This window comes from Malaya genurostris, chromosome 3, assembly GCF_030247185.1.
Source record: "Malaya genurostris strain Urasoe2022 chromosome 3, Malgen_1.1, whole genome shotgun sequence".
Lineage (NCBI taxonomy): Eukaryota > Metazoa > Arthropoda > Insecta > Diptera > Culicidae > Malaya > Malaya genurostris.
This window is the reverse complement of record NC_080572.1, coordinates 161,164,753-161,450,224: the sequence shown is the minus strand read 5'-3', so window position 1 is coordinate 161,450,224 and position 285,472 is coordinate 161,164,753. Positions and strand designations below refer to the sequence as shown.

At 36.7% G+C, this 285,472-nt stretch overlaps 3 protein-coding genes across 9 annotated transcripts; all 3 read left to right on the top strand.

The window, feature by feature from the left end:
• Positions 1–36,451: 36,451 nt before the first annotated feature.
• LOC131437580 (uncharacterized) lies at positions 36,452–37,869 on the top strand. The gene has a single exon (XM_058607035.1). The coding sequence runs from the start codon at positions 36,475–36,477 to the stop codon at positions 37,813–37,815; it is 1,341 nt and encodes a 446-aa protein (XP_058463018.1). The 5' UTR covers positions 36,452–36,474; the 3' UTR covers positions 37,816–37,869.
• A 104,331-nt stretch (positions 37,870–142,200) lies between these two features.
• Positions 142,201–264,562, top strand: LOC131435115 (lachesin-like). Of its 7 annotated transcripts, XM_058602656.1 has the most exons (9): positions 142,201–142,307; positions 145,507–145,713; positions 181,869–182,435; positions 208,428–208,744; positions 216,527–216,628; positions 216,701–216,809; positions 245,895–246,071; positions 263,935–264,048; positions 264,112–264,562. In XM_058602656.1, exons 3-9 carry the CDS (start codon positions 182,327–182,329, stop codon positions 264,234–264,236), a joined length of 1,053 nt encoding a protein of 350 aa, XP_058458639.1. In that variant the 5' UTR covers positions 142,201–142,307; positions 145,507–145,713; positions 181,869–182,326; the 3' UTR covers positions 264,237–264,562. The 7 variants fall into 7 exon arrangements, with proteins under 7 accessions (XP_058458639.1, XP_058458641.1, XP_058458635.1 ...); XM_058602658.1 differs by lacking the exon at positions 145,507–145,713 and having other exon boundaries at positions 182,129–182,435; XM_058602652.1 differs by lacking the exon at positions 145,507–145,713.
• A 12,854-nt stretch (positions 264,563–277,416) lies between these two features.
• Positions 277,417–281,493, top strand: LOC131434064 (uncharacterized protein K02A2.6-like). The gene is made up of 4 exons (XM_058600714.1): positions 277,417–279,403; positions 279,567–279,724; positions 280,106–280,175; positions 280,232–281,493. The coding sequence occupies exons 1-4, from the start codon at positions 277,417–277,419 to the stop codon at positions 281,491–281,493; spliced, it is 3,477 nt and encodes a 1,158-aa protein (XP_058456697.1).
• The last annotated feature ends 3,979 nt before the right edge of the window (positions 281,494–285,472 follow it).

The window sequence follows — 285,472 nt, the reverse complement described above, 5'->3', positions numbered from 1 at the left end:
CTTGATATTTGGAGATTTGTGCCTTGCCATCAATTTGTTTTTAGCATCATTTTCCCGATATAAAAGGTGATTTTTTTGAGGTTAGGATTTTCATGCATTAGTATTTGCTCAGATTTTTTGAGGTTATGATTTTCATGCATTATTATTTGCTCAGTATGCTCTGACATTTCATCATGAATAGACTTACTAACGAGCAACGCTTGCAAATCAGTGAATGGGCCCTAGAAAAGTTGGCAGAAAATCCGCTTTTTTATCGACAAATTTTGTTCAGCTATGAGGCTCATTTCTGGTTGAATGGCTACGTAAATAAGCAAAATTGCCGCATTTGGAGTGAAGAGCAACCAGAAGCCGTTCAAGAGCTGCCCATGCATCCCGAAAAATGCACTGTTTGGTGTGGTTTGTACGCTGGTGGAATCATTGGACCGTATTTTTTCAAAGATGCTGTTGGACGCAACGTTACAGTGAATGGCGATCGCTATCGTTCGATGCTAACAAACTTTTTGTTGCCAAAAATGGAAGAACTGAACTTGGTTGACATGTGGTTTCAACAAGATGGCGCTACATGCCACACAGCTCGCGATTCTATGGCCATTTTGAGGGAAAACTTCGGAGAACAATTCATCTCAAGAAATGGACCGGTAAGTTGGCCACCAAGATCATGCGATTTGACGCCTTTAGACTATTTTTTATGGGGCTACGTCAAGTCTAAAGTCTACAGAAATAAGCCAGTAACTATTCCAGCTTTGGAAGACAACATTTCCGAAGAAATTCGGGCTATTCCGGCCGAAATGCTCGAAAAAGTTGCCCGAAATTGGACTTTCCGAATGGACCACCTAAGACGCAGCCGCGGTCAACATTTAAATGAAATTATCTTCAAAAAGTAAATGTCATGTACCAATCTAACGTTTAAAATAAAGAACCGATGAGATTTTGCAAATTTTATGCGTTTCATTGTTTAAAAAAGTTCTCAAGCTCTTAAAAAATCACCCTGTATAAGAGGGAATGATTGAGAGGAAATGGTAAGGGTTGGACTAGGAGGATGGGAAAAATTGACGACACAAAAACACATAAAAGCAAAGGTAAATTCTGCACCCCTAAGGGATGCTGAACAATCTGCTGAGGATCACATTTAGTGGAAGCAGAAGGAAATTCTGAACCTCTACGAGGTCCCGAACAGTCTGCTGTTAATAAAACCTCCAACCCCCGAGAGGATTTAGAGATCTTACAAAAGCGACACCATTCTGCACTCCCGGAAGAATGCAGAACGACTCGCAGTATGTACGAGCAGAAGTAAATTCGGTACCCCCCAGAGGATGCCAAACAATCTGCCAAACCCTATTTAAGGTTAATACAGAAGGGATTCATTCACTCCAGGAAGAACGATGAACCCTTCTGACTATAGCTCCTTACCACATTGGGTGAGAAACGAGAGAATATCCTTCAATTTTAGCTCCGCATACACAGACTCAACCATGTATGGAGAACCAAAAACCCGGATACGTAGCTGCCTCAATGCGGGACAGTTACATATCAGATGATATGAAGTACCATAATCGCATTCACACAAATCACACGAATAATACTCAGCACGTTGAATAGTAGCCATGTGATAATTGAGTTTGCAATGTCCAGTCAGAGCTCTGACCAGAACACTTCAATGATACTTGGAGAAATGCAGTAGACACTTTGACATTTTCAGATCTAAATCTGGTAGAAATGCTTTGTCTGAGCGCAAGTTTGCAAGCTGCGCCAGTAGCTGGCATGTTTGGATGCAGCCCAAGAACGTATCTTGTGCTTTATCCAACTAGTTGAAAGTGGTAAAGCTGGTTCAGGACCAACGAAATCATTCGTTGCACCAGCTCTAGCCAACTCATCAGCCCATTCATTTCCAGTAATACCAGAATGGCCGGGTACCCATAAGAAGTAAACAGCATTTGAAATGCTGAGGTCTTCAATTTGAGTTCGACATGCGATCACTAGATTCGACCGTGAGTCATTCGAACTGAGTGCTTTTAAGGCTGCCTGACTGTCGGAACAAAAATAAATACGTTTACCACAGATCCTCTGCTGAAGTGCCGATTGTACTCCACACAGAATTGCGTAGATTTCTGCTTGGAACACAGTACAGTATCTACAAAGTGAATGAGACTGCTCCAGCCTATTTCACGACAGTAGATACCAGCACCAGCACGACCATTCAACAGAGAACCGTCCGTAAAACAAACTATGTGTTCATCAAGTTGTCGTTCCAGACAACCAGACAATCATTCCTAACGAAGAGGATAGCTCACATTGAATGTTTTAAAAGGAAAACTGCATGTGAGAGTTAGGTCACTAGGAGCGAGTAAATACTCATCCCACGGAACCATTTGAGACCACAAGCGAGTGTGACTGGTAGCATATTCTAATGGGTTACTGTTCCAAAGCCCTGTAACCCTAAGACGGTATGCACAAGATAATGCTTCTTGTTTTAGGAACACATGTAGTGGTTTAATGCACAGTAGCGCCTCTAGAGCAGCAGTAGGAGTTGTCGTGAATGCTCCTGTCATCGCCATTAGGACCATCCTTTGGAGATGATTTAGCTTTGACTGAACTGTCGCGACTTCTCCTTTCTGCCACCATACAAGACATCCATATGCTAAAATTGGTCTAACGATAGTTGTGTAGATCCAATGAATATATCTGGGTTTGAGTCCCCATGATTTTCCAAAAGCTCGTCTGCATTGGCCGAAAGCCATGCAAGCTCTTTTAATCCTGAAATCAATGTGAGCAGACCAATTCAGTTTTGAGTCAAGAATAACCCCGACGTATTTAACTTGATCGACCACAGTGACTCCTGAACCAAAGAACTGCAACGGACGAGCTCCTGTAATTATCCTACGATGAGTGAAAAGCACCATTGATGTTTTGCCCGGATTTACAGATAATCCAAACCTGACAACACCATTGTTCAACAGATCGCAGGGCTTGCTGCAATAAATCAAAGAGAGTGTTAATGCTTATACCACCTTGAGGACACCCACAGACACTCAGCTTTCCAATCTCTGGCCTGCCGAATCGATGATCAAAGAAGTTGATTGCTAAGCATTGCGTGTATCCAGTAAGGGAAAAACCCAAGATATTCCGTTCACGACTGCAATGTTTAACCTCCTGCAGCCATTCAGCCATCGGCACGGAAATACACCTTGACTTAGGAGTTCCTATTTTTGTGGCCTTTTACGACATGGAATAGGAAACCAGTGGATCAATTCTTGGTAAAAAATAATTCCGCCGGATGCCACACGGCTTACCTGTTTGGAGGACTTATACCACCGGTACAGGTGGACCGTAGCGTTATTCTTAGCAGTTGGGAAACCGCTACCGACACTACACGGCTATCTAGGCTGCTCAGAGAGGGAAGTTAACATTGATGGTCAACTTCCATGGATGGCCGAACAGCCGGTCAATAGAGTAGAAACCGACAATGATTAAAAACAAAAATCTACTTAGTGATGAAGCTTATAACTGATCATATGAGAAATCAATGTTATTTCCATTCTATTGCTTTTTGGTCTGTACTTCCGGTAATTGGAATAGTTTTAAGGCTAGCTTTGAAAAGTTTTGTACTTCTTTTCTGGCGTCACTTGCATGAATGATATATTTTTCATATTCGCCAATCTGCGAATATCAAAAACCGGAAGTTGGATCAAGATAAAATCAAACGGCAGTCAATTCCACAAAGATCTTTCATTTGAATATAAGTATATGAATATGGATCCAGCAATTTCAGAAACATCCCTCCGTTTCGGAGTCCTGGGACCACTACTTCCCAGGGCCCGATAAAGGCATGGAAGCCAAAATCAATGGAACGCTGATATTCAGAAATATGTATGTTTTTTTTATCTTTTACTTGAATTTTGTGAAATGTGCGATTTTGGCAAATGGAATTTATATCGCTTGGAAGGTAGACGTTAAGGATTCAAATCTTAAATAATCATTTCTATGATTTATTCGCGGGACGATCAGATTGGTATAAATTGCGGATGATTCACAACAAAATTTGTCTAGATCAGAACTGATCCTTGAGCCGGCACTGCAACTTCCATTACTTACGGAGCCGTAAATCGGAAATGAGTAATACCGAAGTGAGTTTTTTTTGTTCTTAGAAATTCGCTACAAGGACATGCAGAGGGGGTCATCACCATAAGACACATGTCAGTACTAAATAGATTGTTTTAGGAATTCACTATTGAATTTTTTTGCATAGTTAATTATTTTCATTATAAGAGATAAAAATTAATTACTTTAGGTATTTGAATTGCCGAACTGACGTGATGTTAACACTACTTGTAAAAGACTTGCGCGTAATCAAGTGACGACTATCTGACCAACATCATCATCGTAATATGTTTACATTTTTAAACAAATGGGTAATAAAGCTAATCCAAAAGTTGGTCATTAATTTATTATTCGACTCCGATCAGTGAGATGAACAATTTTTATTCAGATAAATATCAAATGAAGTCATATAGAATTTTGTCGAAAACCTTGGGTTTGCATCTCTAATCGTTTATATATTAGAAAGGTTTACATATCCTAAGTTAACTTCTTAAAATACTTTACGTCTATTTAAAGTGCTTAGCGGTTCAAATTTAACCGCCGAGTATTGCCTTAAGCAGAACTGCTATGCACTGATGAGTCTAAGGCGAAACGTAAACAAAATTCAAAACGGTTATGTGCCTTAAGCACAAAATTAGGCTAACCCCTGAATGAATTTTAACAAGATTATCAACCCTGCCAGGTCTTTCATACCTTCGGCCTAACTAAAAAAAGTACTTGAAACATAAGCTGCGGTGGTAAAACTAAAACGAATTAAGTCTTACATGATGACATCACAAATCGTGACGAATCAAGTTCTCATATACTGATGGTTGACATATACTGATGGTTTGTTGAAATTTACAGCAATCCGTATTCAAATTAGAATGAAAAATCTACCGTTAGCAGTAAAATGATGTTCATTCAGTGTATTTTGTGTGAATGTGTCATGTTCGTGTGAAACCTAATATGTTATTCTAAATGTGTTGATATCACTAATGCACATGTAAATGCCATAGAATCCAATATACTCATTTGGCTTTCAAATTCCATCGTGTAAAGCTATGTCCATTTAAAATCCGGAATAATAAAATCATCTGTATTTCGGTAACGAATTGACGTACAAATAAGGTTAATACATCAAAACAAAGGTAATTCCCCTTAATGAAAAAATATCAATACTAATCATTTCTCTTTGTTTCTAATGAAAAATCGCACTTTCTTCTTGATTCCTTCCATCAAACGCATCCCGAGCCGTTTTTCCACTTTTCTTAAGCTTCCACTTCACTATTGCCAACAATCTTCCGATGTACCGAAACTGCGGGCAACTGGGTGAATTTATGTTTTTATCGATGTAATCCAGGCCCGCGCGCAGGGGGGAGGGGTAGGGTGGTTTTAACCTCTTCCCCCCTTGGAAGATTTTTCAACAGTAAGTTCCATGAACAATAGAGTACTTTTTATATAAAAGTGCAAATAACATGACTTTCCTTTTAAATTTTTGCACCGTCCCCACCTTTTGAACCACTCTCCCTCCCCCTTAAACCTCTTTTCACCCCCCTTAAACTTTTTCTTGAACTCTCCCTTAAACTCGCGATTTGAACAGAATAACGCGAAATGGCGAAATGGCTTAGAGAAAAATTGAAATTCATGATTAAAAATAAACAAAAAGAACGACAGCCGAAATCATTTTCCAAAAGCTGCCGAAAACCGAGATTGAAACGTGTACGTCCGGATTCAGTAGACCACAATGCAAAACGACTTCTTGAATATATAAACTGCACAAATGTATTAATTCAAGAGCAAAATTGATTTTAATTATCAAATGGGGAGCTGATGGAAGTTCGAATCATAGCAGGTACGACATTCAATACAAATGTACAGCAATATCTTGAATAAAAATTTCCGCTAATGAAAACTCCGAGTTTTTTTTTCTATGTAATAGCAATCTATTCCTATGTTTCTATTGTATCGAAGGTGTCATTGCGTTTATTTTGGGAAATAAATGGTGTCAAACCCGTAAGATGAAAAAACTACTGTCCACAGTTAGTTTTTTTTGTGTCGACTAATTACGCTAGTTTTCGCAAAATAAATAGAACTTATAAATCGAGTGAAAGCAGATATTAACGCTGAGATCAATGAACTTGTGCCTACAAAAAATGGTCCTGTTTCGATCTCAACAATGATGTGTTTCACAATGGTAAACACGAAAATTATTAACGATTCAACGGGAACTTTTTCATAAGCTTGCTTCATTTGTCGGCGATCTGGTGTAAAACTGAATCTTCCAATAGAAGTAGTAGACTCGGATGATCATCATTTCAAATGCGAATTCGGATTCTCTCCGCTTCATGCGTATATCCACACTATGGAGCTACTTCTCAAGATATCTTATTGTTTGTGCTTGGAGAAACAAAAGTTTCAAACAAAAATAATGTAGTGAGTCTTCATGAAAAATCCATCCGTTCGGCCCTTCAAGATCAATTGGGTTCACAAATCAGTGAATCTCGGCTAGAAGGAGAAAATTTAAACAGCGGAAATGCTGCGAGACGGTTTTTTGATCATTATTGGAGAGATTTTATGTTATACTATTACTAACTAACAGCAAAATGGAGATCGATGTGGTGTCTTTCGGAATATATACGAACAGTACACAAGAACTATACAACAGGTTGTATGGTCCCCCTTCGGCACCTTAGAGCTTAAGCAGTGTTCCTTCAGCAGACTCGAAGATTTAGGGAAAATAATACAAGTAAAATCAACAGGCAGGTTAATTTGGAATATATGTTTTTGAGGCTTCTAATGACATCCGATCGCATCATGCATCTGAAAAACAAAAACACTGACAAGCGTTTTTCTTCTAGGAAATACGCGGTATTTAATATTGTTATATGATATTCGTCAATATACGTTTTGTTCGAATTAATTTTTCTAAGTAGTAAGTAAGATCACTAAGGATATTGATTTATTGACGCTTTACACCATGTACTAAAGTATAATTGAAATGAAATTTAAGAATTTTTTCTGAGATCCTCTTTGAAACTAAGTTTGGGTACATCGGTTCAACCATATCCGAAAAAAAACGTACTCGGTTTTCGATTGCATAACCTTTCCTTATGAGAAAGACAAAAAGATTAAAATATATATCTTTCTATACGTACAACAAATTTCCAAAGCATAGTTTGTAAATATTTGTTATGAAAATACACTTTCAATTCCTTTTTCCCAACTTTCCTTAGTGTATTATTAAGGTAGATGTTATATGATAACGTAGAAAAATTCTTGCACGAAATTTGAATTATTCAAATGATATAGAAAAATATCAGGCTTCCATTTTTTTCATATTATATAAAAATATACAAGTCATCTAATGCAATCAAAAGATTTTTTTTTCGAATTGCCCCATTTTCGTTTTTCTCTAACAGGCTGATTTTACTGTTAAAATTTTTCATAGCTGTTGAACCATCTTGTTTCACTGAAAGTTGTGCCTTTTTAGAACATTACTTTATTGAGAAAATTAAAAAAAAATGTTATTGAACACTCTAACTTAGGATATGTAAGCCGTTCTAATATAAAAACGGTTAGAGATACAGATCCAATGTCTTCGACAAAGTTGCTTAACATTAAATTCTATATTATTGTGGAAGGATACATTGTTCTATCTCATCCAGATTTCAAAATAATTTTTAAATTCATGGTTTATTTTACGATTATGAGTTTATCAAGTGTAACTGATGTCCTGAAGACTTAAAATCTCTGAGACTAATGATAAAAGTGTTAGAATTGTCCCGCTAATTTCGCTTCCTGGACCACTGTGCAATGCTTTAATTTATCAATGACATTATTTCTGAACAAGTACAATGCTCCTAGTCACCATCTTAGAAGTCGTTAAATATTCTTGGAAAAAAATATAAGACAAATTATGCCAAAAATAATCATGATAATCAAATGATGCGCTTTTACAACGAAAACTGCCGAAGAAATCTATCTATGTCCAGGAAACAAATAAAAGGAAAATTAAAACCACATCGTAGAAATAATGAATAGTAGATAAGAAATCATTATAACTTTTTTTGTCTGTAGTCTACATTTGTTGGATGAATAAATAAATAAAAATGTTAATAAACATGTAATGGAAATGATATTTTTATTGGATGTTTTCAATGGGATGTCAAAAGACTTGACCAAAGGGAATATGACTAAGCTAGTACTTTAGCATGAAACTACATCTGATTTCAATTAAGCTCTTGAATGAGTAGAAAACGCAGTACGAATGGGAAATAATTAGCAAACTGTTCAATACTGTTCACGTCGTATTTTTAAAATCGTTTGGAAGTAATTTACTGCACTCTTGATTAAATTGATTTGGCTCTACAAAATGATGCTTCATGAAACATCGGCCGACACTTGTTGAGTTGATAATGGAAGTTTATATATAATATATGAACGTAATATGCATAGTATTTGCTTTTTGTACACGCAGATTCAAATTAAAAAAAAAAATTATTTGGGAATTCAATCATAGAGACACAATTAAGATTAATGATACCGACATAAATTAAATACTCGTGCAACTGTCCATCAGCGTACGTAGTCGCACTTTCATATGAAAACCATGCCCGTGTCTAGTTCACATGTCATTTTCAGGAATTATGGTCACGTTTCTCACGTAATGCCTCTGCTGTCGAGAGTGCAATGTGAAAAACAGACAATCATCGTTCCTGCCTTTCGCACATAAAACTGTCACCGGTCATGCACACTGGAATGAAATATGTACGGTCAAAAGTTTATTTTTTCTTTAACCATTTGCTTTACTTCCGGCCGACCATGCACGATATTTTTCAAACGAAACTAAGTTGGCTATCTGGCGCCGGACGGTGATTTGACGCTCTTTGAAAGAATTATGTGTTCCCTTCGTTCCATTCAAGCACTCACGAGTTGGTTACACGCAGTTATTGCCCTACACATGCACACACCCAACTAGGAGACGTCCGACACATATTGACATAGTGACTGATGTACCGTGGCATTATGAGCTTGAATGGGTTGATAAACAGATTTACTCTGAACGTGACAGGTTCTCTAATTGCTTGTGAGCCCTTTAGCGAAAATTTGGACCATTCAAGCTTTTGAAAAAGTAGTATTTTTCCCTATTTCGTTAGACTGATTATAGTAGAATATAGAAATGCACGGCTACATATTTTCGTTTCATCAAATAAAATAGAGTGTAGAGTTGATTGATTATTGTTTTAATAGCTTCAATGTTGTCGCCAAATACTTCAAATGACCTTGATTTGAGTACGTTTAACTATTGATACAATTCTATGACATTAAAATTACGTTAAATTAAAAATGCTTATACTACATCCACAAATCGCATGAATCATGCATGCATGCATGCATAGCGTATGATTTTTACGACTATGCCATACGATTCGGTGATAGAGTTTTATACTTCAATATTATTTTCCTTTCACATTACTTAACGAACCCTCCGATGTTATGTACTATTTAGTGACAAGGTTCTCTCTTATTTGCTATTATATAGCAAATTCTGGATTAGAGTAAAATTAAAAATTAAGAGTTAGTAATATGGTTCTGAGAAGTCTTGGTCAAGATAAATTCAAACAGCTTTATTCAAATTCCTCATAAGAAAGCCAAGCAAAGAAAATTATTTTTCAGCTCAGGAAAAGCTTCGCAGAGCACAGAACAGCTACATGAGTAGTGCTACGATCAGACCTTGAGAATTTAACGATTTTGAGTTGGATGATTTTTTGTACGCTAGCGTCGCAAGATCACAACGCTGTAACATTAACAATCGAAATTAGGTATACTAGCGGGCCTGTGCGAGCTTTCGTAACGTGAATTCAGGTTTATGGGGTACAACAGATGAATGTGGGAGAATGAAGCTTTATTGAAGAAATGTGATTGACTTATTGTATGTTTATTTATTCCTTCATTCATTCGGCCTTTAACCATTGTATGTTTATTTTACCCCGTCTTTAACCTAAATGAGTGAATAGGGGCCGCGGGAAATATCCTCAGTGAACCCACTGGCGGATGGCCATCGGTTGATTGTCCTTCCGCCCTTTGCCGCTGGGGGATGTCGCGCGGGTTGACTGATGTGTTGGGCCGCGGAAAAAACATCCCTGGCGGGTTTTAGGTATATTATAATATATTTTTTCTCACAGAACACATTAAATTTACAGTTGAACAAAGTAAGGCACGAACATCCGCCAAATTACATTCATACACTGTAATGTATCATAGATTTAAAAATATTAAAAAATACTGAGTCTGCCATCTGCACAACCATAACTCAAGGTGGTCTGTAGAATCACAGCACTAGCTATGCAATGTTCATGTATACTAAGAAGGACACATTACAAAAAATCTTCATGAAGTTTTTCATGTCACATGCTGCGTCCAATGAAGTCCTAAAAAAAAATAAAAAATTAAAAACAATAAAACGGTTAAAATAAAAGCAATAAAACAAATGAAAACCGGTGTCAGTGTGATGAGCGTATTTTCATCAGATGTGCAATGTGGGTGTGAAGGGCGTTTTTGTGCTTTTGCTTTTATCAGATTGAAGGGGTTGTTTTTCGCATCCGACATACGGCAACTCAATCATCATTAACAATCCAATAACGTCAATCAACCGTACTGCCGTGAATCCACGAATGATAAAGTTTTGTTTGCTTTTTATTATAGTGTGTGGTGTCCGATGATATGTCGGTGATTATATTAACTGCATTATATCTGGGGCACTTTCGAAAGCTTCGATATGGATTGGTTTACGTAAATTTGTGCAAAAGTAGCACATATGAGGGGATTATTCTCAGCTGATTGTTGCGTTGGTTGACTCGTCGTCATCAATGTATATCTTTTACGTCAGAAACAGCTCATGATCACAATGTAAACAATCGAGCGAGTTATTCTTATGTATTCTAGGAATAAAATTTATTGCTCAAACGGGTGAAACATCTACATTTTACGAATAATGCGGATCGAGAACAGTATTTTTTTCGATAAAAAATACAGGCTTGAAATATTGCAATGCAATATTTTCACAATTGTCAAATTCACTGTATGGGAAACTCACATAATGTTATCAGTGATTAGTTATTTTTAGCTTTTAAGACTGATGAAACCATCTTAAGCTTGAACAAAAACAAATAAAGGTAGTACTCAAATTCAGTGTTATTTTGACTTGCATCTTTTTGTGAGTTTTGAACAGTTGAACTATCGAATATTTTTAATATATTGGTATATCAATACGCATAAACAATTGTTGGCAGCAATTGTTAAAGGTACCGATGTGAAAAAATGTTATTTTTACAGAAAAAAAATCATTCACCCATATTTGAACAACTGAGATCCACCTGAGTTCGATCCCCAACTCCGCACATAGGATCAGAAAGCTGTTCTGATTCGAAGAAGCGAATGACCTTAAAGTTAAAACCTCTAGAATAAAATAAAACACGTACATACTCACACAGACATTGCTTAGTTCGATGAATTGAGTCGAATAGTATATTTATATTTAATTTTTACGTGTTTGCATATACCTTTCAATATGCGAAAGGAAAAAAGGTAGTGCGTTAAATGACTTTACAAAAATAACGTAATACTAAAAATAAACTCAGGATTACAATGTCTCAAAAAAATATTGGATCGTGAACCAGTTCTCAAATAATGCAATTTTATTCACCCTTCGTTATTAAGCGTCGACAAACCTTGGAAATTGACGGTAAAATTCCATAGCAACAATACAAGTTTTGAAGAAAGTTAAGATATGTAAACACACCTCACAAAATAAGCATATAACAAATGAAATAGGTTCTTAGTAATAATTCTAATTGATTTTTGCTTTGCTTTTGAAAGATTGACTCGATATGTAGCAAACACCACGATTTCTTTCATATTAAAACCTCAAGATTAATTCTACATAAACAAACATTGTCATAGCTACGACTCATGTAGCGATTCGACGCTTGTTGTTTTGTTTCAGATAATAAATGAGCTGCAATTGAAGGCGAACCGAGTTCACCGAGGAGTCCTATTTGAACGGTATATGAAAAATCATATACCATTCCCTCTTAAGTTTATTTTTGATCAGACATACCCAGCCGTAGATAAATTCCAACTCACCAACCGTTGTCGACTACCATCCGGAGGCAGGATTCCCCAGATCGTTACCCCAATACGACATCACCACAATAGTTGAAATTATACTAGTTTTAAGTATATAGTTATTTAAAATTAGAAAATGCCCTCGATATCCTAGAGCTTAAGCATTATGCCCTTAAACTTATATTATTAAATAAAAAACCCTTCTTAATCTACCTAGTGGTGTGATAATGCCTTTCTCTTCTTTTATAACAGTCTCATGAAAATATATTTCATACTTTTATTAAATAATTTCGTCTCAGAAAGTCATTTTTTTCGAAAAATTTTTTTTTTGAAATTACACTAAATCTCGACGTTTCATGCAATTTTAGGATTTTTGGCATCAAAATAAATTTTCAATTTCTGAAATTTCATTTACCCCCCCTATGGTGCATTTTCAAGATCGAAAATTTACAAATTTTAACCGCTGGGCAGCACCCTTTACCCATGTCCGATTTAGCTCAAATTTTGCATGAGGACTTTTTTCGAGGTGCTTAAACTTTTGAACAGTGGCGCTTTACGAAATTAGAGGTGATCCCAAAATATTGGCACCCTTATATACATTAGAGCGGTAAAAACAACGTGTTTCATCGGTTACGTCACTTTTACCATTATATCTTCGGAACCAAAAGTCACAGTCATTTGGTCTTCGAACTTGATCAATGGTTCGATAGTAGCTTTCAAACGAGTATAAATTTGTTAAAGTCGGTTAGATCTTTGAACTTGATCAATAGCTCGGAAGTACCTTTAAACGAGCATAAGTTTGTTAAAATCGGTTCAGCCATCTCTGAGAAAATTGAGCGCGTATAAATATCTTCGAAAAGATACACACACACACATTCTATCTCTCTCTCTCTCTCTCTCTCTCTCTCTCTCTCTCTCTCTCTCTCTCTCTCCCACACACACACTCTCACAGACATTTTCCGATCTCGTCGTACCGAGTCGAATGGTATATAACACTATGGGTCTCCGAGGCTCCGTTCAAAAGTCGGTTTTTCCAGCAATTCTCATACCTTTCTATAGAGAAAGGCAAAAAGGAAGATCAAGAAACCAAAAATAGCACGGACGGGGTTAATTTTTTAGAAAATTCCAAATGGGTCAGTCAATGGTTCGAATAGCACAAAGTGTTCTCCCATACATTAAAGTTTCAACATCCAAAGGCGAAATTAAGTTTTTGTTAGACACTGGTGCAAATATAAACTTGATTATAAAACGCTGGGCATATTGCTCTGGTAACTCAATTTTAAGCACAATTTCGGAAGCCGTTAGATGTACTCCCCCTATGGTGCTTTTACAAGATCGAAAATTTTCAAACCTTAACCGCCTTACGCATGTCCGATTTAGCTCAAATTTTGCATGAGGACATTTTTCGAGGTGCTTAAACTTTTGAGCGCTAGCGCTTCACGAAATTAGAAGTGATTGGCACCCTTATATGTATAGGAGCGGTACAAATCAACGTGTTTTGTCGGTTACGTCACTTATACCATTAAACAGATCGGCTGAAAAGTACGTATCGTTTCTATGAGAAGGCCCCACTAGAATTAAATCCATACCATTTTCAGTTAGTACCAACCTTCAAAAGATACGTGTATAAATTTGACAGCTGTCTGATTATTAGTTTGTGAGATATTGCATTTTGAGTGAAGCTACTTTTGTTATTGTGAAAAAAATGGAAAAAAGGAATTTCGTGTGTTGATGAAACACTACTTTTTGATGAAAAAAAGTGCAGCCGATACCAAAAAAATGGCTTGATGAGTGTTATCCAGACTCTGCACCGGGCGAAGCAACAATTCGTAAGTGGTTTGCAAAATTTCGTACTGGTCATATGAGCACCGAAGACGATGAACGCAGTGGACGTCCAAAAGAGGCTGTTACCGATGAAAACGTGAAAAAATCCACAAAATGATTTTCTTTTTTTTTTCAATAGTATAATATATATTTTCAGGCACACTGCTTAAGCTCTAAGATGCCAAGGGTATTTCCTAATCTTAATTAACGACTAACTTAAAACTAGAATAGTATCATTAGATTATGTCGTCTAGAATTTTTGAAAAAAGCTTTTAGCTGGTATTCGGCAGGTGTCGGTGAATTGAATATTGCATGAATTCCAAATGGTGCTATATATGGCCGCTTCCTTTCGGTTCGTGTGGGTCCGCGGGAAACACCCCCAGGCTACGAAGGCCCGGCGGGTGGCCCGCATGCTGGTCATCGTCTGGAGCGTAGGACCGTAGGCGGTGATGGTGATGTTACGAAGAGATGAGAAAATAAAAAAAGTAAATATTGTGAAAACCGAGGTAAATAGGGGGTATGGAAACAAAATGTCTGAAAACTACAGAGATCTAATTAGTTGCCATCGAGATGGTGAAGAGACATGGAAGGGGGGAACGAAAAGTTAGTGACAAAAAAAGATCTTGTTAGTTCCAATGAAGATGGTGGACAGGGACGGTGATCGAGAGAATCGAGCGGATGTTAGTGTCGAACCTGTAGGTGGAGATTATACTTTCTGAGCGAGGTATAACAGATTACACTTGGATATTAATGTGTTTGAGGTACTGGTATATAAGAAGCATATAAGAGATATCCCGACTAGCCAACACATCTCGGACCGGAACTTCAGGTGGTCTACCTCGGGCCCTTAGGGAGTCCTTTAATAAAGACCTGGCGTCACGATACTCCGTACACGTCCATACGACATGCTCGATGTCCTGATAACCGTCACCACAAGCGCAGAGACCGCTCTCCACGATTCCAATACGCCGGAGGTGCGCGTTGAAGGTGTAATGGTTTGACATGAGCCGAGACATCACACGAATGAAGTCACGACTCACGTTCATCCCCCTGAACCAAGGTTTCGTCGATACCCTAGGGATAATGGAATGCAGTCATCGTCCCAGTTCGCCATTGCTCCATGAAGTTTGCCAACTTTCGAGAGTTTTCTGACGAGAGATACTGAAAAATTCATTGAAGCAGATTGGTCTTTCATAAATATCACCTTCTAATGCGCCCACCTTAGCCAATGAGTCTGCCTTTTCATTGCCCGGAATGGAACAATGCGAAGGGACCCAGACTAACGATATTAAATAAGACCGTTCAGATAAAGTTCTCAAATGTTCCCGTATTTTCCCCAGGAAATATGGGGGATACTTTCCTGACTTCATTGCCCGGAGAGCTTCTATTGAGCTTAGACTGTCCGTGACAATGAAGTAATGGTCTTTGGGCAAGGTTTCAATGATCTCGAGGGTGTACTGAATAGCAGCTAATTCTGCGACGTAGACTGAAGCCGGATCACTGAGTTTGTACGAAGCGGTGATGTTCTGATTGAAGATTCCGAAGCCTGTGGACCTGTTGATGTTTGATCCGTCAGTGTAAAACATCTTTTCACAGTTGACTGTTCTAAATTTATTATAAAAAATATTTGGGGCCACTTGAGGGCGCACGTGGTCCGGAATTCCACGAATTTCTTCTCTCATGGATGTGTCGAAAAACACAGTAGAATTAGTAGTATCCAAGAAATGAGCACGGTTGGAAACAAACGAAGAAGGATTAATATTCTGAGCCATGTAATCAAAATACAAGGACATAAAACGGGTCTGAGAATTGAGCTCGACAAGCCTTTCGAAGTTTTCAATCACCATCGGATTTAAGATATCGCATCGGATTAGCAATCGATATGAGAGATCCCAGAATCGGTTTTTCAACGGTAAGACGCCCGCGAGCACTTCGAGACTCATCGTATGAGTCGACTGCATGCAACCTAAGGCAATACGCAAACAACGATACTGAATTCTTTCCAGTTTAATGAAATGGGTGTTCGCGGCAGATCGGAAGCAGAAGCATCCATATTCCATTACGGACAATATCGTTGTTTGGTACAGCCTGATCAGGTCTCCTGGGTTTGCACCCCACCAAGTTCCGGTTATTGTGCGAAGAAAATTGATTCTCTGCTGGCATTTTTGTTTCAGATATCTAATGTGACATCCCCAGGTGCCTTTGGAGTCGAACCAGACCCCGAGATATTTAAATGTGAAGACCTGAGCTATGGTTCCACCCCCTAGTTGAAGCTGTAGTTGTGCTGGTTCTCGCTTTCTTGAAAATACGACCAGCTCAGTTTTCTCCGTAGATAACTCGATACCCATTTGAAGAGCCCATGTCGACAAGTTGTCGAGGGTATCTTGTAATGGTCCTTGGAGATCGGCAGCTTTGGGTCCTATAATGGACACAACGCTGTCGTCGGCAAGTTGTCTTAGCGTGCAAGATGTGTTGATACATTCATCAATGTTGTTTACGTAAAAGTTGTATAAAAGGGGGCTTAAGCATGAGCCCTGAGGAAGACCCATGTAACTGAATCGTATTGTCGACAAATCACCAATGTGCAAAATACATGTGTTTCTCGGACAATAGATTATGTAAAAAGGTATTCAAAACCGGCGAAAGACCATGCTGGTGCAGCTTCTTAGATAGGATATTTATAGAAACTGAATCAAAAGCCCCCTTGATATCTAGAAATACTGATGCCATTTGTTCTTTACGAGCAAATGCCATTTGAATTTCGGTTGAGAGCAACGCAAGACAATCGTTCGTTCCTTTACCCCTGCGGAAGCCGAATTGTGTATCTGAAAGTAAACCATTAGTCTCGACCCAATTGTCTAGACGGAAGAGAATCATTTTTTCGAACAACTTCCGGATACAGGAAAGCATAGCAATCGGCCGATACGAATTGTGATCGGAGGCTGGTTTCCCAGGTTTTTGAATGGCGATAACTCTCACTTGTCTCCAGTCGTGTGGAACAATATTACCCTCGAGGAACTTGTTAAACAAATTCAGCAAGCGCCTTTTGGCAGAGTCAGGAAGCTTTTTCAACAAGTTGAATTTAATTCTGTCTAACCCCGGGGCCTTATTGTTACACGACAAGAGCGCAAGTGAGAACTCTACCATCGAAAACGGTGTTTCGTTTGTATTCGAAGTCGCGGCGCGGGATATCTTCTGTTCCGGAACAGAATCAGGACATACTTTTTTAGCGAAATCGAATATCCAGCGGTTAGAATATTCCTCGCTTTCGTTCGTTGTGTTTTGGTTGCGCATTCGTCGGGCTGTGTTCCAAAGAGTGCTCATCGATGTTTCTTTTGTTAATCCGTCAACAAACCGTCGCCAGTAACCTAGTTTCTTTGCTTTAACTAAGTTCTTCATTTGCTTATCTAGCGCTGCGTAATTTCTATAATTATCAGGTGTTCCATATTTTCTGAACTTTTTGAATGCTAAAGATCTTTCCGCGTTCAGTGATGAGCACTCTTTGTCCCACCACGGGTTGGGAGGACGAATGTTAGTATTCGCGCCGGGTATACGTTTCGTCTGAGCTTGAATCGCAGTGTCGAGAATCAAGCCAGCCATAAACGTATACTCTTCCTCCGGAGGAAGTTCTTGTGTTGTTTCTAGTTTCTCAGATATCGATATTGCGTAGCATTTCCAATCAATATTTCGTGTGAGGTCATACAAAACATTGATTGTTTCCGATGGTCTTAATCCGCTGGCGATTGAAATTACGATAGGCAGATGATCGCTACCGTGGGGATCAGGGATTACCTTCCACGTGCAATCCAACCGTAGCGATGTCGAGCAGAGGGATAAGTCCAGCGCACTTGGTCTTGCTGGTGGTGCGGGAATTCGTGTCATTTCTCCCGTATTCAAGATTGTCATATTGAAGTTGTCGCAAATATCATGGATCATAGCTGATCTGTTATCATCATGAAGACAACCCCATCCCGCACCGTGAGAGTTAAAGTCTCCTAAAACTAACGTCGGTGCGGGAAGAAGTTGCATGATACTGCTGAGCCAGTGGTACCCAACTGAGGCTAGGGGGAATATAGATGGAAGCAATATAGATGGAAGCAATACAAAGGTCCTTGCCTTTAATTGTGACATGACATGCGACAACTTCAATACCTGATATCGAGGGGAGGTTAATTCGAAAGAAGGAATAGCACTTTTTGATCCCCAATAGTACTCCTCCGTAGGGATTATCTCGATCCAGGCGAATAATGTTAAAATCGTGGAAGTTTAGTGATACATCAGAAGTTAACCAAGTTTCGCACAATGCAAATGCGTCACATTTCAGATTATTTACTAAGTATTTAAAAGGATCTATTTTCGGGATGATACTTCTACAGTTCCACTGTAAAACAGTGATCGAATCCTTGACCTCGTTCGAAAAATTAGCCATCGAAGGAAACGATTGCTGAGAGGAGGGGCCATTTTGCAGTCAGCTGCATCAAAAACATTTTAACTTTTGGCAGGAAAGTCATCAAAATACCTTTTAGGGGGTCAGAAATGTTGAAGACGGAAAATATAAAGTCCACAATGTCACTGAATTTTACAAGTCCAGCACTTGATGTGTTTTCTGGTTCCTTGGGGACTTTCGGGGTTTTGGGTGTCCCCGGAAGTGTTGGATATTCTTTCTCCGATTTCAAGTCTCCGGAACTAGGAGCTTTTGGCTTCTTCTTTTCGTTTTTTTTACCAACACTTCCTTCTGCTGTTACTTTTGGAGGGCCTTCAAGAGATATCTTCGAACCCTTTCTAGGGAGTTTAGGAGATGATATATTTTTCCTCTTCCTAAAACTACGAGGGACAGTTGAAGATGTACCTTCTTGAGGATCGTCAGAGTCGCAATCGTCCGCAGACAAACAGGTGTAGGGGTTCTGTTCAGGTGGTGTGGCGATTTTCAGCATTTCTGCGAACGAGCGGTTTGATCGTTGCTTGAGAGATCGTTTCAAATGATCTCCACGCAATTTATACGCAGAACATGCTGTGAGGTCATGCGGGGCCGCCCCACAGTAAAGACACTTTTCAATGTCTCTGTCGCAAACGCCATCCGCATGACTCTCTCCACACTTCGAGCAGCGGGGCCGATTTCCACAATGGGAAGCTGTGTGTCCTAGTTGTTGACAACTAGTGCAATTCATTACCCGTGGTACGAAAAGTCGTACAGGTAGACGAACCCTGGCCAGGAGAACGAATTTCGGCAAAGCCGAGCCGGAGAAGGTCACCCGATACGAGTCCGAGTGGGGATAAGACTTTGTCCCATCCGCGGCGATCGATACTGAATGCAAACGTTTGCAGTCCAGTATCTTGACATTCTTAAGCAAGGGATCTTTAAAACATCCGACCCCATGTTTGAGAATGTCCTCGCATGTCAGACTTGGATCCGTGATCACTCCGTCTATCTCGACTTCGCGAGCTGGTATATAAACGCGGTAGTCCCGCGTAAAGTGATCGTTTCGAGCGATCTCATTAGCATGTTTCAGACTGGTCAACGAGACCCTGAGCTTATCGGGACGAATTTTTGAAATAAATTTCAATGTTGTATATTTCGACTCCAAGTCTTTAGATATTTTTAAAATATTAAGCGGTTTATTCTTCTCTTTGGTCCGAAAATAAACCACATAAAGGCCGGCCGAGGGTGAAGGCTCTTCGGGATACTGTTTAACCCGGTGAGTCTTACTATTTGGGGCAGATTTAAAATCTGTTTCCATTTTATCTTCGGGGGGCAGGGGAGAATTTAATGGACTTGCCATAGCGCGGTTGAGGTTCCGCGCAAATTATAGGGGGAGTCAAAATATAAGACGATAAAGGGACACGAAGGGAAAAAATATTATACTTAGCTAATGATCCGTAGCAACTCGGCCGCTGAGGCCAAGCGTTAGTTACAACGACCTCCGAGAATAAATATGCACACAGCACCGGTTCACGGCACCACACTAAACGTCGGTTCACTGTTCTTATTGTTTTAACACAATAGCACCCGGCACTGTCTAACGGTATTTATTGTTTATACTGTATTGATCTACTGCACAAGCTCACGAACAAAAGATCTGATATTAAATGACCTTGAAACGGATTAGAATGGATTAACGCACAGCTGCTCTAATGCAAACTACCATCCGATCGATACGACGGTCACGAAAGGAATGAAAAAATGATTTTCAATGACCGTAAAGTGAAGTTGATCGAGATAGTTGACACCCTAAAGATATCAAAGGAACGTGTTGGACATATTATTCACGAATATTTGGATATGAGAAAGCTTTGTGCAAAATGGGTGCCGCGTGAGCTCACAATCGATCAAAAACAACAACGAATTGATGATTCTGAGCAGTGTTTGGAGCTGTTATATCGGAATAAAACCGATTTTTTCATCGATATATAACAATGGACGAAACATGGCTCCATCACTTCACTCCGGAGTCCAATCTACAGTCAGCTGAGTGGGCTGCACGCGATGAACCGAACCCAAAGCGCGGAAAGACTCAACAATCGGCCGGTAAGGTTATGGCGTCTGTATTTTGGGATTCGCATGGTATAATTTTCATCGACTACCTTGAAAAGGGGAAAATCATCAACAGTGACTATTATATAGCGTTATTAGAGCGTTTGTAGGACGAAATTTCAAAAAAACGGCCTCATTTGAAGAAGAAAAAAGTTTTGTTTCATCAAGACAATGCTAGTCGATGAAAACCACGCTAAATTGAACGAATTGGGCTTCGAATTGCTCCCTCATCCACCGTATTCTCCAGATTTGGCCCCCAGTGACTTTTTCCTGTTCTTAGACCTCAAGAGAATGCTCGCTGGTAAAAAATTTAGAAGCAATGAAGAGGTAATCGCTGAAACTGAGGCCTATTTTGAGGCTAAGGACAAATCGTACTACAAAAATGGTATCGAAAAGTTGGAAGATCGCTATAATCGCTGTATCGCCTCTGATGGCAATTATGTTGAATAATAAAAACGAATTTTTGCAAAAAAATGTGTGTTTCTATTAAACGATACGAACTTTTCAGCCGAACTGTTATCTCCGGAACCAAAAGTCACAGTCATTTGGTCTTCGAACTTGATCAATGGTTCGATAGTAGCTTTCAAACGAGTATAAATTTGTTAAAGTCGGTTCTGCCATCTCTGAGAAATTGAGCGCGTAAAAACACAACGCGTTTAGTCGGTTACGTCACTTATACAATCATATCTCCGGAACCGAAAGTCACAGTCATTTGATCTTTGAACTTGATCAATAGCTCGACAGTAGCTTTCAAACGAGCATAAGTTTGTTAAAATCGGTTCAGCCATCCCTGAGAAAATTGAGCGCGTATAAATATCTTCGAAAAGTGCACACACACACATACACACACAGACATTTTCCGATCTCGTCGAACTGAGTCGAATGCTACATAACACTATGGGTCTCCGAGGCTCCGTTCGAAAGTCGGTTTTTCCAGCAATTCTAATACCTTTCTATAGAGAAAGGTAAAACCCTTCTCAGTCTACTTAGAGGAATTTTCATATATCTTGAAAAATCACCATAGGGGGGAGTACATGAAATTTTCGAAATCGAAAAAAAATGTTTGATGCCAAAAGGCTTAGAATTGCATGAAACGTCGAGATTTAGTGTCATCCCGAAAAATTTTTTTTTGAAAAAATCGACTTTTTGGTACTCCCAAAAGTCACAGAAAGTTGATTTAAAAAAAAATTTTTTTCAGATGACACTAAATTTCGATGTTTCATGCAGTTTAGGAGTTTCGGCATCAAAAAAATTTTTCGATTTTGGAAATTTCATGTACTCCCCCCTATGGTGCATTTTCAAGATCTAAAATTGTCAAACCTTTACCACCGGGCAGTACCCCTTACGCACGTCCGATTTAGCTCGAATTTTGCATGAAGGCTTTTTTCGAGGTGCTTAAACTTTTGAGCACTAGAGCTTAACGGAAACAGAGGTGATCCCAAAATTTTGGCACCCTTATATAGATATAAGAGCGGTAAAAATCAACGTGTTTGTCGGTTACGTCACATATACCATCATATATCTGGAACCAAAAGTCACAACCCTTTGATCTTCGAACTAGATCAATGGCCCGACAGTAGCTTTCGAACGAGCCCAAGTTTGTTAAAGTCGGTTCAGCCATCTCTGAGAAAATTGAGCGCGTTCAAATACAACGCTTTTTGTCGGTTACGTCACTTATACAATCATATCTCCGGAACCAAAAGTCTCAGCCATTTGATCTTCGAACTTGATCAATGGCCCGACATTAGCTTTCAAACGAGCATAAGTTTGTTAAAATCGGTTCAGCCATCTCTGAGAAAATTGAGCGCGTTCAAATACAACGCTTTTTGTCGGTTTCGTCACTTATACAATCATATCTCCGGAACCAAAAGTCGCAGCCATTCGAAAAGTGCACACACACACACACACACGCACACACACACACATACACACACAGACATTTTCCTATCTCGTCGAACTGAGTCGAATGGTATATAACACTATGGGTCTCCGAGGCTCCGTTCGAAAGTCGGTTTTTCCAGCAATTCTAATACCTTTCTATAGAGAAAGGCAAAAATACCCAGCCGATGTAAAATCTATTTTCTATCTGTACATGCATCACGCATCGCTGTGACAGCATAACAATATCAATTTAAGATGTGGTGGAAAAATTTGTTATTACATCGAATTACATTACATGGTCCAGGAAGCAAAGTTAGCAGGAAACAATTATTTACGCTTTTATCATTGGACTGGGAGATTTCAAGCCTTCAGGACATTAGTTGCACTTGATAAACTGCGTTTTTTAGCATAGTGGTTTTAGGGTGTTCCTTGAAAAAAACATGATCTTAAATATTTTTTTCGGAATTTGGATGAGATAGAACAATGCATTCATCCACAATAATTTCGAACAATCAATTTCAGAAACTTTTTTTAATTTATTAGTTATGTATCTGAAACCGTTTTTATATTAGAACGATTCAATGCATACGGCGCTGGTCTGTCAAGTCAGTAGTCATCAGTTCGAGGCCAGACCTGGAAGGATTCATAGTGTCAGTAGGATCGTAGTACTAGCCATGCAATGATTCTGTACGCTAAGAATCGGCTGCGAAGTCTGTTGAAACAGAAAGGCCAAATTCCACAAAAGAAATGCAATGCCAAGACTTTGCTTTACTATGTTAGGGTGCTTCTTAAAATAATATTTTTTCAATATCTTTTTTATTTGAATTTCCTCAATAAAATTATGTTTTAAGGAATGCAAGATGTCGTGACCATACATGAAACTTTTTTACCGTTTCATTAAGTCCATTGGAGTTTCAATGTAAATTTTATTTTATGTTCGACCCCTTTCTCTTCCATGAGTTCAACCAATAGTCAGCTATATTATATGAATAAAATGATGAATTATGCAAACAAACCTGAAATAGTTATAAGATCATGTACAAAACAAATGTATTTTATTAAATGTAATTCATAATAGCAAATCGCTTGATAAAAACAGTGTTTAGATTAACTAATGAATACCAACATACTAATATGATATTCGAAATTTATTAGATTTAAAGTACTATGTATTGTGGATGCCACGGCGAAGAAAAACTTATGTATATTGCCTATGAAATAAACGTATTTATGAAAAACCTATTTTAATCCACCAAGTGGTGTAATGATGCCTTTCTCATGTACATATAATATTGTGGTATTCTATTCAAAAATTTTCTCTTCGATTTTTGAAAGAAATCAAGAGATTGTTTACCCATAACATACAGAAAAAAACAGTGCTTTGATTGCGTAAGTCATCCTTAAGAAAACGAAATGGGTTTACTATTATATGCACTTCCGGCACCGGAACCCGAGAACCGGTATAATCAAAGTCGGTTCGTACGGCCACCAACTAACATGACATACAAACTCTACTAGTACGCACTCTAAATTACGATTTAAATGTTTGTTTCATCCGAAAATATGCCGTAATTTTGTGTAAGACCATAAGACCTTTCAATTGACCCTAATATTGGTAATAACGGCTTAAAGTCAAGTTTATAAAATTATTTACGGTTTTTGTTCCGCCAGTTTAAGTGACGGTGTGCAATATTGAACACACTTTACCCTATAACTCCGGTACCGGAAGTCAGATCAGGATGAAATTCAGGAATTCCGCATGGGACCGAACGATCTTTCATTTGAATCTAAGTTTGTGGTAATTGGTCAAACCATCGCTGAGAAAAGTGAGTGAGATCCATTTTGGTATATATGACCACTATTTCCGGTACTTCCGGAACCGGATACCGGGAACCAGGATTGCCGGAATTGGTTTGTTTAGTTGTCTACTGATAGTGACTATCGATTTGTGTAGTTTTGAGACCAGTTTAGAATTTTTTTTACGTTTTTTGTTTCGCCGGTTTAAGTGACGGTGTTAAATATTAAACACACTTTACCCTATAATTCCGGAACCGGAAGTCGGAACCGGATGAAATTCAGGAATTCGGTATGGAACTGGAAGACCTTTCATTTGAATCTAAGTTTGTGGAAATCGGTCAAACCATCGCTGAGAAAAGTGAGTGAGATCTATTTTTTTATATATGACCACTATTTCCGGTACATTCGGAACCGGATACCGGGAACCAGGATTGCCGGAATTGGTTTGTTTAGTTGTCTACTGATAGTGACTATCGATTTGTGTAGTTTTGAGACCAGTTTAGAAATATTTTTACGTTTTTTGTTTCGCCGGTTAAGGTGACGGTGTACAATATTGAACACACTTTACCCTATAATTCCGGAACCGGAAGTCGGATCCGTATGAAATTCAGGAATTCCGTTTGGGATCACAAGACCTTTCATTTGAATCTAAATTTGTCAAAATCGATTCAGCCATCTCCGAGAAAACCTAGTGAGATTATTTGACACATACACACACATACATACACACACACAGACATTGCTCAGCTCGATGAACTGAGTCGAATGGTATATGACACTTGGCCCTCCGGGCCAATTTTCACTACTCGGTTTTTCAAGTGATTGCATAACCTTTCTATATGAGAAAGGCAAAAAAAATAAATACAAGAGACTAAAAAGATATTTAATATTTAGTGAAAGATGATTTTTCAATATTGTCTGGCTGAAAAGTTATGAAAAAGTTTAACAAAATGTATGCCTTTTTCAAATAACAATTTTTCAAAATCCGAAATATTACTTTTGATTGTCTTTGATAGCTTGTACTTTTTTGTATGCTATTTGAAAAAAATGAAAAACTGTTATTTTTCCATCACGTTTAAATAAAAATTGTTGCAAGCATTTTTGTACGTTTTCATACAGCATGACAGCGATTAACATGAAGAATATTTCATTTGAACAATTTTAACGACCTAACTACGAAAAAGGTTGTAAAAATATTCATATTGCACCAGGAAAAAAATAAACACATCGTTGTTTAGAAAACTAGTGTGAAGAACTGACGAAGGACAGTCGTTATTGTAAATTTCGGGTTTGACACGATTTTTGCTATACTAATAAACGCAATGTCACAATCGAAACAATAAATGTAATCGTATTGTTACATTAGCGTGATTCTCCTTTTTCAACTTCATCGATGAATAACTGATAATATCTAATATAAACGGAACATTTAGAGCAATTTATAATTAAAGCGAATTTAATATGACAGCAGATAGTTTTCATTGGATAGTCAAGAAAAGTAAAGAAAATCAATTCTTGCTCTAGTCAATAAATTGGTGTCGTTAATACACATACAAAAAGTTGAATTTAACAAGTAACCTAATCCCTCATACGATGAAATTCATAAAGACCTAATTTGTCAAATGACGGAAAATTATAGACCAACGCAGTTAACCACAAAGGGATGAACAACTCAATAGTACTGTCACGTACATTTCTGGTGCAAAATATTTTTTATGTTGATCGTTATCATTCTGTATGAAAATTTTCAAAAATGCTTGCACGAAATTTTGATTTAAACGAGATAGAAAAACAACAATTCCAATTTTTTACACACCAAACAAGTACAATTTCAGAGATAACCAACGATTTACAAGGATGCCTTCCGCTCTGACCACAAATTACATAAGATGGACTTGCCTAATGCAGTCGCATACGTAACACTCGCACGCCATTCCGGATAACGGGGGAAAATTCCGCCATACTTCCATTTCGATGGAAAAAATTCTTCGTACTGCGACATGTTTTCTCTAACGAAATGATCACTGGCCTTCGGGGGAAGGTGATGTCCACGTAATTCTATGGCATCGTCCACCACGTACATAGGGATTTTGTATTTATAACACAGAGTTAGACGCCGTGTTGAATTGAATCTCATTTGCATCATTAACTTTCAGATGCATTCGTCCTTTAAGTAAGATTTGAATTTCGTTTGCGTTGGCAAATTCGTATTACCGTTTACGTTCGAATCAATCACACAACGTTTTATCGTGTTTGGTATAAATATGTGCATTCAAAATTCGCTTCGAAACTCGTAAAACTCCGGACAGCCGGTTGTTGGGAGGTTCGCTAACAATACATACATTTGATTCATTGTTTTCTGTTTTTTTATTCAATAAACAGCCGTAATACTAGCAAGATATCTCTCGATCATCATGAACACCTTACGCGATACGAAGTAATGTCTGCAAGGTTATAAACTTCACGTTTAAAACGCAACTTAGCGTTTAACCCGAAGCAAAATAGATCAATTGATCAAACGTTCCCACGAATAATTGACGGAGTTTAGTCTAGCCCGATTTTTAGTATGGAGAAATATAATAAGACATTGTAAATACGAAACATGTGAAATATCTCTAAGGAACGATCTCACCAGTATCCTGCTTGCTGTAAACAACGCGAGATGACACACCACTACTGAAAAAATAAAACACCAGTCGGTGTTGAACAGTCGTTCGCACCGCACGCGTATAGCTCTTGGCTCCTGGAATTTTTTCTGGCTACCTAGAGTTTCATTGATTCAAGGCTTCAGTCTTTTTCAAGGCTACCTGAATCACTAACTAAGTGATACAAAGAGTGATATTAGATTGACTAAGTGATACAAAGAGTGATATTAGAGTGACTAAGAAATTATTCAGCCTTTTTTAAGGCTAGCTAGGAGTCTAATCGAAGACTAATTTAGCCTAGTAAATTTAATTTAAAATTTCATTAATTTCAAAAATGCCTGCGTCCAACCGGAAAGGCAACAAGCCTAAGGCTAAAAATAATTCAATACGGAATAAATCACAATCCGTTATTCAACATTTTTCTAATAACATTCACGATCTTATAGAATCTGAATGTAAAAATAAAAGACAACGGACGGATTTCCTTTCCGTTGATCCTATGCCGTCTAACAATATTTACGAGATTCTTCCTGAATCCGATTGTAGCGACACAGAAGAAAATTCTTCAAAAATTCCCAAAATGGACGCTTGTCGTTCTGGGAAGAAACATCAATCTATGCCACCAGTGACGGTGATGATTTCCGACTTCAAAGCATTCCGTACTGAGCTTTCTACTTTTCTCCCGGAAGTAAAAGTCTCATTTCAAATCGGACGAAGAGGAGAATGTCGAGTCTTGGTGGATGGATTGGATGATTACGAACGTCTTAATCGATATTTGTCCGAGAAACTTCATAAATTTTATTCATATGATATAAAATCAGACAGACCCTTCAAGGCTGTCTTGAAAGGATTATCAAATGATCAAAGTCTTCATGAAATTAAAAATGAACTAAAAGAATTGCTTGGTTTTGCCCCTTCCCAAGTAATTCTTATGAAAAAAAGAGCGAATGGTACTTCTAAACCACGCTCTGGTATTTCCCATGAACTTTACCTAATACACTTCAATCGAAGTGATGTAAACAATTTGAAAACTTTAGAAAAAGTACGTTTCATTTCCCACATTAAAATTCATTGGGAACATTATAAACGGCATAATCGTATTGCAAACTTAACGCAATGTCGTCGTTGCCAAGGCTTCGGTCATGGAACCAAAAATTGTCATATGGATGTACGGTGTTTGAATTGTGGTAAATCGCATTCGTAAGACGTTTGTCCAATTAATGAAACCACTGATAAATTTTCATGTTCAAATTGCAATGGAAATCATAAATCCAATTATTTGAAATGTCCTGTCAGGGAAAAAATTTTAAACGCTCGTTCACTTCGACAACAAGTCAAATCAACGACCTTAAATTTACAGAACATACCTGAAAATCAAAAAACCGTTACAAATGCCACGCCTAATTCTTCTAAGGCACTGATTTCTTCGAAACAAAAAACAGGTACGCCTGCCAATTCGCCTTCTAACGAAAACAATTTATTGACAGGTAGATCGACCTCGTCATCATCTTCTTCTAATGTCAGTTATGCTGGTATATTAGGTAGAAATCTATCACCTATTTCTTCTAATGTAAATAATCAAAACACAGGACCGCCTTGCAGTTCTTCTTCTAACGAAAACAATTTATTAATAGGTAGACCGGCCAAATCATCTTTTTCTAATGGCAGTCTACCTACAAATATTCCTTCAATGCCATTCGCTTCTTTAAATGAAGTCGATTTAGGCGATATAACTGAAAATAAAATGATCTACCTACAAGATCAACTTTTTCAAATGATCATCCAAATGAATTCGACTTCATCACTTTTTGAAGCATTTCAAATCGGATGGAAATTTGCAAATAATATTATAATGAATTTAAAATTTAACAGTGATGTTAAATAATTATTTGAATATTTTAAATTGGAATGCTCGATCTTTGAAATCGAGTGAAGATGAATTTTATAATTTTCTCAAAGTTCACAAAATTCATATTGCCATTGTGACAGAAACTTTTCTTAAACCAAATGTAAAATTGAAAAGTAATCCACATTATGTGGTTCATCGATTTGACAGGTTTACTGGAATGGGTGGTGGAGTTGCCATTTTTGTCCAACGGCAAATTAAACATCGAATTTTACCTTCTTTCAATACTAAAGTTATTGAAAGCTTGGGAATCGAAGTTGAAACCATTCATGGAATTTATTTCATCGCTGGAGCATATTTGCCATTCCAATGCACCGGCGAACAATTAAATTTCTTTAAAGGCGATTTGCAAAAACTCACAAGATATCGATCGAAATTTTTCGTAATAGGGGACTTAAATGCTAAGCATGTCCAGTGGAATTGTAGGCAAAATAACAGTAATGGTAAAATACTTCATAATCAACTCTCAGCTGGTTACTTCACAGTTCTTCATCCCAGTAATCCTACTTGTTTCTCTTCCGTGAAAAACCCGTCTACAATTGATCTGGTTCTAACAGATCAAAGTCACATTTGTAGTGAACCGATTACACATGCTGACTTTGACTCAGATCATCTTCCAGTAACATTCAGACTTTCCAACGAAGCTATAATTAATCCAATTAGTTCTATTTTCAACTATCATAGAGCTAATTGGTTTGATTACAGATCTCACATTGAAAATCATGTGGATCATGAAACTATTTTAGAAAATTCTGCGGACATCGACACAGCAATTGATAATTTGAATCATTATATTATCGAAGCTAGAAATCTTTCAGTTCCCAAAGCTCAAACTAAATTAAATTCTCCTATCATCGATGTCAATCTTCAACTGCTCATTCGGTTGAAGAATGTTCGTCGACGACAATATCAACGTTCTCGTGATCCTGCTATGAAAAACATAGTTAAGGATTTACAAAAAGAAATTAAACATAGATTTACTCTTTTGCGAAATGAAAATTTCGCTAAAGAAGTTGAACAAATTAAACCATATTCTAAACCTTCCTGGAAACTTTCTAAGGTTCTTAAGAAACCTCAGAAACCAATTCCTGCTCTCAAGGAAGGAAATCAAATACTTCTTACAAATGGTGAAAAAGCTCAAAAACTTGCTCAGCAGTTCGAGAGTGTCCACAATTTTAATTTAAACGTTGTGAGTCCTATTGAAAATGAAGTCTCACTGAAATATGATCATATTTCAACCCAAGTGTTATCACACGATGACATTATTGAGACGAATTTTGATGAAATTAAATCAATTATTAGGAAACTCAAAAACATGAAGGCTCCTGGTAATGATGGAATTTTTAATATTCTTATTAAAAATCTTCCCGATGTTGCCTTGAGACTCCTGGTTAAAATTTTCAACAAGTGTTTTTCATTAGCTTACTTCCCAAAAAGATGGAAAAACGCTAAAGTAATTCCTATCCTAAAACCTGATAAGAACCCAGCAGAAACATCAAGTTATCGCCCAATTAGCTTACTTTCTTCTATCAGTAAACTTTTTGAAAAAATTATCTTGTTGAGAATGATGACTCATATAAATGAGAATTCAATTTTTTTACCAGAGCAGTTTGGATTTCGTCATGAACATTCAACTACTCATCAACTTGTCAGAGTAACGAACATGATAAAATCAAATAAATCTTCTGGGTTATCCACTGGAGTTGCTCTTCTAGACATAGAAAAAGCATTCGACAGTGTTTGGCACAAAGGTTTAATAGCAAAAATGTCTGATTTCCAGTTTCCTATTTATTTGATCAAAATGATTCAAAATTATTTAACTGATCGTACTCTTCAGGTTAGCTATCAGAATTGTAAATCTGAATTGCTACCCGTACGAGCCGGTGTTCCGCAGGGTTCGAGCGTAGCTCCAATCTTGTATAATATTTTCACTTCTGATCTTCCAAATCTACCCGTTGGTTGTCAGAAATCTCTATTCTGTGACGACACAAGTCTGTTAGCCACAGGTAGAAATCTAAGAGTGATCTGCAGTCGCCTACAAAGAAGTTTCAATATTTTCAGTAATTATCTGTCAAAATGGAAAATTCTTTTCTTAAACCAAACAATAATCACATTCTCAAATTGAATGGCTTGGAATTGACATGGTCTGATCAAGCTAAATACTTAGGTTTAACGTATGACAAAAAACTCACTTTCAAGGATCACATTGAAGGAATCCAGGCAAAGTGTAATAAATATATTAAATGTTTATATCCTCTTATAAACAGAAATTCTAAGCTCTGTCTAAAAAACAAATTGTTAATTTATAAACAAATTTTCAGACCAGCCATGCTTTATGCGGTACCAATTTGGTCAAGCTGTTGTTCCACCAGGAAGAAAACGCTTCAAAGGATTCAGAATAAAATTCTGAAAATGATTCTGAAGCGTCCTCCCTGGTTTAGTACAAATGAGTTACACAGACTCACAAATATAGAACCATTAGATGTAATGTCACATAATATTATAAGCAAATTCCGACAAAAATCGATGCAATCTTCAATTGAATCGATTCGCTCTCTGTATTAGTTAGTAAGTTAGTATATAAGTTCCTTTTCCCCATTACACAATACAAGTAGGTTTAGAATTTTCCCTACACAAAAATCTCAGAATTGCGGAAGCAAATGATGTCTTCATGGTAATAACCAAATCATATATATAACAGGGCTGAAAAGTCACCACTTGTGGCTGAACACCCAATTTAAATCTTAATAATTTAATTTTAACTCATATACCAATAAATAGTTATTTAAAAAAAAATAATAAAAAAAAAACAATATAAACACTCGCCGATTGGTATGCTGCAGCCCAATTTTAGCTTTTCAGCTTGAATCACCCGATTGACTTGTAGATTTACATGCATTCCATATAAAACTGATAAAATAAATCTGATAATGCCGACAATGTTATGCAGATGGCGCTTTGGTCGGTTGACGTTGCTTAATTTTGGGCGGTAAATTTGCAGTTTACGTCGCTTGAACATAGTTTAGTTCCGCGAATCAGCAATGTTCAATAACTTTTCACTAATCAACACACATTTGCTACAGCTGCTCTATCTCAGAAAATAACTGTTTCGACCAATTACTTTACTATAAGTTGTTTGATACACATTGAAATTAGACTTTCTTGAGAGCAACATTTAGGCACCGCATCGTACTCCCAGTCATGTCAACTCTCTTTTTTCTGTTCAGTTTGAGCTGGAATTTTCTAAGAACTGAAAATGGAGTGAAAGTTTATGATCAAAAGATTTTCTGGTTGTGTAACAATTGACAATTTCATGTAAACTATTACACCCAAACCTGCATTTACGTAACTTATATATGTATATATGTATTAATATACATACAGATGTGTGCAAATATTTGTATTTCTTAATACATATAAATATTGGTGAAGTAAGAGCGATCATTTATATGTATAAATATTTACACATATATGTAGACGAGTGAGTGTGTAAGCATACATACATACATATATAAGGTTCGTAAAAGGAGGTTTGGGTGTACGCCCTTACGAGTCAAAGACAAAATGTAAGGAAAATATTTTCGTCACTTTAGTGGACCTATTAAAGTAGTCTTGCATATTGCTGTGTCTATTGAATTAATTCGCACTTTATCCTCTAACTGCACAGATGAAATCCAATGAGTGCTGCAGGATTCGCTCTAAATTTAATTACTTTTCGTTGATACTTTGTTTTGGCGTTCGAATTGCCATCATACTGAGTTTCAACTCAACAGAATGTAGAAGACTTCGCGTAATTAAATTGGATGTCATTCATACTAATTAGCTTTGGGTGGACTTGAAAAAGGAAAATTATGAGGATAGCAAAGGAACAAGTGTTTTTTTGTTAACCTACCGTTGGTATGGAATTCAGATTCAGGTACGGATACAAATGTAACATGTGGCAACGTTGGTAAATTTGTGCAATCCTTTGTTTTGCAAATTAAAGTATTCTGAATGTAATGTACATAGAATCTTAATTACACTGGACTCAGAATATATGCTGGACCTGTACATAAAATTCAGAACCTAAAATATAGGGAGACAATGGATGTTCATAATATTTAAAAAAAGTACTTGCAAAACAAACTGAACTCCATCTCCGGTAAGATGACTTGGACGAGCCAAACCAAAAAAAAGGTCCCCTTGATTGAATGATTGGTTTGCCGCCCCCATAAAAATGATTCACCCGGGGAGAGTACCCCCTTCGCCCCCCTCCACCTGGGAACGCCACTGATCTTAAAACTGTATCTTTCAAACGTCCGCATAAAACAAATAATTAGGAACTAGCCCGCTGTCCGCATGGTCAGTCGGTTTTGTTAACTAAACTGCTGACCATGCTCCATCAGTAAATCCGCGTGGCTGTTCCTGTGGCTGCTATGCCGCGCGGATGAACTACTGACGATGGTGGCTAGTCCAACACGTAACTCTTCCGGAGGGTGAAAATGAGGGCGTCCTCGTCCTCAAGGGTTTGTATTGTTCGGTTGTTCTGTGCAGTGGAAGGTTCTTTCTTGGGTTGACGAATTCCATTGGATGTTCAGGATCCAATACTACTTATTATATTGTTTTATCTTCAATGTTTCCATTTGCATCCGGTTGATTATTGTAGAATTGGTTATGGTGTCAATGTTTTGAAGTTTTGAAATTTTTCAGATTAATTATGAGGTTATGAAAAGTGCCTTGCATGGCCTCCGATTCATTACTCGTCGTGCCAATGCTGTTAAAAGTTTGGTCATTTAGGTGAATTCTGCAATTATTGAAGGTTATCAAAAAGTTTCCAGATAAGTTGCGGTTTTGGGGCCCACAATCGGACGAGATGTAGGCATTTTGTATGTTGTTAATTAGGATTTTGTTACTAGCTATTTGGTACACATGTGTGGAGTGTGTTTCTACCACGTTGCATTTACTCGATACTTCTGTCATGAGTTGATGAGAGGTTGAATGAAGTCCTCTGGTTTCTCGGTTTGAATATATTCGTTTTCGGATTTTATAACGTATAAGGAAGCATTTATGATGATGGTGTCGTTGACGGTTAGCGGTAGAACGTGAATGATTTGTGATGGTGTCTTTTGCAACCGGGGTATTTGTAGAAATTTCCGAGAAGAAAAATTTACATCTTAATAGATGCACATAAAAGGAGCGTCGCGATCTACTTACATTCACAATTCAAAGCATATGTAAAGATAAGTCATATCTTTACCTTCACAATTGATTTAGCTGAAGCTTACATCGATACAGACACAATTTTTTTTACATGTTAGTTAGATGTAATATTGTGTCATCACTGAAGAAATTACGGCATGCTTGAAGTTACGTGAAGCGTGGAAAGCAAGTTGCATCATTAGTATTATTGTTTTAAATACCGGATTATTTGCAGTTTCTACTTGTTAATGACGTAGAGTGAGCGTGACTCAAGTTTTCTTCAGCTTTATAAGCACCATAGTCAAAGAGTACATCGTTTCTAAGTAAACCTTCATGAAATTGATTCATAGGCCGAAAATCAGACTTTGCGAATTTCATATAGTATTATTTCAGTTACTTCACAAAATACGTTAGGTTATTTAGAGCGGAGACAGATGACAAGCGCTGTGCAATGAATACAGTATTTTGTTAAGAGAACTGGAGCTATCAAAACCAAATTGAAATTATAATATGCTTGCTAGAAAAGCAAGTGGGCTTGAGTTGCCATGATATTCTACTGTAGTTAAAGTCATCTGAATTATTGTTTACAATATTGTTGATTTTGAACTAAAATTTGTTTGATGTATATTGTACATCTCAAGTATACTCTTTATGGGCAAATACCAGTTTTTCAGGCAAGGTACTTTCACTTGAACATTAGTTGGACTTAACAGATATTCGAAAGAAAGGCTTTGCCGTTGAAGTGAAATCTACCGACGGGTCCGGTTCTGTCTCCTGTTGGCTCATTCAGGTAGGTAGCGGCATTGATTCTATGCAAAAAAGAAACTTGCAAACGAACAATAATGATTGTCCAAGTGAATGCACAGCGCAAACCCGGATTACATTAAATCCAAATATTTTCCGGTAATTAACCAAGACAATCTCACTAAAGTTGCAGCCATCACCAATTGCTGCAGACTTTTCTTTTCGCCGATTCATCCATTATCATTACTCTTTGTCTTCAGTACCTGCGAACCGGAAGAATTTATTGCCGTTTTATGCTTCCGTAACAATCTTTCTCGCTTTCTCCTAGAAGTTAGACGTGCGAAGTGGCGGGGGTTGAATTTCAGGGAAGGTCACGAATAAGTAATTTTGAATATGATTGTGGGTTTGCGGTCTAGAAAATTAGTTAGTGGAGAAGCATACAGGAGTTACCACTTGCAAATTTTATCAAGTTAGTCGAGTGTGTAAAGTTGTGCCAGTAAGGTCGTTGTACAACTGAAATTGTTCGTCACCATATAATTTGCAGAATATGAATAAATTTTATGTAAGTGTTACCAGCTGTAAGATTTCAGCCACAGAATGTCTTGTTTCGACTTTTTGGTGCATAAGTCGATTTATACTTCAAAAGTTTTATTTGGCAAGCAGCAACAGAGTAGTGAAATAAATTTGTTCCGCTACGGAAGAGCCTAACCTTTTCAACAGAGATAGAAAAGCTGGCGGATGTGTGTGTATGTCTAAGAAATGCATTTGCTGCATACATTTGCTTTAGTACAGAAGATCTAACCGATGTTAAGATAGTTTGTGCGGTGTATTGTTCTTAGGAAAAAGCAAGCAACTCACATAAGTTTCCTGTGTAATATAAGTTGAATATTTTCAGCATATAGTCTATTCACGAGCTAATAAAACTATGAAGTTTTCGAGTAATTTCACTTATTTGCGTTCCACTTCTTGGATCGTTCATATTTGGTCTACGATGTTTGGTTTCTCCTAATATTGACTAATTACAGGTTACATTAGTTACCAGTAGTTTTAGGGATAGTAGACCTACTAGTGCCATAACATAATTGGATACGTAAGATTTAAAAGATAAAATCGTATTACGATGGGCAAACTTTTTCGAATAAATAAAAATTACGCATTTTTTCCCTGTAGGTGTTTGTATTATAATAAATAGTTGGTCTTGTTTTTGAACATATTGACACATCGACCCAGTTGACCCAGATTCTTTTTTAGCGCACTTCCTGTTGCACCCTTAGCATGTTAGCATGTTGCGAATCACGTGTCTATATACATTGGTAAAGTTCTGTCTTGCTATGTAGTTATGGTAACACAAACTGCACAACGCACACACGTTTCCGCTTGGGTCATTAGTTTGAGGCATGTGGTTGAATATAAACGCAAAAACATTGTTTTTTGGGTTTCCATTGAACTGTTGAAATGTCAAATTTTGGCAGCTCTATCTAAATCGTCAAAATTTCACATTTCATTCTTAACATCTCTTTCAAATTTAATTCTTAACATCTCTTTCACATTTTCGATAAAAGTTCCAATAATTTCATATCATATTGTGTAAATTTCATTATTGAATATTAAATTGATTGTGTTAATGTTTTTTAAGTGTGTAGCCATCGACAAGCGATATTGTCTTTCCTAGACACAGCCATAAAAGATTACAATCTAATTTTGAACTCAATTACCGATTCTCTCTATTTCAGACAAACCTGTTTGTAGCACTGATACTGATGATGGACATGGTACTAGCATTCCCTACTAAGGATATGCCGAATAAACACAACCGAGTGAAGCGTAGTTTTATCTCATCATTTTTTTGGAAAGGTTCAACTGAACCCCCAGTGGCGGGCACAAACATCAACGAGTCGATCGAAAATTCGCAAACAATCTATGCCGTTCCAAAACCTGCCAATTCCAACATTCCTCCGTCGTTTGTACCTGTGTTACCTGTGCAATATTTCGTTTCCCCTAACGGGCAGCATTTTATTGCAGTGAAGCCTGTCAGTATTTCGGGACCTAACTGGTTAACAGATAATTTAATCGAGAATCCCAAATCACAGACACCATCAGGGAATCAACTGAATCTTACTCCGACAGAATTATCTGAACTGAATCAACTAGCCCGAATGGTTGGAGTGAACGATGTTAACGATCTGCCTCCACTAGAAGATGTTATGATATTGCTAGGAACAACATCGAAAAGCGAAACCATTAAAGCGATTCGTGATTATGCATCTACTCCTGGTGGATTAGAATTGATTAAAGACTATGTTGCGAGTTATCAACCAGTCAAAAGGATGGACATCGGTGGAGCAGGACAGTTCAGTAATGCTATTAACAGTGAAGACCCGTCTCAAGGAAAATCTATGAGCTCCCAAACATACTCTCCTGAGGGATATTTACAAATAAACACAGAACAATTTACCGATCAATCTAACAGCACCACACCGGCCCCTAGCCCAGGATTTTTTGCAGGTCTTCGTTCGTTTTTCTCGTTCGGATCTTCCACTGGTACAAACAAAGAAACTGAAAAGGCTTCTGAACCTATTGTGCCTAGTGGTACTATGAATATACCTGCAATTGGAGCGAACTACATTCCGCACTTTATCATTCCAATGCAACCGCTGGTTGGGCATGAGCATTATTACAACTACGTACAACCTGACTTTCAAGGATACCAGATGACACCCGCCATTCAGGATATGAATCCGTTCGTGCTGAAACCATACTCACCGCAATATGTGTCTAGCACTGCATCTCCCTCCAAACCATTAGATACGCAGCGTAACGAAGCGCACATTAATTTTGAAGACACACATAAGCAGGATGTGCAAGATAAATCTAGCATCGTAGAGCAGCGTCCTATCCGAGTTTCACCATCGGCGGAATCGACTGGCAAAATTCATAAGAGCAGGCTGGACGAAGCAGATTTATTAATTGTTGTGCCGCCTTCAATAATGGAACGGTCTGACACAGCCAGTATCAAAAGCACTACCACTACTATTGTCCCAGAAAGCACAACCGTTGTTGCTCTAGGAGAGTCTACAACACCAATTATAAAGGACAATTGAGCCGGCGGTAGTGGCACTGTTCAGTATAAGTACAATCCGGAACATTTGCAATAATACTCAGTACAATTTATTCTCAATGAAATGTTATGTTCATTACAATTGTATTTATTACTAACAAAATAAAAGGAAATAAATGTTAATTGAATTAATTTACGATTGTATTGATATACGTAAAAGAGCAGCTCACTCCGATTTTTTCACTGTACAGTTATAAGACCTATCATTTTCACTAATATCGTTTACTACATGGATAAATATCCATTACCGGTATCATGATTAGGAAATAATGAAAATCATGAAACATGAAAAAAAATTTCAGGTGACACTAATCCAAATGTGACACAATTCATACGAAATTCGCCATTTAAAAAAAAAATGGTTCAAATATGTGTTAGACATACTTCGCCTATAAAGCAGACGTTTAACATTAAACATTTCAGCATTTAAAACTATGCCAGAATGCATCATTTTTTTGGTACATTTTACCCCACAATTCCAGAACCGGAAGTCGGATATAAATAATATACAGGAATTTTGTATAGGACTACAAGACCTTTCATTTGAATCTAGGTTAGTGAAAATCGGTTTAGCCATCTCCGAGAAAGTTAGTGCAAAAAAAACGTGGTTAATCCACCTAGCAGTGAGATGATATCTTTTTTTATCATCCGCATGTGTTTTTTTGCATGAAAATTCTTCGGTGTTTTAGTTCTCATGACATAATTTTAGTGACCGTCGTTTCAAGCGGCAATTTAAAGTTCTATTCACTCATTACCCTGTAATGTCGAAACTTCAAATTGGATCGAATTTGAATCTAAAAGCGGGACAATCGATTAAACATCCAATGATATGTCGAAATAAGTTCTACATTAAAGTTTACGGTAATGTAAGGTACATCTAGAGCCGACATTCAGGAACCAGCATAACCCAAACCGATTCGTATGCCCATATGACGAATAAATTTAAATAGTTTTGAGTCCAACTTTGAAGCTTTTTTGGATTGTCATCTTCTATATCGGTATGAATTTTAAGAACTCATCACTCTATAATTCCAGAATCGGGTAAAATTCATTAATTATGTATGGGATCATAAATCCTTAAATTTGAATTTTTGTTTTTGAAATTCGATTTGGCCTTTTTTGAGAAAACGATTCGATACTCGAACCGGAGTTCTAAAATCGGTGCAGCCGAAGTCAGTTAACCCTCCGTCTGACAGATATTTTTATACCTTCGATCTGACTGATGGGTCTGGCCAGACCCGTATTAATTTACATGTATTTTCAAGTATTCCGGTGTAAATTAGAAGACGGAGGGTTAAATCCACCTCAGGAGCTGTATAGTTTACATTTGAATGTTAGAACATTTGATGTTAGAACATCTTTGAGAAATCGTAGTGCGAATCAAAACTGAATACCGCTAAAACTGATATAAGTTTATTTGGTTATCGACTATCCAAATCTGCAAACCCGATAAACCTGATTAATTTATGTGAAACAGACATTTTTATACTAATCACCCTAAGTTAATAACCCTACGTAATCACCGGAAGTTGGATCTGACTGAAAAGACCGTTTTATAGGATATTAAAACTTTTCATTTGAATCTTAGATGATTCTTAGATTTAATTTAAATTTTAGATCGGTTCAGCCATCTACGAGGAAAAGGGTTACACAATTTTAATTTCGTTTCACATATCATCCTGTAGTTCCGGAACCAGAAATCGGATCCAAACATAATTCAGGAACCTTGTTTAGGAGCATACGACTTTTCATAAGTATCTGAGTTTGTAGAAAACGGTTGAGTCATCCTCGAGAAAATTGAGTGAAATTATTTGTCACACACGCATTTGCTAATCTCGACGAACTGATTTGAATGGTATATGGGTGTCATGTTCTTCCAGCATTTAATGCTGTAAGTATTTAAAAAAATATAATTATGGAATTGCTTTTAACTCGAAAATTCTGCCATCATCTGGTTTACATATGTCATATTCGAACGATTATGTTGCCAAAAACGAATCGTGTTAAAATCGGCCCGAGGCAAAATGTCATGAAAAAGGAAGCTGTACACAGTCTTTTTGGTCCTTAGAAACAATTGTATGTAAAAGTATAAAAAAAAATCGTGTTTCACCTTGCTCCCAAGCATTGCTTTGTCGTACAGCTCTCAAAACTCCTACTGCTGGAATAGGGGGAAAAGTCGCTTATACAAAAATGTCGATATCTCTGTTGAAAATGGATGTATTTTAACAATCTATGGCTTGTTGGATAGCTATGCGGTATCTAAGTCTGGAAACATATTCTGTTTTCAAAGTCAAAAGTGACAGATACTGTCGAAAAACTGAAAATTTTGACATAAATTCTCGTATAACTCAAAAAGTAAATATCCGATCTCGACACCATTCAATAGCGTTCAGGGTGACGGGGAGACCTTTCATTTGCGACTAGTTTGATCAAAATCGGTCTAGCCACCTCTGAGATCTCGACCTCTTAGTTGACAACACACATACAGACACATACATATACACACACACACACACGAACATTTGCTCAGTTCGTCGAGCTGAATCGATTGGTATATGACACTAGGCCCTCCGGGCCTCGGAAATTTTTTCTAAAGTTTGAGCGAATTCTATACCTATTTTTTATATATATAAAAAAAGGTAAAACGTTACATACTCACATACGCACATACATTTAGCGTACTCGACGAACTAGTCGAACGAGTCGAATGGTATATGGCCTCGGTTCAAAAGTCGGTTTTCACAGTGATTGCATAACCTTTCTATATGGGGAAGCCAAAATAGTCATTTCTGACGCTCGTATATGTCGGTCTAATAAAACGTAAATTTACACGATTTTATGTGTCCAATTATTGTTGGTGCGAAGGTAAAAGAAGAAAAACAAAAATATTTCAAGCTAGCGAATTCGTCGAACTTCGTCTAGTCCAAAATTATTTATTTGAATTTATATTTTCGGACAGCAGAATTGCCAAGCTACTAATGTATTTACCGTTTCTTTCCATTATTTCTCGCTTCATGACTACTTGGCCTACAATGACCGGACTGTATCGATTTCAAACCCAGAATATTCGTTTCGACTCCAAAAAGAAACATCACCAAAAATTAATTTAAATTAAACCCGAAAAATTTCAAAAGCTACCCTTGCGAAGATGTTTGAAATTTAATTACAAATCTTTGGGGATTATCGGGAGGTCAAAAAAAATTAAAGCGGAGCAATTCCACCGCAAATGACAGTTTTTCTTAAATTTAATTTTCGTATTTTTTGATTTGGCTAAAGTTTTGCATAAGCGTTATTCATGGCCACATGACACAATTTGCATCATCTATTTGCCCTTTTTACTCCAGTCTAACTTTTGAGCAGGGACTAAGCAAAAATATCTTGAAAATTTTCAATAATATATGTTTCAGAAACGGTGGGTTCGATCGATTTGGAGTCTTCTGCAATGTTTTAGGTAATAATAAGGACTATCATGACAAACATTTTTTTTAAATATTTATCAACAAAGTTTTATGTAAGAACGGTAAATTTCGAATGAAAAAGATGTTAATCAAAATTTTGCTATATGCTAGGGTTCTCGATATACAGCGGTTTGAAAAAAAAAATTTTTGTGACGATTTAGGATGATCTTTAAACCTTTCCGCATGTAGAAGTACCATCAGACTTGCCTAACAACCTATTCCATGTCTCATCCAAACCTCCTTAACTTTTGACGATGTCTGGTATAGTTGGTTTATGGTATCCGTTTATGCCAGTTGTTAACATATAAACAATTTTTTTTGAAATAGTAAACAAATTGGCAAGCAAAAGCTTGTATTCGTTATGAGATATGGTTTTAAGAATGTATAATGCATGTATTTATGAGAAAGAATTTAGAAAATATGTTTTCTAGTGTCCATAAGGAATGAGAAGAATTCCTAGTTTTCTTATTTAGAATCCTGTTGTTATATTTTTCCTGATCTTACAAACATATATATGTTGGTTGTTACTGGTACCCATGTTTGTATATAGAACAATCTGGTACTGCGAATGAACAAGCTAGTGAGAAACGAGTGACAGGCAAGTGATAATCAAGTGAAAACAAGAAATAGCTCAGAATTGAAAAATTGATAAATATTACGAAATAATTAACAGCATTAGAACACATATATTTGCTAGTTTTGATAAAGGAAGAATCAACGAGTTGTATGAAATAATTGAACAGCTCGAAGAAAAGCTTTCCAGTGAAGGTACAACAAGGGCTAAACAATGTCAGCTCTTAACTGTACTGCCTAAGTCATGGATAAAATAAAGAAAAAAATTAATACGACGATATATACGGCAACGGAAGCAAAAAGATTGCTGAATGAGAGCGATGTTCATTTTACTATTGGATCGAGGGCAACCAGTGGACTAGATGAAAATTTTAAGGAAACCGTTATGCAATTCAACGAGGATGATGAAATCAGCTGACCAATGCCTGGTCCATGTGATTGTGTAACAAGTAGGAAGCTGTTCAAAACAGGCCGATTTAAGCAAATGAACACTGAAATACAAATTGAATTTTCAACTTTTACTTAACTTTAAACTATGAACTGAAAACTATTAACACACGGACGACCAAAATTAGCTCTGCGTCTAATTCGTATTACTGTTTTTGAATTAGTTGATTTTAACAACAGAATTTCTAAAATAACTATAAAACTACTTAAAATTGAGAGTTTACTTTGCTGAAAAAAACTCTTATTTTTAGAGAATGTGTTTAGTTGGCGAATATGCAACAATATTTCAATCCAACACGAAATTCTCATTGATAACTAATTTTGTTATGAAAATCAGAAAATTTGTTTCTATTTATCGATCACAATCATTACTGAAGGGCAGCACAAAGAAAACAAAAATGAAATTGGTTTGATTAACAATTTTATTAGCCAAAAACTCATGAGAAGTGTCGAAGCGAAACAATGCAATAAAAGGCTAAAAAGGACAGTCTTGTTGAAACTGCTTGCAAATTGTTTTGATGTTTTTCGCATGTGTTACGATATATCCATATCTAAATTTCTAAACCGATATGTAAAAATGACTCTTAGTGGAAAGTATATTTATTCAGAATTTGTTCGCATTTGAGGCGATTGTGCGTAATAATGTTTTTACGCGGAACAGTGAAGTGAGTATCGAATGTTGCACTCTAATTGTATATGTATTCGCTTTATGTTTTCCGAGTGCTTGAAGTTTTCAGTGAGAGAGTCGATTTCGCGTAGTCGAATGAAGAAAACAGCGACTTAGGAGAAAAATTTTCAAAAAGAAGTTGATGTTTTGTTCATGTCTTTTTCTCCAATACAGCGTATTTATACCTGCCAATATAGAGAAGACAACCGCGACTGAAATTTTTTTGACAGTACATATTGTGCCATCTAGTGGCTAGTAGTCATTACGGTGTTAACGTTTTTTTCGGGGACAGAGCGCCATATAGCTGCAAATTGCAGAAACCAATTCAACCATTTATGTTGGTTGAAAACAACGTTTTATTTCTCTAATTCAACTGAAAAATTAGATGAATGTAAATGAAGTGTGCCTTAGCTAAGAAATGACAGCACATTTAATTGGTGAATTCAACTAAAAAAATAGCCATTTCAACAATATATTATTATTATTAAGGGAATTAGAATTAGAAAATCTAAATTAGCAAAAGTAAGATTTTTTTAGTTGTCTCAAAAAATATTTAACTAAAATCAGAAAATCAACTAATTTTTTCTCCAAAGCACTGAATCCGGTCTTTCCGTGCAGGCTCAGGGACTCACAACGAGTTTGTATGCACCATTCACGAAAATATGAATCTCATATGGCTTATCTAATAAATTGAAAGTGTATACACACAGTTTGACATGTAAAAATGTAACAGTAGAATGTTTTTAAACGTCAATGCGAAAATTGCATAGATTTAGCCTCATTGGAAAAAAGTTTATTAAATAAAATGGATGAAAAATGTATTGATGAAATTATGTTTGAACAATGTGTCACAACTGAAAGATGCAATTTTGAAACGTTCATAAAACAGAAGGAAGAGTTTGTTTTCTATTTTGTTCAAACGTTAGAGAAATTGATACCACATAATTTAATTAAAAGGAAGTAGTCTACTTTCTTTATGTAAAATACAAAAAAAAATCATTTGCAGGAAGGAGAATTTGTAGCTATATGTGATTTTTCAGAAAACTACACTTTTGTACTGCAAGATTAATTTCAAAGTCACCACTGCCGCTATTTATCCATTTGCGATTTCTTTTAAGCGAAACGACATGCTCAATCAGTAAAGTTTCATAGTTACCCAAGTAACCATATGTACATTTACAACTCTATTTTTACAATGTTAATGTATAATTACATTAATCCTACATACTTTAAAGCAATGTGCATAAAATTTGCATTCAAAATGTAACTGAGCATTATCCTACAACAACCTTTCGCCGTGCTATATATCGACATTCAAAGCTATATTTTGAAGCAACGAAACTTTAATAATAATAGTGAAAAGAAATTCATTAGCTGAATTAAATCAATGTCTTGGTATTGATAAAAAGTGGAGTAGTTCTATAATTTAAAATTAGTCTAAGTTTACCTTGATTTACCAATATGTGTCGGTAGTACAGAACTAAAATGGATTACCGAGGAAAATTAAACTTTTACTTACCTCGAAACATTCGAAAACAAAACACTATAAACATTGCAGAGTTACGCATTGGTAACATATATACATGTCAAGTTAAATTATGAAAATACTATAATTCTATTAGTGATAAAGTAAAGTTCTTATCTGCGAACAAAAATGTCAAGGTTCCAGATGAAAGCTGCGAATTACGAAACCAGAGAGCCACGGTTCATGGGTTCAAATCACAATCACTATAATGCTATTAGTGATAAAGTAAAGTTCTTATCTGCGAACAAAAAATGTCAAGGTTCCAGGTGAAAGCTGCGAATTACGAAACCAGAGAGCCACGGTTCATGGGTTCAAATCACAATAAATATAAAAATAATACATTTGATCGAATCCTAACTTTGACAGCTTACGTACAGTTAAAATCGGGGTGTAAAAATGAATTCAAAAATCAAAAACATTCGTTGCGTCGAGTTTCTTCTTCCCTTCTTGAGAAATTAGATTTTTTGCAAGCAAATGTGTGGACCGTGTAAAATTGTATGACTTTAATTATTATTTCAGGGGAAATTGTTTGAAAAATATGAATATTCATAATTTTTAATATAAATACATCAAAATTTTGATAAAAAAATTAGTTTTTATTTTTTGTTCTCGAAATCGCAACAATCCTTTTTTTCCGCGAGACTCCCTACTTTTGTAACAAAATATCTTGATGTTACTCCAGTTTTTTGGCAAAAATTTTTTGTTTCAATTCGGTAAGATAACCTGAAGGCAAATATAATTCATTCTAAAAAGGTAATCGATATTTTACAACCTGAGAAATGCAATATTACAATGTAAGTAAATGTAAGAATCACTTCTCTATAGTCGCTGAATATAGACACATTGTCATTATTGTCATCAGTCTCAGAGGATTCAGAATCTGTGACCACTATTGCATCAGTAGAATTTTACCTCGCTGCTGAATAGTGAAAGTTGCATCATTTCGCCACTTGTCCAAAACTGTATGTCATTACCATTTTAATACTTAGGTAAATCCTTTGCCTCAATTTTACTCGCTTTCTGCCTACATGGTGCACACAAAAAATCATTTGCTTGCAAAAAATCAAGAAGGAAAGAAGAAACGACGCAACAAATGTTTTTGAATTTTGCTAACATGAGTCTTAAAGTTAAACAAGATTGGTTTTTGAATTCATTTTTACACCGCGATCTTTGCTGTAACGTTGCTAACAATAAACTGTCAAAGTTATGTGTCGACAAGTTAAGCCCGTATTCGAGCGTGTTGCGCTGCGGTACACTCCGCGCGTGCGGGTCGTGATTGAAAAATTCATTGCTCCGAAAGTATTAATCTTTCCATTCTGAAACTTTGCCAAGATTGAGTTAAACTTCTAAGGCATATTTTTTCAACTATATACGAAAAAAAATTAGGCCCAAGTTTGAAATATTTTTATTTGTTTATTAATTTTTAACTTTTTTCGGGAAACTAACTTTGACTAACTTTATTCATGGAATCGCTTATTTGAAAGCTAAGGAAAAGACGCACATTTCATGTCTTGGACGAATTTTTGTATCTTCATTAGATTTTACAGTATAGACTGTTGAAAGAGGGCTCTTTTTCGTAAAGGCGAAATTTCAAAAAATCATATCTCGAAAATTCCACGTATCATATTGAAATAAAAAATTTCGTGTCGAATATTTTCGAGTTCTTTATCAAAAAAAAAGTATGAGAAAAAATAATTTTTTTTTGGGTAGCTGATTTTGCGTGGAATGCCCCATATATTATTAAAAATTGTCAAGGAACTTTTGCTTAGTCCCTTCTCAAAAGTAAGGCTAGAATATAAATTGCAAACTCATGATGCAAATTGCCTCTTTTGATAAGGCATATGCAAAATTTGAACCAAATCATAAAATACAAGAAAAAATTCCCTTCTCTTCGGGAGCATATCATTTATGTTGCACATTCCCTCTTCCCGTTAATACATAAATATTCGCCATTATGCTAACCCACAGCAGTTCCTGAATCATTTTTAATTGTGCAGTAATAGTTCAATTCGTCTTATATTATGATAAGCTAAGCTGTATTAATTTGACAGTATTTCCGAAGGCGTCGAAAGTAAACACAGCCAACGCAGAAAAGTTACTGGTGGAAACGGAGAAACGAACAGTGGGATGTGACCTTTGGATTCAAACGTTCAGCAAAATGTGTGCAAATGACGAGTAAGTTATTATGCAATGAATTTAATCTCATTGCCTTTCGTTCGATAAAAGCACAAGAAAGCCACCACTTAGTGTGAGACGCGGCAATTTTTTACTCAAACCCATCATTGTTGAATGAAGAAGGAAGAAGGAAGAAGGAAGAAGGAAGAAGGAAGAAGGAAGAAGGAAGAAGGAAGAAGGAAGAAGGAAGAAGGAAGAAGGAAGAAGGAAGAAGGAAGAAGGAAGAAGGAAGAAGGAAGAAGGAAGAAGGAAGAAGGAAGAAGGAAGAAGGAAGAAGGAAGAAGGAAGAAGGAAGAAGGAAGAAGGAAGAAGGAAGAAGGAAGAAGGAAGAAGGAAGAAGGAAGAAGGAAGAAGGAAGAAGGAAGAAGGAAGAAGGAAGAAGGAAGAAGGAAGAAGGAAGAAGGAAGAAGGAAGAAGGAAGAAGGAAGAAGGAAGAAGGAAGAAGGAAGAAGGAAGAAGGAAGAAGGAAGAAGGAAGAAGGAAGAAGGAAGAAGGAAGAAGGAAGAAGGAAGAAGGAAGAAGGAAGAAGGAAGAAGGAAGAAGGAAGAAGGAAGAAGGAAGAAGGAAGAAGGAAGAAGGAAGAAGGAATATGGTGCTCATGGTTTTCTACATCGTTTGATTTATGAAATTTTCGAACCCTCCTATAGTGTCTTAGTGTTGAAGGATTGATAGCTTGAGGAGGTAAAGTCTTGGCATTACATTCCTTTTATGGAATTTAGTTTTTATGTTTCAACGGACTGCGCAGCCGATTCATAGCGTACAGAATCATTATATGGCTAGTACTATGACCCTACTCACACCAAGAATCCTTCCCGGTCGGGTCCAGATTTAACTAAGATGAAACACTAATAAGGTTATAATCTAAACCGGAAGGAAAAGTTCCAGTTGTCAATATCTCTGGTAGAAAACGGGGCAACCCAACAAGTGTGGCTCGAGCAGAATCATGCTTTGAGTCTGCGATTCAAATTGAGCTAACGTACCGTTGAATTTGATCTACTTGAACTGACGAATCGAAAACGAAACGTAAAGAAGCAATTAGGGAAGAATAAAAAATATCGGTAAGGTGTGTCTGAATTGAGTTGAAAGCAGCACTTGAAGAGAAAGCCCATGCTAATATATTTGTATGTTTGCCATCATACTGCTACCCTGAGGATGTTTATTTTCGATTTCAAAGAATTGGTGTTTCATGATAGGAACTGAAACAGTAAAATTGCGAAGCCTCGCAAACTTAATATTATTTGAAACCCGATATATGGATGGGAACTCAGCAGATGTAAATATATCGGAGCTTTTACTTGAAAGCATTGTATCAGTTCTATAAATGATGAAATTAAAACGTGATGAGATAAGTAAATTTTTATTTTTGCTTTTCTCATATAGAAAGGTTATGCAATCACTGTGAAAACCGACCTTTGAACCGAGGCCAATGTCATACACCATTCGACTCAGCTCGACGAACTGAGCACATGTGTGTGTGTTTTGTCACTCACTTTTCTCAAAGATGGCGAGATCGATTTTCACAAACTTAGATTCAAGTGAAAGGTATGATGGTCCCATAGATCGATATTGAATTTTATTTTTATCCGACTTCCGGTTCCAGAATTGCAAGGCAATATGTGCAAATCTGTGAAAAAATTCGCACTTTTTTTTAGGAAATTTTTCAACCGATTTTTACAAACTAAGATGAAAATGAAAGGTTTTGAAATTCCATAAAAAGTCCCCGAAAAGTTGATCCAGATCCGACTTCCGTTTCGTTTTGTTAGTTAGTGGGTATATAAATCTACTTTGGGACTACTAGTCCTCGGTTTCCGCTTCCGGAAGCACCGATAAGAAAAGCTTCAAAACCGGAACTCACTTTGATTTCTCAGCAACGGTTAAACCGATTTTCACGAATCATGATTCAAATTGAAGTTATCAGTTTGTTAAAAGTTACTGTGCAATTTCATCCAGATCCGACTTCCGGTTCCGAAATTTTAGGGCAATGAGTTCAAAACATTATGCATGCATCATTACACCACTAGGTGGATTAAAAAATGTTTTTATTTATTTGCTGGTGTGTCAACTTGACAAGGCTGGAACCTATAGAGATTTATCTCACCCGTTGAGGTAATATGTTCGATTATGTTGAAGGATGTTAATAACATTCCGAAATACGTATCTGTATTATAAATAGTGGCAGTGAAAATAGTGACTTTGTGAGGGTGTAATGACGTGACATAGTGGAATTCAACGGTACAACAACAATACTATTAGTGAGAATATTCTACTAACAGCTCAAACATAAATTTAGTGATCAAATTTTTATTTTGTTGTGTAGTGATGTTTTGAAAGATATGTTTGAATAAATTATTTCACTTAAAGCATCTTTTACAATTATCCAATGCTTGTATCAAACATTAGTATTAGTTTCTATGACGTAAAAATAATAATAACATCTTATGATATGAAAGTCGTTCAAATTTTCAATTTTCATCTTTTCATTTTTCATTATGTTTAAGCACGTAATTCAGAATTTTGGTTGGCCACCTTCAGCAGCCAGCACGGCTGCTATACGATGAGGCATATTGTCGATGCAATATTCTAACTTTTTCCTTATTTCTTCATTATTTTCCCGGTTTCATTGTGTACATGAATCAGACCCTGCTTGGTTATAAGAGCATGTTCGCGTTTCATGAAGTCTACAATCATTCTCTTTAGGATTTATGTCTGGGCAATCTCCCGACTAGTACAGAACTGTTCCGTTTTCCTTTGTTAATACGATAATATCCGTTTTGAATTGTATTGAATGGTGCATCGCGATTTTTAAACCATATTTTCATCGTTGGAAGTTACAGCTATATTACAAAGAAGAATTATTTTTTGCACATGTGTCCAGGGATTGTAACAGCATTTTTGAAATTTTTCGATATTATTTCAGATTCCGATTATAGCGGCATTGAAAATAATGTTTAAAAAGTTCTAAAAAGGAGGCTGTTTTTTCTTTAATAATATATTTTTTGAACGCACATTGCTTGTCGTTCTGAAAAAAAAACAATAATCTATGCCTCCAATGACTGTGATGATCTCAGACAGACAGATCTCAAAACATTCAGTCTGCGATGCTTTAACTTTTGCTTTTGAATGATCTTAAACACATTTTCTGAGGTTGTCTTGAAAGGTTAATCGATTGGCCAAAGTTCCAGAGTCTGCTTCACTACGTGTTCGGTTTCGCAGCTGGTTGTGTTTAATTCGAGAAATGAAATTTCAGCCGTGTAACGTGTACAACAATCTGCGGTACTGTAGATTCTTACACAGATTTGAGTTGCAGCAGAAAACACAACCGAGGCTGGGTCTGATATGCAAGTGTTGTCAATATTTTTATGAAGTCATAATGCCGATGTGCGAAATTTACAATATAATGCATACTAGGTGCTAAATGAAGTCATCAAAAATTTTCAAAAAAGTTGTTTGGCTCGTAACCAAATTGATAAAGTTTGCTTCTTACATGACGATGAGAAATTTTTAACAGAACCTACATAACTGCTAGTGCAACATTAACAAGTTAGTGGCATACTGCACAATTGTTTTAGATGTACTCAAAGTTGTATCAAGTTTTTTTTCGGTTGTGAAACTTAACAGTAATAAGTTGCCTAATCGATTTTATTATATTTCAATATCTTTCTAAATATATCTGTTATAAATAGCATTTTTAAAACAATTGTGGAATATCTTGAAATTTCAATAAGTTACGTTTTCAACTTGGATATGGTGACTTTTTAAAGCATTAACTGCAAAATGGCCCCTTCTTTCAACGATCGCATCCTTTGATGGTTTAGTTATCCACCGAGGTCACGGCTTTGCAGATAACGCATTTGCATTGTACAAAACATGACTAACTTCTGAATTACCTTCAAACTTCTTAAGATTATTAACCTGGATCAAGATGATCCCTACGGAGGAGTATTTTTGGGGTTCAAAAAGTGTTCTATCGTATTAACCTCCCCTTGATTTGAGTATCACGTGTAATGTTAAAATGAATGTATTACTTCCATCTACATTCCTCCAAGGGCCTCACATAATTCTTATCGGCCGATTGTTATGCTTTCTTGTATCCGGAAATCGTTCGAAAAAATGATTATTCTTCGTCTAGACAATTGGGTCGAGACTAATGACTTGCTTTCAGATACACAATATGGTTTCCGCAGGGGCAAAGGAACGAACGATTGTCTTGCGTTGCTCTCAACTGAAATTCAAATGACATTTGCTCGTAAAGAACAAATGGGATCAGTATTTCTAGACTTCAAGCGGGCTTTTGTTTCAGTTTCTATAAATATCCACCACCATGGTCTTTCGTCAATTTTGAACAGCTTTTTGTATAATCTATTGTCCGAGAAACATAAGTATTTCGCGCATGACGACTTGTCAACAATACGATTCAGCTACTTGGGTCTTCCTCGAGGCTCATGTTTAAGTCTCCTTACAAGACATCCTCAACAACTTGTCCACGTGGACTTTTCAAATGGGTATCGAGTTCTCTACGGTTCTCTACTAAGCTGGTTGTATTTTCAAGGAAGCGAGAACTGAGGACCAAATATCTCCGGGTTTGGTTCGACTCCTAAGGCATGTGGGATGCCACATTAGATATCTGAAACAAAAACGCCAACAGAGAATCAACTTACATCGTACAATGACTTGATCATGGTTGGGTGCCCATTCAGGAGACCTGAAAAGGATGTATCAACAAACGATATTATCATTAATGAAATATGGGTGTTTTTGCTTTCGTTCGGCCGCGAATACTCATTTCATTAAGCTGGAAAGAATTCAGTATCGTTGTTTGCGTATTGCATGCAGTCAGCTCATACGCTGGCGGGTGTTCTAAACTTTGTTAGGCTTCATTCGGGTTCAATTCTCAGACCCGTTTTAAGTCCATGAAATTTGATTACATGGCTCAGAATAATTATTCTTTTTCATTTGTTTGCAACCGGGCTCATTTCTTGGATACTTCTGATTCTACTGTGTTTTCTGACACAGTCATGAAGGAGAGATTCGTGGAATTCCTGATAATATACACCTTCAGGTGACCCCTAACATTTTTGTCTTTTTATATACAAAGGTAATAGAATTGCTGAAAAAAAACCACCTTTCGAACGGAGACCCATATGGTTGAATACCATTCGACTCTCGTCTCAGCTCGACGAGACCGGAAAATATTTCCGTTTTTTTTCAAATGATGGAATTACTCAGCGTTACTCGGAAATGTTTGGCAAAAATTCCGAAAATTGTCCTGCTAATTGAGACAGTCTGAATGTGGTGAAACACAACCTAGAATGCAACCTGACTGAACAATACTCTCTATATGTTCGGACTGTGCTCGGTCATCTCGATCAACATATCGTATCTAAATTATTTCTCTTTTAGATACTTGTTAGAAAATTTTGATAATTCAACTACTAACGAAACCAGACTTATATCAGCATTCGCTACGAAAATATCTTTTTGTTATACATTTGTTACGGCTTGCTGATCGGGATATCATCCAACGTTATCCCTAATATTCAACCATTTTCCAGTTACTCTTTAACCGTCACTAACCAACTATCAACACTTGTTTTCCGAAAAGTACTCTTATGAAGTCCTCTGATATAATGAATACTCATACAAATACATATTTTTGAAGTAACCGGTTACGATGTACTGGATTTGTACTGACACATGCCAACATACACAGTTTGTAAGGACTTTCGCTCATATAGATGTTTTACTCTTTTTGTTAGGAGCATTTAAAACTTGGAAAGATGTTTCTCGTTATATCCAATCTATAATGCTATGTATTTCACAACACTTAAACCGTGTATAATAAACATCACAACACAAATACGAATTTCGGGATGTTTTTCACATCCTTCATCAGCTTATCGGTTCTAAGTTTATTACAAATTAGTTCTTTTGTTGTAGATATTTACTATTCCTTCACCGCTACAAACACTTTGATGACAGCTTCTGAGCCGCTGAACGAATCAATGTTTTCTGGCTGTTTATTATCATAACTATATTCGTAGTGTAGAATAACGATTTTGTTAAAATAAATATCGTCTTGAATTCACTCCCATTATCTTGGGTCGGTAGTCATCTTGAGTAACAAAAAGAACATAGAGTGATTGTATAACTTTCTCACCATTTGAATCTATGCTAGCTCCCTTCGTTAAGGACAGTTTCACGCCTCCCTAACATAAATTTAAATGCAATGAATCTGTACAATGTAAGAAAGAAGTGCCCGTGTTATGGTGTGCCATGGAAAATTATTTAAACTCTTAATTTAAAACTTATCTAAATTCAGTTGGAAGATGTGTAATTAATACATTATCTTTCAACCGAAAGAAGTGCTACAGAATTAAGACGGTTACTATAAAAACATTTTTGCGTAACTAAAAGCTGCACGTCATTCTGCTGTGTTCACGTTTTGTTGTTACGATAACATCCATTATGATGTCCCTTTGGATTATCAGGCACTTTTGTGATGTAATATATGCCATTATAAAGTGCTCGAGCAAAGGTTCAAATCGTAAAACACGTCGGTTATCGTCGTTACCGATCGGCATGGGCTTTTGGTTTCATTGTGTAGAAAAAGAGGCCCTTCAAAATAAGATGATAAAATTTGAAATGTATTTGGAAGTGCTAACTTTAATGTTAGAAATGTTTGTAATATGTTGATGTAACTTTTCTTGGAGGATCGATGGGGGGCGGTTCAATGCATATGACGCTGGTCTTACAAGCCAGTTGTCGTATGTTCGAGCTCCGACCTGGAAGGATTCTTAGTGTCAGTAGGATCCATAGTACTATGATTCTGTACACTAAGAATCAGCTGCGAAGTCTGTTGAAACAAAAAGGCCAAAATCCACAAAAGGAATGTAATGCCAAGACTTTGCTGGAGGATCGATGTATTAATTCAACACATTAAGAAAGAAACCTGTAAAATTACATTGAATCAGCTGAAACAAAAGGAATCCAACATGTATAGCAGAATTCTACATGCAATTTGAAAATTAGAAGGCCAGAAAATCAATGAAATAAATAGCAAGAACGATATGTAACGGCTGGGATTTGAACCGAAAACCATTAGATCACCAAGAGCGTCCGTGAATCGATTGAGCGATTGAGCTTGTCAGGTAAATGGTACATATAAATTCAGTCACACAAGCTAGTGCAGCAAGAGAATAAAACGTAATAAACGAATTATTATTATTATTATTATTATTATTATTATTATTATTATTATTATTATTATTATTATTATTATTATTATTATTATTATTATTATTATTATTATTATTATTATTATTATTATTATTATTATTATTATCATTATTATAATTATTATTATTATATTACTTTATTTACCCTCGGTTTTAACAATACGGTCATTCGTCGAGGAGATGAGCTAAAAAATTCGCTGAAAGAACATCATTTGACAGCTACCCTACCCTTCACCCTTGGCTAGTTTACAAGTTTATTTTGATTTGAATGCGAGTTAGTGCAAATGTCATCTCATATACGAAAACCATAAGTTAGAGTGAGATCTGCTGTCTTTGTTCAAAAGATTGACCCTCAGGATAAGATGAAATATTCACTTCGAGTTTTCGCGTCGCTATAACCGCTGTGTTGAACAATTTTCGGACTATTTTTATTTATTAGAGCCGAAGCAAAAATATTGTATTCGGTTTCATCACAATTTTTTGGTTGAAAGTCGAATAATCGACAAAATAATGTTGCGACTGAACTAATAACTTGACTGTTTATTCAATAAACCTAATCTAATAATATAAAAATGCAGAGATCATTCGCCTCACTTAAGAACGGATGGACGAATTTACATAATTCTTTTATTGTTTGATTATTTCCTACCCCCGCCGGGTTCGTATATCAATAAAATTAGTAACATTTGCCGGAAAAGAGTGAAAAATCCATAAAAATGTTTCGTATGGAAAATGGAATTTTTCGTTGAAAAGGTTGCCTATGCTTGCTAGATCATCTATAGGTATTTGGTGCACAAAGAGTTGCATAAGTATTGGACCGTCGAGAAAACTAGATCGTTGAAAAAATTGTTTAACGCGCAACGAGTTGTTTTGTGTGGAGATTTCACATGCATACTTGAACCACGTGATTCTTCATTTCGAGCCACGTGCCTAATTGGATATCAAAATTATTACTTACTAATGTCGTTTTCACTTGGTAAAACTGGAACTGACTCAGGGTAGATTCATCACGCAAACACTTTTCATGAAACTGAGTTGGATTCGCACTAAGTAACGGGGGTGTGAGCAAACCCGATATAGAAATCAGACTCGAAATTGACTCGATTTTCAGTTCAATTATATTGAAACTAGGTTCATAAAAGGTTTCAAACAAACGATTTCACAGCAGTTAGAGTGGAAACTGGATTAGGTTTGGCATCAAGCGAAAACGGCATAAATGACTGGCGGAATCCATATGACTGTTCTAGAAATATCGCTGTGGGCAGAAGAAAAAGTTCTGATATCGTTCACCAGTTGGATTGTGTGTGATGGAGTCAGATGCATAATATTGGTCACTGTGAAGCAATGAAAAGATTGTGCTGTAGAAGCGCTAAGGTAAAACTAAGAGATATCAATATTCAAGATGGATTGAGACTATTTCATATTCTGAGAAGCAGTGTTGGTGATTGCCGATAATTTGGCAGAGAGCGGCTCGATATGTCTCTACATTGTATACAACATCGTCAATCTGGTACATGAACTCGCTCTACCTCGTACTCTGAGTGTTTCACGGCCCTTACCAAAATATATACAGTATTGCAATGATCGGCCCTGTCTGGAATTTACCAAGAGAGACTCGCAAGTTGACAATTTTCGCAGAAAATCGAATTGATGAATCGACTTGATGATTCTCATACAAGGTTACAATATTTCTAACATTTTCATTTTCATAGGCACAACTTACACAAAGGTTATATGCTTTGTGCAATTAGAATAAGCGGCAATAGTAAAATAATTCTATCGTAATTATCCACTGCCCGTATATGATCAGATCGCAAAACGAGAATGAGCGACCGTTTGTTGCTTCAGAGCAAATCCCCACAGCATCGTGCCAACCCGTGATGCTCAGATGGGTCATCGAGAGAAATTCGCTCTCGCACTGGTGTCCGTTCTATGTTAAATGAACCAACCGGTGTTTTGTTGCTGAGGTGATATCTGTCTCAAAAGTTCCTTAGTAACTAAAAATATCCACTTTATCAAAGCTCTAAAGTACGCGTGGCACTTTTTGGCAACTTAAACGCATAGAACAAGTTCTGAGAAAACTTTCTCGATGTTTAAAAGCTGTACAAGAAACTGCTTTAAAGTTTGTTCTGTTGCGTCGGGTGAATTTCAAAGTATGGGTAATTCCTCAAACACGGACTGTTCAGAATGCTTTGTATACAGCTTAAGTCAAATCTTTTTTTTACGAACTTTTGGTTACTTGGGCTGAAAACAAATTGTAAATATATCCTGAGATGACAGTCTGTTCATTTGCTCTATTTTTACTTAACAGAAGTATTTCACATTTTCACATTAACATGTGCACGAAAAAAAAAATTTTTTTCTGTTCAGATAAATGCAACTAAATTACATTTTGCTTTTTCTATTTCTTCTTGAGAATGGCAAAATATTAAAATTTAAAGTTTTCAAAGTGAAGCAGTAACAAACAGATCTATCAAAATGATATTGGCCGCACCCTCTCAGGTTTGAATGAAATTTCCTGGGCATGTTACAAAAAGCTACTTTGCACACCTTGTTTTTTTTAACTAATCTAGACTGTCTTTTGAAAAGGGTCAAGCTTTTTGACCCATTTTTTTCAAATAGTTATAGTGGAAAATCGAAGAATCCTACAAAAAAATTTTGTTGTACTTTCTGCCAATATCGGGAAACTAGCAATTGAATATTCGGTGTAATTTTCTCACAAATTGAGTTTCATAGGAGTTTTGGATGATAATGACTTTCAGTTTAGTTTGGTCGTCAAATTGTGAGATGGCTAGGTTCTCACAAGTCCTGTCTCATGCCTTCCCGAGCGTCTGTAATGACATTTGGTCAATAGAACGGCGTCGACTGGGTGCTATCGCCTTCTGCGTTAGTAGCAGAATGAGAGGCTGCGAAATGGCTTGTAGTTTGAAGCTCATCCTAAAGTGCAATATTTATGGTAGTATGTTGCCATGTGGTTCTGTTGTTTGTTGCATTATTTGTTATATATTGAATTGAATTATATTACATTGTATTATATATTGTTGTTGTTATTATTATAAATATTATTATTATTATTATTATTATTATTACTATTATTATAATTATTATTATGATTAACAAAGAAATACTATATTTTATGCAGTACTGCGACGAAATAAGAGCATAACTCAAACTGCGACATCAACTGTTATACATTGTATCATAGCATATTATTTCATATAGTATCTTCTGTTATGTTATATTATGTTGTATGGTATTATACTGCATTGCATTATATAATATTATATTGTATTATAATATATTATATTATATTATATTCTGATATATTGTGTTATGTGTAATGAATTTTATTATATTATATTGCTTTGTATTGAATTAGGATGTGATATACAGGGTGATTTTTTAAGAGCTTGAGAACTTTTTTAAACAATAAAACGCATAAAATTTGCAAAATCTCATCGGTTCTTTATTTTAAACGTTAGATTGGTACATGACATTTACTTTTTGAAGATAATTTCATTTAAATGTTGACCGCGGCTGCGTCTTAGGTGGTCCATTCGGAAAGTTCAATTTTGGGCAACTTTTTCGAGCATTTCGGCCGGAATAGCCCGAATTTCTTCGGAAATGTTGTCTTCCAAAGCTGGAATAGTTACTGGCTTATTTCTGTAGACTTTAGACTTGACGTAGCCCCACAAAAAATAGTCTAAAGGCGTCAAATCGCATGATCTTGGTGGCCAACTTACCGGTCCATTTCTTGAGATGAATTGTTCTCCGAAGTTTTCCCTCAAAATGGCCATAGAATCGCGAGCTGTGTGGCATGTAGCGCCATCTTGTTGAAACCACATGTCAACCAAGTTCAGTTCTTCCATTTTTGGCAACAAAAAGTTTGTTAGCATCGAACGATAGCGATCGCCATTCACTGTAACGTTGCGTCCAACAGCATCTTTGAAAAAATACGGTCCAATGATTCCACCAGCGTACAAACCACACCAAACAGTGCATTTTTCGGGATGCATGGGCAGTTCTTGAACGGCTTCTGGTTGCTCTTCACTCCAAATGCGGCAATTTTGCTTATTTACGTAGCCATTCAACCAGAAATGAGCCTCATCGCTGAACAAAATTTGTTGATAAAAAAGCGGATTTTCTGCCAACTTTTCTAGGGCCCATTCACTGATTTGCAAGCGTTGCTCGTTAGTAAGTCTATTCATGATGAAATGTCAGAGCATACTGAGCAAATAATAATGCATGAAAATCATAACCTCAAAAAATCTGAGCAAATACTAATGCATGAAAATCCTAACCTCAAAAAAATCACCTTTTATTACATTGTACTGTATCATATTATATTTTTAATATAAATTTATATTATATTATATTATATTGTATTATGCTCACGTATATCGACAACGAGGAGGGGCAGGGAGTGCATCAGGGTATCATACAAGTGAATGACTGGATGATGGAGTGGATTGCCAACCTGAGTCACGTGGGGGAAGCTTTGCGTTTTTCCCTGAAGGTCTGAAATGAGTAAGATGCACCCTTCTAACAAACAAACCACCAGGGGGGTTTAAGCTGGTACAGCGAAATTCTTTATTATATGGCCGGATGTTCTTGCTGGAAGGCACCGGGTCCTCAAAACCCATTTTGGCCTTCTTAACGGCAATTATATGAAAGCTATCTGATAATCAAATTTGGATCTACTGTAAGCCTACCCGAATGCACTGGTAATGCCTTGAACTGATGGTGGCTTCAAACATACATACATACATACATACATACATACATACATACATACATACATACATACATACATACATACATACATACATACATACATAATGACTTTCAGTTTAGTCTAGTTTTAGATAAAAACACTGTTCGTTTAGTTTAGTTTTCGATAAAAAGACACTAGATAAAATAGACACTAGATAAATAGTTCAGACAAGAAACTATTTTGAAATCAAAACTGGGACTATTTTTAACTCGAATTGAAATGTTTAAAGTAATTTTTTTCAGTGTAGGACTCAGCAAGGATTTTTGTTAGTATTTTCATTAAACAATTTGACCGATTTCGTAAATATCACTGGTACAACACTTTTTTGTAGGTTTGCTGTCATGCGAATCTGAGAGATTGTTACCAACTGCGAATACGATTTGGCACGAAATTCGGCCCTTTATTTATTATTCTCTATTTGAATTCTAAATATTTACAGGGTCCGGCACTCGAAGTGTAACCAACTTCAGACCGCTCGCGCAGCTGACGCACGGGCATCAGCTCTTAGAAATTTGCTAAATGACAGTTCGGAGTTGTATTGTTTCCAAGCGCAAGAAAGCATTTTGCCAAAAGTGAACGCGAAAAAAAAAATCAGTGATGGATTTGAAACGTAATAGTGTGATTGCTTTATATTTAGATGGAAAATCACAACCAGCGATTGTTCGTGAGCTCAAACACCTTAAAGTGAATAAAGTTTTTGTTTATCGCACCATAACTCGTTACAGGCCCGTGCGCAGGAATCATCCCAGGGGGGGGGGGGGGGGGGGGTTTCAAGGGGAGAGGTGGGTGTCCAAAAGGCGAAAAGGCGCCTCATCCACTATATTGACAATGTAAAACGAACTCTGACAGGGTCGTGCGCAGAAATCATTAAAGGGGGGGGGGGGTAATTTTGTCGAACATTTTTTAGCGAAAACGATAAAAGAAATAGTTCCCCTGCATGTGAGTATTGGGCATTACTCTAGAGAAAAGATGCGCGTTATTGAGAGCGGTGGTAGTCGGTACTTCGGGGACGCACTATACAAATGCGTAACATCGATGACTCCATTTCCAGTAACACTTGACAGAAAGTGGAAAAGGCGCCAAAATTTGAAAAAGAAAGTTGCGTCATCCACAATATTGAAACTGTAAAAAAAATTCTGAAAACGTAGTATGAATTGTCAAGTTATTTGCACTTTAATATAATAAGTACTCCATTGTTCATGAAACTTAATTTAAAAAAAATTCTTCATGGGGGGGGGGAGGTGGTTAAACCCCCCAAAACCCCCCCTGCGCACGGGCCTGACTCGTTACAATAATACTGGTAGCATCGCAAAACGTCATGGAGGTGGTCATCAAAAGACTGCAACGTCACGTGAGATGGTTCAAAAAGTGAAGAAGCGACTTGAACGAAATCCTCGACGAAGTGCCAATCAAATGGCAAAAGAACTGAAAATATCCGACCGTAGCATCCGCCGCATACTGAAAAATGATCTGAAGGTCAAGCCTTACAAGATCCAAAAGGCGCATGATCTCACACCGAAGCAGCAACAAGTTAGACTTGAGAGAGCGAAGGAGTTGCTTCGTTTAGCCGAAAGCGGTCAATTTCCGAACATTGTATTTTCTGATGAGAAAATTTTTCCAATTGAGCAATTCGTAAACTCTCAAAACGATAGGGTTTACTTGACCGACCGTTCATACGAGAATTTGAGTTATCGATTGGTCACCAGGAGGCAGCACCCACAACAGATAATGGTTTGGGCCGCTGTAACCGCAGATGGGCGCTCTCCAATCGTTTTCATCGAGTCTGGCATCAAGGTAAATGCGACATATTATCGGGAAAGTATTCTGGAGGTTGCTTTGAAGCCGTGGGCAGACAAACATTTCGGTGGCAGACCATGGACGTTTCAGCAGGACTCGGCACCGTCTCACAAAGCTCGAGTGAACCAATAATGGCTGAAAAACAACGTTCCGAACTTCATCACGTCCACACAATGGCTCTCGAATTCACCAGATGCGAATCCAATGGATTATTCTCTTTGGGCCATTTTGGAGAACAAAGTCCGAACTAAAAGATACACCAGTCTTGAGGCGCTGAAAAAAGTTATTGTCCGCGAGTGGGCCAAAATACCTGCAAGTCACATTCAGCTTGCGATTCGTTTTTTGACCGTCTCAAGGCCATAGTCAAGGCAAAAGGTGGTCATATCGAGCAAAAGTGAATTGATTCTTAATTTTGTATTATTTTTACACATTTTGTACTTTGAATTAAGTCCAAACTGAATTTATGGCCTTTTTAATTGGTTACACTTCGAGTGCCGGACCCTGTATTATTGTTTATTCCTCTGATAAGGCATGAATCAAGTAAACCTTGATCGACGACCCTTGATTCTCCACTATGCTGAGATACCGACAGCGTTTCTAGTGGGAAGTGTGTGTACTTTTTTCCAATACATACTGTGGTTGTGTGAAAATCGCAGGTAACTTTTTCATTTAGCATATTAATTGAATTTGAACACCATCCTGTCTGGTGAAATGAGGTGACTTCACATCTTTCATTGCTTTTTGTGGCATATGGTTGGCGCTGTCACACTTATTTTTAGTAATCGAGATAATCGTTGTAATCAGCCACCTATTTCATGATTAGACAGTAACAAGTTTTTATATTTCGATTATAGAGATTTTAACCTTATAGTCATTTGCCCTACGGGTCAGAAAATCTTTCTGACTCTATGTGCGGAGATGGGTATTGATTCCAGATGGGCTGCTTGTAAGGCGATGGGCTTACCCACAAAGCTATGCCCGTCCAATAGTGATGATTGAATTTTTTTGGAAGAGAGTCGCTAGTTTTTCATTCTTCAAAATATGATTTGCTCCAACGGCATAATAGCAAGCAAACATTGTATTATTTTATCGCAATGTTATGATTAATCTGATAGAACACTGCCTTCAAGTCTATGTAGATGGTACCAACATGAATCTAGAGAATTATACATCCTTTAATACGTGTCTAACTGATAGAGATATAATAATGGGTAAGCATAGAGTAAATAAATAAATTGTCGTGATTAGTTATTCAAATTGCATTCATTTTCAGCATGGCTGGATAATAACTTGACTCTAGGTATATAACTATAGAAGCAGAATACATCTAAACAGCTTAACTTACTAAATACAGCCTGTGTAGCAACAAATTAGGTCAAGTGTAATGATAGGTGAATGCCGAACAGAATGGGTTTTAGTATGCTAATGTTTACTGACTATCACTGACTACATTGCGTGTTGGTGTCATCATTAGGCACCGAGCTATACACCGTCACATTTCCTTCCGCTAGTAAAGATGGAAGCTTACATTCCCATGTATGTATGCATGTAATGTATTTCAAAACAATAACATAGAAAGTAATAAAATCAAATGTGGATAATCACTTAATAGATTAACATAAAAAGAACCACTAAGACTCAAATTCTAGAAAAAAAGTATTGTATCAAGGTTTTCGTTAATGTTGAAATTATAAATTTAATGTCAGATTTTACAATCCTAGAAATCCTTTAAAAATGTTTTTTTCATGCAGAAAAGAAATATCACCAATATTTGATGTTTTAACTATTCAAGGTAGTTGATCTTTATCGATTTCAAAGAGTTTCCAACGGATATGTGATCCAAAATTTCGACCACTACGATACCGCAGCTCTATCCCATTCTGAATGAATGAAAGAATCTGATGAGCAATCCCAGAAATTAATAGCAGAAGAAGTGGCAAAATTAGAATCGACTGTTTTCGAATTTGATTGAAACTTGGCCCACGTTTTCAGAATGGCCAATCATTTGTTTTGTACGAATGGAGAGATCGATTCGACTCAAGACTGATTTCTGAAAAGTGCATATGTATTTTTGCATTCTTTCTTCAAATCGCGGTAACTCGGAAACTGTAAATTGCACAAAATTAGTGTCAAACAGGAAGTTGTAGAAAATCGATTGGGCACTCTTAAAAAATACACATCGCAAAAATTCTTTCCGGAATGCAGAATAGTGTCGCTTTAGTGAAATCTCCAAATCGTCTCGTTTGTTTTTTTTCGTTATGTGCTGTTTTTCCACCTCACCCTCTTCACATTTCCCTTCCATGTTTCTTTTCTCCTCCTCTTCCCATCAGGAAAATGATGAAAAACCACGGCAAGGCACAAATCATCAAATAACTAGAGGAACATGCCACTTGAGCCAATTACTTGTGATTTCTAATTCCTGAAAAAAATTATTCACTCATATTCAATAGTTTTAGGTATAACAAGCAAGTAAGAAAATCCTATAAATACAAGAATAATGTTGTAATTAAAAATACCAAAATCTGCCAAATATACATAAAAATGTAAAATCAGAGTACTTCATTCTGATGCAGTCGTGATTTTCTGGCTATGTGCTATAATCCTAATAATAATACATACCAATTTTTTTAGTATCGAAAAATATGGTATATTTTGTTTTGTTATTCTGATTCTTTGGTTTTTATACCGATTTTTCATATCAAACTTTAGAGTGAATGTGTAAATTTATACATTTACTTCAACTTTAGATATCACGGAGCGCTTGCTTTTACAGGGTGATTTTTTAAGAGCTTGAGAACTTTTTTAAACAATAAAACGCATAAAATTTGCAAAATCTCATCGGTTCTTTATTTTAAACGTTAGATTGGTACATGACATTTACTTTTTGAAGATAATTTCATTTAAATGTTGACCGCGGCTGCGTCTTAGGTGGTCCATTCGGAAAGTCCGCTTTTTTATCGACAAATTTTGTTCAGCGATGAGGCTCATTTCTGGTTGAATGGCTACGTAAATAAGCAAAATTGCCGCATTTGGAGTGAAGAGCAACCAGAAGCCGTTCAAGAACTGCCCATGCATCCCGAAAAATGCACTGTTTGGTGTGGTTTGTACGCTGGTGGAATCATTGGACCGTATTTTTTCAAAGATGCTGTTGGACGCAACGTTACAGTGAATGGCGATCGCTATCGTTCGATGCTAACAAACTTTTTGTTGCCAAAAATGGAAGAACTGAACTTGGTTGACATGTGGTTTCAACAAGATGGCGCTACATGCCACACAGCTCGCGATTCTATGGCCATTTTGAGGGAAAACTTCGGAGAACAATTCATCTCAAGAAATGGACCGGTAAGTTGGCCACCAAGATCATGCGATTTGACGCCTTTAGACTATTTTTTGTGGGGCTACGTCAAGTCTAAAGTCTACAGAAATAAGCCAGTAACTATTCCAGCTTTGGAAGACAACATTTCCGAAGAAATTCGGGCTATTCCGGCCGAAATGCTCGAAAAAGTTGCCCAAAATTGGACTTTCCGAATGGACCACCTAAGACGCAGCCGCGGTCAACATTTAAATGAAATTATCTTCAAAAAGTAAATGTCATGTTCCAATCTAACGTTTAAAATAAAGAACCGATGAGATTTTGCAAATTTTATGCGTTTTATTGTTTAAAAAAGTTCTCAAGCTCCTAAAAAATCACCCTATATATCCGATTGGTATATTTAAGAATTTTATTGGAATTTTCCTAAAGATTCCGGAACGACAGAATCTATGGAGCTGAATTTAAATCGTTTAGATTTGCGAATCCTTATGATTCATGATCAAATATAGATTTCAATGGGGAAAACTTTGATAATCAGTGCTAAATGAATCGACTGGATCCGTTTCCGTTTTCAGAACTAAAACCCAGAGACCGGCCAAGAAGAGTTTGTTTGGAATATTGTTGAAAGCTATTTTGAATATTTAGTCTCATTTTTGTGTAGTAACTTATATGGCAGCTTAAAATTTCGAATTTGGACTAAAATCAATAGCAATTGATAAGACCATATGACCGTTCTTTTGGCTACACTTTTTTGAAACTAGTTCAGTCATATCTGGAAAATCGAAGTAAGTTCCATTCAGCAGTCTGTTGACCAAAGCAGAGGTGTTTTGAAATAGTATTTTCAGTGCTTCCGAGCAGTGATGGCATTACACACTAGTGCGTAAGTTTCATTTCTACACTGCGGATGCATTCGGTGGGCTCTACAGAAAAAGGAAAGCGCACTTCTTCTCAGTGTCCATTAGATAGACTTTAAATGTGTGCTTGTGCTGAAAGAAGCTCGTGCGAGAGAACCACATTCTCTTCGCATGAATCGCTCTCACGTGCTCTCGCCTAAATACACTCAAGTGATCACTATCACTCGCGTGATGGTGAGCGAACACTGTGAACTGTGAACTTCAATTAATAGAGAGTAGATCTGGCCTTGCTATGAAAATCTTGCAACACACTTAGAAAATTTCGCAGGATTCGGTAATTTTTTACCGAATTTTCAACAACTGAACGTTCGGTAATCAGTTCGGTAGTACAATAGATTACCGATCGTTCGGTAATTGCTGAACTGTCAAACAACTACCGTAAACTGTAAACCAAATGGATCTAACTGATTGTTCGGTAATTTGTTGTTTGCTTGTCTTCCTTTGGTTAACATTCTTTTATTTTATGATTTCAAAAAACAACACATGTTCACAAAAATGAATGAAGAAAATTGAATTTTTAAATTGATTCCAACCTGTTGTGGCTATGGTTTTATTCCACCTTCCAAAACACTGCACAATCCGTCGAGTCCACCAGAAATCACCCTCGAACGATTTGTGTAGGCAGCAAGTGGACAAGTGATACAAAATTATTTTCTGCCTATAATTAAACAAAAAGCTTTTAGGGATTCTAAAGTTTCAAAAATTTTAGCACCTGTACCTCAATCCATTCGATGAACTCTTCAAGATTTTTTTCGTTTAGTTTATAAAAAGACTCTTACTGAACATTTTATCAATTATTTGACAGTTAGTTTTCACGACAATCAGTATTTACAGAAGTTCGGTTATTGAAAAATTATTTTACCAAACGGACGGTAGAGTTTTACCGTACTCGGCGACTATTCAGATTTACCGTATGAATTGTATATCTATTTACAGAATTCGTTAATGAAAACTTGGGTAACACTGACCGTCCGGTAAAAATTTGCAGAATTTTTGTAAAATGACGTTCATGTGCCAAAATGTCGGTACTTTCTATTGATTACCGAAAGTTTTCGTCAAAAAAATTACCGAACAACGGAATGGAATCTTAGTGTGAAGGAAAAACGAAAATTTAACGATAAATGTTTTTTTTCTGATTTTGCGTGCCCCACGCTTCTTTTTCGCAAACCATACATCAGAGTGCTCACCACCTGTACCTGTGTACACGCCACCTCTGTGAAAGTATCTGCATCCACCTCAGAGAATTTGATTACTCTGCTCTAGCACTTTGGTGCGATTCAGTGCTAGAGGTAAAAGAAAATTAACACGTGCCCTCATGATGAGTGCACACTTTATACAACAGTGGTGTACATATATGTAAAAGAGAAGAGCTCTCGTTGAAGTTGTCAGTGCGACGGAAGAAATTTCGCTTGCTCTTCGTCACACAGAACGTAAATCGATGATGGATATAGCCAGAATAAGTTTCTCTAACCCTTTACTAACTAGTTCGGTTAACTTTATGCGATTAACTTTATGCAAAAACAGAAATCTTTCATTCAGTACTTATTTTTCCTCCATTTTAATTTTTGGGAAGTCGTACAACTTGTTATTTTCTGAATTGCAAATCGGATCACGATGAATTTCATTTGAATTTGAGTTTGTGGGAATCGGTTGAGCCACCTTAGATAAAAATGAGTTACAATTTTTGTTACATCCACACACAGACATTTTCTCAATTCGTTAAGATTAATCGATTGGTTATTGAAACTATGCCGTCCGATCTGATTCGGATGCTTTGACTCATGGTAGTGGAGCCATAATATATGATCAAGGGTCTCCGGGAGAAAATTCCATATGGGTGACTTTTATATTATCCTTAGACACGCCGATGGTCACTGGGATGGAATCGTCAATCTACTCTACTAATGAGTAACAGACAGAGACGAAAATTTTGCGAAAAAATATCGCTCAGAAGAACGACTCGAACCTTCATCTTTCTCCTTTCCAGGAAGACGTTCTATCCAACAACTCTACCAATAAAGCTGACGAACTAGCCCTAACAAAATTCATTATATACAAAACAGCTGAATTCAGACAGGCCCACATTTTGTTTAGGAACTTAATTTTATTTGAAGAAATATTTGCACGCGCTTCACTTTTATTCGTTGTGTTTTTCAATACTCCATATGAGGTAGAATAGCACTGGAAACAGGATATGTATATCAGTTGTTTGACCTTCCGTGGGCCGTCATCTAGTTGCGGCGGCCACTCGGCACTCCTTTGTTTGTAAAAATTTTCCGGGACCATGGGTGAGTTATGACAGATTTAAAGGTTTCGGTACTAGGGTGAGATATTTTGTAGGTTTACATGATATTTATCAACGGACTAGTGAGCTAAAATGTAAAAGTATTCCACTGTTTTCATCCAATGTGATAAATTCCAGTCTTTTTACCTTTCAGAAGTAAATAAATAATCCCAAAAGTTAAATTTCCCGTGATTTTACCACTCTTTAAAAGAAATTGCATTTTAAAATTATTGACAACTATCATGTTCCTCTATCGTGTAAGCCAACGACTAAATTATATTTAACTTAAGTGTATGTATACTTTACATACGGCACGACCGTTGCACATTCTAGCCCTGCGGAACATTTTCGCATTTCATTAAGTGTAAGTGCATGTTAGGATTACTGCCCTTCTGTGTTAAATGCGAATAGGTTCCTTTCTCAGAGAAGTAGTGTTTGAAGATGTCAACTATCCAAGAATAAAAGTTGTTTATTATAGATTTACAATTAGAGCACTTAAACATGCACGTGTTTTAGTGGTTCTGAGCAAAACCGAGTAGATGTTCAATCATGTTTACTATGCTATGCTTATCAATCCATAGATTGATGTTACAATGATAAAGCATTGTAAAAGAAAATGACACATTTCTTCCTCCATCTCAAAATATAACTGGTTTTCAAGCATATTGATAACATAAATCTGCTTAAATTGCAGCCATTTATTTAAATATCTTGAAGAAAAACTACTCAACTAGTCGTCGTGGAAACTTTCTGTTCGCCGGCATACGGGTGCGAAAAAAAGGAAGTTGAAACATTTTCAACTTTCTGAGAAATCCAAGCAGCTATAGAATTGCTTTTTTGGCATACCGTCCACTCAGTCTCGAGGAAATCGTTTTGAAGGCAGTTGGACATAGAAGAGAGTATAACACATTTATTTGAAATTGGACTATTTCCACCACTTTGCTATATGAATGAGCGAATCTGTTTCTCCACTTGTCCTATTCTTGACTCTCAAGTTACCAAAGCAGAAAAATACGATAAAGTTTACATCCATGTGGTCGATGTAAAATTCCGTACATGACATAAGTGTACATAATCTTTTTAAATTTTATTTCTATAATTTCGCTTTGTCAAGTTCAGTGAAGCGGATTCAACAGCAATTTAACTCGATTTGAAATGCTATTTGATGTTGAATCGTGTTAATTGTTTAGAATGTAAAAGAATTTTTCTAGAAATTAGTCAGAAAGAAGTACACACTTAAAAAAAAAATCCCTGTGGTTCTACATCTCATTACAAATTCACGTGGAAGAACATTTAATATTGGCCCTTATTACCGTTCTCGCTTCCACTTCCACTTTCACTTCACTTACATGTCACTTCACTTAATTTTACCTATTACACGCATAGTGAAGTCACTGTGGTGGAAAAACTAAATTTTTCAACAAAATGTTGGTGGCGTGATGTTCATAATGACATCAAGTTCATCAAAGTGATTACTTTTGTTTCTAAAGCGACTTCCGCAATAAAGTCTTACATTCACTTCACTTGATTTCCACCGTGAAGTGATACCCATAATAAGGGTACAGTCACTTCACTTTGTTTTCACCGTGTAGTGACACCGGTAATAAGGGCCATTGTGTCTAAAACTCCATGACATAAAATTCGTTGAAATAAAAAAAAGAATACTGATAGCAACCGCCGCGACTTGAACCGAGAATCATTGGATCGCATGTACGTCTGTTAATCGACTGAGCCACAGAAGCATACATCTGCTTGGTTGGTAAAAGGTGCATTTAAATTCATACAGTCGCACCAGTTCAAGCTAATTTAACGTTAAGTCAACACAAATAAAATTTTCCGTCATTTGACGAATTGGGTCTTTATGAATTACATCGTATGAGGACTTAAGTCACCTGTATTATTACAATTTTTTGGTGTGTAGAATATTGGTGCCCCTCTTAAACTTGTGATGTTCACCTCTTTGAAGGGGAAAGAGTGATTTCTTGCGATAAAAATCGATCAACTTGGTATTGTGATATATAAGTTATTAACAAACTTGTAAAAAACTCTTTAGCGTTACTTCACGTTCCCCTAGTTATTTGGAGATTTGTGCCTTGTTGTGGCTTCTCCTCATTTTCCTGATGGGAAGGGAAGAATAAAAGGAACTTGGAAAGGTGGATGGATATAGTGGTGATGGATTGGTATAGTTTGTTCCGAAACATTTAGTTTAAACATGTATGGCAACGTCGTTTCAGTTTTTCAATAGTCTACTATTGAAAAGTTGGTTTGGATCGACCTATGTTTTCACGAACCAATCACAAAATGCTTTCATGATATCATCCGTTTGATTTCTCTCGAACGTTTCTTACAACCAAGGTTACCACATATACAGATTAATGCAGAGTATTTGTATTTTGTGTTGATTTCTTAAAGAGAATTAAACTTACATAAAAGAGAATATCAAGGACAGTAAACACTACAAATGGTCCCATCTGCTAATCAAGATTTTTCGATGATCATTGTTTTTTAAATTAGTGTTGCGTAATTCCCTTCGCTTTCAAAAATTTCTTCTGATAAGATGGAAAGATGGTGGCCTTGGTCATAATGTTGTAAAAAAGAAAGATTATATCCAATGAATCCAATGAAGTTTCAGATGGGATTTTAAATGTTTTTCATCAAATCATTATTTCGGGAGACTTAACCGTAATAATCACTTCCAACGTTTTTTTATCTACAACATCATAAAACTCAGACGAAGAAAAATTTCGGTGTTTTTAAATTTGGATTGTAAAGACTATTTCATTTCGTTGTGCTTCGATTTCGTCTCATTTTCATATACAAATTTTGATCCTCCGATACAGATTTACAGATTTTCTGCTGAAAAATACAGATTTAAATGTGGCAACCCTGCTTACACCTCGAATTTCATCTAGCAGCAAATCTGCTTCGATCGGTATAGGAAGGCTTCGACATTATGAACTTTCGCACAAAGAGGAATCTATAAATATAGGCACATTATTCCGCGCTAGAGGCCGGTAGTAGCGAGTGGATGATAAAACCAAAAGTTACAGCTCATAATTGAAATAGAAAGTAAACAAAGGGAAAGTGTCATCTAGGCATCTAGGACCTAACCTAATGACCATCGAAATTAAACAACCAGTTGATTTGATAAATTGTTTGCTTTTCATGATAAGTACTTATAACAAACGTGTCAATCAGAGCACGTTTACCAGCTTGATGCAAGGATGTCAATGATTATTGTTGTCGATACTATTTCAAATCTCTACATATAGATTGTTTGGAATAGGTTCGACGAGACTGTTTCAAACATTGATGTTTAAAGTCACTATTAAACCCAAATTGACAATATTTATCTTTTTGGAATTGGTACGACGAATTGAAGTCCAAAAGTAGTGTTTTGGGTTATTTTCATATCCAAGATAGCGACTTTCTGTGTTGTCAGGACTAATTTTTTTTTTCATTTGCCTTAGGAACGTGTCACTTGAGCCAATTAGTTCTGACACCATCCTTAGGTTATACTGGACCGTCTTTTATTTCAAACCGCCATTTAAATCGTAGGAATAATTTGGAAATTATTCTAAATTGGGCTTAAAATTGTTTAAGTTTGTAGTTCATATTATCTGATGGTTGGATGATCAAAATTTTACTATAGCGATATCCAGTTTTCGGTTCCGGAAATAGTGGTCAAAATTGGAGATTTTCACAAACTTAAATTGTAATGTATTTTTTTTGTCTCGATTATAGAGATTTTAACCTTAAGTTCATTCACCTCTTCGGGCCAAAAAAAAATTCTGATCCTATGTACGGGGATGGAAATCGAACCCAGGCAGGTTGCGCGATAGGCCTCGATTTACCTATCACACTATACCCGTCTTCTCAAATTCAAATATAGTATATAAATGAAGCAATATTATTCCTAATAAGACTTCAAAACTGGTTTCTAAACTTTTTTGATTTGTAGTATTTTGATGAAGCTTGCTATAATATATAGAAGATTAATGATAACACGAGAAAGTTTTATATCACACCACGATATACTCGAACAATTATGTTGCCATGAAATTAATCGTGCAAAAATCGAAACTTGGCGAAATGTCATGAAAAAGGGTGCGATGCACAGTCCTTTAATAGCGTTGAAACAGTATTAAAAATAATGCTTAAACTTTAAAGATCGCATTATTAAGCAGCACCTAAAAATCTTACTGCTGAGATGGATATGAAAAGTCGCTTACACAAAAATATCGATATCTCCGTTAAAAATGGACGGATGTCAACAATCTTTAGCTCGTTGGATAGGTATTACCATGTTTCTAGATTTTAAAACATATATAGTTTAAATGTCAATTAGGACAGAAAAACTACAAACTTTGCAATAAAACATATGTAACTCAAAATGTAATCTTCGGACCAAAAAACATTCAATAGCTTTCTGGCTTGCGAGGAGTCCTTTCATTTGCTGCAAGTGTGATCAAGTAAATTCAAAGTCAAAGCAAAGTCTTGGCATTACATTCTGTTGCGAACGCAAAATAAAGAAACCTATTGTCTCTAGATTTCGAATTAACACTCGTGTGAGATAGCACAGTAGGCAGTAAAACGCTATAAAAGCAGAGCAGAATCACAATAAATTATCAGTCTTTATCAAACCGTGACACGCAGTGTTCCTATTTATCCGAACAGAACCAAGCCTGAGTTAAACTTTGATATTCAAAAGAACTATTAGAGATTGCTTACGTGAACTATTTAGAAGTCTATACAGTCCACATCCACAATCCACGGCAGATTGGTTTGTGACCCCCCCAGCTATCGAAGAGAGTGTTCCGGCGCGAACATTTTTTTGGTCCTTCGAACCGGATTCTCTACTCCACCAGTGTTGAAGGAAGGTTCGATCACCCGATCGAAATCATCATCAGTGCTCTACCGAATACCGAATCTGGACCAGCGTGTGTGCTGGTATTCATCTCGGTCAACCGCGCATTGAATCCAGGCCAGCGTGTGTGTTGGCATTCATCCCGCACAACCGTGCAGCCGATCGAAATCGGTAACAAAGCTTTTGTATAAAGCTTGGTTCTATTGTGGATAACTCGGAAATTGTGTGTCACAAAAATTGCAAATTGTGTGATAAAATGTGAACTACGAGTCAAATGTGATATGAACAATACATTTCGGACACGATCAAATTGTGAATTTGTGTAACGAACTTAAATGAATTGCAACTTAGTGAAACCGAACTAGAACTGTAAAGGAGCATCGTGATTACTGCAGGCGTGCTGTGAGTGTTTCCTGATTTTACCGAGATTGGTGTGGAAATCGACTTTTGGAGTTCCTGTCGCTTTCCTAGGTTTCTCAAGAAAACCTGCAGCAGTATGTCAGCTTGGCAAATTACATGGATGTGTATGACAAAGGTAGGCTTTTGGCTATGGTGAGTACATTTGGCTGTGCAACAGTAGAACGTGTACTGAGGCAGTGATAGCGCTTCGGAAATTGCAGTAATTGGTGAAAAAAAAAAGCTTTTGAATTGGAGTTGTGTTAGAAGTTTTATCTCAAGATGTCGAAATTAATTGAACAGTCTAAACTGCTCAGTGTCACCACAAATTCCATCCTAACAATAGAAAGGTTTATAAACGATTTTGATGCGGATCGTGATTGTGACAAAATCGAGTCCCGTGTAGCTAGACTCGACACCTTATTTGAGCGCTATATTTCAATTTCAATAAATGTTGAGCTATTAACGAACGATGAAGAGTCAACAAAAATTAACTTCACTAAACAGAGAGACGAGATGGAAGAAAAATATTATTCGTTGCGAGATTTTTTGATAGCACACCAATTGAATAGTAATCGATCTATCGCTTTAGCAAATGAGCTTACAGCACAAGTCCCCGTTTCTTCGGTGATACGATTACCAAAAATTAATTTACCTACTTTCGATGGTGATATTAACAATTGGATACCGTTTCGAGATGCATACACAACTTTGATCCACACTAACAAAGATTTAGCTGCTGTGGACAAGTTTCATTATTTAATGTCTGCGTTGAAGGGGTCTGCGAGGAAACTATTAGATACTACTAGTATTACTGCTGATAATTATAAAATCGCTTGGGATCTACTCGTTGGTCGTTATGATAATAAACGCTTGTTAATTAAAAATCATATTTCCGCTATTTTTACTATTGAAGCTATTCGGAAGGAATCTTCGGACGCTATTTTGACCCTTGTTGACCAATTTGAACGACACGTAAAAATACTGACGACATTGGGGGAACCGACTGACTCATGGAGTGCCTTATTAGTACACATGCTTTGCAGCCGCCTGGACAAACAGACTTTAAGGGAATGGGAAAGGTCAACAGGAGAGATAACTGACGATATTCCAACCTATACAGAATTGATTTATTTTTTGCATGAGCAAGCTCGAATTTTACAATCTGTTAACAGTGAAACAGCAAATTCCTACTCTAACACAAAGGAAAGACCCCGGATGTCCGTCGCGCATGCAGCGACAATCCCCACCATGAACACCTATCGCTGTGCTGTTTGTAATCAAGCACATCGAATCTACGTTTGTGAAGAATTCAAGCGCAAGTCTATTGAACAGAAGCATGAAATTATTCGCAGAAAAAGGCTTTGTTGGAATTGTCTTTCGTCCAGTCACATGAGTCGTGATTGTTCGTCGAAACCCTGTAAGAAATGCAATGAGAAGCATCATACGTTATTGCATCAATCCTCCCCCAATGATCGGTACGCTCAAGTGCAAGCGAAATCGACCTCTGCTGGCTCGCAACCTACAACCAAGAGCAGCAGCATTGATTTTTCCACATCTACATCATCAATGAATCTCACCTCAAAACCCTCATCTAGCCAAATACCTGCGTCACAATCCAAGCCTGATACCGTGAAACCTGTTTCCAATGCATTTTCGGCATCTCAGCTGACTGGGTCTACATACTCTACCGTGCTTCTTTCTACTGCTATCGTAAAAGTATTCGGACCATCAGGGAAGGTCACCTTTGTACGCACTCTTTTGGATTCCTGTTCAGAAGCAAATTTCATCACTGAGAGAATAGTTCAACTTATTGGTTTGAAACGATCGAGACAATCTATACTTATATCTGGTATGGGTGGATCTACGGTAAAATGCACCCATTGCACCGAGGCTTCATTTAGCTCAGTTGATTCATCGTATTCTCAAACCCTGACATTTAACATCCTGTCCACGATCACTAATGATTTACCTACTAAGCCAGTCGACACATCGCGTTGGAAAATTCCGTCCAATCTGACTCTAGCCGATCCCGATTTCGCCATACCACAGAGAATTGATATGGTGATTGGTGCCCAGCTTTTCTTCAGTCTGCTCTTGGATGGTCAACTCTCTGTTGGTGATGGTCCCATAACTGATCAGCCTTTACTCCAGCACACAAGGCTAGGATGGATAGTTAGTGGTCCTGTTTCCCAACAGACGTTTTGTTCAGATTCTACTAATCATGCTTTGCTATGCACCACAGACAATTTGGATCAACAACTTGCCAAATTTTGGGAGTTTGAATCTTGTTTTGATACACGCGGTCTGTCCAAGGAGGAAGTGACATGCGAGAATTTTTTTTCTGAAACTACAACCCGTGACGAATCTGGTCGATTTGTTGTCCGTCTTCCTAAGAAAGAAGAAATTTTAAGTCAACTTGGTGACTCGAGATCAAAAGCACATCGCCGCTTACGATGGATGCAGCGACGATTAGCAAAAGACCCCGATCTGAACATTCAATATTGCGATTTTATGAATGAGTATATTCAACTTGGCCATATGATCCCCGTAGATACGATACCTGATAATACCCAGAAACATTCATTTTTTCTCCCACACCACGCAGTTATAAAGCCAACCAGCTCGACTACAAAATGTAGAGTGGTTTTTGATGGGTCCAGCAAGTTATCTACGGGAATTTCTTTGAATGACTGCTTGATGGTTGGACCAACCGTACAAGACACTCTTTATGCTATCGTGGTTCGAATTAGACTCCGAGAAATTGCTTTGGTGGCGGACATCACTAAGATGTACCGTCAAATTTGGATAAACCGCCAAGATAGAAGTTTACAACGCATTTTCTGGCAACATTCCACTGACTCGGAGATTCGACCCTACGAACTCACCACGGTGACATACGGCACTGCTAGTGCACCATATTTGGCAACCCGTTGTCTTCAACAGCTCTCATTTGAGTATTCGAATTCCGAGGATGATGCTGCAGCAAGAATTGGCAAAGACTTTTATGTTGACGATTTTTTGAGTGGTGCGGATAGCGTTGGTGAAGCCGTCAAACTTTATAATGAAACTCGAAACATTCTCAGCACAGCAGGGTTCGAGTTGAGAAAATGGTCAACGAATTCTGCTGAAGTATTATCTAATATTCCTGATGCGTTGAAAGACCACAGATCACTTCTTGAAATCGACGGTACCGATGATAATTCAATCAGCACTTTGGGTCTTTTGTGGCATCCCGAATCGGATACGTTCCGGTTTAAAGTTCCAGATCTTTCGTTTGGATGCCCCATTACAAAACGAGTAGTGGCATCGGAAATGGCTAAACTGTTTGACCCACTTGGAATTGTGGGCCCTATAATTATTAAGGCTAAGGTTTTCATGCAGACGCTATGGGTGAAGAAGCTTTCCTGGGACGAAACCCTTCCCAAAAGTTTGTGCGATGAATGGGAAAAATACCGAATCGATTTAACCACATTGAAATCCTTGTCAGTTCCTCGTCTGGTGAAGGCACCAGGATCAGCAAACAACATTCAACTCCACGGATTCTGCGATGCGAGTGCATATGCCTACGGAGCATGCATTTACGTAAGAAGCACTGGCCATGACGGTGTGGTGACTGTTCGCCTTCTCACAGCAAAATCAAGGGTTACCCCAATTCATCCTACGACCATTCCACGCTTGGAATTTTGCTCTGCTGTATTACTAAGTCATCTCTACTGTCAAGTTACTGAAAGTCTGAATATTAACGCAAAATCATTTATGTGGTCTGATTCTATGATCACGCTCCATTGGCTACACAATTCACCATCCAAGTACAAAACGTTTGTAGCGAATCGAATAGCGGAAGTGCAACGGCTGACCGATGGTTGTGCTTGGAATCACGTCTCCGGCCTGGAGAATCCAGCGGACATAATCTCCCGAGGAACTACTCCTAACGAACTCTTCAATTTATCTTTATGGTGGAAAGGGCCGCCATGGATAGCATTGGAACCAGCAGAATGGCCGAACTATTTTGCAAAATTTGATACATCAAAGGTGTCAGTGAATGAACTCGAAGAAAAAAGTAACACAGCGGTTGCTGCCGTTGTTAGTACACCTGATCATTCTTTATTCGAACGTTATTCATCTTTAACCAAATTGTTGCGAATTGTCGCCTACTGTCGAAGATTCGTCAATAATTGTAGAGGAAAACTTTCAGGCACATATCTGGTATCATCAAATCACTTAACAGCTGATGAAATTTCTCAGGCAACAATGAGTCTGGTTGTGGCTGTTCAAGCTGAATGTTTTCCTCGACAGCTTGCTCTTGTTCGCTGTGGCAAGGAACAGGAATTAAAAAAGTCATGGCGAAAACTCAATCCCTTTTTTCATGAAGGTGTACTTCGCGTTGGTGGACGGCTAAACCAATCTCCTTACGCATTTTCCCGAAAACATCCAATGGTACTCCCAGCAGTTCATCCGTTCACCGAGCTGGTTGTGGATTCCACTCACAAGCAATTACTTCATGCTGGTCCTCGATTAATGATTGCACATATACGTTAACGTTTTTGGCCTTTTGATCTCCGTAACCTGGCACGGAAAAAAGTTAGAACTTGTACGCAATGCTACAGAGTTCGCCCTTGTACCGAAAATCAGCTTATGGGTCAGCTTCCTAGGGTTCGAGTAACACCTGCACGACCGTTTCTTAATACTGGCGTCGATTTTTGTGGGCCAGTCCTCATTAAAAATACTATTCGAAGAAGTAAATCGATTCCACCATTGCGCGCCTATATCACACTTTTTGTGTGTATGACTACGAAGGCCGTACACATCGAGCTGGTCAGCGATCTTAGTACCGAAGGATTCATTGCAGCATTAAGACGTTTCTGCGCACGACGGGGAAAGCCAATCAGTATCTACTGTGATAATGCGACAAACTTTACCGGAGCTGAGAGAGAACTACAATCACTTTTAAAACAGTTCCTTAATCAACAACAACGAGAGAAGATTGCGAAACATTGTGCAGAAACCACCATTCGATTCCAGTTCATTCCTGCTCGTGCACCTACTTTCGGTGGCCTGTGGGAGGCCGCTGTTAAAGCATTGAAATACCATCTTCGTCGTGTCGTCGGTTTTGAACCAATAACGCTTGAAGTCATGCAAACGGTTCTCTGTCAGATTGAGAGCTGCCTCAATTCACGACCCTTAACAGCCATATCCGAGGACCCCAGCGACTTGGGTGCCCTAACCCCGGGACATTTTCTGGTCGGATCAGCACTCCAATCAATCCCGGAGCCCGACCTTGCCGATGTTCCCTGTAATAGACTTTCATTGTGGCAAACAATTCAACGGAAGTCTCAGCAGTTTTGGAAGCTGTGGTCAACTGATTATCTTCATCAACTGCAGCAACGCACAAAGAATTTCTACCAGCATCCAAACGTGCTTGTTGGAAAGCTTGTGCTATTGAAGGAAGACAATTTGCCGCCGCTTAAGTGGAGTTTAGCTCGAGTTACCGCTGTTCATCCCGGTCCGGATAGACTTGTACGCGTTGTGAGCGTGAAGGTACCTTCTGGTGCTATCTACGATCGTCCGATATCAAAAGTATGCCTACTTCCCATCAACGATGAAACTTCTGACCCTCCATCGAATCCTACAGTGAGAAGTTATGATCCCGACAACCAACTTCTTGAGCATTCTATAACATCTGATGACGAAGATGAATAACTAGTATAGTTTTAAAAATTTATATTTTGTGAATCATTTTTTTTATATGAATGGAATTAGTATTCCATTGGTGGCCGGTATGTTGCGAACGCAAAATAAAGAAACCTATTGTCTCTAGATTTCGAATTAACACTCGTGTGAGATAGCACAGTAGGCAGTAAAACGCTATAAAAGCAGAGCAGAATCACAATAAATTATCAGTCTTTATCAAACCGTGACACGCAGTGTTCCTATTTATCCGAACAGAACCAAGCCTGAGTTAAACTTTGATATTCAAAAGAACTATTAGAGATTGCTTACGTGAACTATTTAGAAGTCTATACAGTCCACATCCACAATCCACGGCAGATTGGTTTGTGACCCCCCCAGCTATCGAAGAGAGTGTTCCGGCGCGAACACATTCCTTTTGTGGAATTTGGCCTTTCTGTTTCAACAGACTTCGCAGCCGATTCTTAGTGTACAGAATCATTGCATGGATAGTACTATGAATCCTACTGACACGAATACCGTTTTCGTTTATTGAACAGAGCAGCCTGAGAGCTGACCCAGAGTCGCCCAAACAACTTTTGAGATGTTTGTTTTAGGAACCTTGCTGTTTATGGTGCGTACCACGTGTTTGTTTTACTCGGAGTCAGAGTCGCCCGCGTGTAGGTAAAAACGAAAACGGTATAAGAATCCTTCCAGGTTGGGGCTCGAACATACGACAACTGGCTTGTAAGACCTGCGTTCTATGCATTAAACCGCCAACCCGGGACATCAAGTGTGATCAAAATCTATGATAATTACACCTTTTCGTTCTGTACACACATAAAGACATTTACTCAGATCGTCGTGCTGAATCGATTAGTAAATGACACTCGGTCTTGGAAATTTTTTTTTCAGCGAATTCTATACCTATTTTTTCATATTTTAATAAGATAAAAAGGAATATTATATTTGTTTTTTGGAGCAGCCTTCTTTCGAGGCAATATCACTCCAATCGAGAGTCTTGGGTTTGCTCTAACTGCTCAACCTTCAAGTGCAGTAGGCGATCGTTTCAACAATTTTACAATAAATAGGATCGCATTCAATTCGTTTCGATTGTCTTATACCACAGATTAATTATACATGATTGATTTTGCATTGATTAATTATACATTATTGAATTTGCATTTGTTGAGATTCCTTCAGAATTTGCGAAAATTGTTCGTGCAAGGCAAAATATAACTACTGTTCGTTCAAGTAAAATCAGATAGTCAAAATTTTTTATGTGTACACTGAAATTGTAGTGCTTTAGTATGTTAATATTTGTTTGTTTCACCTTCTCAGCAAAATGTTTTTTGAGGTGACTTTTCTACTAAAAGATATTTTATTAATCAATTTACAGCCAATCTACAAACGCTAAAATTTATTTAAATACAAATTGGTTGAGTAGCCCGTTGTGGATGACTAGTGGTATAGCGATAGACAAGTTTCTTCTTCTATTTTCTGTGAAAACCACTCCTGTTTTTAAAGGCCAATTTATTTGTAAATGGCAATAACTTATAATTTCGTAAGCGCTTCATCGCTTTAGATTTCCAAAAGTTCAATCGAGGCGTAATTTACTCGCACCAATTTGGTCGAGCCATTAAAACTTGGATGAAAATAAATGCTATAAATTACGCAAAGCAAGTTACGATTACTCGCAGATTGCGTTGTTTTCAACTTAGTAATGGCATGGTGGCCTTATGAAGATTTAGAACAATTTCATTTCAATTTCACATTTCCTTTCGTGTTAGTTTTCGTCACGAAACGTTTAGATGGCATATTTTTGGGTGACTGATGGTGATGGTTACTTCTTTGTGAGCTAGTAAGATGTAGCAAAATATAATTCCCATCGTGTAAAGTTCAAGATGAATGTAACCGAAATTCAACATTTTCGTAATATTATGTGGTATATAATTCCATTGTTTGGACAACATCTTGTCCTACGTCAAATGTTGTATTGTTGATAATGAGTATAATAATAATTGTGGGGCTTCAGGATCATTCAAAGCAGTATACGAGTCACTGTACTCAGTAGAAAAAAACAGTGGCAATAGAGGTCTCGAACTAAAATGATCCTCTTTATTCGTCAACAACACATAATTATAACAACATAATTTTTTACCTAACTTATAGTCATAATATAAATTCAACAAAGAATTGGTATAGTAGTGAAACTAACGATGTGAAAATAAAATTTTCATACTTTGTTCCCGACGAGAATCATCACCAATTTAATAGCTAAATTCGAAAATTTTGATTCGGAACATCAATTCCGAAGTTACTGGTTGATGAGTAACCAATAAATTTACTATATTATGCATTACTGGCAAAGAATCTAAACGGTGTACGTTACCTTGAAAAGCTCATTCATATCTAATTGATAATCAGAGATAACTTAGGCTCATATGAAAGATGCATTTTACTAATAGATTAGTATGTATGAAAAACGGTTCGACCACTTTTGTTGTAATTTTTTGAAAGATGACGTTTTGGTCAAGTGTTGCTCTACAAATTATTTATTTTGCGTCGATTCGAATTGATTTGAGCCCAGTTTTTTTTTAATTATATTTTTGGGTTTGTTTTTATCGCAGTAAGTATATATGTTAGAATTTTCAAGACACTTCATCACAGTTTTCGAAATCGACAAAAAAATTAAGCCAAAAGTCTTAGAATTGCATGAAACGTCGAGATTTAGTGTCATCTCGAATTGTTTTTTGAAAATATGGACTTTCTGGGATTTAGTAAAAATATCAAAATTTCAAGTCCCAGAACGTCGATTTAAAAAAAAAAATTTTTTTTGAGGTGACACTAAATCTCGACGTTTTATGCAATTTTTAGATTTTTGGAATAAAAATTTTAATTTTGGAAATTTCAACTTTAACCGCTGGCGTGCTGCTTACCTTACCCATGTCCGATTTAGCTCAAATTTTGCATGAGGACTTTTTTCGAGGTGCTTAAACTTTTGAACAGTAGCGCTTTACGAAATTAGAGGTGATCCCAAAATATTGGCACCCTTAGATACATTAGAGCGGTAAAAAACAACGTGTTTTTTCGTCACTTATACCATTATATCTCCGGAACCAAAAGTCACAGCCATTTGATCTTCGAATTTGATCGATGGCCCAACAGTAGCTTTCGAACGAGCCTAAGTTTGTTAAAATCGGTTTAGCCATCTCTGAGAAAATTGAGCGGAAAAAATATCTTCGAAAAGTGCACACACATACACACACAGACATTTTCCGATTTCGTCGAACTGAGTCGAGTGGTATATAACACTATGGGTCTCCGAGGCTCTGTTCGAAAGTCGATTTTTCCAGCAATTCTAATACCTTTCTATAGAGAAAGGCAAAAAGGAAAACAGTATACGGATTATGGCTCACAACATATGGCTTTCGTTAAACAAGTGTAGTGCATTCAATGGAATGCTTTCAATATTTTCTTTCAAAATAGTCCGCTAAACAACTCAATAGTTTAATTTGTTGATTCTATACTTGAATCACATATTTGCCATAAAAATATGGATGAATAATGAAAAAAATGTGAATGAGCAATTCTGTAAACTAACGGATTCGATTAAACCACTTTGAAACATGAATCCCCCAATTATCAATTAAATGCAAGCCACACTACCCGCAAATGTCGGCTGTTGGTTGTGCTGTAGCTTATGAAAGTTGTTAGTTTTCACATGAATTAATTATTCTGATTTTAAAATGATTCCTATATTTACAATTGAGCCGCAAATGTTGTTGAGTGTACGTACGACTATTATTTACTTACATTGCAGGATGTGGCTCATCACAAAATTTGGTGGTGCTGCATCGGATAATTTTGTTTACTGATAGTTATAGCTACAGGCAACAGTAACAGTAGTTAGACTGAAAAAATATTGTAGGGTAAAATATTTGTTTTGCGTGCTCAGATAAATGTCAATTGTGTTAGGAAAAGAAAAACTGTGGTAGTATAAAAGATAAAAAAGATCGTAGCAAACACAATAATGCTCGGAAACGAAAAACCGTAAAACGAAATTGAAGTGCAAAAGAGAGCTCTATAAAATACTACGAAACTTTTTTTTCAATATGGATTGAGAGGTGCGATAGGAAATTTCGAGCGATTATAACGACGCACCGAAACAAAAGACTAGTATGATAATTATTATACTTCTACCTGAAAATTAACGAAAACGCATGGTAAAATTCGAAGGTGCTTCAAAACGAAAGTGGTCCTCATGGTCCCATAGCTTGCTATTGAATTTTATCCCCATCACACTTCCAGTTCCGGAGATATAGGATGATATGCACCAAAAATATGGAAAAATAGGCACTCACTTTTTTTCAGAGATGGCTTAGCCGATTTTCTCAAACTAAGATTCTAGTAAAAGGTCTTAGTATTCTTTCATGAGCTAAGGTCAAGAACGGGTACAAATCCCATAAAACTGTCTGATAAATTCTTCTAGTTTGCAGAGCTTGTTAGTTTGTGGGCATAAAAACTTGATACGGTGGAAGAAGAAAACATAAAACGAACGATGCGTGCTACTAAGAAAACGAAACGGTTACGGATGTCTGCTATTAGTGTGTGATATTGGTAAAAGACTGTGCTGCGATTGACAAAAATTTTAGCTATTTTATGATAAGTGCGACCGAAAGAATAAAAGATGGTTAATGATTTGATTTTTTTTGAAAAATATGAAATTCTTACCGGTGGTGTAGTGATTTCAATAATAATAATAATACTAATAATAATAATAATAATAATAATAATAATAATAATAATAATAATAATAATAATAATAATAATAATAATAATAATAATAATAATAATAATAATAATAATAATAATAATAATAATAATAATAATAATAATAATAATAATAATAATAATAATAATAATAATAATAATAATAATAATAATAATAATAATAATAATAATAATAAAAATAATAATAATAATAATAATAATAATAATAATAATAATAATAATAAAAATAATAATAATAATAACAATTATAATAATTTATTAGGTTCAACACTGTTCCAATTAAGAGGTTATATTTGTTTCTGGTAATCGAACCAACTTCGGCTATTCCGGTTGTTTTAGTCCGGTTTCAGAAGATTTAGAAATGGTGATTAAAAACTGCAAAAAGGATCTCACTCAGATAGCCAAATCGATTTTCACAAAGTTATAGGTGCAGAAGAAAAGTCTTACCGTTTCATACGGAATTCCTAAATTTGATTCGGTTCCGGAACTACAGAGTGAACAGGATTTGTAGAGTTTGTTAGATTAAGTCTGAACAAACTTTCCTATTTCTATTTAATGAACAGTTGTTTTGCGAATTACTTAGTAATACAGGATCCGGCACTCGAAGCGTAACAAACTTCAGACCGCTCGCGCAGCTGACGCACGGGCATCAGCTCTCTAGAAATTTGCTAAATGACAGTTCGGAGTTGTATTGTTTACAAGCGCAAGAAAGCATTTTGCCAAAAGTGAACGCGAAAAAAAAATCTTGACTTGAGAGAGCGAAGGAGTTGCTTCGTTTGGCCGAAAGCGGTTAATTTCCGAACATTGTATTTTCTGACGAGAAAATTTTTCCGATTGAGCAATTCGTAAACTCTTAAAACGATAGGGTTTACTTGACCGACCGTTCATACGAGAATTTGAGTCATCGATTGGCCACCAGGAGGCAGCACCCGCAACAGATAATGGTTTGGACCGCTGTAACCGCAGATGGGCGCTCTCCAATCGTTTTCGTCGAGCCTGGCGTCAAGGTAAATGCGACATATTATCGGGAAAGTATTCTGGAGGTTGCTTTGAAGCCGTGGGCAGACAAACATTTCGGTGGCAGACCATGGACGTTTCAGCAGGACTCGGCACCGTCTCACAAAGCTCGAGTGAACCAAGAATGGCTGAAAAACAACGTTCCGAACTTCATCACGTCCACACAATGGCTCTCGAATTCACCAGATGCGAATCCAATGGATTATTCTCTGTGGGCCATTTTGGAGAGCAAAGTCCGAACTAAAAGATACACCAGTCTCGAGGCGCTGAAAAAAGTTATTGTCCGCGAGTGGGCCTAAGTCACATTCGGCAACTTGCGATTCGTTTTTTGACCGTCTCAAGGCCATAGTCAAGGCAGAAGGTGGTCATATCGAGAAAAAGCGAATTGATTCTGAATTTTGTATTATTTTTACACATTTTGTACTTTTACATTTGAATTAAGTAAAAGTAATTTTCCAAACTGAATTTATGGCCTTTTTAATTGGTTACACTTCGAGTGCCGGACCCTGTATTTATGATGATATGAGTAATATGAGAAAGGCCACTAGGTGGAATAAAACAGGTATTTCTGCAATATTGCAACTCAGTCGTACTAAACGTAGAAATAGAACTCTTTTTACATGCTATCAGAAATATGATCAGTAATTTGTGGTTAAATTTTCGTCATTTTAACCAAACTCAATGGTAACTTTTGTCAAACTTTTGTAAACAATGAGAGAAACCCATCACACCTGCTTGCCTTTCTCGTACTCTAGCCGTCGGGTTTGAAGTAGTCAGGCTCATAACAGTCCCAAAGTTCTACTGTACGAGTATTAAATGCAAACTTTGATCGAAAATCATTCATTTCTTCTAGTACGTTAGACAGAACTGGACGTCATGGTAAGGATCATCCATTACATCAGTTTTATTTGATGCGGGTGTGACCAATTAATGTTGTTTCAAATTAAAAGATGGATTTTCGGTCAATTGGTTTCTCGTCAAAACATTTATTTTTCGTTAACGGCCAACGTTTCGAAGGTTGCACCTTCAAACGACTGGACAATGCGCAATTCTGGCCCCAATGTGGTTCTTAACCTCTTGTCCAGTAACTCCTATCCCTACCTCCCCGCAGTGCCGACTGGGATACGAGTAACCATAGAAAAGATCGGGTAACCAACCCTCGGTGGGACCTTGGTCGTATGCTGACAGGGAAGGGAGCCTTACAGAGAGCGAGCCTACCCGAGCGTCTGTTCTCCATGTGAGGAGCGGCTGATTACCGTCCTTGTGTCAGTGTGGGACTCAAAACAGTGCTGACATAATGGCACATCGGCGAGACAGTAGGTTGATACAGGCCTAACAAGCCGCCCGGAAAACACTTGTTACGTACAATCAGAATATAAATACGACTCGGAATAATCGGCAAAGACCTAGGTGACGAACAAAGGACTACGATTGGAAGCATGGTACATGGAACTTCAGATCGCTTGGTTTCCCAAGATACGACCGAATGCTGCATGATGAGCTTCAAATCCGCGCAACAACTGGAGCTATTTCTACCAACGGAAGAGCAGCTTGGCGCGGTGACTCTTGAAGACACTGCTGCAACTGCAAGGAAAATGATTGGTTTGACGGCGAATGTCAGCAGTTGGTCGAAGAGAAGAACGCAGCAAGAGCGAGGATGCTGCAACACCGCACGAGATACAGAGAACGACACAGGAATCAATCTGGGTGTACGCTCAGCCGACGACAGATTCTCAGCATCTGATTGTTGCAATTACCGAGCAATCACATTGCTGAACGCCGCCTAAAAGGTACTCTTTCAGATACTTTGCCGTCGTTTATCACCAATAGCTAAGGAATTCCTAGGGCCGTACCAAGCGAAATTTACTGGAGCCCGCGTCACTATGGATTATTTATTCGCGATAAGACAAGTACTCCGTGAATACAACGTACCCATCATCTATTCATTGACTTTAAAGCGGCATCCCAGTGAAATTTGTAGACCCGCATAAGTCCGATCATCGATCCGATTATCGGACCGATTGAGCACGATATAGGGCCGATCGTAGCGCTTCGATCGGCCCGTCATCGGACAATTCTGCACCATTTGCATCAACCGCGCTGACCTAAAAAAGCTTTATGTTTACATTATGTATCGCTAGAGAAACATAGCAAAGGAATATCAAACAAGATATTTTCGAGCCGACGTCTTCCCGATAGGGTGAGAAAGATTGTTAAACATTTGTATCGATCATAGAGGCTTTAACCTTAAGGTAATTCGCCTGTTAGGCCCAGAAAAACTCTGGCCCTAAATTCGGGGTTTGAAATCCAACCCCGTTATATTCCATCCCCCGAGTATCAGACATCCGCTCTCTGCTTTGGTATATCTTCATTCTTTTGTTCTACCGATGCACTATGTAAGCTCGAAACGCAATCAAAAGCTTTCGTGCACGATGCGTCCGATGTTCGGATTTACTGGGATACGACACAATCGATCGAGAACAGCTATAATGCACGAATACGGTTTTCCGGATAAACTGACGCGATAGGTCAAAGCAACGATCGATAGAGTGATGTGGGACGTCCAAGTATCTGGGGCGCTCTTAAGTCCTTTCGAATCTCGGAGAGGGCTACGGCAAGGTGATGGAATCTCTTGTATCTTGTTCAATATTGCTTTGGAAGGTGTGATTCGAAGAGCGAGGATTGACACGAGTGGCACGATCTTCCGGAAGTCCGTACAACTTTCGGCTTCGCTGACGATATTGATATTGTGACACGTAACCTTGAGAAGATGACGGAAACCTACATCGGACTGAAAGATGAAGATAGGCGTATCGGTCTGGCCATAAATGCGTCAAAAACAAAATACATTAGAAGAAGAGGCTCTAGAGAAGAAACACTTACAAAACGCTCATTAGACCTGGACTATGTTGGCAGAGGAGCAACGCGTCCTTAGTGTTTTCGGAAGAAAGGTACTGAGGATTATCTATGGCGGAGTGCAGATGGAAGACGGAACGTGGAGACGGCGTATGAATCACGAATTGCAACAGCTGCTAGAAGAACCACCCATCGTGCGGACAGTTAAAATCGGACGTCTACGCTGGGCTGAGCATGTCATAAGGATGTCGGACGATAGCCCAGTGAAAATTGTTTTTGAATCTAATCCGACTGGTACAACAAGAGGAGCGCAGCGAGCAAGGTGTATCGATCAAGTGGAGGGTGATCTCCGAAGCATTTGTGTTTTGAGTGGCTGGCGACGAGCAGCCATGGACCGAGTTATGTGGAGACGTATTCTTGATACAGCAAAGGACACCCCAGGACTAGAGCTATTAGTTGTTATTTTGTTATCAATCGTTTTTTTGAAGAAGAATCTATACCTGCTAGATTAATCAGATCGTTTTCTTTTGTTTACTGGTTAAGATATATGCTAAAATATAAATTATCATTTAGATAACTCGTTCTGCTCACACCTTTGTAGCTGTCTGAGGTGGGACCATCATTATCATTAGGTAAGGTAAGTACCTTCATCTTCAGGTCAAAACGACCACAAATATTTGCACAAATGTTAACAATTTGAAATTAACGTCAGTAACAACAAACCTTCTGTGTGGTATAAAGCCTCCGGTCGTGCTTTCATTCGCATTTCGGACGTCGTGGCGAACAATCGCCTTCAATCAGCACCAGCAGGGAACTTAATTTTGGATTAAATTCCAGAAATTTGAACTTAATTTCAGGTTTCAGACTTCAGTTTCAGAAAAAAATATGACTCTAGAACTGAATCTGAATTCCTGATTCTAGAACTGGTTTCTTGACTAGATTTTAGAGCTGAATTTAGTTTTATAACTTTTGTTTTTGAATTCGAATCTGGAATTCTGATTTGGGATTTCAATCTCAGAATTCATGAACGAAATTCAGCATATGAATTTTCGATCTGGATTCTGCAATTAAATGTTAGAACTGAACTCCGAACCATAATTTTAAAATTGACTTATCAACCAGAAATTAATACCTGAGTTTAGTTTTTTATCTTAATTCCTAAATTCGGTTTTAGAACTCATTTCCAGAATTCTGAACCAGAATTGCGGAACATACCTTCTTTAGCTAGATTTTCAGCTGAATTGAGTTCCCTGATCAAGGTTCGGAATTGAAGCTTAGAATTCATTCCGAATAATAAATTCGGAACTTGTATTCTAGATCAATTTCATTTTATTTTCATTTTTTAGGTTTCGAATTTAGTTCATGAGTTAGTTCCAAAATTTTAAAAAAATATTAAAATGATAGCAAAAATGACCTAACGGTTATAAATATTGGAGATTCTTTTTATTTTTTAAATCGGTTCTTTTTAAAACCCCAACTCACGAATATCACGTAGAAAGAACAGTTCATCTTTTGAAACGATCTTATCGTGAAGCCATTTTTCCACATTTTCATAAGTAGTGAAGTAGTAATGAGCCACCAACCCGGGCTGAAATCCCTACTTTTAAATCACTTACACGTCGTTCACAAGTTGCGACCAATATATCATGTTTCTCATAAACTTGAACTATAATTCTATGTGATTCAGCAGCTCCTTTTTTAAACAAGGTGGTGAATCAACACTTCCGCAAATGCTCTTCAATTGTCAAAAATATTCATCATATCAATGTTCAAGATATTATGGAAGCGCTGGATAAGTTACAGGCTGCTCCATATTTTATGTCAGTATGTAAACGCTGAATAACTTTCACATTTACCAACCGAGCAATTGCATCAGATATGTTTTGGAATCGTCAATTCAGTACAATTTTTGCATGAAACGCTTCATACAGAAACAACGCGCTGAAATAGTGACACTTTATTTGTTGGACGGGATCCGAGGTGTGGAAAAGCGGACATCGAGCTTCTACCAAAGCTACCTTCTACCAAAGCTTTGACACAACGAAAGTGCTGGGAACTGGCTTCGTAATGCTGGACAAAATGCGTCAGCGAGTGATTGGGTGGCAGCCGACCAACGCTAGATTATGTAAATTAAGAATTAAAGAACGTTTCTTCATCTACAGTATTATTAACATGCACTGCCCACACGAAGAGAGACCCGGAGACGAGAAAGATGCGTTCGCGTAGAGGGCATGTACCACAGGCCGATTTGTGCAAGAACACCTACGAGATTCTTCTCACGAACAATTGTGAGGTAATCGAGAGGCGGCGGCAGTTTTTCGACGAGCACCTCAACTCATGTGGCGGTGCGGTAGCGAACCTTAGAACGCGTGCGGAAGACGATTTACTGCCGGTCCCAGAACCACTAAGTCCTTTAAGAAATCGAGGAGGAGGTGGATCGGTTGAAAAATAATAAGGTCGTTGGCTTTGACCAACTACCAAGCGAGCTACTAAAACACGGTGGTAATACACTGCACTGGGTTGTTACCAAGATCTGCGAGGAGGGGATTTTAACGGAGCCAAGAATAAAAGGAATCGTGTGTCCCTGAACTACAAAACTGGTGACAAGGTACTCTCCCAAATCTTATGCCACCGATAATAATGGGTGTAAGAAGTAGAATGTGGATAGACACGAAAAATTTTCATTTGTAATTTTTTACCAGCCAAGCAGATGCATGTTTCTGTGGCTCAGTCGATTAACAGACGTACTTTCGATCCAATGATTCTCGGTTCAAGTCGCGGCGGTTGCTCTCAGATGTTATTTCAATGGATTTTATGTTATGGAGTTTTAGACACAACAGACCCGTGCGTAGGGGGGAGGGGGGTTTTGTTGGTGCTGAATCAGTGCTAAAACAATTGTTTTTTTTTGAAGTGCTTCAGCTGCAGGTACCCTAAATCAGGTTTTACCTGAAGTTCTGCTTTGATGATTACTATCTGCTCAAAATCACTTCCTCGATTGTTTCAATGTTTTGTGTTGAAACTGTCGAGTACGTCGCAAACGTTAGCCATCACCGATATGTTAGATATTTTTATACTATTCTCTAAGCAGAACTTTTACAAACGGATTTCAATATGACAATCTTTGAATTCGCAAATGATAGATTAAAGAAAGGTCAGATTTTCATTAAAATCGGTAGCCGTTGTCAGAAGAACGGCCAAATAAACCGAACAGGCATTATTGGTTCTCGATTTCCGATTCCGGATTCGAAGAATATATGAAAGAAAAATCTGGTCACTGTTAAGGATGGTCTGAATTTTAAAATATGACATAAAAGCAAAAGTCGAAGGATACTCGAATATATGAATTCATGCACCGCGGTGCAAAATAATTGAGATGCAAATAGCGACTATTGGGAATACAAATCAATTCGGTCCGTTTTAAAAAAATTCGCCAAAAATTTGCATTTATTTAAAAAAAAAACGTTTAATCAAAGTATCGTCCGTCGCTAGTTACTACTATTTCCCACCTCTCAAGTACTTTCACAAGTGAGGTGATTATAGTTTGAAGCGAGTTTTCAATTTCTGCAATAGAAGTAAACCGATGACTTACCAGATCGGGCTGCATCCGTCGGAAAAACCAGTAATTAAAAGGAGCAATGTCAAGAAAATACGACGGGTACGCCAAAATATCTTACTTTAAAGAGTTTCCAAATATTTTGTCACAACTTTTGCTTCACGAGGCCGAGCGTTGTCATGCAGGTAAATAACGTTATCATGTCTTTGTTTGTATTCCGGCCGTTCTTTTCGTAATGCACGGCTTAAACGCATAAATCGTCACCTAAACCGATCACCCGTTATAGTATCCTTGGTTGTATCAGCTCATAATACACAACACCCTTTTGGCCCAATCATAGGGCATAGCATATTTTTTCTTCTTGTGGTTATCATAGAATATCCATTTTTCATCTCCAGGCACAATTCGATGTAAAAACCCTTTCTTTGGTACCTTTGAATAAGCTGCTCGCAAGTGAAAAATCGCTTTTCAATGCTACTCGGTTTCAGTTCATAAGGCATCCAACTGCCTTGCTTTTCAATTATTTCGATGTATTTTAACTGTACGTAAGCTTGTTGAGTCACTTCCACATAATTTGTAAGCTCCTCTTGCATTTGACTCGAATATTCATCGAGTAATTGGTTGGTTTGGCTGTCCAGAGCGAGGCCTGTCTTCAACGCCGAGATATCTTGAAACGTTGAAACAATTTCCTACATGAATCATCATTTGTAGTATTATCGAGAACCGAATATTTATGACAGATGGCTAACCTCTTGAAACTATAGACAGTAAATAATTAATAGTTGAACTTAAAGAAGGATTTCAGTATTAAATATCGGAAAAAACTAAACAAAGGTGCATAGTTACTTACAAATCTGATCTGATCTTTTGTAAAACGAAAAATTTTTGCTTAGAGGTTACGAGACGAACTTAACTGAATATTCCAAGTTGTTCAAGGTCAAACGAAATTCCCTGATTTCTCATATTTCCTTGAATCGACACTCAAAACAAGGAAGTTTTATGAATACACACTTAGAAAAGTTTGCATCTTTATAGATGCACATAAAAGGAGCGTCGCGATTTACTTACATTCACAATACAAAGCATGTAAAGATAAGTCATATCATTAACTTAACAGTTCATTTAGTTGAAGCTTACATCGATACAGACGCAAAATTTATTTCTACCTGCTAGTATGTGTAATATTGTGTCATCACCTAAGAAATTACGGCACGCTAAAATTACGTCAAGCGTAAATTTTATTTTTTCTAAGAGTGTAGTTATTTTGTAAAATGGAGCTTATAGCTGGAGATAGCCGAAATAACTCGTCTAAATCTATAGATCATACCTAACCAAGCTTGAATGTCTGACTACGAAAAATGGGCCAGTTTCACAAATATTTTTGTTTGCGTCCATCATGGTTCTTTTGTAGGCTACAGCATTTGACTATGGTTCAAGGGGATTGAAAGGATTCGCCAGCGCTATTGATTGAGTTTGTTTTCCTTTCAAGCTGTTTGTTCTTTCATTCTGACTAAGATGGTTTCCAAATGCCAGCCACAATTGTGTACGGTTTTATCCCCTTTCTGAAGCACGTACCAAACTGTTATTGACAGAGTTGGATTGGAGTGCAATTTACTTTTCGTAGTCTGTCGCAGAGATGTGTCGTTCCTACATGTGCTCTACTTATTGCTTCATTTTCATTGCAGTTTGGAGAACGTTTTTATGAGGAAAATAACTTTGCAAATCGTTTTGGAATGATTTTGATAACACTTTGCTTTATAACTGCAAAGTCTCGGCACACTGCATATCGAAAACATCATAATTGTTATGAAATTCATAAAATTGGACAAGTAAACAGATAAATTCATTACCAGCAATCAGATTCGTATAACGACAGAATTCCTGTTTGAAGGAACAAGAAACGTTCAACTCAACGTCAACAGCCGCAACTCTTTTATTATTAGAGTAGTTTTGATGTCGTCATAGTGCGCTATTGGTTTAAATCTATGGGTTTGTGAAAATCGATTCAACCATCTACGAGAAAAAGTGTAGCTCGTTTCATTTTGGAATTTTTATATATGTAACTATAGCCGAGGTTGGATAACTATAGATCCGGAATAGCCGTAAAAGGTTCACTTGGACATCATCTAACCGAATGTCATAAACTATTCGACTCAGTTTATTATTATCGCACAATGTCTCTGATTTTTTCAAAGGTTATGAAAACCAAATTTTGCATTGAGGCCCTGTTAGTTTCATTTGGTTCAGTAGCGAGAGTAGCTGATAGTCTATAGATCGTTTAAGATCAAACGAACTTTGACGTACCAATCGAACCTCTTGCAAGCTAGATAAATAGGAATCAACATAGACGAAATGCTGTAGGTTGTGACCGTGTGTTGTTTGTCGATTGCCCTTATTGTGTTCCGATTCTGTCCATACACTCCACATGCTTTCATTTATTATGTTATATCTGTTTGTTTATGACATCTACGATGAAAAGGACTAGTACACCTGAGGCATGACATTAATTCAACTGTTTATGTCTACGAAACATGACAGCGGAAACATAATCGGATTCGCTCTCGTCAATTTGACCTAGCAGCTTCTTCTCAATCGGCAAACATGTGAAAACTTATAACATGCTCGTGGTTTTTCAAGAAACTGTAATAAAACCAATTAGAAAATCAATAGAATGGATTTGCATATAAAAGCCGAATGTGGTGTAATATTAAAAATTTCCGTTAAAATAGATAATTATAAAACTAAACTTGTTGAATTTCGGCTCGAAATATTCTTTAACCGACCAGCGTCTTTCTTGAGCAAAGTCCAATCTCTTGTTATTCAATCGCTTTCCTGAAATGTTTTTAATGCTTTCTGAACTTTTCTGGTATCATTGGAAATAAGCAAGAGAGCTGGAAACTAATGTATACGGTAAAACTTGGAACGATTAGATTTTTCTGCGTCGCTTTAAATGATTCTGATGCTTTAATGTTGACGTAAATTGAATCGATTCTCTTTCGGCAAGTTTTTCGTTATGAATTAATAACTTCCCGAGGACTCTGTGAAGCGTTAAAATTTTGCTTGGCGATATTTAGTATCACCCCTAGAGTGAAATAATTTTATTGTAATGGGCTTGTGTACCGTTATGGCGGGCTACGCGCGTTAATTTATTTATTAGACGTCAAAGGTCACGTTCAGAAAAGTCTATGTAAAGGAAAAAGAGGAAAACAAAAAAAACCCTTCTCAAACCACCTAGTGGTGTAATATTGCGTTCTTTTGCTTTTTAAATAGTGTCATAATTACATTTATGAGATTATATCCTCAGTATTCGTTATATATATATATATATATATATATATATATATATATATATATATATATATATATATATATATATATATATATATATATATATATATATAATATATATATATATATATATATATATATATATATATATATATATATATATATATATATATATATATATATATATATATATATATATATATATATATATATATATACAGGGTGATTTTTTAAGAGCTTGAGAACTTTTTTAAACAATAAAACGCATAAAATTTGCAAAATCTCATCGGTTCTTTATTTTAAACGTTAGATTGGTACATGACATTTACTTTTTGAAGATAATTTCATTTAAATGTTGACCGCGGCTGCGTCTTAGGTGGTCCATTCGGAAAGTCCGCTTTTTTATCGACAAATTTTGTTCAGCGATGAGGCTCATTTCTGGTTGAATGGCTACGTAAATAAGCAAAATTGCCGCATTTGGAGTGAAGAGCAACCAGAAGCCGTTCAAGAACTGCCCATGCATCCCGAAAAATGCACTGTTTGGTGTGGTTTGTACGCTGGTGGAATCATTGGACCGTATTTTTTCAAAGATGCTGTTGGACGCAACGTTACAGTGAATGGCGATCGCTATCGTTCGCTGCTAACAAACTTTTTGTTGCCAAAAATGGAAGAACTGAACTTGGTTGACATGTGGTTTCAACAAGATGGCGCTACATGCCACACAGTTCGCGATTCTATGGCCATTTTGAGGGAAAACTTCGGAGAACAATTCATCTCAAGAAATGGACCGGTAAGTTGGCCACCAAGATCATGCGATTTGACGACTTTAGACTATTTTTTGTGGGGCTACGTCAAGTCTAAAGTCTACAGAAATAAGCCAGTAACTATTACAGCTTTGGAAGACAACATTTCCGAAGAAATTCGGGCTATTCCGGCCGAAATGCTCGAAAAAGTTGCCCAAAATTGGACTTTCCGAATGGACCACCTAAGACGCAGCCGCGGTCAACATTTAAATGAAATTATCTTCAAAAAGTAAATGTCATGTACCAATCTAACGTTTAAAATAAAGAACCGATGAGATTTTGCAAATTTTATGCGTTTTATTGTTTAAAAAAGTTCTCAAGCTCTTAAAAAATCACCCTGTATATATATATATATATATATATATATATATATATATATATATATATATATATATATATATATATATATATATATATATATATATATATATATATATATATATATATATATATATAAATATATATATACCCCATCAAATTCGGGAAAGTTGCACGATAACACGTCTAAAGCTACGATTACATTAGCCAGTTTATCTGCACAAACTTGTGCAGTTTGACTGTATCATAGTGTAATCAGTTCGCAGTTGTCTGCAAGCAGTCAAAATCGGCTTGTATGCAGTCAAAGTGTGCAGATTATCTGTGACAATGTAATCACAGTGTGATCATAGTCGACAGACAAACAGTTGAGGACTGTACAGGCAAATTTGACTGTTTCTGAAACTTTTGTGCAGAAGTTGTCTGCCACAGATTCTATGACAACCAAAAACTTGTTTATTTCATCCAAACACATAGCAAAACGTTCTAGCACCAGTGTATGGTTGCTGTCAGGGTGAAAGCGTCACGCAAAGCGTCGAGGTGCGCGTGCGAGCTAGTTGCATTTGGTCAAAGAAAACCTGTCAGAGTGAATGCGATGCGGAAACAGTACATCGTATTGAATCGCTTCGCTTTGGTCCGCGTTCCGCGCTCACTCTGACATCAACCTGAGAAGTGAGTACACGTGGTTTTCCCCAAGAGGTTTGGTGTCGTGATAAAATTTTTTCTGTGTAGATACCAGATAATAATAAAAAACCTGTTTTTATCCATCTAGCGGTGTATTGATGGCTTTCTCGTATCACTCATACTCTCACATTCTCATATATGTGATATTCTTCGAAATAATTTTTATTGCCTCTTGAAAGAAAGCAAACAAAATTGATTGCGCATCAATTAGTACAACCATCAACCGACAAAATGAAACAGTTTTGCTATTGCAGGTACTTCTGCAACCGGTGTAAATAAAGTCAGTTCGAATGACCATCAGTTAACATGACTTACAAACTGTATTGATTTTGGTCAATTCTATTAAATTTTATATGATTCGGCTATCGTACTTTTAATGACGGTTTAAATTTTATATGCTTATAATTTTAAAAATGGCAAAAATGAAATTTTGAACACTTGCATCCGCACAAAGTTCAAGAGTTTTGGCCTTTTATTTGAATCTAAATTTGTGAATATCGGTCAAGCGATCTCTACGAAAAGTGAGTAAGTTCCATTTTTGAGTATATGACCACTATTTCAGGAACAGAAAGTCTGGAATCAGAATCACTCAAGGCTCTTTGGATAAGATGCTGCGACTCTTTAGTTCTATACACAAATAATGTTTATTTTACAAAAAAGTGCCTAAAATCGATCGAAATCGATTAACGAGTATTAGACAGCACTTCTATCTCTCAATCACGTGTACTCATTTCTCACCGAACCGCGTTGTCAATGTCATCATTTCCGGTCGAAATAATGAAGCTTATCGCACATTTAGTAGAATTCTTAAAAGAAATTACTACTGAATTTTCCGATCTTCTCGCTCGATTATCGCTGGTTGCGTTTTCTAGACCTCAACCGCAGCGATAAAAAAGAGCTTGGACTTGAGACAACTTTCCCAAAATTTCAACTCTTTAATTGTCATATTTACGGAGGTAGGATGATCCTATGGATTTTCATTGCATTTGATTTTTGAATCTACCACTCCATTTACAATTTATTGAAAATGTGTTTGTTGCGTGAAAAATACTTCACGCTTTCGATCTTGGTGCCACTCTGGATTTTTAGTAATAGAAGATATACCCGTATGATGTGAGCGTTAAGACACAAATGTGTTTTGTAAACAACTTACCGCCATTGTTGCTGTGCTGTGAGCTCTAGTAAATTATTGTTTTTTTTTGGTTATTGAACGTTTATATTCTGTTTGTGGTGCGCTACTCGGTTGCTAATTTGGTTGGCTTCTGTCTGGTTCTGGAGTGCAGTGCTTGGAGAGTGTTTTTCGATCAGTTTTTTGCAGCCGTTGGTGATTCATTGAGTGCACAATATAACTGATCATAGTCAACACATCAGTAAGACATCCAGTTCCCAGAGCTTTTACGTGACTGCAGCGCCATCTGTGTTTCAATGTCATCTGTCTCAGATCATTGCGATATGACCAATGCATGTGATCGGTGTGCTAAAACCGTCACTTCTGATGAGGATTTCATTTCGTGCTCGGGTTTTTGTAATCATGTGGTCCACATGAAGTGTGCCGGATTCAACAGACCGTTCTTGAAGGTACTTTCTGAAAACCCCAATTTGTTTTGGATGTGTGATCAGTGCTGCAAATTGATGAAACTCGCTCGTTTCCGGGAGTCTATATCTTCTGTTGGATGTGCGATTTCGGCGATTTCCGAGAGAATGGAATCGGTGTGTGCTGAACTGAAGGTCGAAATTTCGAAAAATAGCCAGCAAATATCTCGTCTTACCCGCAAAGTATCTGTTTTCACGCCGGGACGAAAAAACGATAAGAGTGTTACAAACACTGATTTATCTCATCCCACTGCTAAGCGTCGTCGCGAAGACGGATACGAACCCGCCAACTCTTTATTTTCTGGGCGGAAACACGTTGATAACTGCAACATTCAAACGGTTTCATCATCTCCGTTAGTGTGGATTTATTTGTCCCGGTTTCATCCTAGCGTTACCAAAGACATGGTAGAACAGATCACTAGAGACGGTCTCAATTGTAAAGACGAGATTAAGGTTGTACCGTTGGTAAAAAAAGGAATCGACGTCAATAGCCTGAATTTCGTTTCATTCAAAGTCGGGCTGCTTCCTAAATTTCGCGACGCTGCACTTGATCCAGATTCGTGGCTCCAAGGTGTACTTTTCCGCGAGTTTGAGGACAATCGCAACCAGAATATCTGGTGCCCGCCAATCAGTGTACTACCGCCATCTCCCGACGATGCTACAGACGCAGAAATGGTACCCGGTTCTTCGCCATCGATGTCGTTGTTGCGAACACCACCTAGAATAACAAATGATTTGTGATCGTACCATGAGGAGAGTTTACTGGGACGCGATGTAGTTGCTACTGTGGAAGTTCTCGAGCCCCTTGCCACAGTCGAGCTATTCCAGCCAGCGTACTCCAGTCGTCCCGGTCCTGTGTGCGAGTGTGGTGAGAGAATCTTCCGAACATCACTTCATGGCAAGTATATTTACGATGAGCCGCTTTCCAGTGTTGACCTGCTTCGCATTTCCAGTTGTCATCCTCCGGTACCTAATCTGCTGCCGTCTTGCTCTAGTGTTGAGCGTACCGCACAAATAGATGTTGCACTGGGACGCACTGAAATCTGCTTCATGGAAGCCCCTGATACGCCCTCCACAGTCGAGCCTCTGCAGCCTGCGTTCACCAGTCGTCCCGGTCCTGTGCGTGAGAGCGTGGAAGGGGTCTTCCAAACCACTATTGACGGCAAGTATGAGCCTGGTGTGAACGCTTCCAGCACTGACCCGCTTTCCGTTTTCAGTCGTTCTTTGTATGTTTACTACCAAAATGTAGGTGGCGTTAATACATGCATTGACGATTACCGATTGGCATGCGCGGATGATTGTTACGACATCATTGCTCTTTCGGAAACGTGGCTCAACGAAAATACGATATCCGTCCTGGGATATGGGTCAAATTATGAAATTTTCCGTACCGATCGCAGCTCCCATAACAGCTCGAAGAGCATAGGAGGCGGAGTGCTCATCGCGGTTCACCGTCGTTTAAAAGCTCAACTGGTTGAGAGCACACCGGGACGTTGTGTCGAGCAGGTGTGGGTTCGTGTTCAACTGGCTGATTTCTCGCTTTTCATTTGCGTGATTTACATTCCTCCGGATCGATGTCGTGATGTGTCGCTGATTACGTCACATATCGAGTCATTGCATGAAATTGCATCTAATCAAGCGCTGCCCATCGACGAAATCCTGGTTGTTGGAGACTTTAACTTCCCTAGTTTGAATTGGTGTGCCACTTCTGATGAATTTTTATTTGCTGATCCCGCACTTTCAGCGTTTCACGCTGGCATAACTACCTTGCTCGATGGCTATAATCTCAACTTGCTGCGGCAATTCAACCACATCGTTAATGAGAATGGCCGAATGCTCGACCTTTGCTTCTCCAGTAAAACCGATATCGCACCCAACATTTGCGTTGCGCCGTCTCCTCTAGTGAAATGTGTTCGACATCATCCTCCGCTACACATCGTACTCGAGACTAAACGTTTACCTCATGACAGCGCCCCCTCCAGCATCATCAGCTATAATTTTAATAGAGCTGACTATAATAGCATGACTGCCTTCCTAATGAGTATCGATTGGGATGACATTCTCGACAATGATGATGTTAACGCAGCTGTACAGACCTTCTCCAATGTACTAATCTACGCGATTGATTACTTTGTTCCGAAACGATCCGTCCGACATTCCAAACATCCGCCGTGGCTAACCGCTGAATTGAAACATCTGAAAACATACAAAAGAGCTGCTCTGACACGATACTCCAAGTATGGAGGTTACGTTTTGCGCAATAATTATATTCAGATAAATAAGTTATACAAGAAAACCGTGAAGCGCTGCCATGCCAATTATTTAAAGAAGGTACAGCATAGGATAAAGTCTAACCCAAAAGCTTTCTGGAAGCACGTGAATGAGCAAAGAAAGGAATTTGGATTACCATCGTTAATGCGATTCGGTGAGCGTACCGGTTCGAGTACTCAAGAAATTTGTCAGCTCTTTTCGGAACAATTCGCTCGTGTTTTCTCTACTGAAACATTATCCCCACAGCAAATCGAACGAGCGGCCATCAACGTTCCGGTATCTAATTGCTTTTTGCACTCCATTGACATAGACGTGAATTCGGTAGAGATGACTATCGCTGGATTGAAGTCTTCGAGTTCTGCAGGACCAGATGGCATACCGGCAGTTATTTTGAAGAAATGTTCAGCTGGAATAATATCACCACTTTATCGTTTATTCAGAACCTCATTAACTACAGCAGTGTTTCCGGATTTGTGGAAAGCTTCGTTCATGTATCCGGTTTACAAGAAAGGCGACAAGAGCGATATGAACAACTACCGCGGTATCACTTCTCTTAGCGCAATTCCTAAATTATTCGAAAAAGTCATTCTGACTCAAATTTTTAACCATTGCAAGCAGTACATTGATGATACTCAACACGGGTTTATGCCGAAGCGTTCAACAGCTACTAACCTCGTATCTTTCACATCTTACATAACAAACGCTATGTCAGACGGGTTGCAGACGGACGTTATCTATACAGATCTCTCTTCTGCTTTCGATAAAATCAATCACGACATCACAATTGCAAAATTAAATCGACTCGGCTTTGGTGCAAACGTCATTCAATGGATACAATCATATCTCAGCAATCGACGTCTTACTATCAAAATTGATGATTGTTTTTCCGAAGAATTTGTTGCAACGTCTGGAATTCCACAGGGGAGTCATCTTGGACCTTTGATTTTCTTACTGTATTTCAATGATGTAAATCTTTGTCTGGATGGACCACGAGTCTCTTTCGCTGATGACCTCAAGATCTATAACACCATCCGCAGCTCAGAAGATGCGGCATTCCTTCAACGGCAATTGGAAATCTTTGCGAATTGGTGCAAAACCAATCATATGATAGTGAATCCCGAAAAGTGCTCAATAATTACGTTCACAAGGAAAAAGTTACCGTTCAAATTCGAATATTATCTTGAAGGATTCATGATTAGTAGATCGACATGCGTCAAAGATCTTGGTGTCTTTCTCGATGAGCAGTTATCATTCAAACAGCACATTAACTACATTGTTGCGAAAGCTTCACGCTGTTTAGGATTCATATTTAGAATGGCTAAGCACTTCAATGATATTTATTGCCTGAAGACTCTATACTGTACACTCGTTCGTTCTACTTTGGAATATTGCTCAGTAGTCTGGAACCCTCTTTACCTCAATGGAGCTCATAGAATAGAATCTATACAACGTAGATTCGTACGTTTTGTTCTTCGACGATTACCTTGGAATAATCCACATCAACTGCCGAGCTATGAAAGTCGCGGATTGCTGATTGGTCTTGACACACTACAAGTACGACGAGAGCTGTCGCGTGCTTTGATGATAGCTGATATTTTGAGTGATAGGATTGACTGCCCCGCTTTGCTCCGTGAAGTTAATATTAATGTTCGTCCCCGTGCTCTCCGTAACAACGCCTTTCTTCGACTACCTCTACGTCGCACCAACTATGGAACAAACGGTGCCGTTATAGGCTTGCAAAGATCGTTCAATCGTGTATCATCTGGATTTGACTTCAACCTTTCACGGAAAACAATTCAAGCAAATTTTTTACTTAGTATTAGAAACTATCATTAGGACTACAATGTGTCTGTTGATTTTACAATAATAAACAAGTGTAGATAATGAACATATGATGTGAAACAATCTCAATTTTTGTTTGTTTGTTATGACATCTGCTAAACATATCTAAGTGATGGTCATAGAACAAACAACAGCGCATATTTTAATCATTTAACAATTGTGGAAAGTGATGATTTGGGGAAAGCATTAGAATTTTGTTTGCATTTGAAGAAAAGTACTGCAGAGTCTCATCGAATGCTTGTTGAGACATATGGTGATCATGCTCTGTCAGAAGCAACATGTAAAAGACGGTTTAAACGGTCAAAGATAATGTAAATGAAAGGATTAGAATGGTGTAGTGTATCATGGCGCCGAGAGAGGGGTTGGGGGAACAAATGATCAAAATCAGTCCAATGTTCAGGAAGGATACATTCAAAGCACTTGACTGGGAGCTTCCCTCTCATCATCGTATTCATTAATTTCCGATTACTATTTGTATCAAACGGCACTAAACCAGTAAAAAACAAAATACTGATAGGAAATAAGAAACAGAACAACCAAAGTACTGTAACAAAGATGAAATATTGTATTATAGAACCACTTGAAATGTAAATTATACAGAGATGAAAAAAGGAAGGAAAACAAATATGAACTTAAGGTAGCGCTTCGCCGTGGTCACGGGAGTTCGCTGCCTATCCCGGGGTTTCACGTACTTTACCCAAAATTGTGAGAAAACGGTAAAGAAAACGGAAATTCCAAGAACATACGATTCTAGATAATTAATTTTTCTATCGATTCGTATATAAATTGTGCCTGATAAACGTTTTTATCGAAAGATTTCGTGCGAGTTTTAAAAATAAATGAGTTTTTCCTTATTCTTTCGCACGCACACAATGTCAACGCATGCATTGGGGTGTGAAAAATGCCACATGCGGTAGACGCTAACAACATTTCTTTTGTTTTCGTTGTCCGTTCTCTCTGCGTAAACGTTGAATATAGATGAGTAGAAAATGTAAGTAAGTGTTACTACTTTGTAAAATAATTTCTATTCATGTTTCAGTAGAACCAGAAATCAGTAATGATTTTCATCGCTACTAGCTTTGACGCTTTGTTGAAAACGTAGCACATCCCTACAAATGCGAGTTGTTTATAGCGAGAAATGAAAAAAGAAAACAAAAGGTTTAACAAAACTCGCACGAAATCTCGCGAAAGAAAAGCCTTCTAACTAATATTTTTCGCCAAATGCATAGTAAAATCATTTACCTACAATCGTATGTTTTTGATTTTTCGTGAATCGGGTTAGTATCGGAGAAATTTGCAATTTAGAGTGAAATTCCGGCGACAAAGCAAGAGGAAACAGTGAGTTGTCTTGCTTCGACTTGACCACGGCGAAGCGCTACCTTAAATGAAATGACTACCATTTGTTTTTGGCTATTCGATAAAAATTGACTATGCACCATTTCAATTCCTACGAAAAAGTCGAAAAATGGATGTCTGATTGGCAAGGTATCCACAAATTGCAGAAAGATGGTCACTATTTCGATTTTTTTTCTCATTCAAAACAAATGTTTCATTTTAACAAAAACACGCTCACTTCATACTTGGTTAATAAATAATTTTTGGATACATCGAAGAGCTGTGGAAAAGTTCAGTATTTGAGATTTTCTAAAATAATAACCTCGGAAAATTTTTCTATAGTTTGAGCAATTTCTATACCTATTTTCATATTTATAAAAAAGGTAAAAAACCGAAGCACATTTATATTCCATCTTTAATTGCTTCCAAACACTACACACCAAGTAGCAACGCAACGAACTTCCTTTTGTAAGACCAAATCGATATTTTATCATAATGCGATATTCCGTGAAAAGTTCTCTGCCCCACAAACTTTCTTCCAATGTGATCACTTTGTGCAGAAAAACTGCAATAAACAGCCCACTCCCTATATTTAAGTCTGTAACCAGTTTTATTTGTCGGATCAATGTAATCACAATACAGACATGCTCAGAAAGTCTGTCACAGTCAAACATAACAACTGTCAAAATATTGACTGTCGGTAGTCAGACTTGACTGTTGCAGTCATTTAACTGTGAATAGTGTGATCACATTGCCAGACCAAATATAAACTGCCGAAAAATTACTTGTCTGTGGCAGATAAACTGTGACAGATCAACTGGCTAGTCTGATCGTAGCTGAAGACTTCGGGCGCACTGAAAAACAATTGTCGATTAAAACATATACATGATAACATTTCTCGAACCGGGAATGTTGATATAAATTTTCCAAACTTGATCAGAGACCACATTGCAGCTTTTTAATAAGCCTAAGTTTATCGAAACTTGTTTATTTAAAAGATATTTTTATTCAGGCCTATTTGCGTACAAGCTTTACGTTGCCGATTGAGCCGATTTTTTAAATAATTGAATAAGCCGATTTTTTAAATAAATTTTTTTTTCTAGGGAGAGAGGAGATTCCATTTCCCTCCTTCGAGGATTGAGAGGCACTTTGTTCATGACTCGTCTCATCATCCATTGCCGCACCGGTGGTATTGTTGTTGATTTCCGTCTTTAGTTCGTTGCTAGTTGCTGTAGATGCGCCTTGTTGTACATTGATTGCAGTTGCTGGTGGGGTGGTGGGTAAGTTGTTAACTGCAGCTGGTGTACATTGTTCTAAAGACTGTCCCAGAAAGTATGGACGCACTTTGATTTCGCTGTAAATAATTCACAAGTGTTAGATATTCAAATTTTATTCGATATACTGATAAAATTAGACTACAACAACAGAATATTATTCTCAACATTTGCTATTTAGCCATTGTAGACTAGCTGGCGCATCTTCTTGCGAACGTTCCTCATTAAATTCCGTACAGACTTCTTGTTTGATACTTTTTTCCAATCTTTTTCGTTTTTCATTAAATTCCGTACAGACAAGTTTTGATACTTTTTTCCAATCTTTTTCGAACTGTTGAATGGTTTCGGCTGCCGAGACATGTTTCCTAAGATGTGCCTTCGTTAATGCCCAAAATTTCTCAATTGGTCGAAGTTGTGGGAAATTTGGTGGATTCATGTCTTTTGGGATGAAAGTGACATTTTTGGTAGTATACCATTCTACCGTTGATTGCGAGTAGTGACAAGAAGCAAGATCTGGCCAGAAGACAACAGGATCCTTGTGGCTTCGAATCATGGGTAGAAGTCGTTTTTGTAAACATTCCTTGATGTATATTTCACTGTTCATTGAAGCAGTGGTGATGAAGGGTTTCGAAATCTTACTGCAGCTACAAATTGCTTGCCAGACCATAGATATTTTTTAAAAAAATTTCGACTTCAATCGATGTCTCGGACTGGTTTAACACTTGCCCTTCTCGCACCGTATAATATTGTGGTCCCGGCAAGGATTTGTAATGGAGTTTCACGTAGGTTTCGTCGTCCATGATTATGCAGTTCAAATTTCCAGCAAGAATCGTATTGTACAGCTTTCGAACCCTCGGCCTGATCGATGCTTCTTGTTTCGAACTACGTTTTGGTTGTTTCTGCTTCTTATAGGTTCGAAGATTCAAACGTTCTTTAGCACGAAGAACATTTGACTTCGAAGGGCCCATAAAAATTGACAGATTTTGAACCATTGCGAAATGGCAGCGGATTTTGGTTGTGTCCATACTTTCTGGGACAGTCTGTATAGGGGATAATGATGGTTTCGTTGAAGGGGATGCTTCATTGTTGATGGTGGCTGTCACAGGTGTATTGGGGTTGCTTGGGGTTGGTGAGAAGGAAGCACCGTTGTCCTTTGGTGTAGTTGTCTCCTTGTCCAGGTTATCACATGGCTTACGTAGTGAATAGCTTTTTGGCAATATTGACATGTGGCCATCTGATTGTCATAGGTAACAAGTGATTTGCACGGAATTATTGTATCTTGACCGAAAATCACATAAGAAGGTATAGTCTTCTTCGAGTGTATGCGTAATAAACGTACGCCATTTAGAATACCGGGGAAAAAATTCATCCACTTTTCTTTTTCGATAGATAGAATCTCTCCGTATTGGGACATAGTTTTGCGAATATAAGAATCGGTGACGCTTGAGGGATGATCATGCACACGCACTTCTATAGTACTATCATCTATATATACTGGAATGTTGTACCTAATGTTCTCGTGTTCCACGTAGCGCACATTGTTATTGTCTTTTGCGAATTAAATTGCATCTATCTCTTTATAAAACTGGATGTAAACAGCATTATTTGTCTAATTGCATTGAAGTAAATGCACACGTTTAATATCAAGAAGCCAACCTTCAAGTTCTCGTATCGAAGGTCGAATTTTGCATTGCTTGAAGTCAACAATAATTGTATTCTTTCGTACCGGCGGTAGCTTTTGTTCGACTTTGATGAGATGTGGAAGCGAACTGATCGAGACTCGTTGATTATCTTCGAGAAGTTTAAGCTAATGACCAAAGTGCTGTTAGTTGGTTAGGTCACTTGAACCATTATATCTCCAAAATTCACTGCGATTTAATTTTCGAACTCAATCAATGGCCCAATAATAGCTTTCAAGCAAACCTCAGCCTGTTAAAATCGATTCAGCCACTTAAACCACTTATATCATTATATCGCAGAAACCAAAAGTTACATCGATTTGATCTTTAAACTCGATCAATGAACCAATAGTAGCTTTCATACAAGCTTAGGCTTGGTGAAATCGGTTCATCCGTCTCTGAGAAAATTGAGCGGTAAAAATACAACGCGTAGCCGGTAAAAATACAACAGTAGCCTTCAAAATGGTCTTGAGCTTGTCGAAATCGATCCGGCCATCTGTGAGAAAATTGAGCGGTCAAAAAAAAAATCGTTGGAAAATTCACTCACTTACACACGCAGAAAATTTTCCGATCTTGTCGAGCTGAGTCGAATGGTATATAACACTATGGGACTTCGGTGCTTCGTTAGAAAGTCGGTTTTCCAGCATTTTTATTACCTTTGTATATAAAAAGCAAAACTGTTACCGAAATCCAATTGCTGGATGGGTGATCTTTCGACAAAACTGAATTTGAATAATTGAGAATTCTTGAGAACACAGAGTGATGAACGCCTCTGTACAGAGCATGTGAATGCATACCAACAATTTTGCTCATGAAATCATGAACAATAAGGTGTGATAGACATGTTTCATGATTTCGTGCTTTTTAGTCATGGTCATCTCGAAAAAATTGTTTTCGAGCAAGTTCAAAACATTTCATATTTTTTTTGGCATCGTCATGTTCGTAACGGTTCAGATTTTTAGCTCTTTATTGTTACATAATTCCGATAAAAAAGCCTCTTCATGACCAAGTTGCTGCGGTTAGTTTTCCAGGATGTCCAAAACGTATGGAATTTCGAAAATACTAATTTTTCGAAAACAAGAACGGCTGTGATTTACTGCCCGACGTTTCGACCACTAGTTTTGGTCTTTTTCAAGGGAAATATCTTCAAAAAAACACCATAAGCAATGGTCGAAACGTCAGGCAGTATATAACAGCCGTTATAATAAGCACATAAATGAAAAGTTTTTTTTTCATAAAAATTTCATATTGTGTGTTCATAAAAGCCTCGTCAAACAATCGATAAAGATTTGTAGCTCCTATGAGTTCGTTCAATTTTGAAGATCGTTCCGAGAAAAACGCGTTTAAAGTTGTCTCAAGGTGCATTAATTGCAAGGCGCTTTCAATAACTGTCGTAAACAACCAGTTAGAGACAGACCCGTACCCAGGATTTCGTTTCGGGAGGGGCCCAAAGATAAAAAAAATAATGTAACTGAAGATTGCTGATGTACCTAATTCTCGGTGTGCCTTTTACGGGTGTTTTTAACAGGAATTTCAAACTTTTTTACATGAAGTTTTATTGAATTACATTTTTTTACGTTTACTGTCTTGTTATTTCTGTAACACATGTCTGAGACCTTCTAAATAATTATATATCTGTTTTTAATTTCGGGAGGGGCCAGGGCCCCTCGGGCCCCCCCTCTGGGTACGTGACTGGTTAGAGATTCGTTTTGAACAAAAAATATTTCTTTCTCATTCCAGAAGATTTTAAGGCAAATTATGCGCTCACAAAAAGTTTGATTTTCTGAAAGTTCCATGGTGGCCTTACCCCTTATTGAATAATAGTGAACAATCTTCCATTCGGCAAATATTTCGTTTACGAGCAGGCTTAAACTTTCTTTAAATAAAAATAAGAAAAGCTTCTTCTTTCTTGAGGGTGCCGTTTGCCACGTTGTTATCATGGGCATGGCTCCGTTGTTTTGATGGATCTTCACCCGTTGTTTAAGATCATCATGCTTCTATGCTCAGATAACCGTAACTTTCGCGTGATTATTATTGTATATTTTTCATGGCGTCATGCCCCGCATATTTTTCAATGGATAATTTTTAATGGTTTTGAAAAATAATAATTATGAGTAATTATGAGAAATAATGGTGACGTAAGGTAGTCATGCATGTAACTCTCGCGTGTTATTCTCTTTAGTTTAGATATAGAAACATTTCCTTAGGGGGTTCGTTTCATCCCATTTATCCCTATGTACTAATATGTTTTACGAAATTTGCTTCGTCAAAACATTTCACTTCAAAACACCATAGAAATTCGATTAGCATTTGCAATAACCTGTTATATTAAAACTTTTTATTATTTCATAGCATTCTTAAACCTTTCATTAGAAGCTAAGTATTTAAATATCGGTTAAGGGATTTCCAATATAAGTACATTATTTTCTCTTTTATGCATGTCACTCTGTGATTCCGTAACCGTAAGTTAGATAAGTATAACCTTCATTAATTTTTTATGGCATCGTAAAGCCGTTTATTTAAATAGAGGTTTGTTGAGATCGGGTTAGCCATCTCCGAGAAAAGTGAGTTACATTATTTATCTCATACACACATACATACGAACACAGAGACATTTTGCTATATCGACGAACTGATTCGAATGATACGGGCTTCGAAAGTTGATTTTCACAGTTATTGCACGAGAAAGGCAAATGATTCAAACTTTGCAACACAAATCTCGAAATTCTTCAAATTCAAATCATAGAGATAGGACTATAATTGAATGCTGTGGCGGCCAATTAAAGCGAAGCATGCTTGGTTCTTCTAGTCAATTAAACTATCTCTAGAAGTGTTTTCATATGCAGGGTAGCTTAATTGACTAAACAATTTCTCCGGTTAGAATCTAGCTACGGGTTTGAGTTCCGACTCTGCGATAACATTTTCGCAGTATTCATTACATTGTTGCATCCGAATTTTATTTTTTCAATCTGTTTTTCCAGTTAGATACTGATCAAATTTAGTAGATTTTGTTAGTTGACTTCTGAATAGGTTAATTTGAATATTTCGGTCCTAGATCTCCGTTTTCGAAAATACCATAAGCAGAGGTTGCACGTCAAAGTGGAAATTAAATCGATTTTTTATACAAATATCAATGAAAAAGGCACAATCACTCCACTAGGTAGATTAAACCTGTTGTTTTAGATTCCTGCACATGCAGTGGAATTCCAATCCAACGGAACGCATCACAAACTAGGTATTTAGCTTTGGTTAGAAAGTCAAGAATAAAATATGATTTGTTTTTTTTTTCACTGTTTCAGTTAGAGGATGAAAATGATATATCTTTAAGAATGTTGGGTGCTTGCTGTCTAGAGGAAAGAGCTTGAATAGTTATCCAATCTGTGCCTTGTTTGCTTTCAATTACATAGCGTGGATAAAGAAGAAATATGTTGCTAAATTTCCCAATATAAGACAATTCTGTATACCGTCTTGATTGCTCAAGTCTTGCTAAAAGAAGAAACATTTTTTTGCATGAAATTCAACTTTGTTTGGTGCAGGCTCGACTGCTGAATTTTCCAACGGATAATGGAAGAAATGAAGACACAATCTAGAATCGAACAATGCATTTTGATGTGCGAGCGCGTTTTGTTGTTGCTTACTTTCTGTTGGTGGCAATTTCTTCCGTCGGTTAATAAACGTGCCGTAGTTGACCAAACTTTAAAATTTAAACTGACAGCTAACAAGTTCCGAATAATAATATAAAAGTTAGTTCATTCATATCACGTTTTCTCAGCTGAATCTATTGGACTCGGCTATGATGGCTCCAGAATTATTTTGTTGCTAACAAAATATTCATCTAACTTTGACCATGGATCGTAGCTTCACAATATTAACATAATATCTCACGATAAAGGAAAGCCTTCTGTTTTTTTACTTTGTGCTATTTTGTTGCCTAGATAAGTTGTTCCTGCAGTAAAACGAAGTGCACCAGGCGACCATTGCATTGGAAGGAGTGTTGGATTGCTGGTTTGTAATAATTTGAAGATCGCTTGACTTCAAATGTTTGTAATAAAATTGTTTCTGGACACTTCATTCAAAACTACGCGATTCATGTACCATGAAACATTAGTTATTATGCCAATTTTTTGCATAAAGAAGGTAATAAGGATTTCGTACCTTCATAAGAATTTAAGCTTATTATTATTAAGTTGAACCATTCAATAAGTCTCCAAACAAAAATTCGAAAATTCGTTTCGCTCAACTGCTGTCAAATATGAAAATTTCTCTGATTTAAATTTAGAATTGTATAGGGAAGACCCTAGTGATGTAATGATACCTTTTTCATTACCGATAATGTGAGAAATTGTCGCAAGTTTCGTTTCACAATTTTATATCACTTCTAGTGTTTCAGAAACCAAATTGTATGTATTTCTGAAATATATAAACGTTTGAACGGAGGCATGGAGGTTCGAGTATTCTAAATTTGTCCACAATTAGAAAGTTTAGTAATGAGCCATCTGCAAATTATATTCAAGGGAACTCGGTGGCTATGGACTTTCGATTGGTGAGATAACAAATGGTGTATTGGAAGTACAAATTAAACCGGTCCGTTTTTTCGGGTCAAAAATGCATTTATTTCATAATGGAAAAACGTGCTTAATCCACCTATCAGTGAGATGATACCTTTTTTTATCAATCCGCATGTGTTTTTTTCATGAATATTCTTCGGTTTTCATGACATTATTTTAATGACCGTCGTTTTAAGCTGCAATTTGACATTTTAATCACTCATTACTCTATCTAAAAAGGTTACAATCGATTAAACTTTTCATGATATGTCGGTACTTCCAGAGCCGGTATTCAGGAACCAGCATAAACCAAACCGATTCGTATGGCCATATGACGAATAAATTGCAATAGTTTTGAGTCCAACTTCCAAGCTTTTCGGGATTATCATCTTCTATATCGGTTTGAATTTTAAAAATTCATCCTCCTGTAATTCCAGAATAGGAAGTCAGCATTGAATAAAATTAATTAATTTTGTGTGGGACTATAAGTTTATTTTAACTTGAATTTTTTTCTGAAATTCGATTTGGCTTTATTTGAGAAAACGATTGAGCTTTGAGAAACGATTCGATACTGGAGCCGGAATTCGAAAATCGGTGTAGCCGAAGTCAGACAAATTCACCTGATTAGTTTACATTTGTTTCAATATGTTTAAAAATCAGTATAGACATCTTTGAGAAATCGTAGTACGAGTTAAATTGTTGGGTGCCTTCCGAATCGAAAACTGAATACCACTAAAACTGAAATAAGTTTATTTGGTTGTTGACTATTCAAATCAGCAAATCTTAGATGATTCTTAGATATCATTTGAATCTTAGATCGATTCAGCCATCTACGAGGAAAATAAGTTACACAATTTTAATTTCGTTTCACATATCATCCTGTAGTTCCGGAACCAGAAGTCGGATCCAAACATAATTCAGGAACCTTGTTTAGGAGAATACGAATTTTCATATGAATCTGAGTTTGTAGAAAACGGTTGAGTCATCTTCGAAAATAAGGTAAAAAATTGAGTGAAATTATTTGTCACATAGGCATTTGCTGATCTCGACGAACTGATTCAAATGGTATATGGGTGTTTTGTTCTTCCAGCATGTATTGCTGTAATTGTTCAGAATTCGGAAGTACTGCCATCTTTCCAATATGTCATATTCGAACGATTATGTTGCCAAAACGAACCGTGCTAAAATTGGTCCGAGGCAAAATGTCATGAAAAATAATGCTGTTCACAGTCTTTTTGGTACTTAGAAACTATTGTATGTAACAGTATAAAAATCGTGTTTTACGTTGCTCCCAAGCCTTTCTTTGCCATACAGCGCTCAGAACTTCTACTGCTGGAAAATGGGGGAAAAGTCGCTTACACAAAAAATTCGATATCTCCGTTAAAAATGGACGGATTTTAACAATCTATGGCTTGTTGGATAGCTATTACCGTGCGGAATCTAAGTCTGAAAACATATTCTGTTTTCAAGGTCAATTGTGACAGATACTGTCAAAAAACTGAAAATTTTGACATAAAACTTCGTATAACTCAAAAAGTAAACATCCGATCTCAAAACCATTCAATAGCGTTCTGGGTGACGGGGAGACCTTTCATTTGCGACTAGTTTGATCAAAATCGGTCCAGCCATCTCTGAGATCTCGACCTCTTAGTTGACAACACACATACAGACACACACACATACACACAGACACACACACACAGACATTTGCTCAGTTCGTCGAGCTGAATCGATTGGTATATGACATTCGGGCCTCGGAAAATTTTTCGAATGTTTGAGCGAATTCTATACCTATTTTTTATATATATAAAAAAAGGTAAAAATTTTAAGATTGATTAATCAAAGTATCCTCCATAGCTAGTTTGTACTTTTTTCCGCCTCACAGGCAATTTTTGATCCAAGTTTGATGCCAATTTTTGCTTTCTGCAAAAGAAGTACACCGATGACCTGCCTGATCATGCTGCATCCGTCGGAAAAAACCAGTAATCAGAAGAAGCAATGTCAAGAGAATACGGCGGGTACGCCAAAATATCCCACTTTAGAGTTCCCAAATATTATTTCACGACTTTTACGACACGAGCCCGAGCGTTGTCATGCAGGTAAATAACTTTATCATGTCTTTGTTTGTATTCCGGTCGTTCTTCTCGTAATGCTCGTCTCAAATGCATCGATCACGGCCTATACCGAATACCGGTTATAGTATCGCCTCGTTGTAGGAGCTCATAGTACACAACACCCTTTTGGTTCAATCATAGGGCATATCATATTTTTTCTTCTTGTGGTTATCATAGAATATCCATTTTTCATCTCCAGTCACAATTCGTAGTGAAAACCCTTTCTTTGTTGCTTTGTTGCAGCTGCTCGCAAGTGAAAAATCGCTTTTCAATGCTTCTCGGTTTCAGTTCATAAGGCCTTGCTTTCGAATCATTTCGATGGATTTTAATTGTACGTAAGCTTGTTGAGTCACTTCTACATAATTTGTCATCCTCTTGCATTTGACTCGAATATTCATCGAGTAATTGCATATATGAATACACAGATCTATGGCATACGTACCAAATAAAATGTACGTAATACACAAATTACCAACACAAGTTAACTTGGTTTAGTCTTGATCCTTAACACAAACTATGTTGCACCTCTAAAAACACGTGATATACTGTGAGAATAAGTTTGCCACTCTGTGACCCAGCTACTTGTCAAAAGTGAGCCTGTGTGTGTCGCAACCTGGACTAAAACGGAAGTGCTATTTTTTTTGGATGCACCAATGCATTGTGTTAATGTGTGATTGGCACACTGCTCTAAGCGACCCACCCCTTGCTTCTACATCAATACTTTCATTTTCGCATTGCCGTCGAAATTGTATGTGTTCGTGACGGCGCAAACTTCCACTTTGATTATTCTGATGCTTTTGGTAAGAAATGGAGAAAATTCAATTAATTCTCAATGATGATCGGTGGGACTGAAAAGTGCCTTGAATTGTCACTACCAACAGGATCATTAGATCTGGATGACTCTTGGCGTGTATACTCGGTAAACTCATCCGAAATTTGACTCGGAATTCCTTGTGATTTCCAATAGGATTCCAAAGAAGATCAAACAACCCATTTCGTACGGAATCAGTAGGTGCATTTTCGGACAACTTAACTAAGCAGCGCTCCCTCGACGATTGACGACTTTCACTTGCAGGCTTTTGGTGTGTACTCGCTGCGACTGTGACTTCTCCGGCACAATCCGGGTTTTCGGCGCTCGCTTTATTCCAAAAGCGTGATGTCTTCCATGTTGCTCTCCCGTATGAATCTTTTATGCCGATACAGTTGTACAGCAGCAGATGTTTTGTTCCTTTTTCAGAACGCGTTGTGATTGACTGGGATGACATGGGTAAATTTAGACAGGTTTTTCAATAGTGTACTATTGAAACACTTCAATGTAATTGCAATACACTTTCAAGTAAAAAAGAATTCGAATCCTTTAGTAGTTAGATTATAATACAGATCACTGAGCTATGAGCTTTCAAAATATGAGAAAGGCAAATGTCATGAGTTTTCTCTTTGATACCAAACATTTAAGAAAAGTTTAATTTTGAATTATTTGAGATTATGTCATACAACAGAAAATTCTATCATACAATTATGATCATATTTTTGATGGCATGTAGCAAAAATTATGTTGATACGTTAGATACAACAAGAGAGGTTCACGATTAAAATCTATCACTCTATCAGAGGGTAAATTTTGAAAAGGCGCCCCATAGTAAAGTAAGTCGTATTCACGACAAAATGCGCAGACCATCTTAAATCTACCCGGTAGGGTTTAAATAGAAAACTACTCACACTTTTTTGATAATGATGTTTCGATTCTATTTCTAAAAAACTTAACTAAAAAGTATGTTCTGATTACTTGATGATTATTCTAAGGGTGCTGGATTATGTCGCGGTATTATTTGATTACTTGGATTATTCTAAGTAAAGATGTGATTACCCAGATTACTTTTGGAATCCCGATGTAATTCACCGGTTACTGGATTACTTAAAAAAAACCTATTTTAATCCACCTAGTGGTGTAATGATGCCTTTCTCATATTACTCATTACATCATAAATATAACCGTGAAATTCGCAAATACAACTGTTTATTGAATAGAAATAGGATAATTTGTTCGGATCTAATTTCACAAACTCTATAAATCCTGCTTAACCTGTAGTTCCGGAACCGAAAGTAGTATCCATAACAAATTAAGGAATTCCGTATGAAACTGTGAGACTTTTCTTTTGAACCTATAAGTTTGTGAAAATCGATTTGGCCATCTCCAAGAAAAGTAAGTGAGATCCTTTTTGCAGTTTTTGATCACTATTTCCAATTCTTCCGAAACCTGATTCAGATAAACGGAATAGCCGAAGTTGGTTCGTTTACTACCAACAAATATGACCTACAAATTGGAACAGTTTTGAACGTAGTTAAACCTATACTTACTATCTCATGCTCTATTTCAATTAAACCAATTAACAAAATCTAACAAACGAAACGAACCTGCGTTTCTGTTACTCCTGCATATGTAAGTCAAGCTAAACACCATAGAACATGTAATAGGATTATTAATATTATTATTATTATTATTATTATTATTGTTATTATTATTATTATTATTATTATTATTATTATTATTATTATTATTATTATTATTATTATTATTATTATTATTATTATTATTATTATTATTATTATTATTATTATTATTATTATTATTATTATTATTATTATTATTATTATTATTATTATTATTATTATTATTATTATTATTATTATTATTATTATTATTATTATTATTATTATTATTATTATGGACATCCCTACACAACGTGTACGAAACGAAATAGAACAAAGCTCGCCTTGTGCATTTTGTGTTTTCTTCTTCTTTCGGTGTTGTACATATTGTCACTATATATGGCGATTTGAAAACTTTGACACTTATCGCCCTGTAACTGCAGAACCGGAAGTCGGATCCGGATGAAATTTCACAGTAGCTTTAAAGACAGTATGAACTTTAAATCAAATCAAGATTTGTGAAAATCGGTTCAAGCATCGCAAAGAAATCGAGGTGAATTTAGTTTTAGGAGTTATACTTCTTCACTTTCGGTGCTCTCGGAACAGGAAAAGAGGGGACCAGTAGTGCCGAATTAAGTTTTCATGCCCAGAAACTAACAAGCTCTGCAAACTAGAAGAATTTATCAGACAGTTTTATGGGATTTGTACCTGTTTTTAACCATCGTTCGTGGAAATAAACTAATAAAATTGGTAATTTTCCACTTATCACGCTTTAGTTCCGGAACCGAAAGTCGGATCCAGATAAAATGTTCCACAATTTTTTAGGATATTATAAGACCTTTCATTTGAATCTTAGTTTGCGAAAATCGGTTGAGTTGTTCAAGAGATAATTGAGTTTAAACTTTTTTCCAAATTTTCACATATTACCGGTTTAGCCATCTCTGAGAAAAGTGAGTGCATATTTTTGTTACACACACACACACACACACACACACACACACACACACACAGACATTTGCTCAGTTCGTCAAGCTGAGTCGAATGGTATATGACATTCGGCCCTCCGGGCCTCGGATAAAACGTCGATTTTCACAGTGATTGCATAGCCTTTCTATATGAGAAAGGCAAAAAACAGAGTAATCATGAATTGAGTCTCACCACTTTGTCTTCTGGGAAATCTTGATTTTTACCTTCAAATTCACACTGTAACGGTAAGAATTATAAGTATATAATAGTTAAATATAAGTTAAATAAACCCATAACTTTTTTTATCCACGCTCGAAAGCAAGGACCGAAAAATCTTGTTCACAGGAGAGCTCACTTGAACTAAATTCCATCAATTGCAGGCTTGAATTTTAGATTTACATGGCACATAATATTCTACCATATTTGGTAAATTTGGTGATTGCCACTCCGTGAACCAATCTGTCTTGTTTCAAGATAATAATTTTTAGCAGTAATTAATTTCTCACTTCATAATGCAAACAAACGGTTTAATCGATTTTTGCCGTCAAATCTTTTCTTTGCACATTAGAAACATCGTCACCGATTGTAAAATGTGAACATGTGCAGACACTTTCTGTTAGCAGATTGGTTTAATTGTAATTACTCTCATGCTTCAAACGACGTACGATAAAACGAGAAGAAGTCGACGATGGGAAATGATAGGAAAATTTGAATATTTCGGTCAGAGCTGGATGGTTGGGTCTTGTATTCACTGCCAGATGAGAACAGTGGAAAACATGTACATAGCAAACACAGTAGGGTCGGAACGTATACAGTGAGACATTTGAAATGGAAATCTCTCGTGATAGTCGAAAATCAACATAATTCAGTAGAGTAGATGTAAAATTAAAAAAATCAAATGTTGTCTCAATTCCTGCCAATAGAAAATAATTTTGATATATATTCAGTTATCAATGTATTCAAAAGAAGAAACCATTGAAAACGAAGATTTGTAATTAGCAATTTTGTCTTGCAATGTTCTAATGGTTCCAAAGTAGGATACTCATCTCAGTTTCATCTTATATACTAAAACCGTAATCTAGATTGAGATCAGCAGATAACTGAGAAACAGCTTTCTTAGAATATTACGAGAATCATGAAGGTAAAAAATGTGGGGACGGGTATAGCGTGATGGGATAGTCGATGCCTTTCACGCAGCCCACCTGGGTTCGATTCCTCCCAACACCACACATAGGGTCAAAAAGTTTTTCTGGCCCGAAGAGACGAATGACCTTAAGGTTAAGATCTCTATAATTGGAACAAAAATAAATGAAAAAAGTAAAATACATTGGAGCAATTATTAAATAGGCGGCACATACTAGTCAAAGGTTCGTAATAACCGTAGTAAGTTTTAGATGATGGTATTCTGAGAAATGGGTGGAAACGAAGAGTACGGCGATGAATATTTAAGTGTAACAATTGTAGAAGATCTGAACAGTCTATACGAGCTTGAAGTAAATCAACGACAAAAATGACCTTACATACGTCACGTCGAACAGAGAAAAAATCTAGGTCAATCAGCTTGCAACGATCTTCTTAACTTGGAAGGTTTAATGGGTCTCTCCACGGAAGACGACGAAGTGCAAAACGGATGAATTTGCGTTGGATTGATTCAAGGCGTTGAAAGTCTCGAAGTTAAAAAGGTGACCAAACGACAGATGCATACTCTAGAGTCGAGCGTATCTAGCTACCGTAGAGTGCTTTCAGATAGTAAATATCGTCAAAATTCTAGGAATACGAAAAACGAAACCAAGAAGCCTGGAAGCTTTAGAAACTATGAGTTCTCTGTGCTCCTTGAAAGTCAATTTGGAATCTAATAAAACTCCTAGATCCATGACTCACGATCTTCGATCTAAAACTGTATTTGAGATATTATAATCGAAACTCACAATTTAGCGTTTGCGACTGAATGAGATAACGGAGCACTTTGAAGGGTTTAGTATCATCTTGTTGACTTTACACCAGTTTGATAGATTGTCCAACTGTATTTGCAAAAAATTTGCACTCTTCAGTGTTTGAATAATGTTTAGTAATGTTGAACAGCTTAAAATCATCCGCAAAAGATAGCTTTTTGCATTCTATCGAGAAATATGAATCATTAAGATAAATTAGGAAGAGGAACGGTCCTAGATGATTACCCTGAGGTACACCAGAGCTGACGGTGAAAGGTAAAGTCGTGCAATCACCAATATTCACTATCATTTCACGGCCGGTCAAGTACGAGTGTAACCAGTCAAGGCTAGAGCCTGTAAATCCCAGGAAAAGTCGATGTAGATAGAATCAACTTGCCGACGAGCTTGTAACGAACGGATGATGAATGATACTATAAGATACTAGGTTTGTTGACAAGAACGAAGCCATGAGAAAGTAGTTTTATATAAGGATGGTCACGACAAGCAAGAATGGACATCACACGAATGAAATCCCTACTCACACTCAGCCCCCTGAACCATGCCTTTGTCGATATTTTACGAATAATTGAGTGCATCCACCGACTCAGATCATCGCCATCCCAAGAAGCTTGCCAGTTGGCAAATGTTCTTTGGCGAGACGCGCTATAGTATTCGTTGAACGAAATCGGTCGCTCATAAATTTCTCCCTCAATAGCACCACCATTGGCTAAAATATCGTCTCTTTCATTGCCTGGATTGGAGCAATGTGCCGGGACCCAGACTATAGTGATTATTATTCATTATGTCGTTCAGGCACTGTTTTATTTTGCCCAAGAAAACCGGTTCATTTCTACCAGCAGCGTTTGAGCGAATGGCTTCAATTGCACTAAGACTATCTGTGAAGAGAAAATAATGGTTTGGAGATAATGTGACGATTACACTTAAGCTATAGTGAACTAATGTTAACCCTGCTATATAAACAAATGCATGTTCTTGAAGACTAAATGAGACCGAAACAATATTGTTCAACATACCAAACCCTGTCGCCTCTTCAATTCGTTATCCGTCCATGTAAAACATTTTCTCAGAGTCAATATGCCTTTACTTACTTGAAAATATTTTTGGGATTTCCATCAAGCGTAGGTGATCTGGGATTCCACGCACTTCGCGCTGCATGGATGTGTCGAAAAATAAAGTTGAGTCAGAAGCATTTAGGATGCTGACACGGAAAAATAACCTTGGATTGAATAGTATTATTAAAAGTTTATTAGTTCAGTTTTTGCAATGACTGAGCGGAAACATATATTGGAGAAGCCAAATGAATGAAAAACTAACAGAAAAGATGAATTTTTGGACGAAAATATGCTCAGAGACAGGACTCGAACCTGCGTTCTTATGCATTCCGTGCATACGCGCTACCATTTCGCCACTCTGAATCTTGTTTTAGTCACTCTAAAACGCCAAACAGGCACAATAGCGCGTACATCCAACATGGTCTACATCTACATATATTGGAGAAGCCAAATTCATCTTTTCTCTTAGTTCTTCATTCATTTGGCTTCTCCAATATATGTTTCCGCACAGTCATTGCAAAAACTGAACTTAGTTATGGCGGCTTTACGTCAAACAACTAAAATTAATAAATCGTTTATTAGTTCATTTAGGGGTTAGCCCAATTTTGTGCTAGGGCACATAACCGTTTTTATTATTTTTACGTTTCGTCTTTGACTCATCAGTGCAGTGCAGTTCAAATTGAACTGCTTAGTGCTAAACTCGGCAGTTCAATTTGAACCGCTAAGCAGACGTAAAGTTTCTGCTACTTACAGAACACTTTTTGTTTATTACTTTTGTCGTGAATACGACTTACTTTACTATGGGGCGCCTTTTCAAAATTTACCCTGTACAAGAATGGGCAGAAGTTTATCGCGAATATCTTTTGATGTACTTAATTCAACAACATAATTTATTCTTCAAGCTATCGGAAATATGATCAGGAATTTGTGATTAAATTTTCAACAGCGTGAGATAACCATAAATAACTGAAAAACAACGTTTTCTTAAACTTTTGGAAATAATGAGGAAAATTCATCACGCTTGCTTGCCTTTTTCGCACCCGGACGACGGTTTTGAGGTAGTCAGGCACATATCAGATCCGATTATCTACTGAACGAGTATAAAAGGTAATCTTTGATAAAAAAAAAACTGTTCATTTCTTCTATTGCTACAGACGGAGTTGGATGTCGAGGTGAGGTTCACCCACCAACATCAGTAAGAACAAACCAAGTATAAAGCTTGAAACGCTCAGGTCGTCTTCTCATTTGGACTTCGGTCGTCAGGAGGAGCAGTCGGAAATGAAAGTAGACCTTTTGCGTGGTGTAAAGCATCAAACGCTCAGGTCACAGAGCCAGTTTTCAGAATAATTTGATTAGCTTTGTGCAATTTTCGCAGTACAAAATTCGCAATAGTGTTTAATATCTGAGAATTACACAATTTGGCCCTTCTGAATGCCAGAAATTTATCTCGTATGGCATTTTGATAATTTTTTCCACTGAAATATTTAAATCAGAAATGATTGACATCAAAATTCTGTATGTTGGTATTTAGAACAATAATTGTATACCCAAAAAATTATGCGAAATTTTTCTCACTATACTGTATACGGCCCATTTTTCAACCACAAGTAGTTTGTAATAGAACTTTCTGATGATTTGCTATATGAAATGCATAGCATCGACTCAGAAGCCATTAATGAAAGGTTCCTTTCAGAACCACCATTCATTTATCATAAAGAACAATACTGGTTATTTCGTAATATTCAATTGTGTGTCCGAATGTTGAATGTAACTAATCTGTACTTTAGTTTAGGTGTATCGTTTCCAATTCTAGTAATGAAAAAGAAGAAAGCTTGCACAATTTACACAATCGATCAACTAATTGATATTCGGAAGTATAAAGAAAGAGTGTCAGTTTTATTCGTATTCACGACATCCAGTTATGTCTTTGACATTACACACTCGTTCTTTTTTATTAGTTGTTTTTCAAACAAAAACATGTGAATTATTACATATTTTTGTTTGAAAAACAACTAATACGAATATCATCTACTAAATTAACTAATGAAGACAAAACATTTGACATAATTTTTTTATTCAATGTAATAAGAATTTTCGAATATGCATTTATGTATCAATAATATTTTCTATAAAACAGAATTTAAAAATAATTAAATTTTGTTATCCAGCTGCATTGAACTTCATTACAGATTTACAGTGCTCTAACGTTATTTTCACGTAAAGCTTTTTCGAAACACATATAGCATTCTTTTATATAAGATAGATACCTTTTGTTACAGATACAGATTCAATGAAATTTTATAGTTTTCTATCGAACGGTCAAGGATTGCTATACTGTGTGTTACGAGTATAAGAATCAGTAAACCTTAAAATAATCTGAAGCATTCTAAAGAATCATTTATTTTATTTCAACTGAGATTTGGTAAATGTTCTGTAAATGAAGAAGATTGCAGAGATACTTATATCGAATATATTGGGATGAGAATGCTGAGATAACTCTCAATTTGTAGATGTACTGAATTCATTTTTAATGCTGTTCATAGAAGGGAAATTAAAAACATGCCAGTCTTATCCGTTTCGACATTGAAGGAGAGGTAAACCTCTCCACGCAATTTCTATTGGGTCATAACTGTTCCTAAAAGTACCGATGAGGTCGACGATACCTTTTTGTTCGAAGAAAATGATCTTTGACTACTCTAGGTTTGAGGCGGTTTTAAACCCGTTTCCGAAGTTTAAAAGAAGGAAATTGTAAATCAAAAAGATGATTCCAATATGTTATGAAGATAAAACTCGTCATTAGTAAAGAATCTGCTGTGGACATCAGACCTCTCTTCAAGGCGATTGCACGAACTTATTATTATTAATGTCGTTTATGAAAGTAAACGTAAGCGTACGCTGGCAAAGGTAAAGAAAGTTGCGAGAGCAGTAAAAAAGTCAACTAAAGCTACCGAAACTGCTTTAAAAATAGTTAAAAAGACGAAAATGTAAAAATGACAGCGTAAACCGTTTATCAAAAAGTTTAACCGGAATACCACAGGGAAGTCATTTTGGAACGTTAATATTTTTACTGTACTTCAATAATGTCAATTTTGCTTTGGAAGGTCCTATAGTGTCATTCCATGTCGAATACTTTCTGGATGAATCCTTGATTGTAAGATCGACTAGCGTTAAGGTCATGGCGTCGATCTTGATGAACAGCTTACATTCAAGCATCCGTAAGTTACATTGTAGCTAAAGCTTCTTATAGCTTAGGATTATTAATGAGGATAACTAAGCACTTTACAGACTTACACTGTCTAAAATCCCTTCACTGTTTGCTTGTTCCTTCGATCCCTTCACTGTTTGCTTGTTCCTCTCGAATATTGCTCGGTAGTTTGGAATCCCTGCTACCTGAACGGTGCTCATAGAATCGAGGCGACACAACGCAGATGTTTTCGCTTTGTTCTACGTCGATTGCCGTGGACCTGGTTATGAAAGTCGCCAGTTATTAATCGGTCTTGACACATTACAAGTGCGACGGGAATTATCACGCGCTTTGATAATAGAAGATATATTCAACGGTAGGTTTGACCGTCCCGTTTTGCTCAGTGAAGTTAATATTTATGTGCGACCCAGAGCTCTCCGCAATAGTGCTTTTCTATGAATTATCAACTATGGCACAAACGGTTCTGTTAGTGGTTTACAGAGATCGTTTAACCGTGTTTTATCTGTGTACGATTTTAATGTGTCACGAAACAGAATGAGTTCAAATTTTGTGAATATTATTAAGAATTATCTTTAGTATCAAATTGTGTGTGTTGATTGAAAATAAATTACCAAATTAGAATGAGTACAAATATTCCGAAAGCTCAACTAGGCCAATCAGCACCGGTCTCCTCTACCTATCCTCAGGTGTCTGGCAGGATAAGCTATTTCTAACAAAGATGAACTTGAAACATTTTGCTCTCTCTCTGAAACCAACCAGAGGAGGGATATACCGAATACGGCATCGGAAAGTAGAATGATGGTTTATTTTCGTCTAGTAGTTTTCCATCATGGAGCTCTAGAGTAAGCTTATTGCTTTCGCAATTCTGTGATTTTTTGTAGGGAAAGTCCTATTCCGCAGCTACTTTAGCAGTGTTTTCTCCGAAGAAACTTTGTCTACGCAGGATATTTTCTTGGCCACCAGCAATGTTCTACTCCGTTCATCGTTTGGTCCTCATCCTACGATTACGACTGCTGTCTTTAAGAATGCATTTTTGAAACTGAAATCATCATTATGTTCCGGCCCTGATGGTATTCCGTCATTAGTGTTGAAAACATGCTGCAGAAGTCTTCTTGTACCTTTGACAAAACTGTTCAACCTATCTCTCTAGTTTGGTTTTTTCCCGAATCTTGGAAAAACTCTTACGTTTTTCCCGTTTATAAGAAAGGCGATAAATCCCTTATTTCAAACTATCAAGGAATTGCCGCATTATGTTCAATTTCAAAACTATTTGAAATAATAATCCTGGACTTCATAACTCACAACTGCTCCAGTTACATATCTGATACTCAACAAGGTTTCATACCTAACCGGTCTACGTCTACAAATCTTGTTCTAACACATGGATCAATAAGTCCCGAGACTAAAGCAGAGATGGCGCTTGTAGTAAACCAGTAACCACGTCTTTCTAGAGTACTAACCTTTGCTTGAAACGGGTCAAAATTTTAAGTCGATCCGACCAGAAACAGCTGAGTTATCGAGGTTGGAGTAAAGTCGTTTTGTAGTTTGTTTAAAAAATGGAAAAAACCGAGTTTCGTGTTTCGATAAAACATTGTTTTTAATGGGTAAAAACACCGTGCAAACGAAACAATGGATTGAAAAATGTTATCCGGACTCTTGTCCATTAAAAGCAACGATTTGTCGGTGGTTCGCCGAGTTTAAACGTGGTCGTACCGACACAATTGACGCGGAACGCTCGGGTAGACCTGTGAAAGCCGTTACACCGGAAAATGTGAGTGAAGTGACAAAAATTATAATGAAAGATCGTAAAGTAAAGCTCCGTGAGATTGCTGAGAAGACACAGATATCATATGGAAGTGTATTTGCTATCCTTCATAAAAAATTGAGCATGAAAAACGTTTTTTTCCAAGTGGGTGCCGCGATTGCTGCAATGCACCCTTCCGCAAGTCGATGAAAACAATGGCGAAATTGAACGAATTGGGCTTTGATCTGCTTCCCCATCCCCCATACTCGCCAGATTTAGCCCCCAGTGACTACTGGATCTTTGTAGATCTTTAAAAAAAAATGCTCCAGGGAAAAAGATTTGGCTCAAATGAGGAGGTCATCGCTGAAACTGAAGCTTATTTTGAAGCGAAAGATTTTTTTTTTATAAACATGGTATTGAAAAATTGGAAAAACGTTTGAACCATTGTATCACCCTAAAAGGTGATTATGTAGATGAATAAAAAAAAATTGCAAAAAATGTTGTTTCCATTGTTAGTCTCTGGACTTATTGATCCATGTGTTATATACATCATATATCATTCGATCTATGCAAGCGCAAAATCAAGTTGATGCCATCTATACAGAATTCACTGCTGAATTCGACAAGATTAACCATCAAATTGCAATTGCAAAGCTCGACAGGCTTGGAATAAGCGGCCCCTTTCTCAATTGGATTGAATCATATCAGATTGGTAGTAGTATGACCGTACAAATTGGCGACTGGGTTACTCCATCATTCATCGTGAGCTCTGGCGTTTCTCAGGGAAGCCATCTAGGACCTTTCATATTACTGCTATATCTAAATGATCTGATTTTCGCATTGCAATGTATGAAGCTATCATTCGCCGACGATTTCAAGCTGTTTCATCTCATTGAAGATCTGGAAGACTCATATTTCTTGCAGTCACAGTTGGATGTATTTTCTAACTGGTGCAACGTCAATAGAATAGTTCTGAACGCCTGTAAATGCTCCGTTATCTCCTTCTCTCGTAAACGAACCCCGATCACGTATGATTACACTATTTCGCAAGCTGTACTAAAACGGGAGACATAAATAAAAGATCTAGGAGTGTTATTGGATTCAAAACTTAGTTTCAGAGATCACAAAGAATATACCCTCTCTAAGGCATTCAAGATGCTAGGTTTCATCTTTCGCATCTCAAAAAATATACTGTCTGAAATCGTTATATTGCGATCGAGTTCGCTCTACACTGGAGCATGCTGTTGTTTGGGCTCCATATTACCAAACTGATAAATGCTTGAAACTGTCCAGCGCAAGTTCATGCGATTTGCTTTGCGTCACCTGTCCTGGAGAGATCCATTGAATCCTCCAAGCTACGAAAATCGATGTAGGCTCGTACACCTATCTGTCCGCCGTGATAGATGAGAAGGTTTTATGCCGGCTGGAGAAGGAGAACAAAAATCTCAGCTCCAGCGGGCTTTTCCCTTGCTCTTAAATTCATGGAATATTTTGATTATTCTGTTTAGCTACTGTACTTCTGTACTATTTCCACCGTTACACTATTAACGGCTCTACCTTACACGTATGTGGTAGATGGTTGTCGAATTGCTAACAGTAACAGCTGGAATCCTACGTTGAAAATGTTTTCCTACTTCATATGCACATCAGCGATGGCTTTACAGAACTGAAGTAATGCAAATATGAACGATATGTTGGTTGACAATATTGGATTATTCTAATGTACAACCTCACTGTCACCGTCACATCAGTACTGGTTCTTTAATGTTAAAATGTTTGAGCACGTTAGGTTCATGTATCAATAATGTTTAGAATTGTGCGGTAGTTGAGCTTCAAACAAAATATTGTTGTTATCACTTTCACTGTCTAGCCTTGATATTCCTGCTGAACAGATCCTCATAGTAGTCAATATCGTGCAAACTCGAATACAGTATCTGAAACTTGATGCTAACCAACTATTAGAACACTAAATTCTTGTTTTTAGTGCGAGCCATACTGTCTTATGGATAGGTAAAACCTTAGTTATGCTCGTATGGTGGATTAAACCTATCACATATGTTGTTCTGGTCGAAAAAATAGCATCAAAACAAGCTGCAGTGTGGCTGAGTATGACTTGGATTTCAAGAATCAGAACGGTCAAGTTTCTAGAGTATGAGAGTTGAACCATGAAAGGGAGGCATCTGCCTCTGTGAACAGCAGATGTCTCATGCAGATTCTTTATAATAAATGATAGCCTTTATCGAAAGCTTGCATTTCAATTTAGAATAACGTCTTCTATAGCTGTAACCAAACGATGACGGAGATGCATATTCCCCGATAATTCATATACTTGAAAATTACTATGCATGATAGACCTAACTGGTTGTAAGGAATAATTTTAGGTATTGACATTATTCAATATTTCTGTATTACATAGAATAGCGGTACCTGGATTTTATATACTTTACACGTTTTAAAAGGATGGCACATTTCATAATTTTTGGTTGATTATCTTGTGAATAATATTATTTTCGATTGTCGTGAGCATTTGCCATCCATCACCATCTTTTGGAGGACTACTTGAAAACAGAAGTGCAAGTATTATCGAATAATTTTAATGGAGAGATTGAGGAACGAAAATGCTTTGAAATTATCTTACTTGAAGCATATGGTAATTTACATATAATTACATTACAAGTTTAATTCACACTTAATGATTGAGCTGATTTTAGTTCGATGTTGATGTTGGTTTCTTTTGGGGGCCGCGGTGCTTGGTTATGGATCTAGTAGGTGGTTGTTTTTCTTGTCGGTCGGAGTTTCCCGTGCTAAGGTCGTGGTGAACATCCCATGAAAATTTTCATTCGGATTCTTTCTATAATTTGTAAGAATTCTATGCGTTCTGTTTTGGAATTTTTTGTCGCTACTTTCGGATCCGAAAACCGGTGTAGCCAAGTTTGAATAAAAACCAACTAACAAGGCCTAGAAATTGAAACAGTTTTGAACCAAGTGGAGAAGTTTTTTCTGTTTTTGTTGCATCGTTGCTTTTAATGACAATTTAATATTTTCAACACTTTTTACCCTGTATTTTTGGATCTAGAAGTTGGATCTCGATGGAATTGAATATCATACGGGATAATATAAGATTTCATTTGAATATAACTTCGTGAAATAGGCCAAGTAATATTTGAGAAATCAGTATGAGTTCCTTTTCGACGTTTTTGATCGCTTTTTGTGGTTCTTCCGGAACTGGTAAAGTCAACCGGCCCTTCCCGAAATAAAATTCTTAGTACGGGCCTGGTTGTTGCAATACAGGTTTAAGATGAATAATTTCGAATTTATTCGTAGTTAGATTATATAAATCGTTCTACAGATCACTGAGCTATAAGCTTTAAAAATTTGGACTGATAATCTTTATGATAATGTCATACAACTAAAAATGTTATCATAAATTCATAATCATATTTTTGAGGGAATGTAGAAAAAAATATGTTGATACATTAGATAGATCAAGAGATATTTACGATCAAAACTTAGATCGGTCTGAAGTCGGCCCCCATGGCCACATTTCAACCCCTTATTTTTTCCAAAGAAATGACTACTTTTAATGCATTCTTCATTTTTGTAGTAAAGAACAGTAATTGTATAATGATTGGAACGTGGAAGTTAGTTTCGGACCATCACGCATAATTTCGGAAAAATGCTTTCCGTTCACTCAAAACGAATGTTGAAGCTACGAATCGTAAAACTCCCCACCTTCAAAAGCCACCTTCGACCAATTTTAAGCACGAGAATTGAGAAAAATTCGAGGGGTTGGGATGGTGCCAGCGGTCGGTTTCGGACGACCGAGTTCTATTGTGTTGTCCAACGGAACGAACGGAACAGAGGAGAGCAAAAGGACGTGTGGTATATTTATAACTACAGTTTACGATATCAATTCGAGTCATATATATGTACCCGTGTATTATTTTCTTGTGTGCTTTATGAACATAAACTTCTGATTTAGACTAATTGATTAACCCTTGATTATTCACTAATATTTATACGGTGCTATTAATGCTAATGACTTCAGCCAATCTTACCGCGCGTGTGAGATCAACTACATTTTGTATTAACACCTCATCTTTTACTTAACTCTGATTGGATTGGGCTTTCATGTGCTAAATACTAGAATTTTTTTCGGGCGAAGACCGCAACCTTCTGAAAACCAAATAGTTGAGAGAGAGCTCGCATGAGTCTTAAAGTTTATCCGGAATCTTGGTCAGCTTTCGTCTTGTTTCCTCTACGCATTCGATAGAAACCCGGTACCATTTATACCGTGATCATTTTTGTTTATATAACACAACTAAGCGTCACGCAAATATTTCTCCAAAGTTGTTTTCAAGAACGTGGAAGTTATGATATGAAGATACGCTTGAAGGGTGAATGTGAATTTAAATGAAATGTGATGCAAAGTTACGAAAAAATCATGCAACTTTACGTATTGCTAAATGCAAAAAAATAATGAGTAATAATTCGTGTGATTATGCGAAAAAGTTAAGTTAATTTTTTTCACAGGATTTGCTTTAATTTACTTTTTGTTACAGGATTTACAGTATATAGGATTTGTTCTAATGTTATGATATGGGTGTTTACAGTGACCCGAATGCAAACAGATCCATATTTCATCGTTGATATTTGAAAAAAATATGGCAAAAGTCAGTAATTTTACTAATTACGGTCTTAGGAATTGTGTCATATGTGGATTTGAGTCACTTGTAACTTTCGTAATTTTGCTGTGTAGATACAGCATATGCACAACATATTCTTCGTAATATCTGTAACAGCGATCGAATTTATTCATCTCATGGCTCATTAACATGCCTTTTTTTCAAATCATGCGGCTTTTTTTGAATTGCAAATCGTATTTGCCATACACAAGTTATACCCTTAGATCTATTTTATCATCTTTGTTTATAATATTGTAGTATTCATTGAAAAATAATTTCAAATGTACTGTAAATCAGGGGACCATTAGGGCACCCTTAAGAAACGTATTGGGTACAGAGAGTGGAAATACCAACTTTCTTCTATTTAAAATTCGTAACAAAGAACGGGCGTTTCTCCCCTTCTATTGGGACTAATTTCCACTCCGGCGGCTTTGGTTGCGACTTATCCATAATTCCTCAACTCTCCCGTGAAACGTATGAACGAAGTGCTTATTATTATAAGTTCTGTAACAATTGTTTCATTGCTATAGTTTGTAGTACTACATCACATACCAAGTAACATTTTTAATATTAATAAATATTTGTTGCTGTCTTCAATTTTACATAATAGATCTTACATAAAAACTTTAAACTCCACGAAAGCCCACTGAAAATCACAGTAAGTACACATTCCTCCCAAGTGGACTTCATAAGGTTTATAGAGCAAAGTGAAAAACAGCGTAAACCTGCGTTCAATCCTTTTCGAAATGATTCCAAATTCGAGAAAATTTCAAGCTTTTCGATCGACATAAATTTTTTTCGGATGGAATGAATTCCGTAATAAATAAACAAACATTTTGATACTATTTTTCTTGAATATGTGAGTGCCATGTTGGTTTTGATGATTGTATTTAAAACTAGGAATATCATAGATTTTAATTACGAGTTTAAAGCTTTGTAAAAATAAAAGCATTTTTATCGTGAATGAAAATCATAAGAATTGTAGTTACTCGCCTTGAAATAAATGCGGTTTTTGCGAAAGTCTCCATGATTTGTAAAAATTCTTCGTCATTTTTGTAAATCTATTCCATTGCGTAAAAACTTGTGCATACGTTCTGAAAATGAATGGTGCGGTATAGAACGTAAAATGGTGGCCATGAAATTTTTTAATGCAAATTACATTTAACCTAAAATGTAATTAATAAAATAGCCCACAACAAATGTGTCATAAATGTACTTTGAAACCATCGAATTTGCTTTGAATGTAACTGGTATCCAATGAACACGCACACACAAAACTAGATTTATGAAAGAATTAAATTGATAATAATGTTTTAAAGAGAATGTTTAAAAACAATATTGAAGATGTATGCATGGTTTTATTCTAGTACAAGTTGTTTTATTTTTAGTTCAGTTGTTAGTCTGGGTAAAAGGTTTTATAGAAGCTCTAAAAACTATTATGTTGCTTGTCAAAAGAGGCACTTGTTATAGTTGTCATAGAGCTTGTAGTGATTGCAGAATCAATTACGAATCTGCGTCGATTTAAATACGAAATAAATGGTGTAATACAATAAAAATTCAACAGACATCTGAAATTTTAAAACTCAATTTTTACTCGTTTTCCCAGGTTGCCTTGTTTTAATCAGCAGATGAAGGTAACATCCATTGGACATCAAGTATTGATCGCATCCTGATGCTGACAGCCGTAAGCTATAAGCAGAACTGAACAAAACGAGCTTCGGTTTTGCGGTAACCCATTAACATATAGCACTATAAATTTTCATCGTTTGCAATCGGAACAGATTTATTTTATTGCTGTTCTTTTGAATCTTAACAGGTATTCACAGGATGCTTCTCGGTCAACAGTGGGCTTTTCGTTTCGATGTAACGAGAAAGAACCAACGACTATATTTCAATTCAATAGTTGTATCTAATTTTTCTCAATTCATCTAATGGTGCTAGAATGTAATACTTGTGCTTGTTTTATTGCGAGCAGAAATAGGAAACAGTATTTAAGATATTGATTCCTTACTCACGATATTTCACTAAGCTACTTAATGGTTCTTGGAATTATTGAAAAGCTTACATTAGACATTATTTCGTAAATTTCAAATAAACTATAATTTAGCTGAAATAAAAATATTGAACGAAGGTCTATTCGTCCTAGTTTGAAATTTAAATCCTAGTTTTTCGAAAAAATGTTAATAAAGGAAACTAAATTTTCTTACGGATGGAAACTAATATTTTCTGAAGGATTGATTAGAATGATTTATCTCAAGCAAAAGGTCAACCTATGAAATTTAAGTCATTATTTCTACACTTTTAGTCTGAAGCTTTCTATATTTTGATTATATTTTGATATCTTCTAAATAATAATAATAGGAAATTGATCTAAGAAGTTATGCTCATTTGACAGAACAACAACACTTCAATAGTTCTATTAAGTCCCGCTCTCAAGAGTTCTTATTCAATCCTCTCATCGCGCTTTTAATCAACAAAATTGAACCTTTCCCGATGTTTCTTGAGGTAGTAATATATCATAATATTTGTGCCGGTGTACGAACACACTGTTGGCTTTCATCTTTTTGGAGCAAAAGCATTTCCCTTTTGGTTTGTACGGCTTCGTTTTCTTTTTGCCCTCGATAGGTTCAATCTTATATGAAACCCATACTGCTTCTACAATAATGAAACGAGCAGGCAAAATGTAAAGGAAAAGTTCGCATAGAAATTGAAGGACAGTTGGCTATGATCCCGATTTCCTGGCGTTTTCGATAATATACATGATATTTCTCTCTCTTTGTTTCTTCGTTCAAGAGATAGCTATTTCTGCCCCATTTATTTTGTTAGTTTGCATTTTAGCCGAGACGAAATGTGGGTGCGGATTGTTCACCTTACATTCATTTTGTTTGTTGTATATAGATGACATAAATCAAAAGAAAGTGTCTGACGTTTTTCCGAATATAGCGTTTAGTGTGTGGAGCTCAAGATGTAGGAGTTTATTTTTATTGGGTACTGTAGGTTATGCCACATCACTAAAAGGGGGGAGGGGGGCTTATAGGGTCTAAACGATGAAAAAATTATCATTTTTCGATTTTTTTTCAAAATTATCGTTCAAACAAAATAAATTGAAATGTTTTGCATGATAAATCGCATCATTCGCAAAACATTTTGTAATGTTTTCGTGAAAAAATATTGAGAAATAAGTCGGTGAAGAGGTATTTTTGAGAAAACTTCTTGAAAATCATTATTTGCGGTGTCCACTGTATCTCAGCGCAGACTAGTCAGAAGTGACCAAATGAACGCAGCATAGTTAGAGTAGTAGACCCCAAGGTTTTTGTTTGATTTTTTTATTTTTTAAATTTTTGGTGGTTGTTCAAAGTGAAAATTACGATTTTCCACGAAAAAATCTGCCATTTTGTAGCTGTTAAAGCTGTTAAATGTAACAAACAACGAAAAGAAAAACGTTGGGGTCTGGTTTTTTATATGTAGAAAGTGTGTGCACAATTTGAAAAAAATTGGTGCAGTAGTTTCTGAATGACGATGGACGCGTTTAAAGGTTTTTGTAAATAAAATCAATGGAAGCAATTAATTAATCCAGGGAGCCCATAGGGTCTAACATTTTGAAAAAATCATATATTTTCTTTTATTATTTATTATAACGAAACATTTCAAGAATGTTTGTCAAGTTTTGAAGTCAATCGAAGTAAAAAATCTTGGGCCTGTGCGCCGAGCTCTTGCTTCTTCGTAGAATGAGATAGCCATAAATAAAGGTCCATAAATTCCAGAGTTTCGTTCCAATAGGCTTGAAAATTTCACAGAAAATTCTTCCAATGTTTTTTTCCGAAGAAAATATAAAGAAAATAATAAATGATTTTTCAAAAGTGTTAGACCCTACCCGGACAATGGAAGGAGTAAGTGAAAAAGCCGTGCGAAATGAAATCACGAAGTTCGGTGAGGATAACACCTTTGAGGATAAACGGAAAACGGGTCGGAAAAAAGGTCCTGCTAACCCTCAGTTGGATAAACGTTCGAAGGCGTTCGAGCAAAAGAAGGAGGTTTCAGTTAGGGATGTGGCCAAAAAAGGGGCACTTCGAAGTCAAATGTCCTTCGTGCTAAAGAACGTTGGAATCTTCGAACCTATAAGAAGCAGAAACAACCAAAACATAGTCCGAAACAAGAAGCATCGATCAGGCCGAGGGTTCGATAGCTGTACAATACGATTCTTGCAGGAAATTTGAACTGCATAATCATGGACGACGAAACCTACTTGAAACTCGATTACAAATCCTTGCCGGGCCCACAATATTATACGGTGCGAGAAGGGCGAGTGTCAAACCAGTCCGAGACATCGATCGAAGTCGAAAAATTTGCAAGAAATCTATGGTCTGGCAAGCAATTTGTAGCTGCGGTAAGATTTCGAAACCTTTCATCACCACTGCTTCAATGAACAGCGAAATATACATCAAGGAATGATTACGACTTCTACCCATGATTCGAAGACACAAGGATCCTGTTGTCTTCTGGCCAGATCTTGCTTCTTACCACTACTCGAAATCAATGGTAGAATGGTATACTACCAAAAATGTCACTTTCGTCCCAAAAGACATGAATCCACCAAATTGCTCAAAACTTCGACCAATTGAAGAATTTTGGGCATTAACGAAGGCACATCTTAGGAAACATGTCTCGGCAGCCGAAACCATTCAACAGTTCGAAAGAGATTGGAAAAAGTGTCAAAACTTGTTGCCAAGAAGTCTGTACGGGATTTAATGAGGAACGTTCGCAAGAAGGTGCGCCAGCTAGTCTACAATGGCTAAGTAGCAAATGTTGAGAATAATATTCTGTTGTTGTAGTCTAATTTTATCAGTATATCGAATAAAATTTGAATATCTAACACTTGTGAATTATTTACAGCGAAATCAAAGTGCGTCCATACTTTCTGGAACAGTCTTTAATACGTTGGATTGTTGGTCCAATGAACGTCCAACTAATCGTTCAACGGGAGGCCAACACGGGACCTTCGATTGCCGATTTTGAAACAGACCGTTGAACCGAATGCCATGTTTTTCGTTCGACAAACCCGGCAGACAGAGGTTCATTGTTGAGTTATTTTTAATATGAGGAGATATTGGAGCCCGTTGGACTAGTTTTACTGGAGAATTTCTGAAGTTTTTTCCACCAATTTTTTTGTAAACTAACACTACATACCAATACTTCACCTTCACATAAAATAGCAACAAATTTTTTTTCTATATGAAGGTAACGCATCAGATATTTTTACATTTTCACTTGATAAACGGAAAATACCACATACATTTGCCTGGTAGATACACCCGTGCATTTGCTTTGATGCTTAGTAACTAATAGTCAACAAGTTTTCTTGGAAACTCCTTTCTGAGGTTCATGAACCAATCTTTATTCAAGAGTACAAGAATCAATATTTATTCAAGAAGTACAATTGTAGGTTAACAAAACGGGTGTTAACGCTACCATCTTTCATTTGTCTTTATTTTAAATCAATTCCAATTACGATTTTAAGATGATTTCAGGATTCGGCGAAAGCATTCGGCCCATGTAATTCGGCGAAATGACCCATTCGGCCCATGTAATTTGTTTTATGAATGAAAATATACTGTCAACGCCTGCTGTCTCTATTCGATTGCTAAAAACAGCCATTACACTCAATAATTCATCTTCTCTGTTTGAAAAATAACATTTGAAAAATAAGTTTGTTGATAATTAAGTTATATGTTAAATTTTTATCTCAAATTGTACAGGCATCGAATTCAGCTGGTTGCTAATTGTGTAATGTGCATTCAACCCATGGAAATTTTGAGCTTCTCGTTAGCTAGGTTATGGTCTGACACAGAAAAATAAAGCTTTTCCGTGCCTGTTTCTCATAACCATTGTGTTTTCAAATTATCTGTTGACCTTTCCATGACCGTCCGAGGCTTAATTGAAAAATGTTGATGATGATGGTGGTGATGAAGGTTCAGTTTTGATAATGATTTGTTGGGATATACTCCAGAAGGCGACCGGTTTCATCGTGGAGAGGAAATATGCTAGCGGAGCCTGTCTTATCGGAGAGCACAAAAGACAAAAAGTGACGGGACCGGTCTTAATAGGTATTGGAAATGGAAGGTTTTCCATTGCGTGCCTGAATGACTTTGTATTATACGATGATTTCACAGTTTGTGCTGATTGCCAAGAAATAATAGCCTAGTTGAATGAAAATGGAACCCTTTTCTGGAATTACTCCTACTTGGTTGATCTAGTGGTCAGATTAGAAGTGGCAATATCTGTCGATGGCGATAAAACTGTGGTGGATGACTGTTTTTATTTATATCAAGAAGAATGAACCGTTCGTGACAGGATTGATAAACTATGATATCAAGAAGCTCGATTTATTTTTTTTTTCAACTAAGGTTACTCGTGATTCACAATGAGGAAACTCGAATAGGTGATTTCTGGAGGTATGGAGGAATAAAATTTCGAACCAATGGCCTATGATCTCAAATGGTATCTTTTTGACTATCAGAATCACTATGTACTATGAATCATTAAGAGACTTGGTAAGCAAAAGATTGTTAATAGTTTCAAGTTAATATTTTGCGCATATTTATTGTACAAATTTATTACACCGATCGGTAGTTTTACAATTTTTTATACTTGTTCGTGAGAATGATATGTCAAATATGTTAACGATACACATAATAATTCTTGCAACATTAAGACTGCTTCAATAATGACCTTCTCTATAATCTCTAACTTCCGTTAAGTCAATATCGCTTGTTTTCATAACCAGGACACGCGATTGTAACATAATACCGACCGGAACCGGTCAAAAATAAAAATATATTCTCGTGAACGATGAAGAGGCAAAACCGCCGCACAGAGAGATTTTTCTCCATATTTTCGCACTTGATTTGATTCGTTTCTTGAAGGGATTTGTGCTTAGTAAATCGGAAACGTTTCATTTCCTTTCGTAAAACTCTTTTTCCTTGGTATTTCGATGTAGCACACATTGTTCTGCTACAATTTAATCGCAAAAATAAATACTATATGTATGAAGCCTTTGGTTGCAATAAAAACATATCACAAACATATACTATATATAATACATTTTGCTCTGGACATTGTACGGTAGAATAGCAGTCCAACCACAACGATCACCTTTCCTTCACGTGATTGGAATGTGCCATCGGTAAACCTACAGCTTGGCGCCAATAGGCGAGTGTTTTTTCACCCTTCCAGGAATTGTCGATTCACCGGAATTTCATACAAAGCAGCAATGTAGAACAAAATTAAATATTTCGCATTGCATTTCTGCACCTTGTGAATGAATGAAGTCACGAAAAGATTCGTTTCCAATGCTATGCTTCGGTCCTTTCGCGCTGAATTCGGTCGAAAGATTCGTTGGCTGGCAAGGACATGCGCTGTTGTATTGTTTTGGTGTAATATGATCCTTGCATGATAGTGTCAACCAAATTGAAAATACAACAGTCAGTCCTGCTTTGGTCGTCTTTCGATGTGCTTGTGCGTCCGGATTGTGAAGTGTGTTGGAACATAACGGATACTGTTAGGAGGGGTTGGCGTCGTTTTGCGGCAATAATGGTGCGTGGTTTGATGGTGAATCGGGATGATCCATTTGTCGGTTGGGAAGATGTAGTGAACGAGTTGCGATAGCTCGGCCTGACTCGTTGGACTGCATCTGGGTTTGACCCTGAGGTGACTGACTGGCTGGCTCTAAAAGCGGTGGAAAGTGTAATGGAAAGAAGTACACACTTACCGGGAAATTTCAAATAGGTTGCCAAGTGATGATAACGAAGTGAAGAAAGTTTTTCCGTACCAAGCCTATCTCGTGGTGCAAATTGTTCACTTTAGTGTCCCAGAAGTGCAGACCATAGTGATAAATTGGATTTGTGATGCTAGTTGTCAACGTAGCTACAACCGTTATTACCAACTAGATTTACAGTTTTGCGTAATTGGATAAACGTCAGTAGCTTTCAGATACGTTTAACGAGAAAAACGAGAAAGTTCTGCTTAACTGATGTAACGTGGATGGAACGAAAACTAATGCGTGAAGCCCGACAGTATAATGGAGCAGTAATTGGAAGCTTCGGGAGAAAGTTTTATTCTATGTCCTAACTGATTTACGATAGTAATGTATGAAATTCACACAAAGTTTCTGGAGATGTTTTTTTTGTGTGCTAAGTGGTTGAATTTATCAAACCATAACTTAGGGATGTATACAGATAACGACAAGTCAACGAAAACCATAATCAAACTTTCTCCTCATCGGATTAGAGTATGATTTCTCAAGTATTGCGTAGATAAGAAATGAATTACTCCTTTGAATAGTGAGAATGATGCTGGATAGTAATGGAACATATATAAGTACATAACAGTACATATGAGTACATAACAAATGGGTAGTGGATGTAACGTAATGAATAGGTTAATGGCAATCACCATTGAATTGTGATTTGAAAAATAAAAACACGAGCTTAATTTTGAAAATCCGGCTTTTGCTGATGATTTCAAATGATTAAAAATTGTGAAGAGAATAGTTTTCGGTTCAATAAAAGTTTACTGTTAAAGATGGCATTTTGCAAGTAATTCATATTTTCGATTGAATATTTCAATAGCATTTGTCCAAAAAGTGCGTATACACATCTCGAAAAAATATCGCTTTTTATAATCTGCATACTGGAATTGCCTTTTTGAGAATAGTAACAATTGGAGGATAATTTTGGATCAAAATTGGACCCAAAGATCTTTCTTGTGAATTTAAGTTTATAAAAATCGATGCAAGCTCCATATCGGTGAATTGTTATTACTAATAGTGACTCCATAAATTGGTAATAATGACTATATGCACTATAAGATCGATATTAATTTTCGCATAGCACATTAGCACATTTTTTGAAACGTGTTTTGATGCTCTTATCGGTTCCTGGAAAACTATTCCGTAGTCATTCCGACTACTCGAAAAATCGTTGGATGGATAGATGGATGAATGGCAAAGGCTAAGGGAATAGAAATGCTAACCAAAATATGTTTATAGGACATACATATAAGTTTTTTAGAGAAGACAGGATATTTACAGAATTAATGGAAAAACATGTTTTAATCCTCAAAGTGATGTAATGATGCCTTTCTCATATAACTTATGTTTTAATAAATAATATAAAAGGATTCATCAAAAAACTTTTATTCCAATTATTTCTTTGAACATACGCTAATATAACCTACACAGATAAAAATATTTCGTGAATTTACATCTATTTTCATGCACATATTTGGTTTAGAAAATTAAACATAGAGTTACTTTACAATTATGTACTTTTTGAAAGATACAGTTCTATTCATTGTGCAATCGAATTTAGTTTCGCATCGATGATGGTTTTCAATCAAGATTTCGATTCAACCTATGTCTATTCCATGTTACTATTGATTTACATGTCATGTAAATTTCATTATTTCTTTCTGTGTAGCATTACATATTGAATTACATATTGAAACAATTTTGAGCCATATATAGAAGAACTTTTTTTTTGCATCATCTCCCTAAATGCTACCTCGTTATCCTGTTACTAGAAGCCGGATCAGGATGAAATTCAATGACAAACTATGGGCTATAGGGCCTTTTATTTGAATTAGAGTTGCAGAAAATAGTTTATGTGGTTTCTGAGCAAATCGAGTGAACTTTTTTAATAGTAAAATTCAATAGCAGGCTACGAGACCGAGAGAGTTTGTGAAAATCGGTCCTGCCATCTCCGAGGAAATCGATGGCAATTTTTCGTAATATACACACACACAGGCATTTTGCGAACTCGGCGATCTGAGTCGAATGTTATATGATACTCCGCCGTCCATGCCTCGGTTCAAAAATCGGGTTTCAAAGTGATTTCTTAGTCTTTCTATTGAGAATGGGAACAAAGAATTTCAATGCTAAATAATTGGATGAGTAAAAACATACGATTGAGATTGGGATAATATTGAAAACAAAAAAAAAAAATTATTGCATGTTTTTATTTTCGGAAAGATTGGAAGAAATATTATTGATCAATTAAGTGTGTGCATTAAGTGTTTGAATGCTCAAAAAATCGTTTTAAGTGTACCGTGTGCAGTAATGCGTTAAATAGTCGGCTTACTATGATAATAGGTTGAATGCTGGGCTCAGATGGAAATTGAAATGGTTTTCCGATTCCAATCAATTAGTGAAAATATTCGTCTAACAACACTCAAATGGCCGATTATTTATTCTCCGCAGGCTACGTGTAATAGTCCGAATCCATGAATTTTCCTATTAAAGAGATATGTGCGACAAACGTGGTTATAATTTTATTGTTATAGTAAAAGTTTCAATAACTTTATCGCAGGTGAAGGGCAAAAGTATCAATCGAACTCTTCGTTTCCTCCTACCTTTGGATGGTTGCCTAGTAAGCACGTAGCGAGGCGTAGTTTCTTTTGATATACAGTGTCAGTGAAAGCAATGGATTTTTTCCATTAGGATAAATTACTTGTAATGATTTGTTGCATACCCTGAAGATGCACTTTAATTTCTAGTAAAGGAATGATTTTGAGATCGAGTTTGAAGTCGGAAAATTTCATTGGCTTACATAAAGAGTGGTTTAACATACACACATAGAACTAAACACCTGTTTCAATCCACCTAGTGGTGTAATGATGCCTTTCTGATATCTCACATATTCTCATATACAAATGTGTGGTATTCTTCAAAATTATTTTCTTTGATTCTTGAAAAACAAAAAGGTTTGTCAATTAACTAGTATAACCTACAGAGTGTAACAGGACTCAGATCGGTTAGCCCATCTCTGAGGAAACGAAGAGTTCCACTATTGCAGGTACTACCGAAACCGGTATATACGAAGTTGGTTCGAGAAAAGTGGTTGCGATCCATTTTTGAGTCTATGGCTACAATCGCCGGTCGTTCATCAAAAACCCAAAAACAAAGAGAGCCAAATTAATGTTTGGCCGTGGTTCAAAAGGTATTAATTTATCAAAACATCTTTTTTAAGAAAATCAAAAAAAAAACACAAAAACTACGAAAACTTGAAATTTTTAAATTTACCTTTAATATATATATATATATATATATATATATATATATATATATATATATATATATATATATATATATATATATATATATATATATATATATATATATATATATATATATATATATATATATATATATATATATATATATAGATATATATATATATATATATATATATATATATATATATATATATATATATATATATATATATATATATATATATATATATCTATATCTATATATATATACATATGGTAGGAATGGTATACTACCAAAAAATGTCACTTTCGTCCCAAAAGACATGAATCCACCAAATTGCTCAAAACTTCGACCAATTGAAGAATTTTGGGCATTAACGAAGGCACATCTTAGGAAACATGTCTCGGCAGTCGAAACCATTCAACAGTTCGAAAGAGATTGGAAAAAGTGTCAAAACTTGTTGCCAAGAAGTCTGTACGGGATTTAATGAGGAACGTTCGCAAGAAGGTGCGCCAGCTAGTCTACAATGGCTAAGTAGCAAATGTTGAGAATAATATTCTGTTGTTGTAGTCTAATTTTATCAGTATATCGAATAAAATTTGAATATCTAACACTTGTGAATTATTTACAGCGAAATCAAAGTGCGTCCATACTTTCTGGAACAGTCTTTAATACGTTGGATTGTTGGTCCAATGAACGTCCAACTAATCGTTCAACGGGAGGCCAACACGGGACCTTCGATTGCCGATTTTGAAACAGACCGTTGAACCGAATGCCATGTTTTTCGTTCGACAAACCCGGCAGACAGAGGTTCATTGTTGAGTTATTTTTAATATGAGGAGATATTGGAGCCCGTTGGACTAGTTTTACTGGAGAATTTCTGAAGTTTTTTCCACCAATTTTTTTGTAAACTAACACTACATACCAATACTTCACCTTCACATAAAATAGCAACAAATTTTTTTTCTATATGAAGGTAACGCATCAGATATTTTTACATTTTCACTTGATAAACGGAAAATACCACATACATTTGCCTGGTAGATACACCCGTGCATTTGCTTTGATGCTTAGTAACTAATAGTCAACAAGTTTTCTTGGAAACTCCTTTCTGAGGTTCATGAACCAATCTTTATTCAAGAGTACAAGAATCAATATTTATTCAAGAAGTACAATTGTAGGTTAACAAAACGGGTGTTAACGCTACCATCTTTCATTTGTCTTTATTTTAAATCAATTCCAATTACGATTTTAAGATGATTTCAGGATTCGGCGAAAGCATTCGGCCCATGTAATTCGGCGAAATGACCCATTCGGCCCATGTAATTTGTTTTATGAATGAAAATATACTGTCAACGCCTGCTGTCTCTATTCGATTGCTAAAAACAGCCATTACACTCAATAATTCATCTTCTCTGTTTGAAAAATAACATTTGAAAAATAAGTTTGTTGATAATTAAGTTATATGTTAAATTTTTATCTCAAATTGTACAGGCATCGAATTCAGCTGGTTGCTAATTGTGTAATGTGCATTCAACCCATGGAAATTTTGAGCTTCTCGTTAGCTAGGTTATGGTCTGACACAGAAAAATAAAGCTTTTCCGTGCCTGTTTCTCATAACCATTGTGTTTTCAAATTATCTGTTGACCTTTCCATGACCGTCCGAGGCTTAATTGAAAAATGTTGATGATGATGGTGGTGATGAAGGTTCAGTTTTGATAATGATTTGTTGGGATATACTCCAGAAGGCGACCGGTTTCATCGTGGAGAGGAAATATGCTAGCGGAGCCTGTCTTATCGGAGAGCACAAAAGACAAAAAGTGACGGGACCGGTCTTAATAGGTATTGGAAATGGAAGGTTTTCCATTGCGTGCCTGAATGACTTTGTATTATACGATGATTTCACAGTTTGTGCTGATTGCCAAGAAATAATAGCCTAGTTGAATGAAAATGGAACCCTTTTCTGGAATTACTCCTACTTGGTTGATCTAGTGGTCAGATTAGAAGTGGCAATATCTGTCGATGGCGATAAAACTGTGGTGGATGACTGTTTTTATTTATATCAAGAAGAATGAACCGTTCGTGACAGGATTGATAAACTATGATATCAAGAAGCTCGATTTATTTTTTTTTTCAACTAAGGTTACTCGTGATTCACAATGAGGAAACTCGAATAGGTGATTTCTGGAGGTATGGAGGAATAAAATTTCGAACCAATGACCTATGATCTCAAATGGTATCTTTTTGACTATCAGAATCACTATGTACTATGAATCATTAAGAGACTTGGTAAGCAAAAGATTGTTAATAGTTTCAAGTTAATATTTTGCGCATATTTATTGTACAAATTTATTACACCGATCGGTAGTTTTACAATTTTTTATACTTGTTCGTGAGAATGATATGTCAAATATGTTAACGATACACATAATAATTCTTGCAACATTAAGACTGCTTCAATAATGACCTTCTCTATAATCTCTAACTTCCGTTAAGTCAATATCGCTTGTTTTCATAACCAGGACACGCGATTGTAACATAATACCGACCGGAACCGGTCAAAAATAAAAATATATTCTCGTGAACGATGAAGAGGCAAAACCGCCGCACAGAGAGATTTTTCTCCATATTTTCGCACTTGATTTGATTCGTTTCTTGAAGGGATTTGTGCTTAGTAAATCGGAAACGTTTCATTTCCTTTCGTAAAACTCTTTTTCCTTGGTATTTCGATGTAGCACACATTGTTCTGCTACAATTTAATCGCAAAAATAAATACTATATGTATGAAGCCTTTGGTTGCAATAAAAACATATCACAAACATATACTATATATAATACATTTTGCTCTGGACATTGTACGGTAGAATAGCAGTCCAACCACAACGATCACCTTTCCTTCACGTGATTGGAATGTGCCATCGGTAAACCTACAGCTTGGCGCCAATAGGCGAGTGTTTTTTCACCCTTCCAGGAATTGTCGATTCACCGGAATTTCATACAAAGCAGCAATGTAGAACAAAATTAAATATTTCGCATTGCATTTCTGCACCTTGTGAATGAATGAAGTCACGAAAAGATTCGTTTCCAATGCTATGCTTCGGTCCTTTCGCGCTGAATTCGGTCGAAAGATTCGTTGGCTGGCAAGGACATGCGCTGTTGTATTGTTTTGGTGTAATATGATCCTTGCATGATAGTGTCAACCAAATTGAAAATACAACAGTCAGTCCTGCTTTGGTCGTCTTTCGATGTGCTTGTGCGTCCGGATTGTGAAGTGTGTTGGAACATAACGGATACTGTTAGGAGGGGTTGGCGTCGTTTTGCGGCAATAATGGTGCGTGGTTTGATGGTGAATCGGGATGATCCATTTGTCGGTTGGGAAGATGTAGTGAACGAGTTGCGATAGCTCGGCCTGACTCGTTGGACTGCATCTGGGTTTGACCCTGAGGTGACTGACTGGCTGGCTCTAAAAGCGGTGGAAAGTGTAATGGAAAGAAGTACACACTTACCGGGAAATTTCAAATAGGTTGCCAAGTGATGATAACGAAGTGAAGAAAGTTTTTCCGTACCAAGCCTATCTCGTGGTGCAAATTGTTCACTTTAGTGTCCCAGAAGTGCAGACCATAGTGATAAATTGGATTTGTGATGCTAGTTGTCAACGTAGCTACAACCGTTATTACCAACTAGATTTACAGTTTTGCGTAATTGGATAAACGTCAGTAGCTTTCAGATACGTTTAACGAGAAAAACGAGAAAGTTCTGCTTAACTGATGTAACGTGGATGGAACGAAAACTAATGCGTGAAGCCCGACAGTATAATGGAGCAGTAATTGGAAGCTTCGGGAGAAAGTTTTATTCTATGTCCTAACTGATTTACGATAGTAATGTATGAAATTCACACAAAGTTTCTGGAGATGTTTTTTTTGTGTGCTAAGTGGTTGAATTTATCAAACCATAACTTAGGGATGTATACAGATAACGACAAGTCAACGAAAACCATAATCAAACTTTCTCCTCATCGGATTAGAGTATGATTTCTCAAGTATTGCGTAGATAAGAAATGAATTACTCCTTTGAATAGTGAGAATGATGCTGGATAGTAATGGAACATATATAAGTACATAACAGTACATATGAGTACATAACAAATGGGTAGTGGATGTAACGTAATGAATAGGTTAATGGCAATCACCATTGAATTGTGATTTGAAAAATAAAAACACGAGCTTAATTTTGAAAATCCGGCTTTTGCTGATGATTTCAAATGATTAAAAATTGTGAAGAGAATAGTTTTCGGTTCAATAAAAGTTTACTGTTAAAGATGGCATTTTGCAAGTAATTCATATTTTCGATTGAATATTTCAATAGCATTTGTCCAAAAAGTGCGTATACACATCTCGAAAAAATATCGCTTTTTATAATCTGCATACTGGAATTGCCTTTTTGAGAATAGTAACAATTGGAGGATAATTTTGGATCAAAATTGGACCCAAAGATCTTTCTTGTGAATTTAAGTTTATAAAAATCGATGCAAGCTCCATATCGGTGAATTGTTATTACTAATAGTGACTCCATAAATTGGTAATAATGACTATATGCACTATAAGATCGATATTAATTTTCGCATAGCACATTAGCACATTTTTTGAAACGTGTTTTGATGCTCTTATCGGTTCCTGGAAAACTATTCCGTAGTCATTCCGACTACTCGAAAAATCGTTGGATGGATGGATGGATGAATGGCTAAGGCTAAGGGAATAGAAATGCTAACCAAAATATGTTTATAGGACATACATATAAGTTTTTTAGAGAAGACAGGATATTTACAGAATTAATGGAAAAACATGTTTTAATCCTCAAAGTGATGTAATGACGCCTTTCTCATATAACTTATGTTTTAATAAATAATATAAAAGGATTCATCAAAAAACTTTTATTCCAATTATTTCTTTGAACATACGCTAATATAACCTACACAGATAAAAATATTTCGTGAATTTACATCTATTTTCATGCACATATTTGGTTTAGAAAATTAAACATAGAGTTACTTTACAATTATGTACTTTTTGAAAGATACAGTTCTATTCATTGTGCAATCGAATTTAGTTTCGCATCGATGATGGTTTTCAATCAAGATTTCGATTCAACCTATGTCTATTCCATGTTACTATTGATTTACATGTCATGTAAATTTCATTATTTCTTTCTGTGTAGCATTACATATTGAATTACATATTGAAACAATTTTGAGCCATATATAGAAGAACTTTTTTTTTGCATCATCTCCCTAAATGCTACCTCGTTATCCTGTTACTAGAAGCCGGATCAGGATGAAATTCAATGACAAACTATGGGCTATAGGGCCTTTTATTTGAATTAGAGTTGCAGAAAATAGTTTATGTGGTTTCTGAGCAAATCGAGTGAACTTTTTTAATAGTAAAATTCAATAGCAGGCTACGAGATCGAGAGAGTTTGTGAAAATCGGTCCTGCCATCTCCGAGGAAATCGATGGCAATTTTTCGTAATATACACACACACACAGGCATTTTGCGAACTCGGCGATCTGAGTCGAATGGTATATGATACTCCGCCGTCCATGCCTCGGTTCAAAAATCGGGTTTCAAAGTGATTTCTTAGTCTTTCTATTTTGAGAATGGGAACAAAGAATTTCAATGCTAAATAATTGGATGAGTAAAAACATACGATTGAGATTGGGATAATATTGAAAACAAAAAAAAAAAAATTATTGCATGTTTTTATTTTCGGAAAGATTGGAAGAAATATTATTGATCAATTAAGTGTGTGCATTAAGTGTTTGAATGCTCAAAAAATCGTTTTAAGTGTACCGTGTGCAGTAATGCGTTAAATAGTCGGCTTACTATGATAATAGGTTGAATGCTGGGCTCAGATGGAAATTGAAATGGTTTTCCGATTCCAATCAATTAGTGAAAATATTCGTCTAACAACACTCAAATGGCCGATTATTTATTCTCCGCAGGCTACGTGTAATAGTCCGAATCCATGAATTTTCCTATTAAAGAGATATGTGCGACAAACGTGGTTATAATTTTATTGTTATAGTAAAAGTTTCAATAACTTTATCGCAGGTGAAGGGCAAAAGTATCAATCGAACTCTTCGTTTCCTCCTACCTTTGGATGGTTGCCTAGTAAGCACGTAGCGAGGCGTAGTTTCTTTTGATATACAGTGTCAGTGAAAGCAATGGATTTTTTCCATTAGGATAAATTACTTGTAATGATTTGTTGCATACCCTGAAGATGCACTTTAATTTCTAGTAAAGGAATGATTTTGAGATCGAGTTTGAAGTCGGAAAATTTCATTGGCTTACATAAAGAGTGGTTTAACATACACACATAGAACTAAACACCTGTTTCAATCCACCTAGTGGTGTAATGATGCCTTTCTGATATCTCACATATTCTCATATACAAATGTGTGGTATTCTTCAAAATTATTTTCTTTGATTCTTGAAAAACAAAAAGGTTTGTCAATTAACTAGTATAACCTACAGAGTGTAACAGGACTCAGATCGGTTAGCCCATCTCTGAGGAAACGAAGAGTTCCACTATTGCAGGTACTACCGAAACCGGTATATACGAAGTTGGTTCGAGAAAAGTGGTTGCGATCCATTTTTGAGTCTATGGCTACAATCGCCGGTCGTTCATCAAAAACCCAAAAACAAAGAGAGCCAAATTAATGTTTGGCCGTGGTTCAAAAGGTATTAATTTATCAAAACATCTTTTTTAAGAAAATCAAAAAAAAACACAAAAACTACGAAAACTTGAAATTTTTAAATTTACCTTTAATATATATATATATATATATATATATATATATATATATATATATATATATATATATATATATATATATATATATATATATATATATATATATATATATATATATATATATATATATATATATATATATATATATATATATATATATATATATATATATATATATATATATATATATATATATATATACACCGAAACCTACATTTACGAACTAAACGGGGGTTCGTAAAAAGAGGTAGTTCGTAAAAAAAGTTTACGTTATTTGGGATTTGGTTCGTAAAAAAAGTTTACGTTATTTGGGATTTGGTTCGTAAAAAAAGTTTACGTTATTTGGAATTTACTTCGTAAAAAAAGTTTTGTGTGATTATTGTGGAAACCGCGCATCATATGTTTATTTTCGGAACGGATGTGAAGAGTAAGTGCAGAGAATGATGTTTGGGCTCGTTTCATAATCCAAGATGGCGGCTTCCGGTTTATTGAGATTGCCTAAAACCCCTAACAATATGGGTATCTTCGGAACGGAATTGATGAGTAGATGTCGGAAAATGATGTTTGAAGTGGTTCTGAAATCCAAGATGGCGACTTCCGGTTTGTTGATATTCCTTGAAAACCCATACAATATGAGTATTTTCGGAACAGGGTTAATGAGTAGATGTCGGAAAATGTTGTTTGAGGTGGTTCTTAAATCCAAGATGGCGACTTCCGGTTTGTTGATATTCCTTGAAAACCCTTACAATATGGGCATTTTCGGAACGGAATTGATGAATAGATGTCAGAAAACGATGTTTGAGGTAGTTTTGACATTCAAGATGGCGACTTCCGGTTTGTTGATATTCCTTGAAAACCCTAACAATATGGGTATTTTCGGAACGGGATTGATGAGTAGATGTCAGAAAACGATGTTTGAGGTAGTTTTGAAATTCAAGATGGCGACTTCCGGTTTGTTGATATTCCTTGAAAATCCTTACAATATGGGTATTTTCGGGGCGGGATTAATGAGTAGATATCAGAAAACGATGTTCGAGATAGTTCTGAAATCCAAGATGGCGACTTCCGGTTTCTTAATATTTCTTGAAAACCCTTACAATATGGGTATTTTCGAAACGGGATTGATGAGTAGATGTCAGAAAACGATGTTTGAGGTAGTTTTGAAATTCAAGATGACTGTTTTTGGTTTGTTGATATTCCTTGAAAACCCTTACAATATGGATATTTTCGGAACGGGATTGATGAGTAGATGTCGGAAAACGATGTTTGAAGTGGTTCTGAAATCCATGATGGCGACTTCCGATTTGTTGATATTCTTTGAAACCCCTCACAATATGGGTACTTTCGGAAAGAGATTTAAAAGCAGACGTCGGAAAATTATATTTGAGGTGGTTTTGAAATGCGAAACAGTGACTTCCGGTTTATTAGTATCTTTTGAAAATGTTTGCCATTTTTTTAAATTGGTATTCCTTTAAATCATTATACCGTTCCAAAAATATCCATATTGTAAGGGTTTTCAAGTAATATCAACAAACCGGAAGTCGCCATCTTGAATTTCAAAACTACCTCAAACATCGTTTTCTGACATCTACTCATCAATTCCGTTCCGAAAATACCCATTTTGCAAGGGTTTTCAAGGAATATCAATCAACCGGAAGTCGCAATCTTGGATTTCAAAACTACCTCAAACATCGTTTTCTGACATCTACTCATCAATTCCGTTCCGAAAATACCCATTTTGCAAGAGTTTTCAAAGAATATCAATCAACCGGAAGTCGCTATCTTGGATTTCAGATCCACTTCAAACATCATTTTCCGACATCTACTCATTAACCCTGTTCCAAAAATACCCATATTGTATGGGTTTTCAAGGAATATCGATAAACCGGAAGTCGAAATCTTGGATTTAAGAACAACCTTAAATATCGTTTTCCATATCTACTCATTAACCACGTTTCGAAAATACCCATATTGTAAGGGTTTTCGAGGAATATCAACAAACCGGAAGTCGCCATCTTGAATTTCAAAACTACCTCAAACATCGTTTTCCGACATCTACTCATCAATTCCGTTCCGAAAATACCCATATTGTAAGCGTTTTCGAAGAATATCAATCAACCGGAAGTCGCCATCTTGGATTTAAGAACAACCTTATGTATCGTTTTCCATATCTACTCATTAGCCACGTTCCGAAAATACCCATATTGTAAGGGTTTTCGAGGAATATCAACAAACCGGAAGTCACCATCTTGAATTTCAAAACTACCTCAAACATCGTTTTCTGACATCTACTCATCAATTTCGTTCCGAAAATACCTATATTGTATGGGTTCTCAAGAAATATCAACAAACCGGAAGTCGCCATCTTGGATTTCAGAATCACTTCAAACACCATTTTCCGACATCTACTCATCAATTCCGTTCCGAAAATACCCATATTGCAAGTGTTTTCAAGGAATATCGATAAACCGGAAGTCGAAATCTTGGATTTAAGAACCACCTCAAACATCATTTTCCGACATCTACTCATTAACCCCGTTCCGAAAATACCCATATTGTATGGGTTTCCAAAGAATATCAACAAAACGGAAGTCGCCATCTTGGATTTCAAAACCACTTCAAACATCATTTTCCGACATCTACTCATCAATTCCGTTCCAAAAATACCCATATTGTAAGGGTTTCCAAGGAATATCAATCAACCGGAAGTCGCCATCTTGGATTTCCAAAATACCTCAAACATCATTTTCCGGAATCTACTCTTTAAACTCGTTCCAAAAATACCCATATTGTAGTAGTTTCCATGGAAATCGCTTTCGATGAATGACAAAACCTCTTTTTACGTAGTAGGTTCGTAAAAAAAGTTTACGTTATTTGGGATTTGGTTCGTAAAAAAAGATTACGTTATTTGGGATTTGGTTCGTAAAAAGAGGTACGTAAAAAGAGGTAACGTATAAAAAGTGTTCGTAAACGGAGGTTTGGGTGGAAACCTCCATTTACGAACTAAACGGGGGTTCGTAAAAAGAGGTAGTTCGTAAAAAAAGTTTACGTTATTTGGGATTTGGTTCGTAAAAAAAGTTTACGTTATTTGGGATTTGGTTCGTAAAAAAAGTTTACGTTATTTGGAATTTACTTCGTAAAAAAAGTTTTGTGTGATTATTGTGGAAACCGCGCATCATATGTTTATTTTCGGAACGGATGTGAAGAGTAAGGGCAAGAAAATGATGTATGGGCTCGTTTCGAAATCCAAGATGGCGGCTTCCGGTTTATTGAGATTGCCTAAAACCACTAACAATATGGGTATATTCGGAACGGAATTGATGAGTAGATGTCGGAAAACGATGTTTGAAGTGGTTCTGAAATCCAAGATGGCGACTTCCGGTTTGTTGATATTCCTTGAAAACTCTTACAATATGGGTATTTTAGAAACGGGATTGATGAGTAGATGTCAGAAAACGATGTTTGAGGTGGTTCTGACATCCAATATGGTGACTTCCGGTTTCTTGATAATCCTTGAAAACCCTTACAATATGGATATTTTCGGAACGGGATTGATGAGTAGATGTCAGAAAACGATGTTTGAGGTAGTTTTGAAATTCAAGATGGCGACTTCCGGTTTGTTGATATTCCTTGAAAACCCTTACAATATGGATATTTTCGGAACGGTATTGATGAGTAGATAACATAAAATGATGTTTGAGTTGGTTCTTACCATGTTTTGGGTGGTTCTTAGATCCGAGATGGAAACTTCCGGTTTCTTGATATTCCTTGAAAACCCTTACAATATGGGTATTTTCGGAACGGGATTTATGAGTAGTTGTGAGAAAACGATGTTTGAGGCGATTCTTAAATCCAAGATGGTAACTTCCGATTTGTTGATATTCCTTGAAACCCATTACAATATGGGTACTTTCGGAAAGAGATTTAAAAGTAGACGTCGGAAAATTATATTTGAGGTAGTTTTGAAATGCAAAACAATGACTTCCGGTTTATTAGTATCTTTTGAAAGTTTTTGCCATTTTCCTTTAACTTGGTATTCCTTTAAAACACTATACCGTTCCGAAAATATTCATATTTTAAGGATTTTCAAAGAATATAAATAACCGGAAGTCGCCATCTTGGATTTAAGAATTACCTCAAACATTGTTTTCTGACATCTACTCATTAATCCCGTTCCGAAAATACCCATATTTCAAGGGTTTTCAAGGAATATCAACAAACCGGAAGTCGCCATCTTGAATTTCAAAACTACCTCAAACATCGTTTTCTGATATCTACTCATCAATTTCGTTCCGAAAATACCCATATTGTATGTGTTTTCAAGGAATATCAACAAACCGGACATCTACTCATTAATCCCGTTCCGAAAATACCCATATTTCAAGGGTTTTCAAGGAATATCAACAAACCGGAAGTCGCCATCTTGAATTTCAAAACTACCTCAAACATCGTTTTCTGATATCTACTCATCAATTTCGTTCCGAAAATACCCATATTGTATGTGTTTTCAAGGAATATCAACAAACCGGAATCCCGTTCCGGCCATCTTGGATTTCAGAACCACTTTAAACATCATTTTCCGACATCTACTCATCAATTCCGTTCCGAAAATACCCATATTGCAAGGGTTTTCGAGGAATATCAATCAACCGGAATTCGCCATCTTGGATTTCCAAAATACCTCAAACATCATTTTCCGGAATCTACTCTTTAAACCCGTTCCAAAAATACCCATATTGTAGTAGTTTCCATGGAGTCGTAAATCGCTTTCGATGAATGACAAAACCTCTTTTTACGAAGTAGGTTAGTTAAAAAAGTTTACGTTATTTGGGATTTGGTTCGTAAAAAAAGATTACGTTATTTGGGATTTGGTTCGTAAAAAGAGGTACGTAAAAAGAGGTAACGTATAAAAAGTGTTCGTAAACGGAGGTTTGGGTATATATATATATATATATATATATATATATATATATATATATATATATATAATATATATATATATATATATATATATATATATATATATATATATATATATATATATATATATATATATATATATATATATATATATATATATATATATATATATATATATATATATATATATATATATATATATATATATATATATATATATATATATATATATATATATATATATATATATATATATATATATATATATATATATATATATATATATATATATATATATATATATATATATATATATATATATATATATATATATATATGACCCTAACATGGCTTGTAAGACCAGTGCCCTATGCCTTGAACCGCCAATCCGGGTTGAATTTTCAATTCAACTTATGTCTATTTATTGGAGGACTAAGGACTGGTAATATTCGTGATGAGAGGCGTAGTGTTTCTTCTCTAGAGCCTCTTTCTTTCATGTATTTTGATTTTGACACATTTATGGCCAGCCCGATACGCCTAGCTTCAGCTTTCAGTTCGATGTAGGTTTCCATCATCTTCTAAAGGTTACGTGTATCAATATCAATATCGTCAGCGAAGCCAAAAGTTGTACGGACTTTCGGAAGATAGTGCCACTCGTGTCGATCCTCGCTCTTCGAATCACACCTTCCAGGGCAATATTGAACAAGATACAAGAAAGTCCATCACCTTGACGAAGCCCTCTCCGAGATTCGAGAGCGTCCCAGACACTCGGACGTAGCACATCACTCTATCCATCGTTGCCTTGACCAATCGCGTCAGTTTATCCGGAAAACCGTATTCGTGCATTATCTGCCATAGCTGTTCTCGATCGAATGTGTCGTATGCCGCTTTGAAGTCAATGAATAGGTGATGCGTGGGTATGTTGTATTCACGACACTGTTGGAGTACTTGTCTTATCGCGAATATGTGATCCGTAGTGGCGCTGGCTCCAGTTAATCCCGCTTGGTACGGCCCTACCAAGCTGAATTCCTTAGCTATTGCTGATAGACGATGACAAAGGATTTGGGAGAGTACCTTGTAGGCGGTGTTCAGCAATTTAATTGCGCGATAATTGCAACAATCTAGCTTATCACCCTTTTGTAAACGGGACATACCACGCATTCCATCCATTCCTGCGGTAGAATCTCCTCCTCCCAAATCTTATAAATCATCCAGTGCAGCGCTCTAGCCAGTGCCTCTCCTCCAAGTTTGAGCAGCTCGCCTGGTAACTGGTCGTTGCCCGCGGATTTGTTGTTCCTCTGCTTGCTGATCTCCTCATTTTGTTTTGATAAACTTAGCACAATGTTGAAGAATTTCTCTTTTAAAATTGTTCATCCGGTAAAGTAGGAAATATTTACAATTTCTATTTAGCCCAAGTAACCAAAAGCTCGTAAAAAAGTTTGGCTTAAACAGCATGCAAAGTGTTCTGAACAGTCCGTTTTTAGGGATTACTCATACTTGAATGTTCACCCGACGCAGTAGAACAAACTGAAGTTTCTTTTATTGTTTTTAAGCAGCGAGAAAGTTTTCTTACAACTTTTTCTGTACGTTGAAGTTGCCTGTTTGTGCACTAATATAGTGCATATTTTTCAGATACTGTGGATTTTTTGGTTGCTTAAATAGACGATGATTAAATTTTAATTAGATATTGATCTTACAAATTTGAACATTCTTCAAAGAATATGAAATATAACAGATCGGCTGGAAAGTTTGTATCGTTTCTATGAGAGGGCGCCACTAGAATTAAATCCATACCATTTTCAGTTAGTACCAACCTTCGAAAGATACGTGTATAAATTTGACAGCTGTCTGATTATTAGTTTGTGAGATATTGCATTTTGAGTGAAGCTACTTTTGTTATTGTGAAAAAAATGGAAAAAAGGAACTTCGTGTGTTGATGAAACACTACTTTTTCATGAAAAAAAGTGCCGCCGATACTAAAAAATGGCTTGATGAGTGTTATCCAGACTCTGCACCGGGCGAAGCAACAATTCGTAAGTGGTTTGCAAAATTTCGTACTGGTCATATGAGCACCGAAGACGATGAACGCAGTGGACGTCCAAAAGAGGCTGTTACCGATGAAAACGTGAAAAAAATCCACAAAATGATTTTCAATGACCGTAAAGTGAAGTTGATCGAGATAGCTGACACCCTAAAGATATCAAAGGAACGTGTTGGACATATTATTCACGAATATTTGGATATGAGAAAGCTTTGTGCAAAATGGGTGCCGCGTGAGCTCACAATCGATCAAAAACAACATTGAATTGATGATTCTGAGCAGTGTTTGGAGCTGTTATATCGAAATAGAACCGATTTTTTTCGTCGATATATAACAATGGACGAAACATGGCTCCATCACTTCACTCCGGAGTCCAATCGACAGTCAGCTGAGTGGACTGCACGCGATGAACCGAACCCAAAGCGTGGAAAGACTCAACAATCGGTCGGTAAGGTTATGGCGTCTGTATTTTGGGATTCGCATGGTATAATTTTCATCGATTACCTTGAAAAGGGAAAAACCATCAACAGTGACTATTATATAGCGTTATTAGAGCGTTTGAAGGACGAAATTTCAAAAAAACGGCCTCATTTGAAGAAGAAAAAAGTTTTGTTTCATCAAGACAATGCACCGTGTCACAAGTCGATGAAAACCATGCTGAAATTGAACGAATTGGGCTTCGAATTGCTCCCTCATCCACCGTATTCTCCAGATTTGGTCCCCAGTGACTTTTTCCTGTTCTCAGACCTCAAGAGAATGCACGCTGATAAAAAATTTAGAAGCAATGAAGAGGTAATCGCTGAAACCGAGGCCTATTTTGAGGCAAAGGACAAATCGTACTACAAAAATGGTATCGAAAAGTTGGAAGATCGCTATAATCGCTGTATCGCCTCTGATAGCAATTATGTTGAATAATAAAAACGAATTTTGGCAAAAAAATGTGTGTTTCTATTAAACGATACGAACTTTTCAGCCGAACTGTTAAAATGGCAGTCTCAATTCATTATGGTAATCATCTTGAACATTGATCTATTTGCCACTTATTATGTGCGCTTAGTGTAGTCTTAATCATTCGATAGCAAAACGCACGGAAAATCGCTTAATTTGATCTTAGCACTTCTACAGCTCAATGATTCATTCAAAAATTTGGTTTATTAGGCTCACACTCACAATGACCAATATTATGTTATTTTTAAACAATTTTTATTTAGCCCATTTTCGTATACATAAGCTTTACGTGGCCGATTTACCCATGTTTTTGTTACACAATAGTAATTTTTTTGTTGGATCTCGTTGTCACCCTTCTTCTAGGGGGAGATGAGCTTCCATTTCCTTCTAGCGAAGATTGGAGGTCATTTTGTCCGTTGCTCATATCATCCATTGCTACATCGTTGGAGTTGTGAGCGGTTTCCGTTTCCTTGTTTTCATTGTTGATCGCAGTCTTGGGTTCATTTGCAGTTGCTGTAGATGCGCTTTGTACATTGATTGCAGTTGATAGCTGGTTAGATGGTGAAGGTGTTTTTGAAACAGAAGCACTGCATTCACTAGTTTCCGTTGTTGAGCGGTTGTCCTTGTTTTTGTTTGTATTGTTTGTTTTCGCAGTTTCAGTGCAAGGTTTGCCGTAGTGTGCAGGTTGTTCACAAAACTGACATGTAACCAATTGATTTTCATACGTAATCAACGTTTTACACGGATGTATCCCATCTTGATTACAAATTATGTAAGATTGAATTGCTTTACGTAGTTGCATACGTACCACTCGCACGCCATTCCGGATACCCGGGAAAAATTCCGCCATACTTCCCTTTCGATGGAAAGAACTTCACCGTACTGCGACATACTTTCCCAAACGAACCCATCGCTGGTCTGCTAGTGAAGGTCATGCACGCGTACTTCTATGGCATTGTCCACCATGTACACAGGGATTTTATATTGAACATTATCATGATGAACACTGTGCACCCCGTTATTAACCGAAGCAAATGTAATTGCATCTATTTCACGTTTGAACATAATGTACACACAGTTAGACGCCTTGTTGAACTGAATCTCACTTACATCATTAACGTTTAGATGCATTCGTTCCTTAAGCAATATGTCAATTTCGGTTGGTGGTGGTCTTTTTCGACTGTGTCGGACGAGATGCGAGCACGAACTGACCAATATTATTCATCTGAGTCCATCAACTGGTGTACGATATCAGAATTTTTTCTCCTGCCTACAGCGATACTTCTAGAACAGTCATATGCATTCCGTCATCATTTATGTTGATTTCGCACTTAGCAACGGGGGTTTGAGCAAACCTGATATAACAATCAGCTTCGAAACTGATTTTCAGTTCAACAACGTTAAAACTAGGTTCGAAACTAGCATCAAACAAACGGGTTGACAGTAATTAGGGTGGAAACTGGGATAGGTTTGGCATCAAGCGAAAACGACATTAGTAAGCAATAATTCTGATACCCAATTACGCGCGTGGTTCGATATGACGAATTACATGAATCAAGTATGCATTTGAAATCTCCACACAAAACAACTCGTAGCGCGCCTAACAAATTTTTCGACGATCTAGTATTCTTTTCTTCGACGGCCAAACACTTATGCAACTCGTTGCGCGCTAAACGCCAATCGTAGATCTAGCAAGTATTGGCATTTTTCAACGGAAAATTCCATTGTCCATTCAAAACAATTTTATGGATTTTTCATACTTTTCCGGCAAGTTTTCCTAATTGTTTTTATGTACGAACCCGGTGGGGGTAAAAACTGTTCAAACCGGGGTTGGTTACCCGATATGCTTACTCGTATCCTAGCCGGCACCGCGGGGAGGTAGGGATAGGAGTTTCATGAAAACTAAAAACACCGAAGAATATTCATAAAAAAACACATGCGGACTGATAAAAAAGCATAATCTCTCTCATAGGTGAATTTAGCAAGTTTTATATGTTGACGATCTCAAATTTTATTAAAAAAAATAACAGTCAACAATGCGCTTTCATTGAAGTTCTATTAGAAGAAAACGCATGGTACTTAGTTGTAGTAGTTCCCTTCTAATAGAACTTTAATTGAGGCGCATGGTTTTTGGGGAAAAAACATATTTTCGAAAATCACGACTGAAATTTTTCACATGTGATTTTAAGACAAAAAGTTCATCGATCAGAAAACTCATTACTAAAATATTCAGTACTGACTTTTTGACAGCGCGATTCTCACTGAAATTAATTTCACATCGTATCACCCGCGTAAAAAACACCTTAGTGTATCAAGAACCAAAATCGAACATGCGAACCCAGACTCCGGGAAAGGGAAATCCAGTAAGTCAGCATAGCGTCTTAGATTTTTAGCTGACAAAATAGTACATTACTCGCTATTAATCAAAATTTCCAACATATACATTTAAAAACATTTGGCTTGATACATTCTTTTCGAATCTTAAAAATATTTCCAATCAAATTTTGAAATAATATTCATAATTGATAAAAAATTGACTGAGCTGTAAGTGTTCAGAACCTGGTCACATTGCTATGTGTATTTTTTCTTGAGTTTCTAATTTGCATCCCTATATAGAAAACAAGAATGTGTTTCACATCAAAATATTATAAGGAATTAGTTGTTGCACGCAGGTTGTGTTCATTTTAGCGACGTACAATTCGTCGGTTGTTTCGAGTATAGTATATTTTAGGTTCATTTATAATATTGTTGTTCTTCCGGAGATAATTATACTACTAAACATGTATCAATCTCGTTCGAATGAACGCCTAGTCGGTCTTAAATGTATATAATAGATAATTCTTTTTATACGGTCACATCTCCTAATTAAAGCAAATTCTTCACCCCGTCTCCGTTTGAAATATTCACTCCGTGATTATGTACAACGTGATTTAAAAATTTTACGATGTTCCGTCAAGTTGCTGGTAATATTGGTTTAATTTTGTCGAGCGCTAATACCGTTTTCGTTTTTGAATCTACACACGCGCGACTCAGACTCCGAGTAAAATGAATACGTGGTACGTGCCCTAAACAACAACTAAACTCATAAAAAAAAAGAAAAAAAAAAACAAACTCGCATGAATGCGTGATGCGACCCGAGAAAATTTTCAGAGCGAAACTACGCGATTGGAGTCCGATCTAGAGCGACCCCAGGTTGCTATAAAAAAACATTTAAAAAGTTGTTTGAGCTGTGAGCTGTCGGGCTGCTCTGATCAATAATCGAAAACGGTATAAGTTTTCTTATGTCGTTTTCGCTTGAGAAAACTGAAACTGACCCAAGGTAGTTTCATCAAACAAACACTTTTCACGAAACTGTGTTGATTTCGCACTTAGCAACGGGGGTTTGAGTAAAACTGATTTAAAAACCAGGTTCGAAACTGACTCGATTTTCAGTTCAACAACGTTGAAACTAGGTTCGAAACTGACTTCAAACAAACGGTTTGACAGCAGTTAGAGTGGAAACTGGGTTAGGTTTGGCATCAAGCGAAAACGACATTAATTTTCATTAATTGGCTTGGTGTGATACGGCTGTCATTGATGTTAGAAACTTCGAGTTGGGATCTTACAAGGGTGAAGATTTTCTTTATTTACAACATATATTTTTGTTACTACCTTGCGGCTTCTGTTTTGGAGAATTTCATGCTATGTAGGCTAACGTTCCGTCTCACTTGTTCAATGACCATTTTTCTGCTAAATATTTCTACAACGAAACTCTTCATCACAATCAAGGCTTGCCTCGTTGTAGTACAAGTCATCCATGTTTCAGGTTAAGCACTTCGCTTTGTACCTAGTCAACCTATCAGCGACATTGTTCCGTTTATTCGCATATCGCTATACTGCATTGTAATTTTCGGTTGACTTACTACTGCTTTTATTTGAAAAGGTGTGAGTTAGCACAAAATTACTCATAATGAGCAATGTGATTTTATTTTTCTTGAAAAACTCCCGACTTGGATGAAGTTTATTTCAATTATTTCCAGCAATCGCTAAGCGTGAGAAGTGACAAAGCAGATAAACAATAGAACTTTTTTTCATTCGCTGCTCATTTCAGAAAAGTTTTTACTCAATCTACGTCAAAGCAAGACATGGGTTTTGTGAGCCCGACTAAGGGTGGGGTTGGTGGTACTAGGACTTGTTCAACTTTGTTTTAGTAACGTAACTAAAGCTAAACTTGATGAGTGTTTTTTTTTTCTTTTGAGAGATGGGATTTTTCCATTAAAAAAGCACATGCGACTAGATAATGACAACGGAATGAAATGAAACGAAGTGAAAGTTTAACTGAGTTTCTACGTTTTGCATCGTTACTTGAATAACGCTTATATATTTTCAACACCATTGACCTTGTAATTCCAGAACCGGAAATCTAATCATGATAAGATTTCATAGCAATCTACGGATAATAAGGCCTTTAATATGTATCTAAGTTTGTGAAAATCGGTCCAACTATACCGGATAAATTGTAGTAAGCTTCACTGTTTTCTATTCTTGTGGAACCAATATTGCCGAAATGAATTTATTTGGTCATCAACTTATAAGGACTGTGATTTGGGACAATTCTACTATTTTTAAATAAATTTTAATGCATTTCTCATCAATAAACTTCACTGAATCTTGAATGAAAACAAGAAAGTTTATTTGGGCATAAACTAGCATAACCTCTGCGAAATACTTGCATAATCGCTCTGACACATACACACACAAACAAAAATATATACATACTTACACACTGTTACAATATCATATTGCTCAATTTGAAGAACTGAGTGGAATGGTATATGTGACTTAGCTCTCTGGGTTTCTACTAATCGAATTTTCAAGCGAATGCATAACACTGATGAAGTTGAAACTTTTGCACTAATCAACCTGCAATTCAGGAACTGGAATTTGATTCAAAATGAAATTCAGGTACTTTACATAGTATCTCAAGCAGTTTGATTTGAATTCAAGTTTCTTAAAATCGGATTTAAGGAGAGCACTGTATGAAAAATTGTTGGTTTGTTGTTTTTAATCGATCGCATAGTTATTTGAATTCACTACCACCATGTCATTCTTTTGAAGCACATAAACTTTGAAGCATGTTTTCTAGGAATCATCCGTTCACACGATAAAAATAAAACTACTGATCCAATCGACAATCTTTTTTTTTATTTTTTCAAGTCATCGTACAGAAATGTGAGGAACCTCTAATATGTAAAAAATGGATTTATTATTTTCCTGTTTTAATCCACCTAGTGGTGTAATGATGCCTTTCTCATATCAATCATACTATCATATATAACAGTTCGGCTGAAAAGTTCGTATCGTTTAATAGAAACACACATTTTTTTGCCAAAATTCGTTTTTATTATTCAACATAATTACCATCAGAGGCGATACAGCGATTATAGCGATCTTCCAACTTTTCGATACCATTTTTGTAGTACGATTTGTCCTTTGCCTCAAAATAGGCCTCAGTTTCAGCGATGATCTCTTCATTGCTTCTAAATTTTTTACCAGCGAGCATTCTCTTGAGGTCTGGAGAATACGGTGGATGAGGGAGCAATTCGAAGCCCAATTCATTCAATTTCAGCATGGTTTTCATCGACTTGTGACACGGTGCATTGTCTTGATGAAACAAAACTTTTTTCTTCTTCAAATGAGGCCGTTTGTTTGAAATTTCGTCCTTCAAACGCTCTAATAACGCTATATAATAGTCACTGTTGATGGTTTTTTCTTTTTCAAGGTAGTCGATGAAAATTATACCATGCAAATCCCAAAATACAGACGCCATAACCTTACCGGCCGATTGTTGAGTCTTTCCACGCTTTGGGTTCGGTTCATCGCGTGCAGTCCACTCAGCTGACTGTCGATTGGACTCCGGAGTGAATTGATGGAGCCATATTTCGTCCATTGTTATATATCGACGAAAAAATCGGTTTTATTTCGATATAACAGCTCCAAACACTGCTCAGAATCATCAATTCGTTGTTGTTTTTGATCGATTGTGAGCTCACGGGCACCCATTTTGCACACAGCTTTCTCATATCCAAATATTCGTGAATAATATGTCCAACACGTTCCTTTGATATCTTTAGGGTGTCAGCTATCTCGATCAACTTCACTTTACGGTCATTGAAAATCATTTTGTGGATTTTTTTCACGTTTTCATCGGTAACAGCCTCTTTTGGACGTCCACTGCGTTCATCGTCTTCGGTGCTCATATGACCAGTACGAAATTTTGCAAACCACTTACGAATTGTTGCTTCGCCCGGTGCAGAGTCTGGATAACACTCATCAAACCATTTTTTGGTATCGGCGGCACTTTTTTTCATCAAAAAGTAGTGTTTCATCAACACACGAAATTCCTTTTTTTCCATTTTTTTCACAATAACAAAAGTAGCTTCACTCAAAATGCAATATCTCACAAACTAATAATCAGACAGCTGTCAAATTTATACACGTATCTTTTGAAAGTTGGTACTAACTGAAAATGGTATGGATTTAATTCTAGTGGCGCCCTCTCGTAGAAACGATACGAACTTTTCAGCCGATCTGTTAATACTGTGGTGTGGTCAAAATAATTTTCTTCGATTCTTAAAAGAATAACCGAATTCGGTTTGTTTGACCGTCTACTGGTAAAAACTATCAATTGGAAAAGATTTGAGGTCGATTTAGAAATTTTTTAAAATTTTTTTCCCATTTTCAGTGATGGTATACAATTTTTAACACACTTTACCCTATATTTCCTGATCCGGAAATCTGGTTTGTTTGACCGTCTACTAATAAAAACTATCAATTGTAAAAGTTTTGAGGTCGATTTAGAATTTTTTTAAGGTTTTTCCCCATTTTAAGTGATGGTATACAATTTTTAACACACTTTACCCTATATTTCCGGATCCGGAAGTCGGATCCGCATGAAATTCAGGAATTAGACATGGGACTATAGGACCTTTCATTTGAGCCTAAGTTTGTGAAAATCGGTCGCGCCATCTATGAGAAAAGTTAGAACCCATATTTTCTTTTTTTGCACATTTTACCCCATAACTCCCGAACCGGAAGTCGGATTCAAATAATATTCAGGAATTGTTAAAGGGACCTCAAGAATTTGAATCTAAGTTTGTGAAAATCGGTTCAGCCATCTCTGAGAAAAGTTAGTGCACTTATTTTCACAATTTTTTGCACATTTTACCCCATAATTCCAGAACCGGAAGTCGGATCCAAATAATATTCAGGAATTTTGTATGAGACCACAAGACCTTTCATTTAATCTAAGTTTGTGAGAATCGGTTCAGCCATCTCCGAGAAAAGTTAGTGCAAAAAAACGTTACATACACACATACGCACATACACACACAGACATTTTGCGTGCTCGACGAACTGAGTCGAATGGTATATGACACTCGGCCCTCCGGGCCTCGGTTCAAAAGTAGGTTTTCACAGTGATTGCATAACCTTTCTATATGAGATAGGCAAAAATGTGTCCGAATGTAATCTTTGTAGCCATCATAAGGTTTATTTGAAAAAATAAATTATGCCATCGCATTATTTTTCCAAATAATTGTGAAAGATCACAAAAATACTCATTTTTCAGAGCTATTTTTGATAAGATTCGGAAAATCCTCCGAATTTTCCAGCCATTTTCATCCTGTAAATAGATAAAAGTATTTCAAAGGACTGTGTTTTTGGTTTTGGCAAATTTTCCAAAATTTCCATCGAAAATTTCCTAAAACCACCATGCGCGCGGGTACTTGGACCTGAAACATTTAAATAGTATCTGAGGTTGACGCACTTGAGACAAATTTCCTATGCTGAATATGTTTAAAATTTTGAATAGATTTATTGTTTAAACATTATTTTTCTTATCCTCAAACGTATACCTACAGAAACTCCAATAGAAATTTTCTAACAACATAACATAAAATAATGAAAGTTGATATCTTTTACCATTTCAAAAAGTGTCTTCCTTAAGAATCAAAATTATCGTATAGGCGCGGCCTCCAGGCCTTCAAAATTTATATTTATATAGACAGCAACATATTTTCTTGTAGAATGCTGAAGTATGAATCAGTTGCCATTATCCCGTCGATTTTAAGCCCAGTTTTAAAATATATTTTCGTGTTTTGCATCACCGCTCTGTGTAATTGAATGAAATTCGGGAATTTTCTATTGGATCATGAGAACTTTGATTCGAACCTATTTTTTTTAAATCGGTCGCGCAATTTCTGAAAAAAAAATGAGAAAGTAATTTGAAATAAGAATTTTCAAACTAATTATCCTGTAATTCCGTAACCGGAAGTCGAGTTCGAATTAAATTCAGGAACTTTGTATTGGACTACAAGACCATTTATTTGAAGTTCATGAAAACTGGTACAGCCATCTTCGACAAAAGTGAGTGCACAAAATGTTAAATACATACTTACACATACACACAAACCGACATTTTGTGTGCTCGTCGAACTGAGTCGAATGGTATATGACACTCGGTTCATTTCTTTTTTTTCATATTTTTTTACTTCTGCTCATTAACGTTTTGGCTTAACGTGGACGTTTAACAAATAAAAAATATTCATTTTTATTGCTGGATCTCATTTTTTTTCCTGGGCGGAGAGGCGTTATCATTGCACAGTGTCTAAGAAGCAAAATTAGCAGGAAACAATTGTTTACGTTTTTATCATTGGCCGTAGAGATTTGAAGTCTTCAGCACATTAGTTGCACTTAATAAACTGCGTTTTTCGGCCATAGTGGTTTTAGGGTGGTCCTGAAATAAACCATGAACTAAAAAATTATTTCCAAATCCGGATGAGATAGAACAATGCATCCGTCCACAATAATTTAGAATAATCAATTTTAAGCAACTTTGTCGAGGATATTGGATGTATCTGAGTGTCTGAGAAAAAGTTGGAAAACTGTTATTTTTCTATCTAATTTAAATCAAAATTTCTTGCAAGTATTTTTGTACGTTATCATATAACATTTACCTTAGTAATATACTAAGAAATGTTAGAAAATGGAATGGAGAGTGTATTTTCATAACAAATATTTAAAATCTATTATTTGGAAATTTGTTGTACGTAAGATATATCTTTTAAACTTTTTATCTTTCTCATAAAGAAAGGTTATACAATCACTGTGAAAACCGAACTGAACCGATGTCCGCAGAGCCGAATATCATATACCGATCAAAAAAGTGTGTGTGTTTGTCACATTTTTGCACGTATTTTTTGTAGATGGTTTAACTGATGTTCGCAAACACAATTTCAAAGAGGACCCCAGCAAAACCTCTTAAGTTTCATTTCATTTATACGCAATTACATGGTGAAAAGCACCAACAAATCAATTTCCTAGTGTTTTTTATAAGTGTAGGGGAATTGTCGTCCCCCTCGGAGAAATCGGTATACCTGATAACGATGGTGGGCTATCTACCGTTGTATTTCACAACTAGAGGTGTACGTGTGCGAAGATGATGATTGCAAGTTCATCTTTCAAAACGCTAGGTAAAACAAATTTCCATTCATTAAATTATTTATACATTATTTACAACGTTTACTTATGCAAAAAGTTATTTTTCGAATGAGAAAAATAATTTTTTACCTTCGTTATTTCTGCAGCACCCAAGGTTCTTTTTCAAAAATGAAAATTTTCAGTTCCGTTTTCAACATATGAGATTATTCTCGAATAATTTTATTCGTTCCGCACGGGAAACCCTTCGATCATAAAATTGCGATATCGCAGTTTTTGATTTTTCCGATAGTTGATTAAACTAATTTCTTTTTGATTTAACCAATATGGTTTTTGATTTGCATAGGGTAAGTGCTCCCTATTTCATCTCATTTGTAAGGACGTCGCCTTCAAACCCCGATTTAGCCACTAAAATCACTGTAACTATTTCATATTATTGCTTCATTCGCCTTGCTCCACGTTGAAAATTGATTCACATTTCTTGAAAATTCAACTAATATTTATAAAACAGCTAAAACACTAATGATGTTTTCACTACTCTGCTCCTAATTTCATCTCAATGGATTTTTATCCATCCTATCGTTGATCTTTTATTCATCCTATAAATTAGCAATGGCAACAGCAATCAAAACAAAATATACCACTATTACACTCTCACCCGCATTCGCATCCCAAGTAACATTTTTAATATTAATAAATACTTGTAGCTGTCTTCAATGCTACATAATAAATCTTGCAATAAAACTTTAAACTCCACGAAAGCCTACTGAAAACCTCTATAAGAGCATGTTCCTGCCAAGTGGACCATTCTTCAAAAGGTTTATAAATCAAAATGAAGAATCAGCATAAACCTGTTTTAAAACTCCAAATTCAAGAAAATTTTGAAACCAGCTTTACGATCAACATTAAATTTATTTGGATGGAATGAATTCCGCTCTAAGTAAACTGACGTTTTGATAATAATTTTCTTGACTATGTGTGTGTCATGTCTACTTTGAATGCAATCAGTAAGAATATATTAGACTTTTTTACGAGTTTGAAGCTTTTCCGAACCTTAAAAACTTCATGCGCTTTTATTTTTATCGTGAATGTAAGGATAAAAATAAGAATTATAACTAATCGCCTTGAAATAAATGCGGTTTTTGCGAAAGTCTTCATGATTTATGAAAATTATTTTTTGTGATTCATCGTCATTTTTGTATAAAACTATTTCGTGGCGTTAAAATTTGGGCATACATTTTGAAAACGAATCACGAAAGTCCATCATATTCCTTCGTTTTTGCATTTCGAAGTTTATTTGATGTCAATAAATGCTACGGTATTTGTTACCGCGATATTGACCATGTTGTTTGGACATGCGTGGAGTATCGTGATGTCAGATCTCAACTAATAAATTCCTTGCGTACCCAAGGTAGACTATCCAATGTCCCAGTTCGCGACATTCTTGCTTGTCGTGACGTTCCTTACATGAAACTTGTTTATTATTTCATTAAGTCCATTGGAGTTCCAATTTAAATTTTATTTTATGTTAGATTGTTTTCTCTTCCATGAGTTCAACCAATAGCCAGCTATCTTATATTAAATAAAAGTGATGAACTGATACAAACAAACCTGAAGTAGTTATAAGATCATGTACAAAATAAATGTATTTCATTTAATGTAATTTATAATAGCAACTCGCTTGATAAAAACAGTGTTTAGATTAACTAATGAATACCAACATACTAATAGGATATTCGAAATGTATTAGGTTTAAAGTACTATGTATTGTAGATGCCACGGCGAAGAAAAACTTATGTATATTGCCTATGAAATAAACGTATTTATGAAAAAAAAAATGCTACGGTATAGAACATCATAATGGCGGCCATGAAATTTCCTTTAATGCAAATTACACTTTACCTAAGAAGCAATAAATAAAATAGCCTACAACTAATGTCTCATAAATGTACTTTAAAACCCTCAAATTTGCTCTGAGTGAAATTGTCATCCAATGAACAAGCACACACACAAAACTAGATTTATGAAAGAATTTAACGGACAATAATGTTTAAATGAGAATGTTTGAAAGCAATATTAAGAGTTTTTGCATGGTTTTATTCTAGTACAAATTGTTGTATTTTTAGTTCTGTTGTTAGTGTAGGTAAAGGGTTTTATAGAATCTTTGAAAGCTATACTACTGGTTAAAAGAGACACTTATTATAGTTATCATAAAACAGGTAGTGATTGAAAAATCAATTACAAAACTCCTATAAATTATAATCAAAACCATAAGGCATTCGAATTGTTACTTGGGATGGCTGCCAGATGGCTGACTAAACGCTGCCAGCTGGAAAAATATGGCTTGCAGACATTCTGGTGACCGACTGCTTTACCGCTGCCAGATATACAACTCAAACGATACAACCGTACCCACCAGGATTTTTCCACATTATTATTATTGGTAAAAAATTTACTCGTTGAATTATCTAATTAATGGGGCAATGACTTACGGAGAGAACTATCTTTTAACATCATTTTATTAGTGAAAACAGATAGAACAGATATAGACTTTCTATACAAAGTTAAACATATTTTCTATGAAAATACCTGGCATCTCTGTGCACAGCCGATGAAACACACACACACTTCACAGCGTTATGTTGGCGTATAGAGGAATGAAACCAGTGCTACTAGATTTGCCACAATGGTTATTTCATTAGTATTTAACACGTTCTTTCTGGTGATATTCGAAGCAGAAACAGTTTTATTGAATATTGATATCAATAATATAATTAAACTAATGTCACGGATACCAAAAACATACTTTTTGATGATAATTTGAAGAAGATAAACAATTTTTGTTTTGTAACATTATGAAATAACTTGGCAACTTTGCGAAACCAAATGAGATGAAAACAAAGCGCAATCAAACGAAGTGAAAAACTTTCATCTCATATTTTTGAAGACTTTTATTGCTTGTCGGGTAAATTTTGAAGTTTTTAATCGTTAACTAAACAAGTGGCAAGTGAACATAACTAATTATGAAGTCATCCAGCATTCAATGGTAGTGTAATTGTGCGAAATAGGGATCATGTTTTGAGTCGAATCGATTAGTAGATATTCAGAACCATTACGAACTGTAAATCTTGAGACGAAAAAGTGTCCTAAATTGAAAAGTGAGTTTATATTATATGAAAAAAAACGATCACTGAAGAATTTAAAACCATTTCTTTCAATAGGAAAGTGTGATAATAGCTTTTCAAATCATTTTAAAACATTTCACAGTTTGCTTCCGGTAGGTTGTAAAATTTTATTCATGTTCAAAGTTATGGGGTGATGGGATGAGATGGATATAGGAGCTCAGATGAAATAGGGAGCCGTTGCCCTATATTCAAGTAGTTGAAAAATATGTTGTTTTGACTACTGTCAAATGTCGGAGACAGTTGAAAGCAACACAATAATCGCAATGCAAAATCAACAACTTTTTTAGTTGAAATCTGTTCGTGTCGCTTCAAAATGTCAATGAAAACAATATCGATGGTTAAAGCGTTTGGTGAAATTGGGTTCATTCGATTTAAGAAATTCATGATAACAAGTGTTTACCTAACAGCGGTTTTATGATCGAAGGATTCTCCGTGTACATCTTGGCATTGCATTCCTTTTGTGGAATTTGGTCTTTCTGTTTCAACAGACTTCGCAGCCGATTCTTAGCGTACAGAATCATTGCATGGCTAGTACTACGATCCAACTGACACTAAGAATTCTTCCAGGTCGGGGCTCGAACATACGACAACTGGCTAGTAAGACCCGCGTTCTAAGCATTGAACCACCAACCACCAACGAAACCCAAACAGATTCCGGATCTTGACATTAATCAACATATCTAATAAAATCAAACATTCCGAATGTAAAAAACTTATTTTCAAACGGGATATTGAAATAAATTAGTTAAAATTGCAATTGGAGGATTTCGATGTTTTTTCTCCAATTTCAACAGAATATTATTCGATTATTCGAAACTCAAACACGAATAAATAAAAATTCACTAGAGAATAAATATTCCTATGTATTTTGACAGCTACATCATCGTTCGAACAACAACGCAATCTACATATCGACATATGCCGTTAGAAGGCCAATATTTTCATGCTGAGTGATATTATGACCTTTCTTTATGAGTTTAAAAGGTATATCTTACTATACGTACAACAAACATTGTAAATATTTGTTATGAAAATTCCTTTTTCTAACATTCCTTAATATATAAATAAGGTAAATGTTATATGATGATGTACAAAAATACGTGCACGAAATTTTGATTCAAATGAACACAGAATAACAGTTTTCCAATTTTTTTCATTTTATATAAAAAAATGCAATCAAAAGATTTTTTTTCGGATTGCCCCATTTTCATATACCATTATTTAAAAAAGGCTTATTTTATTGTTAAAATATTTCAGAACTATTGAACCAGGTAGTATAAAAGAAATCTTCTTTCACCGAAAGTTGCGCCTTTTTAGGCTCCTGAATTTCTTAGAACATTACTTTATTGAGAAAATTCAAATGAAAAAATTATCGAAAAAAAAACTGTTTTTAAGAAGCATCCTAACTTAACAGATCGGCTGAAAAGTTCGTATCGTTTCTATGAGAGGGCGCTACTAGAATTAAATCCATACCATTTTCCGTTAGTACCAACCTTCAAAAGATACGTGTATAAATTTGACAGCTGTCTGATTATTAGTTTGTGAGATATTGCATTTTGAGTGAAGCTACTTTTGTTATTGTGAAAAAAATGGAAAAAAAGGAATTTCGTGTGTTGATGAAACACTACTTTTTGATGAAAAAAAGTGCCGCCGATACCAAAAAATGGCTTGATGAGTGTTATCCAGACTCTGCACCGGGCGAAGCAACAATTCGTAAGTGGTTTGCAAAATTTCGTACTGGTCATATAAGCACCGAAGACGATGAACGCAGTGGACGATCAAAAGAGGGTGTTACCGATGAAAACGTGAACAAAATCCACAAAATGATTTTCATTGACCGTAAAGTGAAGTTGATCGAGATAGCTGACACCCTAAAGATATCAAAGGAACGTGTTGGACATATTATTCACGAATATTTGGATATGAAAAAGCTTTGTTCAAAATGGGTGCCGCGTGAGCTCACAATCAAAACAATGCACCGTGTCACAAGTCGATGCAAACCATGCTGAAATTGAACGAATTGGGCTTCGAATTGCTCCCTCATCCACCGTATTCTCCAGATTTAGCCCCCAGTGACTTTTTCCTGTTCTCAGACCTCAAGAGAATGCTCGCTGGTAAAAAATTTAGAAGCAATAAAGAGGTAAGCGCAGAAACTGAGGCCTATTTTGAGGCAAAGGACAAATCGTACTACAAAAATGGTATCGAAAAGTTGGAAGATCGCTATAATCGCTGTATCGCCTCTGATGGCAATTATGTTGAATAATAAAAACGAATTTTGGCAAAAAATGTGTGTTTCTATTAAACGATACGAACTTTTCAGCCGAACTGTTAGGTTATGTAAACCACCAGGTGGCACGATTGTCATCTGCATACAATTGACTTGAAGCCGAAAATTTTGGTTCTTTGGTTCTAGTTCGCTATCAAATGCTGTGTTTAAGCAGTGTTCACACGATCACATTTTTCTTCATACGGTGGCACCAACATAAGGAAACGATTTTGATTTTTGATCAAACTATAATAAACTACAATTTCTTTTTCTTATTCAAAAAGATATCAAATTGCTTGTTTTATAGAGAATATTAGACTAGAGTTATATTTATAATGGGTTTGAAGAAATTGCCTTTTGACACCAGTGTGAATTGATTGTATGGTATGAACGTAGCTTAACATATTGTTGATAACAACGCCACCAATACAAAATGCGTCGGTTTCAGGAACCAGTTTCCATAGCAGGGGGTGATGTAAACCGTTCTTATATAAAAACGCTTAGAGATACACATCTAATATCTTCGACAAAGTTGCTTAAAATTGATTACTCTAAATTATTGTGGAAGGATGCATTGTTCTATCTCATCCAGATTTGAAAGTAGTTTTTTAATTCATGGTTTGTTTTAGGACCACCCTTAAACCACAGACTAACAGACAAGACACTCAAATTAGATTCTTCAATCATTTTAACGGTCATTTCGAATATTCCTTTATTTGGGACAGTGCTCACATGTGTCATGATGGCGCCACGTTACCCTATTAAAAACATCCTGTCTGTCATCTAGACTGTGTTTATTTTTTTCATTTAACAACAGAGTTGCCAATTATACAAAATTACCTGTAATGTATTGTTTTGTATACGTCCATGCGAATTTCATACAGGATACAGATTTAATACATATTGCCAAAACTATATACATAATTGTGCCTACTTCTCATCCTCCAACGCAATACAAAATCGAACCCGTTTTGTTACAATATTTACTTGCTTCTGGTCTGCCGCCACTTAATTTCGGGTGAAAACTACCAACACAATAAAAAATAGTCTAGATGAACAACGCTGAGTCAAATAAATGGTTACCTTCCAACATCGCGAAAAAGTTGAATATATTATCAACATAATCCAATAATTTATTGCGACTATTCATTTTCAAATATTTGGATGAAATCAGGCATCCCTGCAAGCAGCTGATTGGTGTTGACAAACGAGGGGAAACCAACTAGTAAAAAAACTTGTACATAACACAAGGGGTGTACAAATAGTAAATAGTTCGCGCAGTACAATATAGGTGGAACTAGTGCATCACGAAAAATTATTTTTATAAGAATTTACTCATACTGTCATGTCTGTTAGTCTGTGCTTAAACCATTATGGCCGAAAAACGCAGTTTATTAAGTGCCACTAATGTGCCGAAGACTTCAAATCTCTAAGGCCAATAATAAAAGCGTAAACAATTGTTTCCTGCTAATTTCTTTCCTGGACCATTATGTGTTACTATCAAGTGAATGAAGGGGAAGCTGTGGTTCGCTATTCACACTCTCGTCCATGCTACGGTGTCACTGTTGTTGGCGGAATCATAGTTACTTTTTTCCCAGTCGTTGTGTGCGATGTTAGGTGCAGCTGTCGTATCTGGTTCTTTATGGGATACTGATGGTTTCGTTGAAGAGAATGTTTTGTTGTTTATGGCTGGCACAGATGTACTGGGTTTGTTTGTGAATGGTGTGAGGGAACCATCGTTGTTTTTTGGTGTAGTTGTCTTCTTGTCCAGTTTATCACATGGCTTACCATAGTGAACAGCATTTTGGCATTGTCTGATTGTCATAGGTAACAAGTGATTCGCACGGAATTTTTGTTTCCTGGCCGAAAATCTCATAAGAAGGTATAGAAGGTATAGTCTTCTTCAAGCGCATGCGTAACAAACGTACGCCATTTAGAATACCGGGGAAAAAGTTCTTTCACACTTCTTTTTCGATGGTAAGGTTCTCTCCGTACTGTGACATAGTTTAACGAATATAAGGATCGTAGACGCTTGAGGGTAGATAATGCACACGCCCATCTATAGCTCTATCTTCCATATACACTGGTATGTAATACTCGATGTTCTCATGTCCTGTAAACAAAATCATTTGTCTTGTTGCATTGAAGTAAATGCACACCTTTAATATCAAGATGCATTTGCTTCTTAAGCAAACCTTCAAGTTCTCGTATTGAAAGTCGAATTTTGCCTATGCCTAAAATAAACAATAATTGTATACTTTCGTATTGGCTGTGGTAGCTTTTGTTCATTCGGTTCACTCATTTCAAGATCGTTCTATTGTTCACTACACAATATTGTACTTGGTTTCTGCTGTCCCGAACGTAAGCGGTTTTGTTTTATCGACTGATTTGGATGAAACGTGAAAGCGAACTGGGGTTTAGCAACTTTGTATGAGACTATAATAATTTTCATATGAATCCATGGTAAGGAAATCGGTTTAGTCATCTTCGAAAAAATTAAGTGGCCATATTTGTCATACACACAGACATTTGTTCAGTTCGCCGAGCTGATTCGAATGGTACATGCCATTCGGCCCTCCGGATCTCAGTTGAATAGTTGGAACTCAGTTGATCTCAGTTGATCTCAGTTGAATAGTTAGAACTTTTCAAAAGCATATCGGTGTGCCCTTTTTTGGAAGTGTTTGTTCGTCCAATTAAACTTTGTTTTGCCATTTAACTTAGCTAAATACATATTAGCTTATTATTAATGAAGACTATTGTGTGTTTAATTTCAATTGAAATAAATAAATGAGTTAAATTGAAAGTATGTCAACGTGGGATCTCTATTCTGCCTACCAGTGTATATTTGCTCTTCCTAACAGATTATTTCAATACGGTTTCACAAATACAATAAATGAAAAAAAAAACAATCTCTTGTCGAATTGTTTGGTCGAGAAATAATATTTTTAAAATTGGTAATCGATCAAAAGGGTTTGAAGACCATTGATGTGAAGTATGCAAAACATAAAGTGGGTAAATTTGTTCCTCCACTAATTGTATCTGAAACGAACGGTAGATGTAAAGGAAAAGCTGTTTGATTTAAATTGATGAGCTTTATTAAACAACTAAATGTGTTTCAAATAATAAAAACCAGTTTTAATCCACCTAGTGGTGTAATGATGCCTTTCTCATATCAATCATACTATCATATATAATACTGTGGTATTCTTCAGAATAATGTTGCTCGATTCTTAAAAGAATAACCGAAATCGGTTTGTTTGACCGTCTACTGATAAAAACTATCAATTTGAAAACATTTGAGGTCGATTTAGAAAAATTTTTAAGGTTTTTCCCCATTTTCAGTGATGGTATACAATTTTTAAACCACTTTACCCGTCGAAGTCGGATCCGCATGAAATTCAGGAATTATGTATGGGACCACAGGACCTTTCATTTGAACCTGAGTTTGTGAAAATCGGTCGCGCAATCTATGAGAAAAGTTAGAACATATATTTTCTCTTATTTTTACATTTTACCCCATAACTCGCGAACCGGAAGTCGGATCCAAATAATATTCAGGAATTTTGTATGGGACCTCAAGACCTTTCATTTGAATCTAAGTTTGTGAAAATCGGTTCAGCCATCTCCGAGAAAAGTTAGTGCAAAATAACGTTACATACACACATACGCACATACACACATACACACATACACACACAGACATTTTGCGTACTCGACGAACTGAGTCGAATAGTATATGACACTCGGCCCTCCGGGCCTCGGTTCAAAAGTCGGTTTTCACAGTGATTGCATAACCTTTCTATATGAGAAAGGCAAAACAGGAACTAAGAAGCAACCAAAATCGATCAACAACATTAAAATTTGATGCAAAAAAATTCCTTGATTTACAAAGCGGTATCATCTCACTGGTGGATGGATTGAGCAAGTGTTTTAATTTTAATTTGAAAAGAGAATCTCATTTCTTATTAGTTTTGAACTAATCTTATTTTTAGAAGACTCTGTCTCAAATCTTCATTCTGATACGACGTATCACCAACTGTACTGACCAGTAACGAGATTAACTAACAATAATATTTTTTTTGATTTGTTCAAAATCTCCGAACCGTCTAGGGTAGTCATTTATTGAAAGTCAAAATCCACAAAAAAAGAGAATGAGACTGCAGAGAACAAGGTACTGAATATAAAAAGTTACTTTGCATGGCGGGGTTCACAATCAATAAATCATTGATTCCTCATTACATGTCAGCGAATATTTTGTTCGGCTCTCCAAAAAAAATTTCCTACACCGTCCTGATATAAAATAAAAAAAATCTAAAAGACGGTATGAAGTTCCTTCGTTTAATGCAAAATAGACAGATAAAGCGAAAGGCATATTCCCGTACTACTCTGTTTTTCAGACGTAGCTTATGCGGTATGAATGGATTAAAGATCCAAGAATAGAATCAAAATGCTTCTGATTTATAGGTTTACTCGAAAAGCTGACGGCAACGTAGAAGACGATTCCTTCTGGGGAAAAATTGCGATAAGCCATTTCTTCGGAGGTTTTGTATTCGTTGTTGTTGATTCGTCTACAATAGGGCCGAATATTGTGCTTGCTATCCCACCGAGAAACGGCAATCATGTTCTTTTCCATGTTGAATTGGCGGATGTGAATGATGAATGTCATCTTGTGAACGTATAGCTACTGCAGCATTTGTGTTGTGGTGTGTTTCCCGAAGATATTGAACATATTCACAGAAACAATTTTTCTTTTGGTTTGACAAACTGACAACCTTCTTCTTTTAATGAATATTATGTTATTTAAAACATGCTGTAGATGAAATTGGTTTATATATAGTCAATATATAACTGATATGTTTTATCACCATGGGAACAGCTTGAAAATAAAAAGTTGAATTTCGAGCTAAGTCTGAATTAGTGGTAAGATTTGAGGCTACAAATAATGATAAAATATCAAGTCAAAACTTTCATGAATACCCATATGCGTAGTTCACAAATACGGTAAACTGTTACTCATCTTAAGCTTATATTGGTCTGTTCGTCGTACATAGCAATATCTGTGAATGTGTGTGTCATTTAATCTCTCTAACTTTTCTCAGAGGTGGTTGATACACGAATTAAAATCCATTGCAGGTACCATGATTAAAAATCATGAAACATGTCTGTCATGAATCATGAAGCATAATTTCATGAGTAAAATGTTTGATATGAACAATAACTCATCTTCCAAGACAATTTTCGTCATATCAATCATTTTGCTCATGAAATGACATGAGAAGGATGTTTCTTGATTTCATGATTTTTAATCGGAACCGGTAAGTGATTTTTATCTTTGTAGGTTTTACGGTTCCATACGGAATTCAGGGGTGAACACTTCAACGAATCAGGTAGTGACAACCATCAGGTAACGCAAAAGTGCCTCGGATGTAATGTTCCTACGCACCTGTTCAATCGACATAATCGATCGAGACCAGCTATGGAAGATCTATAATGATTGCGAGAACCTGGATAAACTGATACTTTTGGTCGAATGATGTATGGTGTTCGAGTATCGGGAATAAACTTGATTCACTTTGAATTTAACAGAGGGTAACGGAAAAGCCTTTCGAGTCTGCTATTTAATATTGCTTTGGGGAATGAAATAAAAGAAGCGCAGATACAAATAAACAGTTCGTTCAACTACTTAGCTTCGCTGACCATATTGAAATTATAGCCCGCAACTTACAGAAGATGGAGGAAACGTACGTTGGATTAAAACGTGAGGCTAGGCGGATCAGACTAAAAGTATTTGAAAGGAAGGGATCAAGAGAAGATAATATCAGCCCCTTTCTTTCAAGTGCTTTCTCCTTGACGTTCTCATTAAAGGTTGAGATTAGCGGTAATGACAAATTCTATTGATTCATGAACTTGACTTCGCTGGTGACTTTCGATAATGACACCTAGCAGAGGTGTCATTGGATTTATATGTCGGCATGTTTTCTTGTAATAACATGCTCTAAGCTTTGAAAACAACGCGGAAAACTCTTTACTTTCGCTTGGGTTTTTCGCGCAAGTACGACGATTTTGAGGTAGTTAGGTACATATCTTCAACAAAACGTTATAAAGGGGGAACCGGGTCGAAAATCGATCATTCGTCATCTAACACTCGATGTGGATAGACGAATAACCTACTACGACAAATTTCGATTTTGTTTTATCTTTTATTCGCAGCTTTCTACCTACCCAAGCTATGGGTAAAACGCGTCATAGATCCGAGGAAGGATGCAAAGCGTCTGTAGCCAAGTGATGTACAGGTAAACGACCGTTTGCTGAGTAACAACCAATACGCTGATCTGCCAGTTGATGTCGAAGAGGAACTGCAGAAGAAGGAAAAAATGCCGCCTTTCTATTTGAAGGGCTTCCCACCAACTCTACGCTCGGATTTCAACACGTTGATCAGCAAAGGACTACAGGCAACAATCAATTTATGTACTAAAGGCTACAAAATAACTGTTCCGGCTTTGAACCATTACAAAGGAGTGGAATTGTACCTGAAGCAGACAAAAGCGGAATACTTCACACACGATATTGCCGCTAACAAACCTATGAAGGTTGTACTTCGAGGACTACCCGTCATGATGGAAGCTGAACTAAAGCAGGCACTGTCGAAGGCTGGACTAAAGCCTTTGATAGTGTTTAAAATGATGCGACATAACACGGACAAAAAGTATCGAGATCAACTGTACTATGAACCAAGAAGGGCTCCATCACCATGAGTCAACTGAAAACCATAAAATCGTTATTCCATATAATCATCGAATGGCAAAAGTATAAACCGGTACACCGGGATGTCACACAGTGCACGGACTGTTTGAACTACGGCCATGGAGCGAGGAATTGCCACATGAAAAGTCGGTGCGGGAAATGTGCCGAACCACACAATACCAACGATTGCATACTAGATAACATCGCTGTTAACTGTGATGGCGACCATCCATCTACCAAATCGTGTCCCAAACGTGCTGAGTTCACAAAAATTAAACAACAGGCGTCCCGTAAACAATCAACGCGCAAGAATGTTCCACAGAAGGATGAAATTAATTTCCCACGGCTCCCAAAGAAGACGGATATTTCAAATTTGCCGCCACTTCCTCGCAGCAATCCAAAAGAATCTCTCCTGGATGGGGCTATAATCAACCACAAGCAAAGGATGACTCTGGTGACATATTCTCTGCTGAACAACTGATCGTCATTTTTGAAACAATGACAACAAAACTACGAAACTGTAGAACGCGGGTAGATCAAATCAACGCCTTAGGCAAATTCATCATCGAATATGCAATATAATAAGTTGGTTGTAGTAAATTGGAATGCTTGCTCACTCAGGAGCAAAACTGCTGAGTTATCCGACTTTCTTCAAGAGAAGAATGCCGATATTGCTATTTTAACTGAAACTCATATTAAACCTGAAATTTCTATTTTTATTTCCAATTACAGAATTCACTGGCTCGACAGGACAACAACCAGAGGAGTTGGGGAGTTTCCATTGCCATTAAACGATCCATTCAGCACAGGCTTCTGTCAGCCTTTAAACTAATAGAAGCCATCGGAATTGAGATTACAACGACGATGGGACCCATCATCATCATTGCAGCGTACTGCCCCAAACAAACAAATCTTCGAGATGGTACGTGTGCATCATTGAAGCGAGATCTGGCTATGCTCACTCGACGACAGAACAAATTCATCATTGCTGGGGACCTGAACGCACGTCATGAGCTGTGGGGGAACAAAAGACAGAATCGAAACGGATTAGTACTTGCCGAAGATTACGAAGCTGGACAGTACAACATCCTCGCTCCGGATCAACCAACTTATTAATATCGATTTGCCACTAGATTCCCCGATGGAAATCGATGCGGCCCTATCTTCCTTCCAGCATTCAATCACAGTCGCTCGTGATAGGACGGTTCCAGTACAACATATGCCGAGTTCCTCTCTTCAAATTGACAGTGTCATCAAGAAACTCATCCGACTTCGAAATATCTACCGGAGGCAGTATCAACGAACTGGGATCCTAGATAAGAAGACTTCTTATAACAACCTAACTAGGATAATCAAGGAAAGGATATCTGAGCTTCGCAACAGGAACTTCCAGCAATAGCTTCGAGAAATTCTTCCACATTCAAAGCCCTTCTGGTCCTTAACGAAGGTGCATAAGAAAAAAACCGAAGCCTATTCCTCCTCTTATGTCACCCCAGGACGCAGCTGAAGGAATACCTTTAAACACACCAGTAGAGAAGGCAAATGCGCTAGGCCAGCAGTTTGTGTGTTCTCACAATTTAGAACTCAACATTGTTAGTCCACATTAAAAAGAGCCGTTGCTGATAGCGTAGCTGAGGTTGACCAATCAGACAGCTTAGTTCCTGAGGAAAGTAGAGTCACTGCGAATGAGTTGATGGCTATTGTGAAAAAATCCAAAAATATGAAGGCCCCCGGTTTCGATAACACATTCAACCTTGAGCTGAAACATTTGAGTATTCGCTCATTTGTTTTCTTAGTTAATTTTTTTAACAGGTGCTGGGAGCTAGGTTACTTCCCTTCAAAGTGGAAGTTAGCTAAAGTCATCCCAGTTTTGAAACCGGAGAAAGATCCTTCCTTTTCAAAGAGCTTTCGGCCCATCAGCTTACTCTCTGCCCTATCCAAGCTGTTTGAAAAGTCAATACAAAGGCGAATTCTTGCTTTCGCAGATGAACAGGATATATTACTGAAGGAACAGTTTGGGTTCCGGAAAGAAAGATCCACCATCCATCAACTCACAAGGGTTAACAACGTCATCCAGCAAAACAAATCAGTGTCCAAAACGACTGCCATTTCAATATTGGATATTGAAAAGGCATTCGATAATGTGTAGCACGATGGCCTGGTGTTTAAACTGCATCGGTATAATTTTCCCATGTATCTTATTAAAATTATCAAAAATTATCTTGCAGATAGAGCATTCCAGGTTTCTCTGAATAATGCACTTTCAAAAAGATTTACTATTCCTGCTGGTGTACCCCAAGGAAGCTCAGAGGTCGGGGCGAAACGACGCATTCAAACAGTGGCATCGTAGAGCGCACCTTCTATATGGTTAAAAACCTCAAACGCTCAGGTCGTAGTTCTCATTTGCCTTCCGGTCGTCAAAGTGAGAAGACGCATTAAACCAGTTTAGCATCATTTGACACTGCGAGTGGATGTATTGCGGTTCGTTTGAAAAGCAAGTTTCAATTCAAACAAGAGCGATTGCGTCATACAGAGCTGCTGGTCTTTTGCATTGGAGAGAAATAAATCGAAAAGTGGAAAACGTTATATAAAATCAGCCCTTCTAATGGCTGTAAACGTTACCTAAAGAACTATAAAGATTGTTTCTTTGTAAACCGAATATTAAAATTAGCAGTGTAGTGCAAATCTACAACAATTTGTACTACACTGCTTTCGTTTTTTTTGCAATTTCCAGAGTGTTAAATTCGTAACAGTGTTTGAAATCATTTCTATCCAATCAGAGTTTAATATATTAGATAATCATACAATTTGGCCCTTCTGGGACGCCAGAAATTAATCCCGTACAGCATTTTGATAGTTTCTTTTACTGAAATATTGAAATCCGAAATGAAATAATCGACATCAAAATTCTCTAAGGTGCCATTTATAACCATAATTTTATTACTAAAGAATTATGCGAAATTTTTCTTCACTATACTGTATACGGCCCATTTTTCAACCAGTTGTAGTTTGTAGTAAACTTTCTGTTGATTTGCTATATAAAATGCATAGCACCGACTCAGAAGCCATTTATTTCGAATTTAGCTGTCATTGTTATCGTGTTGTTCGAGCCCCAACCTGGAAGGATTCGAGATTGGGTTTCACGCAACGATTTTTTTTTTGTTAAAATAGTGACAAAAAAAAATCTAGTTTGATATAAATAATATTGCTGCTTGAAACTACAAAACATTATAATCAATTTTACTCAGTGTGTTAGTTGGTTTCAAACGACATTTTGATAAAAGCAACAAATATTTCACTTGTGCGTTCCTGTCAATTTCTTTACAAACAATTTCACAGTGAATTCAATTTGAAAAATTTGTTACGAATGAACGAACCTTAGATAAAGTTAAGAATTGTTGCGCTTTAAATTCACAAACTTTTTAGTTGAAATAAATTACTTTAAATTTAGCTATTTCAACTAACGCTTTTGTTTGTTGAAATCATACATTTTTGTTTGTTTTTAAAAATAAAATGATTTCTTTCAAACTAATTTACAAGGTTATATTTAAAACTACTTTTATTTCAGTTTATATTGGTTGAAAAATTCTTGAAATTTTTAATTTTGAAATTTTTTAAGACGTTTCGTTATTCCCGTTGCTACACGATCGAATTATTCACATACCATTGTATGTAATTGTAAAGCCCTGTTTCTTAATTTTTATAGCATCCAAACGATTCGGTGCTCCATCAGTCCGACCAAAACAGAGAACCTGCATCAAATATTTTTGGTAAAGAAAATGTGTTATGTAATGTTATGCAAATTTTTGAAATATACTTTATCATCAATACATACACTTGTACCCTTAGGACATGGAAGAAGCAGATCAATTTTTACTTATGAAACGCGGACAAACTTCTTCCGTGGGAGACAATAATGTCAATAATGGTGTATACGCGCGAGAAAAAATTGTTCTGGTTTATATGAAATAAAACTAACGCGGTTCATTTAAACAGTAAACTTAGTTGTATCATTACACAAATAATACCATAGATAAATTGAACCAAGTTTTTTCTAGATGTGAAGGTATAGCAGGATTGAGTCAACGAGAACATTGCCGATAACGTTAACGCAACTTTGGTTGACATGTTAAAAAATTGTTGGATTATTTACACAATAAACTCAGTCGGAACAATTATATTTTTGGTTTGGTTGGACCATAATCACCATCACCATAATTTGGTTGGACCAAAATCATTCAAATCAAACAGAGATCATTGTTTTTGTTGAAGGGAGAAATTGGTTTGAAACAATGATATTCTAGCTTGAAATGAATATAAATCAAATTAAAAAAAACTACTAACTGTTTTGTTATTTTAAACATGCTCAATTTCTCTGCGTGTACTAGCCATGCAATGATTCTGTACACTAAGAATCGGCTGCAAAGCCTGTTGAAACAGAAAGGCCAAATCCCACAAAAGGAATGTAATTCCAAGACTTTGCTTTGTCATCGTGTTAATTATGGTGCAATCGAAGAATCTCCCAGCGAAATACATAGCTTGTTACCGCAAGCGGAAGAAGCAGGAGACTTCAACAGAACACATATTAGTGTCGAACCCATGGACAACAGCCTGGAAATAGATGACGGAAGTCAGCGGAATATATCGGAAGTCAATGGTATCCATCAGAATTTGAACTCAGCTCGTCACTCTCCATCATGAACGCCTTCATAAAAGGTTCTTTACAAAACCATCATTATTTGATCATAAAGAACTATACTGGTTATTTCGTAATATTTGTTTGTCAGAATGTTTAATGTAACTAATCTGTACTATAGCTTAGGTGTATCGTTTCAAATTCTAGTAGTGTAAAAGGACAAAACTTGCACAATTCACACAACCGATCAACTAATTGATATTCGGAAGTATAAAGAAAGAGTGTCAGTTTTATTCGTATTCCAGTTATGTCTCTGACATTACACACCTGTACTTTTTAAGAAATGAATTCTTTATCGCACATATTTTTATCTCGCTTCTAGTTGGATTAATGACAACTTTGATTATATGGAAAGAAGAGGATCATTCTATACAAAAACTCTTATTAGGATATTAAACCTCTAAAGTCTAAACAAAAAACGCGTTTTCGTATGGTTTGGACCACTGTGTACTCGGATAAGGCATAAAAATCACTTTTCGAAAATTTCGATATATCCGTCAAAAGTGGACGGATTGTAACAGATTATTGCTTATTGGATCGGTATCCGTAAGGTTTCTAAGTTTTGAAATATATTTTATTTACAAGGTTTGTTGTGACAGATGTTGAGAAACTGAAAATTTGGACATAAACCTTTGTTCACATAAAAAAAATAATCATCGGATCGCAAAACCATTCAATAGTGTTTTGGTTTACGAAGAGACTTTTGGGTCTAGTTGGATTAAAATAGGTTCAGCCTTTTTTTTAGATCTCCACTGCTTTGTTAACGACATATATACAAACATACAAATACACACACGGACCTTTGTTCAGTTTTTCGAATGCTTTTATGCAATTAGTCTTGCTTATACATTTGAATTCGTGTTTTTCGTATAATTTAGTATCATGTTGCAGATAGCTAGTAAACAACAGATATGATCAACCATAAGAACATTTTTACTGTAGCCTTCTCTGCCTAAATGAGGTGAGAAGAATCGTAGCTTACTCTACCTGATGGCACGATTTTGATTGCAAATACTGACCGTGTTTTCATCATCCGAGATGTTTAGTAGCGATATGCGGAGCAAAAATCATTTTTTTTGCTGTACATCATGAATCTTTTTTACTGCTTCCCATGTCACTGGTTCTCATGCGTTCTGATTTTTTTCACAGCTCGGAGTCTAGCTCGAAAGTGGATGAAGTTTTTGTCAATTGACTGGCTAATTTATATACATGATATAGGGGAGTACAGATTAAATGAATTGCGGACAAAGTTAGTATGTTTCATCGCTTGAGGAAGATTTTATAAAGGCAGTTTCATTTAATCAAAAAGCAAAGTCCTGGCATTACATTCCATTTGTGGAATTTGGCCTTTCTGTTTCAACAGACTTCGCAGCCGATTCTTAGTGTACAGAATCATTGCATGGCTAGTACTATGGATCCTACTGACACAAAGAATCCTTCCAGGTCGGGGCTCGAACATACGACAACTGGCTTGTAAGACCAGCGTCCTATGCATTAAACCGCTAACCCGGGATGTTTCATTTAATCGCTATATCTGAATTAATTGAACTTAAAAATTATTAGGCAATGGAATACAAATGAAGATTACGCTGTGGTTTTGAAGATATATCTAGGATAGAAATAGAATATAATTATATCGCATCGAACCAAGAAGTAAAACGGTTTGCCGTTCTAATCCTATCTCTCCTACAAAGCTGGGACGTATTTCAAGCATCTAGTAATATAATTTCGCAGAGTAACAACGTCAATGAAATTTGAGCAAGATTTTTCGGCGATAAATTGAGTGTTTCAACTTTGTTTCTTAGACAACAGACTGGCCTTGGCAACTTTACTGGTGATATAGTACATGCTAGATAGACTGAAATAAGACTGCGTACAATGTCACATATGCAAGGCACACAATTTTCAGTGAATGAGCACATAAGAAGCAGAATGATAAACATAAGAATACTCCGTCCATCTCGCTGTTCTTTCTAATGAATTGAAGTGGTCAACCAGCAACTGGCAATGATAAAATTATCATGATAAAACAAGTGTCGGTGGATGTTGTTCGTGTTTTCCATAGAATACATTTAGTCGTTAATATAGTTTCGGAAATAAGTTAAAAGAGTGCGATGAAAAACATAATCCGTTACATAATTGTCACATTAATTGGAAATAAAAAGTTTGTGAAAATCAAGATCTAGGTATCCTGAACGTCAGCTAGAGATTGATGCGAGCTGCACATACATCGTGGTGAAGTTGACACACCGAAGTTTAAATTATGATAAACATTATTATTTTTATGAGAGTATCGACAAACTTGAACTGCCTACTTAGAAGCTGGATCTTTGCGTTATATTTTTTCCAAGGAATTCCGTCCTTGCATACTGGTAAGTACAACTGAATTTCTATTTTGTTGTGTGTCGTGCCTTATTGAATTTTATGATTTATGACTGTTTATCTTCTTTTATCCTAGCCTTAGGGAAATTGGGATGAAAATTAGACTGCTATATTATGCAGAAGGAAGTTTCTTTTATTGCCTTGTTTTTCTGTATCAGGAAGTTGAGCGTTTGTGAAAGGATATCTTGAATATAAACCATGGGATAATTTATATATTTTTTTTTATTTGTGCCAAAAAGACTGATAGGAATGTGATATTCGGACGCATTTATTTATTTAGAAGAAAAGAAAACCAACTGGAGTTGAAATCCACAGTATGTCAAGCATGCTAGTAAAGTCTAATCAACAAGGTATTTGTGGATGGGCGTAGTGGGATGGGTTAGTCGATGCATTTCACGCATTTGCCTGGGTTCGATCGATTTCTCAGCCTCGCATAAAGGGCGGATGATCACTAGGTTAAATCATCTATAGTCTGTTGAGCATATTATCTCATTTCATCTGAGTGGCTGTACAAAATCAACGGCAAAGTTGCGTTAGCAGTTCAGTTAATAATTATGGTATAATAATCAGACACGTACCTATAGGAAGGCCCGAAGGATCTTGGTCCCTCCCGATAAAAAAATGTTCGATAAATATTATGGGGCTGTTGATCTTGCAGATTATATCGTGAGATAGAGGTTCAATTGCTTGCCCATCCACCTTTTTCACCTGATTTGGTTTCCTTGAACAATTATCTATCCTGGGTACGAGCCTGATAATAATGCCCTGCTCAGAATCGTATACATAAACGATAATTTAGCAAACTTTTATAGACTTTTGAAAGAAAACAAGAAGGTTCATTGGCACATCTAGTAGTTTAATCTTCAAAATGTAATCTGTCTAAAGACCTGTAGATTTTTTGACTTTTTAGCGTCGTCAATTGTAGGGCGGTTAGAAATTGCCATAAAATGCCATAAGACCGTTTATTTGAGCCATTGTCTGTGAAAATTGTGCCAGCTATTTGTGATAAAAATAACGGAAGATATTTTGCATATCGGAAGTGTTTCTCTTTCTATCAATATCACAAATTATCGGTGAAAGAAAAAAGCTTTTCAAAACAGACACAAAGAGACACCACACGATATTTTTAGAACCAGCTTGGAATCATTTCGACGTCTAAAAATTGTAGGGTCGTTTTCGTTACCGTTCTTTGTAAATCTAAAATTTTACTGTAAAGTTGATTTGGTAAACTAAAAAAGGAATTGTTACTATTTAGGCATTAGCCCTTCTAGAAACAAAATGCAGAGCCAGAGATGCCATTTATACAGATTTATGTTGCCTTCGCAAACTAATTTAAATAAGAGTACAGATTTTATACAGATTTCTTAAATTTAATACAGATTTTTCAGGTCTATAAAAAATGTGAAGTAGAAAATTAGACTTTTCTCTCTGAGTATCTTTTATTAGTATTTGATTGCAGTGATTCTTTAAAAGTTTATCAATCAACGGACAAATCACATGTTAAAATGGAACTCTTTTGTGCAGATATGTGATGGTGAACACTGACACAGTCGATGAAACACACACACACTCAACAGCGTTATGTTGACATATAGCGGAGACGAAAATGTGTCCTAAATTGAAAAGTGAGTTTGTTTAAAATGAAAAAAAAACGATAACCGAAGAATTTAAAACCATTTCTCCCAATGGGAAAGTTGACAATAGCCTATATAATCATTTTAAAACGTTTCACAGATTGGCTCAGATATTATTTATGTTCAAAGTAATGAGGTGAAGGGATGAGATAGAAAAAAGAGCTCAGATGAAATAGAGAGCCGTTACCCTATTTCTGATATCGATATGTCGAATTCGACCAAAGTTTAACTCTGATACATACAAATGATATATAAAATTGTTCAAACGACATATTTGAGTCAGCATGTCGTTTTGCTTATCAGTCGGCCTAATGGATAGCGATATGATCGGTCGATTTAAATTCGCTTCGGCCCAAAGAAACAATATTACAGGAAAAAAGGAAAAAAAATGTACATCATAACTCTATGATGCGAAAGATCGATGCGATGACTCCTATTTTCATCTTATCTATTGGGCCAATATATTAAACAGGATCTCACTCCTACTAATTGTTTTTCTACACGGATAAAAATCTAATTTTCATGATATCAATCATTTTACTCATGAAATTTCATGAGAAGACATGGTTCATGATTTCATGATTAAAAAAACATGGTACCGGTGTACATTAGATGAATCTGTAACTCCGGAACAGGAGATCGCATTCGGATAGAATTCAGGAGTTTTGGGATTAGACACCCGGTCCAGTTATTTCGGAGCAAAGTGAGTGATTGTCCTCGGCACACACCTACATAAGAGCACATAATTATTACTAGACTCAACGAACAGCGATAAAACATGATATAGTAAACCTTGCACTTTTGATATTATTGAATAACATTTCTATGTGAGAAATACAGAAAGCACTTTTCAATATTTAAACAGTAGATAAAGTTTCTTAATACTATGAATTTGATAAATTTTGATGTTTGAATTTCTCCCTTATTGATCTACAATACTGTCAGAAGACTAACTAAGCACTTATATACAGAATATAAGGATTGTACTCGAAAAAAGTCTTCGCCAAAATCATATTAAACCGAACATTTTTTAAATTCTCATAGAATAAATGAATACATATTAGCAATGTTTTTGCAAAGTGTATTCATCCATTCTCCTTTTCTACACAGATATAAATATTTTGTTACATTTACATCTATTTTTATGCACATATTTGGAGTAGGCAATTAAACATAAAGTTACATTACAAATTTGTATATTTCAATATAATTTAATCACAAAACTAAGCGTTAATTGAAAGATACAGTTCAATTCATTGAATATTCAATGCAATCCAATTTAGTTTTGCATCGATTATGGCTTTCAAACAAACTTTCGATTCAACCTATGTCTATTCCATGTTACTATTGATTTACATGTCGTGTAAATTTCATTATTTCTTTCTGTGTAGGGAAAATACCCGCACCTTGGAATTAACACTACTCATCAAATTAGGTGCAACACTTGCGCCATCTTTTTACGCAATTTCGTCCACTCTTTGTCCAAACGCTTGTCTTTTTCGAAGGCTTTCTCTGCTTCTTGACGCGGGAATTGACCAACGTATTATGTTTATTGGTTCGATTAGATCCTTCGTTAGATTGAAAACATGAAATCCGGCTCTCTTAATTGTGTGTTGGATGAACAAGACGGACAAACTTCTCGACCTTGTAACCGAATCAAAAGGTTCGGATTATGCTTTAAGTAATCCTTCTTCTTCCTTGCGTTCACGGGGTTGCATTTCTTCGTTCACCTTTCCCTGTTAGTTCACTACGGGGTCGTTCGGATCTTCTTGGATGATTTAATCACCCGGAACACAATCGAATTGTCGATTTCCAACTGCTTCGCGATCCACTTGTAGGACTGGCCTGAATTTTCCACAACCGCGCATCAAATGTTTTGTTAAAGCACTTCTTGATACACAGATTGTAACGAAATTTTGTAAATGTAAACATCACACTCTAAACTAGTTTATCCCGAAATTTCATCATTTTTGCCATTGAAAAAGTTTTGCACGAAAGAAAATTTTGATTTTTTTTTTCTAGTGGCGTATTTAAAAAGATGGTGCTTATATAATAAACATGAGTAGTGGAAACGTGATTTATCGCGTCAGATATTTGATAATCTATTATTGATGAAAAATGTCGATATCTGATAAGAATTGTTCTTGGTAAATTCCACTTGTGCTGCCTTTTTTCAGCTAGAACTAGTTTTGTACGATACCAGAGAGAAACAAGACCTACACATTGACTAAAACTGAAGCTAAAATTGTCTGAAATGTACAAAAATGAAACTACAGTTGAATTTTTTCTGAAAAAAAACAAAAAACCTGTCTTTCTCTGTCATCATTTTGGCAGATGACACACGGAACGACCGAAATCAGCTCTGCGCCTAATTCGTATTACTGTTTTTGAATGAATTGATTTCAACAACATAATTTCCAAAATAACTATGAAATTAGTTGAAACTGAGAATTTATTTTGCTGAATAAACTCTTATTTTTAGAGAATGTGTTTAGTTGGCGAATATCCTGGACACAAACCAGCAATATTTCAATCTAACACGAAATTCTCATTGACAATTAATTTTGTTATTAAAATCAGAAATTATGTTTCTATTCATCTATCACCATCATTGATTGAGGGCAGCACAAAGAAAACAAAAAATGAAATTGGCTGTATTGACAAGTTTATTAGCCAAAAACTCATAAGAAGTGTCAAAGCAAAACAATCAATTAAAAAGCTAACAGTCTTGTTGAAACTGTTTGCAAATTGTTTTAATGTTTTTCGAATGTGTTACGATATATCCATAAATAAATTTTTTAAACCGATATGTAAAAATGACGTAAACTCTTAGTGGAAAGTCTATTTTTTGAGAATTTGTGGGCATTTGAAGTGATTGTGCGTAACAATGTTTTTACGCGGAACAATGAAGTGAGTTTCGAATGTTGCACTCTAATTGTAGGTATATGTCAAATGATGTTTTTTGTATTTTGTATCTTCCGGGCTACGCCGTCCGCTGTACTACTTGTATTCGGTTTTTGTTTTCCGAGTGCTCAAAGTTCTCAGCATCAGTCGGTGTTGAACAGTCGTTCGCACCGCACGCGTATAGCTCTTGGCTCCTGGAATTTTTTTCTGGCTACCTAGAGTTTTATTGATTCAAGGCTTCAGTCTTTTTCAAGACTACCTGCATCACTAACTAAGTGACTAAGTGATACAAAGAGTGATATTAGAGTGACTAAGAAATTAATCAGCCTTTTTTAAGGCTAGCTAGGAGTCTAATCGAAGACTAATTTAGTCTAGTTAATTTAATTTAAAATTTCATTCATTTCAAAAATGCCTGCGTCCAACCGGAAAGGCAACAAGCCTAAGGCTAAAAATAATTCAATACGGAATAAATCACAATCCGTTATTCAACATTTTTCTAATAACATTCACGATATTATAGAATCTGAATGTAAAAATAAAAGACAACGGACGGATTTCCCTTCCGCTGATCCTATGCCGTCTAACAATATTTACGAGATTCTTCCTGAATCCGATTGTAGCGACATAGAAGAAAATTCTTCAAAAATTCCCAAAATGGACGCTTGTCGTTCTGGGAAGAAACATCAATCTATGCCACCAGTGACGGTGATGATTTCCGACTTCAAAGCATTCCGTACTGAGCTTTCTACTTTTCTCCCGGAAGTAAAAGTCTCATTTCAAATCGGACGAAGAGGAGAATGTCGAGTCTTGGTTGATGGATTGGAAGATTACGAACGTCTTATTCGATATTTGTCCGAGAAACTTCATAAATTTTATTCATATGATATAAAATCAGACAGACCCTTCAAGGCTGTCTTGAAAGGATTATCTAATGATCAAAGTATTGATGAAATTAAAAATGAATTAAAAGAATTGCTTGGTTTTGCCCCTTCCCAAGTAATACTTATGAAAAAAAGAGCGAATGGTACTTCTAAACCACGCTCTGGTATTTCCCATGAACTTTACCTAATACACTTCAATCGAAGTGATGTAAACAATTTGAAAACTTTAGAAAATGTACGTTTCATTTCCCACATTAAAATTCATTGGGAACATTATAAACGGCATAATCGTATTGCAAACTTAACGCAATGTCGTCGTTGCCAAGGCTTCGGTCATGGAACCAAAAATTGTCATATGGATATACGGTGTTTGAATTGTGGTAAATCACATTCGAAAGACGTTTGTCCAATGAATGAAACCACTGATAAATTTTCATGTTCAAATTGCAATGGAAATCATAAATCCAATTATTTGAAATGTCCTGTCAAGGAAAAAATTTTAAACGCTCGTTCGCTTAGACAACAAGTCAAATCAACGACCTTAAATTTACAGAACATACCTGAAAATCAAAAAACCGTTACAAATGCCACGCCTAATTCTTCTAAGGCACTGATTTCTTCGAATTTGAAACAAAAAACAGGTACCCCTGCCAATTCGTCTTCTAACGAAAACAATTTATTGACAGGTAGATCGACCTCGTCATCATCTTCTTCTAATGTCAGTTATGCTGGTATATTAGGTAGAAAACTACCTCCTATTTCTTCTAATGTAAATAATTCTAACGAAAACAATTTATTAATAGGTAGACCGGCCAAATCACCTTCTTCTAATGGCAGTCTACCTACCAATATTCCTTCAATGCCATTCGCTTCTTTAAATGAAGTCGATTTAGGCGATATAACTGAAAATAAAATGATCTACCTACAAGATCAACTATTTCAAATGATCATCCAAATGAATTCGACTTCATCTCTTTTTGAAGCATTTCAAATCGGATGGCAATTTGCAAATAATATTATAATGAATTTAAAATTTAACAGTGATGTTAAATAAATATTTGAATATTTTAAATTGGAATGCTCGATCTTTGAAATCGAGTGAAGATGAATTTTATAATTTTCTCGAAGTTCACAAAATCCATATTGCCATTGTGACAGAAACTTTTCTTAACTAATAGTACTGTTGTTGTACCGTTGAATTCCACTATGTTATATCACGTCATTACACTCTCACAAAGTCACTATTTTCACAGTCACTATTTTTCCGAAAGTGTTTCAAACGTTATAATACAGATACGTATTTCGGAATGCTATTTGCATCCTTCTTAAGAAACCTCAGAAACCAATTCCTGCTCTCAAGGAAGGAAATCAAATACTTCTTACAAATGGCGAAAAAGCTCAAAAACTTGCTCAACAGTTCGAGAGTGTACACAATTTTAATTTGAACGTTGTGAGTCCTATTGAAAATGAAGTCTCACTGAAATATGATCATATTTCAACCCAAGTGTTATCACACGATGACATTATTGAGACGAATTTTGATGAAATTAAATCAATTATTAGAAAACTTAAAAACATGAAGGCTCCTGGTAATGATGGAATTTTTAATATTCTTATTAAAAATCTTTCCGATGTTGCCTTGAGACTCCTGGTAAAAATTTTCAACAAGTGTTTTTCATTAGCTTACTTCCCAAAAAGATGGAAAAAACGCTAAAGTAATTCTTATCCTCAAACCTGATAAAAACCCAGCAGAAACATCAAGTTATCGACCAATTAGCTTACTTTCTTCTATAAGTAAACTTTTTGAAAAAATTATCTTGTTGAGAATGATGGCTCATATAAATGAGAATTCAATTTTTTTACCAGAGCAGTTTGGATTTCGTCATGAACATTCAACTACTCATCAACTTGTCAGAGTAACGAACATGATAAAATCAAATAAATCTTCTGGGTTATCCACTGGAGTTGCTCTTCTAGACATAGAAAAAGCATTCGACAGTGTTTGGCACAAAGGTTTAATAGCAAAAATGTCTGATTTCCAGTTTCCTATTTATTTGATCAAAATGATTCAAAATTATTTAACTGATCGTACTCTTCAGGTTAGCTATCAGAATTGTAAATCTGAATTGCTACCCGTTCGAGCCGGTGTTCCACAGGGTTCGAGTGTAGCTCCAATCTTGTATAATATTTTCACTTCTGATCTTCCAAATCTACCCGTTGGTTGTCAGAAATCGCTATTCTGTGACGACACAAGTCTGTTAGCCACAGGTAGAAATCTAAGAGTGATCTGCAGTCGCCTACAAAGAAGTTTAAATATTTTCAGTGATTATCTGTAAAAATGGAAAATTAAACCAAATGCAGCAAAAACGCAATTAATTATTTTTCCTCATAAGCCAAGAGCTTCTTTTCTAAAACCAAACAATAATCACATTCTAAAATTGAATGGATTGGAATTGACATGGTCTGATCAAGCTAAATACTTAGGTTTAACGTATGACAAAAAACTCACTTTCAAGGATCACATTGAAGGAATTCAGGCAAAGTGTAATAAATATATTTAATGTTTATATCCTCTTATAAACAGAAATTCTAAGCTCTGTCTAAAAAACAAATTGTTAATTTATAAACAAATTTTCAGACCAGCCATGCTTTATGCGGTACCAATTTGGTCAAGCTGTTGTTCCACCAGGAAGAAAACGCTTCAAAGGATTCAGAATAAAATTCTGAAAATGATTTTGAAGCGTCCTCCCTGGTTTAGTACAGATGAGTTACACAGACTCACAAATATAGAACCATTAGATGTAATGTCACATAATATTATAAGCAAATTCCGACAAAAATCGATGCAATCTTCAATTGAATCGATTCGCTCTCTGTATTAGTTAGTAAGTTAGTATATAAGTTCCTTTTCCCCATTACACAATACAAGTAGGTTTAGAATTTTCCCTACACAATAATCTTAATAATTTAATTTTATTTTTAACTCAATATATCAATGATATTGGTAACCTAACACTGAGAGGTATTCCGAGATTGTTTGCTGATGACACTGCGCTTTTTTATCCATGCAAAGACACACCAACTTTAGTGACATGCATAGAAAACGACTTACGTATCCTAATGGGCTACTTTAACTCTAATTTACTGTCTTTGAACATAGCGAAAACCAAATACATGGTATCCCATTCACCTTGGAAAAAACTGACGCATCACACGAACCCATGCATTGGTCAAACATATATAGAGAAAGTTGATAGTTTTAAATACTTAGGAATTCACCTAGATTCAACACTATCTTGGGATAGTCACATAAAAGTGATTGAAAGCAAACTATCTTCACTTGCCGGTGCTCTCAGGAAAGTTCGCAATTTTGTTTCTAGGAAAGCATTGATCAGCTTTTACTTTGCATGTATCCACTCTCATATACAATACTTATTGATTATATGGGGTCATGCCTCGAAATCCAAGCTAAAAAGAATTCAAGTACTGCAGAATCGCTGTCTAAAAACTATATACAACCTCCCATATCTTCATCCAACATTACAACTTTATTCCGATTCTTCACACTGTATCTTACCTCTCCTGGCACTTCGTGATATGCAGGCTATCTTGTTTGTGCACAAAGTTCTCCATCAACCACATGCTCATCACAACATTGCATTACCCGTTGGTACCCAGCAGCGGTATACGAGACAGGCCAACTCATTATTTCGAGTAAGAGCTTATTCGAATTTGGGTCAAACTCGTATGACATATTACGGTCCATCGATATATAATAGTCTTCCTGATGAGCTCAAACAAACCTTCAATCCGGTCGAATTCAAAATGAGATTAAAGCGCTACCTAAAGACAGAGATAGCTAACTATATACTGTAATCGTATCAACCGTGTTTTTTGTTTTTGTGTTTTTGTTTTTGTGTTTGTACAGTTCATCCTTCCATCATCTACTCATTCATTCACTCATCCATTCACTCATTCATTCACTCATTCATACACTGATTCACTCAATCATTACTTCCCTCACTCATAAACTCTTTTATTCATTCATTCATTCATTGATTAATTCATTTATAAATTCGTAACATCATGTACCCATTCATTCATACATTTATCAACTTATAGATTCGAGTAATTGTTCAAATGTTGCAATCTTAAAAGTAGAGGAGGTTTTTGTGCCCTTTTGAGCAAGTGCTGGTACCACAGTCTACTCAAGAGGGCTTTTTTCCTGCTCAAGTGTTGAAATGAATAGATTACTGTTAGTTAATTAGTTAATAAATAATTACTGTTAGTTTTTGTAAGCTTTGAAATATTAGTAAGAGCCCCTTAAAAGGAATCCTACATTCCACTGGGAGTTCTTGCAGTGTAAATAGTTAAATGTCTCTTCGCTAGTATATAACGTTAGTAGTAATAACCTCAGCTTGTTATCATCGCGGTTTTGTTACCTTTTTATTTTGCTATAGTTTAGCTTTTCTAAGCTGAGGTATGTATGTGTCCGTGGCCAGGGAGCTCCAGTTGTGAGCTTTTTGGTGCGGGGGAGTGCGGAGGGCTATTAAAAAAAAGAAAAAAAAGAAAAACTCATATTCCAATAAATAGTTATTTAAAAAAAAAAAAGTTCTCAGTGAGAGAGTCGATTTCGCGATTTAGAAAAAACTGTTCAAAAAAAAGTTTATGTTTCGTTTATTTCTTTTTCTCCAATACAACATCGTTTTTATACCTGCCAATATAGAAAAAACCACCGCGACTGAAATTTTTTAGTGTGCCATTTAGTGGTTAGTAGACATTACGGTGTTCACATTTTTTCGGTGACAGTGCGCCATATAGCTGCAAATTGCAGAAGCCAATTCAACCATTTACTGTTTGATGAAAACAACGTTTTATTTCTCTAGTTCAACTAAAAAAAATAGTTAAATGGAAATGAAGTGTGCCTTATCTAAGAAATGACAGCACGTTTAATTGGTGAATTCAACTAAAAAAATAGCCATTTCAACAAATATTTTATTATTATTAAGGGAATGCTGATTTCGGTCTTTCCGTGCAGATAAATTTTCCATTTATTCTGATCCAGCTCAGTTCCTGGAAAATACATTTGGTGGTGTTTTGGAAATAAAAATATCTCGTTTAGCGTCTATGACTTTTGGAAGTTGCGGACGAAATAACAGATCAAAGAAGGAGACATTATTACATCATTTGCTGATTTGCTATATTTGTCATTACGTGTATAAATTTCATGTGTACTGAAACAGAATTGTTGATGTACAAGGAAGCGGAGACAAGTGTTATACATACTTGTGTATAACTATCAAGGAACTAAGTGATCAGTTAAAACGTAAACAGCTGCCTGTTCTGTTTCAATAACTCACTGAATGAATATGATTATCACATTTTAGCATGAATTTATACGCACAGGTAGCTATGAATGATGTGTACATTAAATAGTACAGCTCTCATAAATTTACACTATGGTATATGATTGGCACCTCCTCTTTGTTCGTTACCGACTCCAATCATCTTGTTTTAATTTTCACCATCCTCTCGACCACACACAATTCTAGTCAAAACATGTAGTGAAGTAGGATTTGTGGCACAAATTCGCTTGAATTATACATCGGGTGTTTTGGAAGTACTGACTGTTTGTATGTGAACGAAAACTGGAGTAGCGTTTCAGGACGCTCTATTTTCCACATTAAAAATTACAGCGTCTCGCTTTTCAATTTCGTCCTCATTATATTCATCGCGTTCGTGGGTTCCGAAATGAATATGTATTTATACAAGGTTACCAACAAAGAACGAAGTCTACATAGACTTATCAGCCACCAATTTTTAACAGGACGATAAGAGGCATACTTAGTGAGATTTGATTTTCGGAAGGTATTTCAACGCAAGCCGCGTTGAAAAGGGAATATCGTAATTACATGCAAACGACTTTGTTTCTCTTGAACCAGTGGAGGGATGCTTCAAAGGAAATGTAGGATGATAGTAGAATATCAACAATGTGAAAGATCTGTGTTCGGTTTGCCTTCTACAGCTAACAGGACTTAGTGACATGCAAGACTTCTCGATTAAATTTGGAATTTAGTGTAACATAAAGTTCCCACCCGCTTATAGAACGACGTTTTTCTTCACCGAAACCAATGAGGAAGCCTATGCCAAGAACAAAAGAAATAAACTGGAATTACATCACGTTGCTTCGGGCTAGTCTTCCGTCTACCAAGTAGTGTTTTTGCTTGTTGGAGCATATCTCGAAACTCAGTTCATTAAATATGTAACAAAATCTGTTTTAACTCTTGTTTGTTGCATCGGGATCTGCTGTTCCTAGAAATTAGAGAAATTGCTTGGTTTCCAATTTTAAAATTTTCATCCAGAAGTTTCGCCTTCATTAGCAAATAGCAATTGGCAAATGCTCATGTTTGTTCTTGAGGTATTCAAATATTTTTTTAGTAGTCACTGTTGAAATAACAGCCGCACGATGCATATAAAGTTTCATTATACTATAGGTCATACTTTCGAGGAAAACATCCATTTCTGAACACGCGCAATCAATTAGCAAAGTAGTTGTACGGTATCTCTGTGACAGGTAGAAGGTTCAAAAAAGGTTCTTCCTAATTCACCTAGTAGTGTGATAATGCCTTTTTTTGCCATTTAAACAGTCTCATTAAGACATTAATGTAATTCTATCTTTGGCTATTCATATTGTGAGCTTATCAAATAACCTAACAGTAGGTTTCAAATTAGTCTAAGTCTTTCGATATCGATTCCTTCATCTCAGAGAATCTATTTCTACGTTGAATCTGATTAAAGAAGTTAAAAGTTTCCGTACTATATTTTCACATTCTTACTCTCCCTTGGGGTACTAACGTTCTATAATTTCCATTTTCTGTTTCTACCAACTAGTCGCTGGTTGGCTGGATGCCGCAATTAGAAAAAAATACACTGTTATACTCAATCGTTAACAAAGAGCAAAAGAATTAATTTGGTAAACCTGACCGGTATAATGTGCATCATACAATATTATTGCAGCATTGAAATTTAATAGCACATTATGGTTATGAAGAAACTTTGGATAACAGGTCAATATTCCCAGAAATGATCTCAATCAATATTATAACAATCATAAATACTTAGCGATTCAAGCGCTTTTGTTGTTGCTGTTATTACACCAAAACTTCCGGTTACGAACACTTTTTCACGTTATCAACCAAATAACGTAACCGTAACCTGGTAAAAAGAGGTTTTTGCATAACATGAAAACCGAGTAATTTGTATTCCATGGAAACCACTATAATAATGGTATTTTGGAACGGATTTGATGTGTAAGTAGGATAAACGATGGTTGAGGTCGTTTCGAAATCCAAGATGGTGACTTCCGGTTTAATGATATTCCATGGAAACACTTACTGTACGAGCCTCTGCTTGCTATGCGTGTCTCCCGGCGTTGAGAATTCCTTGGTTGGACTTGACTCCAAAGTCTAATTTGCCACGTGATTTTACAAAACAACGATGGCAGACGTTCGGTCTACCTATCGAGTGATAGTAATATGTGTGCTCTGTACGACTGTAAGTTTTTGACTCCCGTTTATTAAAACTATGATCAATATGGGTAAATGTCATCCTAATCGCTATCCTACTCTTTCGTCATCCCTGACGGTAAATCACTGTTCACTGCGAATTCAAGATAGTGTAATATGTAGGTGTGCTTAAAACTAGTGTAATAAATTTACATGTTACTTATTCTAGTTATTTCATTTCAATAAATTTTAATCATTTGAATATCATGCTCGCTAGTACACTTACAATATGGATATTTTCGGAACGAATTTTATGCGCAGGTACAAACACAGGATATCTTCCGGTTTATTGATATTCCTTGAAACCTCTTACAATAAGGGTATTTTCGGAACGTATTTGATGTGTAGGTACTGGAAAACGATGTTTAGTGTCATTTCGAAATTCAAGATGGCGGCTTCCGGTTTATAGATATTCCTTGAAAACTATTATAAATACGATACTTGGCATCTTTAGGTTTAACGATATTTCTTGAAATTCCTTTGAATATGGGTATTTTCAGAAAATTTTTACCGAACAGATGCCGAAAAACGATGTTTAATGTAGATTCTAAGATCTCAATCTTCGGTTTATCGTTATCCTTTGAAAACCCTTACAATAAGGGTATTTTCGTAATGGATTGGATATCGACATTTCTTGAAAACTGTACTAATATTGGAAGGGGTTTCAAAAAACATCAATAAATCGAAAGTTGCCATCTTAGATTCCGAAACGTATATCTTTATAGAATCTGGACTTCAAATCCGTTGTAACATAATGGTTATGGTTAATCCCAAATAACATAAACTATTTTTACAAAGTAAATGTCAAATCACGTAAACTTTTTTTACGAACAAACTCGATTTGCGAACCCCCGTGTAGTTCGTAAATGGTGTATTGAGAAATGGATCCAAATGCAAATCACAGATATTTCGTAGATGATTCTTTTTTACAGAGAAATAGTATGCGCTACGATCCAACTGACTTTAAGAATCTTTTAACCTTTGAATTCGAGTATTCGATATCTGGCTAATGGGATCGGTACCTCTGATTGGTACTAAAGCTTCAAATGAAAGTATACGTGTGGGAGGAGGTCATGTACACGCACTTCTTTGGCACCATCCACCACTGGGACACTGAGCATCTCGTTAACCGAAGCGAATGCAGTTGCATCTCTTTCAAGTTTTATCATAATGCACACAGAGGTGGATGCCTTGTTGAGTTGTATTTCATAAACATCATTCGCGTCTAGATGCATTCGTTCTACTTTTATTTTTCTCGTCCAAGTCATCTTTTTGGAGATGGAGTTCTGTTTTTTTTGCTCACTAAACCAACGATGGGGGCGGCAAATCTTATTTTGCCCGGGCGTCAAATTTTCTCGGTTCGCTGTTACCCATTAGGCACTTAAATCCCTAAATGAGTGGTTAACATGTTTATTGCAATCAAAACTGCCATGAAAACAGTTGCTTACAACACTGAGTGCGTTATTGAAGTGGTGTCAAGTTTATATATTTGAGAGAGTATTACTTCAACATCAAGTTAAAATATATTACACATGAAACCTGTCATCATTGGAAAATTGACATGTGAAAATCGCGATAATGTTACCACATACACGGGACTCGAACCCGTAGCTAACTCGTCACTGCTTCTACAATTCGGTTAAGATCCATTATACAGATGTATGAAGCTCTTGTGTACCCCTCAGATAGCAAAAATAGACCAAAACAAAATCTCGAATCAGTGTCAGCGGCGAAGTAGGAAAGTGCGGTAATATTTTCGCGGTTTTCATTACATAATTGCTTTCACATGTCAATTTTCCTCGTTAGATACTAATAATATTTAAAACTAGCTCAAAGCGGTTCTACGTCTTAACAAAGACTAAAACACAAAACGTTAAAATATCAAAATGTTTTCAAATCAATTGACTTAAATTATTGTGAAAATAACAAATAACAACATGACTTTAAACTTTGAAATTATGTTCACACCATTAATGTATATAAAGTAATGGTCCTAGATAATGAAATCCTAAAGACAAACGTCAACGAGATAACTGTTACAGATTTGTACCCGAAACTCGACCCGAACCCGAAGGGAACGAGTCAGGTTTTGGTTTAGAAAAAAAAAACCGAAAGTACTACTAGCTACTAGGTACTAGAGAGTGTATCGAAAAGTAGTTAGCAACATTGATTATTGAATAAAAAGTTCTGTGTCTGTGTGTGTGTGTTTTTTACAAGGTGAAATACCTTATGTACTTTCTCAGATCACTCGCTCGGTAGTTGTCAAGCTACCGCTATTGTGAACCAGCGACTGGAACTGGCTGAAACTTACCAACTAAAAAAACACCTTGAACATCTTGCCTCGATCCCCCCGGAACTAAGCTAAGCTCAATACTTCGGGTGAGGTCGTGCTCATGCACTTCTTCGTTTGGGAGAAAATGAGCTCCTGCTTTTCTCTCTTTATCCATCTCGATCCACCTTTGGCGCCTCGACGACCCAATGCCGCTACATCGCGCCACACTACTCGACTGATCCCCGACGATGGATCTAGCCTACACCGACGGAGAGTTTCCCGGAGAAGAAAAATTCTCCCGCAACCGGCGCCTCCGGTACCAGTCCACGGCCCGACCGTAAGGGTGCCTGGGTCGATCCAAAGATGCCGGTTGGAGGATGGCTTCCGGTTCACTGGTGCTCCGACAATATTAACGGTACTATGCTACGGTCTACTCGTCTAGTCCCCGACTAAGGACCTAGACTACCCCGACGGAGAGTTTCTCGGTGAAGGAATTTCTCCCGGCACCGAATCCCCTTTTACGCCACGCGGGACATCCGAAGGAGTGCCGAGGTCGGCTACGCGATTCCGGTTGGAACATGGCTTCCGGTTCGCTGATGCCCCGACGACTCGAATCGGGTTGTGACGTCTACTCGACTAGTCCCCGGTGATGGATCTAGCCTACACCGACAGAGAGTTCCCCGACACTGGAAGTTTTCCCGAAACCGACGTTTTCGTTACCCGTATACGACCCGACCGAAAGGATGCCAAGGTCGGTCCAGTGGTTCCCGTTGGGAGATGGCGTCCGGTTCCACGACGATCCTTACGATGCTATGACGTGGTCTACTCATTTGTCCCCGACGTCGGATCAAGACTACACCGACGAAGAGTTCCCCGACGAAGGAAGCTCTCTCGAGCCGACGCTTACTCGCTGATCCCTTCTCCATATTCGCTGCAACTCCGAGAGTATCTGTGTTACCACTTTGTTTGCTGCATTCCACGTGCCTTCATAACGACACTTTTCCTGAGATATATTATCCACCCTTAGGGCAGGCATTTCCCTACGTACTTCCGCAAACCGGGGACAATCGAAAATCACATGTTCTGGTGTTTCTTCAACATACTCACACTCCGGACAAAATGGAGACGCGGCGTGACCACACCGATGCAGATACTTCCGGAAACAACCACGGCCAGATAGAAACTACGTTAGGTAGAAGTTTACCTCTTCGTGTTGTCTATTCATCCACGGCGACAAATGTGGAATGAGCCGGTGAGTCCATCTACCTTTCCCCGTACTGTCCCACTCCTGCTGCCACTTCGCCATCGAAACGATTCGAACCATCGTTCGCACGTTTCTGGTGGTTCTACGCTGATAACACTCGATATCCTCCGCCAGGGTGATGCAGATTGGAATCATTCCGGCGATAACGCTGCTTCCGACGATATTGTCCTGGAGGCGCTCGTGACTCGTATGACCATAAGCCGGAATACTCTGTTCAGCTTTTCACGGTTCCTCTTCGTTTTCAATGCTGATCCCCATACAGGAGCACCATACCGTAGTATTGACGAAGATAAACTAGCTAACAGACGTCTTGTGCTGCTTTTCGGGCCACCGACATTTGGCATGATCCTCGTTATTGCATTTATCGCCTTCGCGGACTTCTCGCAGGCATAGTCGATATGGCAGTTAAAGTTCAACCGGTTGTCGATCATCACTCCGAGAAGTTTCAGAGCTCGCTTAGTTGCAATCGCAGTTGCAGTTGCTCACCAACAACACTTCCGTTTTGTGGTGAGCTATTCGTAGCTTGACTCCGTTCATCCAGTCCTCAATCGTGCTTATCATCTCTGTCACCGAGGCCTCTACTGCTTCGAGAGACTCGCCCATCACCGTTAACGATACGTCGTCCGCGAAGCCCAAGATTTTCACTTACCTGGGAAGTTGCTGTGTCAAGACCCCATTGTACATAGCGTTCCAGAGAGTCGGACCGAGAATGAATCCCTGAGGGACGCCCGCCGTCACTCGCACTGACCTCTGCCCTTCGTTCGTATCGTACACCAGGATTCTATTGTGGAAATTGCTCTGGGACCCGCATTCGGTGTAGCGCTGTGGCGATGGCCTCCCTGCTGGCACTGTTGAAAGCATTCTTCACGTCCACTGTGACCACGGCGCAGTATCGGTCACCTCTTCGCTTCTATTTGGACGCCTTCTCAGCGCTCTCAAGCACTGTCCGGACTGCATCAATCGTCGACACTCCTTGACGAAAACCGAACTGCACGTTCGACAATCCTCGTTCGCCTTCCGTGCATTTCATCAACCTGATGAGAATGATTCTTTCCAGAAGTTTCCCAAGTGTGTCCAGCAGGCAAATAGTCCTATACGAGGCAGGATTACCTGGTGGTTTACCTGGCTTCGGCAGCAACACCAGCTTCTGGATCTTCCACATGTCTGGGAAGTTGCCTTCGTTCAAGTACTTCTGTAACACAGTTCGGAACATGTCTGTATACGCCAGAACCGCGGTTTTCAAAGCCACGTTTGGTATCCCATCCGGGCCTGGAACTTTCTTGGCTTTCAATGTGTGTGTGTAATAATTTATTTATTTTATTTTTCGCACGCGTAGTCAAACATCGCGCGCGGGCTTTTTATAGCCTAAGTATATAGTGCAATCAAATTTAGTGAAATTTAAGAAAAATGAAGTTTGGGGTGAAATCTTGCTCTAACATTGACGACCGCTTCCTATGTAAGTGCAAACATTGCGACAAGGCTTATCACGCTTGTATTGGAGTACAACGACATCAGGAACATTTAATCTTGACATTTATGGTGCCAGTGTGTGCTGACTGCCAGCATTTAATAAGAAAAGGAGCAGAGACCCTGAAGCTGCTACACCAACAGGAGCAGCTTTTATAGTATACTAAATCACAAACGGAGGCGTTCCACCGGACCGCATCTGACGTCAAAAGTCACTACTTTGAAATTTTCGATAGTGTCGACGCTTAGTCATTGACGTAAAGCAGTCATTACTTAACACTCAAACGCTCGGGTTGGGATTTTCATCGATTTTTTTTATTCAAAAATTTGTAACTACTGAATAAATTTACCGATCGTGATGCATTGGGTGTCAGAAAAAAAGGGTATTCTTTAATTTCATTCTGCCTTAATCGATGTTGATATGGTCCAAAAACACCGGTGTTAATCCAGATCGCCTTGGGGTAAGTCGGTTTTTTCATTTAGGGTATTCTATCTAAAAAACTAAAAATATTTATGGGGACAGTTCTGGAACAATCTGAAATGTGCAAGATTTACTAAAACGCATCAATTCGAATAAACTAATCATTTGGCCAACCGTCCCAGAGGGTACTGGAACCGGTTTGTTTTTCCTGATAACATTTTTGCGTCTTTTCAAAAAAGTCTTTCAGAAGTTTTGTAACCATATACATTTTTAGTTTTTTAGATAGAATACCCAAAATGGCAAAACCGAATTACCCCAAGGCGATCTGGAATAACACCGGCGTTTTTGAACCATATCAACACCGATTGAGGCAGAATGAAATTGAAGAATACCCGGTTTTTCTGACACCAAACGCATCACGATCGGTCAATTTATTCAGTAGTTACAAATTTTTGAAAAAACAATCGATGAGAATCCCAACCCGAGTGTTTGAGTGTTAAGGTAGCGCTTCGCCGTGGTCACGGGAGTTCGCTGCCTATCCCGGGGTTTCACGTACTTTACCCAAAATTGTGAGAAAACGGTAAAGAAAACGGAAATTCCAAGAACATACGATTCTAGATAATTAATTTTTCTATCGATTCGTATATAAATTGTGCCTGATAAACGTTTTTATCGAAAGATTTCGTGCGAGTTTTAAAAATAAATGAGTTTTTCCTTATTCTTTCGCACGCACACAATGTCAACGCATGCATTGGGGTGTGAAAAATGCCACATGCGGTAGACGCTAACAACATTTCTTTTGTTTTCGTTGTCCGTTCTCTCTGCGTAAACGTTGAATATAGATGAGTAGAAAATGTAAGTAAGTGTTACTACTTTGTAAAATAATTTCTGTTCATGTTTCAGTAGAACCAGAAATCAGTAATGATTTTCATCGCTACTAGCTTTGACGCTTTGTTGAAAACGTAGCACATCCCTACAAATGCGAGTTGTTTATAGCGAGAAATGAAAAAAGAAAACAAAAGGTTTAACAAAACTCGCACGAAATCTCGCGAAAGAAAAGCCTTCTAACTAATATTTTTCGCCAAATGCATAGTAAAATCATTTACCTACAATCGTATGTTTTTGATTTTTCGTGAATCGGGTTAGTATCGGAGAAATTTGCAATTTAGAGTGAAATTCCGGCGACAAAGCAAGAGGAAACAGTGAGTTGTCTTGCTTCGACTTGACCACGGCGAAGCGCTACCTTAATATCAGCAAAAATGACAATAGCATTTGCGGCAATCTAGGTCAGCGTATACAGTCATGTGAGGCCTCTCTGCATACAGCCATAAGCGACATCTACAAATCGAACAAATCCAGCAATAAAATTATGAATGAAATGAATAAACGTCTTTCTCGCAAAAAAGAAATTTATGCTTCCTTCAAAAATTGTCGAAACCCCCACCGCTGCATTCAATCCTATCTTGGAAGAATTGAGAGATCTAGCTGAAGAATTGGAAGCAAACAAACCACTAAAACCAATAGAAAAAAAAGACACTTGCAACGAGCATGGCTGGTGCTTCATCGGGAATAAAAAATTCTGGAAGAGTGATTGGAGTAAATACGACCGTAAACAGCGCATTCGCCGGTTTCAGGAGAAACAGAGTAAAACAAATGACAACGTCCTATAAGAGCAACAGTAACAAAACCAAAAATAATATCAATAACATCATCTGCAACAACAATAAAATTAGTCAACCTTCACCGTCGGTTATCCAAAATGCCTTACCTTCGGACAAGGAATTACTGACAGCAGCGCGTATTCAATTTTCTTTTCAACGAAGTACAAATGTCAGTATTACCTCAACATTTGTAAACTTCAATAAGGGCGAAACCCTTATAGGAAAACCCCAGCTGAAGGCAGCAACAATAAATCTATAGTCTAACACCTAGAAACAAACATCGCCTAATCGGAATCGGAGTCAACTGCACTGACGCAATTTCGTTCGACAGTACGAATGACAGTCAATTTGATCTGGACCTCATGCGGCCACCTATTGTGCGACTGACTGAACAGTCTTCAAATGGCGACGGTTGGTTCTTGAAAGCTAGACTTTGCGACCCAAAAATTTTCAACATCGTGCGACTATATCTAGCATACATGAAGGACCAATCATCCAACGTGTGCATCGACGGACAAACTCCAACTAGTATAAAAATGCTGCTAGTCTCCGAAGGACTTCCAGTATCTGCTGAACATCTCCTGCGCATCTTCACTGAAGTTCATCAAGAATATGGACTTAAGCCGGGCGAACCCGTAGCAGACCTCGACGCATATCAAAACTATCTGTCCAGTGAGCGGACCCGTCGCTTACAACAAGTACGCGAAAGTACGAACAAATTTTACCAGCTAAATTTCCGTAAGAAATGACGCCCTTGACGAAGAAATAGACCCAGAAATTAGTTATGTAAGTCTAACAAAATTCTCAAAAACTTCTTCGCCTCTTAAACAAAATGTGACAGAAATTCTAGTATATTACCAAAATTTCAATCGCATAAAAAGCCCAGACAAAATGAAAGAAATTCATCAAAATTTAATAACCTCCTCTTTCGAAGTAATTCTAGGAACTGAAACTAGCAGGGATGAAAGTGTCAGAAGCGAAGAAGTATTTTGAAATAACTGTATTTCGGCACGATCGAAATTTATCTCTTTGCCAGAAAAAATCTGGAGGGTGAGTCGTCATAGCCATTAACTCTAGCTTTACTTCTGCACAAATTATTACTCCTAAATATAAAGAATTTGAACATGTATGGGCCAAAGCCTCAATATCGGTGAAGTTCATATTTTCTGTTCCATCTACTTCCCCCCGAAAATTCAAACAAATCATCTTTTGAATTATTCTTTCAATCTTTAGACACAGTCATTTCGAATATGGAACCTGAAGTAAAGCTTCATATTTTTGGCGACTTCAACCAACGTCATGCGGACTTCATTTCTGACATTGAAAATGAATTCATCTTACTTCCAGTCCTAGGAGAAAACGCAACATTGCATTACTTTATCGACAAATTTTTTTTTTTTGGCCTGCATCCGTAAAAAATCGACAAAATGCATATTTAGATCTTCTTTTCACATATGGCACAGAAGACTTTTGTGTGAGTGCATCAAACCAGCCATTATAGAAAAATGAAGCAATTCACACCGCAATTGAATATTCATTATTTTCACACAATAAATCCCTTCCCTACGACTTGGAGTATGATGAAGTGCCGGAGTACAATAAAATTGACTTTGAAGAAGTCAAGCGTAGACTAAATATAATTATTGGCGAAATATATTGAGTATAGAAGGAAATGTCGACGACGAAGTAGAAATTTTTTATCAAATTGTAAACAATATATTAGCAGAAACTTTACCGAAGGAAAGAAGAAGCAAAATTATAATAGCAAATTACCTGTATGGTTCAATTCACAACTGAAACATTTGAAAAATAGAAAGCAAAAAGCACACAAAATTTACAAATAACAAAAAAGTGACATTCATCTTCAAAATTGCATAGACCTCTGCAATCAACTCAAAATAGCCATAAATGCAGCACATGAAGAATATAAACGCAAAATTGAAAACTAAATTAAGACTTGTCCTAAGAATTTTTTTAACTACACGAACACTAAACTAAAAAGCATCAATTTTCCATCTCAAATGCATCTCGACGGACATGTAGGAAAAAATAGTAGAACATGACATTTCGACAGCACTGAAAAACTTAGACGCCTCAAAAGGGCCTGGACCTGACAAGCACTTAAACATAACAAATGTAATCTTTCGGATTTCGGCAAACTTCATTGATTGATGTAAAGAGTTATCTAGACCCGGTTGTGGTGATGTTCAATCTGTATTCATATGAAGACAACTACATAAGTAACTTGCTCGGCTGAACAATTAACAGTCATTCAAGATTAGTTATGTGCTGACCAAATAATTTGAATAAAAGACGAAATATTTGCTGTATATTTCTATGCAAACAACTTTGATGAAATACATCTTGGAGGTTCATTCAATAAAACTTTTAGTTAGCTCAGTCAAGCGTAAGAATAATGTAAATGAATACTCTTTCAAAGCCATTTTACTCCCATGCTCCGATGTATAGATTTCAAACGAGCTGGGCAGTGTTTTCATATGCAAGCAAGTCGTTGTCTGGACTGGCAAGAACCATCATTCGGAAGCTGAGGCTGGCAATATGCTATTGGTTACAACGTTTGTACACACATTATGCATGAGGTGTCAGAGATGACAGTGAATAAATTATTTTCTGTCATTCGAAGAAGTTCTTTTGTGCCTGTCAACTACGATAATCCTTTCTTGGGAAACCAGCAATTGCCGGATGATGACGACGAAGTTGCCCAAGAATGTGTGAAATGGTGCCATGACGACAATTATAAGAATGTGAAGGCTACGTGTAGATATGTTACGCGGTTCAAAACGTCCCCATGTTGCTTACAGTTATCCTATATTCACTTCCTCATCTTGAACAAATCAGCTTTGGTGTTGGTTTTCTAGAAGTAAGTCTTTCTTTCGTTCATGTAAAGCATGAACACAGAAAGTCACGTTAAAAAATAGAACTGACAAGGTTGTACATTTCGCAAGCGGAAATAACTTTCCCATACCATGTATGAAGACGAAGAGGGACGAATAGTATGAAAATTAATAGACTTAGGAACAAAAAATGAAGCCAGGTTTCATTCAAACTAAATACGACACCAACTGCATAGAGCATTCGATCACGTAGGATACTTTGTTATTAAGATATTTTAAGTTTGCATGGTACCAAGCTTGTGTTTTTCATTAGTGAGCATAATATTTCAAATCTCAATTTTTGGCGATTAGTATTCCATTGGAACCTGCTTTCTTGACATAAAATGATAATTTCGTTAGAGCTGTGGATTGTAGACTTAGCTTCTCATTTGAACGGCTGAGTGCGAAAATCGGATATGTGCAATTTAGTTTAGAAAACTTATTTAATTATTTTTGAATGCATAAACCGAATACTGATTTCGCAATGCAAAAATCGTTTTAAAAAATCTTGTAATTGTGGAACCAAAAGACGGATTACCTCTAATAGTTACAATGACCATAATCCATGTAAACATCGATTCAGTTCAATTTCCAAGACTTCTTTTTGCTACTATTTCCGGCGAGTTTGTCTGAAAATTTGAAGGAGTTACTTAACAGTTCGTTTATGTTTACAATGTTACTTATAAAACCTATTCGTGAATTCAAGTTTTTAATACATATCATCGTATAATGGTAACGATTCTACACATAGAGCATTAGATCTACAAGCCAGTTGTCGTTTTTCGATTAAGTGGGCTAGAAGCATTATTATAATTATAATTCATGAGCAAATGTAGCAAATGTTATTGTAAACTTGACTCTACGAAACCAACCCTCAACAACTTATTTGCATGAAAAATCGGAATTACGCGAAAACAAAAATACGAAACTGGAACGCAATTCAGTTTCTCTTTTCTGCAGTTCAAAAGGTAAATCCCCGAGATTGTGTTCAAGCACATCAATATTCCAAGGAAACTGTACATCGAAAATTGTCGTCAATCACAATACATGCATCGCAACCCGTAGAATGAATAAATTAGTTTTTAATACCTATATTCATTATTAAGATTCAATATAGAACTTGGTAACAATTACATGAAAAGAATGTGACTATTACGTAAAAATCTGGTACAAAGTAAGTTCAGATGAAAGTAATTTTACAGTACAATTGGAATGAACTTCGTGTATATTTCACAATGTTATTATATAGAATCTACGAAAAATGTCACGTAGGCATTACGTGATACAAATGTGGACTAAGAGTTCATGAGTTCATTCTGTGCCACCTATACTTCACATAAGTATCACATGGACAGTTATATGTATAAAAATCACATACGTTTTCACGTAGCATTAAAGTGAGGATTTTTCTGAGTGTATGATTTTGATAACCCCATAGTCCCGACCAATTGAGCCTCTTTTTAGTGGTTCATAAGCCTAATTTCACGCTCTTAATTGATAACTCATTAAAAACGTGGTTTTGAGGTAGTATCTTCAGCAAAGTTGCTCAGAATGATAGACGCCATCTTTTGGCAATTTTTCTTTTTGTGAATAATCCCCCTGAAAGTGAGATAAAATGTATTTTCTGAAAAGGGTGCCCTAAGACCAGTTTTTGTAAGAAAACATATATATTTTCAATTTATATGAGTTTTTCATGTTATACAAAGTTTTTCATCATCAAAAACTACACAACTTTCTCAAACATACTATGCTGCTATCATTTCAGTTTAATGAAATAGAGCCATTTTCATGTTTTTTCTTACAAAATTCCAATTTGTTTATCATCAAAAGGCGCATAAATGTGCAGATTAGACTACTTACATATTAAACTACTTCAAAAGAGCTTTCATACCGTGGTGGAATTACTCGTCTGCGATCGTCTACAGGCGAGCTATGTTATTTTCAAATATCCTTGTCCTTGACAATTGCAATGATAAGGTTCATTGTATGTCAGATCAGATTTCAGTATTTGTTCGTTACCATGGTAACTCTCACAATAAATGATTTTTATGGACATCGAATCAGAATCAGAACAAATTGGCTCAAATGGCACGTTCCCCTCTGCTCAAATGGCACGTTCTAATCTGCTGAATTATTTTTATTATGGTTTATTTTACCCAGACTTTAACCTCCATTAATGTGGATCGAAAAATCGAACAGGAAGATAAACTCTATCGATGTAAACAGGACTAGGCAACGCAGACCCGGCGAATGTCACTTGAAACGAATGTGAGCGACGATAAGTTGTGTTTTCATCATTAATAGACACTAAGTACAATTATTTGCACTCGAGTATCTTAATTCCCTCAAGCATAGACTTTTTAAAACGATCAACTCCATTCTTAAGTAAGTCATGGACTGTAGGACTCGCTTCAGTGACAACACCGTCAATTTTCACATCCTTCGATGGAATGCAAACTCAATGTTCTAGAACGAATAATTCATAGGTTACAATTTCGTTAGCCGTTATCGTTAACAACAACTCGATTTTTATTTCTATTACCTTTTGAGATTTCTACAAGTTCTGAATAATGTTAGTTAAAATCTTTTGTAATATATCCCAGAAGTATGATGGATAATGTTTAGTCCTGGGAGTATAAAAAGCGCTTGCTAGAATACGGAATCGGATGGTCATCCACCGCGCCGTACAAAATCTTGTACCTGGTACTTGCATTGGGTTGTCTTAGCACCTCTGTGCCTGTGCACCCCTTCGTCTTCGCGCCTTTATGCGATCTAACCTCTTTGCCTCTGCATTTCTATGCGTTCGCACCTCTTGAGCGCAGTAAAAAGTACAAGCGTCTGTTATCTGATATTTTTATTCAAAATAATTTAACCTTAGCAAGCAAAACCAAACTCAAATAAATTAATATTAGCTGTTGTCTGTCCCGTTAGCTACGTTTTTTATCGTTAAGTTCACTAAAAATATGCTGTCTATGCTTAGCATCAATAACACCTTCTTTCGTTTCTTTTTACTTTTCAGGAATCATTTCATTCAAAGAAAACAGTGACATGATTTTTCGGACAGCATTTTTCCTTTTGTCGCCACATATTCCAAGCGAGAAAAATTCCCTGCATGATAGTGATAAAGATGGTGGTGATGATCAAAGCAGTGAAACGAATATTGATAACGGCGAACCCGACTCTACCGGATTTGATTTTAACAGTGAAAGTGAAGATTTACTGAAGTATTACAAGACTCCTATGCAGTTTGGTACTGTGAACTCCACGCTAGTCACATCGCAGGTCGGTTCGACAGCCCACATACCGTGCCGCATTCATCACATTGGAGAGGGCGTGGTAAGCATCAATAAGTCCGTCAAATTTTCTTTAAAAAATAGTTTAAATTATCAGCATAGAAATAGAGATACTGTAGATTGCACTGGTAACTTTTGATTATTAGAATTCTAAGAAGTTAGAAAGAAAGGTATTTTTTAAGAAAAAGTGAAATAAATGTATGATTTCGGTTTCGAGAACACCTGCAATAGTACACTTAAGAAATTTTTTCTCACCTAGTAAAATCCTACATTTAGAAAAAATGGACGCCATCTCGCTGGTACAATTTTTGTTTGCACAAAAATTAACCGCACTCAGTCTGAGCTCATACTTGTGAGTTCTCTGATAAATGTTCGTCACTGGTCCCATCTCAAGTATCAGTTAACACTCCAAATACCAAGCCTCAAAAAAAGTTGGAACGGTAACTCTGAGCTGTCATAGCTCAGCTGTTTTTCAACGAATCTCAATAAATTCAACACCCTCGAATTTTGTGAAGTACGTAGATTGATTCAAAAACTTTGTAGAAGATGATTGGTAAAGAAAAACCAATGAAAATTTGATTTTTCCCGTTCCAAGTTTTTTTTCACGCGCCCAATATGCCCTATCTGCTTTGCAATTTTCTTTCCTTTGGTATAAATGTCGCATAGAAAATATTGAATACTTCAACTTTACCGAGTCATAACTTTGTTGTTAGCCAACCGATCTTTAAAATTTGTTCACCATTGGAAAGGTACTACTTCCAGAAATAAAATGCACTGAAAAAAACGAAAAATAGGGTTGTCTACCCAAAGTTATAATGAAAACTGTAGATAGATGACCTAAGAAAAGGTGAGACTTTTTATAATGATCGTAAATATCTCGAAAATCAAAGCGATGATCTATATATTTTTACACATCATTCGATTGCTAGTGATATCAGCTACAATTTTCGCTCAACTACCATTCCTGCACAATCAGAAGAAAACATTAAAAAATCGATAAATTTATAAATATATATGAATTTTTCAATTTTTTCACATGTTTGTATATAACTAAAAAATTAAAGCGATGACATGTCCTTTTTTTTGATTCAAAATATTAGAATCATTACTAGAAACAATGTATTGATGATCAAAATTATATACCCGTTCAAAGAATCTCAAGAAATTTGGTACAAATACAGAGAATTTCTATTATTGGGAAAATTTTGCCAAACAAAAACAAAGCAAAACTTTTAAATTTTTTGACATATATTTTTTTATTATTTTAGTTAGAAATTTATTATGAACAAAATTTACAAAAAAAAACTCAAACTTGGATTTTACTGAAAATTTTAAAAATTTTAGTGAACAACCTTAAACTCTAAAAATAGTTATGTTTTTGAACTTAACAAAAGATCTAAACAATTTTTATGCACAACCCAAACGCAATTGATAACTACTAAAATTCTGATTTTGTTTTAGGTTTGCCGTAGATTCTCAAAAAATTGGTAGAAGATCGGAAATTTCAACATTTCTGATATATATTGCGTTCCAACGTTTCTGCAAATCAAAGTGAAAATATTGGAATCCGTGTTGAATTCATCTGTTTCAAAGAGAGGTAGAATTTGTTTTTTATTAATAAAATAAATTTTGTGACGACATAAAAATTTTAAATTATTTCAATGACTTTCTATAATAAGAAATAGAACGTAAAATTATACAAATTCCATATACTAACCCATGGCAAAGTAGCCAACTACAATTAAAAAAAAAAAAATTTCTTGTTTTTGTTTTACAAGCAAAAACATATATCTTAAATTTTCCGCTATCCTAAACGACATCAATTATAATCGATAGAATATTAAAGTTTAAATATTGCAGAATTATTTCGGAATGTATAGAATTCAAAAATTATTTGAATTTTCTATTAGTAAACAATTCAGAAAAAGTAGAATTCCGAATTTAGCACAAAAAATTACACGAAATTAAGTACAACTTGTTTTTATCCACCTAGTTGTGTAATGATGCCTTTTTCATATCTCTCTTATTCTCATATAAAAAATGTATTCTTCAAACAGTTTTGTTTGATTCTTGAAAAGCTAGTGCATGAACTAGTGTAACCTACAAACTGAAACAGTTCTCAAATCCGTTAGGCCATCTTTGTCAGTGAAGTGAGTTCCACTATTTCAGGTACTTATGAAACTGAAATCGCCCCGAATATTGGCTTTGCAGCAGCCTTTGCGATTAGCACCAACCAACCAATCTATTTGCAGCTTCGTCTCGAAAAACAACCTCTTCGTTTGAATGCTTTTTACTGAATGAAACCCTACACCTATGTTATCAGAACTAAATGGCTCAAGTGGCATGTTCCCCTAGTTATTTGGAGATTTGTGCCTTGCCTCATCAACTTCCTGATGGGAAGGGAAGGATAAAAGGAACATGGAAGGGAAATGGGAATTGGGTGTGGTGGGAAAACAGCACAAAACATAAAGAAATAAATCGTTCTTCATCCCCGAAAGGATGCTGAACGATCTGCATGTGCCAAAATGCACGCTTGATAAAACCTCCAACCACCGAGATGCCTTAGAGATTTTCCAAAAGCGACACCATTTTTCATTCCCAGAAGAATGCAGGACGATTTCTTTTCGAATATGCACTTGAATTAATTTAACACTTTAGAAGACAAAAATACCTTATTTTCATATATAGCTAATAAATGCCTTACATGATACGAATATTTTTCAATGAAAAAACCCAATGTTCGAACATAACTTAAAAAAAAAATATCTCCTCCGCCTTTTTTTATAAACATGCTCGAAAATTTTTTCTGTCAAATACAAGAAACGGATTTTTTTTTTGTTTGCTCAACGTTAGATATAGCAGGTTAAAAATAACCTGTTTTCGAACTAGTTTTGCTCATAGCTTCGGTTCAGAAAACACTACCTGAATGCGCCAGTCATTAAAATATTGGTTTAAACAAACTCTGAAAGATGTTCAAAGATACCTATTAGAAAAGAGAAAAATATAAATGCTATAGCAAAAAATCTGATTTTGTGAGGAACACCCTAAGTTGCTCTTTAAAAATAGCTGTAACACTAAAACCGTTGCAGAAACTACTATGGTGTCCTTAGCAAAGCTGCTCGATATAAGTTTGTCTACAATTTTGCCGAAGAATGCAGTCCTCTATCTCAATACATCCGGAAAATAAGTTTTGGATCACCTTAATAATAAGAGCCACCCTAATACCATGTACATCGACATATGGCTTATCTCCACTGATCATTTGTTTTGAAGACATCATAGCTCTAAAGTATAAGGTTAAGCCACAAATGTTTTTGTTCCCCCTAAATTGTGGATCCGGACCACTGTGCAATGCAATTTAACTCGAAAGTTTTAAAATCTCCTATCTTTTACCTATTTTTTGAGATTCTACGGCAAACCTAAAACAAATCAGAATTTTAGTAATTATCAATTGCGTTTGAATTGTGCATGAAAATTGTTTAGATCGTTTGTCCAGTACAAAAATATAACTATTTTTAGAGTTTTAGTTTACTTACTAAATTTTTTAAAATTTTCAGTGAAATCCAAGTTTCAGTTTTTTTTCTTGTAAATTTTGTTCATAATAAATTTTCAACTAAAATAATAAAAAATATATGTCATATAATTTAAAAGTTATGTGTTGTTTTTGTTTGGCGAAATTTTCCCAATAATAGAAATTCTCTGTATTTGTACAAAATTTCTTGAGATTCTTTGAACGGGTATATAATTTTGATCATCAATACATTGTTTCTAGTAATGATTCTAATATTTTGAATCAAAAAAATGTACATGTCATCGCTTTAATTTTTGAGTTATATACAAACTTGTGAAAAAAATGAAAAACTCGTGTACATTTATAAATTTATAGATTTTTTAAGGTTTTCTTTTGATAGTGCAAGAATTATAGTTTAAAAAATTGTAGCTGATATCACTAGCAATCGAATGATGTGGAAAAATATATAGGTCATCGCTTTGAATTTTGAGATATTTACGATCGTTGTAAAAAGTCTTATATTTTCTGAGGTCATCTATCTACAGTTTTCATTATAACCTTGGGTAGACAACCCTATTTTTAGTTTCTATTAGTGCATTTTATTTCTGGAAGTAGTACCTTTCCAATGGTTAACAAAGCTTGAAGATCGGTTGACTAACAACAAAGTTATGACTCGGTAAAGTTGAAGTTCTCAATATTAGATTCGCGATGTAGGTGCCGCATGAATGCAGGTAGGGCACATTTTGAGCTTGAAAAAAAACTTGGAACGGGAAAAATCAGATTTTCATTAGTTTTTCCTAAACAATCGTCAATAATAATATAACAGTTCGGCTGAAAAGTTCGTATCGTTTAATAGAAACACACATTTTTTTGCCAAAATTCGTTTTTATTATTCAACATAATTGCCATCAGAGGCGATACAGCGATTATAGCGATCTTCCAACTTTTCGATACCATTTTTGTAGTACGTTTTGTCCTTTGCCTCAAAATAGGCCTCAGTTTCAGCGATTACCTCTTCATTGCTTCTAAATTTTTTACCAGCGAGCATTCTCTTGAGGTCTGAGAACAGGAAAAAGTCACTGGGGGCCAAATCTGGAGAATACGGTGGATGAGGGAGCAATTCGAAGCCCAATTCGTTCAATTTCAGCATGGTTTTCATCGACTTGTGACACGGTGCATTGTCTTGATGAAACAAAACTTTTTTCTTCTTCAAATGAGGCCGTTTTTTTTTAAATTTCGTCCTTCAAACGTTCTAATAACGCTATATAATAGTCACTGTTGATGGCTTTTCCCTTTTCAAGGTAGTCGATGAAAATTATACCATGCGAATCCCATAATACAGACGCCATAACCTTACCGGCCGATTGTTGAGTCTTTCCACGCTTTGAATTCGGTTCATCGCGTGCAGTCCACTCAGCTGACTGTCGATTGGACTCCGGAGTGAAGTGATGGAGCCATGTTTTCGAAAAAAATCGGTTTTATTTCGATATAACAGCTCCAAACACTGCTCAGAATCATCAATTCGTTGTTGTTTTTGATCGATTGTGAGCTCACGCGGCACTCATTTTGCACAAAGCTTTCTCATATCCAAATATTCGTCCAACACGTTCCTTTGATATCTTTAGGGTGTCAGCTATCTCGATCAACTTCACTTTACGGTCATTGAAAATCATTTTGTGGATTTTTTTCACGTTTTCATCGGTAACACCCTCTTTTGGACGTCCACTGCGTTCATCGTCTTCGGTGCTCATATGACCAGTACGAAATTTTGCAAACCACGTACGAATTGTTGCTTCGCCTGGTGCAGAGCCTGGATAACACTCATCAAGCCATTTTTTGGTATCGGCGGCACTTTTTTTCATCAAAAAGTAGTGTTTCGTCAACACACGAAATTCCTTTTTTTCCATTTTTTTTCACAATAACAAAAGTAGCTTCACTCAAAATGCAATATCTCACAAACTAATAATCAGACAGCTGTCAAATTTATACACGTATCTTTTGAAGGTTGGTACTAACTGAAAATGGCATGGATTTAATTCTAGTGGCGCCCTCTCATAGAAACGATACGAACTTTTCAGCCGATCTGTTACTTAAAATAATCTACACACTTCACAAAATTCGAGGGTGTAAAATTTATCGAAATTGGTCAAGTAACAACTGAGCTATGGTAGCTCAAAGTTACCGTTCCAACTTTTTTGAGGCTTGGTGCTTCGCCTAACTTTTTAAGGCTTGGTATTAGAAGTTTTAAAACATGTTAAATTTGGCATGTTTCATAATTGCTACAGAACAGTTATTTTTGTTGGATATGTTAGACAATTGATTTCACCCGTTTTTGTAACAAATGAAATCACTCATGTTACTACTTGCTAAACTAACTCTTAAACCTGGAAGGATTAAATTCCACACCGGTTTTAACTGACTGTACAAAAAGTTTATACAAGAAACTTGTTGCACATCATACAAGCGAAGCGATTTTGTTCAATAAATAAAAATATGTGAGAATTTTGGCGTCTAAGTCTTTTGCCCATGTTCGCTTGTCCTTATTTAAAAACTAATTTTTGATTACCTGTAGTCGGCATATTTGTTAAATTATCAGCTGTTTATGTATTGGGATCTTAATTAACTAGTAAAAAAACAATGAAACACTCGATTTTATGTCATTGCAAACAATATTTGAAGTTTTTTGAAAATTGAACATCGCTTCCCTAACTTCTCGATACGTTGCTCAATTCTCAAAAAAAAGGTTTCACATTCAGTAAATGCTTCACCATTTGAGGAATTTATTACTGGCGAGCATTTTTTTAGATCAGCGAATAGTCAGTAGTCACTGAGGGCCAGGTCTAGACTATCCAGTGAAAGTGGAAGTAATTTGTATAGTTCAATTTAATCATCATTGCAACCGACTTATACATCGGTGCTTTTTCTTCGACATATGAGGTCGTTTTTCCTTTACTCTTGCATTTAAACGCTATGTAGAATTCACTTTCTCAAGATAGTCGAAGAAGACTGTACCATGTGTATACCAAAATTCTGAAGCCAAAGCCTTGCAGTTGATTGTTGTACCTTTGGACGGTTTGCCAGCTGCAGTCCACTCAGATGATGATCATTTTGATTCCGGAGTAATGGGTTCATGTTTCATTCATTGTTACATATCGACACAAAAAATCTGATTATTTATTTGTAAACATGGCTAAACTGGGCTGCTCTGAATTATCTCTAAGTTGTTGTTTTTGATTGCCTGTGAGTAAAAGCGTTATCGACTTAGAAAAGAGCTTTCTCATGTTCACAATATGTGTTTCAAGGGAAAACATGTGAAAGTGTTTTTGACCTAAAACAACAATTTGTGAATCGCAGTTAAGAAGCGTAGATTATCATTTTCCTGATAAAATTTTGATTATAGGTTTTTTTGATAGTTCAGGACTTGTCTTGACTTGAGGACTTGAGGACTGATTTAGACTTTATCGAACTGCCGTGATTTTTTCCGTTTATTGATTTGTACGTTAAAGACATTTAGCAGAAAATCGAAATAAGTAGCCTACGATAAATACAAGTCATGTGGCTTATGAACGATCTCAAAAGATTCGCACTTGCAAGTCATATTCCGAGCTGTAGGAATAATTTCCACTCTTGTAGGGATAGTGTTAGCATTATCACATTAAATCCCTGCAGCAAAGTATCACATTTTTGCCATATTCAGGAACTACGTTTAAATCAGTTTAGATGGATAATTTAATAGTCGGCATACGGAGTGTGTTCAACTATTCGCTATCTTCTCGTAGGGTGTCTGTAAAAGTTCACTCCTAGCCTTAAGGCTTTTCCCAATTTGCATAAGAACCAACCGCTATGGTTGCAGTGAGTGTGTATGCAAAAACCCTTTAATTAAAATGTGTGCTCCAGATCCCTAGGCACACTGAAAAGAGGAAGAACCTTTTTGCTACGTAATGCTGGCTTTGTGTTGTCTCCTTTTGTTGGATTATAACAAGTATTTCAGGCAGCGGAAGAAGGTATTCTGCTATTGCCACTAGTAAATGAGCTAGCAGCTACTTCCACCGACCGTAAACACCTTCCTGAATGCTGCACACTTCCTGTATTCGCCTATCATGCTATTATCATTACGAGGCGGGTTTTGTGCTCGTTCGCAGGTGCATAACGCAATATTCGTTCTTTCGACCGTGATAGAAAATAGAAGCACAGTGCCAACTACCTGCGAAACGATCAACTTGAATATTTATTCTTATACTTTACATTATCCTTTTCCACTGGGCGAATTCACAACAGCAATTTTTTCCCCATTTTTCTCGCCCCTTACCAAAGGTGTCGTGGATAAGGCGGAAGGACTACCACCTACTCACCGTCGGGCTGACGACCTACAGTAGCGACGAGCGATTCAGTGCCACACACCTGCTAAACTCCGAGGTTCTTACACAATGGCTCGAGTGAGGTAGCGAAAATTCACTCTGTTGAATATATATTGCTTTACAATTGCAGGATTGGACGCTGCAGATAAAGTTCGTGCAGGACCGAGATGCCGGATGGTATGAGTGCCAGGTTTCAACGCATCCTCCGACGTCGATCTTCCTAGAGCTACGAGTAGTAGGTAAGACCGCCATAAACCGTGTCATCTTCGGTGCTTTCTCTGATTTATTGTGATGAAGCTGGCCTTTCTTTTACGTTTCATTTTCTCATTTGAACTGAATTCTGTTTCCAACAAACAGTGGCTATGTAAACTTTTAACGACTCGATGGATTATGCTTGGCGTAGTGATACACAGTTTACTCTCGGTCCATATTTCAAGTCTATTGATGTTAATGTTTTTGCTCTCTCTGTATATCAAAAACTAAATTTCAAATCTCACTTTGTCTGTTTATTTCCTCGTCTAACGTTTCTGGTTGAGTCATCAACGTTTTATTTTTGGGAATAAACTGAACTATAGAGACGATTTCAATGCACAGATAATCCCCTCAATAAAAAGTCGAACAGTATTTTGCTGCGGTTATTGCTACATCCATTCGAGACAATAAATATAAAACCTTTTTCCATGATAGGGACGAAAAAGTTGTACGACGAATTAAATGCACTAACTCAAAGAATGAAATTGAGAGCCAAAATGAAGGTTAAGAATTCAATTACTTGGTTCACAAACATAGTTGAACCTCCGACAATTCGTGTAAGAACTGCTACTGTTAATGCTGGTTGTGCTACTATTGTTTCAATTTTGTAGCCAAGCCCTTCAATAATCACTACCTGGGATCGATTTCTTGTATTCATTCAAAAAATGATGACGTTGCGCCACGGGTCAAATTTTGTGCTACCAATATTATTGAGAAAATTGAAATTGAACGTGATTAGGTCAATAAATAAAACTGACATTTGGTTACGTAACTGTGATGTGTGTTATATGTTAGCATGTGATGATTTCCTTGTTCAATCAAAGAAAGTAAATATCGGAGAGCCATCGAGTTCTTGTTGAGATCTTGATCCAATCGTCAAATATTGTGAACACTGGCTTCATTGTATATAACAGATTTTAATACTTCAATCATTATTGGTCAAAAACAATACACATACACGATAATTGATAGTGAAGAAAATGGTAAGCTATTATCACCAGAGAGTCAAAACGTTGGTGAATGAGTTCCACACAAACTGATCAGAAAATCAGCTAACCACACCAATTTAGATTTGTAAATTATCACTTGAAAATTCCGTGGCACAAACGTTGAATAAGGATAAGGAACAAGGCATCATAAATTTCTAATGATCGATGTTTTCAATAAAACAGTTCAATCAATCGCACTGCTTTTGAATGCGCGATTGCACGAGAGTCTCTTTCGATTGATCTTTTACACGCAGATTTTCTACATGCGTTTATTACGCGGATTTTTTATGAGGATTTCCGAAGCTACGCGTTTTTTATACAGATTCCCGAGTTGCGCGGTGTTTTTTGATTTTTTTTACGCAGTACGTGTCCCCGCGAAAAAAAAAGACCTCAGTGTATTAAGAACCAAAATCGAACACGCGAACCCAGATTATGTATGCCTTGATTCGTGTTTGTCTTGTATTCGACGTAATTACATCAATAGCACAAGTATATGTAATTTTCTTACGTGCGTACTAGTGTAACGGATTTGCTCATTTTCCGGCCGACACTATAAATGCTGTGTCCCATTTAGAGCGATATCTCAGCTTTTATAAGTCCAAATATCGTGAGCATTTTATACGACAACATTGGATAATACACAATTAACGGATAAAAATTTCAGACAGATTGCGACACTAGGAGCCGCGCTGTTTAAAATGTCCTGGAACTTTTGAATTGTACCTTGTAAGTGTTCAAAACCTGACCACATTTCTACGTGTATTGTTCCTTGAGTTTCTAATTTCAACTCATATATAGAAAACAACGATGTTTTCCACATTAAAAGAATATCACAGTTAGTAGACACTACAAACGGTTCCATCTGCTAATGACAGTTTATCTATATAAATATTTCTTGCAATTATTTTAGCGCAACTCTGTCTTCTAAAAAAATTTTCTGACGAAATGGTGGCCTTGGTCATAATGTAAGATAGTAAAACGAAATGATTGCTTATCACATTACAATAAACGCTACCTCTTAACAAAAAGTAGCTGTCATTTTCATATTTGATTTAATGAGTTTTTCATTTAGTTGTGCCTTAATTTCTTACCATTTTCAAATACAGATTTTCAATACAGAATTACGTCCCGGTACAGATTTACAGATTTTGAAAGCAGAATTTTAATCTCCCGTTACAGAAATATATGAATATACGCTATACGCTAGACGAAATTGAACCAAGCACGTTATTTGCTCCGTTCGAAGGGCAGGTGGTGTTTTCTTCTTCCATACCAACACGTAGCGGTTTTGCATCGTCATTTTTTATAACGATTTGAAAGATTTGACACTCATCGTCATATAATTTCATATAATATATTGCAAAAATACTCAAGAAATTCATTTTTTTCAATTATCGCGCTGTAATACCGAAACCGGAGGTCGAATCTGGATCACAGTTTTGCGGACTTGTTGAAGAATTCTCAAACTTTTTTTTTGCGTATAATTCGAGACAGAGCATTTATGTCTTTAGAAAAATTGTAGATCATGTTTAAACAAGAAAACATACCAAAGACATGAACACTTTAAAATGCATTGGTGTCGAGATATGATGCACTGTTTATTAAGCACCCTCAAAATTTTAAATTCACAAACTAAAAAATTTATGAGCAATTTAATTACAAAATACTACATGTTCAAGTATCAATATCTGGAAGATGTGGAAATATGTGGAACCAATTTCAACAAAGTTTGAAAGGCCAAAGGGTCAAAACAATATTGGAATAATTAGTAGTCACAACTTAAATTCACTTAAAATTTATATGAAAACACACTTTTAAAAAAGTATGTTCTAAAATAACCTGATATGCATGTAGCACCTTAACATACAGTATTCGTTAACCTTGCATCTTAAATTCAATATTGATCAACTTGTTAACTATTTTTTTTTAACTTGTAGGTGGATTAATGTCAACTTTGATTATATTAAAAGAAGCGGACTATTTAAAACAGAAATTCATCTGAAGACATGAAAGCTTCAAAAATAACCGCTAAGGCACAAATAAAAAAACGCGTGTTTTAACATGATTGGGACCACTGTGCATCGCTGAGAAAATCGAGTGCACATTTTTATTATTTATGTTTGTGTTTATGTACATACACAGACACTTTGCGTACTCAACAAACTGATTCAAATGGTATATGACACTCGGTCTTCCGAACCTCGGTTCAAAAGTCGGTTTTCACAGTGATTACATAGCCTTTCCATATGAGAAAGGCTAAAAAATTTCAAAAATTTCTTTAAAAATCAATTCGCACTGAAAGTCAACTATGCTGGCTAGAATGAATGAAACGTCTCAGTTTAGTTAGAATTGTAGTCAGGGTTTTTTGGGAAGCACAAAAAAAAATTTGGGTGCCCCTAAAAAAATTTGTAATACGTGTATATTACCGTGACTCATCTGGGTATTTTTAAGCTGTTCATACTTATCAATTCGTTAATGAGTTTGGCCATCAACTACCCAGACCAACAAATCGGAATAATATTGATACCAATCTTGAAAATATCATCCCTGTTTTTGGGTCATCAACCATATGGAGATTGGGATTTATAACACCCATTATCCTACAACTTACAAAGCCAGAATTTCGAAAGAGATTCAAGATCAAATTCGAAAATTTTGATATATTTTTAAGTCAATACTGTCTATGCCTTAGTGGTTGAAACGATAGAATGCGATAGAGGATTAGAGAATGCGATAGAGGAGATGAACTTAATAATGACTTCTACTAAAAAAAGCTTCATTGCTATTGGATTTCAAGATCAATGGGCTACCACTAAACATCTTCCACCCTATGGGGACGTGTATCGCGTGATGGGTAAGTCAATGCATTTCACGAATGACGAATGACCATAAGGTTAAACTTCTGAAATCGGAACAAAAAAAATCTTTCACCCTATGAAGTATGTGGACTCCTGATTAATTAAAAATCATCATCCTGCTATGGATCCAAACAGTAAAGTTCATAATTGCAAAAAGATTTATGAGAACAATTTCGTATATTGCAAGCAAAAGTTTCTATTTCATAACAATAAAATCTAAATAAAAGTTCAGCTATTATTTCTAACTAAAATGTTATGTTTTTAGCCAATGAAAAAAGAAATGACTTCAATATTTTCTCCTTGAAACATAGTGAAGGGGGCACAAAAAATTGTACACTAGCATGCTCCTTAGCGATAAGTGACAAAAATCCCTGGTTTTGGTTAACCCCGTAATTTTTGCATTTTATATCTACCTAATAGGTAATGCGAGAATGCAATGGTGAATTTTTATACTTTATACTTGTTGATACCAAAGATTTTGGAAAACTATAATTTGGAGTTATTTGTGTTTTTTTCATAGTACTAAAAATTGTATTAAACATTGCTGGTCATATTTTTGTTAGCAAGGAGAAAAATATTAAAGGGTTGTATGCAAGACACGACCGAGCACAATTAGATTAAAAACGGAACAATTCTAAGGTTCCCATAATAAAAAATAAAAAATAAAGATTTTATATATTTCTATCGAAAAATATTGAATCAGTAACCGTGACCCAGTATATTCAGTAATAGCAAAGTCCTGGCATTACATTCCTTTTGTGGAATTTGGCCTTTCTGTTTCAACAGACTTCGCAGCCGATTCTTAGTGTACAGAATCATTGCATGGCTAGTACTATGGATCCTACTGACACTAAGAATCCTTCCAGGTGTAATTTTATTTTTGTAATTGATTTTGCTTTCGCATATTGGAAATCAATAGATACGCACTACATTCCTCATTTTTGTTCTGGTTGTAACTTGATGTTAATAATAAATAAATGAACATTGTGATAATAACAACGCATGGTGCGATCCGACGCTTATTGTTTTGATGCAAACGTAATTGAACTGAAACTGGTGGTGAACCGAGTTCAACGAGGAGTCCTATTCAAATGATAGGGGAAACCGGGGCTAGTTGGCCGAGTTTCGCTTTCGGAATTTCTGTGCTCTTTCTGGTTCGAGATTTTGATAAACGCTTTGTTCTGTCATGAAGATACACCTTTCAAGAACATGTGGGTTTTTTTCATTCCTGAATAAAAATCAGAAAAATAATTTTTAAGAATCAAATGCGGAGAAAAAAACGACAAACCAACGCCTGAGCCGGGGTAGGTTGGCCGAGTTTTAAAAAATAGTGAAAAAAATCAATTGTATCAATATACGTTTTCATTAGTTAAAAAAGTTAGTATGCATCATTTTTATTATGTAAGTACGAGAAAAAACTCCCCTTCTTGGTTTTCACTATTCTAGAATTAGGTTTTCACTATTGTAGATTTAGTTTCGGCAGCCTTAATAAACTTTTTCAGCTTCCTTTCTACCTTTTCCTCCGCCAGCTTTCGCGCTAACGCTTGTTTTCATTTTTATTCCTTCAATGCTACTTTTATTAGAGAATTGGTAAAATTTTGGATCAATTCGCGATTCACAACTTATTTTCAGGATGACTTATATCTGCAGCAAATGGACGAGTTTTGTTCGGGGTTGGGTCAATCTGCGAGAAATTCTGTCAGGAACTCTAAATGCTGAAAAATTTTATGGCATTTGATTCATAAAATATTGGAATCATCTTTTCTATCGACAATTTCCAACTTTTAACGATTTTAATCCCTTATTTCTATTTGTCAATGATTTTAATTTACTTCCATTACTTATTCCTCATGTATATTTTTCCTTATAATCATCAATATAAACGTACAACCCAATTTCATCCAAAAAAAAGGATAACATTTCACGAATATCCAACACTTTACTCTAAGCTAAAATTACAACTCGGCCAACCAACCCCGCACAAAACTCGGCCAACCTGCCCCAATCAATGTTTTCGAGAACAATCACGATTAACAAAAATAAAAGTAAGGTTATACTGAAAACCGATACGCCATTTTGTAAAGTTTTGAAAACCCATTCCAATGGTACCACGTTTTTGGAAATCAATTATAAATTGATCCACGTTACACGTATTACTTTACAAAAACAGATATTTACTTACAAGTGCCGAAAAAAGAAAAAACGTACTCCTGCAGAAACGACAACACAGAAAAACCTAAAATTACGTCGGTACGTGGGTGACCTAATGCTCCACAAAAATCATTATAGAAGTCGCCACTGCGCATAATAGCCTCATCAGAAAATCTACTCTGCCGATCGGCCGTGCGGCCGACTAGCCGCAGTCTCCCCTAATGTGAAATCGCAGGTCATCTTATCTTAAGTTTATTTTTGATGCTGCATGATACTGCAACTAACAATTATATATCTATCTGTGCAACTCATTTGTACTAAACCAAGGAGGCCGCTTCAAGACAACTTTCAGAATTTATTCTGAATCTTTTGAAGCAATTCATTTCTGGTGGGACAACAACTTGATCAAATTGAAACTGCATAACGATTCGTATTGCATTGCATTATTTTTGTTACACTTAGTATGGATTCTTGGAAGCAAGACTAGGCCAAAATATTAAGCCTCTTTAGACTATACCAATTTCTAACCATTCAATTTGGTTACACGATTATTGTTTTGTTTAATAATAGGGTCTGAGGGCTTATGGCGATAGAAAGTGTTTCGTGTTTAACTATAATTAATGAAAATAGTATCTATGATTATCATCATAACACAACTTCATACTGAATCCTTTTGCGAGCCACAGTTTTGCTCGTGTGTAAATGAAGATTCCAGTATGCACACGATCCGTTGACAAATTAAAACATTTTTAAGCGTACAACATTGAAGTAATGCTTTCGAATCAAGTTAAATGAGACAAATCCATCAACAAATTACTGAGGTAAAAGCGCTTCAATTTAGGTCCGAAAATCTATCGCCAATAGTTTTAAATTGTCAGGCTAACATAGTTTTCGGAGAATCAAAATCAACAACTAATTGGTATTCAATATACTCAACTGAACATAGTGTGTAGCAGACGGAAAATGGATGGATGAATGTAACTTTCAATTTCGTTTTTCACTCACTAGTCAAACTACCTTCCTCGTTGACTAAGCAAAAATGACAAATCGGACGAGGGGAAGACATCATTATGGCAAGCTGTGATTAGCTTATGAAAACATAGGTCAATTCGAATCAATTTTTCAATGGTATACTATTGAAATATTTAAACAGCGTTGCCTCATATGTTTAAGTAAAAAATTTTCCGATCGATTTTCAGTTAAATTATTTGAATCCATCAACAAATGACTATGTTATAAGCGTTCAAAATTATGACAGAAAAAGGTTACGCGGTTCATTCAGTAAAAAGCATCCAAACAGGTTGTATTTCGTTATTACTGGCTCGTGAAAGGAAACGGTTATTCTTATCTAGAGTATTTGTTCTTTGTTTTTGTCGTTCGGGTTTTTATATCGACTGAAACGGACGAGAGTAGAATGCGAATTCAATTTTGTAAGTTATTTACATAGCGGAAGTTCCTAGCTTAAAAATAACTAAACAACTCCTAGCATCATGTTATACACATACTCGTCAATCTTTGTCTAATAAAAATGCAATTTTGTAAGGTGTTTTGATGATTACCTGTTCATCAAGCCGAAATAGGTTTGTTACAAAAAATCTGATTTCATAATAAGTGCTAAAATAATTTTGGTCTCCTTAGTAGTTGAAATAACATTTTGTAACAAGTATCAAAATGAGAAATAGCTTAGATATTATGAATTGATCGTAAAAGCACAAACCGGAAGTCGTCATTTCATAAAATTTATGTTTAGGTATTGTAACAATATATCTCGTACAAGTAAAATCGTATAAACAACAATTTTCTCATACAATTTTTATTTTATTTAATTCTGAGAGTCGAAAGCAACAATTTCATCGGGTTTCAAAACTTGAACATATGTTTTTAGCCTAAAACAATCCCAAAATGTTACGATGCTTATAGGGTACGAAATTCAATCCTATTTCTTTTTTAATGTGTGCGCTTCGTTCAATGTTTTCGTGGTAGTCCATAGTTACTATATGATTGCCTAATTGCCATCGGTAAAAAAGCATTTATTTTGTGCACGCTTTCGATTTGAGATACACACAAAAACACGTTTTCGGTCTTCTAAGAATCTAGCTGGATAATTTAATTGTCCAGGGAATCTTTTCTTCGCGTTGGTGGCCGGCTTTCGCATCAGTTGTGATCGTTGATCCGATTTTGTTTTCCTTTACTCTAATGCGAACAACTGGGGATATTTTCTGTTACGCCAAACTTCACCGTTACGCTGCAGGCATTGAATATAAATAAAGGAAGAGCAAACTACGTGTTAGAGAGAATTGCCCACACCTACTGTTAGCTTCCAGTCACGTATAACATCTTATGGTGGATGCTGAAAACAGCCGGTCAGCAACGAAATACGTTTATTTAAATCTTCACATGATTGTTTTGGCAAGAAAATGGAGCTAGTCTCTGTTTCTTAATTCGACAAACATTCCTGAAATGAAATTTGTATACTTATAAGCTTGTAATTGAAATTCGATGGATTATGAGAAAATAGGGCTATGAGAAAATCGAGTGCAGTTTTTTAGTTTATTTTGCAAATTTTACCGGTAACTTTGGAGTCGGAAATCAAATTGAGATGAACCAATGGCCTTTTAATTAGGAATCAATAGGAACACAAGGCTTTTAATTTTGCTTGAGCGGTCTCTGAGAAAATCGAGTGCACATTTTTGTTACATACACACATACATACACATATCCATACATACAGAGCCATTTATTGGAGATCGGTTAAAAATAAGTTGTTATGTTGCAATGCCGAGCTGAAATAGATTATCTTTCCATAGCATGAAAATAACTTGTTTTCGGGTAAACGAGTCAAAACTAAGTCATCATCGACATTGTAAACATTGAATGGAATCCAGAATGCTTTTATATCAACATTAAAAAAAGCAGCATAACTAGTAACATGACATAACATAAATTCATAGTGTGTTCGCCAAATTTAAGCCAACAAAAGGTTTCTAGGTTGCATTTTCATTATCATTACGTTGCGAAAACCAATCGATAGCTATCTGAATCAGTGCAGGTATTGTATGTAATCGTATAATAGTTTTATCACTGCTGCATCAATTCCAGGTAACGATTCGCACATACGCTTAAGTGTTTATAATACTTTCGCAACGGCAAATAGACTTGTTTTTAACTAGTAACTAAAATCATATCTGTGATTGAAGATATACTTGAATTAAGTAACGATAACTTGTGAATGATAATTAGGTCAATATGACAAAATATGTGGTGACTGGTAATCTAAATAATTGTTTGATAACTAATTATATTATGAAGAAACATTGCCATCATCTTTTTTTATCTAGAGCAATTCCAGGAATGAGTAGACGAGAAAGTGACAAAATAAGAATCGATCTTCTCCGATTTGGATGAAACTTTGCACATGGCTTCAGTATGGCAAACCATAAGTTTTGAGCCGATTGAGAGGTCATGTACATTGAGCCATCAATCTGTAGGTTATAATAAGACCTTTAAAATAAAAATAAAAAAAAAATCGAAACCCTGATTTTTTTTAATTTAATTTTTTTGGTTCATTTTGAAATTATTGAAAAAAATTTTTTTTTCAGTGTATATTTTTTTTAGAGTGCCCTATTGATTCCCTACAACTTCTTTCTGGACGCCATTTTTGTATGATGGACGGTTTCCGAATTAAAACGAGACCCGAAAACTGTTTTAGCTGTAACTTCTTCATTTTTTCAAAAGGCACGGATGGAATAGCCATCAATTTGTAGGTTTTAATAACAGCTTTAAAATAGAAATTTAAAAAAAATTAAAAACAATGCCTTTTACCTTTTTGCCTTTCTCTATAGAAAGGTATTAGAATTGCTGGAAAAACCGACTTTCGAACGGAGCCTCGGAGACCCATAGTGTTATATACCATTCGACTCAGTTCGTCGAGATCGGAAAATGTCTGTGTGTGTGTGTATGTGTGTGTGTGTGTATGTGTGTGCACTTTTCGAAGATATTTGAACGCGCTCAATTTTCTCAGAGATGGCTGAACCGATTTGAACAAACTTGGGCTCGTTTGAAAGCTACTGTCGAGCCATTGATCAAGTTCGAAGATCAAATGGCTGTGACTTTTGGTTCCGGAGATATGATTGTATAAGTGACGTAACCGACAAAAAGCGTTGTATTTGAACGCGCTCAATTTTCTCAGAGATGGCTGAACCGATTTTAATAAACTTGAGCTCGTTTGAAAGCTATTATCGGATCATTGATCAAGTTCGAAGATCAAATGGCTGTGACTTTTGGTTCCGGAGATATGATTGTATAAGTGACGTAACCGACAAAAAGCGTTGTATTTGAACGCGCTCAATTTTCTCAGAGATGGCTGATCCGATTTTAACAAACTTGAGCTCGTTTGAAAGCTACTGTCGTGCCATTGATCAAGTTCGAAGATCAAATGGTTGTGACTTTTGGTTCCAGATATATGATTGTATAAGTGACGTAACCGACAAAACACGTTGATTTTTACCGCTCTTATATATATAAGGGTGCCAAAATTTTTGGATCACCTCTATTTTCGTTAAGTTCTAGTGCTCAAAAGTTTAAGCACCTCGCAAAAAGCCTTCATGCAAAATTTGACCTAAATCGGACATGCTTAAGGGGTGCTGCCCAGTGGTAAAGGTTTGACAATTTTCGATCTTGAAAAAGCACCATAGGGGGGAGTACATGAAATTTCCAAAATCGAAAATTTTTTTTGATGCCAAAACTCTTAAAACTGCATAAAACATCGAAATTTAGTGTCATCTCAAAAAAAAATATTTTTTTGAAAAAATCAACCTTCTGGGACTTTTTCATATTTTTTTCTAAGTCCCAAAAAGTCGATTTTTTCAAAAAAATTTTTTTTCGAGATGACACTAAATCTCGACGTTTCATGCAATTCTAAGCCTTTTGGCATCAAAAATTTTTTTTCGATTTCGAAAATTTCATGTACTCCCCCCTATGGTGATTTTTCAAGATATATGAAAATTTCACTAAGTGGACTAAGAAGGCTTTTTTTAGATTAGCATCACTTTTCTCATACAAATAGGCAACGCAAATGTCAAGCACTAGTTTGGAAAAATGATGCTGACTGTGTGACATAAACACTGAAGCATGCTTTTGTGAGCTACTTGAATCAATCTGAATCAATTGGTGTCAAAATTAGTATCCAAAATTATTTAATAAAAGTATGAAACATATTTTCATGAGACTGTAATGAAAGAAGAGAAAGGCATTATCACACCACTAGGTGGATTAAGAAGGGTTTTTTTTATTTAACTTGTTCGGATTATTTAGTAATTATTGAGAAATTTTTATTCAGTGTATATTTTTTTAGAGTGCCCAATCGATTCTCTACAACTTCGTCCTGAACGCCATTTTTGTACCATTAACAGTTTCCGAGTTACAACGATTTGAAAAAGGCAATTTTCGTGATATGCAAAAATACATACGCCCTTTTTAATAATCAGTCATGAGTCGGATTGACCTCTCCATCGGTTCAAAATTTATGGTTTGCCATACTGAAGCCATGTGAAATGTTTCTTCCAAATCAGAGAAGGTCGAGTCTGATGATCTGCTAAGCATTTCTGGAATTGCTCTAGTGTAACATCCCGATCAACATGTCGTATCTAAACTATTTCTCATTTAGATACTTGTTTGAAATTTTTGATATTTTAACTACTAACATAACCTGACTAATATCAGCACTTGTTACGAAAACAGCTTTTTGTTATAAGCTTGTTAGGGCTTGATGATCGGGATAACACACATGTTCGTGCTCTTGTTTCAACAACTTGTCGTATCAGAAATAGTTATGGATTACTATGTAGGACGTCACATAAATTTTGATTCAACTAATAGCTAAAAGCATAGCTGTGATTAGAGATATGTTTGAATTAAGTAACGATAACTTCAAAAATATTATATATCAATATGGATCATTCTTTCGATTAACGAGGTGCATTACTGTAATATTGCGGTGGCTTAAAAGGTTACTAATATATAACAAATCGTTTTATGCACATTTGACAGCTTTTTCAATCAGTACAATGAATCAAACAACCCCAATTATATAAAATATTTCTTCAACTGTACTGCATGAAAAAATAAGCTATACATACGGCTTAAAATACAATATTTTACTAATTCGGGAAAAAATACAAAATTGTATAAATGTAGGCGAAATTTACTTTTAATCTATGTCAAACTCTAAAGGGAAAAGCAGAACTAAACGACTTCATATTAATGCCAGTTCCAGAATTTAGTCATCGTTTTAAAATTAATATCATGTAATTTTTATTCCAGAAAAAATAAACACCACTTCATAACTTTTGAATGTGAAGACAATAAGTTTAATTCTAATTTTGCACATAATTATAAACGGTTTTTTATTTTGATTATCGTATTGTTTATTGGCGATATATTAGTTCATAAGAAAGACGGTTTGGTAATGTAAGAGACATAATTGGGTGACGTGAATACGAATAAAACTGACATTCTTTTCCACACTTCGAAAAAATTATTTTTTAGTTTGAGCGAATTATATACCTATTTATTATTGAGCTTGAGCGACCACCCCTGGTTGCTACTCCGTTACTGATCGGGATTAGCTGAAATTGTACAGGGATTTTCTAAATTATCCGACCTGGGACTGGTAAATCATCCTTCAATGCACATCTTCGTTGATCTGGGCAGAAGGCTACCGAGAAAAAATAATTTATCAATCAAACAATTTTCCTATTTATTCAATATTCCGATATATGTTATCTCTGTTATTAACTTTGTAATATCAACGAACTTGCGCAAGAGTTGGTTTTTATCATTCAATTGATAATCTTAAAAGACAAGTAATAACATGGAAGAAGAAAACATACCGAATAAAACTTTTCTCCGACGCTAGCCGCAAATTGATAAGTTGAATGCAGAAATAATTTAGTAAAATAGAGTAATCAGAAGTAAAACGTTGAAAATACCTAATAACTGGTACTGGATGGATGGTACTGTCCGGAGAAAGATATAAAGTACCATCAATCTCCTAGTGGACCCCAACCACTTCTATATCTATTTATTATTAAAAAGGTAACAAACACAACGAAAACACATTTATGTCGAATCTACAAAAAAATTGAATAATTGCATTTTTCATTATACTCTAAGTAAAATGAGATCCACGACCGACGTATAACATGTAAAATAATCAAATGAAACCAAATATTTTCAGGGGTATCTTTTGGGAAGTGTCATAACACATTTGGTAAATTGTTGTATCTGAAACATATAGCAATGTATAAGTCATAGGTCACAAATGAGAGGAAACAATAAAATAAAATTTCTTAGAATTTGCTCGGTTTTGGCTGATGGAATTTGGAAACTCGAAATTTATAAAAATACTGAAAAAAAACTTTTCATGAGGTTCATAATAACTGGTCGGATTCGCATGAATAGCCAAATTTTTACTACTCGTATTGTCAATGGGAACTACCATGTATTACGAAGTTCGTAAGGAATTACACAGATGTATAGTTGATCAGTCAACCACAACAAGTATCACACTTAGCACTCACATTTCTCGCTTATAAACCGAATGTGCAGTACACAGTTCATGCCAAAGATTTTGATCTGTAACAGAATATTAACAATTTCACTATAGACAATATATCTCCCTAATATCAGTCAATTAAAAATACTCATGGTTTAAAACCATCCATAGTAAGTGTCTGTTTCACTAGTGAACGAAAAGTGTCTTAAGTCCACAGCACTCAATCACTGAACATATTCCATATTTCTACGTGTCGGTTGTGCACGATACGCTTTGTGCGATGATTCTTTCAAATTATGTGCTTGGTATTTTGCGCGCCTTTTTATGGTATTTAATTTCACCTTGATACTCGTTCATACCAAACATTTTAGAAAATTTCAACCTTGAGTTATTTTTGGATATCTCGTACTACTGAAAATCATATCATAAATTGCGGAACATATTTCCGATGTTGTGGAGAAGAAATATGTTGCCGGCACATTTATAACAAAAGATATTCATGATTAAGTTCTACCTATTCTTGTACAGGCAGGCCCGTACCCAGGATTTCGTTTCGGGAGGGGCCCAAAAATAAAAAAAAATAATGTTACTGAAGATTGCTTATGTAGCTAATTCTCGGTGTGCCTTTTACAAGTGCTTTTAACATACACTTTAAACTTTTCCACTGGAACTGTTATTGTATTACATTATTGTCTGAGACCTTCTAAATAATTATATATCTATTTTTGATTTCGGGAGGGGCCCGGGCCCTTTGGGCCCCCCCTCTGGGTACGTGACTGTGTACAGGATAAACGTTGGAATGGCGCCGCATAGTGAAGAAAGTCGTATTCAAAAAAAATTAAAAAAAAGTAATACCTTTGCCCCGCTGAATGGAATTACGTGAAATACGATTTATTTTCATGAAATTCTTCGCCTCTTCTAATATCCAATTTGCAGTATTTCTAATCAACGATTTTTTTAACGTTTTCAATATTTCAAATAATCGAGTGGTTTTAAAAGATAGATTCTGTTCTACAATATCAGTAGATTCGTTTTGAGGTTTGTACGGATGCGATATGCATTTTATCTTAGCACATGATAATGATCTCTCTAAGATCTTAGAACAACATTTCTTGCATTTCAGAAGAGTAAGATAAATGACTTCACTTTCAAAACTTCGACTACATGAGATCATTTTAGAACGAATATTCTGAATTCTGCGAGAACGACAGATTGCAATATGCCACAAGAGTGCCGTTATCTTGAACACCTGAACTGGTGAATGCCAATAAAGCCTGGTGCAATTTCGGAAAAATTTATCTATGATACAGCATTTGTCTGGTCAAGTGTCGAAATGACTGAATTGCGCCTGGGGTAATAAAGGAAAACTTTCCGTTTATTGCCGAAAACATACATTGTTCAGCAGTAACCGATGATTTGTCGAGTCCATTGAATGCGAAACATGCAAACAGGAATAGTCGTAACTATAGAAATACTTTTCATGAGTAATAAACATGAAATATTAAGGACTGCCAATGACCTCCTGCATACCCATCTATGAAATTCTAGATATAAATTACCGGTGCGGTATGTACATCATGGCTGGTTTACACTAAAATAACTGCGACTGCTGGTATGAGATAGTAAATATTCAAGAGGCTTCTCTTTAATTAAACTCTCCCGAGTGTGATTTAACTTTTTTCATTATTCAATGAAGTTAGCAAAAGTGTGAAGAAATAAATTGCTTTTCAGTTCCATTATTGTTTCTCGTCACTCGATGCTGCCTTCTAGAATCAATTCGCATCGGAAGTCATGGTGTCGCCTGCCTTTCATTAACGAGCAGATAGGACGGAAATGCATTCTTTATGGGAAAGTAGAGCAATTCACCCATTGCAGATTATCAGCTCCTTTACTTTCGCTTTAAGATACAATATTACGCTGTTTGAATAAATTCATACAGTAGGTATACTCTAGGTACACTCGCAGTGTACCGTTTCGAATTTTTTTCCATTTCCTTAGGAAATAACGACAGATGCGATGGACAAAAGTGCGATTCGTATTTGGCTGAATGAGGCAAATCACATGCATTCTTTACATTCCGATGAACAAGATTGCATTTTGTGGCACTCATTTCATCTGATATCGTCTTATTGATATTCGTTGATTCACATTGTACTCCTTCATATATCTAGCAAATATAATAAATCAAGTTTTGATTAATCCCTTAGTCTTCAGCTAAGAAAGTTAATTTTATGTCGTCAATATTACAACCAAAGCAACGCATCATAACGTCTGCACGTTCCAGAAAACCATTGCTGTTTTGTCGGTTACCGGTTAGTATCAGTGAAGTGAACATCCGAAATTTCTGCCAAGTGAAAAGGAATGGGAACATTTTCTATCGGCCGCGACTCGTGAACGTTGGTCTAAACGACATCTGCACTCCGCTATATATGATCCGCAAAAATACGCCTCGAAATTTCTCTGCTGGTATCATTATTGGCGGTTACAAGTTATTCCAAATACACGAACTCGTCAACCGTCTCGATATCGTCACCTATTAAAAATTCGTAGTAGGAGGCCTTCTCTAAAGCCTCTTCCTCTCATGTATTTTGTTTTCGACGCATTTATAGTGTGATACGTCTAGTTTCAGCTTTCAGTCCGATGTATGTTTCCATCATCTTCTCAATGCTACGTGTCACAATATCAACATTGTTAGCGAAGCGAAAAAGCTGTACGGACTTTCGGCAGATCGTACCACTTGTGTTGACCCTCACTCCTTGAATCACACCTTCCATAACAATATTGAACTAGATCCATCAACTTGCCGTAGTACTTCCGAGATTCGAGAGCGTCTCAAATAGTCGGACGTAGCACACTCTATCCATCGTTGCTTTGAACATCTAGCATAGTTGATCTCGATTGTGTCGTATGTCGCTATGTCAATGAATTCGGTGGGTACGTTGTATTAACGGCACTTCTGGAGTACTTGTCTCATCGCGAATATGCGATCCGTAGCGGAATGGGCTCCAGTTAATCTTGCTTAATATGGCTTAACAAATTCCTTAGCTATTGATGATATAGGACGGCAAAGGTTTCGAGAGAGTACCCAATACCGGTAATCGCCACAGTCTAGCTTTTTTGTAGATTGGACATACCACTCCTTCCATCCATTCCAGCGGTAGAATCTCCGCCTCCCAAATCATCCAGTGCGCCTTCTAGCCAGTGCCTTCCCTCAATATTTGAGCAGCTCGGCTGCCAATTGGTCAGTTTTACATCCCGCCATGGACAGTCCACGTAGGTTAATTTCAGCTGCGAGTAAAGTGCTTCCTTCTAGTAATCCGGTTCCGTATTATGTGGGCAGTTAATGATACTGTAATTGGAGATCTTCATCTTCAATACGCACATTCTGTCACGGATTGGCTGCAAGCAATTCATGTGCTGGCGCGTCTTGCCAAACACTATAAATCCCGTTCCTAACACGCTAGTTGTGCCACAGCTCTGGTAAAAGGTAGCCGCTCGTTGATCACTTTTCCTTCTGTTCCGTCCAACACAGTTCCAGCAGTGCTACGACATCGAAGCCGCGGATTTGAAGCTCATCATGCATCATTCGATCGTATCTTGGGAAGCCAAGCGATTTGCAGTTCCATTTGCCAAGTTTCCAATTGTAGTTCTTTATTCGTCGTGTAGGTTTTTACCGATGATTCCGAATCGTTCTTCTCCCTTGATTATTCCTAACACCATTCTCCTGACAAGAACGATAATCACCCGCTCCAAACATGAAGAACAGACGTTGTTTAGAGCCGTTCCTAAAATGGGGAACAGACGTTTGGATAGACTTGCTCTCTGAAAAGAGAAATCTTGCTTTCTTGTCAGTATACGACCGCGGGAAGGTAGGGGTAGGAGTCACTGAAAAAGAGACTAAGAATCACTTTGGGGCCTATATTACGCATTGTCCAGTCGATTAACAACTTTTGTCGTGAATACGACTTACTTTACTATGGGGTGCCTTTTCAAAATTTACCCTGTGAGAGAGTGATAAGTTTTTGATCGTGAATATCTATTGTTGTATCTAATGAATCAACATAATTCTTGCGACATGCCATCGGAAATATGATCACAATTTTATGATAAAATTTTCAGTTTTGTGACATAGTCTCAAATAATTCAAAATTAAACTTTTCTGAAATGTTTGGTATAAACGAGTATCAAAGAGGATAATTTATAAGGCGCGTTTGCCTTTCTCGTATTTTTAAAGCTCATAGCTCAGTGATCTGTGAAAGGATTTATATAATCTAACTACCAATAGAATCGAAATTTTTCAATTTAAACGTGTATAGCAAAAGCATTGAAGTATTTCAATAGTACACTATTGAAAAACCTGTCTCATTTGATCCATGTCAACACCAGCCAATCAGAACGCGTTCTAAGGAAGAGAACAAAATATCTGCTGCTGTACAACAAATCGTCCGGGAAAAATGTTCCGAAAAGTGGTGAATATCGCAGTGAGTTCCTCAATTTGGTCCTTGTGAATGCTAGAAACGAATCCCTACAACATATTGATAGTTTCTTTCAATGAATTATGCAAATCCGAAATGAAATAATCGACATTAAAATTCTGTATGCGGCTATTTTTATAGCCGTTAGGACCACCCATTAGTGAAAAAGCTACAAACGAAATCACATAAAAGGAAATCTCTTAACAAAAATTCAATCACTTTGGATTCTATCGCCATTGCGAGCAGATGTGTTTTGTGTCGTCTGCACAGCTAGTTTCGCTTTCGACAAGAGCGATTACGTCACAGCTGCCAGTCATTAGCATTGGGAAAAAACAACGGTGGAGAGCATTGCATAAAATCAGCCGTTCTAATGGCTCTAAAAGTTTTCTAAAGAACTATTAGGATTTGTTGTTCGCAAATCGTAGGGAAATATCCTCAGTTTACTGCAAATCTAGAACAGTTTGCTTAAATTTGTGCACTTTTCGCTGTGTGAAATTCACAGTAATCGAGATCAAGTGAAGCCTTCTTTGTTTTTGCGAAAATTGTTCCAGAGTTTAATGTCGTAGATAATTACGCAATTTGACCTTTCTGAATGCTAGAAACGAGTCCCTTCATCATATTGATAGTTTGTTTCAATAAATTATGCAAATCTGAAATGAAATAATCAACATTAAAATTCTGAATGCGGCTATTTTTATAGCCGTTAGGACCGCCCATTAGTGAAAAAGCTACAAACGAAATCAGGTAGAAACAAGCCTCTCAACAAAAAGTGAAGCCTTCTTTGTTTTTGCGAAAAATGTGCAAAGAGGAATGCTTGCATAATTCATACAATTGATCAACTAATTGATATTCGGAAGTGTTAAGGAGCATGTCAGTTGTTTTCGTATTCACGACATCCAGTTATGTCTCTGACATTACCCACCCGCCTTTTTTTTCTTTTATATCTTTATTTCATAGGCGATCCAATTTGAATTTTTTAAATTTCATTTGATTAATTATTGATTGACTACAACTATGAACGAACAAAAACGACATGGAAATCTGGGTAATCTGTGTAAGTGTAGAATAATATCCTACCGTAAATATTGAAGAATTGAGTTAGAGGTTTCCATAACACATAAACTGGTGAGTGGATTAATGAATAGCGTTTTATTATAACGGACCAAATTAAAAATAAATCGAAATAACCTAGAATAAAACGAGAATGTCATTTTATCAAAGTTTGTATGCTTTATTTAGAAAACATATTGCAGAGAGATCAACGAAACTGATTACGATAAAATTTTCATACATTCGTCGAGATTAATGATAACATCCAACCTTTAATCTAGCCGAACTGGGAAGGATTTTGCAAGAACCTTGAATGCTTTGAAATTAAATCTCACGCTAAAACACATTAAAATGATAAATGTTTTAGAATTAATCTTCCTACTAGTGCCTTCGCAGATTGCTGTTTTCAAGACGCTAAATTGCATGAGAGTGAAAAAATTAACAATCATTCTTCCATTGAATTTAATCGTTCCAGGAACGTATTCAAAGCTACGGAAGAAGATTGACGACTGATCTTTGTCTTGGAAAGTGCCCTCAGGTGGTTGCTTTTCATGGGAAAATTTTCAAATAACAGAGCAGATGAGAAAATCCTTGAACCGTGTAACGTTGAACAGAAGCGAAAACGATACAGTAACATTATTGCAAGCTCGGTGGTAATGTAAGAAGCACATCCTGACTGAATGGCATAGAAAAACAAACGACAGAAATTCTTCTGGACGGCCTCAAGTAAATAAATCACATTCATTTCGTTAGAGTGACTTAGGTAAAATGTACAAAGTAAATCAGAGTGAGTGAGAAATTAAATAATTAGTTATATATTCCAATGAACTTGCATTGATTTCCTGTATTTAAAGAAATTACATTGGGAAGGCATCATGACGACGATCATGGCTTTTTTTTTCTCATAAGCACAAAAATATTCGTTTGCTTTAACTTTGATATTTTCTTATATAGCAGAAGTTTCGTATCAGAACGATATTGATTCTTTGCATTATACTAACAACATACAATATAATATCCTCGTCCCACACCATTCAGTCAATGAAAATTTTCAAGTTATGTAGACAAAATGAAACATGCTTCTACTCTCTAAATCTATGATTACCCACACGGCTTGAAGAACCTAAGAAGCTCTTCGAATGTTTATTTTACCCTAACAACATCTACGGCTGGTTTCTAGAAACTGGAGTGTAGAAAGAAGCGCACTTTTGATTTAATTTACATTTCAACGTTAAACGTCTCATCATTGCTGTCGAAGGGGAAGTTATATCAAAGAATCACATTTGTTACTTTGCCAATTCCGACCCAAATTCAACATTGACAGAAATTGATGAGCCATATTCAAGTGTGTGTTTATAGGATTTATAACTTTGCTCTCCATAAATTTATAAGCACGAGAAATGTAAATACATTGCACACTAAAATGATCAGTAATATAACATTCAACTTCATATTTGCTTCGTAGTGATAACAGTATTCTTCCCATGTGAAAACAATAGCGCGAGATGCCAGAATCACAATGTCACACTGATGAAAAATAGCAGAAAGTGGTTTGGCTAACATCCAAAAGCGTACTAAACCGCCCGCAGACCCAACGAAGCAGAGCAGTCAGAGCTTTCGTGCTTTTGAAATCCATTTGCTCGTAAGTCATCTCGGTAAGGTTGATACAAACCAGCATACTAGATTCTGCCATGTTTCGAGCTGCCCGGAGTTTTCGGCCACCATTTACTTCGTCGTAGCGCCACTGTTTGTAACAGTTTCGTAATTGCGGACGAAACCTTTTTATAGTTAATTATGTTATTTCGGCAAATGATTCTCTGCTCAATACAGTTGGCATTGGCTGAGTAGCAACTGTGAATAAACAAATTTGATCATTTTAACGTTCCGTAGAGCGTAAATAGCCTGTGCTGGATTCTCAGGACATCCAAATTCCTAATACCGCATTATTACAATGAGTTATTGAAACAGACTATTGTCGTTTTCGCTTGAGAAAACTAAAACTGAACCAGGGTAGTTTCACCAAACAACCACTTTTCACGAAACTGGGTTGGGTTCGCACTTAGCAACGGGGGTGTGAACGAACCTGATATAAGAATCAGATTCGAAACTGACTCGATTTTTAGTTCAATCACGTTGAAACTAGGTTCGAAACTGGCTTCAAACAAACAGGGAAAGTGCTCGTGTGTTTCGAACCGAAAATTACTCCAATTTCTTAGAAACGGTCAGAGCAATGTTCGCAATTTCAAATTTAAATGAAAAGTTTTATGTTTTCATAAGTTGATGACAAATTTATCCAGATTTGGCGCCCGGTTCCGGAAATACAGGGAAATCTATATATATATATATATATATATATATATATATATATATATATATATATATATATATATATATATATATATATATATATATATATATATATATATATATATATATATATATATATATATATATTAATAATAGCGAAAAAAGTGTGTGTTGCTAATGTTCTCTGGTATGCGTGGGCCGAACTTCAAATGATTTTTTTTGTTCGAAAGGTGACATTTATGCGGAGGTTTTAGGCTATAGTACATAAAGAAAATCCTTCGGGAAAATAGAGAGAAACTAGAAAATTGGTTCGTTTAGAATTGGAATTTTTCCATTCAATGCATGCTAGATCTCCAATGATTGTTTGGCGCGTATCGAGTTATGCAATGCTGCTGCCCGCTGGAGAGCAAAATATGAATACTAGATTATAAATAAAACCGTCTGGTGCCAAACGAGCTTATTTGTGCAAAAATTTCACTGAGCCTACTTGATTCACGTATTTCTTTATTTCGAATCACATGTTCAATTAAGTGAGGGCGCTAAGTGAACAGCATACAGGTCATTTTCCGATATATAAATTTTGGTTCAATACCGTGAAGTCAAATTATAAAACGACTATAACATAAGAAAGTGATTTTTTTTATCATTCGTTGTTTTCGTAAAATTCCAGAAATGTGAATTGTATCTTCTTGATAGATATAACTATTGCTTTCACAATGCAATGAGACAACAGGATCAGCACACCTCAGCTGCCACTTCAAATTAAGACCGTTAACTCAAACACCAAAACTGTTCGGCTTTCTACTTTTTGGAACGATTCCATTCGAATTAGAAGGATGTTTCATGTTTTTTCGGCTTAAATTTTTCATAAGCATTTCCCGTGCTATATCTTTAAAGGATTTTTTGAACGGGGTTTTGTGAAAATTTTTCTCGAAACTACCTCCAAATTTCGTCAATTACTTCAAATTGCAAGTTCGGTTATTGATTTAAGTCCAAACGTCTCCAAATATTCGAATTATATCAACCCAGAGTATTCCGAAATTTCAAATTATTTACATTTGAGTAACTATGAACAGTTTCGTCCAATGTACTCAAACCATCCCGTTTACTTCTGTTTTTAAATTACATCGATTGAACCGAGATTTGGGAACTCATCGACATGTTTTACCTATTCGAATGATTCACTCTCTTGCTCATAAACCGTCAAACTGATTTTGGTTGTATTTTGCTTGAATCATTTGGGACTTTTAAGAGCAGGAAAAAACTTTTTTAAAGTGCGAAGTGTACGTGTGTACCTGAATTGGGGAAAAATGTTGAGATCGAATCAAAAACAATTGTCAGATGATTCATTTTTACAGAACACTCTACCATTCTACTTCACTAATCTCGAGCAATCATGAGGGTCGTTCGATTATTCTAATTTAAGAGTATTCGAAATAATTTCCATCCAAAGATAATTTTTGAGCTGTGAGAAATTCACAGAGGCAGCTACAGGTACAGAAATAAAAGTAACAAGTACAGAAGCTGAATTCAGGAAAAAATAAAGAAGGTACAGGAACAAGTGCAGAAAGAACAAAACCAAGTACAGAAATGAGGGAAACAAGTACACCGAAACCTCCATTTACGAACTAAACGGGGGTTCGTAAAAAGAGGTAGTTCGTAAAAAAAGTTTACGTTATTTGGGATTTGGTTCGTAAAAAAAGTTTACGTTATTTGGGATTTGGTTCGTAAAAAAAGTTTACGTTATATGGAACTTACTTCGTAAAAAAAGTTTTGTGTGATTATTGTGGAAACCGCGCATCATATGTTTATTTTCGGAACGGATGTGAAGAGTAAGTGCAAGAAAATGATGTTTGGGCTCGTTTCAAAATCCAAGATGGCGGCTTCCGGTTTATTGAGATTGCCTAAAACCCCTAACAATATGGGTATCTTCGGAACGGAATTGATAAGTAGATGTCGAAAAACGATGTTTGAAGTGGTTCTGAAATCAAAGATGGCGACTTCCGGTTTGTTGATATTCTTTGAAAACCCTTACAATATGGATATTTTCGGAACGGAATTGATGAGTAGATGTCAGAAAACGATGTTTGAGGTAGTTTTGAAATTCAAGATGGCGACTTCCGGTTTGCTGATTTTCCTTGAAAACCCTTACAATATGGGTGTTTTCGGAACGGGGTTAATGAGTAGATATCAGAAAACGATGTTTGAGGGAGTTCTGAAATCCAAGATGGCGACTTCCAGTTTCTTGATATTTCTTGAAAACCCATACAATATTGGTATTTTCGGAATGGAATTGATGAGTAGATGTCAGAAAACAATGTTTGAGGTGATTTTTAAATCCAAGATGGCGACTTCCGGTTTTTTATATTCCTTGAAAACCCTTGCAATATGGATATTTTCGGAATGGGATTGATGAGTAGATGTCAGAAAACGATGTTTGAGGTAGTTTGGAAATTCAAGATGGCTACTTCCGGTTTGTTGATATTTCTTGAAAACCCTTACAATATGGGTATTTTCGAAACGGGGAATGAGTAGATATCAGAAAACGATGTTTGAGGTAGTTCTGAAATCCAAGATGGCGACTTTCGGTTTCTTGATATTTCTTGAAAACCCTTACAATATGGATATTTTCGGTACGGGATTGATGAGTAGATGTCAGAAAACAATGTTTGAGGAGATTCTTAAATCCAAGATGGCAACTTCCGGTTTTTTTTTTATATTCCTTGAAAACTTGCAATATGGATATTTTCGGAATGGGATTGATGAGTAGATGTCAGAAAACGATGTTCGAGATAGTTTTGAAATTCAAGATGGCTATTTCCGGTTTGTTGATATTTCTTGAAAACCCTTACAATATGGGTATTTTCGGAACGGGATTTATGAGTAGTTGTCAGAAAACGATGTTTGAGGTGGTTCTTAAATTTAAGATTGTAACTTCCGATTTGTTGTTATTCCTTGAAACCCCTTACAATATGGGTACTTTCGGAAAGAGATTTGAAAGTAGACGTCCGAAAATTATATTTAAGGTGGTTTTGAAATGCAAAACAGTGACTTCCGGTTTATTAGTATCGTTTGAAAGTTTTTGCCATTTTCCTTTAACTTGGTATTCCTTTAGCACACTATACCGTTCCGAAAATATCCATATTGTAAGGGGTTTCAAGGAATATTAACAAACCGGAAGTCGCCATCTTGGATTTCAGAACCACTTCAAGCATAATTTTCCGACATCTACTCATCAATTCAGTTCCGAGAATACCCATATTCCAACGGTTTTCAAGGAATATCAATCAACCGGAAGTCGCCATCTTGAATTTCAGAACCACTTCAAACATCATTTTCCGACATCTACTCATCAATTCTGTTCCGAAAATAGCCATATTGCAAGGGTTTTCAAGGAATATCAATCAACCGGAAGTCGCCATCTTGGATTTAACAACCACCTCAAACATCGTTTTCTGACATCTACTCATCAATTCCGTTCCGAAAATACCCATATTGTATGGGTTTTCAAGGAATATAAACAAACCGGAAGTCGCCATCTTCGATATCAGAACCACTTCAAACATCATTTTCCGACATCTACTCATCAATTCCGTTCCGAAAATACCCATATTGCAAGGGTTTTCAAGGAATATCGATAAACCGGAAGTCGACATCTAGGATTTCAGAACCACCTCAAAAATCATTTTCCGACATCTACTCATTAACCCCATTCCGAAAATACCCATATTGTATGGGTTTTCAAGGAATATCAACAAACAGTATGTCGCCATCTTGGATTTCAGAACCACTTCACACATCATTTTCCGACATCTACTCATCAATTCCGTTCCGAAAATACCCATATTGCAAGGGTTTTCGAGGAATATCAATCAACCGGAAGTCGCCATCTTGGATTTCCTAAATACCTCAAACATCATTTTCCGGAACCTACTCTTTAAATCAATTCCAGAAATACCCATATTGTAGTAGTTTCCATGGAGTCGGAAATCGCTTTCGATGAATGACAAAACCTCTTTTTACGAAGTAGGTTCGTAAAAAAAGTTTACGTTATTTGGGATTTAGTTCGTAAAAAAAAATTACTTTATTTGGGATTTGGTTCGTAAAAAGAGGTACGTTAAAAGAGGTAACGTATAAAAAGTGTTCGTAAACGGAGGTTTGGGTGTATAGGAAATACTGGCACAATTGAGTGCGGAAAAAGGTACAGAATGTGCAGATGGTACAGATATAAGTACAGAAGTTATAGGATCATATACAGAAAATACTGAAGCAGGTACAGAAAGTACAGGAACAAATTTTGAAACAAGCACAGAAATTATAGGAACAAACACACAAACTACAGAAACAAGCACACAAAGTACAAAATAAAGTGCAGAAAATAGAGGAACAAGTACAGAAAAAAGTTTAATAGTACAAGTACAGACAAAAGTTCAAAAGTTAATCGCAAATGTTGTCGAGACAACTATTTCTAATGGCAAATTAGAAAAAGAAAAGGTTTTCATTTCACGCATTCCAATGATGCCCACTGCTATGCCATTTCAATTTGAACGTCATGTTCTCGTCCGTTTAACTTTTCTATTACCGTCAATAAAAGTCTGGTAAATTGTACGCTGCCTGTTTGCGTTTCGGCAAACCATCGGTTTTATGTATTTTGTCCTGTTGTCGGTGATATAAAAAGGTTGGGGCCACTATCATAGAGCATTGATGATATTTTTCTTCAATAATCATTAAAATTGATAAGTAGTTTTGATTTTCTACATCTAATCTAATATTATTGCGCTACGAAGTGTGCAGGGGTCCGCTAGTAGTTTGTATAAAATTGCAACCTGTCATATAGAGCGAAAATGCAAAAAACGTAAAAATTCTTCTAAAATTGATTCAAAACAATTTCGATTTATAGTTTATGCTAGTTGCGGGCAGTGTTGGTGATTGCTGAAAATTTGACAGAAGCTGCTCGATTTTTATCTATATTGTATACAACATTTCTAATCCGGTAGAAGATGCTACAAGAATTCGAGTCTCTCAATGCATGAACCTCGAGAGAATTTTTCTACATTTCTTCGCTCCACTTCATATTCTGAGTATTTCATGGCCCTTAAAAAAAAATTCAGTCTGATAATGATCGCCGCTGTGTGGAATTTACCAAGAGAGAATCGGAAGTTGACAATTATCGCAGAAAATCGAATCGATGATTCGACTTGATGATTCTCATACTAGGTTGCAATATTTAAAAACCTTTGTGTGGAGCATTCACATACATTTTCATAGACACAAATTATACAAAGGTTATACGTACATAGTTAGAATAAGTGGCAATAGTAAAATGATTCTATCGCAATTATCCACTGCCCATACAGAATCGGATCGCGAAACGAGAATAAGCGACCATTTGTTGCTTCAGAAAGAATCCCCACAGCAGCGTGCTAGCCGTTGATTCTCAGACGGTTTACCGAGAGAAATTCGCTCTCGCACTAGTGTCTATTCTATGTTAAATGTACCATGCCGGTTTTTTTGTTGCGATGATTCCCGTTTCTTTTTGATGGCAATGATTCAATCGTGGAAGAGTTGCGAGTGAGCGTTCTTTGATACGATAAAAGCCATCCTTGGTTGCTGGCCAAACAAACCGATTTCTGCTATACCGGTTGCAGAAGTACCGGAAATAGTGGTCGAGAACTCAAAAACGGAACTGTCTTCATTTTCTCAGAAACAGCTGGGTCGATAGTTAGTTGTTATATGTTGGAGTCATGATCTGGATGGTTTCTTAGTATCCGTTGCATCGTCTTATACCCTCGAAATCGGTTGCGAACTTGAATGATAGAAGGAGATCACATTTTACAACGAATTCTAGGCCAAAAACTTTGATAGCGTCTTCGACAAAGTATTGAAGAAATGAAAACTTGTCAATCCAGAGCAAGAGGATTCCCGGTGTGAATTTGCTGAGATCAATATTTGGTACCAATCTTTGAGCATAAAAAATGACGCATTTTTACAGTTGATTTGATTTTATATGCATGCATTTTGAATTCTTTTTACACGTTGCAATATTTAATTTTACGTTACTGCGTTAAACGCTACACACTTAAAAAATGTTACATCTTTATAGATGCACATAAAAGGAGCGTCGCGATTTACTTACATTCACAATACAAAGCATTTAAAGATAAGTCATATCATTAACTTCACAGTTGTTTTAGCTGAAACTCACATCGATACAGACGCAAAATTTATGTTTACATGTTAGTAGATGTAATATTGTGTCATCACCGAAGAAATTACGGCATACTTGAATTTACGTCAAGCGTAAATTTCATTTTTTCTAAGAGTGTAGGTATGTTTGACTCTAATTTACCAGTTTCTTGTAAAATTCAGGCATTTGACGAAATATGATTTTATACATTGAATCATACATCTGCACCCGGTGAACGAACACAATTGGTTTACGCTGGGTATAAATAAATGATATAAAATACAATGATACAAACATGGATTTACTTTACTTGTAAATTTCATATTTTTTGTCGCGTAGAGTATGACTTTCAAATTTTTGTTAAATATTTTATCCCACTCATTCTATCTTATAGAACGGTACCAAACTAATATTCTGATCATCCGAAAGCCTTGGAGTTCCTGAAAAACTTACATGCATTTAAAATTAACACATTCAATTAAGTTATATAATTCAATGTGTTGCTAGTGATTTGAAAGTATTTTTCAAAGCACAGTTCGTTCTTTTTCAAAATGCTCTAATTTGTCTTACAAGCAGAGCTCGATTATTACTAACGGGTGCCGCTTTGCTATAAAATGTTTGTTTTGACTGATTAACATTTGATCAAAGTGATCGAAGTGCAAATATGGGAGGTCTAATTCATTTCAGTTATATAGTTTGCACTTATAAAATATATGCTTATTCGAAATCGGTTATTTCTTTCACCATAGTTGACGGAGGGGGACGAAGTACTTGATTTAACTATCCTAATTAGACAGGACAACTCGTTTTTTTGACGGTTAGTTTATTATCATCAACCAAGTAGTAAGGGATTTCACATGATCTGCTGTGTATTCCAAAACCAACAGTAAAATACTGCAAATTGATTTCAGCTCTGCTTTACGGTTAATAAAAAGTCTGAAATCTCAGACCAGATTAGATAACGGTTCGACACATGGTGCCATACGAAGGATTTTACGACAAAGAAAAACAGCGAATCTGTTGGGATGTGGTAGAAATTTGGATTTATGCGCCATAATCAGTTTATTGGCTGTATTTCGGTGAACGACTAAGCCGAATGTTATATTTGCTGGAATTGTGTTTTCTTGCATATCGCACATGCCGTTCCACTGCCAAAGAATCCTTGCAGTATATATCTATTTAGCATCCGGTTGTGAAAGATATCGAAATCCGAAATCCTGCGTATGTCGTATGTACAACTAGCACACGACACGATTGACTTTGAGAGGCAATCTGTGCTAACGGAATAATAATGGCATCACAACTGTAAAGGGCTGCCAACGGAAGGAGCCCGTCTGGCATGAACATCAATGTACATAGCGTAGTGTTGAAGTGAATGGATGAAATAGAGTCAGCTGGCGAATCGGTTCAGAAATTTGCATGTTTCATATTCATGTACATTTTCACTTATTCCCTATATTACCTTTTTTTCTAACTGTGTCTCATTCTATATCTCTTCAGAAGCCCGCGCTGAAATAGTCGGACCGCAAGTGAAGTATTTAACACCTGATTCGACGCTGAAATTGATATGCCGTGTCGTTCAAAGCACCGAGGCTTCCGCATTCATATTTTGGTACCACAATAATCGGATGATAAATTATGACATTGATAGAGGCATCAATGTTTCCACCGAGGCAGGTTAGTATGAATAAATCATGTACTTACATCTTCATTCACTCATGCACCCATATCTATTAAACAATAAAATTAGTAATGTTTTCGCGCTCAGCATAAATGATATCATCAAACTGATTAGATTAATCCATTAGGAATGGTGACTAATTGAGGTTTCGAGTAGATGACCGATCCATAAAAATATGTTATGTATTTTGTTGTTTTATATTTATATTTGAAGGCTCAAGGTTGGTAGTCCAAGTTAAAGTTGGTAAGGCACTGTTTCAATAAACCAGACTGTCATGGCTTGTGTTCACCATTTAATTCGAGACAAAATTCGGTAGAAAGTTTTGAATCCTCAATTTGACATAAGATTAATGTATGTTAAAACTAGAGTAGCTCAAGATTATTGATATTATGCAACTTGGTGTAGTTTTTAAAATATCGGAGACCAAGTTTATCTAAAAAAGATAGTCAAATGTTAAGTTGCAGAAAGCAAATCTCAGATATGATCCAATCTAGTTTTTGCCTTTTTCATATATTAAGGTTTTAAAATCACTGTGAAAACCAACTCGAATCTGTTCGGTTATTACGCAAAATCTCCGTGTAATTTCTGTGCACTTGTTTTTCTCGGAGATAGCTGAACTGTATTTCACTTTAACTTATAAAAATAAAAACAGTGCCTGAACGACATACTGAATAATAATTATCAAATCACAATAGTTTGGGTCCCGGCTCATTGCTCCATTCCAGGTAATGAAAGAGCCGATATTTTAGCCAAACGTGGTGCTATTGAGGGTGAAATTTATGAGAGATTTTCAACGAATTCTATAGTGCCAGCTAGCAAGCTTCTTGGGATAAAGGTGATATGGGTCGGTGGATGCACTCAATTATTAATAAAATATCGACAAAGGCATGGTTCAGGGGACTGGATGTGAGTAGGGACTTCATTCGTGTGATGTCCAGACTCATTTCCAATCACTACACGTTAGATACACATCTCCTTAGAATTGGACTTCCCGAAACTAATAATTGTGGAGTATCGTGATGTCAGATCTCAACTAATAAATTCCTTGCGTAAACAAGGTAGACCCAGTTCGCGACGTTTTTGTTTGTCGTGACCTTCCTTACATGAAACTTCTTTATGATTTCATTAAGTCTATTGGAGTTCCAATTCAAATTTTATTTCATGTTACACTTCTTTTTCTTACATGAGTTCAACCAATAGCCTTGGTGTTACATTCCTGCAGTGGAATTTGACCTTCTGTTTCAACAGACTTTGCCGTCGACTCAGAGTGTACAGAGCCAGTGCATGGCTGGTGCTACAATTCTACTGACACTACGAATCCTTCCAGGTCGGTGAACTGATACAAACAAACCTGAAATAGTTATAAGATCATGTACAAAATAAATGTATTTCATTTAATGTAATTTATAATAGCAAATCGCTTGATAAAAACAGTCTTTAGATAAACTTATAAACACCAACATACTAATATGATATTGGAAATGTATTAGGTGTAAAGTACTATGTATTGTGGATGCCACAGTTAAGAAAACCTTAGGTATATTCATTTAGGGGTTAGCCAAATTTTGTGCTAGGGCACATAACCGTTTTCATTATTTTTACGTTTCGTCTTTGACTCATCAGTGCAGAGCAGTTCAAATTGAACTGCTTAGTGCTAAACTCGGCAGTTCAATTTGAACCGCTAAGTAGACGTAAAGTTTCTGCTATTTACAGAACACTTTTTGTTTTGCAACGAAGTGCAATGTCTTTTCTGACGTGCCCAACGAAAACGTGTTTTCGACTATTTCTGGCCGATGCAGGTATGGTCATTTAGGGGTTAGCCAAATTTTGTGCTAGGGCACATAACCGTTTTCATTATTTTTACGTTTCGTCTTTGACTCATCAGTGCAGAGCAGTTCAAATTGAACTGCTTAGTGCTAAACTCGGCAGTTCAATTTGAACCGCTAAGCAGACGTAAAGTTTCTGCTATTTACAGAACACTTTTTGTTTTGCAACGAAGTGCAATGTCTTTTCTGACGTGCCCAACGAAAACGTGTTTTCGACTATTTCTGGCCGATGCAGGTATGGTCATTTAGGGGTTAGCCAAATTTTGTGCTAGGGCACATAACCGTTTTCATTATTTTTACGTTTCGTCTTTGACTCATCAGTGCAGAGCAGTTCAAATTGAACTGCTTAGTGCTAAACTCGGCAGTTCAATTTGAACCGCTAAGCAGACGTAAAGTTTCTGCTATTTACAGAACACTTTTTGTTTTGCAACGAAGTGCAATGTCTTTTCTGACGTGCCCAACGAAAACGTGTTTTCGACTATTTCTGGCCGATGCAGGTATGGTCATTTAGGGGTTAGCCAAATTTTGTGCTAGGGCACATAACCGTTTTCATTATTTTTACGTTTCGTCTTTGACTCATCAGTGCAGAGCAGTTCAGGTATATTGCAGAGCAGGCAGGTATATTGCCTATGAAATATTTATGAAAAAAAAACAATTTTCATAACAGTATGTATGTTAATGTTATTTAGTGTTTTCATTGACATTACTACATACATCACTGCATATACATCGCGAAGCTTGAAATCCCGATAGTAAATTTCAATTCATTAACATTCTTTAATTCTTTCGGTCGCATTTATCGTAAAACAGTTAAGATTTTTATCAAACATGTTTTACCAAAATCACACACCAGTAATAGACATTCGCAATTGTTTCGTTTCCATTATAAGCGTGTACGAAATAGGACAAGGCACGCATCGTTCGTGTTGTGTTTTTTTCTTCAGTGCTAGCACGTCCCGGGCGTACCGGTGTTGTAATGTCATTTTATATGGCAGTTTGAAACTATTAACATTCATCGCCCTGTAATTGCTAAACCAGAAGTCCAATCTGGATGAAATTTAAGTATGAGCTTTAAATTAAACCAAGATTTGTGAAAATCGGTTCAAGGATCGATGAGAAATCGAAGTGAGTTTTAATTGTGAAGTTTTTCTGCACTACTTTCGGTGTTTTCGAAACAGAAAAAGGGGAATCAGTAGCTCCAAATTAAATTTATATGCCAACAAACTAAAGTTCTGTAAACTCGTAAACTCGAAGCATTTATCAATCAGTTCTATAAGATTTGTACCTGTTTTTGACCAACGTTTGTGAAAAAATATTCAGGAAATTAAAAATTTTCCACTTGTCACGCTTTACTTACTTTGATGATAATTCATAAATTTGAGCTTTGATTGATTCTTCTTCCTTTCTCTTGTAGAAAGAATATTTAATCCCTGTAGAAACTGGCTTTCGTACAAAAGTCTGAAGGATTCATTTGTTTCTGCTGTAGAAGTCAATTTTATTCAGAAAAGTTTTTAGTTGTGGTTGTTCTCTCGGCGATTGCACTAAACGTGTTTTTTTTCAAGTGACAAATTGAAATTTCGATCACTGTAATTACGGAACTGTAAGTCGAATCTAAAAGAAAAAAATAATGAAACCATAAAATTATTCCTTTGAATCTAGACGTGTGACAATAGATTCAGCATTCTATGAGATGTCAAAGTGAGGTCCACTTTAGAGTTTTTGGTAATTATTTACGGTACTTCTGGGTCCGGGGTTCAGGAACCAAAACGGTTCGTATGCATCAATTTGACGAATAAATTTTTTTTGAGCCCAATTTTGAAGACTTTTTGGTATCGTCATCTTCCATGTCGATTTGAATTTCAAAAACTCATCACACTGTAATTTCACAATCAGAAATCGGAATCGGAATCGGAGAAAATTAATCAATATTTCTGGGGGCCATAAGCCTTTCAATTTGAATGTTTGCTTATGAAAATCATTTTTGCTTTTTTGGAGGAAATGCTTGAGCTCCTCTATTCCTGATACTTTTGGAATCGTAATTCGGAAACCGTTGTGGCCGAAGTCGTTCCGGGTTGGCGGTTCAATGCATAGGGCGCTGGTCTTACAAACCAGTTGTCGTATGTTCGAGCCCCGATCTGGAAGGATTCGTAGTGTCAGTAGAATCGTAGCACCAGCCATGCACTGGTTCTGTACACTCTGAATCGGCTGCGAAGTCTATTGAAACAGAAGGTCAAATTCCACTACAGGATTGTAATACCAATGCTTTGCTTTGTGGCCGAAGTAATTTAAATTCACCTATGGGATTATAAATCATTTTATTTGAATAAAAATTCTTGAAAATCATTGTAATCATCTTAGAGAAATCGTAGTGCGTTCCAAATAAAATATTTGGGTACCTTCCGGCATAGAAAACCGAATACCGGTATGACTGAAGAAGTTTATTTGGTCATTAAAATCAAAAACTATCAAAATCTGCTTTTGAGTGCGGTATATTCTCGTAGTACTATATTCATCAAATTGAAATACTTTGGTAATTTCTGTTCTGTTCTGTTCTGAAGTTCTTGTCCATCCAAAACCTCCTTGGAATATAGGCCTTGAGGTCTATCAATGAAATCGATTACATTTGTGAGTTTCTTTTTTGTGTTCCATACTCGTGGTATCACATTCAATTAGTTGAATCATTGTAATGAACTATGAGGTAGTGCTTGTTCATCCAAAAACTACTTGGAGTATAGGCCTTAAGATCTACCAGCGTAACCAAGAGAGCTATCACGATCGTATTACACGGTTCATGTTCGTGAAATCACATGCAAATCATTTGCTAATTGTGAATATTCTAGGTTATCCAAAAACTACCTGGAGTTTAGGCCTTAAGATCTACCAGCACAAAGAACTGCGTCAATGAACTTTTTGTCCTCGACCCATACTTATACAACATGCAATAAATAAGTCTATTGTGGATGAACTACAGCATTCAAAATCAATCTTCAGTTTAGACCGTAAGATCTACCAAAATAAAAAAGTGCGTGAATAAGCATAATCTTCACACTACATACTCGCGATTCACTGAAGTCCTTGGATGACTGAAAGTATCAGAATAGACAAGTAAGCAATATGGGGCTACATAACTATGAGGCAGCATTGAAAAACTACACAAAAGCTGCGGATTGTTTGTGTAGATCTTAAGATCTGTTTTTACTAAAGTTCTTGGATGACCGTGAACGTTCCTGGATCAAATCAAAATAGACAAGTAGGCACTATGTAGCTCCACGGTTATCACCAGTATTGAAAAATTATACATAAGTTGCAGATTGCTCATAAAGATCTAAAGTTTTGTTTTCACTGAAGTTCTTGGACTACTAAGAACATACCTGGAACAGCTATAAATAGACAAGTAAGTAATGTGTAGATCTAGAAATATGAACAACGAACAAAAAATATGCACTACCGTTGTAGTTCGTGCTGTGGCACAGTGTAGTCTCTAAGGACAATATTTCAAGTAATTCTTGGATCTTGGAATATCTCTTACGGATTCCCGTAGTCTCAAAATATACTCAGATGGTCCTAGATGATTTTGCGTATGAACATAGTTAGATTTTTTTGTGTTATTTACACTAAAATCGAATGGAAGTAAAAAAAAAACTCTTTTCACGCGGAAAATTTGAAAAAAATGCGATGTTTTACTTAATTTGCGCAAAAGTTAATATAAGCACCCCCGACTTTGCCCGTAAATTGAGGGTCCAGTGTACGTTTCTTTCGTAAGGCAATAAGCATTGGTTTTTCTTCGCCGTAGCATCCACCATACAAAGTGCTTAAAACCTATTATATTTCGAATGCAGGCACAACGGTTAGTTTTTGATAAAACATATTACTAAATATCATATTAGTATTTCGGTACTCACTAGTTAAAAACTACTCAAATGCACTGTTTTTATCGAACGATTTTTTATTATAAATTACATTGAAGAAAACAATTTATTTTTGTATGTACTGTATACAATCGATAATCGGATATATTAGAATATGGGATAATATTAGAACTGTCATTTAGTACACGAATTATGGAAATTTATACTAAGAAGAGCCCTTCCATGACATTTTTGGATTCAGTAGTGACATATACGGTAACTAAAACATCCCTTCCTACTTCTAATTCGATCTACATTCGGTCATGGTTGAGGAGATGAATCAACCTTACTTAGAGTTAAGAACGGAGTAGCAATCAGGGGAAGTCGCTCAAGGCCAATTAATAGAATTTTGAGCTAAGGTAAGCTGAAATAGACTGCCCATAGAGCAATTCCAGGAATGAGTAAATGAAAAAGTGACAAAATCAGAATCCACCTTCTGCGATTTGGATGAAATTTTGCACATGGCTTCAGTATGGCAAACCATAAGTTTTTGAACCGATGGAGGGGTCAATCCGACTCACGACTGATTTTTAAAAAGGACGTATTCACTTTTGCATTTCACAAAAATTGCCTTTTTAAATCGTTAAGTCAAAGTCTTGGCATTAAGCACGTCGTCATTATTAGTGATGAATCAGAATGTCTGAGAGAAGCAAATGCATGTAAGTATGTATGTATGTGTGAGCCACCATCAGTTCAAGGCATTACCAGTGTATGCGGGTATACTTACAGTAGATCCGAATTTTATTATCAGATAGCTTCCATATAACTGCTGTTAAGAAGGCCAAAATGGGGTTTGAGGACCCGGCGCCTTCCAGCAAGAACATCCGGCCATATAATAAAGAATTCCGCTATACCAGCTTCAGCCCGCCTGATGATTTGTTTGTTAGAAGGGTGCGTCTCACGCATTTCAGACCTTCAAGGAAGAACACTAAGCTTCCCCCACGAGACTGAGGTTGGCAATCCACTCCACCATCCAGTCATTCACTTGTAAGATACCCTGATGCACTTCCCGCCCTCCCCGTTGTCGATATAACAGAGCTTAATACAATATAATATAATATAATACATTACAATATAATATGGTATAATTTAATAAAACATAATACAATACAATATGATACAAATAATATTAATATTATATAACATAATGTACTATAATATAATATAATATAATATAATATAATATAATATAATGCAATGCAGTATATTCCCATACAACATATTATATCATAAAATAAAATGATTTAAGATGATAATATATGAAATAATATGCTATGATACAATATAACAGTTAATGTCACAGTGAAAGTTATGCTCTTCTTTCTTCGCAGTACTGCAGGAAATATAATAATAATAATAATAATAATAATAATAATAATAATAATAATAATAATAATAATAATAATAATAATAATAATAATAATAATAATAATAATAATAATAATAATAATAATATTAATAATAATAATAATAATAATAATAATAATAATAATAATAATAATGATAATAATAATAATAATAATAATAATAATAATAATAATAATAATAATAATAATAATAATAATAATATTCATATGAATAATACATGATGTAATAAACAACAGCATTATATATTGTAATATACTATGATAAAAATTTCACTAACGCAAAAGGCGATAGCACCCAGTCGACGCTGTTCTATTTATTGACTAAATGTCGTCATAGACACACGGGGAGGCATGAGATAGGAACTTGTGAGGACTTAGTTATCTCACCATTTGACGACCTTCATTCAAACTTTTAAAACTTTTCATAATGTGGTCCATAACGACGCTGACAATGACCAAAGCCTGTGTGGAAGGAAAAAAATATTTGTACGATACTCGTAGTATCTAGTGACTGCGAGAAGCAGCCGCGTCTTGATAAACAAATGCTTGAAACGATTACGATTAACGTTCTACCTGCAATATTAGGAAAACTGTCTTTGTTGGTAATCGCAAAAGCAGTTTTCTCCGTTACTGCTTGAAGAAAAAAAAACACTTTGTTTAGAAAAACGTACCAAACAAACTGATATTTCTCTTTTGAACTTTCAACGACAGCGAAGAGAACTGGTTTTGTGGTTTGCAACAATGGACATATTCCTAAGAATGTAAATTAACGCTTATGTTCCGGCTGACAGCAGATCTGCCACTTCATTTATACATTTTTGTCTTTCTCTATAGAAAGGTAATAGAATTGCTGGGGAAACCGACTTTTGATCCGAGTTCCGGTGACTCGTAGTATTATATACTAATCGACTCAGCTCGACGAGATCGGAAAAAGTGTGTATGTGGACCATTTTAAAGATATTCCTCTCCGCTCATTATGCTCGTGAAACCGATTTTGATTAACTTAAACTCGTTTGAAAGCTACTATTGGGTTCTCGAGATATGAAGACATGAGTGACGTGGCCGATAAAACGCATTTATTTTCTCTACGTTCTATTTTGTCCGAGATGGGTGAACCAATTATAACAAGCTTTGACACGTTTGAAAGCTACTATTGAATTGTGTATCAAGTTTAAAGATCAAGTGGCTGTCACATCTGACTCCGGAGATATATTGGTATAATTGAAACAACCGAAGCGCATATTGTGCTCCGCACAACTTTCCCGGAGATGATTTTAACAAACTTAGGCTCGTTTGAAAGCAACTATTAGGTAGTTCAAGTTTAAAGATCAAGCGAGACGTAACTGATAAAACGCAATTTTTCAGTCTGCAGAATAAACGAAGATGGCTTAACCGATTTTAACAAAATTTTGGCTCGTTTGAAAGCTTCTGTTGGGCCACCGATTAAGTTCAAAGATCAAATGGCTGTAACTTCTGGTCCTGGAGATATGATGGTATAAGTGACTTAACCGACAAAACGCGTTTGTTTTTTACCGCTTAATTTTCTTAGAGATGGCTTAACCGATTTCAACTAGCTTAGACTCATTTGAAAGCCATTGATCAAGTTCATAGATCAAATGTCTTTTGACTTCTGGCTGTCGCTTCCATTTCCGGAGGTATATTGATATAAGTGATGTACCAGACTAAACGCATTTTTGTCGTGAATACGACTTACTCTACTATGGGGTGCCTTTTCAAAATTTACCCTCTGAGAGAGTGATAAGTTTTTGATCGTGAATATCTCTTGTTGTATCTAACGAATCAACATAATTTTTGCTACATGCCTTCGGAAATATGATCACAATTTTATGATAAAATATTCAGTTGTTTGACATAATCTCAAATAATTCAAAATTAAATTTTTCTGAAATGTTTGGTATAAACGAGTATCAAAGATGATAATTCATGAAGCGCGTTTTTCTTCCTCGTATTTTTAAAGCTCACAGCTCAGTGATTTGTGAAAGGATTTATATAATCTAACTACCAATAGAATCGGAATTTTTCAACTTAAGCGTGTAATGAAAAAGCATTGAAGTATTTCAATAGTACACTATTGAAAACCCTGTCTCATTTGACCCATGTCAACACTAGCCAATCAGAACGCGTTCTGAGGAAGAGAACAAAATATCTGCTGCTGTTCAACAATTTGTTCGAAAAAAATGTTCCGAAAAGTGGTGAATATCGTAGTGAGTTCCTCAATTTGGTCCTTCTGAAAGGCAGGAATGAATCCCGTACAGCATCCGGATAGTTTCTTTCAATGAAATGCAAATCCGAAATGAAATATCGAAATTAAAATTCTATATGCTGCTATTTTTATAGCCGTTAGGACCGCCCATTAGTGAAAAAGCTACAAACGAAAACAGGTAAAAACAAGCCACTCAAAAAAAATTGGATCAGTTTGGATTCTATCGCCACTGCGAGCAGATGTATTTTGTGTTGCTTGCAAAGCTAGTTTCGCTTCCGACAAGAGCGATTACGTCACAGCTGCCAGTCATTTGCACTGGCGAAAAAACAACGGTGGAGAGCATTACACCAAATCAGCCGTTCTAATGGCTCTAAAAGTTTTCTAAGGACTATTAGGATTTGTTGTTCGCAAATCGAAAGGAAATATCCTCAAATTAGTGCAAATTTAGAACAGTTTGGTTAGATTTTTGCACTTTTCGCTGTGTGAAATTCACAGTAATCTAGATTAAGTGAAGCCTTCTTTGTTTTGCGAAAAATGTGGAAAAGGGGAATGCTTGCGTAATTCATACAATTGATCAACGAATTGATATTCGGAAGTGTGAAGGAACATGTCAGTTGTTTTCGTATTCACGACATCCAGTTATGTCTCTGACATTACCCACCCGCCTTTTTTCTCCGTTCAATATTCTCGGAGCTGTCTGAACCAATTTTAACAAACTTAGGCTCGTTTGAAAGCTGCTGCTGGCCTGTGAATCAAGTTTAAAGATGAAGTGGCTATCACTTCCGACTCCGGAGATAATCTGGTATAAGTGACGTAATTGACAAAACGGTTTTTATTTCTCTCTGCAGAATTTTCTCGAAGATGGGTGAATCGATTATAACAAACTTAAACTAGTCATTCCTTTCGTGACCGTCGTATCGATCGGATGGTAGTTTGCATTAGAGCAGCTGTGCGTTAATCCATTCTAATCCGTTTCAAGGTCATTTAATATCAGATCTTTTGTTCGTGAGCTTGTGCAGTAGATCAATACAGTATAAACAATAAATACCGTTAGACAGTGCCGGGTGCTATTGTGTTAAAACAATAAGAACAGTGAACCGACGTTTAGTGTGGTGCCGTGAACCGGTGCTGTGTGCATATTTATTCTCGGAGGTCGTTGTAACTAACGCTTGGCCTCAGCGGCCGAGTTGCTACGGATCATTAGCTAAGTATAATATTTTTTCCCTTCGTGTCCCTTTATCGTCTTATATTTTGACTCCCCCTATAATTTGCGCGGAACCTCAACCGCGCTATGGCAAGTCCATTAAATTCTCCCCTGCCCCCCGAAGATAAAATGGAAACAGATTTTAAATCTGCCCCAAATAGTAAGACTCACCGGGTTAAACAGTATCCCGAAGAGCCTTCACCCTCGGCCGGCCTTTATGTGGTTTATTTTCGGACCAAAGAGAAGAATAAACCGCTTAATATTTTGAAAATATCTAAAGACTTGGAGTCGAAATATACAACATTGAAATTTATTTCAAAAATTCGTCCCGATAAGCTCAGGGTCTCGTTGACCAGTCTGAAACATGCTAATGAGATCGCTCGAAACGATCACTTTACGCGGGACTACCGCGTTTATATACCAGCTCGCGAAGTCGAGATAGACGGAGTGATCACGGATCCAAGTCTGACATGCGAGGACATTCTCAAACATGGGGTCGGATGTTTTAAAGATCCCTTGCTTGAGAATGTCAAGATACTGGACTGCAAACGTTTGCATTCAGTATCGATCGCCGCGGATGGGACAAAGTCTTATCCCCACTCGGACTCGTATCGGGTGACCTTCTCCGGCTCGGCTTTGCCGAAATTCGTTCTCCTGGCCAGGGTTCGTCTACCTGTACGACTTTTCGTACCACGGGTAATGAATTGCACTAGTTGTCAACAACTAGGACACACAGCTTCCCATTGTGGAAATCGGCCCCGCTGCTCGAAGTGTGGAGAGAGTCATGCGGATGGCGTTTGCGACAGAGACATTGAAAAGTGTCTTTACTGTGGGGCGGCCCCGCATGACCTCACAGCATGTTCTGCGTATAAATTGCGTGGAGATCATTTGAAACGATCTCTCAAGCAACGATCAAACCGCTCGTTCGCAGAAATGCTGAAAATCGCCACACCACCTGAACAGAACCCCTACACCTGTTTGTCTGCGGACGATTGCGACTCTGACGATCCTCAAGAAGGTACATCTTCAACTGTCCCTCGTAGTTTTAGGAAGAGGAAAAATATATCATCTCCTAAACTCCCTAGAAAGGGTTCGAAGATATCTCTTGAAGGCCCTCCAAAAGTAACAGCAGAAGGAAGTGTTGGTAAAAAAAACGAAAAGAAGAAGCCAAAAGCTCCTAGTTCCGGAGACTTGAAATCGGAGAAAGAATATCCAACACTTCCGGGGACACCCAAAACCCCGAAAGTCCCCAAGGAACCAGAAAACACATCAAGTGCTGGACTTGTAAAATTCAGTGACATTGTGGACTTTATATTTTCCGTCTTCAACATTTCTGACCCCCTAAAAGGTATTTTGATGACTTTCCTGCCAAAAGTTAAAATGTTTTTGATGCAGCTGACTGCAAAATGGCCCCTCCTCTCAGCAATCGTTTCCTTCGATGGCTAATTTTTCGAACGAGGTCAAGGATTCGATCACTGTTTTACAGTGGAACTGTAGAAGTATCATCCCGAAAATAGATCCTTTTAAATACTTAGTGAATAATCTGAAATGTGACGCATTTGCATTGTGCGAAACTTGGTTAACTTCTGATGTATCACTAAACTTCCACGATTTTAACATTATTCGCCTGGATCGAGATAATCCCTACGGAGGAGTACTTTTGGGGATCAAAAAGTGCTATTCCTTCTTTCGAATTAACCTCCCCTCGATATCAGGTATTGAAGTTGTCGCATGTCATGTCACAATTAAAGGCAAGGACCTTTGTATTGCTTCCATCTATATTCCCCCTAGAGCCTCAGTTGGGTACCACTGGCTCAGCAGTATCATGCAACTTCTTCCCGCACCGACGTTAGTTTTAGGAGACTTTAACTCTCACGGTGCGGGATGGGGTTGTCTTCATGATGATAACAGATCAGCTATGATCCATGATATTTGCGACAACTTCAATATGACAATCTTGAATACGGGAGAAATGACACGAATTCCCGCACCACCAGCAAGACCAAGTGCGCTGGACTTATCCCTCTGCTCGACTTCGCTACGGTTGGATTGCACGTGGAAGGTAATCCCTGATCCCCACGGTAGCGATCATCTGCCTATCGTAATTTCAATCGCCAGCGGATTAAGACCATCGGAAACAATCAATGTTTTGTATGACCTCACACGAAATATTGATTGGAAATGCTACGCAATATCGATATCTGAGAAACTAGAAACAACACAAGAACTTCCTCCGGAGGAAGAGTATACGTTTATGGCTGGCTTGATTCTCGACACTGCGATTCAAGCTCAGACGAAACGTATACCCGGCGCGAATACTAACATTCGTCCTCCCAACCCGTGGTGGGACAAAGAGTGCTCATCACTGAACGCGGAAAGATCTTTAGCATTCAAAAAGTTCAGAAAATATGGAACACCTGATAATTATAGAAATTACGCAGCGCTAGATAAGCAAATGAAGAACTTAGTTAAAGCAAAGAAACTAGGTTACTGGCGACGGTTTGTTGACGGATTAACAAAAGAAACATCGATGAGCACTCTTTGGAACACAGCCCGACGAATGCGCAACCAAAACACAACGAACGAAAGCGAGGAATATTCTAACCGCTGGATATTCGATTTCGCTAAAAAAGTATGTCCTGATTCTGTTCCGGAACAGAAGATATCCCGCGCCGCGACTTCGAATACAAACGAAACACCGTTTTCGATGGTAGAGTTCTCACTTGCGCTCTTGTCGTGTAACAATAAGGCCCCGGGGTTAGACAGAATTAAATTCAACTTGTTGAAAAAGCTTCCTGACTCTGCCAAAAGGCGCTTGCTGAATTTGTTTAACAAGTTCCTCGAGGGTAATATTGTTCCACACGACTGGAGACAAGTGAGAGTTATCGCCATTCAAAAACCTGGGAAACCAGCCTCCGATCACAATTCGTATCGGCCGATTGCTATGCTTTCCTGTATCCGGAAGTTGTTCGAAAAAATGATTCTCTTCCGTCTAGACAATTGGGTCGAGACTAATGGTTTACTTTCAGATACACAATTCGGCTTCCGCAGGGGTAAAGGAACGAACGATTGTCTTGCGTTGCTCTCAACCGAAATTCAAATGGCATTTGCTCGTAAAGAACAAATGGCATCAGTATTTCTAGATATCAAGGGGGCTTTTGATTCAGTTTCTATAAATATCCTATCTAAGAAGCTGCACCAGCATGGTCTTTCGCCGGTTTTGAATACCTTTTTACATAATCTATTGTCCGAGAAACACATGTATTTTGCACATGGTGATTTGTCGACAATACGATTCAGTTACATGGGTCTTCCTCAGGGCTCATGCTTAAGCCCCCTTTTATACAACTTTTACGTAAACAACATTGATGAATGTATCAACACATCTTGCACGCTAAGACAACTTGCCGACGACAGCGTTGTGTCCATTATAGGACCCAAAGCTGCCGATCTCCAAGGACCATTACAAGATACCCTCGACAACTTGTCGACATGGGCTCTTCAAATGGGTATCGAGTTCTCTACGGAGAAAACTGAGCTGGTCGTATTTTCAAGAAAGCGAGAACCAGCACAACTACAGCTTCAACTAGGGGGTGGAACCATAGCTCAGGTCTTCACATTTAAATATCTCGGGGTCTGGTTCGACTCCAAAGGCACCTGGGGATGTCACATTAGATATCTGAAACAAAAATGCCAGCAGAGAATCAATTTTCTTCGCACAATAACCGGAACTTGGTGGGGTGCAAACCCAGGAGACCTGATCAGGCTGTACCAAACAACGATATTGTCCGTAATGGAATATGGATGCTTCTGCTTCCGATCTGCCGCGAACACCCATTTCATTAAACTGGAAAGAATTCAGTATCGTTGTTTGCGTATTGCCTTAGGTTGCATGCAGTCGACTCATACGATGAGTCTCGAAGTGCTCGCGGGCGTCTTACCGTTGAAAAACCGATTCTGGGATCTCTCATATCGATTGCTAATCCGATGCGATATCTTAAATCCGATGGTGATTGAAAACTTCGAAAGGCTTGTCGAGCTCAATTCTCAGACCCGTTTTATGTCCTTGTATTTTGATTACATGGCTCAGAATATTAATCCTTCTTCGTTTGTTTCCAACCGTGCTCATTTCTTGGATACTACTAATTCTACTGTGTTTTTCGACACATCCATGAGAGAAGAAATTCGTGGAATTCCGGACCACGTGCGCCCTCAAGTGGCCCCAAATATTTTTTATAATAAATTTAGAACAGTCAACTGTGAAAAGATGTTTTACACTGACGGATCAAACATCAACAGGTCCACAGGCTTCGGAATCTTCAATCAGAACATCACCGCTTCGTACAAACTCAGTGATCCGGCTTCAGTCTACGTCGCAGAATTAGCTGCTATTCAGTACACCCTCGAGATCATTGAAACCTTGCCCAAAGACCATTACTTCATTGTCACGGACAGTCTAAGCTCAATAGAAGCTCTCCGGGCAATGAAGTCAGGAAAGTATCCCCCATATTTCCTGGGGAAAATACGGGAACATTTGAGAACTTTATCTGAACGGTCTTATTTAATATCGTTAGTCTGGGTCCCTTCGCATTGTTCCATTCCGGGCAATGAAAAGGCAGACTCATTGGCTAAGGTGGGCGCATTAGAAGGTGATATTTATGAAAGACCAATCTGCTTCAATGAATTTTTCAGTATCTCTCGTCAGAAAACTCTCGAAAGTTGGCAAACTTCATGGAGCAATGGCGAACTGGGACGATGGCTGCATTCCATTATCCCTAGGGTATCGACGAAACCTTGGTTCAGGGGGATGAACGTGAGTCGTGACTTCATTCGTGTGATGTCTCGGCTCATGTCAAACCATTACACCTTCAACGCGCACCTCCGGCGTATTGGAATCGTGGAGAGCGGTCTCTGCGCTTGTGGTGACGGTTATCAGGACATCGAGCATGTCGTATGGACGTGTACGGAGTATCGTGACGCCAGGTCTTTATTAAAGGACTCCCTAAGGGCCCGAGGTAGACCACCTGAAGTTCCGGTCCGAGATGTGTTGGCTAGTCGGGATATCTCTTATATGCTTCTTATATACCAGTACCTCAAACACATTAATATCCAAGTGTAATCTGTTATACCTCGCTCAGAAAGTATAATCTCCACCTACAGGTTCGACACTAACATCCGCTCGATTCTCTCGATCACCGTCCCTGTCCACCATCTTCATTGGAACTAACAAGATCTTTTTTTGTCACTAACTTTTCGTTCCCCCCTTCCATGTCTCTTCACCATCTCGATGGCAACTAATTAGATCTCTGTAGTTTTCAGACATTTTGTTTCCATACCCCCTATTTACCTCGGTTTTCACAATATTTACTTTTTTTATTTTCTCATCTCTTCGTAACATCACCATCACCGCCTACGGTCCTACGCTCCAGACGATGACCAGCATGCGGGCCACCCGCCGGGCCTTCGTAGCCTGGGGGTGTTTCCCGCGGACCCACACGAACCGAAAGGAAGCGGCCATATATAGCACCATTTGGAATTCATGCAATATTCAATTCACCGACACCTGCCGAATACCAGCTAAAAGCTTTTTTCAAAAATTCTAGACGACATAATCTAATGATACTATTCTAGTTTTAAGTTAGTCGTTAATTAAGATTAGGAAATACCCTTGGCATCTTAGAGCTTAAGCAGTGTGCCTGAAAATATATATTATACTATTGAAAAAAAAAAAAAAACTTAAACTAGTTTAATAGCTACTATTGCATGGCATATCAAATTTGATGATCATGTGGCTGTTCCATCTCGGAAGATATATTGGCATAAGTGACGTAACCTACAAAACGCTTTTTCTCTATCTGCACTGTGTTTTCCAAATAACCAATTATCAAGTACAAATGTTGTATTGATGATTCTTTTGGTTTCGAGAACGTTGTCGAATATGCAACGTACACTTTTAGTCATGCTTTTCTGAACTAACCGCAACAATTTGAATAAATTTGTGATAAAAATTAGCCCACATTCTAGTTAGAAATTGTCCGATCCAAAAATATATGTTTTAACAAGACTGTTTGAATGACAAGAGAAAGGCATTATTACACCACTAGGTGGTTAAGAATAGATTTTTTCTTTTACCGTTACGATAGATAAGCGTATTAATTTGAAATTGCCTGTATTGGTATTCATTGTAGTTTGGACGATATTAATTGTCAATATTAAAGTCATACTAGTGATCACCTACTACACTTGCTTGTCTTTATATATATATATATATATATATATATATATATATATATATATATATATATATATATATATATATATATATATATATATATATATATATATATATATATATATATATATATATATATATATATATATATATATATATATATATTGCATATAAAAAACAGTCTATCACATCTGTAAATGTGTAAGTGGAAATTCATAGTTCAAGTACATTAAACAAATACCCCACAAATGAACCGAACAGAATTTCTTACAAGTGTGTTTTCTTTAAACTCCATGCGAGATCAATCCCTAGTTAGTCATATTAGTACTACACAAATAAGCATACAATTTGTTTTATATAAAGTTCTATGCGCTCAAACAACGTTATCCGGTTGATACGTGTTCCCTTACAATGTCATCATCGAATCATCCCACAACGACCTAAAATACGTATTTGAAAAAAATCTGGAATATAATTGCAGTTACTAAAAGGTAATCAGGAAAAGTACATATAATATTTTATCCGAAAAATTTTTTTTTGATGACATTGCTGACTAATCGCCATATAAAATTGACGATAAAGGACGCTAACGAATTGAGCTCACTACTATCACTCAAGCAATAAAACTGAGAATTCAAAAAGAACTTCGGTTCTAGCATTGAAGATGTTTAGATCAACTTTCAAGTCCGATTTTCACACATATATTCTAGGATAGTGCTTAAAAATACTTTTTTGAGAATCTCCTGACTGATATCAATGCTAATAAAATTATTTATGGGAAATTATAATTTGATGAATTCATGAGTTGGAAAAAATGTATCGAATCTCACTCAAATTCATACTGCAATAATTTCCTTCATCCCAGGAGGTATATCACTCAAAATATTTATGTTTTTAATGCGATCCAATAACTGACTCATTTGAAATTTAGATTCATGGAAATTTATAGTTTTAGTAAACATTTAGATTGATTCCTAAATCAATTCCCCAAAATTTTTCAAAATACACATTATTAACATATGGATGCTGCTGTTATGCACTATTGCTCAATTCCACGTATAAATGATACTGTTTACATTAATATTCAATCATTTTCAGATTTTCACTATTCGGAGCTCACCATCAATCATGCTACAAAAGAGCGTTCGGGGAATTATACATGTGTTCCAAGCAATTCCCAGCCAGCTAGTGTCGTGGTGCACATTTTTAAAGGTACGAATTATCGTGGCGTAATGAAATGGTTCAGTTCAATAATTTTTTTGCATTTTTTTTCAGGCGATCACCCTGCAGCGATGTATCACGAACATCGCAGTTCCTCCGCGATTCCATACCGAGATAAAAGGCTGTTTGAATTTGTGTTATGTATTATAGTTTTATTCTGTTCGATACTAGATTTCTGAAAGCTCACTGCATTGCGTCCCATTTCATTTCCATTCAACCGGGGCGGAAAACATGTTCGCGCCGCCATCCAACTGTCTATAGGGCTAAAGTTTTGGCAGGTGTACAAGAAAACTTCATTCTGGTTCACGATGTAACCATAAAAAAGTGAAAAAAGAATTCAACTAATGAAAATGGGATTGAATGTATAGTTGGTTATAGATTATAAAAACAAACGTTGAAGCTCATTTTAGTATGATAGAACTTGTCAACAGGCAGACTGTTCTTGCCAATTGGCAAGATGTTTATTATGTTAAAAACTTAATTTTATAAATATATGTTTTCTAATAACAAATCTCGTATTGCTTTATGTTGTTGAATATGAAGTTCAATTGTTCGTTTGTGATGTGATGTAAAATTTACAGAAATTGTGGATAACAGGGATCAAATAATTTAAAACATTTTCGTTTTGATTACGGCAGAAGATCGAATATAAATTCGTGCTCAAAATTTCCTTACGCTGTCATCTTAGAGTTGTTCAGATAGCACTTTAGAAATTTAAAAAGACGGATCTTTAATAGCAAAGATATCATACTGTCTGTTTCAGTAGTCGTGAAAGGTTTACATGACCTTTCTACATAAAAAATAATTGATGTTACGAGAAGATTGCTAAGATTTTTATTGTTTATATGTATTAGTTGCCATCTCATTCGAATGTAAGAACGAATATTCCTAATGGGTACAGACGTTACTGTTGCCTCAGAAAAAAACTCATTCGATCTACCATCATTTCTGAGCTTATAGTAAACATTTTCAGGTAAGTATAACAGTTGCATCCTTGATCAATACCTTCACGAATCAAGTATCACATGGTTACAAAACATAAATCATAAATCATAAATCATAAACATAAAGTTAATGTACACTCAAAGTACTTTCAAATTTTCCATGCCTTGCATCAAATACAAATGGCATTCGTGCAAATAGAAAGTATTAACTTTTGGTTAGGAAGAAATTGGTGATGCACATCTCGTATCCGAAACATAACCTAATGAATTGTAGATTTCTAGGACACTCGACATAGGATATAGTAACTTCATTTGAAATATTTTCCATTGCTTACTCATTTTTTCCATATTTTTTGCACTACGTGGATATTTTGGATGCTTTTGGTGTTGAGTTACTGATTCCGAAATGTTCACTAATATCCGAAAGAATCAGAGCGCTGCTCAGAAAGTACGTGACTCAACGAGGTGAAGAAATGGTAGTCCTGTAGGTTCTAGTCTGGTAAGTAAGTCGCATGGTCAAGCACTTCTCCCTGGAGCCTTTCCAGTGTATTGCGAACGCTTTGGACTTTTGCGAATGAGCATTGTCGTAGAGCAAATCACCCTTTTCTGTCTATATCTATATTCGGGTCAGTTTTTCGTTTTAGCTCGGCTGAATTTCATTTGTTGTTGATAGCGAACGCCGTTGAAACGCGAACGCCGTTGAAACGCGAACGCCGCCAGTTTGGTCAGGCTTTTGAGGCTTGAAGTTTATCACACCGGTCTGGTCTGGTGCCGTCGATGTCGTTGCTTCATCTGGATTCACACATGATTTTTTGCGCTTAAGGTTCACCAAAAAATCTAGTTTATGTCACAAGTGACAATACGATGCAGAAACAGGGACGGCGGATGACCTATTGAGAGTATATGGAACTCCACCCCTGGAAAATGTCTGGTTGTGGAATTCTACATCTGGAAATGCGTTTTTTTTCTTCCCTTCAACATACCAACCGGGGAACAGCTTGACACATTAGCTGAGTTTCGCGTAAACACTTTGAAATTGTAGATGTCGCGTCTGAAATTGTTTATATATAAAATGAAACGTCCATCTAACACGCAACTTTTTATCGCTATGAAAAATCATGCATTCGTTTCGTATTTCGTGGAGTGGTAGGAACAAACAATTGTTGATGAGCGCAACATCTGAAAACGGTATACTAATAAAATGAGTTGTTTGGAATTAAAGCATTTTGTTCGGTAAGACTATCAAATTTTTTTTAAATAACTATTTATTGGAATATGAGTTAAAATTATATTATTAGGATTTCAATTTTGTGTTCAGCCACAAGTGGTGACTTTTCAGCCCTATTATATATATATTTTTCATAAAATATATTTATTAAGGCACAATGCGTTAGCTCTATGATGCCAAAGGCATTTTGTAATAATAGGAATTGTGTAGGTGCTGGCATCTCATGTTTTACTGGTGACGTTGCTACTCAATGGTAGTGGCCGTATGGCTCCACGGAAGACACCCCCGAGTCAAAGACCCGGCCAGTGGCCCGCGTGCTAGTTATCGACAGGAGTGGTCCTCCGTTCTTGAAATCAGCCAGGTGACGTGAAAATGTATCAAAAATTGCTGCATCCTTCAGTGGGTTCGCGGAAAACACCCCCAGGCTGCGAAGACCTGGCGGGTGGCCCGCATGTGAATCATCGACTGGAGCGGCTTTCCGTGGCAATGATGGTGATGTTGCCGAATGGTATGAAGAAAAAAAAAATAGAGAAGTAATTGTTGTGGAAAACGGATTGTTAAAGGGGGGTATGGGAACGAAATAACTAATAACTACAAATATTTAGTTAGTTGACATTGAGATGGTGAAGAGACTGGGGAATGGGGAGCGAAAAGTTAGTAACAGCAAAAAGATCTTGTTAGTATCGATAAAGATGGTAGACAGACGGGGGATTGGGAGAATCGGGCGGATGTTAGTGCCGAACCTATAGGTGAAGAGTATTTTAGTCTCGAAAAGAGTAAGGAAAACTTTCTATGCCAAATACAACGGATCACACTTGTATATTAATGTGTTTAAGGTATTGGTAAATGAGAAGCATATAGGAATTATCCCGACTCGCCAACACATCCCGAACCGGAACCTCAGGCGGTCTACCTCGGGCCCTAAGGGATTCCAGTAGCTCCGACCTGACGTCGCGATACTCTACGCACGACCACACGACATGCTCGATGTCCTGATAACCGTCGCCACAGGTGCAGAGACTGCTCTCCACGAGCCCAATACGCCGGAGATGTGAGTTGAAAGTGTAGTAATTTGACATGAGCCGTGACATAACACGAATGAAATCGCGACTCACGTTCATCCCCCTGAACCAAGGTTTCGTCGATACCCTAGGGATAATGGAATGTAGCCATCGTCCCAGTTCGCCATTGCTCCATGAAGTTTGCCAACTTTCGAGAGTTTTCTGACGAGAGGTACTAAATAATTCATTGAAGCAGATTTGTCTTTCATAAATATCACCTTCTAATGCGCCCACTTTAGCCAATGAGTCTGCATTTTCATTTCCCGGAATGGAACAATGCGAAGGGACCCAGACTAACGATATTGAATAAGACCGTTCAGATAAAGTTCGCATGTGTTCCCGTATTTTCCCCAGGAAATATGGGGGATACTTTCCTGGCTTCATTGCCCGGAGAGCTTCTATTGAGCTTAGACTGTCCGTAACAATAAAGTAATGGTATTTGGGCAAGGTTTCAATGATCTCGAGGGTGTACTGAATAGCAGCTAATTTTGCGACGTAAACTGAAGCCGGATCACTGAGTTTGTATGAAGCGGTGATGTTTGATCCGTCAGTGTAAAACACCTTTTCACAGTTGACTGTTCTAAATTTATTATAAAAGATATTAGGGGCCACTCGAGGGCGTACGTGATCCGGAATTCCACGAATCTCTTCTCTCATGGATGTGTCGAAAAACACAGTAGAATCAGAAGTATCCAAGAAATGAGAACGAAAAACGAAGAAGGATTAATATTCTGAGCCATGTAATCAAAATACAAGGACATAAAACGGGTTTGAGAATTGAGCTCGACAAGCCTTTCGAAGTGTGGGGCTCGTTCTTTCTTTAAAAAATAAAGTATAACCTTTGAGCTGCTACTACAATTTATTATTAACAATTTTTGCTTTTATATTATAAGTGAGAAAAGACTTACGTCTAATGTTAGTTCTTAATTTATTCCGCGCTTGCGCATAAGCCTGAATTTCGTGTTTCTTACCTTTCTAGGCTTGTGCGCATGCGTGGTTATGCTATAAGGAAGAGAGAGAACACAGGCATTCAACGACCCCTTATTTCCTTCTTTTCCTTACGTTGCCCAGCTTGCGATCCCAACTATGACAAGTTAAATCCAGCTGTTTCTCCTCCCTTCAAGGAGGCCATTCACTTGTCTCGAGGCATGTGTTTTATGCTATTCCTTCCTTCTTCGAGGAGGTCATAGCCCTGCCCGAGATAAGTGCTTACATTATTTTATTTTAGCCCTTTAAACGACGACATCGGTCGTTGCTCTTATTTCTAACGGATTTTATGATTCGATGTCGTAACCCGGGAGCTCGACGATGCGGGAGATTTCATTTCTCGCTAGCTTAAATTTAGAATCCTAGTATGGGACTTAAATCTAGGCACGCTGGTGAAACTGTCAGCCACATTTCCAACCCCCGTAAATCCATCACATCGATTTACAAAATACCGTGGCTGATATTAATCGTTTCTCGTTAATGTAGGATATAATGGTGCAGTTCTTCTTTCCTCTATTTGAACGCTTTCACATTCGCCTGAGTTATTTATTTCGTTCCTATCTGCCTCTTGTTGAGACCTTCGCAACGAGGTTCTATGAGACAAGAAAGTAGTCAGTGAATCCCAAAATGAAGCAATTAACTGCCACCCTAATCCATAAATATCGTACAATATACGCCCATGCATTATTGTGTCTACCACAAACTTCAATATTCTCCCTATCATGTAAATTCCTAAGAATGTAGAAGTTAAATTTCCCAGCCATGTCGTCCAAGATATTAATTTTTCCCAATATCTATTCAGAGCGTTCTCTATCACTCTTTCCGATACTAAGGCGTCAAAATTATACCCTTGTAGGTTTGGTTGTTGACTCGCTAAAATTTTATGAAGTACATTTGAAGCGATTCTTTTTTCTACTTGATCATAAATCATATTACGCATCTTTTCAATGCTATCGGCATCATAAACTCCGCTTTGCATTAGGCTTGGTAGCGGCGTATACGTCCACGTCGTGACTATGTCTATAGTTAACTTATTTGGCGACGTCGTTTCTCTCAAACGACCATCTGTAGTATACCATCTTCCGCCAAACATATACTTCGCAGGAAGGATTGGTGTACAATCTATTTCGGTTCCCCTCATTTGAAGGATTCTTGAAACTGGAGCTAAATACATTTCAGTCCCGTTATACTTTACTGGGATTTCCTGATAACATCGCTCCGCTGTTCTATGCGTGACATAGACAGGTTTGCATTCCAGAATGTGTAAAACCTCTCCTGCTACAACAGCTGTGTATCCAGATCGCTTCACTATCCCTGAAACGAACTCCGTTGGATTAAGCCGAGCTAGAGTCAGTTTTGTCTCCATTATCGTCTTGTCAACCTTGCACATTTCTGTCATAATTGTATTATAGATCTCCTCAAACTTTTGCCCAATGTAGCTCTCTACTAGCGTGATTTTTGAGTTAAAGTAAGTAAACAAGTCATAATTTTTTCCATTCGGACGTCTTTTGAATGGCGATTTGAATTCTGTTTCTTCTAGGATCAATATTCTCGGATGATCGGTTTTGTAACCATTGTATCCACATATACGAGTTGGATCTCTGGTTCTGACGGAAAATACATGTGAGTCTGAAATAGCGCTATACACGGCTTGCGTATTTCTTTTCTTACCAGCATCCACAGTTTTATTTACTATCCCTTGATAAATTACTTCGAATTCATCGTCTTCGCAACGTTTATCGCCGTTTATATCCCATGTCATATATCCTTGTTCCCCGTCTAAACATTTCCCTTGGGAGTACGTACAAACTATTCCGTTGCGTAGTGTTATCTGATCATTTTCATAATCCACAGAACTTGTATAGTCGTACAATGAAATTGCATACTCATAGTAAACCAATGCGTCTACCCAGGTGTAAAATGGTGTTCGGTAAATTCCACCCTTACACGAGCTTCCTTGTACATGACCGATTATTAGTACTTCTCCATGAGTCGTTCCGTTTCTCTTGACCTCGTTAATTCTAGTCTCTTGAGTCAAACGTACTGAATTCAATAAGTGAGTTATTCTGCACTCTTCATTCGTGAATTCCTTAACCGAATGAGAATAGCCATATTGATAGTCCGACGTGTGAGAATGCATCCCACGATGTCGTATAGATCTTTTCAAGATGACTTTACATTGATACGCATGAGCAGATCCTTTTGCATTTTTTTTGTAAAACTTGTATTGGAACTTCTATTGTCGTTAAATTATTTATCGGTGGAAAACATGGTGCTACGTCCAGCAACGAATATGTAGTTATATTTATCTCCGGATTCGCACAATCGTATGCAATCAATCCAGGAGCAATGGTTCCAAATGCTTGACATATTATCATCATCAAAACCAAGGCTGTCAAACAAATATTTTTCAATTTTGTATTCTGTCTTCGGGTTGGTCTTTTGTTACTAGACTCGATGGCAATTTTCTGTTGGTTGTTTCCTTCCATTTGTGAGACCTCCACTTCATCTTGAGTGTCGGTACTTATTTTTGGTTCACTAGGCTTTACGTCTAGCACCGATAATTTAACTGTAGGTTTTACTACTGTTCCTTTTTGTGTTTTTATGACGGCGGACCTAATTATACCGTCTTTAGCGCGTCGTACTTCAACCACGAGACCCTTTATCCATTTTCCCTTTCTCTCTTCATGCGGAAAAATTACTATGTCTCCTAGCTTTAGAGAGGTCGATGACTCTTGCCATTTTGGTCTCCTAGCGAGGTTTGGTAAATATTCTCTTACCCATCGGCACCAATATTCTTTCGTAATTTGCTGCACTCTTTTCCATTGCTGTCGAGTAGCTTCTGCCTTTGAGACGTCGTTTAAATTTGGTTCGGCCTCCCCTGAGCATCCCAATAAAAAATGATTTGGCGTCAACGCTTCATCATCCTCTGATTCGATAGGAATATGCGTTAACGGTCGGCTGTTGATGATAAACTCAATTTCTATTAACACACTTCGTTATATATCTTCAGGCATAGTTGTTTGAAGTGAAGGCATTATACTTTTAACTTCTTTTATCATTCTTTCCCATACTCCGCCAAAATGCGGAGCGGATGGCGGGTTGAAAATCCATTCTATTCCATCACCTGCCAGCCTTTCTTGAATCTTTTTTAATTCGTTATTTGCACCTATGAAATTGGTACCATTATCGCTGTAAAGTTGTGAAATTTTTCCTCTTCTGTGTATTACATTTTTCAGACACACAAAAAAGGCGTCAGTGCTTAAGTTATTCGCTACTTCAATATGAACAGCACGTGTTGATAAACAAGTAAACAACGCACCCCATCTTTTTTCCGTTCTTCTTCCAATCGAAACTGTCATTGGACCGAAGTAATCAACTCCGGTGAAGGTAAACGGTTTTACGTTCGCATTCAGCCGACATATTGGTAATGATGCCATTCTGGGTAGATTAGGTCGAGCTCTTTCGTTCCTGCACCTTTGACATGCACCTTTTGTCCTTTTCATCGAGGCTCGAATGTCAACTACCCAGTACCTTTGTCTAACTGCAGCAATTGCTGCGTCCATTTTTTTGTGAAAAAATTTCTCGTGATAAAATTGTAATATCAAATAAGTTGCATGATGCTTCTTCGGTAATATAATAGGATATCTAGTACCGTACGGAAGCATAGTTGCATTTTCGATCCTGCTTTTCGACTTCATTAATCCATCTGTATCTAAGAATGGCGTTAAGTTTATTATTTTACTTGATTTATCTATCGGAAAGTCCGAGTGTAATTTTCTCATTTCATCCGGATACGCTTCCCACTGTGCCTTTCGTAGTATAATATTTTCTGCTCGATCAAAAACTTCTTTTGTAACGATCCGTTCGTAAGATTCATTTTTAATTTTTGATCTCAATATGTCGACATAAATTAGGATTCTTCCTACGGCTCGTTTAGCACGTTTCCAGTTCGAACACCAATCGATGTTTATAAATTCAAATTTCGTGAAATTAGTTTCCTTGACTAAGTTCACTACTTTTATATCTTCCTTGGTATTCAACTTGATCGGTCTAAGAGGCCACAATTTTTCATCTTCTTTCAAAAACGTTGGACCATTCTTCCATATGGATTCTTTTTCTGTTGATTTTGTAGCTTCATCGGCTGGATTATTCTTCGAGTTCACCCATCTCCATTGCGTTATCGATGTGCATTCTAGAATCTCGCTGATTCTTAGGCCGACAAACTGCTTGTATTCTCTGGGATCAGATTGAATCCATGACAAGACTACCGTCGAGTCTGTCCAATATATTACCTTTTCTACCTTAAGTCGCAGACTCTTTAAAACGGTTTCAGTTAACCTAGTTCCTAAGACCGCGGCCTGTAGTTCCAGTCTTGGAATTGATAAGAGTTTAGTTGGCGCGACTCTGGCCTTCGCAGCTATTATGGTTACGTCGACTCGGTCATCAAATATTGTTCGCATATAAACAACCGCTGCAAATGCTCTATCCGAAGCGTCAACAAACGTATGTATCTCTCTTTTTACTCCTTCTGAGAGATAAGAATAACATCTTGGAAATTTGATTCCTTTTAGACTGTCAATTCGCTTTTCCCATTTGTTCCATTCCATATACATTGGTTCGGGGATTTTATCGTCCCAGCCGATCCCTAATTTCCATAAGTCTTGGATCAATATTCGGCTTTTAATTGTTACATTAGATATCAAACCTAATGGGTCATAAACGCTCATGCTGGCGGATAGTAATTGTCTCTTAGTAGATTCAGGGAAGGGAAACTTGAGGTTACTGTCTGACATCTTTACTCGATATCTTATGGTGTCATCGACAACATTCCAATAGACACCTAAAACCTTTTCATAATATTGCTCGTCATCGCCTAGCACGATTTCTTCCTTATGCATAATTTTGTCCTCAGACAATGAGTTTTTCAAATCTTTGGAATTTGTTACAAAATTCCTTATATTAAAATGTCCGTGGGCGTGAATCTTTATTACATTTCCCACAGTTTCCTTAGCCTCATCTATTGAATCGAAACTGTCGAGATAATCATCCACATAGTGGTTTTCAATTATCGCAGTTACCGCTTTTGGATAATCGATTTGGAATTTAATGGCATTTTGGTTTTTAACGTATTGTGCACACGACGGTGAGCACGTTGCACCAAAAGTCATTACTTGCATGACGTACACACACATATCCTCTTCTTCTGCAAATCTATACAGAAAACGTTGAGAGTTTTGATCGTCCTTTTTAATTTTAACTTGGTGAAACATTTCCTGAATATCACCAGTAACCTCAAGTTTCCCTTCCCTGAATCTAATTAAAGTACTTAATAAAGACGTAGTTGCGTCAGGCCCTGAAAGTAGTTTGGAATTCAAGGATTGTCCTTTTATTATTGCGGCTGCGTCAAACACTAGCCTCGGTTTTCGAGGAATTTTATTTGGATTGGTAACTGAAAAATGCGGTATGTAGAATGTTCGTCTTGAATCTTGCATTAACTCTTCTCGGTTTAATTTTCTTACGTATGCCTTTGATTCATACTCCAATATTTTATCATTATACCACCTTCGCAACTCAGGATTTTCACGCATCCTTTTCTCTTGACCCTTTAGTCTGCTTAAGGCAACTTGATAACTATCTGGGAGCGACACGTTATCTTCTTTCCATAATAGTCCTATTTCATATTGACCATTTGTATAACTAATCGTGTCCTTCATAATTTGTAAAGCTCTTTCGTCTTGTTTAGACATAAGAGGCTTACTCGGTACCATAACGCCAAATTCTTCAGTCGAGAAATAACTACGCATCATTTCCTTCATGGATTTTTCTTCGGAAGTCTCGTCATTATTAATCATCATTAAGAAGTTATTTTGTTTTCGATCGTCCATTTGTGTCCCGTATATTACCCATCCAATTTTAGTTTTCTGAGCTATCGGCTCATTAAATCTTCCTGAACGAGTATCGATAGCACGCATGATATTAGAATGCGGTAATCCTATCAGAAGTTTTGGTTTCTCGTTTCTGTAATCACTAAATTCAACATCTGAGAGGTAAGGATAACTTTTTACCAGTTGCTTCTTCCGAATGGATTGCGTAGGCAGAGACATTTCCTTTAATGTTCGTACCTTTTCTAACAGATACGTCTTCCCCTTATAGCCCTTAATTCGAACTGATATTTCCTCGCTACTTTTGTCTACTTGCTCTTCGCCATTTGTCCAAGACAACGTTAACGGTTTCTGTTTTCCGCTTATTCCAAGCTGTCTGGCAACTTCCTCTAAAATTAATGTTGTTGACGAACCTGGGTCTAGAAACGCTAGTACGTCAACCTGTTTATCATTATTTTTCAATGTTACTGGTATAATCTGATACAAAACCTTTCCCCTCTCCTCGTGATAATGAACCTTTTCGGCCTCCTTCTCTTTTTTCTCAGAGGCCAGGATTGAGTTCTCTGAATTTTGATGTATCAGTGTATGATGTTTACCTGTACATCCCTTTACCTCACACCTTTTCTTGAAAAGGCACGTTTTCAATCGATGATTGGCATAATTGCAGCAATTGAAGCATGCTTTATGCTTCATGAGTATGGCTTTTCTTTCTTCTACATTTGACTTCAAGAACGTAGGGCATTCTGTTGTTTTGTGTTGTTTATTACAGGCAAAACAAGATACCTTTCTTTTGTTAGTATCGAAACTTTGATGCGTATTGTGGTACCCTGTAGTCAGCGTAAGTATTCGTGATGCTATGGTTCATGGTAGTATCGGTGATAGCTTGGAGAATGTGTGGCTCGACTCTGCGAGAAGCATGCACTCACGTTGTGTGGCATTCTTAAGTACACCGCGGCGTGCGTCGGACAGTACCACAAGTGGCGACGAGGTGAAAAAAAATCTATGAGAAGAACGATGATTACAAGTGGTCGAAACCACCGAAAATTGGAAAGTCAATATTAGGCCGCCGTGTTGGTGGTGTGATTTGTGGCGAAAAGAATACTGCGCAGTGAAATATCTACCGGAAGTCTAATCAAATTAAGTTAAAAGGCAATCTGAAGGTGAGTTGAAAAATGCTGGGTTGTTACGAATTAATAATTGAATATTCAAAAGTTATTCTCAACCGGAAAAAGAAAAAAAAAAAAGAAGTTATACCAGTCTTAGGCAGCGGTACTGTACAAGTGACGTCGTTTGTAAAGAGAGGTTTATAAAGGGTGATTTTTTAAGAGCTTGAGAACTTTTTTAAACAATAAAACGCATAAAATTTGCAAAATCTCATCGGTTCTTTATTTTAAACGTTAGATTGGTACATGACATTTACTTTTTGAAGATAATTTCATCTGCCACAACGTCGAATTTTCAGTGAATGGGCCCTAGAAAAGTTGGCAGAAAATCCGCTTTTTTATCGACAAATTTTGTTCAGCGATGAGGCTCATTTCTGGTTGAATGGCTACGTAAATAAGCAAAATTGCCGCATTTGGAGTGAAGAGCAACCAGAAGCCGTTCAAGAACTGCCCATGCATCCCGAAAAATGCACTGTTTGGTGTGGTTTGTACGCTGGTGGAATCATTGGACCGTATTTTTTCAAAGATGCTGTTGGACGCAACGTTACAGTGAATGGCGATCGCTATCGTTCGATGCTAACAAACTTTTTGTTGCCAAAAATGGAAGAACTGAACTTGGTTGACATGTGGTTTCAACAAGATGGCGCTACATGCCACACAGCTCGCGATTCTATGGCCATTTTGAGGGAAAACTTCGGAGAACAATTCATCTCAAGAAATGGACCGGTAAGTTGGCCACCAAGATCATGCGATTTGACGCCTTTAGACTATTTTTTGTGGGGCTACGTCAAGTCTAAAGTCTACAGAAATAAGCCAGTAACTATTCCAGCTTTGGAAGACAACATTTCCGAAGAAATTCGGGCTATTCCGGCCGAAATGCTCGAAAAAGTTGCCCAAAATTGGACTTTCCGAATGGACCACCTAAGACGCAGCCGCGGTCAACATTTAAATGAAATTATCTTCAAAAAGTAAATGTCATGTACCAATCTAACGTTTAAAATAAAGAACCGATGAGATTTTGCAAATTTTATGCGTTTTATTGTTTAAAAAAGTTCTCAAGCTCTTAAAAAATCACCCTATATTATGTGAACGGAAATCTACCGAAAGTTCAACTAAATTGAAAATTAGTTGTAGCATGTGAGAGGGGATTTGAACTAATATTTTATTGCAACAAAAGAAAAAAAAAGACATCTTTTATTTTTCTTCGAATAATAATTTATAAAAGTTGAGCACGAGTATTGGAGGTTTGAGGGATTCAAGTACTATGTGCTGTACTGTATGTACTTTTTTTTTTACTGGACGTGAGAAGTACGGCAGGAGAAATATGCAACGAGTGTGATATTGGTTCGATTCAACGATTTATTCTCTGAAGCGGATGTGGGAGAACGGTTGCAAAATGGTTGATTTCCACATTGACTCCATATCTTTATTAGTTGTAGTGATTCCATATACGGCGAACGAATATCATCTTTTCATCACCAATACAGTATGCACAGCTTTATTCAAAAGGGGTTTGCACTTCTGTACTCTCGTTCAAATTTCGTGAGGAATCACATACAGAAGTAACTTAGTGAGCGTTCCAGCGCGAGTTACTCATGTAGTGGTAAATTGAAGACAACCACTGCGCACAGTGGAGATGTATTGGTTATTCATTTTCTTTAGTTCGCCATCTGTGTATAGCAACTGACCAGGAGTTGGTGGTCTGATCACACAATGAACATCGTGAGAAGATAAGTTAGATGCATGATTGTATTCGCTTAAGATAGAGACTGCTATGTTTTGTGTGATTAAATTCACTGAATTGTAGTGCTTGAAGTGTTGACGTCAGTTTTGAAAAAATTTGATTATTTTTTTTCAAATGAACATTATTAGAGAAAACGAAGAACTGAAAAAAAAATATGTCACAAACATCGACAAATGATGTTTACGTGATTAAATTCACTGATGATTCGTGATTAAATTCACAGAGTACTAATGGACTGGGTGTCAATGCGATGATGATTGAATTCATTAAAAAAAAAAAAAAAATAGTAGACCGGTTGATAATATGCAAGAGATAATTAAACTAAATAAACGTATGTTTTCAGGATAATGGAAGAAACGGAGCAAATAATCCAGACCGTATCGTTATTCAGTCCCGCGTCATACAACCTGCCACAGTTTAAATTTTCGCATCTACCTACGTCAGAAATAAGAAATGCTTGGAATTTTTGGCTTCGCTGGTTTGAAAATGTTATGGTTGCATCAAATATTGCAGATGGCAGAAGTCGCAAAGCACAGTTGCTTGCGATGGGTGGAATTGAATTACAGAGTGTTTTTTATGGAATACCCGGTGCAGATGATGCTGACTTGGATGGTGAAGATCCGTACGAGAAAGCAAAACAGAAACTCAATGAGCATTTCTCTCCGAAGCAGCATGAAAGCTTCGAGAGGTTTCAGTTCTGGTTGATGTGTCTAGAGAAGGATGAACCAATCGAGAAGTTTTTGCATAGAATCCAACAGAAAGCAGAAAAATGCGTTTTTGGCACGAATGAGCAAGAATGTCGTCAGATTGCGATCATTGATAAGATCATTCAAAACGCACCCGAAGATCTTCGTCGGAAACTACTGGAAAAACAACAATTAACGCTCGATGACGTGTCAAAGATGATTAACGCGTACCAATCCATAAGACATCAAGCTGCTCAAATGACCAATCAATCTAAACCGCAAGTTGACGTTCATAGATTAATAGTTAAAAAACGAGGCTTGCCCTTCTATAAGGATTCTGGGATACCAGCATACAAAGCAAAATGTTATCGCTGCGGAAGGCTTAAGCATCCTGAACTGGAAAAGTGTCCGGCCGTTGATAAAGTTTGTCACAGATGTCAAAATATTGGCCATTTTCAAACGATGTGTAGAACTAATGGAGGAAGGGAGCCGATGAGAGGGCAGAAACGCAGATATTCTCCTACGACAACAGGCTACCCTTGTGATCACCGTCAGCAACGTAAGTTTGTTAGACGCGTAGATACTCATAAGGAATACGTCCCTAAAGAAGAAAAACTTCCTATATACCAAATTTCGAGCGAAGACGATGAATACCTCTTATGCCGAGTAGGAGGGGTAGAAATCGAAATGATCATTGACTCTGGTTCAACGTACAATCTCATCGATGATACAACCTGGGAGCTTTTGAAGCTCAAGGATTTTAAGTACAATTCGCAAAGATTTGATTCTTCGAAACGGTTCCTTGCTTATGGCAAAGTACCATTGAAGCTTCTAGCTGTATTTGACGCTGTTCTTGAAATCTCGGATGCGGCTGAAATCATTTCATCTAATTGCACATTTTATGTGATTGAAGATGGTCAACAACCTCTCCTTGGAAGGCTCACAGCACGAAAATTAGGTTTGCTTCGAATCGGATTACCAAGTATGCTTAGGGAAGACATCAACCACGTAGCTGGACCGAAAACTTTTCCTAAAATTAAAGACTTTAAACTGGTTCTACCTATCGACCGAAGTGTACCACCGGTAATTCAGCCGCTTCGTCGTTGCCCTGTCCCAATTCTTAATCAAATGAAAGCAAAGTTGGAGGAGCTGCTAGAAATGAATATCATTGAGCGTGTCACAAAACCAACATCTTGGGTATCTCCACTGGTACCAATTATAAAAGATAACGGCGAGTTAAGATTGTGCGTAGACATGAGACGCGCGAATGAGGCGATCCAGAGATTAAACCACCCTTTACCAGTATTTGAGGACTTATTAGCAAGATTCAGTGGTGCAAAATACTTCACTACGCTCGATATCAAACAGGCCTTTCACCAAGTCGAACTGTCTGAAGAAAGTCGTGATATAACCACCTTCATAACCAACTGGGGCCTGTTCCGTTATACGCGTCTCCTATTTGGTGTAAACTATGCGCCTGAATTTTTCCAGAATCTCATGGAGAGTATTCTATCTGAGTGTAATAATACAGTAGTATTCATCGACGACATAGTTATCTGGGGGGTTACTGAAAAGGAACATGACGAGTCGGTTAAGAAAACACTATCAGTAATAGCGTCCTACGGTATATCGCTCAATGTCCAGAAGTGTAAATTCAAAAGACGGGAAATTTGGTCATAAAATGTCTCAAAATGGGGTTTTGCCTTCGGAAGCCAAAATAAACTCACTACTGCAATGCCGTGCACCACGGACCAAAGAAGAGTTGCGGAGTTTTCTCGGTCTGGTGACGTATGTTTCTCGATTCATTCCAGATCTCGCAACACTGAGTCATCCTCTCAGAGAACTTTTGAAGGGATATAATCAGTTCGAATGGCTTCCAGAACATGAACAATCATTCGAAGCACTTAAACGTCAGATAGGTCGTGTCGATTACCTGGGCTATTTTGATCCTAAGGATAACACAATTTTGGTAACTGATGCTTCAAGGGTTGGCCTCGGAGCGGTTTTAATACAAATAAAAGAAAATCGAGCCCATGTAATAAGTTACGCATCACGCAGCTTGTCAGAGACAGAACGTCGATACCCACCTATAGAAAAAGAGGCCCTAGCCATTGTCTGGGGCGTCGAGCGCTTCAAAATATACTTATTGGGAATTTCATTTACGCTTGAAACAGATCACCGTCCCCTAGAGGTGTTGTTCAATGCAAAATCCCGTCCAACAGCTCGAATCGAGAGATGGATACTCAGGTTGCAGGCATTTAGGTTTCGAGTGGTTTACAAAAAAGGATCTTCTAACATAGCAGACACACTTTCACGTTTAGCATCTCATGTACATGATCAATCTTGGCAGGAAGATTCGGAAGTCTACATCCGGAGAACAGCTGCTAATGTGTTAGCAACACTGTCTCCCGAACTACCAGGTATGGATTATGACAGAGACACGGAGGCAACAATTAGAGTAATACAAAAACTGCAGCAATTGATATTTCTGAGATAATTGAAGCCACGGCGAACGACGAAGAAATGCAGGCCGTGAAGTCATCGATTTTGGAAGAGGATTGGTCGTCGAATCTAGCGAAACAGTATTCGGCTTTCCGCAGTGAATTATCGTTCGCTAATGGATTAATTATGCGAGGCTCAAAACTAGTTGTACCTATGAATCTAAGGAACAGGATGCTAATGCTCGCACATGAGGGCCATCCAGGGCAATCCTGCATGAAACGACGCCTCAGAGAACGCTGTTGGTGGCCAAACATGGATAATGAAATTATAAAGGTTTGCGAAAAATGTGAAGGTTGTAGACTTGTCCAAATTCCCGATCCACCAGAACCAATGCAGCGCAGACCATTACCAGATAAACCATGGATCGACATAGCCATCGATTTTCTTGGTCCCTTGCCGAGTGGAGAATACATATTAGTTGTGATAGATTATTTCAGTAGACACGTTGACATAGAAGTAATGACAGTAATTACGGCCAAGGAAACCATTAAACGATTGTGTAAAATATTCGGATTGTGGGGAGTACCGCGCACAATAACGCTGGATAATGCGAAACAATTTGTTGCTGGTGAGTTTCACGATTTTTGCAAGTTGAAGGGAATCCACCTAAATCATACTTCACCATACTGGCCTCAGGCTAACGGTGAAGTAGAACGCCAAAACAGATCTTTGCTAAAACGTTTGAAAATCGCAAATGCATTGTACGGCGATTGGAAAGCTGGTATGGAACAATATCTGGAAATGTATAACAATACACCACATTCGACTACTGGGAAATCTCCAAACGAACTACTTCAAAATCGTCGACTTCGGTTCAAGCTTCCTAACTTAGAGGATTTAGCAACTGCAGTCCCATCAACAGAACACGGAGATAAGGATGCTACTCGAAAATTTTTGGGAAAGGAGAGAGAGGATGCTAAACGCAGATCCAAGTCTAGTAGCATTTCCGTTGGTGATGTCGTACTCATGCGGAATCTTCATCCTACGAATAAACTCTCTACCAACTTTCTGCAGGAAAAGTATCTGGTAGTAGAGCGAAATGGAGCTAATGCCCGAGTTCGATCAGCAGACACAGGTAAAACGTATGACAGAAACGTGTCACATTTAAAAAAGATTCCAGGTACACTCTTGTTAGATACTAAAGAAGAAATTAACGATCCAACTGAGAAACCCTCTGAAACAGCTATGCCACGACGATCTGTACGAACTCGAAAACCACCTGTCCGTTTTGATTAAATTAATTCATTAAAAAAATAAATAAATAAACATAGTTGCTTCTTTATTATTTCTTTATAGAAGGGGGGATGTGGTACCCTGTAGTCAGCGTAAGTATTCGTGATGCTATGGTTCATGGTAGTATCGGTGATAGCTTGGAGAATGTATGGCTCGACTCTGCGAGAAGCATGCACTCACGTTGTGTGGCATTCTTAAGTACACCGCGGCGTGCGTCGGACAGTACCACACGTATAAACCTTATCTTTAGGTTTCATTTGTTTATCAGTTCTCAATTTCGACTCTGTTAGTTCCTGTGCAATTCTTTGTTGAGGCCTCAACCATTGGAGAAGATCCTCTAGTGTCGGAATTTCATAAGGATGTGCTTCTGATGCAATATCCTTACGATCAATTTCCCTTCGAGCCCAGTCTTGTCTTAGATTAAATGGCAATTTGTCTAAGATTTCATCTATCAGGGCTTGATCTTGCATATATCCTAAAGAGTTCGTTATCTTTATGTTTGTAACGAGATTATCAATCGTCGTTACAAACTCTATGACACTTTTTGGAACTTCCATTCTAGGATTCTTCAGTTCCTTTACTTCGTTTCTGAAAAGTTTATATATTTTCTGTTGGTTACCAAAGTTTTCCTTTAAGGTAGCCATTATCTTTGGAACATTTTTGCTATCTAGCAATAGAGGCTCCACAATTTTTAATCCATCACCCTTAAGATGCTTCTGGAGACGAGTCAAATTTTCTAAGTTAGAAAACTCGCCTTCTTTTGTTGTCTCCTTAAACGTGTTCTCGAATTTGGACCAAACTTTAAATGATCCATCGAAATAGGGCAACTCCATCAGAGATTGCCTTGCAAACATCCTTACCAGTTTTGCGGTCGCGTCTTCGGAACCGCCCTTGGACACACCTGGCTTGGATGATGATGCACCTTTCATGTTATTTGCCAGATCGGCAAAAAACTCTTTTTGACATCGAAACATCTCTTCTGACTGTCTCAGGAGACCCTTGCTCGATTCTTCTGATGATCGTCTTAAATTGGCGACCTCACTTTCAAGCGCTTTTATTTGCGCCTTTATTATCGTACATTTTGGGCAAGCCCAAAACTCAGCCTTAGTTGGAATATGATCCAACCGCACACAGACGATATGAAACCATCTGTCGCAGTCGTCACAACAGACCATATTGTCTGCTGAGTCGGGGTTATCGCACAGCTGGCAATGTCCCTTTTTATTCTGTTTGTATTTAATCCCTCCCGACGCCATGTTCTCTCTCTTACCTTGTTTTCTTTTGACAATTAAGATGATCTAGTAGTCGGAGTTTCCTGTGCGATGGCTTCCGTTTTCCCGCTGCTCGGCGACTGCTTCTGAATCCGGATGTACGATTTTAGTGCGCCTGACTTAGGCCGCACTACACTTTATACGCTAACTTGCGTATTCACTTAGAACGAATGTTCGCTTTTTAGTGCGCCTGACTTAGGCCGCACTATCACTTTATACGCTAACTTGCGTATTGACTTGGAACGAATGTTCGATTTTTAGTGCGCCTGACTTAGGCCGCACTACACTTTATACGCTAACTTGCGTACTCACTTAGAACGAATGTTCGATTTTAGTGCGCCTGACTTAGGCCGCACTACACTTTATACGCTAACTTGTGTATTGACTTGGAACGAATGTTCGATTTTTAGTGCGCCTGACTTAGGCCGCACTACACTTTATACGCTAACTTGCGTATTCACTTGGAACGAATGTTCGCTTTTTAGTGCGCCTGACTTAGGCCGCACTACACTTTATACGCTAACTTGCGTATTCACTTGGAACGAATGTTCGCTTTTTAGTGCGCCTGACTTAGGCAGCACTACACTTTATATGCAAACTTGCGTATTCACTTGGAACGAATGTTCGCTTTTTAGTGCGCCTGACTTAGGCCGCACTACACTTTATACGCTAACTTGCGTATTCACTTGGAACGAATGTTCGCTTTTTAGTGCGCCTGACTTAGGCCGCACTACACTTTATACGCTAACTTGCGTATTCACTTGGAACGAATGTTCGTTCACTCCACTAGGCTGGTTCACTTTTCAGGTCTTAGAAGACCTGGGTAGCACTTTTTTTTAGGTAAACTCTTTTTGACTTTTCCTCTCTGGGTTAAGCCACCAAACAATGTGGGGCTCGTTCTTTCTTTAAAAAATAAAGTTTAACCTTTGAGCTGCTACTACAATTTATTATTAACAATTTTTGCTTTTATATTATAAGTGAGAAAAGACTTACGTCTAATGTTAGTTCTTAATTTATTCCGCGCTTGCGCATAAGCCTGAATTTCGTGTTTCTTACCTTTCTAGGCTTGTGCGCATGCGTGGTTATGCTATAAGGAAGAGAGAGAACACAGGCATTCAACGACCCCTTATTTCCTTCTTTTCCTTACGTTGCCCAGCTTGCGATCCCAACTATGACAAGTTAAATCCAGCTGTTTCTCCTCCCTTCAAGGAGGTCATTCACTTGTCTCGAGGCATGTGTTTTATGCTATTCCTTCCTTCTTCGAGGAGGTCATAGCCCTGCCCGAGATAAGTGCTTACATTATTTTATTTTAGCCCTTTAAACGACGACATCGGTCGTTGCTCTTATTTCTAACGGATTTTATGATTCGATGTCGTAACCCGGGACCTCGACGATGCGGGAGATTTCATTTCTCGCTAGCTTAAATTTAGAATCCTAGTATGGGACTTAAATCTAGGCACGCTGGTGAAACTGTCAGCCACACGAAGTTTTCAATCACCATCGGATTCAGGATGTCGCATCGGATTAGCAATCGATATGAGAGATCCCAGAATCGGTTTTTCAACGGTAAGACGCCCGCGAGCACTTCGAGACTCATCGTATGAGTCGACTGCATGCAACCTAAGGCAATACGCAAACAACGATACTGAATTCTTTCCAGTTTAATGAAATGGGTGTTCGCGGCGGATTGGAAGCAGAAGCAACCATATTCCATTACGGACAATATCGTTGTTTGATACAGCCTTATCAGGTCTCCTGGGTGGGCACCCCACCACGATCCGGTTATTGTACGAAGAAAGTTGATTCTCTGTTGGCATTTTCGTTTCAGATATCTAATGTGACATCCCCAGGTGCCTTTGGAGTCGAACCAGACCCCGAGATATTTGAATGTGAAGATCTGAGCTATGGTTTCACCCCCTAGTTGAAACTGTAATTGTGCTGGTTCTCGCTTCCTTGAAAATACAACCAGTTCAGTTTTCTCTGGAGAGAACTCGATACCCATCTGAAGAGCCCATGTCGACAAGTTGTCGAGGGTATCTTGCAATGGTCCTTGGAGATCGGCAGCTTTGGGTCCTATAATAGACACAACGCTGTCGTCGGCAAGTTGTCTTAGCGTGCAAGATGTGTTGATACATTCATCAATGTTGTTTACATAAAAATTGTATAATAGGGGGCTTAAGCATGAGCCCTGAGGAAGACCCATGTAACTGAATCGTATTGTCGACAAATCACCATGCGTGAAATACATGTATTTCTCGGACAACAGATTATACAAAAAGTTATTCAAAATTGGTGAAAGACCATGCTGATGCAACTTCTCTGATAGGATGTTTACGGAAACTGAATCAAAAGCCCCCTTGATGTCCAGGAAAACTGACGCCATTTGTTCTTTACGAGCAAATGCCATTTGAATTTCGGTTGAGAGCAGCGCAAGACAATCGTTCGTTCCTTTGCCCCTGCGGAAGCCGAATTGTGTATCTGAAAGGAAGCCATTAGTCTCGACCCAATTGTCTAGCCGAAACAGAATCATTTTTTCGAACAATTTCCGGATACAGGAAAGCATAGCAATCGGCCGATACGAGTTGTGATTGGAAGCTGGTTTTCCTGGTTTTTGAATGGCGATCACTCTCACTTGTCTCCAGTCATGTGGGACATTATTACCCTCAAGGAACTTGTTGAATAAAATCAACAAACGTCTTTTGGCAGGGTCA

Excerpts from the sequence above, each read along its gene's own strand:
- LOC131437580 (XM_058607035.1), top strand. The coding sequence starts at position 36,475 with ATGATGGACATGGTACTAGCATTCCCTACTAAGGATATGCCGAATAAA.
- LOC131434064 (XM_058600714.1), top strand. The coding sequence starts at position 277,417 with ATGGAAGAAACGGAGCAAATAATCCAGACCGTATCGTTATTCAGTCCC. Across the intron at positions 279,404-279,566 it reads ATCGCTCAATGTCCAGAAGT|ATCTCGCAACACTGAGTCAT; the intron begins GTAAATTCAAAA and ends GATTCATTCCAG. Across the intron at positions 280,176-280,231 it reads ACTGTCTCCCGAACTACCAG|CAATTGATATTTCTGAGATA; the intron begins GTATGGATTATG and ends CAAAAACTGCAG.
- LOC131435115 (XM_058602658.1), top strand. The coding sequence starts at position 182,327 with ATGATAAACATTATTATTTTTATGAGAGTATCGACAAACTTGAACTGC. Across the intron at positions 182,436-208,427 it reads AATTCCGTCCTTGCATACTG|GAATCATTTCATTCAAAGAA; the intron begins GTAAGTACAACT and ends TTTACTTTTCAG. Across the intron at positions 264,049-264,111 it reads CGTGGTGCACATTTTTAAAG|GCGATCACCCTGCAGCGATG; the intron begins GTACGAATTATC and ends ATTTTTTTTCAG.